Source organism: Trifolium pratense, linkage group LG7, assembly GCF_020283565.1.
Source record: "Trifolium pratense cultivar HEN17-A07 linkage group LG7, ARS_RC_1.1, whole genome shotgun sequence".
In the NCBI taxonomy this organism is placed as follows: Eukaryota; Viridiplantae; Streptophyta; class Magnoliopsida; order Fabales; family Fabaceae; genus Trifolium; species Trifolium pratense.
Window position 1 is genome coordinate 29,425,886 of NC_060065.1, and position 288,358 is coordinate 29,714,243.

The 288,358-nt window shown below is 33.6% G+C and overlaps 22 protein-coding genes, 1 non-coding gene and 1 pseudogene across 73 annotated transcripts in view; 10 read left to right on the forward strand and 14 right to left on the reverse strand.

Annotated features, from left to right (window-relative positions):
• Nucleotides 1-743: 743 nt before the first annotated feature.
• LOC123896210 lies at nucleotides 744-2,261 on the forward strand. The gene has a single exon (XM_045946627.1). The coding sequence runs from the start codon at nucleotides 744-746 to the stop codon at nucleotides 2,259-2,261; it is 1,518 nt and encodes a 505-aa protein (XP_045802583.1).
• A 10,131-nt stretch (nucleotides 2,262-12,392) lies between these two features.
• LOC123894395 (GDSL esterase/lipase 5-like) lies at nucleotides 12,393-17,490 on the reverse strand. The gene is made up of 5 exons (XM_045944391.1): nucleotides 17,192-17,490; nucleotides 15,940-16,061; nucleotides 15,211-15,423; nucleotides 14,519-14,777; nucleotides 12,393-12,774 (listed from the first exon to the last, which is right to left on the reverse strand). Exons 1-5 carry the CDS (start codon nucleotides 17,457-17,459, stop codon nucleotides 12,539-12,541), a joined length of 1,098 nt encoding a protein of 365 aa, XP_045800347.1. The 5' UTR covers nucleotides 17,460-17,490; the 3' UTR covers nucleotides 12,393-12,538.
• A 24,962-nt stretch (nucleotides 17,491-42,452) lies between these two features.
• LOC123894397 (remorin-like) lies at nucleotides 42,453-47,483 on the forward strand. The gene is made up of 5 exons (XM_045944393.1): nucleotides 42,453-42,803; nucleotides 44,757-44,807; nucleotides 45,350-45,437; nucleotides 45,974-46,055; nucleotides 47,005-47,483. The coding sequence occupies exons 1-5, from the start codon at nucleotides 42,632-42,634 to the stop codon at nucleotides 47,197-47,199; spliced, it is 588 nt and encodes a 195-aa protein (XP_045800349.1). The 5' UTR covers nucleotides 42,453-42,631; the 3' UTR covers nucleotides 47,200-47,483.
• Nucleotides 47,484-48,967: 1,484 nt separating this feature from the next.
• On the reverse strand, nucleotides 48,968-52,202 carry LOC123894396 (transcription factor MYB17-like). Its single transcript, XM_045944392.1, has 3 exons — nucleotides 51,702-52,202; nucleotides 50,496-50,625; nucleotides 48,968-49,818 (listed from the first exon to the last, which is right to left on the reverse strand). Exons 1-3 carry the CDS (start codon nucleotides 51,835-51,837, stop codon nucleotides 49,161-49,163), a joined length of 924 nt encoding a protein of 307 aa, XP_045800348.1. The 5' UTR covers nucleotides 51,838-52,202; the 3' UTR covers nucleotides 48,968-49,160.
• A 15,316-nt stretch (nucleotides 52,203-67,518) lies between these two features.
• On the reverse strand, nucleotides 67,519-78,316 carry LOC123894399 (DEAD-box ATP-dependent RNA helicase 8-like). Its single transcript, XM_045944394.1, has 10 exons — nucleotides 77,389-78,316; nucleotides 74,656-74,716; nucleotides 70,737-70,971; nucleotides 69,858-70,096; nucleotides 69,257-69,508; nucleotides 68,996-69,176; nucleotides 68,680-68,768; nucleotides 68,515-68,588; nucleotides 68,310-68,436; nucleotides 67,519-67,899 (listed from the first exon to the last, which is right to left on the reverse strand). Exons 1-9 carry the CDS (start codon nucleotides 77,754-77,756, stop codon nucleotides 68,358-68,360), a joined length of 1,578 nt encoding a protein of 525 aa, XP_045800350.1. The 5' UTR covers nucleotides 77,757-78,316; the 3' UTR covers nucleotides 67,519-67,899; nucleotides 68,310-68,357.
• A 3,434-nt stretch (nucleotides 78,317-81,750) lies between these two features.
• LOC123894401 (28S ribosomal protein S33, mitochondrial-like) lies at nucleotides 81,751-86,340 on the reverse strand. Its single transcript, XM_045944396.1, has 2 exons — nucleotides 86,123-86,340; nucleotides 81,751-82,133 (listed from the first exon to the last, which is right to left on the reverse strand). The coding sequence occupies exons 1-2, from the start codon at nucleotides 86,338-86,340 to the stop codon at nucleotides 82,043-82,045; spliced, it is 309 nt and encodes a 102-aa protein (XP_045800352.1). The 3' UTR covers nucleotides 81,751-82,042.
• A 2,046-nt stretch (nucleotides 86,341-88,386) lies between these two features.
• On the reverse strand, nucleotides 88,387-95,067 carry LOC123894400. The gene is made up of 11 exons (XM_045944395.1): nucleotides 94,587-95,067; nucleotides 94,340-94,509; nucleotides 93,698-93,879; nucleotides 92,916-93,608; nucleotides 92,738-92,815; nucleotides 92,317-92,641; nucleotides 92,032-92,231; nucleotides 91,493-91,569; nucleotides 90,881-90,982; nucleotides 88,897-89,086; nucleotides 88,387-88,804 (listed from the first exon to the last, which is right to left on the reverse strand). Exons 1-11 carry the CDS (start codon nucleotides 94,610-94,612, stop codon nucleotides 88,709-88,711), a joined length of 2,139 nt encoding a protein of 712 aa, XP_045800351.1. The 5' UTR covers nucleotides 94,613-95,067; the 3' UTR covers nucleotides 88,387-88,708.
• An 11,001-nt stretch (nucleotides 95,068-106,068) lies between these two features.
• On the forward strand, nucleotides 106,069-112,428 carry LOC123894402 (O-glucosyltransferase rumi homolog). The gene is made up of 6 exons (XM_045944398.1): nucleotides 106,069-106,390; nucleotides 108,963-109,504; nucleotides 109,906-110,098; nucleotides 110,192-110,256; nucleotides 110,402-110,612; nucleotides 111,976-112,428. Exons 1-6 carry the CDS (start codon nucleotides 106,313-106,315, stop codon nucleotides 112,318-112,320), a joined length of 1,434 nt encoding a protein of 477 aa, XP_045800354.1. The 5' UTR covers nucleotides 106,069-106,312; the 3' UTR covers nucleotides 112,321-112,428.
• Nucleotides 112,429-119,099: 6,671 nt separating this feature from the next.
• On the forward strand, nucleotides 119,100-123,949 carry LOC123894403 (protein DYAD-like). Of its 2 annotated transcripts, none has more exons than XM_045944400.1 (9): nucleotides 119,100-119,276; nucleotides 119,783-119,849; nucleotides 120,774-120,813; nucleotides 121,008-121,108; nucleotides 121,212-121,888; nucleotides 122,023-122,406; nucleotides 122,506-122,623; nucleotides 122,741-122,824; nucleotides 123,117-123,949. In XM_045944400.1, exons 2-9 carry the CDS (start codon nucleotides 119,790-119,792, stop codon nucleotides 123,666-123,668), a joined length of 2,016 nt encoding a protein of 671 aa, XP_045800356.1. In that variant the 5' UTR covers nucleotides 119,100-119,276; nucleotides 119,783-119,789; the 3' UTR covers nucleotides 123,669-123,949. The 2 variants fall into 2 exon arrangements, with proteins under 2 accessions (XP_045800356.1, XP_045800355.1); XM_045944399.1 differs by having other exon boundaries at nucleotides 119,135-119,276; nucleotides 120,771-120,813; nucleotides 123,117-123,908.
• Nucleotides 123,950-125,315: 1,366 nt separating this feature from the next.
• On the forward strand, nucleotides 125,316-130,664 carry LOC123894404 (FT-interacting protein 7-like). Its single transcript, XM_045944401.1, has 2 exons — nucleotides 125,316-125,577; nucleotides 127,029-130,664. Exon 2 carries the CDS (start codon nucleotides 127,079-127,081, stop codon nucleotides 130,094-130,096), a length of 3,018 nt encoding a protein of 1,005 aa, XP_045800357.1. The 5' UTR covers nucleotides 125,316-125,577; nucleotides 127,029-127,078; the 3' UTR covers nucleotides 130,097-130,664.
• Nucleotides 130,665-136,491: 5,827 nt separating this feature from the next.
• LOC123896212 (putative ripening-related protein 2) lies at nucleotides 136,492-137,004 on the reverse strand. The gene has a single exon (XM_045946628.1). The coding sequence runs from the start codon at nucleotides 137,002-137,004 to the stop codon at nucleotides 136,492-136,494; it is 513 nt and encodes a 170-aa protein (XP_045802584.1).
• A 5,275-nt stretch (nucleotides 137,005-142,279) lies between these two features.
• Nucleotides 142,280-147,868, reverse strand: LOC123894405 (AT-hook motif nuclear-localized protein 9-like). 4 transcript variants are annotated; one of them, XM_045944402.1, is made up of 7 exons: nucleotides 147,400-147,868; nucleotides 146,831-146,855; nucleotides 145,589-146,104; nucleotides 144,120-144,187; nucleotides 143,704-143,835; nucleotides 143,145-143,306; nucleotides 142,280-142,763 (listed from the first exon to the last, which is right to left on the reverse strand). In XM_045944402.1, the coding sequence occupies exons 3-7, from the start codon at nucleotides 146,010-146,012 to the stop codon at nucleotides 142,509-142,511; spliced, it is 1,041 nt and encodes a 346-aa protein (XP_045800358.1). In that variant the 5' UTR covers nucleotides 146,013-146,104; nucleotides 146,831-146,855; nucleotides 147,400-147,868; the 3' UTR covers nucleotides 142,280-142,508. The 4 variants fall into 4 exon arrangements, with proteins under 4 accessions (XP_045800358.1, XP_045800361.1, XP_045800359.1 ...); XM_045944405.1 differs by having other exon boundaries at nucleotides 146,831-146,901; nucleotides 147,400-147,847; XM_045944403.1 differs by having other exon boundaries at nucleotides 147,319-147,847.
• A 17,405-nt stretch (nucleotides 147,869-165,273) lies between these two features.
• Nucleotides 165,274-166,444, reverse strand: LOC123894410. The gene is made up of 3 exons (XM_045944410.1): nucleotides 166,284-166,444; nucleotides 166,131-166,192; nucleotides 165,274-165,701 (listed from the first exon to the last, which is right to left on the reverse strand). The coding sequence occupies exons 1-3, from the start codon at nucleotides 166,339-166,341 to the stop codon at nucleotides 165,576-165,578; spliced, it is 246 nt and encodes an 81-aa protein (XP_045800366.1). The 5' UTR covers nucleotides 166,342-166,444; the 3' UTR covers nucleotides 165,274-165,575.
• Nucleotides 166,445-171,752: 5,308 nt separating this feature from the next.
• Nucleotides 171,753-172,415, reverse strand: LOC123896213. Its single transcript, XM_045946629.1, has one exon. It carries the CDS (start codon nucleotides 172,413-172,415, stop codon nucleotides 171,753-171,755), a length of 663 nt encoding a protein of 220 aa, XP_045802585.1.
• Nucleotides 172,416-173,168: 753 nt separating this feature from the next.
• Nucleotides 173,169-184,070, forward strand: LOC123894407 (nucleobase-ascorbate transporter 11-like). Its single transcript, XM_045944406.1, has 10 exons — nucleotides 173,169-173,901; nucleotides 174,628-174,725; nucleotides 174,824-174,994; nucleotides 175,076-175,176; nucleotides 175,446-175,581; nucleotides 175,717-175,767; nucleotides 175,866-176,150; nucleotides 176,256-176,490; nucleotides 176,596-176,876; nucleotides 183,630-184,070. The coding sequence occupies exons 1-10, from the start codon at nucleotides 173,298-173,300 to the stop codon at nucleotides 183,849-183,851; spliced, it is 2,184 nt and encodes a 727-aa protein (XP_045800362.1). The 5' UTR covers nucleotides 173,169-173,297; the 3' UTR covers nucleotides 183,852-184,070.
• Nucleotides 184,071-186,655: 2,585 nt separating this feature from the next.
• LOC123894408 lies at nucleotides 186,656-190,004 on the reverse strand (annotated as a pseudogene).
• A 5,189-nt stretch (nucleotides 190,005-195,193) lies between these two features.
• Nucleotides 195,194-199,825, reverse strand: LOC123894409 (heat shock cognate 70 kDa protein-like). 2 transcript variants are annotated; one of them, XM_045944409.1, is made up of 4 exons: nucleotides 199,690-199,825; nucleotides 199,450-199,607; nucleotides 197,349-197,574; nucleotides 195,194-196,841 (listed from the first exon to the last, which is right to left on the reverse strand). In XM_045944409.1, exons 3-4 carry the CDS (start codon nucleotides 197,566-197,568, stop codon nucleotides 195,205-195,207), a joined length of 1,857 nt encoding a protein of 618 aa, XP_045800365.1. In that variant the 5' UTR covers nucleotides 197,569-197,574; nucleotides 199,450-199,607; nucleotides 199,690-199,825; the 3' UTR covers nucleotides 195,194-195,204. The 2 variants fall into 2 exon arrangements, with proteins under 2 accessions (XP_045800365.1, XP_045800363.1); XM_045944407.1 differs by lacking the exons at nucleotides 199,450-199,607; nucleotides 199,690-199,825 and adding an exon at nucleotides 197,650-197,801.
• A 1,179-nt stretch (nucleotides 199,826-201,004) lies between these two features.
• LOC123894411 (coatomer subunit epsilon-1-like) lies at nucleotides 201,005-204,674 on the forward strand. The gene is made up of 6 exons (XM_045944411.1): nucleotides 201,005-201,344; nucleotides 201,418-201,569; nucleotides 201,699-201,834; nucleotides 202,060-202,215; nucleotides 202,636-202,715; nucleotides 204,276-204,674. Exons 1-6 carry the CDS (start codon nucleotides 201,093-201,095, stop codon nucleotides 204,367-204,369), a joined length of 870 nt encoding a protein of 289 aa, XP_045800367.1. The 5' UTR covers nucleotides 201,005-201,092; the 3' UTR covers nucleotides 204,370-204,674.
• Nucleotides 204,675-216,874: 12,200 nt separating this feature from the next.
• LOC123894412 (probable UDP-arabinose 4-epimerase 3) lies at nucleotides 216,875-221,437 on the reverse strand. 2 transcript variants are annotated; one of them, XM_045944412.1, is made up of 10 exons: nucleotides 221,221-221,437; nucleotides 219,907-220,050; nucleotides 219,534-219,658; nucleotides 219,274-219,387; nucleotides 219,074-219,181; nucleotides 218,878-218,969; nucleotides 218,303-218,444; nucleotides 218,089-218,183; nucleotides 217,775-217,904; nucleotides 216,875-217,420 (listed from the first exon to the last, which is right to left on the reverse strand). In XM_045944412.1, the coding sequence occupies exons 2-10, from the start codon at nucleotides 219,965-219,967 to the stop codon at nucleotides 217,049-217,051; spliced, it is 1,239 nt and encodes a 412-aa protein (XP_045800368.1). In that variant the 5' UTR covers nucleotides 219,968-220,050; nucleotides 221,221-221,437; the 3' UTR covers nucleotides 216,875-217,048. The 2 variants fall into 2 exon arrangements, with proteins under 2 accessions (XP_045800368.1, XP_045800369.1); XM_045944413.1 differs by lacking the exon at nucleotides 221,221-221,437 and adding an exon at nucleotides 220,562-220,636.
• Nucleotides 221,438-221,683: 246 nt separating this feature from the next.
• LOC123896214 lies at nucleotides 221,684-222,253 on the forward strand. The gene has a single exon (XM_045946630.1). It carries the CDS (start codon nucleotides 221,684-221,686, stop codon nucleotides 222,251-222,253), a length of 570 nt encoding a protein of 189 aa, XP_045802586.1.
• Nucleotides 222,254-237,509: 15,256 nt separating this feature from the next.
• On the reverse strand, nucleotides 237,510-237,581 carry TRNAT-CGU. Its single transcript has one exon. It is a non-coding gene; the product is annotated as a tRNA-Thr (tRNA).
• Nucleotides 237,582-251,144: 13,563 nt separating this feature from the next.
• LOC123894413 (cell division control protein 2 homolog 1) lies at nucleotides 251,145-257,316 on the forward strand. The gene is made up of 8 exons (XM_045944414.1): nucleotides 251,145-251,352; nucleotides 251,458-251,642; nucleotides 252,673-252,793; nucleotides 254,224-254,397; nucleotides 255,012-255,175; nucleotides 255,848-255,935; nucleotides 256,019-256,072; nucleotides 257,046-257,316. The coding sequence occupies exons 1-8, from the start codon at nucleotides 251,344-251,346 to the stop codon at nucleotides 257,133-257,135; spliced, it is 885 nt and encodes a 294-aa protein (XP_045800370.1). The 5' UTR covers nucleotides 251,145-251,343; the 3' UTR covers nucleotides 257,136-257,316.
• A 6,170-nt stretch (nucleotides 257,317-263,486) lies between these two features.
• Nucleotides 263,487-269,284, reverse strand: LOC123894414. Of its 45 annotated transcripts, none has more exons than XR_006803792.1 (12): nucleotides 269,075-269,284; nucleotides 268,931-268,988; nucleotides 268,204-268,252; nucleotides 268,019-268,066; nucleotides 267,763-267,836; nucleotides 267,170-267,318; nucleotides 266,369-266,480; nucleotides 265,820-265,860; nucleotides 265,556-265,663; nucleotides 265,413-265,472; nucleotides 264,718-264,867; nucleotides 263,487-263,717 (listed from the first exon to the last, which is right to left on the reverse strand). XR_006803792.1 is itself a non-coding variant. In XM_045944415.1 (8 exons), the coding sequence occupies exons 2-6, from the start codon at nucleotides 268,485-268,487 to the stop codon at nucleotides 267,299-267,301; spliced, it is 345 nt and encodes a 114-aa protein (XP_045800371.1). In that variant the 5' UTR covers nucleotide 268,488; nucleotides 268,931-269,278; the 3' UTR covers nucleotides 263,487-263,717; nucleotides 264,718-264,867; nucleotides 267,170-267,298. The 45 variants fall into 45 exon arrangements, 3 of the variants coding, with proteins under 3 accessions (XP_045800371.1, XP_045800372.1, XP_045800373.1); XR_006803789.1 differs by having other exon boundaries at nucleotides 268,204-268,488; nucleotides 269,075-269,278; XR_006803793.1 differs by adding an exon at nucleotides 268,349-268,488 and having other exon boundaries at nucleotides 267,972-268,066; nucleotides 268,931-269,278.
• Nucleotides 269,285-287,730: 18,446 nt separating this feature from the next.
• Nucleotides 287,731-288,358, forward strand: part of LOC123894416 (probable WRKY transcription factor 35) — a 4,628-nt gene continuing 4,000 nt past the window's right edge. Inside the window, exon 1 of the mRNA XM_045944419.1 lies at nucleotides 287,731-288,358. This exon is cut by the window's right edge and continues 471 nt beyond it. Coding sequence (XP_045800375.1) covers nucleotides 288,021-288,358 — 338 coding nt within the window. The 5' untranslated portion in view covers nucleotides 287,731-288,020.

Consider the following 288,358-nt stretch of genomic DNA (forward strand, 5'->3'; position numbering starts at 1 on the left):
TTATGATTTGTTGTTTGAGAAAAGCTCTACACCCGAGCTTGAGAAAAAACTTAAGTTAAGTAAGGAGTAAGTAGTATGGGCCCATGGGATGTACATCCCAATCGATGATATGCGAAAACTCCGCCTAGAGTAGATTTGTTCAAAAAGTCCGTCTGGAATTGGCTAGCCCATCCTCTTGGCGGAATTTTGGACATGGTCGATGACTCTAGGGACCTTGTGTAGAACCCAATGACTCCATTTAAGGGACACCCTTCGAATTGGTTAGCCCAATCTCGTGGGGAAATCCTGAATGAGGGCCGCGACCTTGGTGTTCGCCCTTAAACAAACAAAAATCTTAGAACCTACATGTGAGGGGATCGGGTAGTGAAAATTTAGAACCAACCTATCATAGGGAGCCCCCTATTTAAGTTACGTAATCAATTTCCAATTACCCTTCCAACTTGTCGTTGGGGGCACACCCAGACCTTCTTTGGTCACATTGCATCAAGTCATTAAAATCTTTTAGCATGTTTTGAAAAAATCTTCTTGCATATTCATGCACTTTTCATCATCTGCATACATGCACCTGCATTTCCAAACCATGAAGTTCATCTATCTTACACCTTCATCCTCCTTCGATCGTAATCCCGCTAGCAGGTTTCCCGACACTCAGGAAATTCAAGATAGCCCGAAAATTTGCGAAACAACCGCCTCGCGCGCCCACTCGACACTCCCACGGGACACGTGCCAACTTGCAAAGGGTCATGGACCAACAAGAGCAGATTAATGCGACATTAAGAGAGGATGTTGACTCTGTAAAAACAACAATAGGTAAGCTCCTCGAGCTATTCCAAAATTTGGCCACCAAGGAAAGTACCGCTCAACCGCCAAGGAGTACGGATTGGCCTGAACTCGGCCTTCCTAAGGGCTATACTCCTCTAGAAGAAGGAAGCGACCCAACTCAGACTCCTGTCATAATACCAGCCACAAGTGGAGACCCTACTCCCCAAGGGGTTTTAATGGGCCAAAAAGGAAGTAGCCAACCTCGTCCTGCAACCAATGAAGTGGTAGGTTATATGCCAAAACAATCAACAACTATCAATGCTCACCTTGATATTGAACCTGCTCAAATGTACCAGGCTTTTGAAGAAAGACTAAAGGCTGTAGAAGGTTTCAGTGCTTATGGGGTCGATGCTATGGATATGTGCTTAGTTCCAGATGTGGTCATCCCTCCAAAATTCAAAGTACCCGACTTTGAGAAGTACAAGGGTGTCCAATGCCCAAGGAATCACTTGAAGATGTTCTACAGGAAGATGGCTGCGCACGCCACTGATGAGAAGCTTATGATCCATGTGTTCCAAGACAGTCTAAGTGGAGCATCATTGGATTGGTATATGCAATTGGAGAGGACCCAAATCCAGACATGGAAGGATCTTGCTGATGCTTTCCTAAAGCAATACAAGTATAACTTGGACATGGCTCCCAATCGCATGCAACTTCAAAATCTCATTCAGAAGAGCGGTGAATCTTTCAAAGAATATGCTCAAAGGTGGAGAGAATTGGCTGCTCGTGTGCAACCACCGTTGATAGAAAAAGAATTGGTTGACACTTTTATGAGTACGTTGCAGGGTCCATACTACGAGAAGATGATAGGGAGTATCTCATCTAGCTTTGCCGACATGGTTATGATTGGAGAACGAGTGGAAGAGGGGTTGAAGAGCGGTAAAATAAAAAGTGCCTCCAATGGTCAAGATGGGGCAAAGAAGTTCTCCAGCAACGACGATAAGAAGAAAGAGGGAGAAGCTAATGTTGTGGTGGTAGGATCATCACAAATGCCTTTGACTCAGATGCCATACTTCCAATACCCGTATGTGGCGGCTGTAGCCAATGGGCAGTACCCGCAACAAGCAGGCCATATACCTCTGCCTCAGCAACCATTAGTGATACCTCAGCAGAATCATCATCAGCAACAAAATGGGTACCCTCGGAAGTACCAAGATGGGCCGAAAAGTAACCATAAGAGGAGACACACACACTTTGATCATGTACCCATACCGTATGGTCAAATACTGCCGTACTTAATCCAGAAAGGGATGGTCGAACTAAAACCTCTTCCCCCCGTGACACCACCTTACCCACCCGGTTTCGATGAGAATGCTAGATGTGACTATCACGATGGGGCACCCGGACACAATATTGAGAATTGTAGGGGTTTTAAACATAAGGTTCAGGAGCTTATCGACCGCAAATTGCTTTCATTCAAAGAGGAATCTGATTCGTAAGTGATCACTCCTTACCTAGTTAAGTGCAAGAACGTCAAGGGGCATCTTCAAAGTCATTGAATCAATAAGGAGGCTCATCCCTAGAGTCATTAGGCTTTCTATTTTCAGTTGTAGTTTCTTTCTTGCTAAGAATTGTTTGTTTTTAAATTTGTACTCTTGACTAGTATTTTTAATAAAATAAGCATGCATGTTTTGGAATCCATCTTATATGATCACTCGATTTTCCATTTCACTTCTCGTATGTTAACAAACTTAGGAGGAGGATCACGAAATAAAATAACTGAATTTGCTGACATATGCTTTTATTAGTAAGACCGAACTGATGATGTAAGGCATTGTTTCACCTCCCCAAACACTGGAGATATAAGGAGATAATCCGTAGACAACCCCTTTGAGCCCGAAGTCGGTGTTCTTTTTATTTTTTTCTAAAAACCCACTAATCTAAACCAGGGGCAGGGTAGTTTTTCAATTAATTTGATGATGCACCATAATGCAAGAGACTTAGTCCATCTAATCACTCCAATAAGAGGTTTAAGCACATCAATTACCTCGTGCACATGAAGGAAACAATAAGAGGATAAACAAACAGTTGACATGGCAGTCACAACTTTCTCAAATCAAAAGTAAAATCTCTCAAGAGTTGTTCCAAAAAAAATAAAGCCCGCTAAGTAAATATGAATGAATGAAGAAAAAATTGAAAAGAGACTTAGGCAAAAGTTAGGGCATCCTGATGGACCACAGATTCAAAATAAATGGTCCATGCAAAAGTAAAGGATTAAAAGAAAAAATGGAACAAGCTTGTGAAAAAAGTGATTGTCACCTCAAAAACTTCATCCGTGCTTCGACCATTGTATCTACCTCGGTCATCATAGCTACCAAAATTCTCTTGTCAACTGAATGCATCCATTGAGTTAATTGAATTTAGGAATGGAGGACATCAAAGGAGAACGGGTGGGATAAAATAAAATTTTGAGCCTTATAATCCTTTTTTCAAAAACCGTGAACCAAGCCACGTTATAACCCTCAAAAGACCTAATTGAAGCTAGGTTAACTATGAAAGCATACTCAGCAAAATTGTTGTTAAACTGACTCCTCATGTTTGTGAATCATTGCTAATCATTTTCTTTCTATCATGTTCCTTGTAACATTATCCGATTTCAAAAAAAACTTGCATGTGAGTTGCATTAAAATTACTTCTCAAAAGAAACAATTTCACTAACAAATCAATACTTAGCATTGAGGAAATTTCAACAAGGGTCTGATTAAAAGATAAATCATTTCAAGACACTCCTAACAAGGGGAAAATCACCTAGGGGTCCTGCTAATCAAGAGTACATCCTTATAATCAAGGGGCAGATTATCTGAATATCTTGTTGATTGAGGCCAAAATGTTTCTAACGATGTATCAAACCTTCAAAGCGCCAATCAATCAAGGGCACACTTTTCAACATCAAGCATTGGGGGCATTCTGGGTCAACGATTTAATCTGGGGCATGCCTTTCAAGGATTCAAATACTGGGGCAACATGTGTTTATCACCCCAGGGATGAAGAAGAGTCTTCGCTCACAGTTTGATGCAGTCAAAATACAAGGCCCAAAGAAAAGAGATGTAAAAAAATGCTCGCTAAGTCGAAAACCCAAAAGGGCGACTTAGGCAATAGAGAGCGTCCCGGTGGATCGAAAACCTGAAAAGGCGGTCCAGGCAAAAATTAGGGGCACCTAAAAAGGAAATATTCTCCCGGTGGACTGAAAACTCGAAAGAGCGGTCCAGGCAAAAGTTAGGGATGTTTTCAAAAATATATATATAAAGAGAAAAACAAAAAGGGCAAAATAAGTTACAACAGGGGCAATTCCTCTCCATACTTTCAAGCTGCTCAAGTAAACTTGGCCATGCATCTGCAATTATTGAGTGAACACGAGTGTCAGGGAATCATGCTAGCGAAAAAACCTTCTCAACCCATTCATTCCCCACCATGGGGAAACTTTTCAAAACATTCAATTCATAACCATGCATCTTACATCATTCATACTTGATTTGCTTTAGAATCAAATTATGTATCAATTGCATCCATCATAACCTATCATTCATGCATCTTGCACCATGCCTGTATTTCGAGAACTCCTGATTCTCCGATAAAAATGAATTTGTTTTCACCTAAGCCCAATATTCATTGGCACTCTCCAGAACTCAACCGTGAAACATCCAGTACCAGCGGCACCGCAAAGCTCAATCTCTACTTTCACTTCATGCATCGACCATGCATTTCGCATAGCATACATTATCGCACCCATATGCATAATATTCATCAAAACACATAAATATATCATGCATCAGCAAATGCAACTACACGCATACATGGCATCAGAAAAGATTCTGTAGAAGTCCATATTAATCCCTATTTATTCATCTTCGAGTCTAAGCACCCCCCGAGGCGACGACTTGTCTTTGAGATCTAAGCACCTTCGAGGTGACGATCTATTTATCTTTTAGTCTAAGCACCCCCCGAGGCGACGACTTGTCTTTCGATCTAAGCACCTCCGAGGCGACGATCTGTTTATCTTTAAGTCTAAGCACCCACCGAGGCGACGACTTATCTTTCAAACTAAGCAATGACGCCCGAGTCTGCGAAGATCTGTTTACGTTTTCAATATAAGCGATGATGCTCGAATCTGCTTATTTTTCTCGATCATAGCGATGACGCCCGAGTCTGCGAAGATCTGTTTACTTTTTCAATATAAGCGATGATGCTCGAATCTGCTTATTTTTCTTGATCATAGCGATGACGCCCGAGTCTACAAAGATCTGTTTACTTTTTCAATATAAGCGATGATGCTCGAATCTGCTTATTTTCTCGATCATAGCAATGACGCCCGAGTCTGCGAAGATCTGTTTACTTTTTCAATATAAGCGATGATGCTCGAATCTGCTTATTTTCTCGATCATAGCGATGACGCCCGAGTCTGCGAAGATCTGTTTACTTTTTCAATATAAGCGATGCTGCTCAAATCTGCTTATTTTCTCGATCATAGCGATGACGGCCGAGTCTGCGAAGATCTATTTACTTTTTCAATATAAGTGATGATGCTCGAATCTGCTTATTTTCTCCATCATAGCGATGACGTCCGAGTCTGCGAAGATCTGTTTACTTTTTCAATATAAGCGATGATGCTCGAATCTGCTTATTTTCTCGATCATAGCGATGACGCCCGAGTCCGCGAAGATCTGTTTACTTTTTCAATATAAGTGATGATGCTCGAATCTGCTTATTTTCTCGATCATGGCGATGACGCTCGAGTCTGCAAAGATCTATTTTCCTATTTGGTTTTTTCGGAGTCCCATCCATATTTGAGAGGCCCACACTATTTGGTTATTTCAGAGTCCCATCCATATTTGAAATTTTCGGAGGCCCACACTATTTGGTTATTTCGGGGTCCCATCCATATTTGAAATTTTCGGAGGCCCACACTATTTGGTTATTTCGGAGTCCCATCCATATTTGAAATTTTTGGAGGCCCACACTATTTTGTTTTTCGGAGGCCCACACTATTTAGTTGTTTCGGAGGCCCACACTATTTAGTTTTTTCTCGGAGGCCCACACTATTTGGTTTGTTTCGGAGGCCCACACTATTTAGTTTTTTCGGAGGCCCACACTATTTGGTTTTTTCATCCATATTTTGTAAATTCGGGTCTCCTCCTTGTCTGGCCAGCAACTTAGAGTCTCAACCCCGCTGACAGTTTAGAGTCCTATCGCCGTTGACAGTTTTCATCCATGGACAAAATTTGGGGTCCTTTCGTATTTAATTATCTTCCCCACGAGTACATGAAGACTCTCTTCAGCCATGACCTCGAGTGAAAAATAATTAAATAGGGGCAGCTGTCGTACCCTAAATTTTGTCCACTCTTTTTGTCATATAGGGTTTTGTGTCGCGTTTATTGTTGAATATGGGTGCGTTTAATTCGTAAAACAGCAAGAACTGGACAGAACAGTACATGACAGAACAAGATAATACAGGACAGGATAAAACTGTACCGAAGAGATATAAGGCGATAATATTTTTATATTTGAAAATAAAATGGGTATTTTCGTATTTTTTATAGTTGTACTGTGGACAAAAAGTTGTCCTGTGGTTCAGTGAGGGACAAAAAATCTTGTTTTTGTCCTGTTTCTTGCTGCCTAATTTGTCCAGTTCCATAGCATGTTTCAAATCAAACAGGGTACAACAAAAGTTGTCCAGTCCAGTCCCCTATTTTTTAGCAGATCAAACGCATCCTATGTGAATTAGCCAATTTGGTAGGTAAGAAAGTGTTTGAGGAGTGATAAGCGCATGGTCGTGGGTTCTAATCTTGCTAGTGTCCTTTTTTTTTATTTTGTTATTTTTATTATTATTACTATCCTTGTTAAAAAAATAAAAAAAAGAAGATAAAGATCAAAGTTGCAGACACGCATGAATTGGCTAGGAAAGGAAAATTCAAATTTTCTCCATAAAGTGCATTGAAGCAGATCAAGCCAAAAGGGAAAATTCTCATTCACTTGCAAATTTGTTCAATCATCATTCATTTCATTCTTAATTCAAATCAATCAGGATTCAATGCTAAAAAAACTTAATCCTTTTGCTACATAAACTCAAGAATTCCACACTAAGGAAGGGGAGAGAACGCAAAAAACAGAGCAAAAATAACAGAAAAAACACAGTGCAGCAGGGCTGCTTCTTTCTCCTCTCACAAACTCCATTTTCCTTCAAACCACTACCACCATTAACAACCTTCTCATAACCACCACATTCAAACCAACTCCGCCACATAAATCATCACAACCTCCCACACCAACAACACTTCCCATCACTGTAACAACGACAACAACCGCCGCCGTTTTCCTATATCCAAACCGTTGCTTCAACCACAACCACCATCATCTCAAAAACCAAAAGAAATAGAAAATTGTTTTCCAACAAATCATCATCAAAGCACAATCACCACTATATCCAATCCACACCAATCCAACAAAACCAAAAGAATCAGATTCGAAGAAAGGGAAGGAGATCGCCGCTGCCGAACACCGCCGCTGTCACAAAACAAAGCACAACCGGAATCGCGCATCGCTGCCGCCATCGCACACACTGCTTCCGGTTCTCTTCCTCGCGCGGTTACGCTCCTTCTCTCTCGCCGGTTATTCTCTCTATCTCTCACGCGTATCTGTTTTCATTCTTTTTACTCTGTTTCTTTTATCAATTACTATTATTATTATTATTATTATTATTATTATTATTATTATTATTATTATTATTATTATTATTATTATTATTATTATTATTATTATTATTATTATTATTATTATTATTATTATTATTATTATTATTATTATTATTATTATTATTATTATTATTATTATTATTATTATTATTATTATTATTATTATTATTATTATTATTATTATTATTATTATTATTATTATTATTATTATTATTATTATTGTTGTTGTTGTTTTATGAGTTTAATTGTTGTGCACCGTCGGTGTAATTTTTTTTTACACATATATCCAATGACGCGTTGCCACATCATTTAATGAATGTGACACATCATGTGTTTTTAATTACCATATATGATGTGTCGGTATATTATTGGACGCATGTGCAAAATAACTTTACACCGACGGTGCATATAAATTAAATTCTTGTTTTATTATGTTGGATTGTTTTAGTGGCATGAGTTTCTAAACATGTGATTCACACCCTTAAATATGCTAATAACAACAAAAGACAATTAAAAAATACTATAATAATAAGTAGGTTAAATTGCACTTTTGGCCCCCTAAGTTTCAGAAACTTGCAATTTTGGCCCCTTATGTTTCAAAATAGCACTTCTAGCCCCTTAAGTTTCAGAAAGTTGTGATTTTGTCCCCCTATGTTTCAAAATAGCAATTTTTGCCCCCTAAGTTTCAGTAGTTGCGATTTTGGCCCCCTAAGTTTCAGTAGTTGCGATTTAGGCCACCTATGTTTCAAAATAGCACTTTTGACCCCTTATCTTTACCCCTTTTGCAAAAGGTCAATTTTGATCGAGTCAAAGTTGATGTGGCAAGTCACTTAAGTGACTCAGCTGCCACGTCAGCATTTTTTTGTCATCTTATAATTAAAAAAACTAAAAGAATAAAAAAATAAAAGGAAGAAGTCACGTGCTTTAAATTTATTTTTTCACTAACACACATATAATCTCAAATCCTAAAGAATTAACCTAATCCTTCGTGACGTTTATTCAAAAGGATTTCTCACTATACGTAAAAAAAGTAACCTAATCCCAAATCCAAAAATAGGAAACAATGGAAATTGGAAACCCTTCGTGCTTTTTATTATGTCATTTTGATTATGTTATTTTGATTATGTAATGACTTCTTATATGTAATGACTTGATTTGTTATGTCATTTTGATTTAGAAAAGTGTCTTGAACTTCTATTTTGAATGTAATTTCTTATATGTAATAAGTTTGACTTGTTATGTCATTTTAATTATGTTATTTTGCCTCTGCAGTTTACGCTTAACAGGTTTATATATTATTATGCCACATTAATTTTGACTTGGTCAAAATTAACTTTTTGCAAAAAGGGTAAAGATAGGGGTCAAAAGTGCTATTTTGAAACATAGGGGGTCAAAAATGCAACTTTCTGAAATTTAGGGGGCCAAAAATGTTATTTTAAAACATAAGGGGTCAAAATCGCAACTTTTTGATTTTTAGGGGGCCAAAAGTGCTATTTTGAAACATAAGGGGCCAAAATTGCAAGTTTCTGAAACTTAGGGGGTCAAAAGTGCAATTTAGCCTAATAAGTATCATTTTATGGGTGGATTCTAGGATGAGGGATCTATTAAGTCCCTCACCGGTATATCACTTATTTTAACCATTAGATTGAATAGGCTTACTTGATGTAATAATTCATTACCACACCCAATTAATTTCTCACTCTCCCTAAGATCACATTCTCTCTTCCTCTCCTGCACTTTCTTTAACCGTTCCTTTATCTCTCCAGACACCACTAAATATTAGTAATACAGTAATTACTAAAATTATCTTTTTTGGTGTGAAGCAAAAATTATATTAATGGTGTAAAGTTGGAATTTAATGTCTTTACATTGACCAAGCTGTTACAAATTAAATTGCTTTATAAAGTTTGACTCAATTGGCAGTTTAGATTTTTTGATAAAATTTTAAAAACTAACTTTAAGTGCAAAGGATAATCAGTAATGGTCTTTGAAATTTATCATTTAAACACCTTATTAACAAAATCAATAACAAGAACATGGAAACAAGAATCACTGTATTTTTCTCCTATTAATTTTTCTGAACTGTATTTGAACTTTGAATCTGGGTACTGCACCTTTGGTGCAACAATGAAAACGTTGCAAGAAGAAACATGTTTTTTGCTTCTTTTTTTAATAATTACGATTTTCTTTTAAAATAATTAAACAGGGGTTGTTGATTTCTAAGAAGTTTGCCAAACACATGGAGACAATTTTGATTGGTGGCTGTATGCTACAGAGAAAACAACTTTCTGCAAATTCTGTGAATGGAAGAGATAGAGTTAGGGTTGTGTGTGAACATGCCTATTTTAATTTCTATCAAATCTAAACCATTAATTTGATCTAATACCCATTTTATGAGATCATTTCGAAGTAAAACATTTTTTTTTAATAAAATAAAATTGGATCGAAAATGGGACCGGCGGATGTACATCCGCTCATCTCTCAAATGATCGAACGCTGGTCATGCGCCTTGCCTATCGGTTGTTTGTCTTCCACAACTTAAAATCAATCTCAACTCATCAAACTTCACTCTTTTCGCGTTCATACACGCTCAATTTTATTTATTTTTCCTCAAACGGGTACCATCTCCCAGGCACGAGTCTTTCCTTTTTTTTAGTCAAACAAAGTTTTTTGCCAAAGCGCATTAAAAAGTTTTCATAAATAAAATCAACCAACACACAAGCATATTCTACCAGAACTACGGGGCTTTGAGTTTCCCATCGTACCAGGGAATACGTAGGAGCAGGATTCAACATCTTGTCGAGCCCTCTAATAAAAAACTAACATTTTTCCCCACTTGTAAATAATTTCGATAATTAATAAAAGCAAACAAATAAATTAAAACACTCTTTTAACCCTAAAATTAACCAGAAGGTTCCCGTTGAGTACAACGGATGCGAGGGGTGCTAATACCTTCCCCTCACATAATCGACTCCCGAACTCGGAAATGGTTGCGACGACCATCTTTCTATTCTTCCAAGGTTTTATCGATATTTTCCTTTTCCTTCGGGAATAAATAAAGTTCGGTGGCGACTTTACTGTTTAAGCGAGCGCTTTACGCTCGCGCATTTTTTCCACCCGCTTCAATATCGTTTGAAAATAAGTCGAATGTAAAAGAAATGAAATTGTTACTTATTGGACTTTCAAAAATAGGGATTTCACTGATGATGGGCTTCCATCAGAGGCCAAAATTTTAGAGAGGTCAGTGGTGACTACTCTAGGTTGTTGCTAAGGCCGATAGCATTCGCCTTTCTCGGCTTTGTGTTGGCCTCACACTCCCGCTTAGCAAAGACAATGGTCGAGGGTTTGCTCCTCCTACTGCGAATTTGTGATCCAATACTTTGTTAATTAATTTTGAAACATTAATAGAATATATGTTAGAAAACAAAGGAGAAACACCAAGTTTGAATTCTAGAATTTTAAATTATGATAAATAGATTTGGAATTTTAGAATTCGAGTAGCACCGTTAGTTCAGAAGAAAAAAAATGGATTTGGATTATGTGCAGTTACTTGGATTATGTGCAGCTATTGACTTCGTGTAGTCGTGTACTCACGGCATCCTGATTGTCTGATCTCGATCGTACCGTCTAAAATTTGAAGATTGAAACTTCACATTTTATAAAATCAAAATATCCCTTTATTATGGACCGTCTGATCAAGATCAGACAGTCAAGAAGTTGTAACTGCGCGACCACACACATTCAGTGACCGCACAAAATCCAAATAAAAAAAAAATCCAAAAACCAAGATTTGAGTAAATGTGTGCTAACATCTTGTTCGCTCGCTCACTAAGATGAACCTGATCCCCGCGTGTTTGCCTCATCACATTGGCTCTAATAAAATTTCCTATCAATCGACATTTTTTTATAAAGAAAACGATTCTCACTTTGATATTTGGAAAACCCTAGAAGACTCTCTCTCTCTCTCTATCTCTCTCTCTCTCTCTCTCTCTCTCGTAAAAATCCATTTTAGTCCCTGAAAAAAAGTGTGAAGCCCGATGTTACAAAACTACTTCTGAGATGACATTAATTTCGTAGACAAATGAGTCATAGTAAATTGACATTGATGTGAGACAACGTGCAATGGGACATGTCTTGTTAACATGTCATATCATAACCTCTATCGGTAGAAGTTTGGATTAACCAAATTGAGTGAAACTTTACAATTTTGATAATGTATTTATCAATTCGTAAAAACGAAGAACTATTTTAACTTGTTATGCATATAATTTCAAGATGTATTTTCAAGTGCAAAATAAATAAATAAATAAATAAATAAATAAAACCTCTCTTTTACATAGTTTTTCTTTGAAACAAAAAGTAATCCATGGTTTGTTGAGCAACAAAAATTTGGGTTCTTGTTCTGATTTACTCTCCTTGTTATTTTTAAGGATTTTTTCTCCCTTGTTATTCTCAATAATATGATAGTTTAGAATGCTTCAAAGTCAAACATGTTGGCTGCAAGGCAACTGATGTCTCCATCAATTATTTTTTAGATGAATTGGAGGTTCACTAAAAAGCATAAAATATTTCTCGTATCATATCCTAATAAAGAAAAAAATGCAAAGGGGTTGCTTGAGAGGATAATATTAGGGTTTGGCAAATAGACAAGAAAATGACACTTTGTATAGTATTTTAGGCTTTGTCTAACATAAAAGAGTGACTCAAGTGGTACATATTACACAAGTCATGAATAACATTATAATAAATACGAATTTTAAAAAATTTACTGTTGAATTAAAAATTTATATCATATACATCATCTATAATTTTTTTAAAGAAACCGAAAATTATTTGATGTATGTTATTGCGACCATTAAAATTAACCGTTTATGAATTTTATTGAATATTGTATTCTTATTCATACATTTACACATGAAGAAAACAACAATACATTTGTTTTGTTTTCTAACTAATTATACCAACAACTTTATTCATTATTATTTTACAATGATTTTTATTTTACAATGTGAATCTATATGGTTGAACTATTCTTCAAATAGTGATTTGAGATTGTATGGGCCAGTTATACTCTGATTTCCACTCCACATAAATTGGGAAAAAATCTTACTAGCACTTTCAGTAGGATGAACAGAATCAAAGAACACATAATCAGAAGGATTCTTACATAAGTCATAATCTTTCACTTCTCTTTTACCTCCACAACTAAAATATCCTTTGTATGGGCCACTACCACAGCATGCCACTCCTCCTTCTTTCAAACCTTTTCATCATCAAAGTCACAAATATTAGAACTATATAAACAATTTAGAAGATCAAATCACACAATTAAACCTGACATTTAAAATACAAGTATACATTTTTAATGAATATATATATATATATATATATATATATATATATATATATATGGGGAGGGATCAAATTACACCGGTGTAACATTTGAGTAATGTTACACCGCTCAATAACGCTTCAACGAATACAAATTTTACAAAATCCACCGTTGGATTGAAAGTTTATATCATTTAGATCATTCATGTTCAATTTTACAAAAATTTATATGGAGAGGGATCAAATTACACCGGTGTAACATTTGAGTAATGTTACACCGCTCAATAACGCTTTAACGAATACAAATTTTACAAAATCCACCGTTGGATTGAAAGTTTATATCTTATAGATCATTCATCTTCAATTCTATAAAAATCTAAAATCATTTGATATGTTATTGAGACCGATCAAGATTAACGTTTTATGTGTTTTTATTGAATACCGTTAAGCTTGATCAATCTCAATAACATATCAAATGATTTTAGATTTTTATAGAATTGAACATGAATGATCTATAAGATATAAACTTTCAATCCAACGGTGGATTTTGTAAAATTTGTATTCGTTAAAGCGTTATTGAGCGGTGTAACATTACTCAAATGTTACATCGGTGTAATTTGATCCCTCCCCTATATATATATATATATATATTCATTAAAAATGTACACCGGTGTAACATTTGAGTAATGTTAAAATTGTTTGATATGTTATTGAGACCGATCAAGATTAACGTTTTATGTGTTTTTATTGAATACCGTTAAGCTTGATCAATCTCAATAACATATCAAATGATTTTAGATTTTTATAGAATTGAACATGAATGATCTATAAGATATAAACTTTCAATCCAACGGTGGATTTTGTAAAATTTGTATTCGTTAAAGCGTTATTGAGCGGTGTAACATTACTCAAATGTTACATCGGTGTAATTTGATCCCTCCCCTATATATATATATATATTCATTAAAAATGTACACCGGTGTAACATTTGAGTAATGTTAAAATTGTTTGATATGTTATTGAGACCGATCAAGATTAACGTTTTATGTGTTTTTATTGAATACCGTTAAGCTTGATCAATATCAATAACATATCAAATGATTTTAGATTTTTATAGAATTAAACATGAATGATCTATATGATATAAACTTTCAATCCAACGGTGGATTTTGTAAAATTTGTATTCGTTGGAGCGTTATTGAGCGGTGTAACATTACTCAAATGTTACACCGGTGTAATTTGATCCCTCCCCTATATATATATATATATATATATATATATATATATATATATATATATATATAGATGGATTCAAAACTACTTATTATCATATAAATTATATTTGAAAATTATTTAATATATTATTAAAATATGTTGAAATTAAATTTCTTTTATACCTTAGATTAATATGAAATTTTACAACGCGTTCAAAAAATGAAATTTGTACCAAAAAAATTTTATGATATTATTAAAAACTAATGAATGGTCCCTTTGAGCTTAGCTCAGTTGGTAGGGACATTGAATATACTATGTAGGAGCTAGGGTTCGAACCACAGACACTCAATTTTTCACCTTTAAGATGGAATTTTTTCTAGCCACTAAACTACTAGAAAAAAAAAGAAACTATTCAACCGATAACAATACTGAATTTTAATAATAAATATGGCATGACCTACCAAATTTGGAAGGGTTGTTTATGACTTCAAAGGAAAGATCAAACAAATTGAAATATGAATATTTAAATCCTTTGATTTGTTTCTTTAACTTCTGAAGTTCCACAGAAAGCATAGTGTTATGCACTTCGGCAATTGCTGAAAACTCTTCAAGGCAGGAACCTAATTTAGTTCCATTTACATAAGCCTTGATGGTTGGAAAACAACCCAAAGATGGTTGGTTAATAATTCCAAATTTCCTCCCTCCTAGATCATATATTCCCTGGTTAAGAAATTTAGAAGATGTTTGGATAAGCTTAATTAAGTAATAGTATAAGTGCTTAAAATATAATTTTTCATTTATATTTTTATAAATAGATAAAATAAGTTTATTTCAAAGTTTATAAATTTTATAAAAATAAGCTGAAAATAACTTATAGACATGTCGTAAGTTGTTTCATAAACTGTTTTGGTAGACTATTATTGAGAGCTTATGAAAATAAGCTAGACATGTCATAAGCTATTTTCATAATAATAATAATGAGAAATTGGAAACAACTTATAGACGTGTCATAAACTGTTTCCGTAAGAACTCTCAAAGAGTCTCACAAATACTTATGTCAATACATAAGTTCAAATAAGTCAATCCAAACGAGCCTTTAAACCAAGTGAACTTTTATATTGAAAAATGCAAAAGAAAAGTAAGATTGACATACTTTGATGACAGTTGTAAGATTACCAACAACCATGGATACATATTTTTGATGAGTGTATAAGCTGGAATTTTCTTGCAAATAATCATCGAATCCAATGTTAATCAAGTAAACAGCTTTGGATAGCAGAGTTGTGGTTTCTTTATCTCCATGTCTCTGTCTAAGTATCTTCTTCACATTCTTCAAATAAGTCAATTGAGTCTTTAGACCTATCACCTAGAAATATCAAAATCTCATCTCATCAAACTCACTTAAACACAAATGAAATACTTCATCTATTTTTTTTTTTCTTTTCAAGTAGCCTGATGGCTAGAAAATCCACCTTAAAGATGAATAAGTGGAGTGTCGCGGGTTCGAACCCGAGATCCTGCACATATAATATGATATCCCTACCAACTGAGCTAAACTCACGGGGACATACTTCATCTATCTTTAATTATAAACAAAAGTCTACTATTTAGATTCATTGAATAACCGACAAATATGGTCTATAATATAGTCCAGATTCATCGGTTATTCAATGAATCTGAAAAATAAACTTTTACTTATAATTAAAGATGGAGTGAGTATATAATAATTTTTTAAAAGCAAAAATATATCAACAAAAATTAATGTATTTGGTCTAAATAGCAGCTGCAACACCCTAAATATAAAGTTATTAGAATATAGTAGATAGTAGATAAAAGAATTGAACAATTGCAACATCAATAAAATTAGCAACATAAAACAGACCAGTCCTTGATTGGTTTCTACTAAAGCCCCAGCTCCAGCTGATGCAAAATTGATTCCATTAACATATTGTTGATTACCAGGAAATAGATAAGGTTGAAGTAATGGCAACTTAGCATACTCAGCTGCAACAAAAGTATTAAATTCATTAGATTGTTAGTTGGTACATGTAAAGTTGAAAAGCATTAAAGTAAAAAAAAATAACAACTTAGTTAAACATGCATAGTATATAAATGCTTATCGTGAGTTTAACTCATTTTATAGGTATTATATATGTAGAATTTATGATTCAAACCTCGAACATATTATTTGTCTACTTTAAGAGTGAAATTCTAGTCGGTCAGTATGTTACATAACACAAAAAAAGTAAAATGTTAAACAGTGCCCCGGACACTCCGGGGAACTGCTTAAAGATATAAATATAGAAATTTTATCTCGTAAATTGTGCATTCAAAACTTTCATAATATAAAAAGTTATTATCTCTGATCATTAACTTTATCACTTGTTTCCTTTTTTAGTATGCTTAACTAGTACTCCGGAAACACTGTTTAGCATGCGAAATATATATATATATATATATATATATATATATATATATATATATATATATATATAAATGCTTGGAGCCATGTTTGTAAAAAAAATTATATAAGGTCATCCTTGTAATATAGATATGTATTTTTTTTCACAATTATATAAAATTCATCACTATTTTGTATAGTGATTTATTTATTTTAATATTACTTGTAAAACTAAGTTTCTTTTTTTTTTTTTATTTTGTCTTTGTAAAACTAAGTTTCTAATCTCACATTTTACGATATTATTATTTTTATTTTTTTGTTAAAAGTTAACACACATCTAAAATTACTACTTAGTCAAAAAAAAATCTAAAATTACTATAGAAAAAATAATTAAAAAAAACGCGACAAGCGGATCACATCACACAATTGAATTATAAACAAAGAGTTAAATAAACTCAAAACAGTCCACAAATTCTAGCTCAATTGACAAAAATGTCAAAATTGTTAGTGTTGTCTTGTCGGATGTCATGATCGAGATTCGAACCCCGATCACTCTACTTTGTGTGTATAAATTTTCAATAACTTTAACCCTTCGTCTATAAAAAAAAAAACTCAAAACAGCTTATAAACATGTCATTAATTACTTCCATAATATCTTTGAAACAATTTCATATGTAATTATGTCAACACATACATTTAAATAAGTCAATTCAAATTGAACACGTATTCTTACCTACAAAATCTGGAATCACACGTCCATTAGAAAATCTACCAGTTGGATAATTGAAGAAGGTTTCACCATATGGTGAGTAATTTGCCTGACTACCAGTAGTATTGATGTAATTATTGTTTCCAACATCAAATAATGAATCTCCAAATACAAATAATGCAACATGTTCTTTTGGGAGACATGTATTACCAAGGCACTTTATTGGAATTAGAATACCATAACTTAGGAAGAAAAAAATTAGGAAACAAAAATGCAACATTTTGCTGGCCATCAAAGTATAATTTTTTAATCCTTAGCTTATATCTTTTAATTCTATCAGAATATATAACCATATCATATAACTATATATAACAAATGGAATTAGTATGGGTTTGAATCTTCCTAGCTCTAATTTGCATGTAAATTTCCAATGTCTTGATCACTAAGCAAATAGCCTAGGAATTGTATAAAAAGTCTAACTAAAAATAATTAAAATTTATATTAGAAATTTTGTTGTAATTGTTTTCAAACTAGAAAAAACGCCAGCAGGGTACAAATATTAGATATTATGCACTCAAAAACTAATATTAGATATTTTGCATCTTAGGATATTATTAATGAAGATTTCCGTGAAATAGACTGAAACTTTTGACTTTCTTATCTTTCAAGACAACTTAGTTTGAAGCTCTTTTTTTCGTTGATAACAAAATTGTTGACAAGTTTTTTCAAAAAAAAAAAAAGAAAATGAATTTGTTGACAAAAGCATAAGTTTCATTTTAATTAACCACTTAACGAGTACACTTATAAAATTTAAATTCTTGAACTATAGAATATTTTATAGTAGTTATGCATGGATTCAATCCTTACACTACGTTTCATTTTTATTATAAAATTAATTTCTAAGAAATTGCGCAGCATGTTTTAAGGAAAATGCCCATAACTAACACTAACAGGAAAGTCTACAATATCAACATGTTTAAGATTGACACATCCAATCCAAGTTGATTATATAAAGAAATTTGGTTGCGTATATAGTAAATATAAAGAATAAAAAAAACATAAAACAATTTAAATAGTAAATAGAACATTCAAAAAAGCAATGTAACAGTATAAGACTTTGGTTCATCATCTTTAAAAAAAAAAATTGATTAGTAAATTGTAACTCAACTGACAATATCAAAATTGTGGCAAAATCTATGGTGCACAAGTGTCTTAAGTTGTGCACCATGCACAAGTCTTGAAAATACTATAACGAATACGAATTTTATAAAATCCACCGTTAGATAGAAAGTTTATATTGTATAGATCATCCATAATTTTTTTAAAAAAAAAATTGAAAATCATTTGATATGTTATTGAGACCCGTCAAAATTAACGGTTTATGGATTTTTATTCAATACCGTTAATCTTGATGGGTCTCAATAACATATCAATTGATTTTCAAAAAAAATTAAAAAATTTATGGATGATCTAAACGATATAAATTTTCTATCCAACGGTAGATTTTATAAAATTCGTATTCGTTATAAAAATATCGAAGACTTGTGCACCATGCATCACTTAATCAAGTGGTGCATGTTAGACAAAGCCCCAAAATTGTTAGATTTGATGTATTTACCCATAATCAAACAGAGAACTCACAGTTGTATGTGAATTTTAATAATATTCATCATTTAATTTTTAGATAAGAAAAGCATATAAATATGATAAGCAAACGAGTCTCTTAACTCCCATGTTAGGGCCACATTTATAACTTGTTACTTTTTAGACTTTTAGAACCGGGCACTATAATTTTAGTGGAACTCCTAACCCCACACCAAAATTTGATATTCACGCCCCTCTCCTTTAAACATTTTATGTAGTAACACTTGGGAAGTTGTAATCAATCACGGTGTTTGTGAGAGAATAAATTGCATAATAGATTGGTTAGGTGGTTAATTCTTCTTTTATAATAAAAATTTAGGGTGAGCAAATGGTGCTCCATCGAAGGCTTATAAGATTTTAGAACATGAAGACACTTACAAAAATATTTACAAATTGCACGATAGATTGGCTAGGTGGTTAGTTTTGCCCATACCAATTACGAAAACCTTAGTCTTACATTTTAATAGAAAAATGATATTATCACATTATATGGTGCATAGCAAACATGGAGAAAAGAAAAAACATAGAGATGATAGATGTCATAGGTGATAGGTGATGTGAACGAAAATAAATGGATGAGAATCCTCTCAATTTTTCATTTTTTTTTGGAAAACAATATTGTCTAAGTTCGAAAAAGTACATCATAACAACTCGATGAGTAGAGACTCCAATAAAATCAGTTTGAAAGTAAGTTCTAATAAATTGTCATCCCTCCATCACTTTCACTCACATGCCAAATTTATCAAAGTGTTTACCACGGTGTTAGCTTCGCGATACAAATGGCTAATTATAACCTTCCAATCCGAGTCTAAAAAAATGTTCTAATAATATGCACTAGAGTACGTCCATCCGGAGAACCTTCTGAAACTTTTGCGAGTGTTGTTACTACCACTTCGGAATCAACATTTATAGAGTTTCAGTTAGTGGAAAATAGACAAAAAGAAGTTGAAAAAATAATAATAATTGTGTGACCTACTTGGGGTGAGACTCACCACCATGGGCGATTATGCCGCCGGGCAAGCCTGGGCTGCCCATCTTAATTATTTTTTTTGTAATAATAAGAAACATAAAAGAAAAACAATAAAAGAATGAAACGCATCTCGTAAAGGTAACGTAGAGATATATTTAGTCTCTTATGTTTATTTTAGGTTTTAATTTGGTCTCTTATCTTTTAAAAGTTTTAAGTTGGTCCTTATGTTATTGATCTCAACATAAGTTAGTCGTTTTCGTTAAATTTTGAGTTAATTTTTTCCAACTTTTTGTTAAATTTTGAGTTAATTTTTCTAAAACTTTCACATAATACTCTCCTAAGTGGTTTATGTACGCAAATTCATTAGAAAAGTCGACGATTTAAACTAAAATTTGAGGAAAATGACCACCTTGAAACTTTTAAAAGATAAGGGACCAAATTGAAACCTAAAATAAACATAAGAGATCAAATATGCAATTATTTCTAATTTTTAACAACCTAAAACCTTCTCAATCTAGAATGTTTGTTTGATGACTTGATGTTGTTTTGAATTTTAAAATTTGTTAAGCTGTTTTGATTGTTAAGTGATTATATAAATAAGCCATTTTAATATAATTATATACGTCGCTGTGGATTCAGTTTTGATTGTAGCCTCTTATTTAGTTGAGCCTTAATTATATTGGAAACATGGCTATACTCTTGCTTGTTGTTTCTTGTTTAAAAATTCCTTCCAAAATTAAATGTTGAAGAACAATGTTTAAATATTTCTATATTCGAAATTTGAGTTGATAAAATTTCCTCCAAAAATTTGTCCAGACTCTCTAACAATCCTTGAGTCGCCACTGCTCACCACTATTCATAAATTTCACTTGTTTCATGATAACTAGTTTTTTTGCATTTTCATTAAATTTTAAATTGAGGAAAAAAAATTAATTTTTTTTTGTTTTCACCCTGGTTCCTAGGGAAAGTGGTCCCTAGTAGTTCAGAATTCAGGACGAGTTATGACATCAAGTGGTTTCAGTCCCCTCCCAAATGCAGTTGCTGGGGATCGAACCTAATGGAGGCTATGTCATTGATTATTAATCCTAATGGAGTATTTATAAGCTCTTGTCAAAGCAAAATCGTGTATAAATGTCTTAAAGATAGTATACTAAATGGCACCTCATGTATAAAAATGGATTAACAAAGACGTGAAGTAAACATGCAACCTTGATCGTAGTTTAATTTTTCAATTAGTTGGACAGCATTTTTTATCAATAATTGGAGTACACGTTTGAATTAAGCAAGAGAACATGAAGGAAAAAAGAAAGAAAAAAAAACACACGGCGTGACGAGTGGAAAGTGCAAGAAAACACTCATACATACATAGTCATATGGCATCTTATATATAGCTCATCTCATCTCATAATCATATATTTCCAACGTATTTTTGCTGTACTCCAACCCCCGGTACTCTTTCTTTTTTGGATTAATGTCAATAAATTTCAATATTAATAATCAATCAATATTTGCATGTAACTTTAGTTATATGAGTTGTGAGAAACATGGCATCTTGCAAATAACACGAATGCCTAAAAAGAAGGAACAAATACAATATGGTTCTCTACTCTCTAGCTACAAGGAGAGATATTATGATAGTTGGCTATCTTTATAAAAATTAGTTGGCACACTTTTTAATTGTTTTTTTGCTCTAAATTAATGATTTTTGAATTTCAATAGACGTCCAATGTATTCTTACAACTTTGACTCTTTGTACTTCTTATGGGATGAATCATTGAATTAGCAGCGATTGGTTTATAATTTATTTAAATTAATGATTTTTATATATATCCCTTCAAAGGGATTGAGAATATTTTAGAAATTAGGATCTTTGAATTTCAATAGACGTCCAATGTATTTTTACAACTTAGACTCTTTTGAAATTCTGGCATACAGTAGATAGATGTTGTCCACGATGTTCAGACACCTTTCGTAACATTTGACTAACATAAAGAACAATGAAAATAGTAAACATCAACAAAGTAAATAACACAGATGAGTTGTTAATCCAGTTCGGTGCAACGTTGCCTACTCTAGGGCAGTAATGAATCAACTATAATAGTTCTGGTTCAAAGACCACAACAGACACACACTCCAAGTCTTCTCACCTAGACACTACCTGTGCTAACTCTACCTATGAACTCCTAGATATGAGACCCTGTCTCAATTCCTTCAAACAACATAGACAACGTTGTTATCAACAAACACGATTCAATGATGGAGACGCACACTCCTATAAACTAGATTATACTCTCGCTTAAAAGCTCTCGAGTAAAACACGAACTAACTCTGTACTTCATAACTTAGGAGCAGTTCACAATTACAACTCAATAAACTCAGTCCTAAGCTTGCATCAAGAAGACACAAGAAAGACTCACAAATAACAATGAACACACTAAAACCCTAAGCACACACTTTGTAAGAATCACGGCTTCGGTGAGTAAAATAGGATTTAGCAACACCGTACCCTTTATATAGCAGAACATTTGTGGGCTTTGAATCAATAAACTTATGCTCCAAGAAAACTTTCAGAGGTTATATTATAAAATTAAATCTTTTGATTCCTTAATATTTTATAACAGTCTTGACGACCAAGTAACCTAGTAAACCGCCTTCTGAAGTTTCATTAACCACCTGCCGCATTTTAAATATGTTTTATTTTCCCTCGCACACTTTTTCTTTGCTTTCATCGTCAGTTTAAATCTGGTTAAGGGTCAATTTTGGCATCAAGTGGTTTCAGTCTCCTCCCAATCGCTGTTGCGGGGATCGAACTATGGTCATCTCTGCCAAATTCAACGTCAATCACCACTAAACTAACTAATGATTCGTTGCTTGCAACATTTTATTTAGCTTCCTTGCGACATTTTAATTTAGACTAATGATATATATTAGTATTAATATTTAATGTCAATTGCAATGTGAATACATCCCCCAATACACTCACTTTTAAAAAAGAAAAATGGAGTATAGATATGCATTCGTTAGAGTCTACCTCAAATTTGGGTGTGTTTTTCTCATTTTCCAAAGATGGAAGTGGGACTAGTAATTGGGACACCGGTCTCGTTTGTATTAGAATTACATTTTTATCTTTCTTAACTGAAAAATCTGTTAACAAACTCATAAATTACATTCAACTATTTATTTTTATTTTTAGAAGGAACTTTAAATAATTTGTTTCATCTATTGTTTTTATTTAAAAAAAAGAAAAAGCAAACTGTTGAAATAACATAGTTTTGGACTTTTTTTAATAAAAGAATGTCATAATGTATGCGGTACAAGTTGAACATAAATACATGAACCCGATTAAATATGAATTTAAGGTTCTATTTTTTATCCCCATCAAAGATCAGAACAAATATAATAAGATACTCAAATCCCATTAAAATTGGGGATGGGGAAAGACAAAACATGTCTCCGCCCCATCATGCCTAATTATATGTCAGTTATTATACAGATAGAGGTGAGAATAGGTTAGGTCGAGTTAGACTTTGTTAAACCTGAGCCTGATCTGTCAAAAAATCGAAGGCTTGAATCTGACCTATCATAGGCTTATTTTTTAGGCCTGGGTTTGGTCTTTTGAAAGCCTAATGTGACATGTTAGCCTGTTTAAAAGCCTATTTCACATGAACATATATAAATAAATGATTATATTTATTTTTAAATATACTTATGAACTAATAAACCAATGTTCTTTTGATATTTAACATGATATTTTAGAGATTTTGATTATATATGTCATCATATTTCAATTCTAGTTTATGATAATACATATATATATATATGTGTGTGTGTGTGTGTGTGTGTGTGCACACATTAATAAACTTCTGAAAAGTTAATAAATTTATAATTTAATCAAAGTACAAATTTTAACATATAAATAATAATAATAGTAATAAAAATATTATTGATATTAACTAAAATAAGCCGGCCTAGTAGGCCAAAAGGCTTTTGTGATGGCCTGCAACTTGGCCTATTTAACTAAATTGACTTATAAAAAAGTCTTAACATGCTCTATTTAAAGAAAGAGGTTGGTCTGACCTGAGCCTATGTAGACTAGGCCTTAAGGCCTCGTAGACCGGTCTGGCCTATTCCCACCCATATATACACCCTTATATAGGAGTTACAACACTTTAGCTTATGGGCCAAGCAAGCCAGCTAACACATAAGCCTTAGGCCCATAGGCGCGCACGAATCCTATACACAAAACTAGGCACACTGCAGGGTAGATTACACTTAACATATCCACTCTTAATCTACACAATACAAACAAACATAGGACAAGCAAAGTAAAAGTTTTACAATCACTTAACATTGCAAACACCTAATATTTCTCTGAATTTGGTAAATGATTCCAATTTCAGGGGCTTGGTCATGACATCTGCAATTTGATCACCTGTGCTGCAATGCTTCAACTCAAGTATTCCATATTTGACAAGATCCCTCAGAAAGTAATATCTCACATCTATATGCTTCATCCTTCCATGCATTATGGGATTCTTTGACAATTTTATTGAAGAGTTGTTATCACAGAAAATAACAGTGCTCTTACTTTGAGCTTTTCCTAACTGATGCAAGATTGTCTTAAGCCAAACTGCTTGACAGGCACATGAAGCTGCTGCAACAAACTCAGCTTCTGTTGTAGAGAGTGTCACTATATATGGGTTTTTTTGGATGACATGAGATAGCACTTGAGCCAAGTTTGAATACATATCCTGAACTACTCCTTATATCATCAATGTCACCAGCATAGTCAGAGTCAGTCCACCCTTGAAGTTGCAATTCATTTTGCAGTGAGGTGCATATCTGTAGGTTTGTCCATATATCTAGCAATGAGACAAACAGAAAAAGCCAAGTCAAGCCTAGTAGCAAGTAAGTACATCAAGCATCCTACTATCTGTTTGTACTTAGTAGCATCAATCTGCTTTCCACTTTCATCTTTGCTTAACTTTCATCCTGGAACAATAGGGCTACTCACAGCATTGCACATTTCCATTCCAAATCTTGATAAGATTTCTTTAGCATATTTTTGCTGGTTTATGAAAATTTCATTCTTGCCTTGTGTTACTTCCACCCCAAGGAAGTATCTCATGTGGCATAAATCTGTCATTGCAAATCTTCTTTTCATAGAATTTTTGAAATTTTGAGAAGCTTATGTAGACGCTTCATCTTCTTAGACTTACAATAAAAATCCTGTCTTCATCTTGCTTTACAAATAAGTGTGTTCATGTGGACAATTCTCAAAATTTTCCAGTCCAAAATAAGGTAAAATAGTATCAAGAAGACAAGAACTGTTATGAACTATTTCTAAGCATGAACAATAATATGGAAGAATAGAGAAGAAGAGAAAAGAATAGACTTTGTATTATTCTATTCACAAGTGTGCATTACATTTTAACAAAGGGGTCCTATTTATAGGACACATTTAGAGAACAAAAAAACCTACACAATAATGGACATTCATTATATATTATTATTCATATCAAGAACATTAAAAAGGAGCGATTTTTCATTTTGGTGGAGCAAATTATTAACGTCTTTTTTATTCACAAATTAAAATTGTGAGTGCGTTTAAAAAGAAATAAAAGAAGCATATGTGACTCCAATCTTCTCTAATTTTTCCTTGAAAATAACCATTGGCTATAGTTAAAGAAAAAATATAGGTGGCATCGTACCTAAAACAATATTTCGTTGGCAACTCTTCTTTTTGTCTATTTGGTTTCAAGAAATTGAATGTTGTTCCCACGTTTAAAATAGTTTTTTTTTTAACCTATGCAACATTTAATAAAAGTTAACTTCATAAACATATTGGTAAGTAAAAATTAGTTTGTAGATATCGTTTGCCAATTTATTTATATGGATATATCCAACATCATTTCTTGATTATGTTATGGGGCTAGACTAGCACTGTCAGCACACTAGGACATTTGTGTCTAAAAATGTGTTCCAATAATGTTTCAACAAAAAAAATGGCCAATATACAACCTAGTTAATAATAAACATATTGGATATATCCATATAAAAGTTAACTTCATAAACATATTGCATGCTGTATATTCAATAAAATCAATAATCAAAAATAAAAGTTTTAGAATTGAGAGTTAAGTCTAACTCAATCCTACAAAACTAACTTGTAAGGTGAAGATTGAATGCAATCTCGTAATTGATGTGAAACTTCTTAACAAAAAGGATTGTGCTAATTAGTACTCTTTGCATTGATAAATGAAACAAAAATAGTCTAGTGAGCTTAGCTCAGTTAAACATTGCATTATATATGTAGTGGGTTGAAGTTCGAACCGCGATCAAAGTAAATTTTAGGTAAAAATTACTTTTTAAAATATTAAATATACCAATTTCATCTTATAAAGAAAAAAAATACTATTTTATCTTCTTTTTTTTCCTGAATTCCTTGTTAGCATTTCCATAGATAAAATAGTGTCAAAGTGGTGTAATCCCAACAAGCATAGAAGGAGTTACTTTTGCCGGCTTACGAGTTTCTCGTGCGCTTTATGTTTACTCATTCACTATATAAATAGCGATTTTTATAAAAATAAAAAAATAAAAAGGAGAAAATATCGTCTACTACATAAGTAGCGGACAATATTTTAAAAAATGGTAGGGCGACAAAAATACTCCCAACGGTGAATTAGGGATGACAATGGGTTGGGTATGGGTAGGATACTATAGTACTCATCCTCATACCTGCAGTTTGAAAAAATACACGTACACATTCTCATACTCTCGTGAGTAACAACATTAGTACCCGTCCTCATACCCTACGGGTACGTACCTAAGTACTCATACCCGTACGTACCCATTACCCGCAATTTTACTAAAAATAAATTGATCAATTATAAAATATCATATTATTTTAATATAATTAATTTTCTTTAAAGATTTTAATGTTGACTCATGAAAATTATAAACAAAAATTTTATTAACCTCATGTTAAAGTTCATTTCTTTTTTGACATATTTACATTGTATTTGTATTATATTATAAATAAATATTTTTATTAAAAATGTGTAATAGTTTAATAGTGTTGTGTTTTTTAAAATTGATATACATATGTATTTATATAATAATATATATAAAATAAATAAATATATATTATGCGGGTATGGGCGGGGTGGGTACTAAGATACCTTTACCCGCACCAATACCCGTTCACTTTTGCGAGTAATTACTCATACTCATGCATGTACCCAAAATACGGATTATTACCCTATTCATTAGGAGTATTTTTTGCGGGTGCTTAGAGTGAAATTGTCATCCTACTGTGAATGGTACCAGCACAGTATGGCTGTGTATCGCATAGATGGATAATTCATTCCCTTCATAATTTTATCCACATTATTATTATTATTGAAACATGATGGTCCCACGTTACTACAATAAATATCAAAGTGGAACCCACCAACCGAAGAAGAAAGAAGTAGTAGAAGCCGACGTTGTCTACCGAGCATCATTCACTCATTTCTATCACACGTGTCATAATCCCCTCCACTTATTACCTGTCGGCATTTCACTTCCACCACACGATCAAACCTCGCCTTAGATAAATCAAAAAGTAAAAAAGAAACACGGTGCTCACACACACACACGGTGTCACTTTTTTCTTATTTGTTATTCCAAACTATGCTTGCAATTAATTTCTATTATTATTATTAATATTGTTATAAATAAATTTAATTTTTTTATACATTAAAAAATTAATGTATTTAGCTTATATTATAAACTAAATACATCAGTATTTTAACGTACTTAAAAAAGTCAAATTTATTTATGATAATGATCGGAAACACTATCTATTTAAGGTCATCTAAAAGATTTTACATCGAGTAGTTGGAAGAAAAAAATGTATAAAGTAATTATAAATATGAAAAATTCAATTGAGTTTTATTCACCGCAAACGACTGTATTCTTTTGAGTGTATTAAGGTTTACGTAGTTGTGAGTCTTCAAAAACATTATAGGTGAAAGAGTTTGTAATTTCGTCTAGTAAAAATTGCAGATTTAATAATAAATTATTATTGTGTAGAATTTTACTTATTGTGTAGAATTTTTTTGGCTTAAATGCAGTTTTGCCCCCCTGTTTTGATTAAATCAGAATTTTACCCCATCTGTTTTAAAACGCGGACTTTTACCCCCCTATTTTATAATTTTTTGGATTTTGCCCCCCCTAAAATTCTGCTTTCGAGTCACAACTTCAAAGTTTCGCACACAACTCAATTTGGATCAATAATTCACCAAACAGATATCGAAATGACCGTAATCGAGTTATCTTTCCATAGAATCAAACCTCACTAAATTTGGAGTTACAAAAAGAGATTAATTACCGTTTTAGTGAAGGTATGTCCCCAAAATTCTGCACAAAATCTGCTTTCGAGTCACAACTTCAAAGCTGTTGAGGCAAAATGCAAAATCTCAATTTGATGTTTTAAAGATAACAAACATCTTAATTATATTTTAAATGTAATTCTGATCTCATTGTTATCTAACAAGTGCTCTTGAGTGTTTTAATTAGTCAGGAACAATTAAGCTTCTAATCTCAATGATACTCATTATGTTTTGGCAAAAAGAGAAGCTTCAGGATCAGTCTGAGAATGATCTCTGGTTTAAGTGCAACATTCTCCTCATGAACAAGAATAAATGCAAAAGCACTTATTTCATTAAGTCAACCATATACAAGACAAAGAAGCACTTTATCTTGGTTTTAACTCACAAGATCACAACAGTTCATGAACATTTAAGGCAAGGAATAAGTTGGAAAGAAAGTGACTTTCCTCTTTGGACAAAGTTAATGATCAAGCATGTGCAACATGATAATTTCTCAAGGCATCATCTAATCAGGTGTATCAAGAATATTTGGACAAGAATTACATAGACCAATAAGGATGAGACAACACACATTCAACTCATAGTTGTCATGTACCTTCAATGACAATATTTAATGAACATTCTCCAAGAAATTAATTCTTAATCAAGAAAAGGAAGTACATGGAAAGGACAAGTGAATAGTTATGCAAGGACATCACAGCTGCATTCTCTTCACACTACAGCTGGCCACAGATCTGCATCATTCTCCATTTGAAGATCAAGTGCAAAATTCGCCCAGATTGGAGAACGATCTCAGAAAGATGCTGAGAATGACTGTCCTTTGCTTTTGAAGTTGCAAGCTCATCTACAGCTGGCCAAAACGTGCCTAAATGGTCTATAACGGATATACTTGGTGAGGAAGCAATGAACAACTATCTACAGCCCATTGCAAGCTGTCATTTTGGTCCTTTTAAGTGAAAATATGAAGAACAGCAGGGAGAACGTTCTGAGAAAGATCAGTTTGAGCTTATCCACTCAACAACTCAGCATGAGCTGTCTATTTTGAATCAACTAGCCGTTGGAGAACTTCCTTTGGGACCAAGGAACTGAAGACTCAAGGTTCAACTATAAAAGGAAGGCTTTGGCAACATTGAAGAGCAAGAGTTTAAGCTACAACAATCAATCTACTTGTCTTTGTGACACAAGTTTTTAAGCTCTTCTTTAAAGATCTCTTTCACTCCATATTTTGTAATTATCATACTAGGATCAGTATCCATTTTGAGTGAACAAAGAGAGATTTTATTGTAACTAGCTTTTCAACTTAGTTTAAGTGAGAAAGCTTTAAGATCCAAACCATTATCAAATTGTAAAGATTGGCTCAAGTCAATACGTAACTATTGATTGAGTGACACCTCATAAAGTCTAGGAAAGACTTAGGTAGATCAAGCAAGTGAAGCTTGGAAGATTGTGATCTTGGATTAGATCAAAGAAGAAGTGTATCTTGAGATCGGTAGAATCTCTTAGTGGACAATCTCACAGGAGCGTGGGGACTGGAGTAGCCCATACTATTAAGGGGTGAACCAGGATAAAATTACTGTGTCTCTTCTCTCCCTTGAACTCATATTAATTTTATGCAAACACAAACACACACAAATCACTTATTGTTTTGTTTGCAGCTCAGAGATCGTTCTAAGATCATTCTCTTAACTTATACTATTTATTCTGAGATCATTCTAACATATGTTTTGATATCTAATTTTTTAAAAGGACAATTTTTAAAGGTTCACAATTCAAACCCCCCTTTCTTGTGAAAAACTTTGCTACTTCAATTGGCATCAGAGCTCTGCCTCTAAGGTTGAGCATCTAACAAGTGCTAGAGGAAAAGATTCAGGAAGGAAGTAATGAATAAAAGCGCAAAGTTTATATCAGAGGGAGGATCTTCACATAGGCCACCACTATTTGAAGGAGATGACTACTACTATTGGAAAGACAAGATGGAACTATTTCTTAGATCACAAGATACACACATGTGGACAGTGATTGAAGTTGGTGATTACACTCCATTAGTAAAAGACTCTACTACTCCAAAGACAAAAGATGAAATGACAACTCAAGAAGCAGATAGGGTACTTCTAAACACTAAAGCTCAATTATTTATTAAAAGTGCTTTGTGTAGGGAAGAATATGACAGGATCATGGAATGCAAAACGGCCAAAGAAATGTGGACAACACTCCAAACTCACCATGAAGGAACAAGTCGTGTCAAAGAAACAAGAATTGACATTGGTGTTAGAAAATTTGAGCTATTTGAAATGAAGGAAGATGAATCAATTGATCAAATGTATGGAAGATTCACAATCATCATAAATGAACTTAACTCGTTAGGGAAGAAATTCTCTATACATGAAAGAGTGAGAAAAGTGCTTAGATGTTTACCAAAGAGTTGGAGACACATAGTAACAGCAATCACAGAGTCAAAAGATCTCACTGAGGTTAAATTAGAAGATCTCATTGGATCTTTAAAAGCTCATGAGTCCATTCTTCAGGAAGACAAACCTATGAAAAACAAGATGATTGCATTAGATTCACAGACTAAAGAACGTTCTAAGAACAAAGAAGCAGTGGAGGAAGACAACAAGTTTCTTCAAGAAGATGATGAAGAAGAGTTAGCATTTTTATCTAGAAGGATACAAAAGCTAATGATGAGAAGAAATCAGATTAAGAAGAACTTTCCACCAAGAAGAAATGGACCTAAACCAGAAGTGGATATCAGCAAAATACAATGCTATGGATGCAACCAATTTGGACACTACAAGAATGAATGTCCTAAACAAAAGAACTCTCCTTACAAATCCATGATGGTAACCTGGGATGAGTTGGATGAAGTACAAGAAGCAGAAGAAGAACAAGAAGCTAATGTGTGTCTCATGACAAATGCAAACATTGAAGAGGTAACTCTAGATCCTTGCTCATCATGTCAAAAAACTGAACATCTCTTTGATAATCTTTTATATGACTCTCAAATTCTAAATTCTAAATTCTAAAAATGGTCAACTTAGAGATGAAGTCACTAAGTTAACTAAAGAAAGAGATGAATATAAATCTGATAATGATATAATGAAACAGATAATCAAAAATATGCAACTTGCACATGATGGACTTTCTAAGCAAATTAAAGAACTTAGAGACAATAATAAAATGAAAGAATGTTCTATGATTCAAAAAGAGAATATCACTTTAAAACAAAAAGTGTCTAAACTTGAAAAAGATTTAACAAAGTTTGTCAGCACCACAAAAACTTTTGAAAATATTTTAGGATCACAAGGTAATTCATATAATAGAACTGGATTGGGATACAAACCTTTTCAAAATAAGAAACTAATTGAAAATGTTTTTGTTCCTCATAAAGAAAAAAGATTTCAAAAATATAAATGCTCATTCTGTCACAAGGATGGACATCTTGAACCATTTTGTTTTAAAAAGAAATCTCTTTATAGATCAGAACATTCTCAGAACAATCTAAAAAGAAATTTTTATTCAAAACCTCCTTATAAGAGATCATCTTATCAATATAAGAAGATGCCTTATAAGAGTACTAACCTTCAAGGACCCAAAAAATTATGGGTACCTAAGAATTTATTAAATTCAAATACAGGAATGTCATCTAGCAATGAAGAAAAAGCCTTGGTACTTGGACAGTGGTTGCTCAAGACATATGACAGGAGATAGACAAAGCTTTCTTTCATTTGACAAGAAGGAAGGAGGAACAGTTACCTTTGGAAACAATGAAAAAGCAAGTATAAAAGGTAAAGGTACTATTGGTAAGAATAATTCTGCAAAAATTGAAAATGTTCACTATGTAGAAGGACTTAAACATAACTTAATTAGCATTAGTCAATTATGTGACAATGGTCTTGAAGTTATTTTTAGATCTCATACTTGTGAAATAAAACAATCTGACAAAACTCTTTTCTATGGATCAAGAATAAAGAATGTATATACTTAGATGAACTGCCTACTGAATCCTGCTTTGTTTCTCTTGAAAAAGACAAATGGATTTGGCATAAAAGGGCTGGACATATAAGTATGAAGACTATGTCAAAACTCTCTAAACTTGATCTAGTTAGAGGCTTACCTGATATTAGTTTTGACCTAGATAAAGTGTGTGAATCTTGTGCAAAGGGCAAACAAGTTAAAAGTAGTTTTAAACCAAAAGATTTTGTTTCAACAAAAAGACCTCTTGAACTACTTCACATAGATTTATTTGGACCTGTCAAAACTACTAGTCTTGGTGGCAAAAATTATGGTTTTGTCATAGTTGATGATTTTTCAAGGTTCACTTGGGTGTTATTTTTAAAACATAAAGATGAATCTTTTGAAGCTTTTAAAACATTCTGTTTACAAGTTCAAAATGAGAAAGGTACCAATATTGTCTCTATAAGAAGTGATCATGGAGGAGAATTTGAAAACTCTCACTTTGAATCATTCCTAAACAATAATGGTATATCTCATAATTTTTCTTGTCCAAGAACTCCTCAACAAAATGGAGTTGTTGAAAGGAAAAATAGAACTTTACAAGAGATGGCAAGAACTATGATAAATGAGTCAAATGTTGAAAAATATTTTTGGGCTGAAGCCATCAATACTTCTTGCTACATCTTGAACAGGGTTACCATAAGAAAAATTTTGAATAAAACACCCTATGAACTTTGGAAAGGAATTAAGCCAAATATTTCCTACTTTCATATTTTTGGATGTTATTGTTACATTTTGAATATCAGAGACAACTTAGGTAAGTTTGATTCCAAATCAGATAAGGGAATATTCTTAGGTTACTCTCTAACCTCAAAAGCTTATAGAATATACAATTTGAAAACACAAGCTCTAGAAGAAAGCATGCATGTCAAGTTTGATGAATATGAAGATATATCATATACCAACACCTTTAATGATGAAGAAGAAGTAAGGAATGAACAAAGTAATGATGAGAATCAAGAACCTACAGCTCAAGGACCTCCAAAGACTTGGAGAACTGTTGGTTATCATCCACCAGAACAAATTATAGGGAATACTGAAGATGGTGTAAGAACTAGAAGGGCTTTACTGAACAAGGAGAATAATCTGGCAATGATCTCTCAGATAGAACCAAGATCAATAAATGAAGCTATCACTGATGAATCTTGGACTGAAGCCATGAAAGAAGAACTCCTGCAATTTGAAAAGAATGAGGTTTGGAATCTAGTACCACTTCCACAAAATCACTCAATCATTGGAACAAGGTGGGTCTTCAGAAACAAACTTGATGAAAATGGTAAGGTAATAAGAAATAAAGCAAGACTTGTAGCTCAAGGATATAATCAACAAGAAGGTATTGATTATGATGAGACTTTTGCTCCAGTGGCTAGATTAGAAGCCATTAGAATTTTACTTGCATATGCTTCACACAAATGTTTTAAACTTTTTCAAATGGATGTGAAAAGTGCTTTTCTAAATGGTTTTTTAAATGAAGAAGTTTATGTACATCAACCTCCTGGGTTTATTGATCAACAAAAACCTAATCATGTTTTTAAATTAACCAAAGCTCTTTATGGACTAAAACAAGCTCCAAGAGCTTGGTATGAAAGATTAAGCTCATTTTTACTTGAAAATGGTTTTTCTAGAGGAAAAATTGACACTACACTTTTTAGAAAAATTGATAAACATGATTTACTTATTGTACAAGTATATGTTGATGATATTATATTTGGTGCTACTAATGAAAAGTTATGTGAAGAATTTTCTGAACTTATGCAAAGTGAATTTGAAATGAGCATGATGGGAGAACTTAGTTTCTTTCTTGGCTTGCAAGTCAAGCAACATGAAAATGGAATTTTCATCAGTCAAGAAAAATATATAAAGGATCTTCTCAAGAAATACAAGATGAATGAGGCCAAGATAATGTCAACACCAATGCATCCATCAACAAGCTTGGACAAAGATGAAAAGGGAAAAGATGTATCTGAAAAGGAATATAGGGGAATGATTGGATCACTCCTATATTTAACTGCAAGTAGACCAGACATTGTCTTCTCAGTAGGTCTATGTGCTAGATTTCAAACATCACCAAAGGAATCTCACCTAACTGCAGTAAAAAGAATCTTCAGATATCTAGTTGGTACACCAGATGTTGGTCTTTGGTACCAAAATAAATCACATTTTGAGTTAAAAGCATTTTGTGATGCTGATTATGCTGGTGACAAAGTTGAGAGAAAAAGCACCAGTGGAGCATGTCAATTTCTTGGAGAAGCTCTTGTAAGTTGGTGTTGCAGAAAACAAAACACCATAGCACTTTCAACAACTGAAGCAGAATATGTATCTGCAGCAACTTGTTGTTGTCAGGTAATTTGGATCAAAAATCAACTTGAAGACTTCTCATTAAGGTACACAAAAATTAAAATCTTATGTGATAACACTAGTGCTATTAATTTGTCAAAAAATCCCATTCAGCATTCTAGATCAAAACACATTGAAATTAAACATCACTTTATTCGTGATCATGTTAACAAAAATGATGTTGAATTAGTTTTTATTGATACTGAAAATCAGTTAGCTGATATTTTTACTAAGCCATTAGTTGAGGAACGATTCAATTTTATCAAGGAAAAGTTAAAAATCATCAGAAATCCAAGCCAGACTTGAAATATTAAATTACTTAGTCTTTTTGCAACCTTCTGAGAACGTTCTCAGATCTGCGTTTAAGTAAATTTTTGAATTTACTCTCAAACGGCTTTTTCCTTGGTTTTTGCTTTTTAAATTTATGATAAGCATTAAAGAAGATATGTTCTCCTTCCTCTCATTGGCTTACCACGATTGGTTTCTCTTTCTCCTCTTTTCGTTTCTAAAATCAAGTACAATAACTCACTATTCATCTCTACCATCAAGTACACCTAGCCTACTACACTCTTCCTCCTTCCCAAGCTTCCACCTCTTTTTATACTCACCTAAACTCATCATTTCATCACATCACCTTCAATCAATTATCTTTTCTTCTTTCTTCAAAAAAATGGCACGAACTAAGAATCCAGGAAGAAGAAGTACACGAGCTCCATTTCCACCTCTACCTTCATCCTCATCAAACTCTTCATCTTCATCAGAAACATCTGATTCTTCAAACCCTCAAACCTTTGATCAATCAAATTTCTATGATCCAAATGAACCCTTAGATCTGCAACCTCTTTCTCAGATTTTTCCACCCAAATTAATTGAACCTCCTTCACAATCAAATGTTAAACCTCCTGCAGAACAAGCTGATGAACCTTCTGAGAACGATCCCTCAGAAGAAGAAACCATCCAACTTACCCAGAAACCTAACCCTAAAACTGTTGGTACCACCACTCCTAAACCTACCATTGTTGTACCAAGTCAAGCTGAAACTCCACCAATCATTTTCAAATCTAAGAAAGCCAAATCTTATGATTCTTCAAAAATCAGAAGATCATCTCGTATTATGTCTGGAATTGGTACAGGAAAGAAACCTGTTGTTGACAACACTGTACACACCATTCATGATTCAGATTCTGATAAAACCATCTCAGATTCTGAACTTGAAAAAATTGTGCTTGAACCTCTCACCTCATCAAAATCTGTACCTGCAAAACATTCACCTGTTTCAATCAAAAAGGGTTCTGCTACTGCTGTCAAAGCCCCTAAGAAAAAGAGCTTACCTAAAAGGAAAAGACCTCAAGGAGAGCTGCTTGAAGTTCCACTCATTCATCAAGAAGAAGAAGCTAAGTTTGATCAATATTGGAAAACCAAACCTGTTGCTTCTGGAAGAGTTTATGATTTTGAAGAAATTGCTAAGGGAGGAGTAGACTTGCTGAAGTTTGTGGAACCACAAGGATGGACAAAATTTTTCCAGATGAAAGATACCACAATGCCTCTGTTAGTACAAGCATTCTATTTCAATGCCAAGGTACATCCTGACAAAGACTTGATCATCTCCAACATCAAAGGAGTTGAAATCCATGTTACAGCAGACTCAATTAGTAAGCTACTTGAAGTGAAGAGAAATGGAGAAACTCTGTATGGGAAAGACTGGTATGCAGCTCAAAACATAAGCAAAGATGCTTTGATCGTTGAGATGTTTACTGATGAAGGAGCTCACAGGGAACAACCACCATCATCTCTGCTTAAGAAGGAGTTTAAAATCTTCCACAACATGTGCCAACATTCTTTCTTCCCTAGGACAGGAAGCAAAGATAAGGTAACTGATAATGATCTACTTGTCATGTATCATCTATCTAAAGGTATTCCACTAGATTTACCTTATTTGATTCTTCAACACATGATTACAATTGCAAATTCTGGAATCAAAAAGATAGCTTTACCTTATGGAATGTTACTCACTAGGATTTTTAGAGATAACCATGTGGATGAGTCTAAACAACTCTTTGATAATCAATGGTTTACTTTTGGAACAAAAAATCTGAGTCACATGAAAAAGGAAATCACTCCTGGCAACACCTCTACTGATATTGGAAACAAAAGGAAGAGAATTGATCCTGATAACAATTTGGATATGCTTGCTAAAGCATCTGGAGAACAATCTGAGAATGTTCTCCCAACTAATGAAAATGTGGATATTCACACCACCATCTCTGATACACAGCCAATCAATTTGAATACATCATTGAATTTAGGACCAACTTTCTCAAATGAAGTAGAAACTTCATCTCAACAAGCTGGAAAGATTCTCCAAGGATTTCATTCTACAACTGCTCCATTCAATACCTCTGTGTTTTCACCACTTATGTCATCATCTCATGGAAGTCTGCAATCCATGTTTAGCACTGATTTTGTAAGGAATTTAATGACTTCCAACAGCCCTGATCCATCACAAATACCTGTTCCCATCTTCTCTGCTGGTACACTACCATCTTTACCAAATTCTTTTGCAACTTTGGACTCTTTTTGCTCCTCTGCAAATGCTGCTGCTGCTGCTACTTGGTCTATGCCTGCTGGTTTTGAAGGAAATTTTCAACATGAGGCTGGTACTTCCACTGATCCCAGGCCTCCCAAACGTACAAAGCTTGAAAAGAGAATGTCTCAGATGAGAAAGGATCTAACTCAGCTGATGAGAGGCATGTCAATGCAAAATGACATGTTAATGTATATTATGCTTGAGTTTCAGATCATGAGAAACTGGTTGAATGAGTGTGTTTGTACTCCTCTTCAGATTGTTCCACCACCTCCCAATCCACCACCACCTGTTGAGCCATTCCCACAACCTGAAAACTCCACATCCTCTGATGATTCCAGCCCCACCATTCCTGAATAACTTCTGCTGCAACCCTCTTTTTTCTACCCTTTTCAATGATGACAAAGGGGGAGAATGATTTGAGAAAATGAGGGGGAGATTGAACTTGTCTTTTTGAATGCTTAACCATGTTTTAATTTACCTGTTTAGAGGATTAGATATTTTGGGAAGTTCCTTTTGCTGCTATAAGAACTTCTCCTACTATGTTGTTATTTTCTAAACTAGGATTTATGTTTTAACTTTTGCTTGAATCATTATGTGTTAATCATGAACTAGAAATCATGTTGGATTCTCACTTTGTGAGCTTGATGATTAATGAAATCTATTTTGATTCATATTATGTGTTTTTGCTCAATTCTTTATGCTTAAGCAATTATGAAAATTGGATGCTTGAATTGAGGGGGAGCTTGAAAATTAAAACACTAAACAATTTATTTGTGTTTACTAAATTGATTATATCAGAATCCCATTTTTAAAACATAATTCAAGAAGTTTGTCATCATCAAAAAGGGGGAGATTGTTGAGGCAAAATGCAAAATCTCAATTTGATGTTTTAAAGATAACAAACATCTTAATTATATTTTAAATGTAATTCTGATCTCATTGTTATCTAACAAGTGCTCTTGAGTGTTTTAATTAGTCAGGAACAATTAAGCTTCTAATCTCAATGATACTCATTATGTTTTGGCAAAAAGAGAAGCTTCAGGATCAGTCTGAGAATGATCTCTGGTTTAAGTGCAACATTCTCCTCATGAACAAGAATAAATGCAAAAGCACTTATTTCATTAAGTCAACCATATACAAGACAAAGAAGCACTTTATCTTGGTTTTAACTCACAAGATCACAACAGTTCATGAACATTTAAGGCAAGGAATAAGTTGGAAAGAAAGTGACTTTCCTCTTTGGACAAAGTTAATGATCAAGCATGTGCAACATGATAATTTCTCAAGGCATCATCTAATCAGGTGTATCAAGAATATTTGGACAAGAATTACATAGACCAATAAGGATGAGACAACACACATTCAACTCATAGTTGTCATGTACCTTCAATGACAATATTTAATGAACATTCTCCAAGAAATTAATTCTTAATCAAGAAAAGGAAGTACATGGAAAGGACAAGTGAATAGTTATGCAAGGACATCACAGCTGCATTCTCTTCACACTACAGCTGGCCACAGATCTGCATCATTCTCCATTTGAAGATCAAGTGCAAAATTCGCCCAGATTGGAGAACGATCTCAGAAAGATGCTGAGAATGACTGTCCTTTGCTTTTGAAGTTGCAAGCTCATCTACAGCTGGCCAAAACGTGCCTAAATGGTCTATAACGGATATACTTGGTGAGGAAGCAATGAACAACTATCTACAGCCCATTGCAAGCTGTCATTTTGGTCCTTTTAAGTGAAAATATGAAGAACAGCAGGGAGAACGTTCTGAGAAAGATCAGTTTGAGCTTATCCACTCAACAACTCAGCATGAGCTGTCTATTTTGAATCAACTAGCCGTTGGAGAACTTCCTTTGGGACCAAGGAACTGAAGACTCAAGGTTCAACTATAAAAGGAAGGCTTTGGCAACATTGAAGAGCAAGAGTTTAAGCTACAACAATCAATCTACTTGTCTTTGTGACACAAGTTTTTAAGCTCTTCTTTAAAGATCTCTTTCACTCCATATTTTGTAATTATCATACTAGGATCAGTATCCATTTTGAGTGAACAAAGAGAGATTTTATTGTAACTAGCTTTTCAACTTAGTTTAAGTGAGAAAGCTTTAAGATCCAAACCATTATCAAATTGTAAAGATTGGCTCAAGTCAATACGTAACTATTGATTGAGTGACACCTCATAAAGTCTAGGAAAGACTTAGGTAGATCAAGCAAGTGAAGCTTGGAAGATTGTGATCTTGGATTAGATCAAAGAAGAAGTGTATCTTGAGATCGGTAGAATCTCTTAGTGGACAATCTCACAGGAGCGTGGGGACTGGAGTAGCCCATACTATTAAGGGGTGAACCAGGATAAAATTACTGTGTCTCTTCTCTCCCTTGAACTCATATTAATTTTATGCAAACACAAACACACACAAATCACTTATTGTTTTGTTTGCAGCTCAGAGATCGTTCTAAGATCATTCTCTTAACTTATACTATTTATTCTGAGATCATTCTAACATATGTTTTGATATCTAATTTTTTAAAAGGACAATTTTTAAAGGTTCACAATTCAAACCCCCCTTTCTTGTGAAAAACTTTGCTACTTCAAAAGCTTCGCACACAACTCAATTTGGATCAATAATTCACCAAACGGATACCGAAATGACCAGAATCGTGTTAGATTTCCACAGAATCAAACCCCACTAAATTTTGAGTTAAAAAGAGAGATTAATTACCGTTTTAGTGAAGGTCTATCCAATTACTAATTTTGCAGAAATCTACTTATGACCTTCAAATTCAACATCGTCTACCAAACACATCGTAACTCCAAATTTGACGAAATTTAAATTAAAACAAGGGTAATTTCGTTAGCTTTCCGGACATGTAAATACTATTGAAAAATGAGCTACAGTGTGAGAGACTTGACAAAAATACAAGTAGTAGTTCGATACAATAATTGATTTGTACAGACCTTCACTGAAATGATAATTAATCTCTCTCTGTAACTCCATATTTAGTGGAGTTTGATTCTGTGGAAAACTAACTCGATTGCGGTCATATCGGTACAAGTTTGGTGAATTATGGATCAAAATGGAATTCTGTGCGAAGTTTTGAAGTTGTGACTCGAAAACAGATTTTGTGCAGAATTTTGGGGGACATACCTTCACTAAAACGGTAATTAATCTCTCTTTGTAACTCCAAATTTAGTGAGGTTTGATTCTCTGAAAAGATAAATCGATTACAGTCATTTCGGTATACGTTTGGTGAATTATTGATCAAAATTGAGTTGTGTACGACACTTTGAAGTTGTGACTCAAAAACAGAATTTTAGGGGGGGCAAAATCCAAAAAAATATAAAAGAGTAATCAGCCACTTTAATCCTTGAAAGTGTCACTCGCTGTCAAATAAGTCCTTGAATCAATGAAAATTTAAAAAAAACTCCCTGAATGTTGATTCCGTCAGTCAATTTAGTCCAAAACATTAAACATCTGTTAAATTTTGAAAATGTGTCATAGAACATGTTGAGGTGGCATATTGACTGTCATATTTTAATAATTTCTTAAATTATTTATTTCCACTTGTCATTTATTCTAATTAACATTAATTTAACAAATAAAGAAATAAATAATAAAACAAAATTAGTTAAAATAAATTCATAGCATTCCTACATAGCAACTCATCTACATACTACCTTCAAACCTGAAAAATGAATATTCATCCTACTCTTTCACCTTCAAACCTCTTTGTAAAAGAAAAAAAACCATCAAATCTGAAAGCGAAATCATTCATCCAGATCAAAAAACCTTCAAGCCTTTAATTAAAAAACATACATCTACTAACAAAAAATCTCTAAAAAATCTTAACAACAACATGATGAAAACAGAAACCATGTTCAAAGCCAATCCACTTGACTCAGTTTGCAACATGTTCGTTTGACAAAGCACAGTCAGAATCCGTGATTTTCAAGCAAGTTGATCTCTAGATCTAGTAAGGTTTGTGCTGATTTTCGTGTGCTGATTTTGGATGCATGAGGATTGTGTTTCTCCTTTATTTTCCAAAATGTTTTTTAAGAAAATGTAAGAAGATGTGAAGATGGGTATGATGCATTGGTACTTGATAAATGGTTGAGAGGAAGAGTTGAGGAAGAAGATGAACATTTATGTTTGTTGATGGGATTTAAAAGTAAGAGATAGAGTTTGTAAAGGAAACAAAGAAAGAAGAACAATTAGAAATCTCTAATTTTTTTTCCACTTTTGTTTTGAATTCTATGTTTGGATCCTTTGGCGATGAATGTTTAATGATAAATTTTGGGTTTGATTTTGCTTTAATATATTGTGTTTTATTTAGTTATTATTTTAGAAATTTAATTAAAATAAAAGCAAAGTGGACATTAAAAAAACAACAAATTATTAAAATATCATATTCATAATGCCATGTCATCACACTTAACAGATATATAACGTTTTGGACCAAATTGACTAACAGAATTAACATTCAAGGAGGTTTTTTCAATTTTCGTTAATTCAGGGACTTGTTTGACAGCGAGTGCCACTTTCAGGGACCAAAGTGACTGTTTACTCAAATATAAAATAGGGGGGGTAAAAGTCTGCGTTTTAAAACAGATGGGGTAAAATTCCGATTTAATCAAAACAGGGGGGGTAAAACTGCATTTAAGCCAATTTTTTTTAATTATTTTCTAACACTTCCTCTATTTCAAAATAAATGTCAATTTAAAAATTAAATTTTGTTTCAAAATGTATTTCATTCTCACATTTTAATATAATACTTTCCAATTCTACCATCTAATTAATACTATATATGTATATTTCGAAATAAAGCAACTAATAACTTATATGAACAATTTAATAAAAATATTACTTCTTTTAACATCATAAATAAATTTCTTAATACGCATGAAAACCTTAAACATATTCTTTTCATTTCAGGAATATCAAATGATTAATACAAAGAACACAATCATATATACCATTTGCGTCCATTTGATTGTAAAATATAAATATTGGACAAAATAATACAAGACAGAACATCAAATGACAAAATTTAAGAGATTGAACAAATTTTGTCTTATACGATATTTGATGGATAAAATATTATTTTGGTATTTTAGACATCTTATATATAGAACAAAAAGTGTCTCGTGATTTAATGAAGGACAAGAATTTAAGATTTTATTTTGTGCAATCCCATAAACATTAAAATAAAACACAATACAATTAAAATTGTTCGGTCAAAGCAGATCAAATAGGTTAATTTTGGTCATTATCACATTTTTTATAAGTTATTTTCTTAAAAAAATTATTTACCAACAAAATAAATAATAAAATAAATTAAAAAAGCCACTCTGTATGAGCTGTAGAGCCACAACTTCTATGTTCATCTTTAACGTTACTACAAATACTTGTTTTTGTTCTTGTTCTTTTCAGATACAAACATAAACATTGTTATTATCTTCTTCTCTCTGTCTCGTTCATTACATAATAATTTTATTTTTTTATTTTTTTATTTTACCCAACCAAACTCCGAAGCTATGGCTGAACTCCAAACCAAGGAAGAAGCAGCTCCGGTTCCGACTCCAGCTCCGGCGGAACCTCCACTAGCTGAGGCACCACCGGCTAATGTTGTTGAGAAGAAAGAGGCAGCAGCTCCGGCACCACCTGCGGCGGAGGACACAAAAGCTCTTGTTGTTGTGGAAAATGAGAGTGAGTTTTTGAATTCCTATGTTTAAATTTTCAATCTTTTTGCTTTTAGAAATCATGGGTTGTCTTCAAAATTCAATTTTTATAATTGTATCAATAGTTTGATTGGGTGAGTTTGTTGGGATAGTTTGGTTGTTGAGAAAACAAATTGAAAAATTAATGAAACTATGTTTTTTTTTTTGTGTGTGTGTGTGTTTAATCATTACTAGTAATGTTTTTGTTATAGTAATTCTGTAATTGTCTTTGAGCTTGAGTTTTTGTTTAATTGAAGGTTTTGTTTTGGAGCTTTAATTTGAATTGTTGGTTGAATTTACTATTGTTCATATATAAGCTTTATTTGTTGTGATGTTTTGTGCTTAATTTGATTATTTGCTTATTGATTTCCTGGAAAATATTTTTGCGTTTTCATCAAAATCCTAACTTGATGTATTGGGTTGTCTAATTTTTGTCTATATAGTAGAGTGTGTGTCTACACTTTGAAGTGTGCCGAGTCCGAATCCCGTCAAGAATCATCGTAAAATGGTCATTAGTGTCGTTTTAATTATAAAAAGAAAAAGAAAAAAACAAATAGAGTGGGTTTGTGACTGTTTTCAATTTTTGGAAAAAATGGGAAAAGGTTTATTTTTCTTTACTTTTTCTGTTTTATAATGGAAGGGTTTTATTTAATTTTGGGATTCTTATGATTTTCATTGTTCTTTTGGGAAAGTTGTTAGTAGTTTTAGCTTCTCCTAATAGTAATTCATTTTTCCTCTTATCTGAATTTTCCAAATGCTTTTTTTTTTGTTTTCACCACCAGTTTAATCTGGTTCGGGGTCAGTTCTGGCATCAAGTGGTTCCAGCCCCCTCCCGATTGCAGTTGCGGGGGATCGAACCCTGGTCCTCCCTACCAAGTTCAGCGTCAATCACCACTGAACCAACTAACGATTGTTCATATCTTCGATAAGTGATATGTGAGGCATGCCTTTTCAATTATTATAGTTATGGCCTTGGATGCTTTCTATGATGTGACTTGTTAGTTATATATATGGGGTAGAATTGTATCATTTTTTTTACCTTACCAAAGTTGGTTTGATTCTTTTCTATGCTCATTATGGCAACATAAATGATTATCTAGCTAGCTGTAGTTTTTGGGCCTCAAACTAACTATATTAATAAAAAAAATTAAATGAGTATAAAGTACAAGTACTTACACTTAACCAAGTAGTTGAACTCAAGCGGGTAGTGAGTTTCGGTGAATGTTAAAATGATGGAATCAGATTAAGTGCAGTCGTGACCGCATGTAGTCAGCGACTGTGAACCGCAAGATCAAGATCAGACGGTTTGGATTTTAAGACAAATTTTTATTTTGGTTTAATATAAAATTTTGAGGTGTTATCTGGACCATTCGATCGTGATCATACGGCCTAAATTTTTTGACTGCATGACTAAACCTACTTTTGAATTCACTCCTAAATTGGTCGGTATACTTGAGTTTGAATCCTGAATGGAACAATTTTATGCTAGATTTTACTTACCTTTAAACCAAACTCCGAAATACTAGAGTTTTTCCTTTAAGAACCGGAGGTTAAGGCCAAAAATAATTTCACTCAACAAAGCTTGTTAAATAATTTCTTGTTCTATATGTCAAGAAATAATTTCTCATTAGCCCCTCAAACTGATTATAAAATATGTCCCCTCCACCATGTTTTAAGGAAAAGTTTTTTTTTTTTTTATTGTGTAAATGATGCTTTGATATATAGGAAAAGTTATTTAAACACTTATAATGTCTTTGTCTTACTGGCATCTTTAATTTATTGAACATAATATAAAAGTTAGCATCTTAATTAGAATCCAATAAAGGAAACATGTATTATTTATTTTTTTATCAAAAAGGAATCATGTATTCTTTTCTTTAGCATTGATGTAATTTTCCAAGATATCATTGCTTTTCTTTACCATTATTCTTTTGGTCTACAGAGACACCAGATCCTATTAAAAAGAAAGCCACAGGAGGATCCCTTGATAGAGGTTAGTCTTGTTCACTTTTCACATATTTCAAATTTCTTTATCATTACCTTATTAATATTTGATCTTATTAATCATATTCATAGCTACTTGTTTCATAATCACTTGTGAACTATATATAATTCATGTTTCTGCACCAGATCTAAGGTTTTTTTTGGATTGACTTGTATGAGTTTATCTACCGACATTAGCACTTGAGAGACTATTTAGGAAAGTTTATCAAAACCAACTTCTGACATGTCCATAAGCTCTTTAGGATAACTTGTGAAAAAAAGCCTATAACTTACATAAACACTTAAATGCAAGCGCTTATGCTATAATCATTTAATTAAGTTGTTTATCAGAACAAAGTCCTAACACACGGCGCAAATATATGCCTAGGTTTATTGCTGTCACATTTCCATATCTTTCTTAGTAAAATGAATATTTACTCTTATGAAACTTCTCTTCAAATATGCTTTCTAGAGATGATGGTTAACTAATCAATTTTTCCTGATAGCATTTTTCTTCCTAAAAAGTGACAAAGTATTTTTTGTGGTCTACAGATATTGCTCTTGCAGAAATAGACAAAGAGAAAAGGTTATCTAATGTGAAGGCATGGGAAGAAAGTGAAAAATCCAAAGCAGAAAACAAGTAAGAATTTACTCTAATCTTTGTTTTGCAGTTAGTTAAAATAGGGATGAAACTTAGTTACATTGCATAAAGAACAACCCTCGCTAAAAAATTTAGGCAAAATGCATTCAGTGATCCATTAAGTTTTGGGTTTGTAACAGATAGGTCCTTTAAGAATTTTACGTAACAAATAGGTCTTTAAGTTTTTTAGGTAACAAATTAGTCTTTAAGTTTTTAATTTATTGCACCGTTACCTTTCCAGCCTCTATTATAAAAACGCTAATATAGCCCTTAACTTAGTAAGATGACACTGAACACTGTTTCTTGTTATTTGGAAGCCAAAACGCAGTGTTCACTACCACCTCTTAGTTAATTAATATTGTTAGGTTTTACTGAGGGTAGAAATCGAACTCTTGAGTCTGACCTTCTTATCGCTCCACTTCTTATCTCATCCTCCCCTGACCTCCCTCAATGTTATCACATAGTTTCGAATCCATTCATGATATTATCAACATGTTCAGTATCCTAAAATTGTGATTATTGCTTTATTTTATCAGAGCACAAAAGCAACTCTCTACTGTTGCTGCTTGGGAAAACAGCAAGAAAGCAGCTCTTGAAGCTCAACTCAGAAAAATTGAGGTAATAATTAACATGTTTAATTATTTATTAAAGCAGTAGTTGTTATTATTGATTAAAATATGGTAGCACTATAAATTGTGAATCATGTTGGTCCACCAAACAGATAAGCACATCTTCTTTAAGGTCTAAACAAAATATAATCAAGATATGAAACTTAAAATAAAGATAATGTTTTATGTTGTGATTGTGACAGCAAAATATGTAGACTTTTGAAGAAATAAATTCTCTTTTTCTTTATCTTGTTGTATTCTTACCAGACATTTGGAACTTGTAATCCAATTATTCTTTTGCTTTTGTCGATGGTATCAAATTAAATACCTATGGAACTCACAAATCACAAAGAGAAATCCTTCTATATAAAGAATTATGCTTATATGAATTAAATAAGAAACTATAAAGTGGATCAAAAGTTAATACTTTTTCACTGACAAAAATTGTACTTATCTCAATTCTTGGTCAGACTTTACTTACCTCCCGGCCGAACTCTGGATTACCAGAGCCCCCTTCCTATGGAAACCAGAGGATTAATACCATAAATGTAAAATTTGGTAGAGCTGTCAATTTTAACCCGACTCGATAGGTTGGTCCGATGGGCCCACGCTTTGGTTGGATTGACTCTTTAATAATTACATGCCCGAAAACAACTAGGCCATTTTGGCCCGGACAGATTGGCATTCTGGGTCAGATTGAAGTCTTTTTTTATGCAATTTTTTAAAAAATTAAAATAGTTTACTTGTTAAAAATTCGAACTAGCCTAGCTCTGCCCGGTGTGTTTTAGGCTAGGCCGAACTACCAAATTTGTGGCATAATGAAACTATAGACTACCGCTCTTCTACAGTTTAATTTGTTTATATATGAGACGTAGGGAATATATTTTACAAGGTCAATATATTAATATATGGTTAGAATTTAGAATAATAATTTGTTTAAATTTTGAACACCTTTGCAGGAGCAATTGGAGAAAAAGAAAGCAGAATATGGTGAGAAGATGAAGAACAAAATTGCTATGCTTCACAAGCAAGCAGAAGAGAAGAGAGCAATAGTTGAAGCAAAGAAGGGTGAAGAAATTCTGAAGGCAGAGGAAATAGCTGCAAAACATCGTGCAACTGGAACCATTCCAAAGAAACTCTTTGGATGCTTTTAATATAATGACATTATACAAGTAATGAAATTTTGTCTATAATGTTGTTATTATTATTGTTGTTGTTTGTTTTTAATGTTGTTTGTGTGTGTAAGGAAAGTAATGGAAAGGGAAAATACAATTGAGGAACATGTTGGACAGCTCATAGGATCTTTGGTTTAGTTGAAGTGTCCAATGTCATATATTTTTTATTTATTTTTTTGTTTGTAGACGAAGTGTCAAACATTACCCGAATATGTTTTCTTTTTAATTATAAAACTCTTGGGCGAATATGATGCCTATTACTATTGCTTTATTTTATTTTAGAGACGCTCAATTTTATGCATATTCATGGTGTGTAGCGCAGGATCCAACCGAATGTTAAGACTCGTTCATGTTTACTTCATTTGACCAATAAAAGATCGAGTTTGTTCGGGTCTAAGGCAATGACTTGTTCGGGTCTAAGGCAATGACTCGGCCAAAATCTAAAGACGCGCATTAGTGTTTAGTATAACATGTCCCAACCTTATCTTATTACACTAGTAATGAGCTTAATCTACTCCTTTTATGTTAAGTACACTTTTGATAGTTGTCAAAAGTGTATTTTGACAAATTTAAGCAATATATAAATGCGGATTAAGAAATTGTTGTTTTGTCTATTTGAACTCGCAAACCATATGGCTAACAAAACAAGAAAAACGTAGCAGTTCAATACCGATGAATGTAGCATATCATGTGTTGATTCATATTGTACAACTGTAAAGAAAGAGCAAAAGAAGAGAACAAAGTTAAAACGTACTTCATACAATGAAAGTGAAGACATACACTTTGAATGACATCTTGATTTTGCCTAAATTTCTTCATACTTGACATTAACACTTGATAGAATGAATATCAAATCGAAAGTACAATTCAATCGGTACTTGCATAGACATCTGATATGATAGGGTGCATATTCGAATGTGTGATTTACATCACTAGACTACATGGCAAGGCAGACCCAAAAGCCAAATAATTCAAGTTAGCGTTTTAAACTTTGTTTTGGACTGGGCCAAAGCCCAATGCACGCAGAGCAGAGCGCTCCAGATCTAGCTCAATACCAATCATTCGCGGAAGTTTCTCCTACACGTCAATGGTAACAGACATAGTAGCTATTATACGCGCCCTGCGGAAGATACACACCCCACGCACTCCCATGACCGTTAGATCCTACACTTCGGTTATAACCGTCTCCCTCTATATAAAGGCAAATTTTGTTGCCAATGTATACAATTCAATCACTTTTCACTTCATTCTCTCTTGATCACATACTAATTTGAGTGTTGGAGTGCTAAAGTGTCTTGCTGATATTTTTTCCACTATGATTCACCGTGTCTGAGCTCTACCTCGACTGTAACCCCTCAAGTCTCGCCATTGAAATCATCTTATTTTGTCCGGAGCTGGTCAGAAAAGATATGTTGTTTAGCTCACTTTACAAAGATGAATGCCTCATCATATCTTTTCTGACCCATGTTCAAAACTTAATTTTAATTTTTAATAAGCCTTGTGTATCGAAGAATGGCTTTACAATAATCAATGACACCATATTCGAATAGACAAGACTTAGAATTATTGATTGATACTATTCACTACCAATTTGTAGTCAAATTCAAAGACCACATGACATGGTCCAATTCCAAATTCATTATTGTGGTTTATGGAGTAGCATTAAATTCATTCACATGTGAACCCAACAAATGTTTTTGTACCAAGAAATATGGAATATGGAATAGTAGATATGCTACATACATGTGAGAATGTAAAATTCACATCTAATGATGTTAATAAACCTTACAACCTAAAATACCACATTGCCATTTCATTAGTACTATATAATATAATCATCTCATACTTCTCCAATGGCTTACATAGAAAACACTGCTTAGTCTTCAAAATTAACCAAAGCATCATTCAACAAAGCACTAAAAAAAAGTGCTTAAATAAGCTTATTCTAAGAAGCTCATGTCATTGTTAGAAGGAAAATCCAACAAGAGCTGCAATGCAGTGTCAGATGAGTCTTCAAGATCATTAGAGCTTGATGAATCATCACAACCAATATCAAATGACTTGTAGTTTCTCCATTCAAAATCTTCCTTCACATTGCTTGCAAGAGTTGATGAAGCCAAATCTGTTATAGTAGTAATAGCAGAAACTGATCCACATTTTGTGTTATTACAAGATGACCCTTCTTGAGACATGGAACTTATGCACCTAGTTTTATCATCATCGTCGTCGCCATCATCTGATTTACGAACGGAGCGAAAAGATTGTCCAACTTCAGAGTTCCATATCTTAAGGAAATAGTCAGAATCAGAATCAGTTTTGTTACTTGCAAAAGAAGGAATGTTGTTATTGTTGAATAAAGATGAGTCTTTTGAGAGCCTTGCTTCTGCTTCAAGTCTTGCACTTTCCCATTGAGCCATGTGGCGCGTGGCGATAGATGAATGTGATTTGGAAAGTGGATAGTAATGTGATGAGGCTATTGGTTCATGAGTTTGTGGATCAATTCCCATACATATGAGACGTTTCTTTAAGTGTGTGTTCCATAAATTCTTGATCTCATTGTCTGTTCTTCCTGCTAGCTGAGAAGCTATTGCAGCCCATCTGTGAAAAATTGTTTCATTTGTTTGAAAATTCTTAGAATATAGCATTGGAAATCATTAACAGATATTAATGCAATGAAATTTTAAAATATTAGTTGGAGCCTATGAAGCACTGACACATATACAGACATCAAACACGATACAAATACCGACAAGTAGACATTAGTAATAATGTAAGAAAATGAAAGTCGTTGAATGTAACATGTGTCAGTATCGTGCAAGTGTCGGACACCGATAAATGTTAGACATTGAATACACTCTCGATCTGAAGTGTCAGTGCTACATAGATCAGAGAGGCCCTATACTATGGTAATAAGTACAATGATTCATGTGCTTAGAGTTGAAAAGGTATTCCATTGGTCAAGAAACAAGTGGTTCTTAAAGTATATAAAGGACAATATTAGCCCACCACATGTTACACCCCTTAAATTGGTGATTCAATATCAGTATGGTACTATAAATTTTAAGGATTAATTTAACTACTAACAAAGGACAATTTTTTCCTATCAGACACTATAGATCAAAAATTTCAATTTCCAAATACCTGCAATTGATTGAATTTTAGAATCCATTTTCACATATAACTAAGGAATAGGACCACTCTAAAGTGCAGTCTTACAAACTCAGAAGTAAAATTTCTCTGCTGAAGCAAAATCTAAAGGGAACTCACTAAATTACCTATTTCCAAGGATGGCATGTAGCTGTATGACTAGTTTTTCTTCCTGAGGTGTAAAGGGACCGCGTTTAATATCAGGTCTCAAGTAGTTCGTCCATCTTAGCCGGCAACTCTTGCCGCAACGCCGAAGGCCTGAAAGAAGAGAAAAAACATACAATCATTGAAGAAATGTTTTTAGTTTTTTGCAAAGTTTTATGTAGCCTTTGTCGTCGCAATCTTTGATATTGCAAAAAGATTGTGGTCAAATACTATTGTTGCATTTGAAGAGTAGAAATTTTTTTTTTTACGTTGCAGTCACAATCGCGGTTCAAATGCACACGCCCGGCGCTTAAGACAGATAACAGTTAGTATAATATTTTTAGGACTTTATTTTATTGAATAAAAGCAAACACAACCAAAAAGATCGGAACTTGAGGTGTTAACTTAGTGGCAAGAGTTTAGCCTCGTAATTTCAAGTTGTCGAGTTGAAATCCCATCAGGGATGGTGATAAAATGGTCATTAGTGTCACTTTGATTAATAAAAAACAACAAAAACATTGGAACTTTCTCTTGTCCTTTAACTCAATATTATCATCCTAATAATAACTTGTTAGGTAAAAAGTATAAACAAATAAAGGGTCACCAAAAATCAATCAAACACATTTGCTTAACAAGCACACAGCTTATTTCAAAGAAAAATCACTTTTAAGTAAAACATCAAATATACCAACAAATTCACAAGTAAAAAAAAATTTATATTAAAGAAACATATATTTATTCATATGTAAATGAAAAGTTAGATTCAGAACATTTATGTCTTGTTTGGATAAACAGCTTAAACACTGATATCATAAGCTCTTATCAGATAAGTACTTATTTATAAGTCATTTTGATAACAAAAAATATTAAAATAAAGTCAAACTATTTTCATGACTATCCTAACACACTATCCTAACAAACTCTTATGAAAATAGTGAAAATAAGCCATTTTCATGAACTACAATAAATTCATTTTTATATACTATAAACCGTTTTCATGAACTATCCTAACAAACTTATGAAAATAAGCTAAAAATATCATAAACTATTTTTGTCAACTCTCGAAAATAGTCTCACAAATACTTATATCAACGGATAAGTCCAAATAAATTGATCCAAACATACCCTTATTTCTTCCTAAGACATAAGGAGGGAAAAAAACTTTGATTCAAAAAAGAAAGCTACAAAACCTGCTAACTTAGGAAGAGAACGCCAACTACCATGACCACCATTTTTCTTGATAAAATTAACAAGAATTTCATCTTCTTCAGTTGTCCATGGACCTTTCTTCAACCCCATTTTGTCACAACATGGTGTCCTTCCCATTTTTTTTCCTCTCCAAAATGAACCAAAACAAAGTACTAATAAATATATATTATGAAAAAACCAAAAAAAATAGTTCTAATATTTAACACCTTTAGAATAATCACAATGATTCATTATTATTTGTAACACTTGAAAAGACTAAGGAAAACACTTTTGTAAGGTCTTAAAGTGAGAATGACATAAAAAAGGGAAAGATTTAAATGTTGAGAAATAAAGTTTGTGAGATGTTTATGTGAGTGTGAAGCTATTTGAGGAGAAGAAGCATTATTTATTGATTCATACGGCGTTGTGTAAGAAGTGAGAGAGTTGTAAGCGAGTTTTAAGCTGGTTGTGTGCATTAAATGTGTGCAGTCTAATAATATTGAGATATTGAATGTCATATATGTATCATGTTACATGACACCAACTACATTGGTACAAGTGTAACAAGATTTAGTCATGATTTTGTTTTGAAGTGACAAAAATATATTTTGAGTTAATTCATTTTCTAAATTTTGTGGAATGGATTTTGAATGAATTGATTTGCGCTCGATTGGACACGTCCTGTTTAGACGATCACCGCTCAACAGTGACACGTGGACTGTCTAGTATCGCTGTCTTGCGATCAGATAACGCCTGTCACAATCATAGGGGACAAAAGAGAGAATATATTGTAGGTCTTTTTTGAAATAATTTCTTCCTTGTATAAAGTCTACCAAAAGATTACAAGAGATATGCAATATCTAACCCTAAATATCTCTCATTTATGGCGCTTACTGACTTAATCGTCGGAGTGTGTGCAAGTACCACCCCCTCCTTCACAACAAGGTCCAACCATCAAATATTGTAGGTCTTTTCTGAAATAACTTCTTGATCTATGAAGTCCACCAAAAGACTACACGGGGTATGCAATATATCTAACCCTAAATATTTCTCACTTATCGCGCTTACTGACTTGATTGTCGGAGTGTGTGTAAGTACCACTCCTCCTTCACAACAGGGTCCAACCATCAAATACAACTAGCTAACCAGGCAAAGTTCTCACACAACACAATGAATTCCACCATCGTAACATCCAAATCTCAGATACAAAACATAACATTGACGTCTTCGCGAGAGATCGATATGCACTTACACACAATCTAGATCTTTTATAAATTTGAGCAAAAAATAACCATTTTTTAGTCAAAAATCTGGATTTGAACCAAATTATATTACAACAATAATGTGTGAAACTATTAGTTAAAAAAAAATTAAAAAAAAAATGTGTGAAATAGAGAGTAGAGACCAAAAACTAAGATAAAATAGAAGGACAAAAAACGTTTAAATTAAAATAAAAATGCGCATAAAATGTTAACACAAACTACAAATGTTTCTTCTTCGAATTGAGCAAATTGAATCGTTGTCGGAAAAATCTTGCACAAAGATAGTAAAGAGTATGCATTGAACATTTGAAGATATTGATTTGCACAGAAATAGTATAGAAATACAGATGCAATGAATATGATAGTGACTGCATTAATGAGAGACTCAAGAAAAATAGTAGAAAAATAACATAAATATATTTTATCAAATGTGTACGAATAAAATAGTATTGTATTATTCATAAATATGTTTTTCACTATTAAATTAATAGATAGATCTTACAAAAATAAAAATAAATAAAAAAATTAATAAAATCATTATAAACTCAAACAAATAGATAAGATGGAGTTCGAACTTCGATCATGATGTCTGACCTAATAATTTTGTCACTCGGTTGAAATAAGATTCGTGAACAATCTTGTTCTGGGCCGAGCATCGAGCTCGAGCATCAGAGGGTGTCGAACACATACGCCATCCGAGCACGTCCTAACGGTCAGATACCCTTGCGTATTGTAACGGCCGTAAACTGGAATGATGAGCATTTACTGCACATCAAGGCCTCCAAGCCGTTTTCCGGCAGCCACTTGATGGCCATTAATGCCATCAAGGGCCTTAGCCCAGCGCTGGGGGCTATATATATGCATCTCCACTTCATTTGCAAGGTACGCATTTTTATAGCTAAGAAAACCTTACACACATACTGACTTGAGCGTCGGAGTGCCTGCAGGTACACAACCCCCCTCCGCTCCAACAGGGGTCTCAAACGCTCTCAACCACCGCAAACGCCGGCGAAGTCGCATTATTCTGGTCGACACGATCAGTGGCGCCGACTGTGGGGAAGATAGTTTCCCTGTTTATTCAAACCAAAAACTAAAAAACTTCCTCAAAACACCCTTTCACGACCAATGGCTGGCGTTAACAACCACCAAATCCCGGAGCACGTGGCGGAGAACCATGGATCACCGATGGACTACGCGGCGTACCACCCAGGGGACGGCCAATTTGCCTCCGTAACGGAAGATGGCCAGGGAGAGCAAAACGCGCATTACGAGCCCTACAACCCAGAAGAACCGCAGATCCCTGTGGCTACCCCGCCACAGGCGACTCCGGCAGCGGCTATCCCTCCGGGCGTTCCCATGCAAGAAATGATGGCTGCGCTGGTCAATGCAATCAACCGCCAGTCGGACTTACTGCTGCAACAGAACCAGCGATTCGAGCAGCAGAATCAAAGGCTCGAGCAACAAAGCCGTCGCATCGACGCAATTGCCGAGTCGAGGATCACGGCGCAAGCTCGCCCAGCTCGCCGTTCACCCACACCAGTGAGAAGCAGAACCTACTCCAGGTCTCGCTCACCACCTCGCCACAGAAGCGAAAGGAGAAACGAGGCTATATCTCGAAACTCCACCCCGCCGAGGAGACATTCCCCTAGAAGGGACAACCCTCCTCGTCGCCAAAGGAACCGATCCCCGGAAGAGAGAGACAATCACCAAGGCCCCCTCTCCCGAAGGATCCGAGAACTCCCCCTACCGGTCGGACTCGAAAAACCACCGGCAATGGATACCTACGATGGCTCGACAGACCCGGACGAGCACATCGAAAATCTTGAAGCTCTCCTCGAGTACAGAAATGTACGAGGCTCTATCAAGTGTAAGCTCTTTCCCACAACTCTGAGGAAAGGCGCTATGGCTTGGTACAAGAGCTTGGCGCCAGGATCCATAGATTCTTGGTCGGACCTGTGCGCTCGCTTCCGGGCTCACTTCACTTCCTCGAGGCGTCACCCAAAAACTGAAGCAACCCTCGAGGCCATCATCCAAGGCGAGAACGAGCCTCTAAGGGCCTACCTCGAACGGTTCAACAAAGCAGCCGTTGAAGTGAAGGTCGATGAGAGCATGAAGCTGTACCTCCTCGACAGGGGATTACATCCAGACAGCGACTTTGCTAAAGCTGTCGGTATCGAAGAGCCGAAAACGCTGGATGCATTCTTCGAAAAAGCGAAGAAGTACATTACCTACGAGGAGAAACAAAGGGCCAAAGATATAAGAAGGCCGAAAAGTCAAGAAAAAACCAGGAACCATGAAAAGGACGAAGCTGGAACCTCGCGAAGAGGTAACGAAAAGCAAAGGGAGGAAAGGATAAAAGATTCCAAACCTCCACGGGGAAAATTCACAACGTATACTCCACTGAATGCGTCAAGAGATCGCATTTTCGCCGAAGTCTCCGCTGCGGACTTCAAAAAGGCTGGGATCCACTTCCCAAGACAGCAGCCCATGAAGGCAAATACTGATAGGACGAAATTTTGTCGCTATCATAAAAGCCATGGACACGTCACTGAGGACTGTGTCCACTTAAAAGATGCCATCGAGATTCTGATACAGAAGGGTTATGCCCGAAGGTATGTTCAGAACGACGAACAAGCACAACAACAACAACAACAACAAAGGCGGGAGCCTCAAGAGGTCGCAATGGCCATTGATGTTCCCGAGCAGGAAAACAGAGGCATCGTCCCTCAGGCGCTTGCCATCTCAGCACCTGAAATTCCACTCCCATCCCCGGGGTCAGACGAGGGAGCACTCCTAAGGCATTTCAACGCCCACCTGAATGGCTCATGGGAAAATTTCCCAAAAGCACTGGTAATAACAGGTGGAGGACTAAACAAAATCACCCTCGGATCGGTAAAAAGGAAGTTCGAGGAGCTGGAAAACGTTTGCTCGGTGACTCCCATCACCGTCACCAAACCTGAGGGAGATTCCGACCCGCTGGCCTTCTACAAGTCAGAAGTTCCTGGGGGCTCACCAAACTATCAGATACCACTGTTGGTAAGGGCTCGCATGGCAAACTTCGACGTCCACCGCATCCTCGTAGATCAGGGGAGCTCGTGCGACGTAATGTACTCGGGGCTATTCAAAACTCTACAGCTGTCGGAGAAGAACTTGGTTCCATATGTAGGACCCGACCTTCAGGGGTTCAATGGGTCGACTACCAAACCTTGGGGATACGTGGACCTCATCGTTACCTTCGGCGAGGAAAAGGCTATGAAATCCGTGAGGACGCAATTCATGGTCGTCGACTGTCCCTCGCTGTACAACTGCATCATCGGCAGAACTACTTTAGCGGAGCTGTTTGCTGTGTCGTCCACTGTTCACTTGAAGCTGAAATACTACACACTGGACGGCCAGGTCGCCACCATCAACGGCGACATAGCTGCTGCGAGGAGATGCTTCGAGGCCGCGGCAAAAAATCTGAGCACCGTGGCAACCCCCAAGAAAACTGAAAAGAAAAATCCGGGGGTAAACACTGTTGGAGGTTCCGTCGACATCGATGCTCGACTCACAAAAAAGGAGCATCAAGAAGAAAAACAAAAGGACCTCACCGATGCTGAAAAGAAAATCTACCGCCCCATCCCGGACGGAGATTTCGAACTGGTGCCCTTAGGCGAAGACCCCCTCAAAGGGATCAAGATTGGAACTGGACTCCCCGACTTGGTCAAAAAGCAGCTGATCGCCTGCCTTAAGGACAATGCTGAACTGTTCGCCTGGAGCGCTGCAGAGATGCCCGGTATCGACCCTGAGGTCGCTTGTCACCAGCTGACTTTAGATCCTAGGGCTAGTGCCGTTGTTCAGCGGCGTAGGAAGCAGTCTCCCGAAAAAGCGGAGGCTGCCGAAAAAGCTGTAAAAGACCTCCTCGAGGCAAATTTCATTTCGGAAGCTAGGTATACCACCTGGCTATCCAATGTTGTACTTGTTAAGAAATCGAATGGAAAATGGCGCATGTGTGTTGACTATACCGATCTTAATAGGGCTTGCCCTAAAGACGCTTACCCTTTACCTAACATAGACAAATTAGTAGATAATTCATCAGGATTTAAATTACTATCGTTTATGGATGCGTACTCGGGTTATAATCAAATAAAAATGGCTGAAATCGATAAAAAGAAAACAGCGTTAATGACCGAATCCGGTAATTATTATTACAACGTAATGCCTTTCGGGCTTAAAAACGCAGGCGCCACATACCAAAGGATGATGAACAAAGTTTTCAATAATGAAATCGGTGACATGCTCGAAGTCTACATGGATGATATGATCGTCAAATCCGAAGAGGAAGTCGATCATACAGCCCATCTAAAAAGAGTGTTCGACCAAGCGAGAAAGTATAACATGAGATTCAATCCTGAAAAATGCACGTTCGGCGTAAAAGCTGGGAAATTCCTCGGGTTTTACTTAACCGAAAGAGGAATCGAAGCTAACCCCGATAAATGCAGAGCATTCTTTGAATTCCCTACGCCGGACTCAAAGAAATCAATCCAATCATTAAACGGGATGCTCACAGCCTTATCTCGTTTTGTCGCAAAATCCGCTCAACACGCGCTACCTTTATTCAAATTACTTAGGAAAGAATCCGCATTCGAATGGACAAAGGAATGCGAGGATGCGCTACAACACTTAAAACGAGCATTATCCGAACCCCCAGTCCTAACGCGACCCAACGAAGGGGAAACCCTATATCTTTATCTCGCCGTAGCATCGGAGGCCATCAGCGCCGTTCTCATAAGGGAAACCGAGCAAGGGCAAAAACCTGTCTATTTCGTGAGCAAGGCTCTGCAGGGACCAGAACTCCGATACTTACAGATTGAAAAAACGGCCTTAGCAGTAGTCATGGCCGCGAGGAAGCTAAGACACTATTTTTTAGCTCACTCCATCGTGGTTCGAACTGATCAACCGATCAAGCAACTCCTTGCGAGGCCGGATATGACAGGACGAATGCTAAAATGGTCGCTCGAGTTGTCCGAATTCGAAATCTTTTTCGAAAGCAGAAAGGCTTTAAAAGCTCAAGTGCTAGCAGACTTCGTAGCCGAGATGACCACACCATCTACCCCGAACAAAAACAAATGGACCATCTTCGTAGATGGATCCTCGAATCCACAAGGGAGTGGTGCGGGTATCATACTCGAAAGCGGTGAAGGAGCGCTCATAGAAGTTTCACTCGAGCTCGCCTTTCCAACCACAAACAACCAAGCCGAATACGAAGCTTTCTTGGCAGGATTAAGGTTGGCTCAGGATATGGAAGCTGAGGAAATTAAAATATTCACGGACTCACAGCTCGTCGCATCACAAATAACCGGGGAATACCAAACAAAAGACGAGCGACTCACGGAATATTTAAACTTGATCAAAGAAAAATTAACCAAATTCAGACAAACCGAAATCAAGCACGTTCCTCGCGAACACAATGCAAGAGCAGATATTTTATCAAAGCTCGCAAGCACTAAGAAAAAGAAGGGCGGAAATCAATCACTTATTCAGGAAACGCTATCCAAACCAAGCATAGTAAAACCCACCGAGGTATTCCTGATATGCGAGATCGACACCAACAGCTGGATGACACCCGTGTTCGAATTTCTGAACACTGGAAACCTCCCACTTGATAAGAAAGAGGCGGCTAAGGTAAAAAGGAGAGCCTGCGCATATGTAATCCTAAATGGAAAAATGTACCGCCGAGGATTTTCCATCCCCCTGCTAAGGTGCGTCGAAGAAAGCGAGGTAGCCTCGATCCTCGACGAGATCCACGAAGGAATAAACGGTCAACACATCGGTGGACGCTCCTTGGCCAGAAAGGCCTTGCGAGCAGGATTCTATTGGCCTACCATGCAAGCAGACGCAAAAGAGCATGTCAAAAAATGTGACAAATGCCAACGTCACGGGGATATGCACTTGGCCCCTCCAAACGAGCTAAGAACGCTATCGTCCCCGTGGCCGTTTTCTTGGTGGGGGATGGACCTTTTAGGACCGTTTCCAACGGCAGCAGGACAAAATAAATACTTAATAGTAGCTGTCGACTACTTCACGAAATGGATCGAAGCCGAACCTCTCGCCCACATCACAACATTCAACGTGTTGCGATTCTTCAAACGCAATATACTTGCGAGGTTTGGGATCCCTCAAGTTGTCATTACAGATAACGGGACTCAATTCACGGACAAGAAAGTGCGAGAATTCATGGCAAAAATAGGTACGACCCAACATTTCACCTCGGTCGAACACCCTCAAACGAACGGCCAAGCCGAAGCTGCAAATAGGGTTATACTCCGAGGACTCAAAAGAAGATTGGATGAAGCAAAGGGAAAATGGACAGATGAACTACACAGCGTACTCTGGTCTTACCGAACCACTCCACATTCTACAACGGGAGAAACGCCCTTCCGACTGACGTACGGAACAGAGGCCGTAATTCCAGTAGAAACCGGAGCATCCTCCTTCCGAACAGAAGTACCCCTCGAAAGGGAGGACAACCACGAAATGCTCAGAGAGGAGCTCGACCTCTTGGAAGAACTCCGAGACGGCGCAGCCCTCCGAGAAGCCACTTTGAAACAAAAAATAGCAAAACGGCATGACAAAAAGGTCATCAAACGAGAATTTGACGTTGGGACACTAGTACTCCGACGCAACCAAAAAGATTCTCGTGAAGGTAAACTCGCGGCAAATTGGGAGGGACCTTATCGTGTTCGAGCCAAAACCGAAAACGGTGCCTATTATTTGGAAGATCTGTATGGAAAAGAAATTCCTCGACCTTGGAATGCCGAAAAGCTCAAACAATACTATAGTTGAGGGAATCTCGAAAGCCATCCCTCAACGAAGGCTGTGTCTTCGCCAATGAGAAGTACGCCTATACAACGGAGGAGTGCTTAGGTACGGGCATGAATCTTAAAATATAAAACAAAGTCGAGACGTTTCGAGCTCGATGATGTTGGCTAGGAAAGCTCTAGACCACGGGGCACCATCGTCATAGTACACGCCCGGTAGAACCCCAGCTCGCGATGGGATGTTCACACCCCGAGGAGGAAAGCTTAACAACAGCCCCTCTCCTCGTTGTTAGTTTGGATTAACATCTCCAAACACTTAGAATGGTTCCCCGCACCTTCTAAGCCCGGCATCTAATGGTACCAGCTACCACAACGATGACCACCATCCAAACACACACTAGCGCGAAGAAACGAATAGTTCGGCGTATAGAATGTTTGGAAAATTACCAAGTCAAAAACCTCAAATTTGGTCGAGCGCAAACAAACGAAAGCATCAAGCATACAGGTCGTCATAACGAAAACATAATCAAAGCACGAACCTAAAAGCGTTGAGCATACAAATGATCGATTCGACATTCGGAGGAAATTAAAAACATCGCCATACAAACCCTAAATCTAGACGAGATAAAGGTAAAAGAGCAGGTAGATAAATTAAAAGTACTGATAGTTAAAGACCCCGAAGGGCCATAATTGTCGATTACATCAGAAGGGCAAACGCCCGGACAAAATAAAAGAAGAAAAACAAATTTACACTTCATCATCATCAGGAGGGGTGACAATGGCTCCATCTCTCACCTCCTTCTCCTCATCTAAACCCTCCTCGTTCAAACCGGGGTTGAGAATCCTAAGCTGAGCCACTGCGTTGTTAAAGCTAAAAGCTGCAGCAGCCACCATGTTCGACTCAAGCTCCTGGATCTTGGCGAGCATATCAGCGCGAGAGGAGGAAGCATACTCCCCTTGAGGATCGAGCTCCTTCTCCCGATCTTCAACGACCCCGGTGACTTGAAGCCTCTCCAACTTCCCTGTCAACTCGCCAATCATAGCCTTCTGTTCCTCAACCTTCTGCACAGCGCTGTCCCTCTCCTCCGAAACTGTCTTGAGCCTATCCTCCGCTTCCTTAAGGTTGGCCGAGAAGGTCTTACGCTCTTCCCTGAACACCTCGCAGGAGGCCTCGGATTCTGCCAACCTCCGTTGCAGCAACGGCAACTCCTTGCGAGCTTCGTCCCTTTCCTCCAGATACTTGCATTCCCGGCCATTCAAAAAAGTCGCCACCCCGACTAATTTGAGCAGAGCCATTGATTGAGCGGCAATTTCAGTCCGGAGACCCTCAGGACCCATATCCGAGAGGATAGCCTCATCTGCCGGATCAACCTTCACTTTGGTCTCTCCGGACAGCAGTCTCTCATGAGCGTAAAGTGGAGGAAGGACGAAATTTTCAGCAGGGACACCAGCAGTCAACCTGTGAGGTCCGGGGAGAGGAGGATCATCCTGACCAGAAAGATCAACAACCACATGATCCTGACGAGAAGAGGTTTCCTCCTCCAGTCGAGTCCTCTTCGAGCGATCCACGTTGGAAGCCGTGGGAGACTGAGGGGCAGAAGAAGTTGTAGCAGCACTGCTCGCCTCCCTCTTGTTCTTGGCAGCACGAGCTTTGCGGAGAGCAGCAGATCCACTAGTCATTGTACCTACACAAATCAGAGCATCAGTCAGCAAAATAGAAGGCGAGCAAATAGAGAAAGCAATAACAGTTGGTAGAAAATAAATAAAGAAAGCTACGAGCATACTCCAAAAAACGGTCAATTCCTCCGAGGTGTCGCAAGCGAGCAGCTCTTTCGTAGCGATCACCTTCGGGCAGGTCAATCTTCGACCATCTTCCCCAAGCAAAGGCTCGCCATTCGAGTCACTCAGAAGGAACGGAGGCAAGCCCTCCACAAACTCTAATAATTTTTTATAATCAGCTCTCTCCTCAGCTGACAACGCTCCCAGCGTAAAAACAAATTCTTTGGTCGACATGGAATAATGATCCCTGCGCCAATAGAACGGAAATCTAGCAAAATCCTCCTCTATAGGGAGACCCTGCTCATCAAGAACTTCCTGCCCAAGCTCATCAATGCGATGCCCCCTACGAACGAAATTGTTCCAACCTTTCGTCGTGATTGGCCTAACTCCATAAAACACGGACTTGAACCCTCGTACCGACTCGTCGAACATATCAAAGAGGCGTTTCCGTTGCCTCAAAGAAACCCATCCATGCTTGGTGCTCGGTACTGGGGCTCCCTTCGCGAGCTTCCCTCTCGCCTGTTCCCCCCGAGGACAGCTCCGTTGAAGGCCAAAATGATAGAAAAATAAAGGCAAAGTGGGGCCCAGACCCAAATACTCTGCAGTTTTCTCGAAAGCCTTGATAAAGGCCAACGAGTTCGGATGAAGTTGAGAAGGGGCCAAGTGAAGATGGCGAAAGATGGACACCTCCAGATCTGTGAAGGGCAACCGAATTCCCAGATGCTTAAAGGCAATCTCGTACATAGGAATCGTCCCCCAAGCCCAGTTGCCGCAGATCCGGTGGCGAGCAGTGGGAATCCGCACCTCGAAATCCTCGGTGGGAGGAGTTTGTATATCCGTGCACATCGTCTCTGGGATGTCATCACTCTCGCAGTCCCGATAAACCGACGCCGTCTCTCGAGGTTCATCCGCCACCCACGAAACGTCGGCTCGGATACGAATCGACGAGGAAGGCTGTTGATCTATGAACGCGAAGTCACTTTGAGATCCCTCAGCCATCTAGAAAACCTGAAAAAGCAGAGGAAGGAAAAATGAATTCGACATTCAAATCCACCCTTCCACCGCCAAATCAAGCGAAAGGGCGAGGATCTCAAACAAAAGATTACGCGGAAATTAAAAGGGACAAATCATCTCTCCGAACGCGAAATTCATGTAAACAACCGAGCACGAAATGCATATGGTGCTCGACACTGTTCTAAGCTAAAACCCAACCGTCAGTTGATGAAAACAAGCGATTTCTCGCCGGAAAACCGCGAAAAACCCCTCTTTTGGGGGGAAAAGGGTGCTAATCACCACCTACAACCTTCAAAAAAGACTACCCAGACTACACAGGAAACATACTACAGCCCTACACCGCGTGAACTATCTACAACAATCCAAAGTAAAATCCAAACAAAATCTTCAAAGATTAAAAGGATAAAACACTTACTTGTTGATCAAATGAAGATAGGAATGAGGAGTTTGTAGTAGAAAACCACCAGTGAAAGCTTGAACCGGAAAGGCAAAACGATAGAGAAAGTAAGTGAGAAACTGTAAAGTTTCAAACGAAAAACCTCCCTCCTATATATAGGCCAACGCATCCGTACAGGAAAATTCGCGCCGCTTCCATCTGAACCACAGGATCGATCTAACGGTCCGGATCAATCACGATCAAGTGGCCCAGATGTGATCTCAGGAGAAACGAAAAGGCGCGAAAATCCAACGGTCCAAAACGACCTCGAAGTTCAAATCTCAAAGAATAGCCACTCGAGTGCTGTTTCATAGCCTTTACACGTGGCGAAAGGAAACGAAGCGACTCGTCCTTTCAAGTCACACCCGTCTGCTCGCGCAAATCTCGCGAAATCCAAGACACCACATCCCGAGAAAATCGCAACCAAATAAGGTAATGCAAGATCCTCGGATTCCATTCCCTTTACTTCTTTGCTAAAAAAAAAAAAAAACGGGGAAGGCCGCAGCAATCGAATAGGAACACCGCGCTCCTCGGCAAATTCGTAAAGTCGAAACCATGCTCGAAAAAGAAGTCCGGTTTTCGATCGAAAAGTCCGCTCGGAATCATTCGGAAAATCCGCAATATTATTAAATTAAGAGCATACATAAAGCATGAGTGCAAATAAATTATGCTCGGGGAAATCAAAAGAGAATTATTTTATTAATGATAGTCCATTACAAAGGGAAGAGGATTACAAATGGATCCGAGCACCTAATCCTCGTGCTCGGAACCTGAGCTAATCGCGGAATCCGAATCAGTCCACAGCACCTCCTCTGGCCATATCTTAGCTTCTTTCCCAACCTGGGACCCTCCTTCACCAGAGGCAGGGCCAGGAGGATAGAGGTGGGGAGATTGATGAGCCCTCAGGAACTCCTCGACTGCCCCAATGAAATCCGCCGATTCGTCGGAACTTGAGGTATCAGAAGTATCCGAGGAAGGGAACATCACCTTAGCTTCTTTCCCCTTTTGAGAACGAGCCGGTGCAGGCTTAGGGACTTCCGCTCTCTTTTTCCCTCTTCGAGACTCAGAGCCATCAGCAACAACCTTCTTGGAATCCCTATTATCCATCGCTAGCCTTCAAACTCAAGATATGGGAAGCCAAAGGATAAGCAAGTATTTATAGCAAAACTTGCCACCCAAAGGACCAGTCACCACACCTGACATCCCATAAATGCGAGAGGCGGCTGCAGAAACCTAGGATTGACCACTTGGAATAAACGATTTTCCCTTTCCAAAGCTTGACTTTGACCATAGGGACACTGCGAAAATTCAGCTGCCCAACTCGGATCTGGTACGTTCGGTAAATCGAGATGAATCGATAAAGCTTCAAGTCATTACCCTCGCCTACGAGCATAACGACTTGGGGGGCTCCTGTTCTGGGCCGAGCATCGAGCTCGAGCATCAGAGGGTGTCGAACACATACGCCATCCGAGCACGTCCTAACGGTCAGATACCCTTGCGTATTGTAACGGCCGTAAACCGGAATGATGAGCATTTACTGCACATCAAGGCCTCCAAGCCGTTTTCCGGCAGCCACTTGATGGCCATTAATGCCATCAAGGGCCTTAGCCCAGCGCTGGGGGCTATATATATGCATCTCCACTTCATTTGCAAGGTACGCATTTTTATAGCTAAGAAAACCTTACACACATACTGACTTGAGCGTCGGAGTGCCTGCAGGTACACAACCCCCCTCCGCTCCAACAGGGGTCTCAAACGCTCTCAACCACCGCAAACGCCGGCGAAGTCGCATTATTCTGGTCGACACGATCAAATCTCATCACATTTTATTTAATCTAAAAATAAGATTTATTGATTCAATAGTATAAACTAACTCATATATAATAGTATTATGCAAAATTTGTTGCAGCAAGTGTGAGTGGTTAAGTCTCACATTAGTTAGAAAAGTGGAGGTTGAATACTTTATAAGTGAGAGAACCCATAAACCTAACACCTTAAGGTTTTGGGTTAAAATGTGATGTCCAACTCACTTGTAGAGTTGTTCTTAAACCCAATATGGATGATCCCTAACGTATAAAATTGTCTCGTAAAGTATTTATGTCCTCATTTGTGTAATGAATAGAACATGGACACATACATACACATACAGTGACGTGCTGAGATATGTGAAAGACTGAGCTGAAACGAAAGCATTAAATTGGAAGGAAGATGCATTTAATTTAATCACCATGCAGTGTACGGACACGCATTGAAACGAAACGACTTCATTTTTGGCTGCAAGAAATTAATAAAGAGCAGCATCTCCATTTGGGAGGGAATACTCTTTTTCATACATTTAGTCATTTAGTATAATATAATCAATAATGGAAGAGTAACGTTATTTATATGAGGAATTCTTGTGGGGGACACAATAATTTAGTGTATTTGGACCGATCTGAAATGTATTCGATCTGGGAGATGTGACTGCACTGCACTCAATTATATATAAATTGTTTGATTATGATCAAACGATCTAGATTTTTAGCTTAAATGTTATATTTAAAAACAATCAAAATTTGATCTTAAAATTTAGGCAATTTGATAATGATCGAACAATCTAGATGTGCTGACTACATGCGGTCGCACCGTACTAAATACAATTCCCCATTCTCCATTTGGACACATACATACTTGAAAAATGTACACACAAAAAAACAAAAATCAATCGTTATTTGAAATTGTAACATTGTATTGTTGAAAAAAAAATCAATTGATATTTGAAATTGATATAAGGAGGAACATTCTCAAAGACATGAGGACTACTTCAAGAAATAGTTACGCTCACTAGAGTATGAACAATCATATTTGTTTGTCTTCTTATAGACTTCATCTCAAAGTTTACAGAGAAAACTTAAACTAAAAATAATACTAGAAATAATGGCACTAAATTCAAAAACACCTCTAGGTAGAGAATTAATCGAGTTAACTAACATGTTTGAGTCACTTTCAAAAATTACTCGACCCCATCACATATTGCCATCCGAATCGCTTCAAGCAAAGCAAATGCTTACCTTTCAATAATGCCATCTTCGTATGCTTCCAATTTGTTTGAGCCCATAAGGAACTCGTCGTTACTATCTCTACAACAACACCCGGCGGATGTAATGCCGAGATCCACATGAAAACCGGCATTCACATTGCACTTGTACCACCCAGCTCTAGGCCTCTCTCACTTTGCAACATGATGTGGCCTGTTACTTTAATTTTGGTTCTATTGCAGGCAATATACCTCAAACCATTCCTTCCACCCATTAAAAGCTTGCATTCCACTAACTTGGAGATCAAAACTCTTCTTCAAACCACTCGTGATCCAACAAGATTTGGCCATGGCGTAATCGGAAAAAAACACTATACATATTGAGATAGCAGCCTTTGTCAATTTGGAAGGAAGTCTCTACACACACTCCAAAGCATTGTCACGCTTGGGGGGTGGGGGGGAGGGGGCACCTTTGCAAGGACTCTCCAAATATTGTTCCACTCCCCTCCAACATGAAAATGCTCATCATTCATAATCTTGCTTAAAATTAGATTGTCTCCCAACTTTACCAAATAGCACCCAATATGATCCTATCTCATATGATGATATACTGATTCGATCAATGGCACTTCTAAAATTGCATCCACAATCGCTGCAGAGAATAATTCATGAATTTTATCCACATTCCATTTATTCTCAACCTCACACCTTAGTTTTGATACAATATATGTTGATTAATATGACCTGGTGTGATGTTCGACCACATGTTTATTCATACTCCCGCCATCTCAAAATATAAACATAAATGAGTCAAAGAAATTCGATATATTTGGTTCAAAATTTAAACTAAATACATTCAATTTTATTAACAAACTTTTACTTATATTTTGAAATCCATAGTCTTCCTTATTCCCCAAGTCTAATTAGACAAAGGTCCAATGTTAGGGATGTTCTTTCTTTTGGCGTTTCTTTCTTGAAAGTGTTCTTAAATGTTTTAGGAAAATATATTTATGGAAAAAATTATTAAATTTCACATTAAAAATAAATGAATAAATAAATAAATAAAAGCAAATGTGACCTCTTAACTTTAGGAGATTAAAATTTGAGTTGGATAGAAAAAATTACAATTCTTTTGCTCTGTACTAGTTAAAATAAAAGTTTATGAAAATTAAATTTGTAGATTTCTTTTAAGATAAAAGTGAAAATAATTGATCAAAATAAAATTGGTTATTTTGGGATATAAGTGCAACTGAAAATGAATCATGCACACGAAGAAAAAAAAAATCATGACAGGAAAATGAATCTACTTTGAAACAAAGCTACTTTGAAAATTAACAAAATACATGAACATCAGATGCTACTGATCATATCGATTTTGGTGACAAGTCCCAGCATTCCTCGAGTAATTAGTGATTGGTGGTGGGTTCAACCAGTAAATGCCTTGACCAACAACACCAGAACACACAAACTAAGCATGAATTTCAACGGCAACAGCATGGGAAGGGACATTCATAACAAGGTAAATTATCCCTAAACCATTTATTTAATTAAAAACTACAGTACCAGTAACATCTGCAAAGGTAATCCAACGGAAACAACAACTGGACCCGCCATGGCAGTAAAAAGCCAGTATTGAACTCTGGAGGTTCTAATGTCTTCAGGTTCAAGGCTCTCATCCAGAAAAATTTTCAAAAGAACAAAAAAAATACTAAACAAAGGTTCCAAGAATACCCCAATTTCCAAAGTGCATCCTCTCATGTTTCAGGGGCTCTTAAACCAGAAAATCAAAGGAAAGAAAAATACACTTAAAAAGGGTCCAACAACACTCCAAATTCCATAATTCTCTTCTTATGTCAGGGCATATGCACCTGCTTGAGTGACGATCACATTAACCTGTAGAAAATGCACACATGTTAGCAACAGCAATGGCAAGCAAATACACAACAATTGACAGATCATGAAACAAAATAATTGAGCATTAACGACTGCACTACTATATGGCAAAAATAATAAACATCCAGCCATCCAGGTATCTTCGTTAGATAACGTTTTGAAGAACAATAAAAATAATATTAAAATTGAAGTCCCAGTAAAATACAACCAATAAAATACATGTTTTTGGTTCGTCACTGCACTTCCATTACAACATCAATGTCTTGGATGAGAGAGATAAATTTGTTACCAAGTAAATATGAAGAATCTACACTTAAACATGCAAATTTATACTTCTAGAGATTAAAACTCTTATCAGGAAGCAGGATCCAAATTGTCAACTGTAAATAGGAAAAAGTCCAGTAACTCACCTTAGCTATTCCTCAAATCTGTAAAAACAACCCTTGTAACTACCACTGTCACCGACAATAAAATGCTTGATCAATGTGTGGCGGAATTTGCTTTATTTCAGTGCCAAGTTCTTGTTCAATCCTATATCTGAACAAAAAATGGAATACATCAGCAACCTACAGCAAGGATCTCTAAAACTCATTCAACATCAACTACATTACATACAAATTAAAGCGGTCCTCATAAGTGATCAAGTTCACTGCTAAACCAAGGTGGCCAAACCTCCCTGAACGACCAACCTACCAAAAGCAGAACATCCATCAGAACATGTACACATAATTGGTAGAAAGTAAACTAATTCAGTTGAAAGTGAGCAGAAATCACTCATACCCTGTGCAAATAAGTTTCTGAGTTCTTGGGAAAATCGAAGTTAATAACAACATTAACTGCTTGGATGTCTATTCCCCTAGTAAAAAGATCTGCAAATGTTTCACACAAAGGAAGAAAAATGAAAATTTTAATTTATTAGGACAATGTATCTAAATATAAAATCTCATAATCAGTTTATTAACATACACACTGTTACTTGACGTGGACAGTAAGCCACAATAAACATGTATTAATACTATTACAAAACAAAAGGAATGAAGATAATGTCAAAATAAAGGAAATGGGGACCCCAAATAATTAAGTGTCAGCAACATACCAGTACAGACAAGATTTCGGCATGCACCATTGCGGAAATCATGAAATACTCTATTACGGTGGTCTTGCAACATCTTTGCGTGAATATAGAAGCATGAATACCCAAGTTCAGTGATTTTCTTGGCAAGAAGTTCAACCCGATTCACTGAATTGCAAAAGATAATTGACTGGTTTATTTGCAGCTGCAATAGAAACTATTATAAGCATCATAATATTCACAGATGGCATATAAGAAAATCAAGAGGACAAAGAAAAATCAAACCTTCGAAAATAGAGTATTTAAGCAGTGGACTTTCTGTCTCTCTTCCACAAATGCATAAAATTGTGTAATACCCTTCAGAGTGAGCTCATCCATAAGGTTAATGACATATGGTTTATGAAGAAACCTATCTTTGAAGTCCTTCACAGTAACAGGAAATGTTGCTGAAAACATCAGGATTTGACGGTTTGTAGGGAGAAAATTAATCAGCTGTTGAATTGAGGGCTGGAACTCTGGAGAGAGCAGCTTATCAGCCTGAGAAACACAGTAAACTAAGTAAAACTGCAGAACGGTTAAGTGTAACTACTTGCTACTGAAGGCATTAATCTTAAAAATGCCATAATGAACAAGCATATTACTAAACAGAAGCATTTGCTTCAATCATCAGCAGAAAACATTTAGGATACAGATTCCTAATCCAACTAAATCAAACATAAATGCAAAGAAACATAGTTATACACCAAATCACACTTGGCTAATTAAATCCAATTGTGTTTCTGGCTCCCATTTTCCTAACATGTTTAAATATGTGAATATTTTCCACACTGTTCATGATCTCAACAGAATTCTATAAATGAACAAATTCCATGTGTAACATATTTACCTCATCCATGACAAGCATGGAGCAATCCTTAAGAACGCAAACACCCTTCTTCGCAAGATCTAATATCCTTCCTGGGGTTCCAACCAGTAGATGAACCGGTTGATATAAACGCATTATGTCATCTTTTAGACTGGTACCGCCTGTTGTAACCATAACTTGGATTTTCAGATGTTTTCCAAGCTCTTTACACACTTGAGATGTTTGCAAAGCCAATTCTCGTGTTGGGACCAAGATAACAACTGTATGATAATCCAAACAGTATAGTTAAAACATGGGCAGAGCATACCAATATGTTTATTTAAAAACACAAACCCTAAAGATATAAAGATAATAAAGAATAACCATCTGCAAAATATTATTACTTTCAACAATATTTGACAGAATCTATCTGGCATCACCTTTAATTTCCAAAATAACTTCTCAATAGAAGCAACAACTCGTCAACAGGATATCAGTTTGTTTGAAGAAATTTCAAACTTTAGTTATTAAAACATACTTAGCACCTAAATCTGAATCCCGATATACCTAACATTAAATGTGAAAGATATTATGAAATGACCATACTACTGTTGGTTTTTGGTCAGAAGAATGTCAAAGACAACTAACAAATATGCACTTTAAGCCTTTTCAGCAGAAAGTCAAAAGCCAAAGACATATTGTAATCAAATTGATGCTCTTTGAAGTCCATACAAAATCCAATCCTTACCTGTCACAAGTTTCATTTTCTTTTCATTTTAAAATAGCAGGATACTGCTCAGAATCAGTATCAGGCTACCAGAATGCTTTTATAAAACTAACATCATTATATATTTATATACAGTCCTATCAACAAGATTTCTTACAATCATGTAAAGCACTGAAGGCAAGAGAATATCAAACCTTGAATAACATTATTATCCTGATCAATTTTTTCCAATGCAGGAATGCAAAATGCAGCTGTTTTGCCAGTTCCATTTTTTGCCCTGGCAAGAATGTCACTGCCGGTGAGAGCAATTGGAATGCTTTCTTCTTGGATAGGGGAAGGTCTTTCAAAACCCTTCTCATATATTCCCATGAGCAGCTCACGTTTCAAAAAGTAATCTTCAAATTCATTTCCTTTAGTTGCTGTCACATCCTGGGAACAAAGAACACAAAGCAACAAGAAAACTGTTACAGACTAGAATTAAAAGTTAATAATGACACCCAATAATCAAAGCAACTTTAATTACTAAACCATGAATGATATCATTTATTAGGTCTTTTAAGTAGACAAAAAATACGGCAGCTCGCTTTTCACACCTTCACTTAAAATAATCCATGAAAGATAACATGATGTAACAAATGCTGATCACAACAGGGAGTTAGGAAAATCAAGCTTGGTTTATGGGCCAAGAAAAAAAAAACGAAAAACTAATCACAACAGCAAGAAAAATCAAGATTGGTTGATACTGATAGGCTACAAAAAGAATCAACTACAGCCAAAGAAGAAACCAGTAATGCGGAGGAAAGGCCTGGAAGCAATCAGGAAAACAAATTAAAGATGTATCAAGATGAGTTGAATAAACCCATTTCTTGGGTAGACACAGATTGGTGACTAGATGAGTTGGAGGACCCAGAAATCGTTCCATATCTAGGACTGTTTTGGGAGAATTTTCACCCGAGATAGGTTATTCAATATCATTTTCAGATGTCTCAAATGGCTTAGATGTATTGAACAGAATTAAGCCACAACCCCAAAAAATGAGGGAAAACAAAATATCCGTTAGTTTGTACCCATTAGAACAAAACAGAGTGGGGTACTTGACAGCCGTGGAGCTTGAAACATCGGTGAGTATGGTCACCCCGCTGCCACCACTAGACACGAAGATCTCCAGGGAGGAAGATGGGTCATCAGGTGGCAGAGTAAGATGGACTGTTGGCATACTTGTTGAGCTTCCACTGCTGGAGCCACAAGTGTCAAGCCAGACCTTTGTATCGAGGGTAAATTGGAGTTTTGGCATATTGGCTGAGCTTCCGGCTAGTAGAACCACAAGAGCCAAGCCAGTCTTTTGTATCAAGGGCAAAGAATGGCTCTAGCAGATGAGGTGAGGCAGCTGGAACCAGAGGCAGTGTGTAGGAGGAGGAGAGTTATGTTTGGATCAAATGCTTAATTGACCCGATGGGCCAAGCCCACTAGTGGCCCAAGACAATATCTGTGTAGATGATTGGAATACTGTACAGGAAAATGATTTACTGGCTTTAGTGAACCAAAGCCAATAAGCTGAGAAGGTGGAGTACTCAAGGAATGAACAATTTCACAAAATTCAGAACATTGCTGGTAACGAAGGTAACTAAACTAGCAATTTCTCCATAGATCTGTGAGTCTCTATTCAGAGTTGGGTCCCACATGGAATCTATTTATGAGAATCAGGTGCAGAATCGTATTTCTGGAATCGGATGGAATCAGAAGTTTTTTATGAGGTGAAATAGACTGCAAAAATTACAAATCGGGTGGAATCAGAAGTTTTTTATGATTATGATTTTGACCCCACTCGTGTTTTACAAATCGGCCAGGACTCAATGCCCAGACACTTTCAATTTTCAACCAACGCAACCCAGCCCTATTACAACCCCCTTTCTGCTGAGTAACCCAATCTTCCTCTCTCATGGCCACGCAGAAACCACAAGTGCAACCTCGCATCCTCTCTCATGATCAGTTCTGCAACCTAACCTGTGTTCTGCGAACAGAAGAACTTCGACCATTTACACAAAACTGGGATAGTGTATATATAATATATAATAAATACTACAGATGTATTAAGCATCTCCACAGATATGGTCTTGGGCCGATATTGGGCTTGGCCGGTCGGGTCAATTAAGCATTTGATCCAAACATAACCCCTCCTCCTACACATTGCCTCTGGTTGAAGCTGCCTCACCTCATCTGCTAGACACATTCTTTGCCCTTGATACAAAAGACTGGCTTGGCTCTTGTGGTTCTACTATAGCCGGAAGCTCAGCAAATTTGCCAAAACTCCAATTTACCCTCGATACAAAGGTCTGGCTTGACACTTGTGGCTCCAGCAGTGGAAGCTCAGCAAGTATGCCAACAGTCCATCTTACTCTGCCAGCTTATGACCCATCTTCCTCCCTGGAGATCTTTGTGTCTGGTGGTGGCAGCAGGGTCACCATACTCACCGAAGTTTCAAGCTCCACGGCTGTCAAGTACCCCACTCTGTTTTGTTCTAATGAGGTACAATCTAACTGATATTGGTTTTCCCTCACTTTTTGGGGTTGTGGCTTACTTCTGTTCAATACATCTAAGCCATTTGAGACATCTGAAATGATATTGAATAACCTATCTCGGGTGAAAATTCTCCCAAAACAGTCCTAGATATGGAACGATTTCTAGGTCCTCCAACTCATCTAGTCACCAATCTGTGTATACCCAACAAATGGGTTTATTCAACTCATCTTGATACTCACCGAAGTACCCCACTCTGTTTTGTTTTAATGTGGTATAGCAGAAAGCCGCTATTCTTAAAATATTTATTGCAAGTAATTTATACCAGGGTAGTCAATCCCACGGGATCCCAGTGGAGCTGACCGGTTGCTCGCCACTATGGGATGGCTGAGAGCGGCACAGATAGCCTTAGCGGCCGCTATAGCCGGGTTAGCGGCTATCACGCTATCCGCTATCCCAGTAAAATAACATACCTTTTGTCAAAAAATAATAGAAAAACATTAATAATAAAAATACTAATAGTTCAAATAAAAATGTTCAAGTAATTATTTTACTATTAGTATTATTATTATTAATATTTTTCTATTATTTTTTGACAAAAGGTATGTTATTTTACTGGGATAGCGGGGTATCCGCTATCCCGGCTATAGCGGCCGCTAAGGCTAACTGTGCCTGTGCAGCTCTCAGCCATCCCATAGCGGCGAACAACCGCTCCGCTCCACCGGGATCCCGCAGGATTGACTACCCATGGACTAGCGCCGAAATTGGCACCAAATGAAATCGAACCTGAGACCTTGAGAGGAGCACACTCCAAGGTCCCAAGCCAACACCACTAGGCCAACCCAAGTGGGTTGTAAATCCAATTCTCTTATTAAAAATAAACAATACTATCTTAAGAAATGGAAGCTATTTATCAATTAAAAAAACAACCGTGCAAGAAAATGTAATTGAGGAAATCTCATCATATGAATTAATGGATAGTCTGAAAAATGTATCGATTAGCTAGTATGAAAGAGACGAAAGGAATGAAGACTGTAAATCCACAAATTTTCTTATAAAAAAATCCACAAATTTTTCATATAAAAACAAACCACAAATGTAATTGTGCATAAAAAAGGAAAAATACATAACTACCAAACATTTTTAAATTATTTTAAAGACGAAAGGTTGTTGTAAAAAGAGATGGTGTAGGTTGCTAACCTAAACCTTCATGGTTTTAGGTGGCCGTAAATTAGCAGCCTCCATGTATATAATTAATACTATAACCGTGATTGACTCTAAATAACTGCTACAAAAGATTTTAAATGCCTAATTGAGTACAGGGCACTCAAGAGGCATGAATCAATCAACAAATTGTCGGTTAAACTTCAAGACAAGAATGATTTAGACCAAATAGTTACAACATATTAGTGTATGAAATGACAACATGATACACACACACACACACACACAAATAAAATAATATACAATCAGAAATATTACAGTCAAGGTATAGTTCTCCAAGGATCTAAATCAAAATATATGATTAAAATAAATGCACATAACCAGTCACGCGAAGTATTAGATAACAGAACAGTATTCATAAACACAGCATACCTCTGTCCTATAACGTGTATCAGCTGGCGGAATCTTTAGTCTTGCCTTCCAGTCTTGAGAACTAATATAGTAAAACCAAAAAACATTAAGGATAATGAGCGAAAGATTTCTTTCCTTTTGAATGAAGTAAATAAACTAAATTTTACATTGAGCCAATTTCCAAAGGCAAAGGCAAGATTGTACATGATATCAACTCAGATTTGAGCATAAGCATACAAAAGATTGCAAGGGTACACCAGGGAGAAAAAGTAATTCATATATCAAAGCACCAAAACCATGGTCTTCCACAAAGAAGTAACCAAAGCATGCTGATATACTACTAGGCATTTCTATGATCATTTGAGAACCTGAATACAAGAAATGTGTTTGATCACTTAATTAAAATAGCAAAAAGTCTAGAGTTCAAAAAACATAGGAGGACAGAAAAACCCTAAAGTCGCTATCAGTGATAGATAGACTGCAGCACATTTTGGTAAGTAATGCAGCAGGAACTGGTTTGTGGTATGGAACTGGTTTTGGGTCACAAACCTAGACTTAGTTTGAAAGAACTAGCACATGGGAGACTGAGGTGATCCATGTAAACCCCAACCACTACAGTTCAGTAGTTCACTACAAAGTACATAATGGAAGAATACAACACAGAAAAGCCAAACCCAAAAAATGTCATTTTAATAGCAGATCACCGGGGGCGTTATTGCTATAAACATATACACAATAATACAAAACAAATAATCAAAAGTTATGATGCAACTCTCGTCTTAGTGATGTGCTTGTTGATCCAAATTATAATTGTGTGGAGTTCGTTAAGTGGGCTTGCCTTTTCTTTGGTACCCTTGAAAGTTGTAACCTATGGAGAATATTTGCTTTTGTGAGCTGGTCATATTGGGTGCACATGACAGTGTAAAAGTGGTGACATTGGCATGTCTTGTGACTATTGTTATTGTTATATTTTGATAAAATATTTCTATATAAAAAAAAAGAAGGTAATAATCGTCTCAAAGAAAGTGTTATGAAAGCCCTAAATACAAATAACAAAAATCTAACAAAGATAACTAAATGAAAAAGGAAATTTATTGCCTCTAAAAAAAGGAAAGTGGCATCGAACTTTGCTGACTCTTTCCATCACTAGGGCTCATTATTTGTTACACGAGATTACGGTGAACAATGTAAGCCAGAACTCAATTTAAGATGCATTTATCAATTGCATTAGTTAAAGTGTTAACAAACATAAATGAACCAAAACTCATAAAGTAAACTCATGAATTATTGCAAAAAAAAGGGACAACATTTATTAGCAAAACCAGGAAGATTGATGTAAGAAAAACATAAAAATTCAAATATTAAGATGCATTTATAAATTGCACTAGTTAAAGTGTTAACAAGCATAAATTAGCCAAAAGTACACTCATGAATTTTCGCAAACAAAAAAATGGCAACTCATTGATTTACCAAAACCATGATGATTGCTGACAATTACCCCCAAAAAATAGAAATAACTCAAAACTTAAGATGCATTTATCAATTGCATTAGTAGAAGTGTTACAAGCATAAATAAGTCAAAATTAAAATCTTACAGTCAAGAATTAATGCAAACAAAAAAGGACATCATTGGTTGCCTAAACAAAGATTGGTGTAAGCTACTACAACAAGAATCAACATTAATAGGTCATAATTTAAAATGCATTATTCAATTGCATTAGTTTAAGTGTTAACAAGCATAAATAAGTTAAATCTCTAAAATTACACTCATGATTTATTACCAAAAAATTAACTACAGCATTCATTGCCAAAACCAAGACAATTGATGTAAATTACCCTAAAAAACAACGATGTGTTTTCTTTTGTGATGAATTATCTATTGTCTATTTATACTATAGTATAGCCTGGTAGAAAAATTCCAAAACACTGTCCAACCAGACAACAAGTCACACAAAAAGCAGAAAATGTTCCATGCAATTTTATTCAGAAAAGGGCACAGGCAGAAGCAAGTGTAGATTGTAGAGTGAAGACCGGTACTAAAACTAGGTGACCACACTAGATGAACAATGAGCTACCTCCAGTACCCAATCAAGAGACAAAAAAGTGACCCAAAGAAGATCAATTATACCTAGATGCATCAACTGTAACATCTGAGACTATTCAAGCCATAAAGGTTGTACTATTGTGGAATTAGAGTTGGAATTGCCATGGCAAAAAGGCACAAGGCTCCACTTCAACACTGAGACAGCACGTATGTGACCGATACCAATACCATTAAAAGTTTCTCTTAACAAATTACGATTTCTTTTGCCTTTTTTCAATTACCTACTGCACTAAACTTCAACAATAATAATCATTGAGGCAAGTAAACAAAAGAGACACGACACATCAAAGCATAACATGTTGAATGCACTTAACAACAAATTCATAACCAAACACATTGATAATATGTAATCCCATCACAATCCATTAACCAAAACACTAATCCTAACCATAACATGTTGAATGCACTTAACAACAAACTCATTCATATAACCAAACACATTGACATCACAATCAATTAACCAAAACCCTAATCCTAACCATAACATGTTGAATGCACTTAACAAACTCACTCATATAACAAAACACATTGACAACATATCATCTCATCAGAATCAATTAACCAAAACCCTAATCCTAACAATAAAACACATGCCAAACAGAAGTAATTATAATTAAAGCTAACAAAAACAAACCAATAAACATACAAACCTCGAGTCAATGGCTTCCGATTGCACGGTCTTCTCGACTTCATCGGCAACAGCATTCGATTCTGAACCACCCAACTGCGCCCTTCTCAGCCACTGTTGTTGTTGTTGTTGTTGTTGCTGCTGCTGCTGTTGCTGCTGCCTTTGTCTCTGCGCATAGAATTGTTGCTGCTGCTGCTGGAACTGATTCTGTTGTTGTTGGTTCTGTTGTTGCTGGTTATGGTGATTATAAGGTGCTCTTTGCTGAAACTGATGGTTCAAATTAGGGCTCTGGTTTGGGTTTTGGTTCAGATTCACGTTGGGATTCGAACCACCACGTCCAGGACCAATCCCAGGTGGTGGATATCTCGCTCTATTGTTATTGTTCATCATCACACCGATTCAAAAACCCTAAATCTAAAACCTAGAAAATCAACAACAACGAAAAAAAAATCGAAAAAATTCCAATATACAAAAATGCGGCGGAACTAAATAACCTGTGAGAAGAAAATCTGAATTAGGGTTCGGTGTATTTATATCGTACAGAAAGAAATACGAAAGGTAGGTTTTAATTTTCTTTCCTTGTGAGAAAAAAGGAAAAAAATTAGAGGTAAAATGTGTGAATTTTTGTACAGATCTAGAGAAAGATATAATTTTGAGAGGAAAAATTGATGGAAAGTGGGAAAGAAAATGAGAGGGAAAAGAAAGAATGAAATTAGGGTTTGATTTTGATTTGGGGATTTTTGTGATTGAATGAATGGTTTGGAGGAAGAAGAAACTGAAAGAATGAACGTGTGAAGCTTTTGTTATTGTTGTTTGTTCAAAGCTTCTAGGGCGTAGAAACTGTTTTCTTCGTTATTGCTTTATGACCCCACTTTTTCTTTTAATTCTTGAAAGTTCCCAAATTTTGTTCTCTTTCTTGTGTCATCTAATGATCTCATCCAATATTTCATGTTTTATAGCCACATCATGTACTTATATGTAGATATGTCAAAATGTGCCACGAATGGGCCGGCCCACAAAATTAGGATTAAATATATTTTTAAACTTTTAAATTATGAATGTAATTTATATGCACCGTGTAAAGTTATTTTATACATGCATTTAATAATATACTGACACATAATGTATGGTATTAAAAATATGTGATGTGTCGCATTCATAAAATGATATGGCAACACATCATTGAATATATGTGTAAAGAATTTTTACACTGACGGTGCACAACAATTAAACTCTTTAATTATATCAATTTTTACTTTTAGTGTTCCAGTGGCGAATCCAAGACATGGCTAAAAGTGTACAAAAAATATTGTCGTACAAAATTTGAACTTTTTCCTTAAAAAATTGTACATTTTAGTCCTCGAAAATATCTCTTCATGCACAAATGGTCATTGTTGATCAAAATTTTAAATTTTTAATGTTTTTCATAATTATGTATATAACATTATCAAAAAAATAATATCAATGTTATAGTTTAGTAGTTTAAGAACTAAAAAAGTTATTAACTTATTCTAATATTTACTACTTAGAATTTAGAAGATATTATAAGAGTCATAGTTTCTAGATAGAAAATGAAAGAAGAAAATATAATAGAAGGGAGGAGGAGAAATAAAGAGTGACAAAAGCAATTCGTCAAAAAAAAATAGAAAACATTTACAAAACCAATCTAACAAAGGCCGAGATCTAATTCTTTCCTTCATCTCTCAGCCGTCACCCCACTTTCATATTTCTTCTTCTTCTTTTGGTTTTGATCAATTATAGGGGGTCATTTAGGAACAATTTTGATCCAAAATCATTCATCTTAATCGTTTTTTTATTTCTTGACATCCGTCCCTGAGTGATCAAAAAGTTTTCTTTGAATTTTGGTCAAGATCAAATTTCAATTTTAGTCTTTGATTTTTTAAAAGTTCACTTTCATTGCTTCTTAAGTTGAAAAATAAAGGAATAAAATGCCAAATATTCTTTTAAAATTTCAAAATTCGTCAAAATTTGTTGTTATCACGTTGGACAATTATGTCCACATGCATAATATTAATGGCCTCATTATTTGCTTTTACACCTTCCAATATCGTCTCTTCCTCATCCGTTTCTTTTCAGAGACAATAATATCTTCATCCATATTAATGTTGTCATGATTTGTTGTGTCTGTTGTAATTTGATTTTTGTCTGTTGACGGTTGTTTCACACGAGTCTTGATTGGAGGCTCAATTAGAGCTGGATTCTTAATGAGAGCAGCAATTAAATCATGTCTCTCTGATGACTCAATAATATCAGCGCTGTCTGCCTTCAATTGTGGACCGTTTTGTTTTTTTCTCAATATTTGCTTCATTAATGTCCGTGTCTCTCTCCTGATCGGGTGTCTGCCACATCACTTGTTCATCGTCTCTCAGCCATCTACTCCTAGTTTCTTGGCCGCGCCGACGTACCTCCGACCTCAGTTTTGGTCCCCACTCTCTAATGTCGTCGTCAACTTCAACCGAATACAGGTTGTCACACAAGTACTCAGTGTGGCCTAGTAGTCCACAATAGTAGCAAAAAATTCCGAGTCTTTCATACTTGAGATTCACACCCCCCCCCCCCCCCCCTCCCTCATTGCCTTTCTTTTTTACTTTTTTTGTTTTCACCAGTAGTCTCCTGACATCCACCATAACTCGAATACGCATAAACCTCCTCCAAAAGTCTGAACTATTCTTCCCATCATATTCAAGAAACTGGCATATGTAGTTTTCGACATTCTGTCCCACCGTCTTCGACATATATCCTGTCGGTAAGTTGTGGACTTATACCCAGAAAGGTACCCTGTAGAGCGGTACATGTGTACAGCGGTATATGCTCTGACTCCTCTCCTCCTCCCATGGGACCTAGGATAAGCATATCTTTGTTGTAGAACCATGGTCCTCCCTTCAAAACTTTTTGAACGATGGAAAAATCGAAAGATAAAAATTTCAATTATATTCGACAACACTCTAATATTTCACAATATCAGTTCTACACTTCTCAAAATATTTTCATCTCTTCTAAAATTAAATTTGTAACACCCTAAATAATATATTTCGAATAACATTTATAACAAATAGGTGCATTTGTTGTTATTTGGTGTGGTTATCATGCACATACTTTGTTTTCTAGGTTTATGAAGTTACGAAACATTAAGTTTTTCAAATATTAATATTTTTAAAGGATTGTCATATTTAAATGTTGTTTATGAGTATCGTTTAACAACTGTTTTTACATTTAATTTTGTTTTAAATATTAAATATGTGTTAGTACGAATATTATTTAGTTTTTATATTAAAGATATTATTATTGACATATGGGAAGACCAATAAGCTATCTTATAGCTTTTAGCTTAAAAGCTCTGTTTGATAATTGTTTTTAAACAAAAGCATATAGCTTATTTTTCAAACACTATTTCAAGTAGTTTACAAGCTTATAACTTATCATTTTTTTCTTCTAATTTTACCCCTATCAACTTACTTGAAAAAATTAAATATTAATATTTTTTACTATAAAATTAAATATTAATTAAACATATATTTTTTGTCATTTCATACTTATAAGCTAGTTCAACCGTTAATTTTATCAAACACTATAAATTCAATTAGCTAACTTATTTGTTATAAGCTAAAAGGTAGCTTATAAGTTAACCGCTATAAGCTAGCTTATTAGCTACCCGCTATTTTTTACCAAACATAGTCATAGTCTTGTCGATAGAGAAATTCTTTTTTAAGGTCGTAGTTTTTTATTATAAACTATTATTTTAATTTTAATTTTAATGTATAACATTTTATTCTGGACTTCGTAAGTCTAAAGATATTTTATTATAGCTTATGATTTTGCTCCCTACAAATATGTCTCGTTTTAATTTTGATTCTTGTGGAAAAAAAATTAATCCCCGCAAAATCTCAAAACTTTTAAAATGGTCATTGAACTAAAAATTTTGCTGACATGTCAAATTATTAATGATTTGACAAATGCTGAGTTGGATTTTTTGCTGACGTGAATATTTCAATAACATTTTCATCTAACTTTTTAATTGAAAATGAAAAAGATGAAGAACTCGGGAACAAGATGAAGATGAACTCATCTATCTCTTTTTTTTCTTTCTTTTCATAATGCTAAAAATATTCCTCGATGAAATTAAAGCATATCCATGATGTAAGAATCACAAACAAAGGCTCATATGATAATTGTGAAGATCATTGTCACAGAAATACAGATAATCAGCAGATTGCTTTGTAACCTTGATCACACAAAGGTCTCCTAAAATAGCCTAGAAAAGTGGTTGTTGGTAAATCTTGCAGAAAAGACGGTATACACCATTAATCCACGTTTGGAGTTTCTAAACAGTAAACAATTCATACATTAAGATTTTAACAACAAATTCAATATGAAAAAGGCTAGTTATGACCTTGTGATAGCATTCCAACTTTCAAGATAGACAAACCAATTTATGAAAATATATTGGCACAAAAAAAAGACAATGATCTCCAACCAAATTAGTCTAATGGTTTCAACTCTCAAACGCATTAAGTTTTCTCCCAGAAAAAAGGCAAGAAGAAATCTGTCATTTTGATAAAATAAATCAAATTCAAGTTGTTTGCAGAAACGACTACTAGTCTTTGATTTAAAACAACATACCCACAATATGAATTCCAAACAAACAAGCGTATACTTTATTTGTTGCGCTTTGCAGCACGCCTTCCCTGTCCCTTCTTTGGTGGCCCTTTTCCCCGACGCTTCAACATTTCAAGCTTCGATAAGCGTCTACATAGAACAAATAACAAATGCATCAAAATTCTTGAATAAGTGGAAATAACTGTAAGCTAACCAGTAAAAAATATGAATATTTTGATTGAAACCCAAAAACCAAAATACATCCTTCACAAAATTTGGCAGCAAATTTCTTCACTGACATAAGTTACCGTTAATAGAATGCACTTGCTGCAAGATAGCACAGCCAAATTTGTAGGTGAAACCATACCAATACTTCGCCTAATTCGAATATCAAAGAAGTTTTCACATTGACAAAAAAAGTAGTCTAACAAACAGTGGACATGGTCACATGGATAATATCAAAGAATACATCTATAAAATGGAACCAAAATTCATGGACAAAACTTTACCCTGTCCCACCAAGACAATAAACTAAGAATTTCCATGTATGAGGTAGTTTCAGTTCATTAGATATATACTAAGAATTTCCATGTATGAGGTAGTTTCAGTTCATACACATCTTCACTAGCACTGCACATTTTTGCTGACCCATTTGGTTCTCAGCAGCTCATATAGCTTAAGCTGCAGCTGGATTCAAGGCCCTTAGACGCAGTAAAAAAAAAGTGGAAGATCGCTAATTTCAATATTGCTGAGATCAGTTCATCTTCACAAAATGGAAAAGACCACTAAAAGGATACGTGTTGATCTGATAAATGAACTGAATCAAGGACAGGATCTAGCAAAACACATCAGTGACCATCTTGTTTCATCTTCTCCATCATCCCATGAAACCAATGAATTCTTGAGAAAATAATTTCGGCCTACGGGAAAGCTGAACTCTCGTCCTCATGTGGGAGAGATTACAATTTACAACCATCAATGGCAACATGACGAATTAATTTCCCATTGTTCTTTTACAAACAAGAGCCCCATAAAAGATGTCACATACACTGAGTTTAAGCACAAAACTCTTTTCAAGAAAAGGTAATGTCAACAAGAGTAACCGAGTTCTTGCTTCTTTTGTGAAAGTGTGTGAATTGTCAATGCTTGTGGACTTATTTGAATTTGTGGTTGTGGGGGTGCAGAAACACCATGTCCAGATGGAAAGAGCAAGTGATGATCTGCTCAAGAACAGGATATAAGGGGTCTTTCAATGATGGATATAGTACGTGGTAGTTTTAGTTCATTAGATATCATATATAGTTACCCTTTAAATGCACTCAACCCCTTTACCATTACATGGTGTTTCAATTTGTTCCATTACGACAGATTTTTCCTATTAATTGCATAACTCAATCTAAATTATCAAACCCCATCATAGACCCAATAAAAAAAAAGTCAACTGCATGACACTATTCAATCCATTGGTCAAAAATAAAACAACCCCGCGTCAGAAACTACACCAGAAAGACATAAACACAAGTGAGCCATCTCATTTTTGTAATTACCTCATCCAAACACACTCTAAAAAATGTTGGCCATTAGCAATGGCAAGTCCTTTTCCTATTAACCACTAATGGAAACAACTCAAAATGCTTGGACACATAGTTATGGCACAAGTATGTTGTGTGGACCTTAAGCTATGGAACAGGATCATGTTGAAGAAATGGCTACAAGATGCAGCATTCAAAATTGTCTGATATAGATTTCAATATTCTGTTGTCATAAAAAACAAAAACAATTCTACATGCCTACTTCTATAATGGATGCAACGACAAAAAGTTTCATTCTTTCTTGTGTCCATATATAAAGGTAACTTTCCTCTATTTCTCCGAAAAGCCTAGAACAAATATAATGAGACGTTGGAATAAGTATTGCATATCGAAATAATGCCGTGCCAATTCCCTGATTATCTTTTAAAAATGTTTTGGACAAGCTCATACCATTCAGTGAAACACTTAAACTTGAGTAGGATTACTGGCAAAACACTCCTTATCAGTTTTAACATTTTGTTGCAATTTTAAGACCGGATTCGAACAGAGGACCACTAAAGCTGAAAGAGATGTGTATTCCCTAATCCAAGAAACTCACACATCTTGTGTATATGATTAAAACATGGTTATTTTTCTAATAATTGTGGATACTTTATCCAACAACCAATGAAAATTAGCCAAATAAGCAAATGAAGTAAAGATTAGTTTGTGGGTACCACTCGAAAATTTACTCATTGGCTAATTCTCATTAGTAGTTTAGTAAATTGCCCACAATATTTCAGGGCTAGCCTATACCTCAGATTAAAACATTTGAAATTTTGAAGAACATGCCAGATACTCGGATATAATTTTTGTCTAATTAAATGTATTTAATAAGAATCAATAGGTTAAATAAATATAATAACAATTTGCAGAAAACTAAAAAATAAAAACTAGAATGTATCCCAAAAAATTCGTAATGAACTTATAACGTGAGAAGTCTAATCGAACAAAAAAGGAGCACATATTTTACAAACAAATCCTCACATTGAGTGTACATAGTTTACTACAACTAAACAAGTCCCTTTGCTAACAAACAAATTCAAAGTAGCAAAGAATCTCACAATATCAACACAAGATCATGATCGACTTTGGAACTAATTGACAATATGGCTTTATGAAAGACTAAAAACAAATCAGGTATAAACCAAGAGATGCTCAAAGGTAAAGAAGAAAGAAGACAAAGTGAAACCTAAGATGATTACGCGTGTAATCAATGGTTATGGACAAGACTTATATGAATTTGACGATCACTCTATTAATTTGTGGTTGTGGGGGTGCAGAAAGACTATATCCAGATGGAAAGATCAAGTGATGATTTCCTCAAGAACAGGATATAAGGGGTCTTTCAATGAGGGATATAATCCGAGGTAGTTTTAGTTCATTAGGTATCATATATAGTTTTAGTTCACTCAATCCCTACCATTACACAAGGTTTCAATTTGTTTCATTACAACAAATTTTTCCTATTAAGTGCATAACTCAATCTAAATTTTCAAACCCTATCGTAGACCCAATAAAAAAAAGTGAATTGTATGACACTATTCAATTCATTAGTCAAAAGTAAAACAAACAACCCTACATAAGAAACTCCGAAACAAAAGAAACTACATTAAAAAGACATAAAACACAAGTGAGCAATATATTTTTCATTACAACAGATTTTTCTATTAACTTCATAACTCAAATTGAATTATCAAACCCCATCTTAGACCCAATTATACATATCAAACTGAACTTTATGAGACTACTCCATCCATTAATCAAAATAAAAACCCTACATAAGAAATTTCATAGAAAGAAACTATGTCATAGTCTCATAGAGACATAAACAAAGACATTAATCAAATTGAACTTTATGAGACTATTCCATCCATTAATCCAAAATAAAAACCCTACATAAGAAACTTCATAGAAACTATGTCATAGTCTCAGAGACATAAGCACAAAGACACTGTGAGCAATCCCTAAAAGTTTTTTCATCACAACATTGACTTATCAGACCCCATGATAAACCCAAATAAGGCTCTGTTTGGCAATGCCAAATTTTGAGCTTATAACTTATAAGCTCATATTGAAAACGGAGACATGTTTGGTAACATTTTTTCCTCACGAGCTTATATCTTATTTTTACTAGCTTATAGTTTATTTTGATAAGCTAGTTCAATTGGCTTATAGCTTATCATTTTTTCTTCTGATTTTACCTATGTCATATTACTTTAAAAAAGTTACTATTAATCAAACATATTTTTTTTTTATCTCATTTCATATTTATAAGGCAGTTCAATCGCTAATTTTATCAAACACTACAAATTCAATCAGCTAAGTTATCTGCTATAAACTATAAACTAGCTTATAAACTATTCGCTATAAGCTCATCTCCTATTAACTAGCTTATCTATTTTTTGCCAAACAAATCCTAAAAAAACTGATCTTCATGACACTATTCAATCCATTAACTAAAAACAACACAACCCCAAATAACAAACCAAATTCACATAGACATAAACACAAACACATAGAGAGCAATCCCAAATAGAAAGAAATAGATAGTTAGAGAGCAATTACTCTTGTTGTTGACGAGCCATAACAAGAGGGTCATCTTTGTTGATATCATGAGGGTACCATTGAGCAACTTTTTCACCAAACAATTTCATGCGGTAAATTTTGTGCCCAGATTTCTTCCCCGTTGGGTTCAATAGATGACCAAATATGTTGGCTCGTGCTGAAGATAATCCGTCGCCGATTGCCAAGGTTAAAATCTTCTTCAAACCAACGCTAGCCATTGCCGCGCGTGTGACTCACGTGATCGTGTTCACTGTGAAAATGGAGAATTGAATAAGGTGCTGCAACTTCGAATGCTTGAAGAATACATCTTTGTGTAATTATACTTTAACCCCTTTTTTATTTCATATTTACAATTATAATTTACTGAATTTTTTAAGAAACTTTTTGGCCCGTTTTTGTAATATATTTTTTATTTAAAGAATTACTTTATTTTTTAGTAGTTTTTCATCTATTGATATGTTTTTTTTTTGGTATGATGCTAATAAAAAAAAAGAAACAAAATGAAAAAATAACGAAGATAAAAAAAAAAATGGGACTGTTAAGATAGTTCAAACTGTGTCACTGATAAAATGGTCAAACGTGTTTGTAGGAGGAGAATTGTGAATTACTAAATCAGTATCTAAAGAAGTTCCTAGCTTAACTAATAAGTTAGCTCGTCGATTTCTCTCTCTTAGAGTGTGGCAAAGACAGAGGGATGCGTGTACAAATTTTGAAACTTAAGGCGAAAATTTTATAGAAATTTGATATTATATAAATAAATAATTTTTTATATTAGTCTTTTAGTATTTTCACGAAATTTTGGCAAATGAAAGTATTCTAGACAAGCTCAAATGCAGTCTTGATATGATGAATCAGGCTGTTGAAGGTATGGAGGTGGTGCAACCTGTTCTGAAGGAGAAGATAGCAGCAGCCTCTTCTCAACAACAGGCTGCTGCAAGCTTGGCCGATGCTGTCAAAGCCGATGATGGTGCGAATGAAATGAGCATGAAAGAACTCATTGAGGCCTATGCTCAAGATAATGGTTTACTTTTCAAACTTAAACCTGGTAGAATGCACAATGGTCATCAAATATATGGCTTTGGCAATGTCAGCATCGTAATGACTCTCGGAATCAAAAGGTCTATGCCCAAAATGACGAAACATGGTCTTTAGAAACTCTCGAACGATTGCTTGAGTTACGTAAAAGACGCTGAATTCTGTTTCCGGTATGTAAAGTAACAACTCAGTTCTCAGGTACTCTATTTCTTTAGGGGTTTTGTATATGTTATTTTCAATATCCAAAATTGCGCAATTATGATGTAATGTTACCTGCTGTTGCAGTTATAATCTTTGTATTCTAAAGATGAATGAAATGTCATTGAATTGCTATATGATCATATATCATAGTATGCTTTCAATTCTTTTAAAAAGAGTCATTAACTAAATGCAACCAACCACTTTGTAGCAATTCTTATCTGTTAATTCTCACATGTGTTTAACTACTATATGCTTCCAGGATGAAGCTGATGTATTTTATGCTTTCTGTTGTCTTGGTCGAAAATTCGTAGGCTTGATTGTCAAATAATCTTTTGAAGAGGTGCGTTTGTTCAGAGTATAATATGATCCAACCAAATGAAATCTTGAATATTTTGTATGCTAAGGAAACATATATAGCTAGAGTCTTTAGAAAGAGCGGCACATATTAATTTTTTTATGTTGCTAGAGCAGAATAGACCGGAAGTTGATCGAATTGAATTGAAACAGATAGGATCTGAGGATTTGTTGTGGCAAGTGTGAGGTGAATTAAGTCTCACATTGCTTGGAAAAGTGGGGGTTGAGTATTTTATAAGTTAGAGGACTCATAAACCTAATGTCTTAAGATTATATGGTGTCCAACTCACTTGTATGATTGCTCTCAACCTAACATGAATAATCCCCCGGCTGCCCTTTCGTGACCCAACTGGTTTGTTCAAGGTCCAAAAGATGTCGTGAATTGCTCTTTTTCCCGTATTGCTTAGTCATACAAAATACACTAGTAAAGGATATTTTCCGGTAGAAAATATATTACTGAAAAATATCTTACGGTAGAATATATACCACTGGAAAATTAGTTCACACTTGTGTTTATTTCTTTACCAACTTCCCTCACATTTGAAACTTGTCCCAACATGTTGCATATAAGTTATACCAGAAGTCATGAATTTGTGTGCTGAGCTTACATTGCATATATGTTACAGGGATTCAGGTTATTTGGTGCCTAAATTTGGTTTGAGGGCTTCAAATTAAAGATGTCCTGCAAGCTTATAAACTGGTTATTTGGTCATCTAATATTGTCTGTTGCTTTTGTTCTAATACTTTTTCCTCTTGTGGTGATGATCTTAATGATGCAGGTTAGGTCCATAATCATTTTAATTTTGGCTCAAGTTTTATATGACTAACCCTGTTAATTATACATGGCGCTATCAGACACAAAACCTTAACAAAAAAGTAGCAGTTGGTCTATCAAAAGCGCATTCAGATTCATGCAAAAGTATTTCGATCCTACACTTTACAAAAACAATAGCACGGTGAAGAGCATCTCTGCGATCATGGAACAACATTCTGTCATTAATGACTGCAGGCAATAGCTGACATGAAAGACCTCTTCATATTTGGCGATGTATAAACTTCCTTCCATCCTTTACCTTCCTCATAATTCTCAACCTGTGTGTGTATGTAATATATGAATGTGAGAGTGAGACTAATACTAAGTGTATCATCAAAGGTAAAAGACTAATGTTAATAGATTTACTTACAGTATCTACCATAGTCTGACAACCATTAACACCTCCAATCACAAAGATGGAATCTTTGACCGTTGCAGCAGCAAAATACCCCCTAGCATGATTCATTATTGCTTCCTCCACCATCCATTTCTCGAGACGAGGATCAAAGACCTCAACACTTGAAACCATTGTTTCTCCATCAAATCCTCCTAATGTGTACCTATGTGCGGGGAATGAAGTAGTTTAAGTAAAACATGTTTCAACCAAGAACAGAACATTGCATGATAAGAAAGGTAAGTCTCTAACTAGAAATAACAATAGTTTTATCTATATGCAAGTTTACCATGTTAATACCTATTGTTGAGAGTCTTACATTGGATATGACCCGAAATTTGTTTATAAGTGGGAGGCACCTCTCACCTTACAAGCTGATTTCATAGCGTATCCAAGATCAGATAGGAGACCCTCAGACCACTCAAGTAATAATGCACAAGATATCGAGTCTTGCGCATGATGGAGTGTGTTGAGAGTCTCATATTGTATAAGATATGATTTGCAAATGTGTTTATAAGTGAGAGACATATGTCACCTTACAAGCCGATTCTAACTCAACTCAAATTCAAAGATTTACCAAATGAACCTTACTGCATATATAGATTTTCAGACAAATAATACAAAGATATAGGTAGAGTTAAGTGTTACACACAGGGGCGGTCCGGAAGGTGTTCAGGAGGAGACCGCAAAGGGCTCCAAATTTTTATGGACACCAATTTATTTATTTTCTTAGTAAGTGTGTGTATTAAAAAATATAATAATATAACAAAAACAAAACCCTATCAAATTTGATAAATTGTACCAGCTATGCATATATCTAATAAAAAGTCATAACCTAAATTTGATTCACTATAAATTGTCCCAACCTAAATTTGATTCATTATAAAATAGAAACCCTTGAACAGATAAATTTAAGTCACCATCATTTCAATAGGTTATAAAAAAAGGGTCATGCCAACTAGTGCCCGGGCAGGGGCGGACCCAGACATAAATTACTAGTGGGGCTAAAAAGCTTAGGCACTAATGGAATTTTTTTTTTATTTTGATAGCTTAGTTAAACAACAAACAATATATGAGATTACTACTAATAGAACATCTATATCCAAAAAAAGAGCAACAACAAATAAACAAACCAGAGAATTTCTATTAAAAAAACGAAACCAACAAACTATATCCAAAAAATCACAAAATTTATATTCAAAAAATTCATGCATATCATTATTGTTTGATGCTTCGCAAAATACTACTTTGAACCAAAATATATAGAACCCAAAATTATACTAGCTTATCAATTAGCTTAAAACTTATTAATTTTTATTCCAATTTTACCTATATTATCTTACTTGAAAAAATTAAATATTAATTAAACATATATTTTTTATGTCATTATATGATAGTTCAATTGCTAATTTTACCCAATATACTACAGATATTTTCACTAATACTTAAACTAATATGTGTACGAGAGACTTTCAATCATCAATAATAAACTCTAAACTGATATTTACATTAATATTTGTATGAATATGTATAAAGAATAATTTAAAATAATTTATAAAATAATTTATTTATTTTTTTAAAAAAATATGGGCTTGGGCTGGTGTGGCTATAGCCACACCATGCCTTGAACAGGTCCGCCCCTGTGCCCGGGGCACTAGTTAAGGAACTCAAAAGTAGTAAATTTTACATTAAAAAAGTATATTTTACATTTTAAAAACGTTTACTACACAAATTCCAAGACAACTTTACTACTTTTGGTTTCTTAACTAGTGACTCAGGGACCTGTTAGTATTTTCCATTAAAAAAATAGCCAAATTCTTAATTTGCATAGGGCACCAAAAATGTTAGGGACGACTCTGACAACATATTGCAAAACATTCCAAGGACACTTGTGCAATTCCTCATTGCTACTATGTCAATATTAAAGGCAATCAAGAAGAAGAAACAATGTTTAACTCACAATTTTTCATTTAGAACAACCATTGCATGACAGCCCCGGTTTGTATTCATGTTTGCTATTTTGGACCAAGCATGTTCCCTAGGATCAAATCTTTCCGCAGAACTGCAATTATGTAGAAGAGTCACTGATATTAGTACAAATGTACAAATATAAATAAATAAAAAATACGGCTTTGTCTATTAAGCACAACTTAAATAAGTCTTGTACCATACACAAATTTGTTTTCCACCATTGGATCAATGTATCACTACACCTCATTTGATCCAACGGTGAGATTTATTGATCCAATGGTGAAAACAAATTTGTGCATGGTGCAAGACGTGTCTCACTTGTGTACCATAGACTTGACCATTAATACCTATGAAGCACGAATACAGACACCGGACACAGATAATTCAATGTAATCATATCTGTCAGTGTCGGTGTCGACACCAACGTGTGTCTGACATTGGGACACGCCTAATATGAAGAGTGTTTGTGCTTCATAGTAAAATACATCTAATTATATATAAGTAAAAAATAAAATCATATTTAGATCAACCATGTTTACATGACAAATTTTTTAACAACATATACAAATCAATTAAACGGAAATCAAATTATAAAAATTACTTTAAATAGTAATTTCCATCATATCCACCAGTAGCGTAAATTGCACCATTGAGTTCCACTGCCGCAAGAGTAAATCTCTGGAAATACGAAGAGCATTCAAGCATTAACTTCAACAATTTTGTATGCTTTTCAAAGAAATTATCCAAATGATTATTTTATTTATTCTATAATGTGACTGAGAAGAACAGACATCTTTTAGGCCGAGCTGTTAGTTCACATCCTAGAGGTGACTCACTCACACCGAAGTACTAAAGGCAATAAGCTTGATTGTGTTACTTGATGCAAGCATATATAAAATTTCCTATAACATCCTAGACCTTAGCTACATGTCATGTCTTGTGAAAAATATAAAAATAAAAACATATGAAGTAAAATGTAAATGAAAAGCAGCATGTAATACAGTTAATCCAGTTGTCATGGTAAGAAGATTACACCTAAAAAATCACATAAACTCTCCCTTTGTTTTTGGTTATCCGTAATTATACTGCTTGGATCTCAATCAAGCAATGAATATTTAACATTTGAAAGACTCAATTTACCTTGTCTAGCATTGAACGTGTGGGGATCCACCGCCCAATGTCAAAATCAAGCATCTCGACGTCTGAGAAGGACTCAAGACCATTGCCACCTCCAACAGCAAATATTTTATCGTTCAAAGCAGCACCAGACAAGCTCCCTTTCTTTCGGTTCATAGAGGGACACAAGGTCCAGTTATCAGAAATTGGGTTGTATGATTCGACTACAGACATAAGCCAAAAATGGTTAACAGAAACTTCATCTCATTGTAAAAATAACAAATTCAAAACCATAGTAAGATCTCATACCTGAGTCAAACCAAACACGGTCATCTCCACCACCGAAAACATAAATCTGACCATTGAACTCTACAACTGAAGCATATGATCGGAGACAGTTCATAGGCTTGAGAGATTTGATCACATTCTGAGAAGTACAAAACATATCCATGTGTGCTATAGACGATTCTCCATATGAGCCGCCTATTAAATAAAATGAATCTTTGGCATCTAAATGCAGCTCAGCAGTTGGACTGATTACTTTCTCCTCAACATTTGTCGGAGGAATATCATGTGTAGATTCCAACAGTGCACAACGGTCTTTCAGAAGCTGAATTTGCAATTCTGCCTCTATCTGAATGGAAAAAAAAACAAGCCAATAGTGATATGAGAAAAGGCATATTCACAAAGTGCACTTCAATAACCAGACAATTCTGCCTCTTGATATTACCAGCTTTTGCTCCAGGTAATTATTTTTTTCAGCTTGCGTTGTTTTGAAATCCGCCAGTGCTTTTATCTCTTGCACCAACTGTAGAATATAGATACATCACCAGTTAGTTGTTTGTAAAAAAAAAAAAATTAATATATTAGTTTACATATAATGACAGTTAACGAACATTCTCAACTACCTGAGCTATGTCGAATTGATGCTCAAATGGAGAGCTAGAATTCTCCTCCTTCTCAGATGGATAACTGGAACTCTCCTCCTTCTGTAATGGAGAACTAGGATTCTCTTCCTTGTCCTCTGAATGCTTTTCTTCAGACCAATTCTCACCCGCATAAGGAGTATCAGTTACATTGTTATCCCAACTTAGATTCTGATTTTCACGAGCAACAGCAAATTCCTTTAGTTTCATCCATGCGAGGTCCTTCTCATTTGGTGCTGCTTCCTCCTTATCAGTTGAACGGGTATCCAAGGTATCCAATGGCTTAAAGCATTCATCTAATAAATCACTGTCATTGGAACCTGATATCATACTTGAGCGGGTAGAATGATGCTCCTCTAACTCTGATTCAAGCATTTTAAAGGTTTTAGATTTCCAAGAAGGATCATGCGATGGAAGAGGTCGGGATACAGTTGCTCGATTTGTATTCTGCGGAACATAATTAGCAGGCCCAGATTTAGCAGGGGCAAATGGCGAGGGTTTGGCAGACTTAGCAGGGGTGATTGCCAAGGGTCTCAATAAGGCAATCAGCCGGCTTGTTTGTCCATGGTCGAGTTCAAACCAGAAATGGTTATGCATGTAGTAGTTCTCGGCAATTATATGTTTAAACTTTTCTTCAGTTAGTGGCCGGCAGTGTAATTGCAGTCGAATCCGCACCTTGAAAATTAAAAACAGAAGCATATACACATTAGTTACTTTTCATGAGTAATGAATAATAATCCATAGTTCCAACAAGAAAGTTTTACCTGAGCCGGAAACTGTGTTACATCTGAACCGTCATTGGTCCATGCATAGCGGTCGATATACATTCTTCCATCACCCGCCGCCTCAAAAATTCCATGAAGCGTCCTGTCACTATAGTTAAACAGGAAGAGAGGCAGCCCAGGATGAATATTCTTCACATAGGAGTAGTGTGCAGCAGGTAAGCCTGTTGAAACAAATAAAAGTTCCATGAGTTAGAGTTCACAATCCTATCCAAAATGCCTAAAAAGTGAAAACTCAGTAACCAATACCAATAATCTTGTAGCATAAAAAACAAAATGCAAGCATCATGTAATCATGTTCAAGTAAACATCTAACTTTATAAGTGGTTCCATGTTATTTATAGTGAATAACACAATCAACTTCAAAATGCTTTGTAATGTAAGTGATCTTTTTATTTTCTTGAAATGGCCAACGTTAGTAATTCGTTGTTAATCTTAATATTTTTCACCTTTACCGGGACTTAAACCCGAGAGAGACCTTTAACTCCTTAACTCCTTTAACCCTTAACTCAAACCAGTTGAGCTACACAACCCCCTTAGTGTTCTAAGATTCATACTCATGAGTCATGAAAACCACACATGGTATTAATCACAAGAAAAACAATCACATGAAAAATGACTTACCAAATAGTTGTTTGTTTAAACATTCGTTAATCGTCATATTCTTGCAACCAAATACGACACCACCAAGCTCATTTTTTGTCAAATTCCTTCCAAAGGATAGATTTGGACTAGGAGAATAAAGCTGATTCCTAGTCAAAGAAGAAATTGGTGTTTTCTTCCTATTCATGATCCTGTCATAAGAACAACAAAAATGTCAGTACTTCATTGACAACCTATGGCAAAAACTGAAATCACAAATAAACCTAACTTGTTAATATTCCGATTAGGCTTCATCGAAATCAAAAAGTAAAAATCTGGGTTTGGTTTGGCTAACAAAACAGAAATTTTCTTCCTCTTTACTTCTTTTCAAATGAAAAGAATAAATGCGTACAAAAATTTCTTCACATAAATGTTTCTGTGAAAAAGATGAACAGAAAAAATACTACTCTACTTAAGCACTTATATCTATGAAATGATGATAAGTTCATCCAACGAAACAAGTAACATGATGATAAAAGAAGTAATAAACAGAAAAGTTTTAAACTTTATTCAAAAGGGTTTAGATTAAAAGCCTAAAATCTATGAAATGACATGAAAATTTCAAAACTTGACTGAAAAAGTTCATTTTTTGCTTATGATCATGAACAGTGTTTTGGTGAAAACAGAAGAAAATGAGAGAGAGAGAGAGAGAGAGAGAGAGAGAGAGAGAGGGAGGGAGTTTGAACGGAGAATGAAAGGGTGACCAACACACACTGAAGACGAAGCAACAGAGAGTAGTACAGAGAAAAGGAGGGAGCGGTTTTTTTTTTATATTTTTTTTTTTTTGCACAATATTTTTTTTATCGTGTCCGACGTTCGAACTCTGGCTCTACATATAAAATGCTGATGTCCCTACCAACTTAGTTAAGCGGAGACTTTTTATTTTTTTATTACTCATACAAAATGACTATCATTGAAAAAAGAAAATTTGTTTGGTTATTACGATTGAAAAAAAAAATGTTAAACCGTGCTTGTAGGGGTGTTTATGGTTCATGAACTCTACTGGACCATATAAATGGTTCAGTTCAGTAATTGAAACCATTTTTTTTTTATAAAAATCGGTTTATTTCTAAAATCAGTTACAGTTCGATTCAAAATCGGTTTAGAACCAGTTTACATCTTTAAACCGATTTAGTTTCAGATAACTGTTTTAAAACTGATTTTTTTTAATAAAAACCAGTTTATTTTTGAAAACTTGGTTTTAAACCATATTTTTTAAAAATGTTTTTCCCGAAAAAATAGGAAACTTTTTTCCTGAAAAAAAAATCGAAAATTTTTTCACGAAAAAATATCGGAAACTTTTTTTCCGAAAAATATCAAAATTGTTTTCCCGAAAAAAATCGGAAACTTTTTTCCCGAAAAATGATCGGAATTTTTTTTCTATAAAAAACTCCAGAATTGTTTTTATCTAAAATCAAAACTTTTTTCCCCGAAAAAAGATCGGAAACATCGGGAACTTTTTTTCCAAAAAAAATATCATAAACTTTTATTCAGAAAAAATATCGAAAACTTTTTTCCAGAAAAATCGAAAACTTTTTTCAGAACAAAATCGATATTTTTCCCGAAAAAATATCTGAAACTTTTTTCCAAAAAAATATTTATCGGCATATACACACGACTATTTAAAGGTTAATAATCTCAATTGAAAAAAATTTGGAGTCTCAAAGAAGAATTCTTTCTTTTCAACTAAAATTTTTTCTAAATTTTTTTCATATGTAAATGTGAATGATCCACCTTCTTTGATCACATAAATTTACCTTTTTTTCTATTTGGTAGGAATTTGTACGACTAATAATAGCATAATATATATAATTAAATATTAAATTTACCTTCTTTATGAGCTAAATAGGAAAAACAATTGTTGACTTAAAGTTGATGAGATGCAAGAGGAGTTATCGAGATAGAATTGATGACAAGTAAAATGATTCGGCGAAGAGAATTATACTATTTTTTTTGTCAGGTAATCTAGAGGTGAGAAATTTCACTCTTAAAGGTAGATAAGTGGAGTGTTTGGGGTTCGAACTCCGACCTCGGCATATAAAATATAATAGTATTCAGACCTGTGCCAAGCACGGGTAAAAATGTGTTTGTAGATTTATTGACTTATAAATAATATATTTTATTTTAAAGTGAAAAATTAAAATTTTAATTGCTAATAGAAGATAATTATCGACAACTACATAAATATTTATATTCGTATAAAATTTAATAATTAAAATAACACTTTGTGATAAAAACTAACTGTAAAATTTAAGTATAGTGTCATAGATCTTCTTAAGGAAAATTTTCAAAACCAACTTTGTGATAAAAAATTTAAAATGTATCGTAGTTTTTTTTTTTAGGTAAAAATGTATCATAATTGTTGTTCATATTATTCCTCACTAAACAAATTTTTTTTTTGAAAAAGCCTCACTAAACAAATTATAAAGTTGATTGAAAATAACTTCTCTATGGAATATATGGAAGAGACTTTGAAAAAACTTGTGTATCAATATATGAGTAAAAATATATACTACAATATAAATAACAAAAATAAAAATTGATTCCCGTATTAATATTTAAGTAGAAATATATAGGTTCCTGTTGAAATTAAAAAAAAAAAAAAAGAAGTAGTCTCCCTATTAATATATGCCTAAAAAATATAGATTCTATAAAAATTATAAAATAAATAGGTTTTCGTATTAATATATGAGTAAAAATATAGATCTAAGTAGAAATTATAATGCGTAAAAAAAGTAGAAATTATAAATAAATAAAAAAGTCATATGTATTAATGCATACGAAGAAATATACCTTCCCGTAGAAATTACAATAAAAAATATGCTTCCGTATTGATGTATGAGTTGAAAATATGAAATATATGTTCTTGTAGAATATTATATAGTTTATATTAAACATTCACCCATTTAAATGTAAAATTTACATGTAAAATGTTCATCCTCGTGTATTCAGAGACCAAATTATCATAATATTTGTGAAGTTTCAAAACTCAAAATAAACCTCAAAATGAAGGTTTTTATATTGATATATGAGTAGAAATATAGGCTATAGTAGAAATTACATAAAAACAGTAATATATATTCTCATAGAATTATTAAATTTTGTTTTTGATCTCTATAAAATTATGAAATTTTGTTTTTGGCACCTATAAAAAAAATGTTTCGGTCCATATAAAATTATACGGAACATAACTGCATTAAAGAATTATAGTATTCTAAACATGATTGAAAAAAATTATTCAAAAATTAAAATATTTAATGATAATTAAATATTAAATAATTTAAAAAAATAGTAGAGACTAAAATTGCATGCATAAAATTTTTGTATGAACTCAAACATGTAGTAACTTTTTTATAGGGAACAAAAACAATATTTGGTAATTTAATTTAAGGGTAAATGCCTATTTACCCCCCTACAAAATCAGAGATTTTTCGTTTATCTCCCTGCAATGTCAAGATTTTTTCATTTTGCCCCTAGATGAAAAAAATTTGACGTGGCATGCACACGTGGAAATACATTAAATTTATATTTATTTTTAAAAATCCACGTCAGTTAATATTTTTTTTAAAAAAAAAATTGAAAAAATTATTATTATTTTTTAAAAAAATTCTTAAAAATTTATTATTATTATTTTTTACTGTAAAAAAAATTAATACTTAAATTTTATAAATTTGTAAAAATAATAGAAAATAATTTTTTAAAAATAAGTTTATTATTTTTAAAATTTATTTGTTAAATTTATTTTTTAAAATTATTAAAAAAAGAATAATAAAGTTTTAAGAATTATGTTTTTTTTTTTAAAAAAAATTTAATGCATTTCCACGTGTGCATGCCACGTCAGCAAAGATGCACAGTCAGATACCCACTTGTCTATCTAGGGAGCAAAATGAAAAAATCTTGACATTGGAGGGGGTAAACGGAAAAAATATTTGCGCAGAGTGATAAACGAAAAATCCTTAATTTTGCAGGGGGTAAAAAGACATTTAAAAAAATCAATGTAATAATAAATGTACCTGCTAATATAAATAAAATATTAATTGTAATTGTAATATTCAAATCATTCTACACATAGCTGCATTAAATATATGATATAGCAACATCTTTTATTACCAAAAAAGTTCAACATCCCTTTTAATATGTGTATCGTCGTACTGTCATTACCACATCTTCATGTGCTGTTATGACAGCACAGGAAGCAGAAGCGTGGAGCTTATATCAAGGTATACAATGGGTTGCTAGCTTGGGTTATAATAAAGTTGTCTTTGAACTAGATTGTAAGATTGTTGTGGATGATGTGAACAAGATGAGTATCAACCAATCGGAGTATGGTTCAATCATTCAAAATTGTCGAACCTTACTTCATCACTATAATGACTTCATAGTCGTTTTTACTAGGCGTCAAGCAAACGGTAGCGCTCATGCACTCGAACGAGCAGCTTTATCCCATGCTTATCGCAATACTTTTAATGTAATCCCTCATTGTATTGCTACTATTATTATGAATGAAATGACATAAGTTTTCTTTGCGTCAAAAAAAAAAAATGTGTATCGTCGTACTATTCATATTTTAGATACAATAATTTTTTTTCTAAATTCATACAATATAATTATGGCATATATTTGCTCAAAAAAAAATTATGGCATACATATATATATATATATATATATATATATATATATATATATATATATATATATATACACACACGATTTTGAATAAATTTTGGATTTACTATTAACTTGCCATATACGAATAGGGTTGGGAATAGGCCAGACGGCCTACAGGCGCCTTCGGCCTAGCTTGTTTAAGCCTGGTCTGACCTGTTTATTAAAAATGCTAGGCTCAGGCTTTGAAAAAAACCTATTTACATAAATAGGTCAGGCTCAAACTTTTAAAAAAGCCTACAAAGTCTGATAGGCCGACCTGTTTATATTTAATAATTATTATTTATATAATAATTTTATTATGGCATACTTAACTTTGTCGTAATCGTATTTGTTATTTTATTAGCTTTTAATTCTTGTGCTAATCATTTTATTAGTTTTTTCTTAATGTTGTAGAAATTATAACAATTAAATGTGAAATAGGCTTTAAGGCCTGTTTAACCTATTTAAAAACACTATATAGAGTGATTCAAAAAAAAAAAAAAAATATAGAGAGACATTTATGTAAGACAAACTTTTAAACATGCTATAAGGCCAGGCCAAGCTTTAAAAAGGCTCGAGCCAGGAAAAAAAAATTGCATTTGATAGACCGTAGGCCATGCTTAGGCCTGAAGAAAAATCGTAGGCCAGACTCAGACCTGTCAAAGCCTGGCCTGGCCTATTCCCAACTCTATAGATGAATTAAATATAATATGTCATGATAATTACAACCCTTTTAATCACAAAACTCTGCAAAAAGTTAATAAAAGAAAAGAAAGTGCGAGTGTGGTAATAATAATTGGTGTACATATTAAGCAATAATATAAATTTAGTTAAAGATCAATTTGACATTCTAGTGGCCACTACAAGGAAAAAAAAATTCGGCGGCGACAAATGTTGTTGAGAAAAATACAAAATTGCTGCAAAATGTATTTTTTGCAGCAACAAAATTATCGCTGCATGTCGTTGGCATAAATGCCGTTACGAAAAGTTTTACAAGGATAATCAATGTTGCTGCCATAATTAGTGTTTTCGCAACAACAAAGATCGATGCTGTATAATGACTATTGTCGCTGCAAAATGTATTTTTGTCAACAAATAAAGTCGCTGAAAAAATATATGTATTTTTGTCAACAACTAAAGTCGCTGCAATAAGTTATTGTTTTCAACAATATTTTTTTGGCTTAAATGCAGTTTTACCGTCCCTGTTTTGAAAAATACGGAATTTTACCCCCTATTTTAAAATGCGGAATTTTACCCCCTATTTTATAATTTGTTGGATTTTGCCCCCCACCAAAATTCTACACAAAATCTGCTTATGAGCGACAAATGCAAAGCTTCGCACAGAACTCAATTTGGATCAATAATTCATAAAACTGATACCTAAACGACCGTAATCGAGTTAGCTTTCCACATAATCAAACCCTACTAAATTTGGAGTTATAGAGAGAGATTAATTACCGTTTTAGTGAAGATCTGTCCAATTACTAATTCTGCAGAAATCTACTTGTGACCTTCAAATTCAACATCGTCTACCGAACGTATCGTAACTCCAAATTCGACGAAATTGAAATTCCAACAAGATTAATTTCGTTAGCTTTCCATACATGTAAATAGTATTCAAAAATGAGCTATAGGGTGAGAGGCATGACGAAAATACCAGTAGTAATTTCATACGATAATTAATTTGAACATACCTTCACTAAAACGGTAATTAATCTCTCTCTGTAACACCAAATTTAGTGGAGTTTGATTCTGTGGAAAACTAACTCGATTGCGGTCGTTTCGGTACCAGTTTGGTGAATTATTGATCCAAATTGAGTTCTGTGCGAAGCTTTTAACTTGAGGCTCAGAAGTAGATTTTGTGCAGAATTTTGGCGGGGGGCAAAATCCAACAAATTATAAATTAGGGGGGGGGGGTAAAATTCCGCATTTTTCAAAACAGGAGGGATAAAACTGCATTTAAGCCTATTTTTTTTAGGCTTAAATATCACATTGGTCATTGTATGTTCCCATTTTTTTGGTTTTAGTCCCTGTATGTTTTTTTTTTAAAAAAAACAGTTCCTACATGTCCAATTCCTTTTGGTTTTCGTCCCTCCCCTCTCAAAAATGCTGATGTGGCTAACGGCATGACATGTGACATGCTGACGTGGCAAATGAAGGACCAAAACAAATCAACAAATTCAATGAAGGACCAAAACCAAAAAAAAAAAATCCCTAAAAAAAAAATTTTTTGTTAAAAAAACAATTTTGTAACATGTTTTACTTTTAAACATACCAATTTTTTTTCAAATAGAAAACAAAATTTAAAATATATACTCCATAAACATATAAGAGTAAAAAAGTTTAAAATCCATAAACATATAGTGTAAAAACTTGTTCACAGTGTGCTAAAATTGGTTTAGGACATGTTAAAAAATCTGGTTATAATGATAGTGTGCTTAAAATTGCACATCAACTTAAACACAGTTTGAATTAACTTATTTTTGAGTTTATGCAAATAATTTATGTAGTTTTTATGTATTACTCCATCCGTTTCAAATTACTTGACATTTTAGATAAAATAGCTTATAAAATACAATTTTCATTAGTGTGAACTTATAAAATAGCTTAAAACCTAATTTATATTGTATAAGCTGTTTGAATAAGCTTAAAGGGGCACGTCAGCATGCCAAATGTCATGTCGTTAGCCACATCAGCATTTTTGAGATGGGAGAGACGAAAACCAAAAGGAATTGGACATGCAGAGACTGTTTAAAAAAAAAAACATACAGGGACTAAAACAAAAAAACCAGGAACATCCAGGGACTAATGTGATATTTAAACCTTGTAATTTTGATTTTGGTCTTAAAAGGCTCATCATGTTTTTAATTTTTTTAATTTTTAAGTGAGAGTCTTGATTTATATGGAGAAATATTTCATAGGAGATAATTTACTTTTGTTGGACCAAAACTGCAACAAATATTTAAGTAGAGGATAGAAAAAATTGATTTTAAAAGGTTTTTTTTTTTTGCGAGCAGGCTAGCTGCCCTGCGAATTGTGGAGGAGGTTCTGAAATTATAAGTTGAACTTAAATCAATCCTATAAAACCGGTTTCTAAAGTGATGGTTGCCTCTACTTTATATTTCATGTATTTAGATTTTTATATTTCGTGTTTCTTAAAATCCCTAAAAATATCGTTTGATGTGTATGTTGCAAATTGAATCGTCTGCTTAAAACGACAATGGATGAAATGAACCACTCACTAAATTAAGGGGATGTATTGGATTGATATTTCAATGGATTTTAAAATACTTTTTTATAATAAAAATGTCTTGTGGTATTCAATCAAGAATTTTACAAAAGTTAAATAACTCTTGTGGTATTCAATTAAGACAATCACGGTTTTTTTTTCGGGGCAATAAAATCTGTTGGTATTCAATTGAGATTTCTTATCACTTTTAAAATGTTTATCGGTATTCAAAAGTCTATAGATTTTGATGTACTTTTTTTGAGATGGATTTCAATGGACGTTTTAGTTGAAAATAAAAATACTTTTGTCATCTAACAATCTCACTCAAACCCTCAAGACTTTCCTTTTCTTCCAAAGACTTTTTTCTTCTTGCAAAACTGGAGTTCACGTTCTTTCTTTTACTACATCCTATACTTTTCAATCATCTTCTTGAATGACTATCATATACAATTCCAATTTGCAATTGTTCATCGTATACATTCATCCGCCAAAATAAACAAGCAAACCATATATATTTCATCATTTCAATCATTATATATGCCACTTTGAAAAATTCTATAATTTTGCAACAAAAAAATATTCTGCAGCCAAGCCGCTTTCTTTTATGATTCATAGTTGTTTTTATAGACTTTTTTATGATTTTGCAACGTTATAAAAAAGTGGTAAGAATCATAAAAAGACCACTGTATTCTTTACAACGTTTATTTGTCTTTTTTTTTATATATATATATTTTTAAAAAATATTCATTTATTTGATATTGATGATTGTTGATTTTTTAAGGAATGATTCATTTTCATTGATTCATTCATTATTATTTTAGAAGATATTTGTATCGAATTTATTGAGTCATTATATTTTAAAAGTCTATAAAGTATTTTGAAATATAAAAAATTTGTGTTATAAAGTCTTACAAATTCTTGTGTTAAGAATCTTGATTGTAAAAAGTCTTTCAAAAAAGTCTTCTAAAATCTCATAAAATCAATATAATCTCACAAAGTCTTTTAAAATCTTCAAGATTTTTTTTTGCTAAAATTGTCTTATGAAATCCAAATCCAATACACCCCCCTAAGACATTGAGATCAAGTGATTAATGAACCATTTATAACAAATCATTTGAGAGAATTCGAGTTCGATTTATGGTGGGAATAATTTTATTAGTTAGACTATATTTACCTCATAGTCGAACGGTGGATTATTAGACTCCTTCCCACGAGATCTAGAGGGTTAATAAAAAAAGAAGAAATAAACACTCACTAATTAATTTATGATGATTGAGAGCAATAATGGACAATACTCACCTACAAGCTCATTAATATCTTATATTCTAAGCTTATTCTGATACGCTAACCTTAAACTTAATCATTTTCCTGCTCATTTTCACTCTCATTTGAACCCTAATTTAATTCAAATAAAATGTTAAAAAATATCTCAACAAGAATCGAACCCACAACCTTTAAGATTTACTTGGTGAATTTGTCACTAGGCTACATGAATCAGTCTTATATAATTTGGTAATCCACATGTAATAAATATGAAATTAATGCTTAATTTTGTTTAAATAGAGATCAACCCCGTTTTTTTTATACAACTCCAATTTTTTTTTTTATGAAATACACATTCAATTTCTTTTTATACAAATCTTCTTTTTTTTGTTTAAATAGAATTCAATTAATTTCATTCCTCTCATTTTTTTCTCCCGGTTTTTGACATTAATTAATTTTCCATCGGATTTTTGCAATATTCAGTTCCAAATTAATTTAAATAAGATGCGTTATAGATTTGCATTTAAGTTATATCTCTTATATATTATAAGCTTGCTAACATAAGCTAACCCTAAACCTATTTTTTTTCCTCTCATTTTCCGTATCTTTTTATTGTGGCTTTATATTTAAAAAAAGTACAAATTTGTCTACAATAAAAATTGAATCTGCATTTGCTTACAATAATACAATAAAGTCTTTCAACCACTAGAGTATGTGCTTCAATCGTGATAAAAGTTAGGAATTCTAATATGCTAACCATGTTTTTCAATAAATTTGAACGACAACATTTCTTATCTCTTATATTATAAGCTTGCTAACATAAGCTAACCGTAAACCAATTATAAAAAAACCAATTATAAAAAAATTGGGATATGACGAAATGTGTATATAAATTTTACACGTCCGATTACAAAAAAATATTTACTCAATTTTTTTAATTTTATTTTACAAAACATGTTAAATTTATTTTCTTCGTTGCCACTATTCTTTTATGCCAAAAAAAAATCATAATTCAATTTAAGATCACAATGTGAACGTTTAATATTTAATCAAAATTTAAAATAAAGAGTAATGACAATATGTTAAACATGTTAAGATATATCTTTCGTCGCCTGTGTTTTCACATGGTCAGTTGTATGTTGCAACTTCAAGAGTTACTTCTAGAGAATGATTAAAGATTCAGATTATCGACAAATACGGTGAAGATGCAAATAAAATTTCGATTATAGTTTATAAGTAAGTATTTCGTAATATATCATAATTTCCGTTATATGAAAATTTATCCAAATTTATAGTTAATATTACTCTAATTTTTCAAATACGTTTTAATCAGACCCGTGCGTGCACGGGTCGGAAGTTCTAGTTAATTTATGAAAAACTATATAATTCATTATACATGCTTAAACTATATGCATTTGAAATTAACAACCATTTCACGTTCTAACAAATCGTTCGTAAGCAAGCTTTGAATGAACCTTGATAAAATAAAAATATGATTAAGATCTATTATTTGAGGTAGTTGATGCATATATTTAGTTAAACAATAATCATCAATCAACATATAAAGTTAGGTCGAAGTGGAATTCTCTATCCTATGGCTAATAGTCAAAGCTTTCATACATCATTCATACAACAAAACAAAAAGATGGGTTTCAACCTCAGCTTTATTTTCCTTCATTCTCCTGATTTTATTTGGTACAAGCACTTTTATCGTCCAATGGATTGACCTTGTAAGTCATATTCTTACTCTCTTGATCATCTTCTTAATCATGCTATTTCTTTCATTAAGTTAATTTTAATAGCTTTTGATGCATGTATATATATATATGCTTTGTGGTTTTCTTGGACGTACTAGTCCAAATTTTGTTTATCACTCTCTCACACACAATTGTTAGTTTGAATGAGTTATTAATTGATTAATTTCTCATCCTAAAGGTATAATATCATCATTTTATTTTATAGTTTAAAAGAAATTACCACATAAAATCCTTTTATTCTTAAAAGAAATTACCCCTAAAGTTCTCTTATCAAACATACTCATAGTTTTATGCTCAACCTATCCTCCTCTTATTCAACACATGCCAAAATTTATATTGCCTAGAGGAACCACGGACTCGGATTGCATCAAAAAGAAGTGTCTGCATTACAATTGATCATATCTAAATTGTCTGATCTTAATTGGACGATCCAGGTGTCCAGAATACATGTAGTCAAATTGCACAGAATCTAAATTGAAGAACCACAACCATGAGTTACTAGCCTACTCACATACATGGAAAAAGGGTATAGTGTTAAGTTGTCCTAAAAGCATGAAAGGAGAATAGGAGGACAAAATATGTTAAGTTACACATCCCTCCCAAAAACACTAACATTCTACTATGGTACATGTACTAAAAGTTTATAGAATATTTGACTCATTTAATTAAAATAATTCAATTTAAAGTTTATATAATATTTAACAAGTCAAACTTATTAAATCACGAATTATTAATCATATACATAATTACATATCTAGTTGAATGTTGAAACATTCAAAGGTATATAACATGTAAGAGACTAAGGTTTGATGAATAAACAGCCGGGCCATTTGTATTATAATGTTTTATTAGTTAAGATAATATAATGCAAAGAAGAAAAAAAAGTGTCTATATTTAGATTCCTATAAAATTAGTTTTTAATTAGGTGCATCATGCAATTGGTACACCATTTGAAGAATTCTTTTATTTTTTGTTGGTCAAATTAGCTTATAGAATTATAAGGCTAACCTTTCGCATATTCAATTTTCATTGAGTGAATTATGAGTTGTGTTTAGCATAATGACGAGATGGCTTTCCTTCTCCATCATCATCCTCATTGTATTTGTTGCAACTTCTTTCATCTTGGAAATTGACCTTGTAAGTCTCTTATATTTTCAATATTTGTGTTTTTCTTTTTGTTATAGATATTGCATTCTTTAATCATGGTTGTTTTTGTTTCTATAAACTTTATCCCTTCATTCATATCTTTCTCTCAACGTCGACGAAGACGTGTAGGTGCACTATTATGCGGTAGTGCCTCTAACTTTGCCTGAATTTTCCATTTCGCACTTAATGACCGAGCTTTCCTTCTTTCTTTTTGGGGGGATCATCGTTAAGTCAACGTAATGATATTCTAATATTCAATACTCCCCTATAATTGTAACGGAAATCGGTAACCATATTAACTTGCTCTCTAATAAACTTAACTTTGCAGTGAGATTGAAAGTTTAAAATGGCCCCAACAACACCGAAGAATATTACCTACATTTTTTTTTGGTAAAAAAAGGGATCAAATGCCCGAGAAATTAAACTATTCTAAACATATAAAACTTTCCTAAAATCATAGGTAAGAACTTGTAACACAAGGGATACATCATTTAAGCACCTATCCACATGGTTCATATCCATGTTTTGGGCCAGAAGCTAAAATAATCCCCATAGCATCACTTTCTTCTTTGATGCAATCTTACGATTTAGAGACACTGATCAAAATTGACCGGTAAACAAAGCCACAACAAAACACATGTTTTGTTGACATTTTTGTACGAATCCCACTTCTGTGACCCTGACATACTTGCGCGCCCCCTGATATTCTCAATTTACCCACTGGCTACTTAGAAAGCGAGTGTAGAAAAGAACAAAACTAAAATACCATTGTTCGCTTGCTACGTCGTAAGTATGGAAAATTGCAAAAATTGAAAAACCACAGTTCACATTCTTGCGAACTATAGTTCACAAAAAAAAAAAATCAATTTTTTTGTCCTCTTCATCTTATAAGGCATGAATACTATGAATTAAATTGTATTAATATTGAAAGATTATTATATATATATATATATATATATATATATATAGAGTAAAACTAATGCACCAAATAAAGAAATAAATTATACAAAGACAAATAGTAAAATTGATCTTAATTGTAAGGATTATCATTCTGCATAGTTGTCACCGTTGAATTGCAATTAGTGCACATATTATTCATATTTGATTTTGTATAAGGGTCTTGCTAAACAGTGCCCCGGGGCACTCTTTAAGCATTCTATTTAAAGAAATAATTTACTCAAAAAGTGGAACATTTCAATTTTCGAGGCGTTGACTTCACACATTTCCATAAAATTTTAACAAAAACTTACTATTTAAGATGCTTAAAGAGTGCCCTGGGGGCACCGTTTAGCATTTTCCACGATGTCACAATTGATTAGCAATTAGTGTATATATAACTGTCACAATAAATTAGCATATTATGCTCCCTGTTTGTATCAGTCTCGCGTGCAGGGACGGAGCCACATACAAGGATGTGGGGGCTCATGCCTGCACTAACTTTTGAGGAAGTATTTTTCTATATATAACAATATATGTAAATATTTGGCTTGGCAGATCAATATATCACCGAATACAAAGTTTCATTCATTTTGACTCAACACACAAACCACACCCCTCACTCATTCTTTCTCACTACAACAGAAATCAAACACGCTCCACTGTCTCTTTCACTCATGGTTTAAGGTCAAGTATATATTTCAATGTAGGCTTAATTGCATATTTGGTATCTTATATCTTTATTTTAGATTTTAAATTGGTCCTTTATGTTTTAAAAGTTTCAATTTAATCCCATGCATTACTTATTTCAACTTAAGTTGGTTCTTTTTATTAAATTTTGAGTTAATTTCGTCTAAAACTTCCACGTGACACCCTCCTAAGTTGTCCACGTATACAAATTTGTTAGCTAAATGGACGATTTAAACCAAAATTTGACTAAAATGACTAACTTGAAACTTTTTAAACTTAAGGGACCAAATTGAAACCTAAAACAAACCTAAATGATCAAATATATATGTAATTAAGCCTTTCATATATATTCTCTCAAAAATGAAATAATTTATACATTTAGTGCTATAAATTTGTATCTATGGTGCCCCCACTTTGCAAAATTTCTGGCTCCGTCACTGCTCGCGTGTATATAATTAATAGTCTAGTATCTATGAAAATCACTACAATCAAATATTAATTTCTATCCTTTTATAGAGTCACCGTGTTTAATACTATGAGTTCGCAGTCTACTACGTAGCGAACTGAGTTTTAGTTCGCATTCTACGTAGCGAGTGACTATATTTTTTACTCAAATACAAGATGTTCGCCCTCCTAAATGAAAAATATCATGAAAAAATAGTTCACATTCTAGGATGCGAATACATTTTTTCATGATTTTTTCCATAAAGGGGGCGCAGACGCTGAGTTTGAGTTAAAAATATTGTCACTTGCCACTTAAAGTGCGAAAAGCACTCGCATCCTAAAAAGCGAAAGGATTAATTTGGTCATTTCAAGAGGTGACTAAGACATTCTGGGGTACGAAAAGTTGGATTCTTTTTGTACTAGTATTAATCTAAGTATGCTTTGAGAGTGGTTAATCTAATCAATGTTCTTTTTTTTTTCTTTTTCTTTTCAGTCCATACTAACAAGAAATACTATATTCAAGACAATTGAAGTCTCAAACAACAAACAAGAACAATCTAAATTCCCACTAAGTTGCAACACAAACTCAACATCAACATGTCCATCTTCCTATCCAACAACATTTCATCTCAATGATGATTCATCATCTCAATCATGTCCACATTACTTCAAATGGATCCATGAAGATCTTAAACCATGGGAGAAAACAGGAATCACAAGAGAAATGGTTGAAAGAGGACAAAACATGTCACATTTTAGGCTTGTGATTGTGAATGGAAAAGCATATATAGAAAAATATGCAAAATCTTTTCAAACAAGAGATGTTTTTACAATATGGGGAATTCTACAACTTTTAAGGTTATATCCTGGAAAAATACCTGATTTGGAGTTAGTGTTTCAATGTGGTGATAAGACTTTGGTGAACAAAAACCTTTTTCAAGGACCACAAGATGTGTCACCTCCACCTCTTTTTCATTATTGTGGAGATGAAAATTCATTTGACATTGTTTTTCCTGATTGGACCTTCTGGGGTTGGTAAAACTTCTATTCCCTTTAATTAGAATTTAAATGCATCATTAACAAGTCATTAGTTACAATAAAAACTATAAATAAACTCAGAGTGAATATACTATCTCAGATCTTTTTATAAAAGACAATTGAGTTAACAAAAGTTGACGTATCTAGTTTATATTATAAATCAGATACATTAACTTTTATTGACTCAATTATCTCTTATGAAAAAGACTAGAGAGAGTACACTATTTTTCATACTTTTTTTTTTGTCAGGTAGCCTAATAACTAGAAAAAACGTTGTTATTTTTATTAAATATATTTTAGATTTTTATAATTAGTTGTGAATGTAAACATAATGATCATGCAAGGAAAAAGGAAAACAAAACTTATATAAGTTTACATTTTTTTTTCCTTCTTGGTAGGTCTGAGCTCAACATAAAACCATGGGAAACAACATTAAACAACATACAAGAAGGCAACAAGAATATCAAATGGAAGGAGAGAATACCTCATGCATTTTGGAAGGGCAATCCAGAAGTATCTTATATTAGAAAAGAACTTTTGAAGTGTAATGCCTCGGAAGAACATGATTGGAATGCTCGAATATATGATATCGTAAGTTCGTAATCTTATGCCTCTCGATTTCTTTTAGAGTAATTGCATCAATTTTTCGAAGACGAAAGTAATATATTTTTTTTTTCTTTTCAGAAATGGGTAGAGGAAAAATCGAAAAAATTTCAGGACACAAAATTGGAAAACCAATGTACCTATAGGTATGCCAATTTTATTTTTAATTTTTTTTTAAGTATTATGTGTGATTTTGAATTTTTTTTAATTCATTTTTTGAATTTGTTACATAGGATATTTTAGAACTTATTTGCTAAAGTATGAAATTTGTGTGACATGTTTTATGTTAAGGTACAAAATTTATGCAGAAGGGGCAACATGGTCTGTGAGTGAAAAATACATAATAGCATGTGACTCCATGACTATGTTCATAGAACCTAGGTACTATGACTTCTTTACAAGAAGCATGCTACCTTTGAAGCACTATTGGCCTATAAGTTTCAAAAACATGTGTGAAGAGATTAAGTATGCAGTGGATTGGGGAAATGCTCACCTTGATAGAGTAATAATCTTCTTCCTCAATTTTCCTCTAAATATTTTCTATATTAAAAAAAAAAACAAATTTGTGTTAAGTTTTTTTTTGGTTAACCTGATTTTTAAGGGAATGAAACTTTTGTAATTCAGAGTTCGGCCGCGAGGTAAATAAAATATGGCCAAAAATTATTTTCATCAAGAATCGAACTCGGGTTATTCCGAATGATTCATCTTAAGAGAAACTCATTAACCACATGAGCTCAATATCTTAGTTCAAACTTGTGTTATGTTAAAAATATGCTAGTTTTATTGCACTTCTTTTTATAATATACTCCCTCCGTCCCTTAATATAAGCTCACATTAGGGTTTTTCACGCATATTAAGAAAAGTTGGTAGTGTAATAAATGTGTACTTTTTGAGTATTACAATTACTAAATTATTCTTGGTAAAAAGATTATTTGTAGTTGACTTTTCGAATTTCAATGTAAAGTAGGGTTATGTTTGGAAAAATAATAATAAATGTGTCTAGGGAATTGAAAAATACTTATACATTTAGGGACAAATTTTATCTTTAAAAGTGTGCTTATAATTAGGGACGGATGGAGTATACTATAGTTTCTTTTGGCAGAAATATATACTATAGTTTAGTTGCTCGAAAATTGAAGCATGCATTTTGTTCCTACAAACAAAAAGAACTTAAGTTAATTGGACTTGACTACATTGTACCCCAAATATTGACATAATTGAACTTTTTTTTATGGCATATACATTGATTCACATAATTTAAGAAAATATCCCCATTTGAGTCTTTAATTAGCATAAAACACTTCTTACATCAATCCCATATGACCCTACAAAATATTGAAATCTGGATTGCTAAAACTACATGCAGTCAGATCAGATTTAATCGTTTGATTAATATCAGACGGTCAAATTTAATCTGACGGCATGACAACTGCATGTAATCTAGATCCAAAATATTGTGATATGAAATTAGTATTTTTTTTTTAAAAAAAAAGTTTAATGATTATGTACTGACGATGCTAAATGTCACAAAAATATCTTTAGAATATTATTTTCTAAATTTTTTGAACAAATATCTAAATAGGAACATATAGTTGAATGAATGTGTCAAACTTTTTTACAATCAGTACTAGGAACATATAGTAATTACTAGGAATGTTTCTAGTTGAAGGAATGTGTCATTAAACTCTTTTTTTAAAGTTGAAGTCAACATATATATCCTTGAAAAATGAATTTTTCTTCATATGATTAAAAGAGGGGAAAAAAAAAGAAAGAATTAACTCAATTACTAGTAATTACATTAGCTATTTTTCTCCCTAATATATATTTAAACTTACTAAGGAAAACAACATTTTGATTAATTGCAGGCACAAGCAATTGGAGAAGGAGGAACCAACTACATAATAGATAATTTAAAGATGAAATTTGTTTATGATTACATGTTTCATCTATTAAATAGTTATGCAAAGCTTTTGAGATTCAAACCAGAAATACCAAAAGGAGCAGTTGAGATTTGTGCTGAAAGTATGGCATGTTCATTGCGTGGAGCAAGGAAGAATTTCATGGTTGAATCCATGGTTTTGTCACCAAGTGATACACCTCCATGCACAATGCCACCTCCTTATACAATTGAATCTCTTCAACAATTTCTACAAGAAAAAGAGAATCTAATAGGGCAAGTGAAGACAAGGGCAATGAATAAAGAGCTATAGTGACATTTGTTTTGTAGATGTAGATATAGTTCAATGTCATTCTAATAATTAGTCTTAGTGTAATTGAAAAATTCTTAATTGGAAGAGTATTTTTTGTCAAGTAATGAATCTTTAGCTACATTTTATAAATTTAGATTGTTACATGAATAAAGAACAAATTAAAATTGTCAATTTCTTAGAAACATGATAGCAAACTATGTGATTTCGCCAAATTTCTCTATGTTGGTTGTTCAAACTTTCTCCTTTTCAATTTACCATGAAGATGCACTTTTGTGTCTTACACATGTAGATACATTAGTATTTTAGGGTAAATAAGTTTTTACTCCCCGCAAAATAGGCGAGTTTTGGTTTACCCCTTGCAAAAACAAAAATTTGGATTACCCTGTAATGTGAAGATTCTCTAGTTTACACCCCCCCCCCCCCCCCCCCCCCCCCCCCCCCCCCCCTCATGGAAAATGTTGACTTAAGATTTCATTCTTTTGCCCCCATAATGTTAGCGAGTTTTAGTTTACTCCCTGACTGACCATGTCACGTCATCATTTTTGAGGAATCTTAGGCAAACCATTGTCAAAGTAATCTAGCAAACTTGCAATCAATAAAAAGGTGTTGAATAATATGTGTTCGAACCATAGTCATGAAAAATGTTATCGGTAGGGGGAACATTCCAAAAAATCTTCAAAAGAATAAGAGATTTGGAAGGAGGAATACTGCAATCTCTAGTCATCTTGAAGCAATACTGCAACCTTGTAAATTTGGTTCTGTTCTATTGTTTTTCACATTCATTTGATTACACATACTTTACTTGTTTTGAATTATTGGATGGTACCAGTTCTTGTTTAGGTTTATTTCAGGAGGATTAATTAATAAATCTATGTTTTTTTTATTTTTTTATTTTTTTATAAGCAATTAATAAATCCATAGAACAATTCAGGGTTCAAGTCCTGGCAAATGAGAATGTTTCTACTATTCGCGATGATAGAAAAGTCTGATTTAGAATTATTCCTATTAGAAATCGAATCAAATTCTATCGAATCGAGATCTCATTAACTACTTGAATTCAATGTTTTGGTTTGATGTTTTTTATTTTGGGTCTTGCTAACGAGTGCCCCCGAGGCACTCTTTAAGCATTCCATTTAAAGAAACTTTTTATTCAAAAAGTTAAATACTACAATTTCCAATGCATTGACTTTACACATTCCGATAAAAATTCTATAAAAAAACTTACTATTTAAGGGCTTAAAGAGTGCCCGGGAGCACTATTTAGCATTTGCCTTTTATTTTTTATGTGATGCAATTAGTTACCATCATTTTTTTTGTCGCGCAGATTATGGAGGAGAGTCCTTGTGATTGTTTGTTTTGATAAGCAGAGTGGCTCTCTCTTAGGGATGGCAGAAAAATCCAAACCCGTGAGACCCACCCGAACCCAAACCCAAGTCAACGGGCGAAACCCGAATTGACTGGGTTTGGGTTTGGGTTTGGGTTTGGGTGACACCCGAAAATATGGGTGTGGGTTTGGTATCACTCAAACCCACACCCGAAACCCATACACCCACCCGAAACATGTTAAAATTACCTAAATACCCCCACATATATATAAGTGTAAAAGTAAAATTAGGTTTTTCACAAACCACAAACCAAAATTGTGTTTGAATTTTGCTTGAAAGTTGGAAGAACTTAATTTTGGTTTAGTTGTAATTTAATTTCTTGAAAGACTATTTTGTAATTTTAAATTCCCTTGTAATTTTAAACCTATGTTTTTGCTAAGTGATTGACAATATGTTTAAATTCCATTGTTTTTGCTTAAATTTGCAAAGTAGTACAAAATGTGTTGTGGGTTTGGGTTTGGGTGTAAAAAACCCGAACCCAATGGGTGTGGGCGTGGGTGTGGTTTTGCCACCCGAACAGATTTGGGTTTGGGTTTGGGTTTGTGTGTTGATTTCGGGTGTGGGTTTGGTATCACTCAAACCCGCACCCGTGGGCGCCCATTGCCATCCCTACTCTCTCTCTTAGACCATGTGCAATGGAAAGAAAAAAGGGTGTTGAAGGAGTGTTTCAACTGTTGAAACCATTGGAGGGAGTGTTGAAAAAATGATGTGGAGGAGTTGGGTGATGAAATGTTTCAACTGTATTGAATCTGACGCAGGGGCCACACGGCGGGTTTTGTTTGGTTGCAGCAGGGCGCGTGTGATACACGCGCGGGTGAGGAGAGTGGGCGAGAGTGGGCGAGAGTGAAACGCGGAGAGAGAAAGAAATAAGGACACGTGTCTTCGTCTGATTGGCTCTCCGGATTCTTATCACATTAATACTTTGAACTCAATTATCTCATTGCAAATTATTTTTTTACCAAAATTCGTGATTTTTTTTTTCTACAAATAGAGACTTGGTTCATTTAATTTGGACACAGAAAAAAAAAACCAAATTTTTCACTATCTTAATCTATTATTATCTTTCTAATTAGTCTTTCTTTTGAAGTTTTAATCTTTTTTTAGTGAAATGGATCCCAACAATTCTTCTATACGTTATTTGTGTGTTGTTTCGTATTTTAAGTTAATTTGCATTGTATTAATTACGTAACTTGTGTATTGTATTGCATTTTAAGTTAATTTGTATCGTACTAATTACGTTATTTGTGTGATGTATTGCATTTTAAATTAAGAAAATAAAAAAAAATATTTAAATAAATTTTGTTAAGTGTATTATTTTAATTTAATTTTAATCGATAATTATAATTTTATTTAATCATAAAAACAAAAATTAAAATTTAAATAAGAATATGAAATAGAAAGTGGTGGGGTAGAGAAAGTGGTGGGGTAAGGTGTTGAATAGAAAAACCATTGAAGAGGGTAAAAGTTGAATGTGTGTTGAATGATTAGGTGGAAGAAAGAGAAAATGATGTGGAGTGAAAAAGTGGGTGTTGAAGATGTTTTGGTGTTGAAACCATTGTATATAGGAATATTTTTTTTCCTACCCCTACATTTATCACTTTACCCCAACATATTTTAAAATATTCCTATTCTACCCTTATATTAATATAATATATTTTAGGGTCTTGTTAACATGTGCCCTTAGGGCACATGTTAAGATATACCAAAATAGAAATTTAACATTTAATGATGCAAGAAATTTAATGCTCAAAAAGTCAAAATGCACAAGTTAGTATTTAATAATTTCTATTTTTGCTTCCTTAACATGTGCCTTAAGGGCACAAGTTAACATTCTCCTATATTTTATTATTTTTTTAGTTTATTGTTTCTGAAAATGTGTTCCGGTATAAGAAAAATCTTAGAAATTTTGTTGTTACCGAAACACTTTAAAGTGTTTTCCGGTATGGATCCCTTTACCCCAACAATATTAACAGCTGCTTCTTTCTTTTCTCTTCATTGACGATCTCCACAAAGCTACAGTACCCTTATAATTATTTCAACATCTCTTTCTCGTTCTTTCATTCATACTTTACTTTCTCTTTCTCCTTTTTTGGATCTTCATTTTCGAATTTACTGGTAATTTTCTTATACCCTTTTGCTTCAATTACATTATTCACTTCATTTTCATCAATTTTATCAACTTTTTTCATGAATGCCCCTTTTTGCATTATAGGATTTTGTTAATTTTTAATCATTGTCACTATGATTTTATTGAAATTAAACTTAATTGAGTTAATGGGGTTGTTTAAAGTTTCATTTTTTGATGTTTGGATAGATGTAAAGTCTTGATTTTTACACTCCTTGTTATATAATTAGACAATAGTAGTGATATTTTTCTGTGATTTTAGATTTTAGTGATTTGTGGGATTGAGTTTGAAGGACTATGGTGAGGAAATATGGCTTCCTCTTCTGCAACTCTTGCTGGTTCAGTCGTTGCTTCTAATCTTCTCAGGAGTTCGACCGGCGGTTTCATTGGTCTTTCTTTGAGAAGTTTGGGAAGTGCAGGGTAACAACAAAAAAAAAAAAAAAGATCCATACCGGAACACACTTAAAAAAAAACAATTTACATACCTGAACACTTTTTTACATAGTGTTCCGGTAACCAAAAAAAATTACATACCTGAACACTTTTTTCAAAGTGTTCCGGTAATCAAAATTTTTTTTTACATTTCTGAACACTTTTTTTCAAAGTGTTCCGGTAACAAAAAAAAATTTAGAAAAATTTTATATACCTGAACACTTTTCAAAGTGTTCCGGTAACCAAAAAAAATTTGACATACCAGAACACTTTTTCCAAAGTGTTCCGGTAACCAATTTTTTTTTGCACCATATATGAGGGCAAATTCGTCCATTCAAAATTAATGTTGGGGTGGATGGATGATTGTTGGGGTAGGAAAAAAAAATTTCTGTATATTGTCATTGTACAAGAAATCACACACACACACATAGGGGTGTACATGGGTCGGGCAAATCCGGTTGACCCGGTCAAACCCACCCAATCCAACCCAAAAAAGTGGGTTGGGTCGGGCAAGTGGGTGGGTATGGATTTCAAAAATGAAAAACCCATAAAAAAAGTTGGGTTACGGGTAAAATCGGACCCAACCCAAAAAACCCACTTACCCACTAGTGCTATGTTTTTTGAAATATTTTTTATGAAAATACTAAAGATTTTTCCATTTGATCATTAAATATTTTTTATATTGAAAATAAGTTATACTATTTTTTAAGAAAATAGAAAGATTGAATAATTTTTATAAACAAATATGATAATTTATCGCACTATTTAAAAAATAAAAAGAAAAACTTGAATAATTTTCATGAATATATATTATAATTCATCATTTAGTCATTTGATATTAAAAAAAGCAAAAAAAATTATTTGGGTAGCAAACTATCTAACCCGTAAATTAGTGGGTTTACACGAAAAATATGTGATTGTTTTTTATAGTGAAAAAAGTTACACTATTTTTCAAGAAAATAATATGGTTCAGTTATTTTTATGAAAAAATAGGATGATTCGACATTTAAATATTTAATATAAAAAAATAGAAAAATAATTTGGGTAACCCACTACCCAACCCAATCCAACCCGGAAATTAGTGGATTTACCCAACCCGGCCCAATGTTATAACGGGTGGTTATTTTCCTCGACCCAATCCGGAGTATCCTATGTGGTTCGGGTTTTGGTTTTGGTCAAACCCAACTCAATCCGGCCCACGTACACCCCTACACACACAAACTCATAGTACACCTGATTCTGTTGATTTGTCGTTGAAAAGAGTGAATAACTTTTCAACGCGGTGGGACCCTTTTCCTTTGGGATAATCCTGCATATACGCATTGCTTAATTACTGACAATATCAAATAGTATAAAAAAACACAAACCCGAGAGACCCACCCGAACCCAAACTCAAGTCAACGGGCGAAACCCGATTTGACTGAGTTTGAGTTTGGGTTCGGGTGACACCCGATAATATGGGTGTGGGTTTGGTATCAGTCAAACCCACACCCGAAACTCATACACCCACCCGAAATATTTTATAATTACCTAATTATCCTCATAGTCTCCCTCAATTTCCTTGGAAGACCTTAAATTTTAGTTGTAATTTAATTTCTTGAAAGTATATATTGTAATTTCTTGAAAGTCTATGTTTGAATTTCTTTGGAAGACCTTAATTTTAATTGTAATTTAATTCAGAGTCTATGTTGGAATTTAATTTCTTAAATTTGCAAATTCTTTTTAAATGTGTTGTGGGTTTGGGTTTGTGTGGAAAAACCCCGAACCCAATGGGTGTGGGCGTGAGTGTTGTTTTGCCACCCGAACAGTCATTGGGTTTGAGTTTGGGTTTGAGTGATAATTTCGGATGTGAGTTTGGTAAGTGTCAAACCCGCACCCATGGACGCCCGTTGTCATCCCTATCAACAATGTTGATATCAACAATGTTGATGATTCCTTCAAGCACAACATCTATATATTGTTTAGATCAATCTCGATAACATAAATTAACTAATGTATCAATAGAATTAGGTGCATGCATTTGTAAAATAGAGGCGAATCATTGCCAAAGTAATCTAACAAACCTGCAATCAATAAAAAGGTCTTGAATCGTATGTCTACGTATATGTGCTCCAACCACATAAAACACACCTTGAAGTAATACCGCAACCTCTAGTCATGAAAACATTATCCGTGGGTAGAACAATCCAAAAAATCTTCCAAAGAATAAGAGATTTGGAAATAGGAATGTGTTCATCCCAAATTTTTTTAGCCCAAAGAAACTGAAGGCTAGGAGGGGCAAAATATAAATAATTTAATTTAGGATCACACTGTCCCAAACATTTATTAAATATACTAAGAAAAATAAAATGTAAAATTAATATTAGTAAAATAATTATTTATACTATTAAAATATTGAATGCACAAGTTCAAAAACAAAACTTCTTTATTAATGTGTTAAACTAGTAGCTCCATCCCCGAAACACTATTTAATATTTTTCATTTAATTTAAGTCTCAAGTTAAATGGGGCACATGAATCCTCGTTAAACATATTAAAAAAGAAAATTAAAGACCAAATTAATATTAAAAATATAAGTTTTTATAATTTTAAGAAGATGAATAAAAAATTTAAAGATAAAATTTTGTTATTAATAAGGTTAAGGGTCATGCTAACATGTATCCTTAGGGCAATGTTACTTAAAATAGTAATTAAGTTTTGAATAAAATAATCTTTGATTTCTAAAGTGATAAAATGACCAATTTTTGATACATATCTTTGAACACTAACAAGTGCATTAAGAGCACATGTTAGCTTTTCCCTTAGGGTAATTAGTACTTGGAGAACACGGTTTGGTTTAGCATTTTGCTTAATTTCACAGCACTAAACACGATCGCGCGCGAACGAGAGAGAGAGAGAGAGAGGAAAATCGCTTATATCATCATTCATCACTCTTTGCAATGCAATGCATTCCTCGCTCGCTCGCACCACAACACAACCAATTCCACCTTTCTACTTTTCCGAAAACATCGTTTGGTACTTCTTTACCGTTTCTTTCTCTCATTTTTCTATCTTCATTGCTGCTGCTTTTTCAACCAACATTGTTGCATCATACTGTTGATTACTTGTTCAATCGATCCTCATATTGTTGCATACATACTATTTCACTGTTTATTACTTTCTGCTTTTTGTTCAATCTCACTTCATTTCATTCAACTAATAGATCTGGTTTTTGCTTTAATATTTTAAATATTCGATTCATAATTGATTTTTCGGATACATTTAAACCTTATTTGTTCTGTACAGTGTTATTTTTTTCCTCTTTCAGTCATGCACAAATTTGGCTTTGTTTCTTTCCTTCACTATCACTGATTCAGTTCAGTACAAGTTTTCTTTTCATTTTTTGTTTAGATTCATTTAATGTTTAGGTTATTTGTCCTACTGTACTGTGTGAAAGTAATTTTCAGTTTTGCATATATAGTATGTGCTAATTTAATTGTTGCTGTTTTTTTTTTATTATTTTTGTTTATTTTGTTGTGCAGGTAGGTTATGGAGGAGAGTCCTTGTGATTCTGATTGTGATTTCGTTGCTGCTGCTGCTCAAGATTTGGTGCGTTTCTCTCTCATTGATTTTTTAGTCATACTCTCATTGTACAAGAAATCACACACATACATACATATTCATGCACCTGATTCTGTTGATTTGTTGTTGAAAAAATTGAATAACTTTTCAATGCGGTGGGAGGGACCCATTTCCTTTGGGATCTTAATGAATGCTGCATATACTCATTGTAGCTTCACTAAATTGGTCATTGATAAATAAAAGAGAAACAAATAAAGCATATAATAATAGTAACTAGTGTTTGATTTTGTATGTGAAAAAATTTATATTGATAGTATAGTAGTATGTTGTTTATATTTATAAATGAGGAAGGATTGTTTGACATTCTTTCGAATGTTGTAAATTCAATATGTAAGGAGAGGAGACGTACATAGGTAGGTGACCAGACATGTAGTGATACGATACGATGATACTTTTTCATTTTTGGTTGAATCTCATAAGGTCACTGCTCGGCTGTCTTGGGACGGAAGCGATTCCGCTTCTGAAGCCCGAGAGTTTATTTAATGGTGTGCGTCATGCGAGATCCCTAAGCGTAATATTTTCCAAATGCCTGCTGCTAGTATAGCTTTTTGCTGTGCTGAGTCAATGGGTGGTCCTTCAGCAGACTCATGCTATAATCTATGCTGACTGTGTTGATCCTTATGTATGGTTCTCTGGTACTGGTCTGCAATAGCATCTGTTTATAATACCTGTCACCTATGTAGTGTTACTTATCTTCCATAGCCTTGGTGCTTATCCCTGATAGTTTAGTATAGGTTCTTTAGTAGTGTTGTATTTGCTCACTGCTAAAAGGGAGGCTTTAGCTTGTTATTGAATTGAATGATCTCTTTGTATCAGACTTGCTCTTGAGTACTGAATTTTGCACACTTTGTGCCCAATTAACTAATTTGTGTTCCTTTTACTCTGAAGCAGGAAGAGGATGACGCCCATGTCGACGAGGGCAAAAGCTTAGGTAATATCCCTTTAAATGACATATGTAACATTTGATAAATTTATATTGATAGTAGTATGCTTACATTGTCTAATTTGCTAACTTCATTAATGCTAATAATTGTATTAACATACAGCACATGTTAGTTTTTTGTGAATTTTGTTATAGTACCACTGTTTCCACATTTTGCAATAAACTGTCAACAAATATTGCAGGGGCTCCTGAGGAGTTTAATGTAGGTCGATTTTATGAAATTGACCATTCCAACCTTCCACCTGATTGTCCTGTTCAAGTAAAATGTGTGAACATTGTAATGGTAATATGAAAACCTCTCTGTCTTTTGCAAAGCTCCTTTTCAACCATTTCACATAGCTCTCATCTTTGTTGGGTTTCATATACTGGATGTTGAATTCTTTTAGGTCAGTGGCACTGGGGAGGGACAAGTATATCTGAGGTATCCAAGCTGCGGCTCTCTTTGCACGCACTTCAACGACCAAAGCTTTTGGGAGAAAATCCCTGAACTTGATGAGAAGTATGTGATCGGAGTCGAATTCGCCATCAAAACACTTTGCAGGAGCATCACATACGAGGAATTTTCTCAAAGAAGAAACTCATGGAGCTTCTGGGCCTCTCCGACAAAAGAAAACTTTCAAAACCATGACAGTCCAGTTCCAGTTATCAATGATGCTTTTACTAGTTTGGTTTCCAAGCAGGGTTCGTGTTGGTCTGAACTCAAGTTCACGGCGGGTATGATGCAGTGGGGCCAACGCCGGCAAGTTCGGTTCTTGGGCCGTTGTGAGGAGCAAAAGGTTGAATCTTTAAGTAAACTTAATAAGGAAAAAGGAGTCATTTTTCAACCCAGGGAAGGGACTAATAAGAAGAAAAGAAAGAATGTTGAAGAAGAAATGGATGCCGTAAAGGTGGCTCCTTTTGGGGTACCGAGGATGACTCGTGAATGCAAGAAAAACCAAGGTGCGAGTAGTAGCAGTGGGGCTAAAAAGTCTATGAAAGCAGTAAACGACACCAAGGAGCAGCAACTCGTTGTTTATGGCAAAAAGAAGCGAAAAATATCTATTGACAGATGGTCTGCTGAGAGGTAAATGGTTATTAGTATTCAGATATATAACATTTTTCAGTATACAGTTCAGTTTTTTACTTGGTTTAATAGACGTTTGTTACTAATTTGCTGTTATATATGTTATATGTTAATGTTACCTTGTACATTTGAAGGTATAAGCTGGCCGAGGAAAGCATATTGATTATTATAAAGGAAAAAGAAGCTGTGTATGGAAATCCAATAATGAGGCCAGACTTGAGATTAGAAGCACGAAAGTATATTGGTGACACAGGTTTACTTGATCATTTGCTGAAGCACATGGCTGGAAAAGTGGCACCTGGAGGAGTTGAAAGATTTAGAAGGCGACACAATGCGGAAGGCTTAATGGAGTACTGGTTAGAGAGTGCTGATCTTGTTGATATCAGAAAGGAAATAGGTGTCCAAGACCCTTACTGGACTCCTCCCCCTGGATGGAAGCCTGGCGACAGCATTTCACCAGATCATGTTACTAGTAATGAAATCAGAAAGATAAAGGAGGAAATAAATAAGCTGAAACGGTATTGCCAATTTATCCAATTTTTGTTATTGAATGACTAATATTATTAGCTATTCTATTGATTTTGAGTTATTGGTTACTTTTCTTGATCTACAAACAGAGATATGCAGGAGCTTGCATCAAAGAAAGAAAAGGAAGCATTGGTCACTGTGGCTACTCCTAGTTCTTGTTTGTCAAGTTTGAATTGTAAGGACTATGGTTCTCAGGTTTCTAATCAGGTGAGGGGAAGCATAGTAGCTCCAGCTTATTGCTAACATGAATAGTAAAGTTGGGATTGGGAGGTCACATGACATATAGAAACCACCCTTTTAATACTTGTATCTTTTTTATTGTAGGAGATTTATGTGGAGCTGGTTCATAAAAAGGCTAAAATTGAAGAACAACTAAGAGAAATTTCTCTGGCTTTGAATGGCATGGAGGTAACATAAACTCTGTATTTTATTGAGTGCTAGCTGATTGAATGTTTTCATTGCAAAATAATGATGCTATTGTGACCAAATAAAATAATATTGATGCTAATGATTGCTTTGTATTTTCCCCTAGAAAATTTATGTATGAGTCTAAAGTGTTCTATAGAGTATTAACAGAAGTGTAAAAAACATAAAGTCTGGACATACATCAGTATGAAATTCAGTAATATTTTATAATATTTCTCTTTCAACCTTTATGGAATGGAATTTGATTGCCACTGATGAAAGACACTTAATGCAGGATCAACTGGGAAGGCTGAAAGAACCAATAATGTCAGAATCATTAACACCACAAACGTTAACATCAATGACGGAAAACATTGTGGAGAAGACAAGGGAGAAGAAAAATTGGAATAATAACAAAGAAACAAAATCAGCAGACACACAAATGCTAGGAAGCACAGCAGTAGAGGACAGGGCAGCAAAGATAGAAAGACTGAAAAGTAGTTTCCGAATTTGCAAACCAAGAGGGACCTTTATGTGGCCAAATATGAGTATGTCTCCACAAGTTGTGGCCAACCTTGATGAACACACTATGGTCCTAACCCCAGGCTCAGCTTCCTCTTCTACCACCGCACCTCCGAAGCTTATATCCAAATCTCAGACTCCTAACTTGCTATTGTCCCTACCTTGCCCTTCTTCTCCTGTTAAGCCACTGGCAGAGAGGCGCGCTGTGAGCATAACTACTTTGGCACATGTCACTGGACCATTTTCCCCTCCATTAGAGACTACTACCATCACCAAAAGCAGTTCTTCTATTAACCTTAATGAGACTCCTCTGGATCAGGAGTAATTATGGCAAAGTCCTGCAAGTGCTACATGCATATATAGTTATATAGTATATTTGAAAGAAACCATACAATTTTGAGACTCTTGGTAATAGTAGATTAAGCCAATTCAGTATAGGCAGTAATATAGTGTGGTATATTTTGTTTGCTTGTTTTTCATTTGATAGTTATAGTTAGATATTACAATTATGTGCAATTGAAATTGCAACTGAAAATTATAAATGAAACCAGTATTACTAGTTGAATATCTGCATATGAACTTTAAGCAACATAATTTGTATACTTATTCTACCCTTGTTGATTATTTTTATAGAAACAATTTTTTATTAAATCATGGTGATAGACTCCACTTAGCCCACTAATCCATGATTCAGTTAAAGCCAATCATTAATTTCCACAATAATTCATTTCATAACCTATTGACTCTAAGCAAAAGCACCTAACACAAGTTAGTTTTGTTTTAGCTTTATTATGCTACATATCTTTGTGGGCACTTCTTAACTGTTTCATATTATATTTTTCATTCTTCAACTCCAAATTTCTTACCAAACTTTTATACATTAAATAGCACAAAACTTTGGTAACAATATACCATTATCTCTTTTTTCATATCCTTATGTTGATCTTCCTATTATAGACATTTCTGAACCATTACAATCATCTTCTTTAACAACTCTCTCTAAAGCTTGCAAAGATTGGGATTTTTTCACATAATTAATCATGAGATATCAAAAGATCTTTGTAGCCAACTTCATTCATTATCTAACTTAATCTCTAATCTTCCTTCTGATTTTTTGTATTCAACGGGGCCTAGGGCCAATTAAAAATTTAACTTTTTTAAGTATTAATTTTGTCTTTAATTTTTTTTATGTTTAACAAATATCTCAAAAGCTTCGGAAAGTGTTCGTAATCTTCTAAAGAACAACGTAATGAGAATATTTTTTCTTAGCATATGAATATCCATTTTAGTTATGAATATGTAAGGACTAATCTGACAAACAGAAATAAAATTCAATGAATAAATTAATTATCTAATAACAAATTGCACAACTAAAATAATTATTATAAAATATAGTTTTTTTTTTTGGAAAAAGATATAATTTTTTTAAGTATATTTATAACTTCAATATATTAAAAGCGGTTAATGCATTTTTCTTAAAATAAATTATTCTAGAGAATTTGAGTTTAATTTTTTTTATTTACAATGAACTGATAATCGAACCCAAAACTTATGGCGTACTACCCAAATCCCTCACCACTAGACCAAAACCTAGTGGCTTAATTTGAGTTTAATTGTTTATATAAACAAACTCACTTGGGTTGATGCATTGATATTGGCTTGGGACATGAGAGTGTGCTCCTCTTGAGGTCTGATGTTCGATTCTATCTAGTGCCAATTTGAGTAGGCTAATTTAGATTTCGATAATTTTACGGGTTGAGCTAAAATTTATAGGATAACCAAATTTTACTTACTTCACCTTGAAAATTAAAGAAGTGGTAACCCACTTGAGTTGGTGCATTGATATTGGCTTTGGACCTGGGAGTGTGCTCCTCTTAAGATCTGAGATTCGATTCTCTCTGGCGCCAATTTGAGTAGGCTAATTTAACTTCTTAAAAAAAATATTAAAGAAGTGGTACCGGCATACCAAACCAAACCTACCTATTGTGGTATGGTAGTACAAAACACTACAGTACAATACAAGACATGGTTTGTATTGAACAATCAGAAACCACATTTTTCACACTCTCTTTTCTTTCAATTTTCAACGTCAATCTAAGCATGCCACTATATTCCATTTAACTTTCTCACTTCTCAGAAACTCACTCCATTTCCTCTCTCTTTTTATTCCAAACATAACATAACCGATCTCTCTCTCTCTCTCTCTTCCAAACTCTCAATCCTCAATATCTCAGGTTCGCTCATTTTTCCCCCTTTTCTGTGAATATGTTTTTTGTTGTTGGATTTTATGGGTTTTGATTTTTATGTTTTTTTTTTTTTTTTTAATTTGGGTGTTTTGAGAACTAATTTTTATCCTTAAAAAAACAATTTTTTTTGTGTCTAAATCTGCTTTTGGAATTGGATTTTATATGTATGTGTGTTTTCCCCCTTTTTCCGGAAACATTTAATAGAAATAGAAAATTTGGGTGAAAGTTTCTTCATAAAAGTTGCTTCTCTTCTCTGGGTCAAAACAAAGTTTTTATTTTTATTTATTTATTTTATTTTTATTTCCAGTCAATTTTGAATAATATTGGGTAATTAATTATCATTTTTTTTAAAAAAAAATATTAGAGAGGAATATGAATATGAATAAAGAATCTTTTGTGTGTGTGTGTGTGTGGGAGATTTTTCTTTTTAGTGTCTGAAGATTCTTATCACATGACCTTATGTACTTTATAACAAGGTTGAAACTTTTTGAACCTTGTTCTTTGTTACTTGATCTTTAAGAATTACTTCCTTTCTATTGATAAAATGTCTTTATTTTTACTGTAGATGCATGAATTATGGTTATGGTAGTATAGCTTATGAGTTATGACAAAAACCAACTCAACAGTAATTTAGGTGTCTTATTGCTTTCCTTCAAATATGCACATAGGAACACATGAATTTTATTATTTTGTGCATTTAGCTAACTTTTGTTTTGTATTTACCTTCATGATCCATTTTCACCTTTGTAGCACAACACCTACACTTGTAATGGAAGACATCTTCGGTTTCTGACATGTGTCGGTGTCTGATATGAATTGGTGTTCGACACTGACACGACACTAATACATGTGATTACATTCAATTAGTTTATTTTCTTAAATTGTTACCAGTATCGATGTGTTAGTGACGTGTCGGTGTCTGTGCTTCATAGATTTTGACTATTGGAAAAAAATGATACTTAGAACATTACCTAAGTAATGTTTATTTGCCGGAGAACTTACAAGAATTTTAACTTGATATTTGTGTGTGGTAATGTTATAGTTAATACTTAATATGCCTCCATATGATGTGTTTGTCGCCTTTTCTATGTTAAAGGGGATTTGTCTGCCAACAAGATTTTGAAGTTTAGATATGTCACAGAATGATTATATTATACTATTTCTTAATGTTTTTCTGAATATTATTTAAAAACGTAACAAATTGCTGATTAAGAGATATGCTTTTTTTGTCAAAAAAAAAAGAGATATGCTTTTTATCTACAAATTATTTAAGCATTTCGTGCGACCGAAAATATTTACTTGCTACAATAATGTTGCTCTATTTTCAGTTTTTGGTATTTATATTATATTATGCTTCCAGTTGTTTTAACTTAAATACATCTTGGAAATTTGTATCTGAGACTAGCGTTCACGAATCCTATGTATTTCTTTCTTTTCAGGTATAATAACGTATCTCTATCTAAGTTTTCGTGGAAGCTGATTATTGACAATGAGCAATCTTAAACTAGGCGTGGAAGTTGTGGGTGCTCATGACCTTATGCCCAAAGATGGCGAGGGCTCGTCTAGTGTTTTTGTCGAACTTCAATTTGATAATCAGAAGTTTCGGACAACTACTAAAGAAAAAGATCTAAATCCCGTATGGAATGAGAAATTTTATTTCATCATTGCTGATCAAAGCAAATTACCAAACCTCACACTTGATGCCTGCGTCTACCACTACAATGGCAAAAACAATAGTTCCAAAGTCTTTCTTGGTAAGGTCCGTCTCACGGAAACCTCATTTGTCCCGGATTCTGATGCTGTTATATTGCACTACCCTCTGGAAAAGAAACTCACATTTTCTCGCGTAAAAGGAGAGCTTGGTTTGAAGGTATTTGTTACGGATGACCCTTCTGTAAGATCCCCCAAACTTCTTTCTGATGAGGAACCCTCTTTGAATTCAGAACAGCACTCGAACAAAGATCAACCACCGGGATCATTGACAGATTCGATCCTGAACATGTTTTCTCGTAAGAAAAATGTGTCGAAGCACACATTTCATACCATTCCTGGTTCTAATAAAGAAGAACATCGATCTTCTCCACCAGGAGCTGCAAAGTTGAATGTGGACCATGGGAAGCATGAAATGAAATCTGGACTTCCTCCGAAACTCATGCATGCATATGCAGATTCGTTGCATCCAATTGATTATGCACTCAAAGAGACAAGCCCTTCTCTTGGAGGGGGACAGGTAATTGGCGGGCGAGTTATTCGTGGGAACAGGCCATCCAGCACCTATGACCTTGTTGAACCAATGCGTTACCTTTTTGTACGAGTTTCAAAAGCTCGCGACCTTCCATCAAAGGGTGTGACCGGGAGCCTTAATCCATATGTGGAGGTAAAAGCTGGAAATTTCAAAGGAACTACAAAGCATTTAGAGAAAAATCAGGAACCTGAATGGAATGAAGTGTTTGCCTTTGCAAGGGACAATCTACAGTCAACAACAGTTGAAGTTGAGGTGAAAGACAAAGGTACGATACTAGATGAAACTGTTGGCACTGTGAGGTTTGTTCTTCATGATGTTCCTACACGGGTTCCACCAGATAGTCCATTGGCTCCAGAATGGTATCAGATTGACAAGAACGGGAAAAAGAAAAAAGGGGAGGTGATGCTTGCTGTATGGTTTGGCACACAAGCTGATGAAGCTTTTCCTGATGCTTGGCATTCTGATACACTCTTCCCTGGAGAAAACTCTTCAGTTTCCCATCATCAGATGCGATCAAAAGTTTACCATTCACCAAGATTATGGTATGTACGGGTTAGAGTGATTGAGGCACAAGACTTGATTCTGTCAGAGAAATCACAAATCTCAGATGCCTATGTTAAGGTGCAGACTGGTAACCAGATCTTGAAGACAAAAGCGGTTCAATCGAGGACGAAAAACATGCGTTGGGATCAGGAGCTGATGTTTGTTGCTGCTGAACCGTTTGATGAACCATTGATCCTTTCTGTTGAAAACCGCATTGGTCCAAACAAGGATGAGACACTTGGGGTGGCTGTTGTTCCTTTGACCAAGGTTGATAAGCGTGCCGATGATAGAATTATCCGTACTAGGTGGTATAACCTTGAACAGTCCATGTCATCTGCGACGGATGAGGAACATGAGAAGAAAAATGATGTGTTTTCTAGTAGAATTCACCTCAGTGTCTGTCTTGACGGCGGGTACCATGTTTTTGATGAGTCAACTTATCATAGTAGTGATCTTAGACCCACATCAAGGCAGCTCTGGAAGAAGCCAATTGGCATCTTAGAACTCGGTATTCTAAATGTTGATGGTCTTCATCCGATGAAAGCCAGGAATGGAAGAGGGACATCTGATGCATACTGTGTGGCAAAATATGGGCGAAAGTGGGTTCGTACTCGAACTCTTAGTGATACTCTTGACCCAAAATACAATGAGCAATACTCATGGGAAGTTTTTGATCCAGCAACAGTTCTCACAGTAGGAGTGTTTGATAATTCTCAGGTTAATGGTCCTGATAACAAAGATTTGCTAATTGGTAAAGTTCGGGTCCGAATCTCAACCCTTGAAACTGGCCGTGTTTACACAAATGCTTACCCTTTACTGATGCTTCATCCTTCGGGTGTTAAAAAGATGGGTGAACTTCACTTGGTCATTAGATTTTCTTGTTACTCAATGGTTGATTTGATGCACTTATATTTTAAGCCTCACTTGCCAAAAATGCACTACAAAAGGCCCCTTAACGTTATGGAACAGGAAATGCTGCGACAACAAGCTGTCAATGTTGTTGCTGCCCGCCTTAGTAGGGCTGAGCCTCCACTTAGGAAGGAGGTAGTTGAGTACATGTCTGACACAAATTCTCATCTTTGGAGTATGAGGCGCAGCAAGGCAAACTTCTACCGTTTGATGACGGTTTTTTCAGGGTTTCTTGCAGTAGGGCGATGGCTTGGGGGAGTTTCCACCTGGAATCATCCTATGACAACAGTATTGGTGCACATTCTTTTTGTAATGCTTGTGTGTTTCCCTGAACTTATTCTACCAACCATGTTTCTATATGTGTTTGTTATTGGGATGTGGAATTGGAGATTCCGCCCGAGATGCCCACCTCACATGAACACCAGACTCTCTTACACAGACAGAGTAACTCCCGATGAGCTTGATGAGGAATTTGACACATTTCCTTCCACAAAGAGCCCTGATGTAGTGCGATGGAGGTATGACCGGCTAAGAAGTGTGGCTGGAAGAGTTCAGAGTGTTGTTGGAGATTTAGCTACTCAAGGAGAGAGGGTTCAAGCACTTGTGAGCTGGCGTGATCCTCGCGCTAGTACCATGTTCATGGCATTTTGCTTTGTGTCTGCTCTTGTGTTGTATATGATCCCCTTCCAGGTACCTATTCTTATATGTGGATTTTACTTTATGAGACACCCAATGTTCCGAAGTAAGGTACCATCGGCACCAGTTAACTTCTACCGCAGGCTACCTGCCCTCACAGATGGCATGCTTTAAATGGACTGCATGGTGTGTGGTTATTGTATTTTTACCTACCGACAGCAACACTGTCATCGAGTCTTTTTGCAGTGATTGTAAAATAGCTATCTTGTCAAGTCTTGTTTTATTTTAGTGTTGAGTATAATTGGTGGAGATGTATCTATACATGCTGTGGAAAACTATTATGCAGTTTTATGCTTTCAAGCATTTCCTGCAGTAGCATTTAATTTTATGCCATTAGGAACCATGAACCATGAAACTAGTTTGATGATGACTTGAGGTCAAAAAACTCTGATGAACTTTTAATGCAAAACTTGTAGAGGTTTTTTTTTGCCGCCCTACCTACTTCTCGTGCGCCCTACGCGTTTCTATTTTAACCTTCTGCTGTTTAAGTAGCGGACGTTATGAAAATGAGAAATTTTTGACAAATTTTGAATATGCCGTCCACTACCTAAGTAACGAACAGAGGTATTTTAGTAAATTCGTAGGGCGCTCGAGAAAATGGGTAGCATGACAAAGAAATTCTCAAACTTGTAAGTTTTTGAGAAGGAAAAGACAAAGGATAATGTAAGAATCCTTTCAAATATTGTCACTGTTTTTTCACAGTACAAACAACTTTAGAGGTGTCAACAGCTTTGTTCAATTTTCAAGCAATCTGGTAAAGCATTTTCAACCACTCATTTTATTTATGTTTTTTATTTATTTGATGAGTATTAAATTTGGACCATTAGATGGTGTGAATGCACCAAATTCATATCCGTCAAAGTCATCAACAACCTATGGAACACACAATAAAATTGATTATAACATGATTATAATATGTACGGAGTATTCCTTATAGTTACGGATCCGGATTCCATGCAGTCGTTTTTTGGTACAGTTGTGCAATCACGCTATTTATAGTCGTCCAATCAAGATCAGACGGTCATGATTTAAAGATTGTATTTAATGATTGCATTTGTTTAAACCGTCCGATTGTGATCGGACAGCTATAGAATGACTGCATCGAAAATTCAAATGCACATAATCCATTTCCTAATGTTACAGAGTATTTAATTATAACTTTTCTAAAAATATGTAATATCAATCGTTAGTTGGTCCAATGATGATTGGTGCTAGACTTTAGTAGGGAAGATCACGATTCAATTCTTCGTAACTACTTAATGTCAGAACTGACTCCGAATTAGATTAGACAGTCCAATGAGCCGGATACTCATTATATAAACTTTCAATCCAACGGTGGATTTTATAAAATTTGTATTCGTTAAAGCGTTATTGAGCGGTGTAACATTAGTCAAATGTTACACCGGTGTAAAATTGATCTCTCCCCATATAGTGGATTTTATAAAATTTGTATTCGTTAAAGCGTTATTGAGCTGTGTAACATTAGTCAAATGTTACACCGGTGTAATTTGATCTCTCCCTATATATATATATATATATATATATATATATATATATATATATAAGACTTGTACATCATAATTTTGAGAGGGGGTAAAGAGCTATTAACCCCTTTTTTTATAGAGTAATGTTACACTGTTCAATAGCGCTTCAACGAATACAAATTTTACAAAATTCACCGTTAGATTGAAAGTTTATATCATATAGATCATTCATGTTCAATTCTATAAAAATCTAAAATCATTTGATATGTTATTGAGATTATCAAGCTTAACGGTATTCAATAAAAACACATAAAGCGTTAATCTAAAATAAGTTATTTTAAATATTATCGTTGACTATTTTTATACATTTAATTTGTAATAAATTAAAAATAGATTATTTAATATATTATCTTTGACTAGTTTAATACATTTAATTTGTAATAACTTAATTAGAAATATAATATAGCTAAACTCATACAAGTTTGAAATATATTAGAATTTTCCTTCCAATCCCTTTTCCAAGTCTATATATAATATATGCTTACTCAGAATCATAGATTACAACAGCCAATTTCAAGTTAAGAAAATGAGAAACAAAATTATCTCTTCACTAGCTATTCATTTAATTTTCAGGACAAGCACATGTCATCATATAATATATTTTTTTTACTAATTGATCTGAAACAAAATAAAAACTAAGATCTGAAACAACTAACAAAAATATGAAAGGTTTATTTGTTTGATTTCTGCAAATAATACTTGCATTCTGGATGTTTCAAAACAAACAAATTCATTAAAATATGTCTCAATTTGATAATGATTATAATTCAGGTATATATCATTTTCAAAAGAAATAATCATAATATTATCAAACAAACACAAAAATAGAGAAATTCTTATGATTAATACAAGCTTAATTTGCGAATCACCAAACCCCTTACCTTAGTGTGCAGAAATTGGCTTTTTTACTACAGTAACACCCTTTCAAAAATTATGTTCCAAATTACCACTTTTTTTTTTCTATAATATGTACAATAATAGATCAAGTAGACGAGAAGTATAAATTAAAAATAGATCTAGAATATATATTAAAATATATTTCACACGTCCTTCATGAACACATTATAAGTTTGTAAAATATAACATTTCTCTCCTCTATCAAACATGGATATAAAAACAACAAAGCATGTACCAAAAAAAAAAACAAAGCAAAAGAGTATACAAAATTAAGAGAGAAGAAAAAAAAAATTGCGTCATAATTGTTGTTCGGTCGGTTTCGATTACCAAGAGATAGAATTTTAGAGACTCGCATCCGTCCGTATGCAACCAGTCATGCTCGATCTTTTTCGCATTACATGAGTAAAAAATATAAATCAATTATTTATATTAAAAAATTACAGTTTTAATAATATAACAAAACAAAAAAAAGAAGCAAAGGTGCTGAGAAATCGTGTCTCCACACACCGATTTCTCTTAGGCTTTTAAAATGGAAATGAAAATTTGGTAGTAAGGTAATCGTTTTTCTAGGTAGCGACTTTTAAGGGTGAAAATTAAATCACTGCAAAACCATGGTATTTTGGTACATAGTAGAAAAAGGATGGTAGTTTAGTATTTAATTTTTAAAAGTGTGTTACTGTAGTAAAAAAGCCGCAGAAATTCTCTCCTTCTCTTCTGCTCTCTTTTCTTTTCTCGTTAAAGTTTGGACAATCCTATTTTTGTTCTCATGTCATTCTATTTATAGGGAAAAGTTAGGTTTTCTTTCTCCTAAAGAAAAGTTTGATACAAAGAGGCATGTGTGTATTTATACTGAATTTATATTTGGGGATGTTATGTGCTATTTAGGACGTGTCTATCCTTGTGTTGGAGAAGTTAATACATACTTGGTAATATGTATCAGAGCTTTACGCTTCATTACTTTATTGAATATTTAGTATGTCGGATTCAATCTGAAACACAGATTATTTTTTCACTAAAAAATATAAATAAAACTAATAAATTCTTCATCGATTTTATTTACTTCAGAGTTTATGAGAAAATATTTCAAAAACCAAACTAAAGATACTTGATTGACTATTTCAATTGATTCGACTATTTTTCTCAAAAAAATCAAACTAACTCATTACACCCTAATAATTAGAATACTTAATTCTTGATTCTTGGTGATAAAAAAAATATTAGAATACTTAATTGGGTGAGTTCATATTATATATAGGCTTGGTTATATGATTCCCTTGGTTCGCTCTATTTGTGTGACCCAACTTTGAATAAAAAATATTACATTAGTTTAATAGATATATTCTTTCGATGTAAATTAATTTTACATTAATATTTAATAATTTTTTTTTATATATCATACAATTAAAGTCGGATATAGTATGATAATTTGATAGAAATATACAATTATTATTATTATTAATGATTAATGATAACTGTGCATATAATATTTTCTCATATATTAGGTTATCCTTGAAAGCAAAAAACTTTCATATTTGACCATAAAAAAAAAAAAAAAAAAGAAACTTATGAATTAACCATTTTTCATGCAACATCCACCAAAACTATCTTAGTAAAAAAAAAAAAAAAACACCAAAACTATCAGAACATGGCCCCCATATGTTATAAAAAAAAAAACAAAAAACCACCAAAACTATCCTATTGTGTTGTCTTATGCTCATTTTATCGCTTCAAAGGTGAATCATGTTAAGCAATAAAGACTATGTAAAATTTCTAAATATATTTTTAAATTAGAATTTAGAATTAGTTGATTTTGAACTTTAAATATAATAATAATTTTGCTTAGCTATGACTGTACTAACTTAAGAAATTATTCTTTGTATATACTTTTATTTACTATAAATGATTATTTCCAAAAAAAAAAATATTATCAAATGATAAGTTATTGGAGGAAAGCACAATGAATTATTTTTTTTACTCGATAGTCATACATTTTATGTAGTTCATACTGACCATGTGAATACCAAAACAGTCATAACAACATTATGATTCATGTATATAAACAACGATAATATTATTGATGCTTGTAAATAATTTTTATTTTATTTTTTACTCTAACAATTACTTTTCTTTGTTATATTTGGAATATTAAAAAAATTGGTAAATTGGCAAATATTTGTTTCTTTTATCTCTAAATGATGATTTAATTTGATATAAATATCTCAACAAATATTTGTTTCTTTTTATAATTATCTTCTTCTTTCTATTTATGATAAATCTCTCTCGACACACTATATCTAATATTTGACACTTTTCACTAAATATTTTACTTCATTTTTTGATTAATTAATAATTTTTTTGGTATACTTAATTAAAGTATAGTTTATTTTATCATAGTTTATTTTAATAATTACTTTTTTTTTATATTTTTGTGTTTTTTCAAATTCAATATTTTTGTTGCTTTCGGATGTGTCTGAATACTATTATTTTCTATTTTGCAATAATATTTATTTTAATTTGGTATGAATATATCAACATAAATTTTGTTTCTAATTTTTTTTTTTGACAAATTTTTATTTAAATTTTATCACAATTTATTTTCATAAATTTATTATTTTTTAATTTTTAATATATTTTATTCATTACTTTTTATGTTGTATAAGTTTCTCAACAAACGAAGTATAATAAATACTTTTATTTTTGTTATATCTTTTATTCTATTTTTTTATAAAACAAATATAAGGTGAGGGGATATGCTCGGTCCAAGACACAGAAGACCTTAGAGCTTTTATAGTCCTCATAAAGGTAGCGGGTCTCGAACCTAAGACCTCCTAGATCTAAGATCTATAACCACTATATCTCTAATCGGTGTGTTGTCCATATGGTGTATTTTTTATGAGATTCTTGGTAGGAAACCAATTTTCCTATGCACTAAACGGAACTAATTTTAAGTGTTCTTGGAAGCCAACATGAGTCTGATTTTGAGTTTATTGATAATCCAAAAGCCAATGGGTTTATCAAATCACTTCCCTATACACATGGGACACACTTCTATCGTTTATACCCACAAGCAGATCATTAGCCTTAGATTTGTTACAAAATTTGATTGTGTTTGATCTAACTAGAATAATTACTTTATTAGAAGCACTTCAACATCTGTATATGACTGATCTATGTGATCCATATGATGTAACCCTTATGCTCAAGTTCAAGTCAATCTTGACATAGATGAAAATTGAGCGAAGAAATCAAAATTAGGTTCTACTTGTTCTTTTGTTATTAAAGAAATGCAATTTGAATAAACTTTTCCAATAGCTACCATTTATTTATTATTTTTTTGGTTACAAATAGCTACCATTTAATAAAGAAATGCAATTTGAAAAAACTTTTCTGATGGCTACCATTTTATTCACTCACGAAATTGGTCCCTCTATTCTAAAATCGTTCAGTTTTGGTCTCTCCATCTCAAATTTTTATACTTAAAAATGATGACTTGGTATATTTTAAATTATATGGCATACAATCCAAATATGTAGATTCATCAAAATGGATTAATTATTTATATTTTATTAATTAAATTATAAAAATGAATAATTTCTGAAATTGAAACTAAAGTTTAATGAGTATGTTTTCTTGTAATTTCATGAAGTTTTATCACTCAATATCATTAGGTTGTATGTTTCACAATTTAAAATATATTAAATCACTATTTTTATGATCGAGAGATCAAAACCGAATAATTTTAAAATAAGGGGACAAATTTCATGAATGAGTGAAAAAATATAAGACAAAACTATATATATATATTTGTGTCTTTCTTAACCAAGAAATTTGTGTCTATTATTCTTTATATATATATATTATGTAATGTATTATGATAAATACACACCAAAACACACAAACATACATATACACATACTCGCAGAATCACTTGTCAGATTCATTGAATAATTAATATATTTGATTTATATTATATAGTAGATACATCAATTATTATTCAATAAATTTAAGAAGTGAAATTTTGTTTATAATAATACGGAAGGGAGTATTTATATATGTCTAGCCAAATATTTATGCATCTGACCAGAAAATTTCCATCTCACCCCTATCTTTCTGAGGCACACCTAAAGCCTTCCAAACAGCAGAAGAAGCATCAACAATATTATTCAAACACCCTCGAGTAGAATCACATTCATCAACAACCAAAGCTTTAACCCTTTTACCATTTCCAAATATATTAATCTTTTTCAAACACCTCTTCTTATCACTCTTTAACCAACCAGTTGATAGTGCTACAACAAGTGTATTATCAGAATGAAATTTTCCATCACATTCTGATGCTGATCCTCCATCTCCACCTTTCTCAAAATTATTCAATGTTAGTGTTGCTTTTGTGTGCTTAGTTACTTTAGGTGAACATGTTGTGTGGGTTTTTCCTGGTTTACAACTGTTTGATTTCAAGTTTTTTCCTCTTACTCTTCCTTTGTGTGTGGAAGCTTCAATGCTTATGCAAAAAGTTGATACAATGATTAGAAGAAAGATTATGGTTTTAATGGTATTTGATGAAATTTTGACACCCTTCATTTTATTTTTATTTTCTCTATGTTTTTTCCCTAATGATGGTGTGTGAAGTAGAGTTCAGCATGTAGGATATTTATAGAGATAACAATCCCAAAAAGACAAAATTATTTTGTTAAATAAGATTAGGGTCGACGCTTACTATTTGGAGGTTCTGCTCGAATATTAAAAATAGGTTTATAATAAAAACAATGCAAATTTTATAAAAGTAATCATCATAGTCAATCGTTTTTATTTTAAAAACTCGGTATCTGATTCAAGGACCGACTAATATGAAGGAACCAATTTCACCGTCTTGAAACCTTAAGAAGAGTACACTCCAAGATCCCAAGCCAACCCAACTGGGTTATAATGGTCTATAGTTAATTTATGCACATCAAATATTCAAAAAAAATTAACAATATATAACAATTATCGTAAGATCTCAAAATTTTAAAGTATCTTCTAAAAATTTAGAGAGCCACCTAGCAAGAGCACATAGTATTGGGTCGTGCCGCAATAAGACATTTAAGTTGTAACGAGATTATTTTTCATCAAGTCCAATGGTTAGTTTGATGGAACATATGAGTTTGTCATCTATCAATATAAAACATGATATGAGTTAAAAGTTAAAACCTTAAGTTGCCGATTAAATAAAATTAATTTAATAGTAACAAAGCATGCATATGTTAAAATCTTGATATTACCTCCGGAGTTAAAACAAGCCGTTTGTGGACAATAAAAATGAAAACGTTTCTGACTTTCTTCCAAAATTGAACATAAGTTGATCACGTAACGATCACGGGTCTCTTTTAACTTAACTAATTATTTTGGGTTGATCATTGGTTTGAATATGCAGTGTTAAAATTTTTAGAGAGAATTTGTCACGTATTTGAGTCCAATAAAATTCTAATAATTAGTCTATCTTGTATTTGATAACAGAGCGAAGACATGTGAGACTTTGGATGGATGGAGGATATGTTGTGTCAAAGTTGGTATTCATCCAAGAAGTCCCACATAGACCGGTTGGAAGAAAAAAAAGGTAGAATGTTATTATAAACAGGGAGAGTTATATTGAGTTTTATTCACGACAACAACTCTATTTTTATAAGGTTAGGGTAGTTGTGAGTCACGAGAGGAGAGTTTGCAATTTTTTCGTGCAAAAATTGGAGTTGAGGACGGTTTGCAATTTTTCTGTGCAAAAATTGTAATTGAGAGTGTTTGCAATTTTAGTCATCGTAAAAAATTGCAGATTTAGTATTATATTATTGCAGATTTAATAGTAAAATATTATCGTGAGTTTGTTTAGTTTAGTTTTTATTTGTTGAAGATTCTATTTAGTTTTATTTATTGTGTGGAGATTTTTTTCGATTATTTCTCCAACAAAACCTACTTTATGTGTCTCATAGGTTCTTCGACGGAGATTAGTTATTGTTAATGGTAGTGAAAACTAAAAACTTTAAAAAAGAAAAACTTGAGTCAAAAAAACTTTGAAAAAGAAAACGGAAATTTTAATATTTTTTTTCTTGAATCATACTTTAATAAAGAATAAAAAATGACTACATCAAAACTTTGGAAAAGATGACTACATCAAAATTTAGTATCTTTATATGTAGTGTAAATTTAAATTAACCAAAGTTGAAGGTAGAAATGGCCGATTCAAGATGGTACAGCAAATGATTCCAAACTTTTAGATTCTGAAAAGAGGAGAATCCAATATTATATTATGATTTTAATAACTATATATACACAATCATCTAAACAATGATGTCATGCTGTAATATGATTTAGTAAAATATCATTATAAGTATTTACATTGTAGGATATAATTTTTTAAGTAAGATAGCATTCTCTATTTTCTTTTTCGTAAGATGATAGCATTCTATTACTCTTTTATACTTACATGGGACCAATGTTTTTTCTAGAGAACAAACATATAGAATAATAAATATCGAATGAGATATTCCCTAGACTAAAAAAGTACATCCAAATACGGCAAGTCACCAAGATTAATTTATTTAGTTTTAGTTATATGAAGACAATTTTCTGTCAAAAAAATCATATGAAGACAATTACAATCTTTTCATGAATATTTCTTGTTGTTTTTAACTGTAGCTCAATTAGGGACATTAAAAATATTGTCATAGATCTTAGATCCCATGACACTATTTCTCTCATTATATTCTAGTAGATTAACTAAACATGACTAACTAAAGAAACTGGAGTTCGAGCATTGTTACAACCATTTACTATTTATGTAAATTTTTAGCCACTAAAGTATATGACCAACAAAACAAAAACTAAACATGATTAAGGCTCCGTTTGTATTAGCTTATTTTTTAGTTTATGTAAATAACTTATGCAATATTATTATAAATTTGTTAAAAGGTAGTTTATGATAAAATAACTTATAAAAATACAATTTTCACTACCGTGAACTTATAAAATAGCTTAAAACCTATAAGGTTTGGAATGGGGCGGAAATATCCGAACCCCATCAAATATAGGATTGAGTTCTACTTTTTATCCTTATTGGAGATCAGACCTGGTAGAATGATATTCAAATTCAAAATTAGATTTCCCAAAGTTATAGCAGGGTGTTGTAATTGATCTGGGCCATTCGATCTCTGATTGGCGGCTGAAATCATATTATTTTATAAAATTGTATTTAAATTTGAACTGTCTGATCTCAAATCAACGGTCATGATTGATTACAGCGTAAAACTGCGTCATTATTTGACAATAGTGAATCCATATCCCTCAAATTCTTTTTTTTTTTTTTTACAAGATAATAACACTATCCTCAAATTCTTTCGTATTGGTAAAAGACAAAAATCATTCCCGCTCCATTTTCATGTCTAAACATATCAAATTTTAAGTCAAGTCTACAGTTATGAGTTGATATAACCAATATTTGTATTGTTGTGTTACTAGTAAACATCGATAGTATATGTGATAATAGACAATGAACCTTAATTTTGTTATTTTTCACAGTAGATGGATCATTGTGTCATCATATATAAACCAAAAATATAAATATGGTATATAGCATCAGCATGTTACTATTCATGAATATTACAAAATCAAATGTCAAGATCAGGCTGAACAACACACATAACCAACTATATTTATTTAAGACTATAATTAGTGGCTTGTATTGTAGTAGAAATTTTGTTATTGTCGAAGTTTTGTAACACAACAAACAATTGATGTTGATACTATAATTATTTGCTTGTATTCGAGTATGAATTATGATTTTTAGTTGTTTCCTCATTCTCAACAATGTCGAATACAAAATTGATTTATTTGGAATATGGTGTTAGAATTGTGTGAAAAGAATATGTTAATTCATAGAATATATATCTCTGCAGTGAAAATATATATTTAGTGTAATTAAATTAGATTAGATGTATGGTTAAAGAAGTTTTACCGACGGCTATGAAGCACGGACTCCGACACGGACACCGCCACACGGACACGGACACCACGACATCGCTAATGTGAAAAATATAGGACACCGACACCGCTACATATTTATAAAACATATAAATCGAGAATCAAAATATATACATGTAAATCTAATTTGAGCAAATTATTTTTTAAACAAAGTTTTAAAACAAGATATGATAGTATTTTACCTTTATTTATCCATCTACGATCGAAAAAACTAAAACTATCGTAATCAAAATGTAATGTCTCCAATCCCTCATTGATTAATATTGTTGTTTCTACACATCTTTAACTCTTGTAAATATGTCTGATATGTGTCTAAGGAGAGTATAAGCAAAGAAAAAATAATTATTTTTGGGACACTTGTCCGACACGTGTCATACAAGTGTCTTACAGGTGTCGGACACCGATTAAAGGAGTGTCAAACTAAAGGAAAAATTGAATTTTTTTCGACATCGATATGAGCTATCTGACACGTGTCGGACGAGTGTCATACGAGTGTCGGACACTGACACGTGTCAGATACCGCGACACGCCTAATCATAGAGGTGTCGGTGCTTCCTAGACAGACGGTGTATACAACTTAGTTGAAAGTTCGGCTGCGAGTAAAATCTGGCCAAAAAATTATTCCATCCAGAAATCGAACCCGGTTTCTCCCGAAATCCATCATTTTTGGTGAAGCTCTTTAACCTGATTTGGTTAGACTCTACTATGCTTCTAAACATATGGTACAAATATAATTTTTACAAGTATAGAAATAAAAGACAGTCGCATAAAATTCAATAATTTTTAATTCTAAAAATGAATCCTCTACTTTTAGGAAGAAAAAGTCATTGTAACTTTAATGTATTTGAGGAAAAAAAACAAGTTGAGAGAAAGAAAAAAAAAAGTGATAATAAGATGAAAGTGAGAGAAATATTGATGAGAAACAGAAAAAATTGAAGTGATTTTTCTACAAGGTCTATTTGGTGGCCAAGATTAGAGAAATAAAATATTGTAACATAAAAATGGACAAGAGCAATGCTATTGTCACACTTCACAGAAAAAATGTGTTTAGAAAACATCAAAATTATAGCAGAAAATCATAACACATGAGGTTGTAAGAATTATGTTTGGAGAGTTTTCTATACTCACGCTGACAGTTGCATACCGCTCAACCAAACACATACTCACATGAGTATATTTAAGTTCCAAAATGTCAATTTTATGCAAAGTTTGACGACTGATGATTTGGCCGAGCTAACGATTCATGACAAGACTAATACAAAATATATTCTAGAAAGCGTTATGAGAAAGAACCTGATACTATTATATACTGTATAATGATTGCTCTTCTCCACATTACATCCCCCGTGTTGCTCACACAAACAAAATACACCACTGAAAGATATCTTTAAATTAGAATTTTACACCACCGGAAGATATCTTTCGATGAAATGGGGGGAATTCTGAGCAATATCACGGGCGAGAATAGGAATTACCGTTATATATAGTATGGAATGCAATAGAGAATGGCATGAAGCCCTAATTCATGGCAAGTGTTGAGGACTTGAGGTTGAGGGAACCTTTCATTCATACTTTGAAAGAGTACTTGCATTTCTTGACACAATTCAATGACAAAAATCGCAAGATTTGCAACTCGCAAGACTCCTATCGAAAATAATATTTTGTTTTAGAAGGGCATATATACCAACCAACAACCCTCAAACCATGTTGTGGGAGATTAGTCCCTTCTGCTATAATCACTTTGATTAGAACCACGCCATCATATCACATAAGTCGTGATATATTCACTTAAACCACAATAAATCTAACCAACTATCAATTTCCATCAAAGAAAAAATAACCAAGATAGAGCAAAATCTTCAAATTTAAATACCTCACAACTACAAAGATATGAGTAGAACCCCTAAAGTCAATCAATCACAAGGTAACATAAATGAAATTCCACAAGTCAATAAGGCTTTCTCTACTCTATAGTTGATAATGCCAATTATGTCATAACTATGCGAAAATTAGATGAGTAACCATCAATCTTAAATATTTACCAAGTACTGGTGTATGCTAATAAAATAAAATTATCACCCGCGCATTAAATCAATGTCAATATGCGAATTACGCATATCCAAGGAACGCGATGCAGGCCAAGAATTGAGAGATGATGGAGTAAGATTTTGATTTGGTGAAGAAATGTTGTTCATTGCAACTGGATTATGACCTCCATGCTGATGATGCTGATGATGATCTGCCTCTATACCAACTTCTTGACCTTCCGAATCTTCAATCTTCTGTTTCTTTGTCTTTTGTCCGCCCCACATAAAGCTCCCAAGTATCACCTGATAGTCATGACCAATCAAATGTAACAATCCAAATAAAACTCGGGTTTGGGATTAATTTCACTTTAAGTGATATTGTTCGAACATGAAAAAGCCAACACCGTATAAAAATGCGGATGTGGATTTGTTGCAATTACAAATCTCATGCAGTTAGCACATCGGTGGTTGTTGAACCAACATTGGAGTCTAGATTTCAAGCTCAATATTTTAGTTTGAAAGAAAGAATCAAAATATGTTTGTTTTCTGCACTGTTTGATCTCGATCAAATGACCATCAATGTGCTAAATGTGTGAATTTGTGACTGAAGTAAATCTAAATCCATAAAAATACAACATTGCTGATATGCAGAGTGACCGATGTGCTAAACATGCGTGCAATTACCTGAACAGAACTTGCAGCAATGAGTAGTCCGCCGACGCCTCCACCAATGACACGGCCATCAGGACTTGCAAGACAAACACTTAATGAACCAGTTCGATTTCGGGAGCTACCATTATCAGCAACCAAGTAAGAGCCTGACAAGCTAAGTATCTCGAAACGCCCCTATTGAAGCCAAAGTCCGCCAATTATTAAACATAACCATGCATTAAAAAAGAAACAAGACTTTAACATGCTAAAGAGAATTATTGAAGGGATAAGAAAAAGAAACGAAACACAGCAAAACAGACAGATTCTGAATTACATAGCCTGAAGATCGTATAAGAAACAACAACAAATATACATATATAAGAAAATGCAACCACTAACATTATTTGCATATAAAAAAAATGCATTCTTAATCCGAGCCATTCTTCCAAAATAACAAAAGATTGATATGTGATTATATCATTTATATAAGTTTGAAACCTATCTAATATATGCATTTAAACGATCATAAATATTTATGAACCTATAAACACATTGAAACATAGATGCACGTAAAAATGAGAAAGTTTCAAACCTCATATGTGACAGATCCCCCAGATGTCGAAGCTTGACAAAGCGTCACAGTAGAGACAGCACCAGTGGCTGACATAACAAATATAGCTCTAGGTCCCTCCTGAGAAAATGCCAGAATTTTTGTCGCAATGTCCTACACAGAAGAAAATTGTCAATTTTCAAATGAATATTTCCTATATACTTACACAAAAGGCAGAACATGTTGCACAAATTCATTAGGATCGTCATACAGAAAATTGATGATTTTCTAGAGAACAATTGTCTCAAATGAATTCGCTTTCTAGAAAAGTACCATGCCATATTCTTCGATAGATTCATTAAAAATAAAGCAGCACTTCAACGATAAATAAATAAAAGTAAATATATAATAACAAAACAAGAAGATTGATACCGATTGCTATAAAAAATGTGGCATACCTCTCCAATTGCGACATTGATCACATGTGGGGTGAAACCATTCCCAGCTGAACTTGAGATCAAACCAGCTGGCAATAAACACTCAAATCATCAAACACAGAAAATATATAAAAATAATAAAACAAGAGTAACATAAAATCTATCCCCTTAGGTTGAATCAACATTGAGACAGAACCAAACCGGTCCTTACTACAGACATTTCACTAAATTAGCAAATAGGGAGTGCAACTGTTAGGTTATGCTCAATTGGCAATGCCAAAATGCCTTTTGGTTTTATAAAGCGACAAAATTTGAGACAAACAGTTCGTAAGGTCTAGCTCAATTGGCAATGCCGATATTGCTATGTTGAACACCTTCACCCAGGTTCGAACCCAGAACCTTGCAATGTGAGTTTCAGTGGTGTTTACCACTTCATCTATAGACCCAAAAAAAATTGTGACAAACAAAACTTTCAAGAGTTTAATAACTATACAATGAGTAAATAAAACATGTTTTGCATACGTATCCAATCATACTTCACCATCTTATCATAATAAACATGCTTGCATATGTATCCAAATTTGGATTTTCCGCATTCTACAATCCCCACATTCACACAATCGGCACATTGGTGACCGCTGGATCAAAATCGGACCCTCCACATTTCAATGCAGATTTTGATGTTTTTTTAAAAAACTAAAATACCAAGCTCGAAATGAAGACCATCGGATCTCGATCTACCGATCATGTGCTGACAGCTTGAATGTCCCTACATTCACGCAGTCGGCACATCGGTAACCATTGGATCATAATTGGACGATACACATTTCCATGCTGATTTTGATATTTTTTTAAAACTAAAATACCATGCTCGAAATGAAGACCATCGGATCTCGATCTACCGATCATGTGCCGACTGCTTGAATGCCCCCCACATTCACGCAGTCGGCACATCGGTGACCGTTGGATCAAAATCAGACGATCCACATTTCAATGAAGATTTTGATTTCTTAAAAAAACTAAAATACCATGCTCAAAATGAAGACCATCGGATCTCGATCTACCGATCATGTGCCAACTTCTTGACTGCCCCCACATTCATGTAGTCGGCACATCGGTGACCGCTGGATCAAAATCGGACGATCCACATTTCAATGCAGATTTTGATTATTTTTTAAAACTAAAATACCATGCTCGAAATGAAGACCATCAGATCTCGATCTACCGATCACCAATGAGTAAAGTTTTGAATAGACAGTGTGGGTTATGTGTGTGGCAATTGAAAATTTTTTGTTAACTCAATTTCTTTCGGTATTAGAGTGCAACATGAAAAAGTAAACAAATCCTAACTCAAATATATGCATGTAATATATTTATGATCAAACAACACATGGATATGAATTTATGAAACCAGAAACATACCAAGTTAAAATTAAAATCAATTTATTTCTACTAAACGCGACAAATTAAAAAGTAGAATAGAAATTTACCAACAGAAGCCAACTGCTGTTTCTTCCCTGAACCTGGAGGGCGACCGCGACCGCGTTTCTGTACTTGCGGTACAGATCCAGGTTGACTTGCTGGTGTTGTTGGAGTCAACGCCAACGAAACATTTCCGTCAGCCCCATACTTTCTAGGCCTTCCTCGCTTCCTTTTGACAGGTTCACCAGTTGAAGCAGCCGCAGAAGGAGCACCGACATTGATACATTGGGATGAAATTCCGGAAGAATCCATCGGCAATGTGGATCCAATAGTACCACCAATACTTGATTGAAATGGTGAATTGGTATTCGGTAGTTGACGAATACCGGGCGGACTATGCAATTCATGTTGGTTTCCAGAACCAGGTAATCCTCTCTGCATAAAGTACGATGCAGAACCCGATAATGCAGCCATTTGGTCGCCTCGATCCATGCATTTAAGTTCAAGTCCCTTCAAAATCTTTGACGACAATAAAACTCGAATCCCCTCTAAATACTCAACAATCTAAAATTTACCACCTATCTCTGTTCACATATAAAATCAATGTCAAATAAAAAAAAGTTAGAAAAATCATAAAATTCAATGCGCGGTCAACAACAATTGACTAAGAATTCCGAATAAATAAATAAATTATTAATTGAAAATGTCGTTTATTGAAAAAGTCAAGTATTTGAATTTTCAACGCAATGAATGCACAATTTTCAATAAAAATTGACACTTTTAAGTAATCCCTCCCGTCTTCTTTTTGTTTGGTCAAGTAGCCTAGTTGCCAAAATTTCACCCCTTAAGATGAATAAGTGGAGAGTTTGAGGTTCAAACTCCGACCTTGCATATTTCAATATCCCTACCAACTGCGCTATGCTCACGGGGACAAATAGTAAATTTGGTCGAAGAGGATATGAGACCGTCATCCTGACCAGAAATTTGATAAAACTAACCACAAATCATAAATGAAATATTTCAACATTGCGAAATGTACTCAGACTAATATTTTTTGTTTTAACCATCCAATTCTCAGGGAAAATGGACCGAGTAATCTGGAATTTGGCCAGAAGATAATTAAAGTCTGATCGATAATTGTTTCAGCCAAAAATCAAACTTGGTACTCCGACTAATTCAATGTTAACTAAAACTCATTAACCATTTAAGTTCAACCACTTTCATATACATACTCTACTCAATTATACATATGAATGCTTGACATCTATATCTAAATGTGAAGAGCAAGCAAAAAAGGATAAGAAAATTACCTTAAGACTCAAAAGCAAACCAAACCTGCAGAAAACAACCAAAAAGTATAATCTAGATCAATGGAAATAATCTACAAAATCAATTATTATAGTAAGGACAAAAATAGAAACTAGATTACATCTTAAACTATACACAAAAACATGAAAAAATAAGAGAAGGCTTGACATTGAAGATAAAGACCAGCTTAACTGTAACAGGTCCACTCTCACAGTCACACCAACCAACCCATAACAAAAACTTCAACACTAAGCAATTTCTAAAGTAACCCCATTTTAGCTTACCCTTTGATGCAGACACCAAGAAAATCAAAAATCCCAAAACAAAACAAAAAAAGTTCCTTTTTTTACTCTCAATGTTATAAACCCAGTTTCAAACTCAAGTAAAATGAACAAAATGCTACACTAAAAAAAGCAACTTTTATATAAAACTACACAAAAAAGCTGCAACTTTGGTGAATTAAGTGAAAAGTAAAAGAGATTTTTCACACCTATAAAGCATATTTAAGCATAAGGAAGAGATAGTGCTATGCTATGAAATATGAATGCATAATTCAAAAGAGAGTACTAACATATGAAGAGAGGGAGAGAGAGAGAGAGAGAATCAAAACTCAAAAGGGTATTGTGAATTGTGATTGTGATCATGTGGTTCACAATTCACGTACTCCATGATGAAGATGTGGTGGAAGCTAGTGTGAAAGTTGAAAAACGTTCAACGGTTTCATAGGGAATTAAAGAGAGGTGGTGGTGGGTGACAGAGCAGCACAGAGAGAGAGAGAGAGAGAGAGAGAGAGAGAGAGATGAGAACAAAACAACATTAACTACAGAATGTGAAAAAAGTAAAAATGAAAAAACATTAGTGTATGAATAGTGTTTGAAATATGCTATGTTTGTGTCTGATTTTTTCTCTTTCTTAGTGTGTGTGTCAGTTGCATAAGTCATTATCAGATTGCATAAGTCATTTTATTTTTCTAGGGGGTGAGGATGATATGGAGGTCTTTATTCAGATTTTCTCTCTCCTAGTTTGATTAATAATCATGAATGATGATAGTGATCATGAAAATATGGTCTATATAGAGTTTAGCTATGTGCTTTACTAACTGGCATTTCACAAACAAACAAAACTTTTCAACACAAAAGCACTTCTTCTTTTTTGGATTTTTGGAACTTTGAACTAGGATTTTGGATAACATGTTAACACACTCTCAACAGTGAGATTTTTTGTTTTAATTTGTAAAATTAATTCATTTATAAATTAGTGGTTTGAAAAAAAATTATTAATATTTTATATGTGAATTATACGGCAGACTATTTTCATAAGTGGTTTAGGGTTAAGGGCGGTAAAAAACTTATCAGAAAATTTAATAATGGTAGACCATACTTTTCAAAATTAATACTTCATGACCCTCCTTATTTTTAGAGATAAAGTGGTAATTTGAGTAGTGTCAATTTAATATAATAACTAAAGATTTCAACAACAGAAAACAAAAGTTAATTGTGGTCTAGGATCCCCATCAATTATAGAATTCCGACTAATTAATGATAAATTTGTGCATGAAAACCAAAAACTACTAAGGTATCGTTTGGCTTGACTTTTTTTTATGTCTTAGAAGCTATCTAAAAACTAAAAGTGAAAATAAGAGCTTGAAAAAAAAAAAAAACTAAAAATATTTGGTAATTGTTGTTTTTTTAGCTTCAAAAGTCTTTTATCTATGTATTTTACTCATAAAAATTAAGCAATTTTTTTCTAACAAGAACTTCTTAAAGATCTGTTTGTCCTAACTTCTCCTTTTATTGAATAAAAAAATTTGAAATAAGTTAGGTCAAACGGTACCTAAGTATTACCCTGAATCTGTGTTCCATTATATCATAATTTGAGCTAATAATTTATACTTTACAATAAGCTCCCATGACAAAAAAATAGGCTTAATTGCATATTTGGTCTCTTAAGTTTATTTTATGGTTCAATTTAGTCCCTTACGTTTAAAAAATTTCAAATTAGTCATTTCAAATTTTTATTTAAATCATCCACGTGGCTAAATGATTTGCATATGTCGAACAACTTAGGAATGTGCCACGTGAAAATTTTACATGAAATTAACTCAAAATATATAACTGAAAATTAGTCAAAAGTTAACGAAAATGACGAATTTATGTTGATATTAATAACTTGAAACTTTTTAAACGTAAGAAACCAAATTAAAACCTAAAATAAACGCAAGAGACTAAAAATGCAATTAAGAAAAAAATAATATTTGGTATAACATATTTTCCTTTCAAACTTATTACATATTATTTTTATTATTTTACTTAATGAGTTTAAATTTTTTCTTGTACTTTTATCTCTTCCATCTTTCTCAAAGAAAATATATACACACACAATAATTCAACCACTAATTTTATTGTAATATTTTTTCTACAAAACACTCCAAAATTGACTCTAATTTATAAATTAATTTATCAATTACCTTTGGTACAAATTTATCAATCATCTACTCTTATATTTTTAGTCATGAGAGTTTAATTTTGTAAGGGAAAATTAAATAAAGTTAAGTATTACACTGATTAAATTTGACTCATCCAATATCCCTATCGCTCTCTCAGCATAAAGGTTAGGAGATCTTGACAAATAAAAAAAGTGACAGAGCTGACTGAAAACATAGCACTCCTTCACTGACTCACTTTCAGTCTTATTTCATCACATATAAAAAATGAATTCAAAATTGATGTAAAGCATGCACGCAACATTTTAATGGGATGATTCAAATTTAAACTGTTTTTTATATATATTTAATATGAAATTTGAGACTAAAATTTAGACCGTCACAATTTAGTAACTGGTTAACTGTATACTCAGTAGACTGCACATAAACCATATTATATATTCTCTCTGATTTTATATATAAAAAAGTGTTTACTTTTTAGATTTGTTGTAAAATTAATATATTTACACTACAATATTGATTAGATGCATCAACTTTATAATATATTAAAAAATAAATATTTTCTTATATATAGATCGTGGAGTATATAAAATATAGATATGGCTCACTTTATTTGTTTGCATGTGACTTACCTCTGCCCTCTCCATATAAATGGTCCATGGCCATTCTACACCACACAATAAATATCTATCAAAGGTTGGGAGGGATATGCTATTTTCTTGACAACCTTTCAACCAAAGAAGAATATCTTCCCTATTGGTAGTACACCTATGACAAAACAACAACATATATGTTCATCATCTATTGTCTCATAAATCATTATCAAAGTTTATGCAATTTGCTTGATTTAAGTACAATTTATTTAAGATAAGAATGCAATCTTAGGAGAATCCACAATGGTAAGTTATTGCTTATAAGAATAGGTGTCATATTTAATCAAAAAAAAAAAAGAAAAAAAGAATAGGTGTCATCATATATAACTAGTTTTGTTGGGAGGAAAAAAATATAGTGATTATTGAGTTGAAGTGTCTTAATTAGTGTCTGGTCTCTTGAGACACTAGTTAGCATGACTCATAAATATATTCTCTTTTCGTAGAATTCATACTTTTTAAATATTAAAATAAATGTTTGGAAAAAAAAAATAATGTTTGTTGAAATATAATGATATAAAGTTATCTGTGAAAATTATTTAATAATTTTGTAGAGGTGTTCAACATTTGATTCATCTTCTTCACTAATTCATAACAAAATATATATAAATAGAACTCAAAATTGTATAAGTTTTAAGTTTTTTTTTTTTGCTTTTGTTTGCTTCAATCTTCTCCTAAATTCTAAAATCAAAATTCTTGATTCTTAGTAAACTCTAAATATACCAAACTAAAAAAAGAATTGAGGTTTAATGAAATATTTCAAACCCTTCTCATGTGTCTTTGTTTCAAATCCTTCATTGTGTTATAAAGGAATAAAATAAAAGATTGACACATACACATTTATATAGAGAATTATTCTTATATGGTCACGTGACCAAATATAATTTTTTTTGTCACACCCACAAAATTTGAATTTTTATTTTATTATTTTAATTATTTTATAAATAATCAAAAATTATGTGAGTGTGACTATATGGTCACGTTTATAAAAATAAAGAACTTGTGTGAGAGAAAATAGATAAATGACGAATCTGTTACAAATAAATAAAATGATAAAATCCATACACATTTATAAAGAGAATTATTCTTATATGGTCACGTGACCAAATATAAATTTTTTTATCACACCCACAAAATTTGAACTTTTTATTTTATTCTTTTAATTATTTCATAAATAATCAAAAATTATGTGGGTGTGACTATATGGTCACGTTTATAAAAATAAAGGACTTGTGTGAGAGAAAACGATCAATCAAGAGTGATGCATACTTTTGGGTCACTACTTGCATTTGGTTTGGTTTGTGGTTGACTCTCCTTGATCTTTGTGTCTCTGGTATTTTCAGATTTGTTGAGATGTTCAGGTCTCAAGATTTAAGGTTTGTTTCCATTGCCATATTCCCTGTCACTCACTAGATTTGACGCAAGACTGTTTGGCTCAAAAGAGACTTGAATGCTTGTTGTGATTTATCACAAGGGGTCGTGGGTATGTGATTTGGTTCGTGTTGACATCAATTCACTCACCAGTTTTCAAACCTAAGTTGGTGCTTCCAGACATTCGCTAAATCATGATTGGTGATAGTTTGTTATGATTGATTAGGTTGATTTAATTTTGAGTTGATTTTCCTATAGATATCACCCGTTTGGGTTGACCTACACTTTTGTGAGGTTTTATTGGGTCAGGTTCTATGTCCCCCAATTTTTATCTCTCTTGTAATTTCTTCTTTTTTTTATATATATTATTATATGAATGTGGTAGACGATGGGGGTGTTTAGGTGTGCCTACGGTGATACTTCCAAAGATCCTTTGATACTCGCTATTCTTTTAACTTCTAAAAAAAACAAAAAAAAAAAACAAATATATTACAAATAAATAAGATAAATAACTCTTGACTTAGAACGTGCTCTAACTTTTTTTTTTTTAAACAAAAAGGGTGGTAGCAAACAACTAACCAACCCCAAATATATTAAAAAGAGAAAACGACATACAATATGGAGGGGACATAAAACCGAAACTCCATCAAGTACAATATCTAAAGCTTGAGAAACCTAGTTTGTTTTTAGCTAAATTATCAGAAATAAACACAGGAGCTTGATGCCAAAAAGTGAAAGAAGATAAAGCACAACCATGATTTGCAAGGGAGTCTGCAATTTGATTTCCTTCTCTGTAAATATGAGTCACTATGCCATTCAATTGACCAAAGAGAAACATGCTATTGTTCCATCGGTTTCTTAAATTCCAAGAAATCACAGAGTTAGAGTTTTGGAAAGCTAGGACCACAAGAGCTGAATCAGTTTCAATCCAGATGTTATGCCATTTCATTCTGTGAGCAACTTCTATAGCTGACATTGCTGCACACAGTTCAGTTTCTCTAACATCTAAGCCAAAAGGTTGAAAATATAATAGACACTCAAAATTAGAAAGAAGGACTCTGAGCTTCGAATCCAATCCCGTTTGGATTTGACTTATTAATGAGCTTATGAAAATAGCTTATAAAAATTATTTGTGTTAATTTATAAGTTTTTACTAATAAAAATTATATTTTTATAAGTTATTGTTTCATAAACTATATCGAAAAGCTTATAATAATACATAAAACTTGTTTATTTGTATAAGTTGTTTTGCATAAATTAAAATTAAGTCAATTCAAATGTGCACTAAGTCGGACTTCAATACCCAAGGCCATTTTAGACATTGACAAAAAGAAACGGCATTTCTTCGAGTTGGGATCTTCTCCATTTTGTATTTTTTTTCCATTTCCTTCATTACTAGTATATAGTTTTAAAAATATAAATAAAAAATGGGACATTAAATAAGTCAATTTTTTTTTGTCAAGTAGCCTAGTGGCTAGAAAACCAACCTTAAAGGTGAATAAGTGGAGTGTCTCAAGTTCGAATCCGGACTCCTGCACATATAGTGCGATATTCCTACCAACTGAGTTAAGTTCGCGGGAATAGTCAAAATCTATTTTATACCCCTCAAAATATTAAAAGACTTTGTTAAAAAAAAACTAAAAATCATAGAAAATTGAGAAATCCTTACTCCATTTCTTCATATGATAATTGTTGAGTTTTCTACACTTCCAACTTCCAATTTGAGACCAAACACTTTAAAACACATTAAATTGGTAGGATCCTAACACACACACACACAAATATGCATATATCCCTATCTCAAGAAAATTAACAAATGTCATTATTATTTTTTGTTGAAATTTTTAGAAGAAAATCATGTTATATGACTCGATGAATTAACTTGAACCAATCCGTTCATAACTAGGTTGAGTTTTTTTTTTATCCAAATTCAAATCAATGAAATTTTATTCTAAACTGGAGAATAAATTTGGTCAAAATGAATCCAACCCAGCTTTTGTTTCTTTTTACAAGACTAATAAAAAAAAATTCTTTAAAGAAGAAAGTTCCAGCTGCGTCGCTTTGAAGAATATTCAAAAAATCTTTTAGAGAAGATGCGTGAATCATGAGATCGAAATCTGAAAAGGCTTCAAGTTTGACTAAAAAATCCGCACAATTGTTTCCTTCTCGATAAGAGAGTGTGGTAAAGAGTAATGTTACTTTGAGAAATCAACTCTTTGATGTCTTTTATCAACACAACATAGAAAAGATATTATATATTGAAACCTTTTATGAGGTTTTTTTTATAATAAAAAAATTGTATTAATAAGGAGTACAAGGAGTACTCAATCCTTACAATACAAGAAGGAAATTAAATAGTTTCAAATGCTTTTTAAGCATAGTGGATTAATACACCAATTGAAAACCTTTTATGAGGTTGATGTAGTGGAAAGAATCAAAGTAACATACCAACTTATCAATAACCATATATTTTTTGCCAAAATAAGACATGAGTAAATGACAAATAACTCTGCAAATAATATGTCTGGGTACCTTTGAATGAAACCCAAGAAACCTAACAAACACTAATATTTTTGGACAAAGAGATGAAGTGAAACAACAAAAATAGATTAATCTAAAATTTAAACAAAAAGTATAAAAGTGAAATGACTGAAATCAAATTTCACTCATATTAAAAGGACACAAATGCTAATTATTCTTTAATAAACTACAATATATTCGTTGACATTGTATTTTCAACATTCTTTGCTATTTGTTGAATTGCAAAGACATGTTGAATATCAATTTCTTATGAGAATAAATTTTAGTTAAATTTTATTCACTTCACCATAAACTCTAAATTATCTATTTCACTTTTTCTTCGTATAGAGAATTAATATTAAAAAAAAATACTGTTACAAAATTGTCAAATAATTTGTCAAATAATAATGGTTTCTCATCTTTTTCTAAAGACCAAATTCTCATATCCTGAGAATATTTGTCAAATATTTTTATGGTGTCTAGTGTTCTCCTTTTATAAAAAAAATACTTCAGCACGCTATCTAAATAAAGAAATAATTAAAATCAAAATCCTTATTTGGCCCACATTGGATCATGAACTAGATTCTTCTTTTCCAAATATAGAAACACTTGAATTAATTATGATTTATTTTGGAGACATCTTTGATGTTTTTATATTGTATTTGATTTGAGGCGGATTCTAGTGTGGGAGACCATGATAGGTCTCTCACCGATGAGTCATGTAATCTGTGGACTGGATTGAATGTGTACATGATATTATGATGTACTGTCAGTATTAAATTTTTTTTTTTGAGAAAAAAAGTTTTTGATATTTTTTCGGGAAAAAATTAGCGATTTTTTTTCCGGAAAAAAGTTCCCGATTTTTTAGGGAAAAAGTTTCGATTTCAGATAAAAACAATTTCGGAGTTTTTCTGAAAAAAAAAGTTTCCGTTCTTTTTTCGGGAAAAAAGTTTCGGATTTTTTCCGAAAAAAAGATTTCGATTTTTCTGGAAAAAGTTCCGATGTTTTCCGGAAAAAAGTTCCCGATTTTTTGGGGAAAATAGTTTCGAAATGTTCATCTGAAAAAATTTTGCTGATACAAAAAAGAGTGAAAAAACAAAAAATATTTAAAACTTTTTAGACACCACAAACTAAATCTCATTCATAAAAGTGACAAGACGATTCTCTCTTTTTAGACAACCAACTTCAAAACACGCTCTCTTGATGGATTCTACCACTTCATTGATCGAGAGAAATTCATCATAAAAATAAATGCATTCTGCTCTCTCCCAATCTCCCATACGAGGTGGGAATATGTCAGGTCGGCCCACAGGAGCCTATTACATAGACTTAGGTTAGACCAACATATTTTTTTAAATAGAGCTAGCCAAAACTTTTTTATAAGCCATTAAAAAAGCTTTTTAGACCTATTAGGCCGACCTATTTAAATTAATATAAATAATATTTTTACTACTATTATTATATATTAAAATTTATACTTTTTTAGTAGTTTAAGTTTATTAATCTACATTAGTTTTTCATAGATATAAATATATTATTATAACAAACATTAGTTTATTAATTCATATATAAGTATAATTAAAAATAAATATAATTATTTATTTAAATATGTTAATATGAAATAGGCTTTTAAATAGGCTACCATGTCATATTAGGCTTTCAAAATGCCAAACTCGGGTCTAAAAAATAAGCCTATGATAGACCAACAGACCAAACTCAGACCTTCGATTTATTGACATGCTAGGTTAAGGCTCGGCAAAACTTAGTTCGGCCTAGCCTATTCCCACTTATATGACTGAGTTTAAAAAAAATCATTAATAACATGCTCCAATAGCTTTCCTTTTTCCTATCACAAACACAACTATTAGTCGTTTCTTTTTAATAGATAGTTGAACAAATGACCTCTTTACAGAGGCGTCTCGCACACATGTGCGATGTGCGAGGTGTGCGATGGCATTGGGCCTCAAAATTTTGAGGGCCTCAACTCAAAATTTTGAGGTCCTATAATATTACTTATATATTATTTTTACCTATAAAATATCAAATGTATATTAATAGTGTTGTTTTTAGGGGTAATCAGCTCATCTTATTCATTGATCATAAAGCCTTTTATAGGCAAAGTACAAATAGCTTGCAGTCCAAGCCAACCAGTTGGCTGTGCAAGCCTGCAGGCAAGGCAAGGCAGGCCAGGCTTAGGCGCGCGCGCACATCTGCAGGCCAGCAGGCATGGCTTGGCTTAGGCTGCAGCCAATTTCTTATCATACAAGCTAACCAATATCCTAACATACCCTCCCTTAATTGAACACATACAAACACAAAACACAAAAACAAATGTTCAATGTATCAAGCTATTAACATCACACATGCCTAAGCCCTCCCTTAACTTGCAAAAAGACTCCAGCTTCAAAGGCTTAGTGAGCAGGTCTGCTAACTGTTCTTCACTTCTGCAGTGAACCAACTCTATAGTTCTATCCTTAGTGAGATCTCTAAGGAAATGAAACCTAACATCAATGTGCTTTGATCTTCCATGCATAATTGGATTCTTTGAAAGCTTAATTGAGGAGCTGTTGTCACAATAGATCAAAATACACTCTGATTGCTTCATCTTCAAGTAATTCAGCACATTCTTCAACCAAATTCCTTGACAGGCACAGGCTGCAGCTGAGACATACTCTGCTTCAGTGGTTGACAAAGTCACAATTGGTTGTTTTTTAGAGGACCAAGAAATAGCACTACCTACCAACATGAACACAAAACCTGTAGTGCTCTTCCTATCATCTAAATCACTAGCATAATCTGAGTCACACCACCCTTTCAAACACAAATCAGACTTGGAATTAGACCTGTACAGAATTCCAAACCCTAAAGTACCTTTCAGATATCTCATAATTCTCTTCACAGCAGTAACATGCATCTCAGTTGGCCTTTCCATGAACCTTGCCACCAAACATACTGAATAAGCCAAGTCAGGCCTTGTGGCTAGTAGATACATTAGACACCCTATCATTTGCTTATAGACAGTTGCATCTGTCCCTTGCTCAGTTTCATCTTTAACTAGTTTGCAACCAGGAACTATAGGGCTATTCACTTGATTACAATGTTCCATACCAAACCTAGACAAGATTTCTGCTGCATATTTCTGCTGAGTAATGAAAATTCCATGGCTATCTTGATTAACTTCTACACCAAGGAAGAATCTCATCTTTCCCAAATCTGTCATAGCAAACTTCTTCTTCATAGATGACTTAAATTCATCCATTAATCTTTGATTGTTTCCAGTGTAGATCAAATCATCTACATACAGACTTACCAACAAAATCTCATTCTTCATACCATACTTGACAAATAAGGTATGCTCATATGGACATTTCTCAAACTTCTCTGCATTGAAGTAAGACTCAATTTTGCTGTACCAAGCCCTTGGAGCTTGCTTCAATCCATACAAGACCTTCTTCAATCTATACACCATGGACTTATCCTTGCTGACATACCCTAATGGCTGACTTACATAGATGTTCTCAGTCAATTCACCATGTAAGAAAGCAGATTTAACATCTAATTGATAAATCTTCCATCCATTATTAGCTGCAAATGCTAGAATGGATCTGATAGTGTCCCATCTTGCAACTGGTGCAAAGACTTCATGATAGTCTATGCCATGCTTCTGTGTGCATCCCTTAGCCACCAATCTTGCTTTGTACTTATCAATTTCTCCCTTCTCATTATACTTTGTCTTATATATCCACTTCACACCAATGGAGTTACAGCCAGCTGGTAGAGTAGTGAGCTCCCAGGTATCATTATTCTTGATTGACTCCATTTCAACATCCATTGCCTGTCTCCAAACTTCATGTTTCACTGCTTCATTGTAAGTAATTGGATCATTGTTAGTGTTAATCACTGCAAGATTATGCAGTTCCAACTCATCTTCATCAATTTCTGCAGCTTGACCAGTTACATAGTCATTCAGTCTTACAGATGGTTTTCTTATTCCTGGACCAAGAGGTGAACTTCTCTCAGCTTCACTATCACTAGATGTTTCATTTACCACATTTTCATTGTTGATAGCTGTAGCTTGTTCATCAGTACCAACTGGATCCTCATCAATACTTCCATCTGCTGATTCAATCTCTTCCCAGTCATTATCATTTCTAGCTGGTTTCTTTGGTTTGTTCCAATTCCAGCTCTTTGATTCTTCAAAGATCACATCTCTACTGATTATGATTTTATTTTCAACAGGGTCAAAAAGCTTGTATGCTTTAGACTCTTCACTAACACCAAGCAAAACACACTTTTTGCTCTTGTCATCTAACTTCTTTCTTTGACTGTCATGAATGTGTACATGAGCCACACATCCAAAAACTTTAAAATGATGCACAGATGGCTTCCTCCCACTCCATGCTTCCTCTGGTGTCATATCTTTCACACTGAGTGTAGGACTTCTATTCATCACATAGGTTGCCCATTTAACTGCTTCAGGCCAAAATCTCTTTGGAACATTTCTTGCATGAATCATACTTCTAACAATGTTCAGCAATGTTCTATTTTTCCTCTCAGATACTCCATTCTGCTGTGGAGTATAAGCTGCAGTCAGCTGTCTTTTAATCCCTTCCTTACTGCAGAAGTCACTAAAGGCATTAGAGGTATATTCACCACCTCTATCTGTCCTAAGACATTGTATAGCACATTTAGCTTCTTTCTCAACAAGGGCCTTAAAAGATTGAAAACATTCAAGAGCAAGAGACTTTTCTTTTAACACATATATCCAGGTTTTTCTGCTGAAATCATCTGTGAATGTTATGAAGTACCTGCTTCCTCCATTTGATTGAGGAGTAATAGGGCCACAAATGTCTGAATGAACCAGTTCTAGTTTTGCAGATGCTCTCCAATTTGCTTGTTTTGGAATAGAGTCTCTGGATTGCTTACCAGCTAAGCAATCAACACAATTATCTTCTATTTCTTCAAGGTCTGGTAGTCCCTTCACCATTTGCTTCTTGGATAGGGTATTCAATCCCTTGAAATGCAAGTGACCATACCTTCCATGCCACAGCACAGTTGATTCTTGCTTTGCAGACATCAAACATCTAGGGTTGATAACAGTTGCAGAAATCATATACATTCTATTGCTAGACATAGCAGTAGTGAACAGCAAACCCTTTTCTTCATGATAGATCTTGCAAACATCATCTTTAAAGATAACTGTGACTCTCTTTTGCTACAATTGTCCTATGCTAATGAGATTGGTTTTCAAACCAGGAACAAAGTACACATTGGTAATCACATGAACTAGATCATTAATCTTTAACCTCACACTACCTTTTCCCATCACAGCCATTCTTGAATCATCTCCAAGTTTGACTGAATCTCTATAACTATCATCAAAATCAATGAACCAATCTTGATGACCTATCATGTGATTACTACACCCAGAATCAAGATACCATGGTTCAATTGCATTAACTTTTGATTCTTGATTGATTCTAGACATAAGCAGCATTTCTTCTACACTATTGTATTCAGCATAGTGAACATTACCTTCATACTCAGGGCATTCACTCTGATAGTGTCCAAGCTTGTGGCATTTGAAGCATTCAACAAACTCTTTGTTTTGCCTTCCTCTGCCACGACCTCTACCACCATTGTTTCTTCCTCTCCCTCTACCAGCACCTTTCTCAGGATTGGAGATTTTCAAAGCTTGCTCATCTGTAACTTCAATCTGTCTCTTCATCCTTTGTTCTTGCACAATCAAACTACTCTGCAAGCTATCAATGGACATAGCTGTAACATCATTTGATTCCTCTATGGAGCAAACCACATAATTGAATTTTGAAGACATAGATCGCAAGATCTTTTCAACAACTTCAACTTCTTGCAGAGTTTGACCCTGTGCACTCATGCGATTGCAATAGCAAGAGTTCTTGAAAAATACTGCTCCACTGATTCATTTTCTTTCATTTCAAGAACTTCAAACTCACGTTTCAATGCTTGCAGGTGAGCACGTTTCACCTTCGTGGATCCTTGGTACTTGCGTTTCATAGCATCCCAAATGTCTTTGGATGTGTTGCGAACAAGAATCGTTTCCATAATGGAACGATCAATAGATTGAAAGAGGTAGTTCTTTACCTTCAAGTCTTTCAATTTGAGCGCTTCAATTGCTTGCAATTGCTCAGCTGTAGCATCAGGTGGCGCCACCGTGATGCCTGGTTCAATTAAGCTCCAAAGTTCCTTTGATCGCATGAGATTTTCCATTAGCATTGCCTAGTGTTCGTAATAACCATCAAATTTAGGAACTTTTTGTGATTATACTTCGTTTCTTCCGCCATTGATGAAAAGAAGAAGCTTCAGATGAGGAAGAAAGAAGAAGAATCGTAACAGAAAACGGTTGCAAAAGTGGTTGTAACTGATTTTGGTTAGGAAATTGCAATTTCTCTCTCTTCAGGTCCCTAGAGGAGAGAACCTGATACCAATTGTTGTTTTTAGGGGTAATCAGCTCATCTTATTCATTGATCATAAAGCCTTTTATAGGCAAAGTACAAATAGCTTGCAGTCCAAGCCAACCAGTTGGCTGTGCAAGCCTGCAGGCAAGGTAAGGCAGGCCAGGCTTAGGCGCGCGCGCACATCTGCAGGCCAGCAGGCATGGCTTGGCTTAGGCTGCAGCCAATTTCTTATCATACAAGCTAACCAATATCCTAACAAATAGATTAATTTTTAGGCCCTAAAATAATAGTTATATATTGTTAATGTTCATAAAATATCATATGTATCAATAGATTAGTTATCTATAATCGTAAATATAGTTCTAGTCCATTTTAATCTTTGCATACAATTTGATCTTAGATTAGGATGTTTCTTTTTGACGTTATATACAAAGATAATTATTTTGTATTTCTTGTTCCATTTAATTTAATGCAATTGATTTAATATTGATGATTTATATGTTTATAAGAATGATTTTTTTTATATTATATGCAATTTAAATCAACAATTTTTTTTAAATTAATTTTTTTTATTAAGGTGCCATTTTTATATTTTGCACAGCGGAGCCCGCCTCTTTATCACCTAAGTCCATCAATTCCTTCTCCCCAAAACTACCAAGTCATATTATCACTCTTTATTCATCATATTAGTTAATTAGATACTAAATACACTTCAATTAATGCAAATAACAGGCTAAAAGCACAATATGAAATCAAATACAAACAAAAACATTGGAATAGTGAGAAAGCAATCCATGGCCTCTATCTCTATCATGCATGTGAGGAATAAGTGGTGCCTTTTGGTACATAAAAAGTTGTCTCTAGGAATGAGTATTTTTTTGACTAGGAAATCCTACTTGTTATTTGTTAGAACTCCAACCACATTTTTGGAGTTGAGAACCTCTCCGTTCTCTATTCTTTCCATTTTTTTCATTATCAATTTTTTTTTAAAATGTTTTGAGGTGTATAAAAGAGATTTGGACCCGTCCCATAAGTGTAGCTCAAATGATAGCTATCAGGGATATTACTTCCTCCGGTCCTATATATAAGAAACACTTTGGAAAAAAAATTTGGTCCTTTTTACAAGAAACACTCTTTAAATTTATTCTTTATTAAATTGATAATCCCTTATATACCCTTATTAAATTGTATAAAATGCAACTTATTCCAATGTTATGCATTAATTACACAGACACATTCCCAAGGTTAATTTTGGAATAACACATGATATTTTAGAATTTTTAATTAAAAAAATAAGCCTCCTTGGTATGTGTGTTTTTCTCAATGTGTTCCTTATATATAGAACCGGAGGGAGTATTTGAGTGATCGGGATTCGAACCTTGGATTTCACATTTTTCCACATTTAAATGTGTGAGAGTCTAGCCACTTGGCTACTTGATAAAAAAAGAAGAAGAGATTTTGACCTACTTAATATCACACTTTTGCATTTATATTTTCAAAACTATATAATAATAAAAGAAATGAAAAGAATAGAAAATTGAGAGAATCCTAGCTCGCATATTTGCTATTGAATGTGCAAATATCATTCCAATCTCAATAAATAAACAATCACCCCCAATCTAAAAAGACGAGCTACCATTCCATTTATTCTAACTTTAAATAAACTCAATTCCATTTATTCTAACTTTAAATAAACAAGACGCTGTCATAAAAAAAAAAACTTTAAATAAACAAGATACTCCTATGACACATTAACAATTAGAATAAAAAGTTATGTCGCAACTAAATGAAGAAACTTAACGTTCCATTAAAATGAAAAACATATATGCTGTACTGTACTGCTGTAGTATGTTGATATGATGATATAATTGCAACTGTACTTTACATAATAAATAGATAAATAAAACTTCAAAAGAGTATACTAAGCTAAAAAAAACATTTCCTAATATATAAGAAAAAAAATTATTATCCACATCCCCACACCTATTACCATATCTCCCACATTTTGTTATATCATCATTATGTATTTTCTTTCCCACACCCCCACTTTTTCATTTTTTTTATACAGTAGATTAAACAGAAAAATATGGGGTGTGAAAACAGTTGTGCTGGTGTGAATTTAATTTAAATCAATGTGTGTTTTTTGGTGAAATGCTTAGTAATAAAAATAGAGTTTTACATTTCGCACCCGCTAATATTCCTCAGTCACCCCCTGAAATGACCATATTACCCCTCTCACATTCTAGACAGCGATATGTGTTTGCATTCTAAAAAGCGAGTGTAAAAAAAAAAAGACCATTCAACAACAGCCACCCCCAAGGGAAGAATTTGAAAAATACATGTTCGTCTTCTAGAAAGCGAACACCATCCTAACCATTCGCCTTCTAGAAAACGAACACGCCTTATATATAAGGCGTGTTCATCTTCTTCCCTCCATTTCTGCAGTTACAAAAAACGAAAAAAAAAAGCTCCAAAAAAACTCACTCCTAATTAAGACATAAAAAGTCCGTTGTGGATTACCAACCACTCTCAACCATGGTTACAAAACAACACCGTTAAAAGTGATATGGGTAACCCACAACGGACTATGCGGCTATTTACACGAAACTTACTACAGTTAAATTAAGTAAAAATAAAAGTAAAAATGGAAGAATTAAGAAACAAAATGACGGATGGAGAGAAAGAAGAGTGGTGTGAAAAAAAAATTCACACATATGCTCCCAATTTATAGAATTCACCATGAATTCCGATTGGCTGATGCATTTTCACCGCCTCCCACATGGCCAATCACATTTGGCCACGTGACAATCAGTTTTGACTGTATGAGAGCTGTTTTTTTACTGCCGATAAGTTCGCTATTTAGATAGCAAACACTACGTTCACAATGTTCGCCATGTACAATGTTAACTGCGGTGTTCCAATTTTGCAAATTTACACTTTCGCATTCTAAATAGCGAGAGGGGTAATCTGAGAATATCATGAGACGCGCATGTCACATAGGGGTGCGAGGGGTATTTTGGGTGTTTGAAATTAATGGACTTTCGGCACAAAGCTGGCCTACAAAATGTCACTTGTCAGGTGAATAAACCATGCTTGTGGAATAAAATATTTTTCTTTTTTTGAAAAAACAAAAGTCAAAATTAAAACAAAAAAAGTGCAAATATATTAAAAACACATTATTATGTTTTTGGTGTGCATAAATTAAAAAACAAGTCATCGCTGTTTCAAGCATTTTCAAGCTCTATCTTAATTTTATATTTTTATCAAATAGTTGGTGGACCGAATTTTACACCTTAAAGGTAAATAAATCTACAATCTCAATTTTGAATTTCAACTTATGTATATTTCAATATCCCAATTAATTGAGCTATGTTATGTCCATGGGGATGACTCTTTTAATTTTAATAGTTTACAATATGATGCGTTAAAATAGAATTTAAAATTCTATCTCGTTATTTGAATATTGAATATTCTTTCTTTTGATAAGTTTGTTATTTAAATATTCAATTCGGTAACGAAGTAGAAGAATTTTTTTTTTTTTTTTGTGAAAAACATGTAAACATGTGAATTATAAGTATATCATTTTCCTTGTCATATAACTTTAAGGCTTTATTGCGAGTTTAAAGGGGATGAGAAGACTTTGAGTGGAGGTTAGTAGAGAACAAATAGAGAAATTTTGTACATATTTTTAGAGTGTATTTTTGGAAAGAATAATAACAACATATATTGAATTTAAATAAATTATCTAAAATCACCCTTCAATACATAGAAACTTTGTACAGAAATAAATCCCCAAAGTCTTCCCCTCCCAGGTCATCTAAAGTTTCCAAAGTTTTCCCCTTCCTCACCTCCCATACTTAAAAATAGATTTTCTATTATGCAGCACTTGGTATAGCCCAATATTTCATCTATCAATGATTTTATTTCTGTTTATGTTAAAAGAAACCTAAATGTAGAGGCACATAGTTTGGTTGACCTAAGCCAATTTACGAGGTTCTAGGAAATGCATGGATGGGATTCTCCCAAACATGTCAAACTTACCTTTGTATGACTCTTCCTGTTTTCTAATCTATGAACAAAAGAGATAATATAATAATCGAAAAAATAAAAAATGAATGTTGAACTATGTCAATTGGAAAATCAAGAAAAATCATGGGGAAAAGCTTCAACAAGCAACAATCAAAAGCCAATAACAGTCACATATGGTGCATTTGAGAACATTTATGCTTTCCACTTTATATTTATTGTGCAGTTTAAGCTTTCAATAAGCAATTCTTACAGCCAAGATTATGCAGTTTGCAGTTCATTAACCTAAAAAAAAAAACCTAGCAGATACATTGTTTTCTTTGTTGTGATTAAGGAGGACCAACCATGGATACTGATGGACAGTATAGCAGTTGTTTCAACCCTACCTCACACTATCACAAGAAAACGGAACACTTTATTTATAACTCTTAATTACTCATTCAACCACCACCTAAAATAAATAAATTTAGTGTCTACAAAAAATAGCACAAGGGGCAAAATACTTCAGGTTGTAGCCAGATTGTCATAAAAGAAAATCGAAGACCTGCATCATATAAGTTTTGTTTTCTATATGAAATCTATTTTTACTGGTATCTGTTACCAGCAAAAACTAACAACCAGTTTCTGAGCTCTAGGAAAATTTACACACTAGTTGTTCCATGTCATAACATAATAATCAGTTTACCTACCCTCACCTGTTTACCTGTGTGTGATAAGTTAAACTAAAAACCCCTTTAAGTTCAGATTCATAGATATGACTATCATTTTTTTGTAAAAGCAAAAATCAAAATAATTGCCCTGACTAAGAAGGCCCGCATATATGAATTCAATCTAATGAAATCAACATCCATGATACATGTAGTCTACCAAACACTAATGTCTAAACAGATTTCGGTTGCATGTGTTTGGTTGGGTGTCCACATGTTTAGACAGTGTTAGACACCAATCGCACGTCATGTTAGCATGTATGTAATACATTGTCAAATAAGACACACCAATAAAGAACTCATTATCTTTCTGGTGGGTGAATTTCATCCCATGATGGATGATTCTGTCTCCCAGTCATCATAAGTGAAAATTTCATTAATCAATTACAATATATAAAGATAAAAGTATATAGCTGATTAGAGACAAAATTGCAAGAGAGAAACAGCAACTACAATGAGCTTAGTTACCTAATATACATCTCATCACACTCTCATAGTCAAATAGTGTAACACAAAAAAGAATACAGAAACAGAACCTTAAAACAACTCTGTCATCTATCGGTTTTTCAACGCATCAGCCTAAACAAAAAGACTTATTTGTCAAGCTCCATTGCTTGGGCAGCTTTAGCTTTAGACAGAGCAGTCAACTTGGTCTTCACTTTTTTCTTTCCCACCTGAAATCCACTTCCACTCTTCTTTTTCCTGTCACTACCATCAACCTACAAATTTTTCCAACAAAAGCATACAATCATTAGTCCTCAAAATACACACAAAACAACAATTCAACCTCTCTAATCTTTACATTATATGTAGGCACCTATAAAGCACCAATAGTTAAGATTGAAAGTGTATCCCACACCCGACAAATTTATATTTATCAACTAATTTCATCGTAATTTTATCAAACACTTGATATTCAACAATAAACATTTCACCTACAAGTTATCAGCTATAAAATCATACACATGTTATGAAATAGCAATAAGGAGATTATGGTTGACCCACTATCTAATTAAACAGCAAGTTCAGAACTTTTGGCGTAAAAAATCAAATTAAATATAAAAAACCCAAAATCATATATTAATTTTTGAAAAAATAAAAATCTCAGCAGAAAAAGGGAATTTGAGAAATCAAAGAAAAACTCTCACTTTCATCTTGTTTTTCTTCGCCTGTAGCTTCTTATCTTTCTTTTCCTTCTCTAGTTTCTCTCCTGAAAGAAATCATCACGAGTATGAAATCAGAACATGAAAAAATTGAAGAGTAGGTTTGAATTGGGGGCAACATTGAAGGTGAGAACGTACTTCGGAGTTCGAATTCGTGCTGCCTCTTTCTCTTTGCGAGATTGTTCTTCTTCGACATATTTCTTCGCGTATTGGAAAATCTGAAAGACGCAGTGATTTTTCACAAAACCCTAATTTTTATGAATTTGGGAAAACCCTTAAGTCTTATACGAATGAATTAGTTATTTTGTATTTGGTCCTTCAGTTTTACTGGTTTTCTATGTTTTCCTCAAGGATTTTCTTTATTACATATAGGGGCAAAATAGATATTCACGCACATAATTATAATATTTTATAATAATTTTTAAAAATGCATTTTTTAAAAAGTTGGATTTATTTATTTTTATGGAAAAATTTGAATTTATTATACTCGAATATTTGGAGGTCTCATAATTATAATATTAAAGTTGTATTTTAAAAATGCATTTTTTAAAAAGTTGCTTATAAAGTGTTACCGATGCAGTATATGCATTCTTAATAAAAATAAAACAAAATTATATGCATCCAATTTTTTTTTTCCGTTTGTTAACAATTAGGCCTTTTGTGCATCCAAATTAATCATTTAAGTGTTATGTTGTAATGGTAATGGTTGTTAGTGTTATTTTGGGTTTTGAATTATTAATATGTTTTGGAATTTTACAATACTAGAACATCGACCCGTGCGGTGCACGGGTCTGATTAACGGTAAGATATATAATAATTAAATAAGATATGATAATTCCAATAATGTAAGGTATACGAAAAAAGTTGAGTAACATTAAACGATAGTTCAACAATAATTTTGGATAAATATTCATACAAAGAAAATTATGTTATATTACGGAAGACTTCTTTATTGACCACATTCGAAGTCTTAGTCGTATCTTCACCATCGTCATCGATGATCAATATTTTTAATCCTTTTCTAGAAGTAACTCTTGAAATTGCAACAAACAACTGACCATGTGAAAACACTGGCGACGGAAGATATATCCCAACATGCTTTAAAGATTGTCCCTGACTCTTATTAATAGTCATCGCAAAGAAATCATTATAGGAAATTGTCTTCGTTGAAATTTAAAAGGAATTTTCACGTCAGATGGTGTCAGAGAAAATCTAGGTATGAAAACCTGATCACCAATATTACTTTCTGAAATAAATTTTCCTTCAAAAGCACTTTTTCTCAATCTCGTAATAATAAGTCTTGTTCCATTGCATAATTCTAATTTTTTATTCAAATTCCTTAATAGCATAACTGGAACTCCAACTTTAAGTCTCAACTTGTGATTTGGAAGTCCCGACGTATAAATCGTGTTCAAAAATTCGGGAGTATGAACATCATCCACTGTTTAACCGTCTACATTTTGTGTGAGTGGAGTATTATAACTCAAATATGTTTTTTCTTCATCAGGAATTAAATCCAACATATAATCATTTATTGTGTCGACTATTGAATTTTTAAGAGCTAGTATAGCTCTATTTTGGAAATACGTTATATCGTTCATGCTTTATAAAAGTTGGGGATAAGTGTTTTCAACGATAGAAGCAAGAGGATTACCTGAATTTGGAATCAATAAATCTGATGGAATGTCAAGTTCTAAATCATCGTCGTTGTCATCTCCAATTTCTCCATCGCCAACACCCAAAACTCATTCTGAAAACAATCTTCTTTGTTCAACGTCTGCACTTGAAGCACCACCGAGAAGCCTCATGTTTTTACTCAATGTTAAAACTTCAAAAAAATTCCAAAGAACCGAAGAATTAATAGTAGCATGAACAACTTCTGGCCTTGTACCTTTGGGTATTACTCGTAGAATTTGTATAAAATCTCTGCCAAAAAAACCAACTTTTCCACCGAAGGGAATATGTTTATTTTTTTCATCAACAGACTTGAGAATATCTTTTAAAGTTCTATCAACAACTTTGAAACAGTGTTTATGCATCAGTGGTGCTTCATCCCATATAATGAGCTCTGCTTTTTGTATTAATAGCGCCAAAGGGCTTTTAGGAACTATAGTACATGTTGAAAACTCATCAACATTTAGAGGAATACAAAACCTTGAATGTGCTGTTCTACCGCCATGTATAAGCAATGCAGCGATCCCACTTGAGACAACTGTTAGAACTATCTCACCTTTTGAGCGTAATGCGGCTGACATGGCCCTCTAGATAAATGTCTTCCCCGTACCGCCATAACCATAAAGAAAAAACACACCAGGTTTGTTTTCGTTAACTCTTGTCATGATTGTGTCATATAGTTTACGTTGCTATGAAATCATAGTTGACATCAATTTAACATGTTCCTCAGCTAATGATTGTTTGTTATAATTCAATTCGTCGTGTATTAAACTATTTTGTATATCAGGAACTAATGATGTGTCTGCTCTATGCATTGGAGGATAATCTTTTAAACTCTTCCACAACTACGTAACATCATCTCAATATCTGCTAGTGCATATTGTATCAATTGATCATCGGTTAATATTAAATCTGCAATGTTAAAATCAAAATAATGAATGTGATTAGTGACATGACTATGGTTGTGTTCGGTTGTATTGCAAAAAAAATTGATTTAGCAGAATTGAGTTTGATGGATTTGATTTTGGGTAAAAGTGAGTTAAACAGAATTGATTTATGTTTGGATACATTAACGTAAAAATAAAGGGTATTTATAAAAAATATCAATTCTTTTTCCATTATTTTTTTTGACAAAATTCTTTTTCTAATTTTAAAAAACTACAATTTAATAAACTGCATAATAAATAATTTAAAAAGTTATATAAGCAAGGTTACATGAGATATTGAAATGTGAAAGATGTTTTTTTTAATAGATTTCAATATTGTTGAAGATGTTATAGTATATATATATATATATATATATATATATATATATATATATATATATATGGGGAGGGATCAAATTACACCGGTGTAACATTTGAGTAATGTTACACCGCTCAATAACACTTCAACGAATACAAATTTTACAAAATACACCGTTGGATTGAAAGTTTATATCATATAGATCATTCATGTTCAATTCTATAAAAATCTAAAATCATTTGATATGTTATTGAGATTGATCAAGCTTAAGGGTATTCAATAAAAACACATAAAGCGTTAATCTTGTTCGGTCTCAATAACATATCAAATGATTTTGATTTTTGTAAAATTGAACATGAATGATCTAAATGATATAAACTTTCAATCCAACGGTGGATTTTGTAAAATTTGTATTCGTTGAAGCGTTATTGAGCGGTGTAACATTACTCAAATATTACACCGGTGTAATTTGATCCCTATATATATATATACTTTCCAAATCACACGTGATAATAACTTTCTAAATTTCAAATGATAATTATTCTCTAAATTTATGATCCGGTAGAAAAAAATCATTGATCAGGAAAGAAATAAAAATATTTCGTGATGAATAATATAGTCAACAATAATTTTGATATGATATACTTTTAAAATTGATGGTGCTTATCAATTATTGCACATAATTTTAATCACAATTCGTATACTTGCCATAGTGGTTGGAAATATTGCCTTGCATTGAAGGGTTATGGGTTCGAATCATAGCTAAGACAAAATTGTATTATTTTTTAATAAAAATTGCAAGATAAAATGGAGGGAAAACATGGAAAACAAATTAGGGTTTAGGGTTTGCTTGTGTATACAAGCCTATAATATAAAAGATTTATAATTTAATTTTTTTTTTGGCTTAAAAAAAACCTTTGACAGAAAAAAAAGGAAGCTTTGTACCAAAAAAAAATTGACCAACGCGTGTATCATTGTGATTTTTTTTTTAATAATAAGCTGGGGATCGAACCCATGACCTATAACATATATACTACCCAAATCTCTCACCATTATACCAAACCTAGTGACTTTATGATGTCTTTGGCAAGAGTATCATAATTGACTTTCAAATTCATTTAAATAAGTAATAAATATAGTGGACCATATATTAATTAATAAAGTTGATTATTACTATTTTTGAAATACATTAAGTGGAATATTAGTTAATTAAATTTACCATAACATTTTCTCTTAGGACACATGTTAGCGGAACCCTTTCTTTTATCTTCATTTCCACTAGTTTAGATCTATGTTTGCACGACATAGACATTAAATAAGTTTGTGTGCCTTTAAGTCCCATATTCGATTCTTTTTAGTGCCAATTTGAGATAGCTAATTTACCTTCTTAATAAAAAAACAGTTTTTGTGGACATGTAAGTATATTAGATTGAAATTTATAAATTTGCAATTACAATGACATCTTAATCTTAATAATATAATATCTACACATAATAACATCATAACTGCCCGCATATATTTACTAATAAGAGACCTAGCAATAGTATGCATACAATCCTTAAAAAAAAAACAGTATGCATACAATACAAGTATGAAAGCTAAATGCCAAACCATATGTCTTTGAGCAATAGAAAAATGCAAACCTTGCATTCAGCAATATCAATAATAAAATGCAAACAAAACCGCAAACCAGTATGTAGTTATAACAAAACCACTTTGTTTAAAGAGTTGCAACCAAATTCACAATATTATTATTGAATAAAAGGAGTAAGAGTAACTAAAAATTAATGTAAACAAAACTTGAAGTGATCCTAATATGATCTCTTTTTACAAAGAAGAATTGATTCAATATTGGAATAAAAGAACCAATTAATTTCAATTTTGGGCGTCTCATGTTCAAATTCACGATAAAAATATTATCAGCCTTGAAAATTCATTGCCTATTATTTGGTTCTTTGGTACATTAAGTGGAGAGTTAATTATCATAAGCTGCCGATGAGAAGCCACTCATATCAATTATTTCTACATTTGCCAATAGTAATTGGTTCATCACATTTACTTGGATCAGCTCACAAATTCACAGCATGGCATTCAATTTGAGAGGCTCAAAGGATCTCACGTTTTGGACAACTTTTCTTTTAGAAAAACAATTGCAAGGCTATTTGCCATTTATTTTGAATTAGGTGCTATTTTAATTTATTATTATTATTAGGTCCATTGAGCTACTTTTAAAAACTCTATAAATCCTAAGTTCTTCTATGAAATAAAGGAAGTTTTTGATTGAGTAAAAATATGAGAGTTATTCTCTTTGGTTCTCTCAACCTCATTTTTAGCTTATCGGCTTGCCGTTACGCTAACCTTTGACATATCAACCGGAGCCTCCATAGCCGGTTGTGGCATCTTTACGACTTATCAATCGGTTTTTCCACCCTGATCGTGGCGTCTTTCCACCACCTCCGCCATCTCAACTCTTATTATTTTTCAGACCGCTCCGCGATTATCATCACCACTTCACAAATGTGTATTTACAATTGTGGTGATACAAGACTCTCATAGTAAATATATGATTGCTCATTCAGAATATCGGAATCTGAAATATAATTCAAGCTACCATTATTTAAGTTATAGAGCAAAAATTTGGCATATGTTCTCAGCAGAACAATACTATTTTCAAAAAAGAACAAGAGTTCAGCAAAAGATGGAATACACTCCAAACACCAAGTTTAGCATTGTGAATTTCGTCACCATCATGTTCAGGCAGCAACACAATTCCTTATAAGTCTCCTTCACGAGATCAAAAGAAAGAAATAGAATCACATCTTGGTTAGAACTAACACCACGTTTAACAATTAGCCAATTTAGAGTGCCACTCACAAATTTTCTAGCGAAACTAGTAACGAAACCAGGGGAAGAAGGAAAATTCTCAATAGTTGTCCAAGAAGTTCCACCAAAAGTATAAATCTGTGTCACTTTTTCAGAATCATAAGAAGCTATATCAAGATAAACAACTACAAGCAGTTTGTACTTGTCATTAATATGATCATAGCCAAAGCCATGATATTTGACCCACATACGTTTATCATAAGAATGAAAGGGTTTGGGATTTTTTGGATTTAAATCTGATAGTAGGGTTCCATAATTGAACATAACCTTGATCAACATAAAACATAGCAACCACCCATTGCATGATCCAAAAATATGGAACCTATTTTCCATGCAGAACTCATGAGGTTTAGTAGGTTTTGATGGATTTTCAAGCAATGGCTTCAAAGGGAAAGATACTATTTTGCACTGCTGATCGATACAGCCATAAGAGAATATATGTTGGTGGGTTATGCTTGGTTTCACCATTAAGATCTGAAGGTGACTCTTTGCGAATTTGGGATGGGAGATTAGGGTTTTCCATGATTTGCAAACGCATTTGAACTCAAGAAGCGATCTCACCAGAAGCCTCAAGAGTATCTGAATGATGAGTTCCTCAGGCAAATGGTTACAAAATGCTTATGTGAATGTTGTTCTTTGCCAAATAGATACTACAACATAAAATGTGGTTTTGGCTAAATTGAAAATCATTTGATATGTTATTGAGAACAATCAAGATTAACGGTATTAAATAAAAATCCATAAACTGTTAATTTTGATGGGTCTTAATAACATATTAAATGATTTTTAATTTATTTTATAAACTTTTAATCCAACGGTCGATTTTATAAAATTCGTATTCGCTACAATAATATTGGTAACTTATGCACCATGAAAGAGTTAAATAACTTGTGCATAATAGCACTAGCCGATAAAATGTTTTTCAGCCGGTTAAAAAAATGGAGCGGGAGACAAAAAAAAATCAAAATAATAGGATAAAAATGTTTAATTTTAAAATGGGGTCAAAATCGTGGATGATGTAAAATAGAAAGATGAAAATTGCAATTAATGTGAAAAACAAAGAGAAAGTAGAAAATGACGATGAGAGGCAACAAGAGAGAAGCTTAACTTTACATATGATTGCAACCAACGGCCATACTACAAGGTCATTTTAGTAAATCAACTCCCACCTCCTTCACCGATCACTATCAGTCACTTGCTAAAAAAAGCTCTCTTAACATGTATTTGTATGTATTCACACACTCTAGAGCTTCTACTCTTTTTTCCATACAAGTAATAAAAATCCAATCTTTACTCTTTCCAAAATACTGGGTCAATTTCATCACTACCGTTTTCTTCAGAAAAGTGTAAATGGCAACTGGGTCGAACTTAGAATCAGTGAACAACAAAAGGGGTGGTGGCACTATTGAACCTAAAGTTCCACCTTTTGTTCCAAAAACTGGTTACAATCCAAGAGATTTACGTTCATGGGCCAAGAGAACTGGTTTTGTTTCTGATTATTCAGGTGAAGCAGGGACAAGTGGAAGTGAAAAGTTTGAACCTTTTCAACAGAGGGGAAGAAAAGAGAATGAGCCTAAGATAGAGATAGATCCAGTTGTTGGGAGGATGAGAGACAATAGAGGTATTGAGATCCAACCAGCTTCACATGGAGGGGTTGGATTGGAGGAGAATGTGAGAAAAGAGAATGAGCCTGTTTTGGCTTTGAATCCTGATGGTGAGAGGAAAGTTGGTATGAGAGGGAATGGTAATGGTAATGGAAGTAATGGTAATGGTAGTAATGGTCATGGAGTATCTGCAGTTGCTCCTATGCAAGATGAAAAGTATGATGAGGAGAATGTGGTACAAGATGAAGTTAAGGTTGATTTGTTTCCAGAAGGAGTGGAACCTGTTGTTGATGGTGGATGGAAGGGACCGTCAGAATTGAAGTGTGGTCTTAAAGAAAATCCGGGTTTTGGTTAGTTTATGTTTCATTCTTTTTCTGTTGGTTATTCTTAGAATTTGGGTTGGGCCTAACTCAACCCTGCAAAATCGTCTTGTAAGATGATGGCCGCCGTTGCTTATAACTCAGTTCATGCCATCCCGCATCCAATGTGCGACAACACCCCTCACGCCCAACGGGTTTGGTGCGTGGATATAAATGATCGGTGGCCCGATAGCTGAAACCTAATAGTAGGTGGCCCAATAGATCTCGGAGAGGCTCTGATACCATGTTAGATTCTGGGTTGGACCTAACTCAACCCTACAAATCCGGATTGTTAGATGAGGATTGCCTCTACTTATAAACCCATGTTTAGGTTATCTTGCATCCAATGTGCGACTCTCTCTTAACAGTTATGATTGTTAATTATCTCATCATATGGTTTATTTGATTCATTAGTTATAGTAGTTTATGTTTTAGAAAATGCTGATTTTGGATTGTTTGAAAGTAGTTTTGCTTAACTTGAGTACATGTGGAACAAAATTAATGTCTTATGATGAACATTTGAACTGTGTAATACTGTGTAACTGTGTTTTAAGCAATGTGAATTGAATGTAGCTAAATCCATGTGTTTTAATGATGTGTATTATCTTAAGAATAGATTAGGAAGCAAGATAAATTAGCATAATCATGTTCCTTTCTTTAACTTGCCCAAAAATCAATAACTCGGTTTTACTTACACTTTTATATCTTCAACTGCAGTATCTCTTATCTATTATGGCTTACAGCACTATCTATCATTGGCCGGTTCACTTGTATTGATCCCATTAGTCATGGTGCCAGTTATGGGTGGAACCGATGTAAGCGTATGCTGTTATTTACCATTTATTACTCTCTACGACAATCAATAGTTCTTCGGATTTTACTTTTTTATGTTAACATTAATCACTGATGACAGAAGGATACCGCTACCGTAATTTCTACAATGTTGTTTATTTCTGGCATCACAACTATACTGCACTCCTACTTTGGTACTAGACTGCCTTTAGTTCAAGGGAGTTCTTTTGTGTATTTAGCACCGGCGTTAGTCATTATAAATGCTCAAGATTATCGCAATCTTACAGAACATGTAAGTTCCTAGTTCATTAACAAACACAATCTTAATTCGTCAATTACTCAAGGTTCTTAATCCTGGTTATTTCAATTGCAGAAATTTAGGCACATAATGAGGGAACTTCAAGGTGCTATAATTGTTGGTTCAATCTTCCAATGTATCTTGGGATTTAGTGGCTTGATGTCTATCCTACTCAGGTAACAAGAATTTTTACGTCATATCTTTGTTCTATTCACCATAAATATCTTTCTTCATTTGTTCAATTTAGTAAATTTGTATATTTTATTAGTATGATGTTCTGCTACCTCATTGAAAATATACGATGTGTGTGCATTAACGTGCGAGATAAAGAGGTGCATGATATTGGTCAATGAAGGGATAAGTAATACTGAACTTTTATCAAATGAGAGTTGTCACGATTTCGGTCTCGCATGTCAATTCTTTACAATATTACAATTTGTTGTAGGTTAATCAACCCAGTTGTGGTTGCGCCAACTGTTGCTGCCGTAGGTTTAGCATTCTTTAGTTACGGTTTTTCACAAGCTGGCATTTGCTTGGAAATTACTGTTCCACAAATTGCACTGGTTCTATTATTTACTCTGGTGAGTCATGCAGCACCAATCACTGGTTCCAAAGTAATTGCTTGATTTATAAACAGGTCACGGGATTTGGAATTTTGTTAAATTAGATTTTTATGTTCAGATATTCATTATTTCTTTATTTTGTCTTGTTTGAAGCATCTCCGAGGAGTATCTATCTTTGGACGCCACTTATTTCGAATTTATGCCGTAAGTATCTAAAATTAAGACATTCTTTCTTCATTTTATATTGAGAATATGTGGCTATAATAACAGACTCTTACAAATTACTTTTTTCATATATGTAGGTTCCGTTGAGTGTATCATTAGTTTGGATATTTGCATCCTTTTTAACAGCAGGGGGTGTGTATAATTACAAAGGATGCAATCCCGATATACCGAGTTCAAACATTCTTACAGACGCATGTAGACAGCATGCATATACCATGAAGCATTGCAGGGCTGATTCCGATGCATTATCTACTGCTGCATGGGTCAGAATCCCTTACCCTTTACAGTGGGGCATCCCTATTTTCCACTTCAGGACTTCCATAGTCATGGTCATAGTGTCACTCGTTGCCTCTGTCGATTCAGTAAGTATCACATTTAAAAGTTTAGATGGATTTTTGTTTTTAAAGTAAGGATTACATATAGCGGCGTATCCAGGACTCCGAGTCACTAGTTTATCCTTTTTCCAGGTTGGAACTTATCGTACTACTTCTCTTCAAGTTAATTCGAGGCCTCCAACTCGAGGAGTTGTTAGCCGAGGTATTGCACTAGAGGGTTTGTGTAGTATATTGGCTGGTCTTTGGGGCTCAGGTACTGGTTCAACGACTTTGACAGAAAACGTGCACACAATTAACAGCACAAAGGTGGCAAGTAGGATAGTAGTGGAACTTGGAGCAGTTTTCTTGATCATATTCTCATTTATAGGTAAAGCAACAACCCTTCGTGTCAAAATCCATAATTGTAGATTAAAGTTTAGATGTTTCTCTATACAGGCTGAACATACACTTAAATTGTATTTTCTTTTTGTAGGGAAAGTGGGTGCCCTTCTTGCTTCCATTCCACAGGCTTTGGCTGCTGCCGTACTGTGTTTCATGTGGGCTCTTACCGTGACATTGGGCCTATCGACTTTACAGTATGCTCAATCAGCCAGCTTCAGGAATATGACAATCGTTGGTGTTGCCTTGTTCCTTGGTATGTCCATTCCATCTTATTTTCAACAATACCAACCTGAGTCGAGTCTTATACTTCCCAGTTATCTGCTTCCTTATGCGGCGGCATCAAGTGGGCCATTTCATTCAGGCCTTAAACAAGTAAGTCACTTCTGTATGCAGAAACATATTAATGATCTTATTTTACATATTTCTCTATCTGCGATAAATATTTATGATCTTAGTTTACATATTTCTCTCTGCAATAAATAGTTAAGGGTATTATTGACAAGGGAAATGCTACTTATCGCGGGAACCCGAATCACGAATTTGTCCTGAATGATGTGGCACCGATTTGCATCATCTAACTGTTAATTTAATAAACCCTGTTTCTCTCTTCTCTCTCATCTCATCCCCAACTACAACAGCCCCCTTGTTTTTTTTAATGCAATTCTCCTTTGCTCCTCTTCTGAATTTCTCTCTCAAATTCTTGGCTGGTTGTTTTCCCCTCTCTTTCATAATATTTCTCTCAAACTCTTGTAACCAAGATCTTTCTATTACCTCTCAAGGCCAGCTTGTTGCTCAATTGGGTTTTGTTTTTTCCTTGTGTTAAGTGATAATTATGATCAGCACATTGTAAATAGCAAGCTAACTCAAGATGATCATGACTAACTTGTGGAACAAGTTATTGTATATAGCTAGTGTAGCTTAGCTTAGCATAGATCTTATGTAATTGTATATATAGATCATTAGCTGCAGTTTGTAATTCAATTCATTCAATTCATAATGAAAGCATTCTTTCCTTTAATTCTCTCTTTTCATTAGATTCTAACATGGTATCAACCGCCTTAAAGATCCACCGTAACCGTTTTCTCTCTCCACCGTAACCGTTTTTGCTTCCGCCGTAACTAACTCTTCTCCTTCGTTTCCAATGGTTCGTCCTCCACCGGATCCGGTTCTTGATAACTCTTCTCCTTACTATGTTCATCCCGGCGATGGACCTTCCTCCGTGGTTGTTACTCCTCTTCTCACCGGTTCAAACTACCACTCTTGGTCACGTTCTATGAAGCGTGCTCTCGGTGCGAAGATGAAGCTCGATTTCATCACCGGAGCTCTTCCAATGCCGGACGATGACTTTGATCCTGCGTATCGTGCTTGGCACCGTTGTAATCAGTTGATTTCTTCTTGGATTTTGAACTCAATTTCTCCTTCAATTGCTCAATCCGTGGTGTTCATGGAGAACGCGATTGATATATGGAACGATCTTCGTGAACGCTTCTCACAAGGTGATTTGATTCGTATCTCTGAACTTCAACAAGAAATCTATGCTTTGAAACAAGATAACCGTTCCGTAACTGAATTTTTCTCCGATCTCAAGACTCTTTGGGAAGAATTGGAGTTGTATCTTCCAATTCCTTCTTGCACATGTCGCCAGCGCTGTGCTTGCGAAGCTATGCGTTCTGCGCGCCGCAACCATCTCTTGCTTCATACCGTTCGTTTTTTGACTGGATTGAATGAGAATTTTTCCACTGTTAGATCACAGATCTTGATCATGGAGCCTCTCCCTCCAATTAACAAAGTTTTCTCTCTGGTAATCCAGCACGAACGTCAAGGTAATTTTGCTGAGGTTGATGATTCTAAGATCTTGGTTAATGCTGCAAAATCTGCGAAATCTTCTTCTAGTTCCAAGCCTTCTACACGTAATTGCTCTTATTGTGGCAAGGACAATCATGTGGTTGAAAATTGTTTCAAGAAGAATGGTGTACCACCACATATGAAGAAGTTTTCATCTGCTCATAATGTTGCAGCTGAGGGAGGTAGTGTTGATTCTAATGTTGCTCCTACTCCTCCATCACTCTCTCAAGATCAGTATGATAAGCTAATGACTCTCCTTCAGAATTCCACTCTTGCATCCAATGCTGCTAATGCAAGCTCCAATCAGGTTGGTTCTTCCAATATCACTGATCATTCATCAGTGATTCACAAAGGTATTCACATTTCTTCTCATAATGCATGTGTTCTTAGCACTTGGATCATTGATTCAGGTGCTAGTCACCACATATGCAACTCATTATCTTGGTTTCAATCATATATTGAGATCAATCCTATACATATTAAATTGCCTAATGGAAACTTTGCTATTGCAAAGTACTCTGGTGTTGTTAATTTTTCTTCAAATTTAGTCATTCTTGATGTTTTGTATGTGCCTGATTTTTCAATCAATTTACTTGCTGTGTCAAAACTATGTAGTTCATCTAATTACATTGTTAATTTTACTGGTTCACAATGTGTCATTCAGGACAAGAAGTGCTTGAAGATGATTGGTTCTGGTGATGAGCATGAAGGCCTGTATCACCTTAAGCTCACAGATAGATTGGCTCATGTGGCTTCCATTGATGGTTCTAACCATACCACCATTCCCAAAACTGCCTTATGGCACTTTAGATTAGGGCACCCCTCCCATCATAGACTTGTTAGTTTGAAAAATAAGTTCCCTTATGTAATTGCAGATCATAAAGGAATATGTGACATATGTCACCTTGCTAGGTTTAAGAAATTGCCTTATGGTAATAGTTTTAATAAAGCAGTTACTGCTTATGATGTAATCCATTTTGACATTTGGGGCCCTATATCAATAAAATCTATTCATGGTCATTCATATTTCTTAACTGCTGTTGATGATTATAGCAGATTTACATGGATTATCTTAATGAAATCTAAAGCTGAAACTAGAAATCATGTAGTCAATTTGCTGAAAATGATACAAACTCAGTATAATCATCAAGTTAAAATTGTTAGGTCTGATAATGGACCTGAGTTTTTAATGCATGATTTCTACTCTTCCAATGGCATTTTACATCAAACAAGTTGTGTAGAATCTCCACAACAAAATGGTAGAGTGGAGAGGAAACACCAACATCTTTTAAACATTGGTCGAGCACTTTTATACCAGTCAAATTTGCCTAAAACCTTTTGGTCTTATGCTGTTTTACATGCCACATACATTATCAATAGAATTCCTACACCTGTACTTGAAAATAAATCACCATTTGAAATGATATATCAGTCTCTACCTGACTTAAATGATTTGAAAGTTTTTGGTTCTCTTGTATATGCATCAACTTTATCTGTTAATAGAACAAAACTATCACCAAGAGGTAGAAAATGTGTTTTCTTAGGCTACAAGCAAGGTGTCAAAGGCACTATTCTTTTTGATCTTGAATCTAAAGACATTTTCATCTCAAGAAATGTTAAACATTTTGACCATATTTTGCCTTACACCACTAATACCTCAAAACCTCATTGGCATTATCATTCAACCCTTGACTGTGACTCACTCACTCCATCACCAGATAACACAGCCCAATACTTTGACACTTCTACCATTACACCACCAGAAAACTCCCCTTCCCCTTCTAACACTCCTAACCAACAACATAATTTACCTCACAATTCACCAATTACTACACCATTGGTTAGGCCTGACAGGATAAAGCATAAACCTTCCTATCTGTCTGATTATGTGTGCAGCTCTTCTGACTCATCCACACAACCATCATCTCCAGGTATTCTCTATCCCATCTCCTCATTTCATTCTTTAGATCATTTATCTTCTTCACATAGTGTCTACACAATGTCTCTCACACAACACACAGAACCTAAGACCTATCATGAGGCTTGCAAATCAGATCATTGGATACAGGCCATGAACTCTGAACTTGAGGCATTGGCTCGTACTGGTACTTGGAAGATTGTGGATTTACCACCTAATGTTAAGCCAATTGGTAACAAGTGGGTTTACAAAATTAAGCATAAGTCTGATGGTACAATAGAGAGATACAAAGCCAGACTTGTGGCTAAAGGCTACAATCAGATTGAAGGCCTTGATTTCTTTGACACTTTTTCACCTGTTGCCAAACTCACTACAGTTAGAATGCTTCTTGCCATTGCATCTATTAAAGGGTGGTTTTTACATCAGCTGGATGTTAATAATGCCTTCTCACATGGAGACTTACAAGAGAATGTCTACATGAAAATACCTGATGGTGTTCAGTGCACTAAGCCCAACCAAGTCTGTAAGCTGCTCAAGAGTTTATATGGTTTGAAACAAGCCAGCAGAAAGTGGTATGAGAAGCTTACATCTTTGTTAGTCAGGGAGGGATATAAACAGTCCACTTCTGATTACTCATTATTCACACTCAATCAACAAAACAATTTCACTGCATTACTTATATATGTTGATGATGTGATATTGGCTGGTACTGATATGCAAGAAATAAATAGAATTAAAACTATCTTAGATCATAACTTCAAAATCAAGGATTTGGGAGTTGTGAAGTATTTTCTTGGGTTAGAAGTTGCCCATTCTAAAGAAGGCATTAGCATTTCTCAGAGGAAATATTGTCTTGACTTGCTCAATGACTCAGGTTTACTTGGCTCAAAACCTGCATCTACACCTCTTGATCCCTCTATCAAGTTACATCAAGACAATGGGAAACCATTTGAAGACATAAGTTTGTACAGGAGACTTATAGGGAAACTGCTATATCTCACCAACACTAGGCCTGATATAACACATGCAACACAACAACTGAGTCAATTTCTGCATAATCCAACTGTGACACATTATAAGGCAGCTTGCAGAGTGATTAGATACCTCAAGCACAACCCTGGCAGAGGTCTTTTATTTCCCAGAAATGCTGATCTACAGCTGCTTGGATATTCAGATGCAGACTGGGCAGGATGCATAGATACAAGAAGGTCCACTACTGGATATTGTTTCTTTTTGGGTACATCACTGATATCGTGGAAGGCAAAGAAACAAACTACCATATCCAAATCATCATCTGAGGCAGAATATAGAGCCTTATCTTCAGCAACATGTGAGTTAACTTGGCTTTTGTACTTGCTGAAGGATCTACATGTTGAAAGTTCTAAGCAGCCAGTAATATTTTGTGATAATCAAAGTGCCTTGCATATAGCTTCCAATCCAGTCTTTCATGAAAGGACTAAACATATAGAAATAGATTGTCACCTTGTGAGGGAAAAGGTTCAAGAAGGGTTAATGCGCCTATTGCCAATTTCAACACAGGATCAGCTTGCAGATTTCCTAACAAAGGCACTACCTACTCCAAAGTTCAACAATTTTATATCCAAGCTTGGATTGCTTGATATATACCAAGCATCAGCTTGTGGGAGGCTGTTAAGTGATAATTATGATCAGCACATTGTAAATAGCAAGCTAACTCAAGATGATCATGACTAACTTGTGGAACAAGTTATTGTATATAGCTAGTGTAGCTTAGCTTAGCATAGATCTTATGTAATTGTATATATAGATCATTAGCTGCAGTTTGTAATTCAATTCATTCAATTCATAATGAAAGCATTCTTTCCTTTAATTCTCTCTTTTCATTAGATTCTAACACCTTGTTTGGAAGTACTGTTAAGATGGGGTTTTTAAAAGTAAAGATTTTGATAAGAATTTGGGTTTAGAAAGTCTTTATTTTGAGGGTGTATCCATGGAGATCATTGGGGAATTGGTTGGCTATAGAAGAGATTAATAAATTGAAGCTTCTGAACTGTAAAACAATGGATGGTTCTTACTTTGTTCTTTGTTTGCTGGGTAACAAATTAAGCTCAAAATGAGTGTGGTTTGATAGTGTTTGTTGTAACTTTTGAAGTTTGATTTGTTGGCCTCATTTCTATTTGTAGACATGTGAACAAAAAAATTAGTGGCGGGTTCATTAAAAATGGATAAATAAAAAGCAGAGAAAGGTTTTTTCAGACAAAGCGGTGACGGGAAGCGGTTACAATAATTTTTGAAGCAATATCGTTATTTGTTTTGGTAGAAGTTAAAATAAATACGTATATAATAAATGCTCAAACGGATTTCATGATACATTCGTGAGGATTTTCCTCGCGAGATATAGCAGCACTGTATTGACAAAACCAAAACTAATGTTGCAGTGAATTTTAAAAACGACAAATAAACAATTTTTTTCTACAAAAGCGACAATTAAAAAGGTACGGTGAGAGTAGTTTACAGATTGTTCCTGCTTGGAACTGAGATATCGATACTTAGCTAGATGATGCTCTAGGTCTAAGTCTGAGTGTATGTGTGTATGTAGAATGTGATGATCTTTCTTAGGTCACAGGGGACCTATATATAGGCTAGGCCATAACGGCCTTGGGCGAGATTCCCTCGCCCTAGTAGTGGAGTTACTGACGCCGCCATTCCAGGGGTCGTTCCCCCATGTGGTCTGTTATTTCGGCCTTATCCCCTCACGACTAGGGGAGGACATTGGCGTTACGGGAAGGTATTCGGGCTTGGTCCTTTTGGGCTCCTGTAGTCCTAGGCGAATGAAAATTTCTCATCTCACCTACCCACTTTCTCACCACACCCCTGGAAATTCCATTTTTGCCCTTGGCCAAAAAATTCGGAACGCGTTTTCCGAATTTTTTTTTCCTTCAAAAACAACTTCGGAATGTGTTTTCCGAATTTTTTCCAAATTTGAACTAAAAAAATTCGGAAAACGCGTTCCGAATTTTTTGACCAAGGGCAAAAATGAAATTTCCAGGGGTGTGGTGAGAAAGTGGGTAGTGGGATGAGAAATTTTCTAGGCGAATGGCCCAATAGGCGAGGTTGGGCTTGGGCGAATAGCCCCCCGGTTTTTTATCCGGTCCACAGCTGAATATGCCTATCACTAAGTATAGATTATTTCACAAGACCCTATCATTCTCATTGACACGTCACAGTATAAACTTGTTTGAACTATGGTTAGATAGTGAAATATAATCAGACGGCTGTGTAAAACTTATTGTCTTATTGTTCATGTATAGTTATCAAACTCCTGTATTTTTTTTTAATATTGATGAGCTGAGTGGTCATTTTCTTTGTCCAAAACTTACCAGCTTGATTTTGCTATCAATGCTCTTATGTCCATGAACATGGTGGTTACACTGTTGGTGGCATTTCTACTGGACAACACTGTCCCAGGAAGTAAAGAAGAACGAGGCGTGTATATATGGTCAAGAGCTGAAGACGTTGCCGCAGATGCTTCACTGCAATCTGAATACTCCCTACCAAAGAAAGTTGCATGGTGTTGCTGTTGGTTGAAGTGTTTAGGGGTCTAACTTCGGACATTAAGAAAAAGGTATTGAAGATCATGAAGTAAAAGGTAAATGTACATTGTAATATAGTTATTTATAGCAACATTAAATTGGAGAAAGGTTTGAAATATTCATTATGCTAGGAAAATTGTTTAGTTACTTTAACATGTCAGTCAAAATTGTCTAGTGAAAGAAAACAATGTATTTAAGAGTTAAGAGTTACTAAATATTTTTTTTTTATCATTAAGTGTTTATTATTTTAAAGTTCACATCCAGTATTTAAGAGTTGTCGCAAGTCACTAACAAAGGGGAAAAAATGCGGACATTGATTATCTACACTGTTTAGTAACTATAGTATATTTAGGAGAGAAAGTTTACTAAGAAAGAGTTGGTAGATTCCTCGAGCCTACCCGCTATTTTAGCTGCGGTACTTTCCGCCTCCATATTACTAAAAAAAAACTTTACATATTTCTGAAAGTGTAGTTTTGAACAGCATAAATTATAATTTGTTCTTTTTTTAGAGGTGTACTTTCATTATTGAACTCGTGTTGAGGGGCATGGAAATTTTTTCTGCTATTTTTTCAGGCTAACAATCGTTCAAAAATGTTAATGAGAAGGAAAAATGTGACGGTCATAATTTATGAATTTAATTGTACAATGTACAAAATCCAATGAACGGAATGTGTAATTTGGTGGTAATGTGTGTTTCAGCCTTAAATTCGTCTAGTTATATTCTATCATGTTATCACAATGCAAGTATTTTTTTTAAAAAATATCATTATAATGTAATAAGATAGTAAAATATGATTACATATAAAATTTGGATGAGATTTTCGAGTATTTTTCAGTTTAACCATAACTTGAGTTTGAATGTAGTCCTTGAAATGCAAACGTTAAAACTCTTGAGTTCACTATACTATTGTAAATTTGTAATCCTACTAAAGATTAATTATTGCAAGTGCACGCTGAGTATATATATAGTTTATATGCCAAAAATACACGGACATTTTGGCCTAACGACCTCCCATTTAATAAAAAAATAAAATAATATCAATTGTTAGTTGGTTTGGTGGTGATTGGCGTTGAACTTGGTAGGGAGGACCGCAGTTCGATCCCCTTGACTCAGCTTTTTTTTAGGTATAGAAGTTATTTTAACCATAATGGAAGTAATAGTTTTTTTTTCTTTTTTTTTTGTTGGTAAAATTAATTTTTTTTGGTAAATCTTACTTTTTTTTTAAAATAACAAGGTTAAAAGTTTTTTTTTAATTCATAATCTATATCTATATCTATTCTATACTATATATAAAGAGAATGCATGAGTTATGGTGTGGACTTTTCATAATACCAACAATACCCTTGATTTTTTAGTAGCAACAACAATATTTTATGAACAAACTCACCATAAAATAAGTCACATATTGTTTTTTTAACAGCAAAAATCTTTTATTGACAAACTGACATAACATGGACTTTTTTTTTTTTTTTTTGACATAAGTTGGACATAGACACCTGCCTGCTTAGCCCGCTAGTTATTATAAATAGGGTTAAAAGATAGGATTGATAATAGTATAATTTTTTTAAGATATAGAAACTGCTTTTTTTCTTACTAGAGCTTTTAAAAATTGTTGATTAATTTCTTAATTATAAGGAAAAAAAGCTAGGTAAAAACGGTACCATAGTCTACAACAGGATGATAAGAGAGATCAAATGGATAATAGTGTAATGTCGATGCTCGCTCGAGGTCTAGATGAGACAGTTGTTTCGCATTGGGATGATATGGAATTACCTTCATCTCAGTCCTTGGAGTCAAAGAATGAACAGAACATGATCGCCATCATTGGATATGTTGGGGATGAATGGGATGAGGAATATGATATGGAGAAGAGGAAGAGGAAGAAGTTAAGGAGATTGAAGCAGAGTTTTGGCAGGCCAAATATTTTCCAACTGAATTTTGTATTTGGCTTATATATGGTTTAGTTTAATTAGGTATGAAATAAAAACTTTAAAAGTTGTAATTTATGGTTTCTCCCGTACACAATTTACAAATTATATACATTGTGTTAAGCAATCTCATGTTCCTTTTTTATTTTTGCTTTTCCATAGTTTCCTTCTACTAGAAGTAATTTTAGTTTCGACGTGCCAGACCACTAAATGTAGATATGAGAATTTAGCTTCTTCTGTTAGACTCAACCCTCGGTTGTCACAATCTCGCTTTGTAACAATATTCAGAACAGACGAATGCACATTAAAAAATTGGCAGTGTTCGACAAAACCCTCGTTAACTAAGGCAGTGTTCGACAAAATTGGCAGACGAATGCAAAATGTTTTCATGTCCTTCACTAACATGACAACAAAATATTGTAGGCAGCATTTGCATGATTAGAAACTGCCTTAGTTCTCAACTCCTCATTCTTATATAATTTACAGAATCAATGAGGCCATGATGAAAAACATGTAAATTCTGCACAATTTTACCTCCTGATGATGCTAGGAGATATCCATTCATCACAGCTTTACAATACAAAAGATCTTTGAGCATGGTGTGGGTAGAAACAGAGAGGTTGAATGGAAAAGTTCAGGTGATACAAGTGACATATAGGCATAGCATAACATAAATGCAAGAGGGGAAAAAATCAGAATAAGAATATTTCAAACTAGCTAGTATTTTGGAAATATCGAGCACCAACTTAATGCAAAAGACGATTCACTCAAAGTGAGCGTTAAAAAGGTTAAAACTACAGCACAAGAGTATAAGAATATGATGCCAGTATGTGTAGCATAGAACACATTCTTGCAAAGTGCAAACAGACTCTTAAACAGCCAATTTGTTTATCTAGAATGCTCGGAAGATATATAGATAATAGAGTGACTTGTGAAACCATTATGGTTTATAGGTCAATGACAGTAACAATTTAAACATTCATGCCCACTACAGACCAAAAAGATAAAATCATGTCCACATGTACAACAAACTTTATAAAACCTTACTTAAGATAATACTTAAAATCTTCATAGGAAAGAGTAAAAATAAAAGCTAACCAGTCTTAGCTATGATGTGTCCGAACATATTTTTGAGCTCCTTCAAATGATTCTCGAGAACATCTATGTCATTGTAATGGTGATTCTCATTCTCATCAACCAAACCTGTGGCCACCTTAATTGCATCTTCGATCTTCTTGATTTCTTCTGAGGAGAGCCTTAAATTAATATTCTTCTTTAAAGCACTTCTCATTTTGTAGATGTAGTCATCCAATGCATTTACTGCTTCAGCCTTCCTTAGGAATTTCTTGTCCTCAACATGGTAATTCTTAGCATCTTGAATTAATTTGTTAATTTCTTCAGCTGACAACCGTTCTTTGTAATTGGTTATAGTAATTTCATTCGAATTGCCAGAAGAGTTATTCTTAGCAGAAACTGTCAAAATACCATTTTCATCAATAGCAAAACATACATTTGAAGAATGGGATCCGCGGGGAGCTGGGGGAATGCCAGTCAGCATAAAAGAACCAAGCAAATTGTTATCACTGGCTCTTGTTCTTTCACCCTCATAAATCTCAATCAAGGTACTGAATTGATTATCTACAGTTGTAACATATCCTCTGACCATCTTGACAGGAATGCAAGTGTTCCTAGGAATCACCACACTCATGATATCTCCTTGCATTGATGTACCAAGAGAGAAAGGTGTAACATCCTGCAGCACCAACTTAGGAACATTCTTAACGTCTTCACACAACAAAGCAGCCTGAACAGCTGCCCCATAAGCTACAGCTTCATCAGGGTTAATGCTCTTGCACAACTCCTTCCCCTTGAAAAACTCCTGCAACAACTGCTGCACTTTGGGAATCCTAGAAGACCCACCAACAAGAACAACATCATCTACCTTACTCTTGTCCATCTTAGCATCAATAAGACAACTTTCAACAATCTTCGTACATTCATTGAAAAGGTCCATATTCATTTCCTCAAACTTGGCCCTATTAATTGATGAAGAAAAGTCAATGCCTTGAAATAAAGAATCCACCTCAATAATGGCAACAACAAGAAAAGAAAGTGTTCTTTTTGCCCTCTCGCAAGCAGTTCTCAACCTCCTCAAGGCTCTTGGATTCCCACTAATGTCCAATTTCTTCTTTCTCTTAAACTCTTGTACAAAGTAGTCCACCATTCTATTATCAAAGTCCTCTCCACCAAGGTGAGTGTTTCCAGCTGTGGCCTTAACTTGGAATACATTATCCTTAATTGTTAGGAGTGACACATCAAAAGTTCCACCACCAAGATCAAAGACAAAAATATTACGTTCTCCAACACAATTAGTTATCTTGTCAAGGCCATATGCAACAGCTGCAGCGGTGGGTTCATTCATTATCCTCATGACATTGAGGCCAGCAATAGCACCAGCATCTATGGTGGCCTTTCGTTGAGAATCACTGAAATAAGCAGGCACAGTAACAACTGCATTTTTAACCGGTGATTCTAAGTATGTCTCAGCAATTTCTCGCATCTTTGTGAGTATCATAGATGATACTTCTTCGGCACAAAGCTGCTTCTCCTGATTCTTGTAATTAACAGTAATCATGGGTTTGTCATTGATACCAGCAGCAACCTTGAATGGCCACAATAGAATATCATCTTGAACAACTTGATCACAAACTTCCTACCGATTAACCTCTTAGCATCTGAAAAATAAAATTAGTATTTCTCATGATTCAATTGTTCAGCATTAATAATAACAAAACAATAAAAATAAATGGTTGTGTGGCACAAAGTTCCCCATCGTACAAGTTACAAACTGTTTCGGGTATTTCCTAAAAAATGTTCTTATTTGAAATTAACATCGGTTGAGTTACAGGATGGCCGCAAGTGTTTAAAGATTAAGCAAAGCTAACGTTTTTCTATATTACCTATGTTATTGAGCATCTGGGCTGGTGAGAACATACTTATTATATTAGTGTGCGGATACATATCTGTTATGTTGTTAAGGATTTTCAAATAAAAACATATGTTTTCTATATTATAGCAAAAACAAATGAATCTTTTGAGAAAATTTAACCAACTTCAAACTGTGTTTGGTTTAACTTTAGAGGTAATACTAAATCATTGTCTTTTGCACATTCAAGTTGGATGGAGTTTTTTCTAAGAGAATATACTTATTATAAAGGGGCCTTAAGGTTGAAGAAAAGGTTTGATGGTTTGTAGTAGCTCTATTGTGATGGTTGGATAAATAAAAGGTGTGTTTTTTTTGTCACGTAGTCTAGTGGTTAAAAATTTCACTCTTAAGGTGGATAAGTGGGGTGTCTGGGATTCGAACTCCGACCCCCCGCATATAAAATGTGATTATCCCTTACCAAGTGAGTTAAACTCATGGGGATACCGATGCATTGTTTAACCTTTTAAAAAAATGAATTTATTTTTAGAAAATTTAGAAATTATTTTTTAAGGATTTTAAAAAAATTAAAACTAATTTCTGTTTGTTTACTATTATAAAAATCAGTTTTTGAAAATGTGAAGCTCCTAGAAAAGCTATTAGGAGATTAACTTTTCATTTTGGAACTAAAAATTATTTTCTTCAAAATATACTATAACAAAGAGTTTAATATTTTACACGATCGTCTAATAAATAACCATCATTTTGTCATGTCATGTCAAGAAAGTAGGATGAAGTGGGGTGATGTGGTGGAAAACATGGTTGGTGTGCATATCAATTAAATCCTATAACAATCAAAATGATAAAGATAAATTTTTTAGGAAAAAAATTGATTTTTTCATAAAAAGATCTTGTAACTAGGTTTTATACTTTTAAAGGAAGTAGTAAGAAATAGAAAATACCAAAAACAGTGTTTTGAGGGTTAGCAGCAGCTTGATTCTTAGCAGCATCACCAACCAACCTTTGTTCTTCGGTAAAAGCAACAAAAGAAGGAGTTGTTCTGTTTCCTTGATCGTTGTGAATGATCTCAACTCGAGAATGTTGTTCCTGCCACACTGCAACACACGAGTATGTGGTGCCAAGGTCTATTCCAACACCAAGTCCTTCGTATTTCCTCGCCATGAATCTGTTAAAAAGTACATAAACAAGTTCAGAAAAAACACACAAGTCAATATTTTGAGAAGAAAATGAGAAGCTTAACCTTAACTTGTAGTTGATTGTTGAAGTGATGGTGTGAATGAAAATGCTCCTTGTTGAGGTTTATCTCTTCTGAAACCCTTAAAAAGCAAAATCAAGTATTTGAAAAAGGATCTCGTTAACATGTGCCCTTAGGGCACATTAGGCATATGTTAAGATATACCAAAATAGAAATTTAACATTTAATGATACAAGAAATTTAATGCTTCAAAAGTCAAAATGCACAAATTAGCATTTAATAATTTCTATTTTTGCTTCCTTATATGTTAACATTCTCCTTTGAAAATTTTTGCTGAACCTTTCAAACGTCTCTTCAATCTTACAGTCACAGTTCACTTTTACAGTGAACCGTCAAAAATAACACGCAACCGTCACTTTTCGTGGTTTCAACTACTCCTATAAAAATAAAATAATACCAAATTACCCTACTTTTTTGAAAAAATACCAAACTACCATACTTTTTGGTGTGAGGAGAATGTTCCATCCAGAGGATAGCGTTCATAGGAAGGACGCGCCATTTCCAAGGTAGCGTTCAGACGCACCATTTGTTGGAACAAAATTGGTTTAAAAATGTTTGCCCCTAAATCTATTAAGGTTTTGATGATAACAAAAGTATTAATATACAATTGGAAGGACTAAAAATTTAATTTAAGTGTGCAGAACTTAGTTTCAGACAAACTCTGAAGAAAGTTCAGAAGACAAGTCCTCAGAAGTTCGCAAGAACTCAGAAGATAAGAATCTTCAGAAGTTACTTACATCAGAGGATGAAGACATCAGAACTTGCTAAAGTCTGAAGTGAATCAAACTCTGAGGTATATCTTGGTTTGTGTGAAGATTCGAATTTGAAGGTCAACTCTCTTACCAATGAAGAAAAGGACCTCACAACCTTGATCAGAACAGCTACTTACATTTTGTCTGTCCACAATGGAGAACGTGGGTTATCAGACTTCTTAGCTGAATAAGGAAAGTCTTCTCTGCACATGGTCAAAGTTACGGAAACTCTTACTCTGTTTTGGAAACGACCAAACTGCATCAAGACAAGCTGCTTGAAGACAAAAGGTTATCTTCATCAACGGTCATCTTTGCAACGACTCTTTCTTAGTCCTATATATACTGGAAGAATCAACTTGCAAAGAGATCTATCAATCTAACATCAATTATTACAACGTGCGCTCAACATTTTCACATTTGCGAATACAAGCTCTGAATCTCTGAATTAGTGTTTTTAACTCTTAGTTCAAATACTTTGTACTTACTGTATTTGATTCTTAAGGTTCTCTTAAGAGCAGTTATATTCAATCATCAAACTTTATTTACTTTGTTAGTTTGAGTAATCTTAAGCTTGTGTGCTTAAGTGAGAAGTCTTAAGCTTGTGTGCTTAAGTGAGAAGTCTTAAGCTTGTGTACTTAAGCATAGTGGTGAAGTCTCTTGTTTGTGTGCTTGAGCATTTGTAATCTTGTGTGATTATAGTGAAATCCCTTGGAAGTGCAAGGGGACTGGACTACTCTCGTTTTTTGAGAGGAACCAGTATAAATTGCTTGTGTGCTTTCTCTCTCTCTGATCTTGTTACTTTTTGTGTTATTTATCCGCTGCTAACGTAGCTGAGTTAAGAACTTTGAAAAAAATTTAACTTGGCTAAAACACAATTCAACCTCCCCTTCTTGTGTTTTCACACCTTCACCATTGAGAAGCTAGCGTCCAATTCTGGCATTTTTTTTTATCTGTTTTTTAGATTCGGCAACGGGTTTTAACTATTTTCGCAGAACTCGAAAAAATGGTTCAATAAATAATTTATTCATTTTGTTAGTTTTTTACAATTATCGTGTGTTATAGACTACAAATTTTGGAATTTTTCCAAACTTAGTGAATAAATAAAATTTATTTGATTTCTCACCTAAATGGTTCCACAGACACACTATACTTGTTGTGATGGAAGATTCTTCAAAAACAATGGTTCGATAAACAATTTATTCATTTTGTTAGTTTTTTTACGATTTATGTGGGTTATAGACTACAAATTATGAGATTTTTCCAGTCTCGCTGAATAAATTGTTAAACTACGAATTTCCGTGTGTTATATGACTACGAATTTCGGAATATTTTCAGACTTAGTGAATAAATAACATTTATTTGATTCCTCACCTAAATGGATCCACTGACACACTATACGTGTTAGGATGGAAGATTCTTAAAAAAAAATGGTTTGATAAACAATTTATTCATTTCGGTAGTTTTTTTTACAATTTTCGCCGGTTATAAACTATGAATTATGAGATTTTTCCAGTCTCGGTGAATAAATGGTTCGATAAACAATTTATTCATTTCGATAGTCTATAACCCACAGAAAATGTAAAAAAACTATCGAAATAAATAAATTATTTATGGAACAATTTTTTTAAGTCCTACGGTAATAGTTAAAACCCGTTGCCGATTCTAAAAAACGAAGAAAAAAGCCAGAACTGGACGCTAGCTTCCCAATGGTGTGTCCTTCCTATGGACGCTATCTACTGGGTAGAGCGTTCCCCTCACACTAAAAAGTAGGGTAGTTTGGTATTTTTTTCAAAAAAGTAGGGTAGTTTGATATTATTTTGTTTTTCGAGGAGTAGTTTGATAAAAAAAATCTTTCAACTTTATTGACCGTTACTTGATTAATAGTACTGATCCATTAGACACATATGAAAGACTTATTTTTAATTTTTTATCAATACAACTATACACTCACAAAATCATAAAAATAATTAACATAAAAGAATTAAAATAATATTAATTGATGTTACTATTTTTTTTTTTTTTTAACTTTTTGATTTGTGTGTATGTGCCCAAATATATTTTATTTGGGTTTGTGCCTAAGCAAGAATTGTTCTGTATAGAAAAAAAATTTTAATAGGCACAAACACAAATGACATGTGTTAGACACACTCACAAAATCATAAAAATAATTAAAAGAAAAGAATTAAAATAATGTTAATTGATGTGACTTTTATTTTCTTTTAAACTTTTTGATTTGTGTGTATGTGCCCAAACATATTTTATTTGGATTTGTGTCTAAGCAAGAATCGCTTTGTATATGAAAAATTCTTTAATAGGCACAAATACAAATGACATGTGTTAGACACTCATAAAATCATAAAAATAATTAAAAGAAAAGAATTAAAATAATGTTAATTGTGTATAACTTTTTGAAAACACAAGAAGAGGAGGTTGAATTGTGTTTTGGTAAGTTAAAACTTTTTCAACTTAGATTTCAAGTACTTAGCAGCGGATAAATAAATCAATCACACGAAGCAGATAAAAGAGATAGAAACACACAGAGAATTTATACTGGTTCCTCTCACAAAACGAGAGTAGTCCGGTCCCCTTGTACTTCAAAGGGATTTCACTATAATCACACAAGATTACAAATGATCAAGCACTCAGTAAGAGACTTCTACACAATGCTCAAGCACACAACAAGAGACTTCTCAAACTTAAGAATGTAAATAAAGTTTGTTGAGAGTGTAATACAATACTCTTAAAGAACCTTAACAATTAAATACAAAGTATTTGAGTAAGAATGGAATTCTCGGTTTAGAGGATGAGAGTTTGTATTCTTAGATTGTAAGATGATAGCTTGTTCGTGCGTGTGTTGTATGTATGCAATCCACTTCTTCTAGTATTTATAGTACTGAGAAAAGTAGTCGTTGCATATGACCGTTGATGAAGATAAGCTTGTCTTCTTGCATATGTCTTGATGCAGTTTGGATGTTTTCCAAAATAGAGTAAGAGTTTCAGTAACTTTGACCTAGTGCAGAGAAGACTTTCCTTATTAAGCTAAGAGACCAGATCAGTCACATTCTGTCCTAGAGACTAGGAAAAAATGTAAGATGTTGTTCTGATCTTCTTGAGAGGTCGTTTTCTTCATTGGTAAAAGAGTTAACCTTCAATGACGAATCTTCACAGAAACCAAGATCACATAAGAGTTTGACTAGCTTCTGAGATATCAAGTCCTGAGGTTTTCAACCTCTGATGGACATAACCTCTGATGTTTATAACTTCTGAGTCATTATGAACCTCTGAGAGTTCATCTTCTGGCCTTGCTTCAGAACTTGACTTTACGTTAGTTCTGCACACTTAAAATAAATTTTTAATATCTCAAATTGTACATTTAATACTTTGTTATCATCAAAACTTTAATAATCTCAGGGGGGAACAATTTTTAAATCTATTTTGTTCCAACATCTTGTTTTATAGTTTCTTTCCACTAAAAGTAATCATATTTGAGACGTGTCAGGTCACTAAATGTGGATATCTCTCGTAATTCGAACATTGATACATAACATTGTAGGAATCTAATCCCTTCCGCTATGCCCAATCCCCACCTGTCGAAATCTTTCTTTCTTACATTATTCGGAACGTAGGAATGGACGTTAAAAAGTCTGGAGTGTTATTATCAAAAAAAAAAAAAAAAGTCTGGAGTGTTTGACAAAATACTAACTTCACTAGTACACCTTTTTATGTGCAAAAGTGCTTGGTTGCATGTCCTTCAGGAATATGATAAATAGTGTAGGCAGCATATGCATGATTAGTAACTACCTTTGTTCTAAACTCATTATTCTAAGCTTATTCTTATATAATTTCTGTTTATACAATTTATAGAAACAAGACTAGCTTCTACAACTTGCACATTGAAGTTAAAACAGAACAAACAATTGCTTTTCAGATGCATCTTTTTTTTTTCTCCTGTTCTGTTCTTCTTTTCATGTTGATCTTTCTGTTCATCTTAATGTTTTCCTCTACCACAGAAAGTGTCTCTCAAAAGAAAAAAAAAATCAATGTAATTTGTGGACAAAATCAAAATCGAGACTTTTGTATCACCTCTCTAGACGGTTACTTGGAAGATAAAAAAGCCGATTTGAATCGACTTGCCATTGTTTAATTTCAATACTTTTTGTATGGATTGGGACACCAAAAGAGTTCTATGTAGGAGGTTCAGAGTTCGATCTTTGCTACTAACATTTTCCCATCCCTGAACAAATTAACCACCGACACATAAAATAAAATATTTGTGTTCAAAGGTGCAATTTGGTTCTAGATCCTTTCTAATAATGGTTTCACACTATTGTATACCAATTCATTCCTATGTATAACAGTTGCTGACCTCAGTAATTTAAAAAGTTAAATTTTAACATAGGATTGATCCAGTTCATTTAAATGCAAGTTCACACTACAAAATTCGTCAAACCTTACTTAATAAAATCTTCTAGAGGATAAAGCAATCTAAATAGTCTTAGCAATGATGTAATCAAACTCAATCTTGAGCTCCTTCAAATGATTCTCGAGAACATGTGAATCATTGTGATGGTGATCCTCATCAAGCATATTTGTGGCCACTGTAATTGCAGATTCAATCTTCCTGATCTTTTGTGAGGAAAGCTTCAAATTAATATCTTTTTTCTTTAAAGCATTTCTCATTTTGTAAATGTAGTGATCCAATGCATTCACTGCTTCAGCCTTCCTTAGGAATTTCATGTCCTCAACACGGTAACTCTCAGCTTCTTTAATCAATTTTTTAATTTCTTCAGCTGACATCCTTTCTTTGTGATTGGATATTGTAATTTCATTCATTTTGCCACTGCACTTTTCCTTAGCAGAAACTGTCAAAATACCATTTTCATCTATAGCAAAACAGACATCCAAAGGAAGGCCACGAGGAGCCAGGGTATGACCAGAAAGAATAAAGGAACCCAGAAAATTGTTGTCACTAGCTCTTGTTCTCTCACCCTCATAAACCGCAATTGTGGAACTGGATTGGTTATCTTCGATTGTAACATATGGTCTTGTCTTCTTGACAGGAATGCAAGTGTTTCGAGGAATCACCACACTCATGATATCTCCGACTATGGACCTACCAAGAGACAAAGGTGTAACATCCTGCAGCACCAACTTAGGAACATTCTTAACGTCTTCACACAACAAAGCAGCCTGAACAGCTGCCCCATAAGCTACAGCCTCATCAGGGTTAATGCTCTTGCACAACTCCTTCCCCTTGAAAAACTCCTGCAACAGCTGCTGCACTTTGGGAATCCTAGAAGACCCACCAACAAGAACAACATCATCTACCTTACTCTTGTCCATCTTAGCATCAATAAGACAACTTTCAACAATCTTCGTACATTCATCGAAAAGGTCCATATTCATTTCCTCAAACTTGGCCCTATTAATCGATGAAGAAAAGTCAATGCCTTGAAATAAAGAATCAACCTCAACAGTGGCGACAACAAGAAAAGAAAGTGTTCTTTTTGCCCTCTCGCAAGCAGTTCTCAACCTTCTCAAGGCTCTTGGATTCCCACTAATGTCCAATTTCTTCTTTCTCTTAAACTCTTGTACAAAGTAGTCCACCATTCTATTATCAAAGTCCTCTCCACCAAGGTGAGTGTTTCCAGCAGTGGCCTTAACTTGGAATACATTATCCTTAATTGTTAGGAGTGACACATCAAAAGTTCCACCACCAAGATCAAAGACAAAAATATTACGTTCTCCAACACAGTTAGTTATCTTGTCAAGACCATATGCAACAGCTGCAGCGGTGGGTTCATTCATTATCCTCATGACATTGAGACCAGCAATAGCACTAGCATCTATAGTGGCCTTTCGTTGAGAATCACTGAAATAAGCAGGCACAGTAACAACTGCATTTTTAACCGGTGATCCCAAGTACGTCTCAGAAATTTCTCGCATCTTTGTGAGTATCATAGATGATACTTCTTCGGCACAGAGCTGCTTCTCCTGATTCTTGTAATTAACAGTAATCATGGGTTTGTCATTGATACCAGCAACAACCTTGAATGGCCACAATAGAATATCATCTCTAACAACTTGATCACTAAACTTCCTACCAATTAACCTCTTAGCATCTGAAAAAATAAAATTAGTATTTCTCATGATTCAATTGTGATCAGCATTATAATAATATCAAAACAATAAAAACAATACAAATAAATAGTTTGTAGTAGCTCTGTTGTGACGGTTGGATAAATCAAATGGATAGTTATGAATGAAGTTTAATTACTCTGTTGGTCCTTAAACTATTAGGAAATTTCTAAATAGATTCGCCAACAATAAATATTAGTCATTGTGTCCATGAATTTGTCAATAATTTGAAATTACACCCTTCAAACCAAGATATTGGGCTGAAACGGTTAATGGGCTGCCCTAAGACGGATCGTTCGGGAGAACCCGAGTTCGGTTCCTGATGAGAACAATTCTTGGCAAGACTTTATTTGCCTCGCCGAACTCTAGATTACCAGGGCCCTTTCCCCCCAGAGGGTTAATACCAAAAACAAAATTACACCATTCAACTATTAAATAATTTGTAACTAGGTTTTATACTTTTAAAGGAAGTAGTAAGAAACAGAAAATACCAAAGACAGTGTTTTGAGGGTTAGCAGCAGCTTGATTCTTAGCAGCATCACCAACCAACCTTTGTTCTTCGGTAAAAGCAACAAAAGAAGGAGTTGTTCTGTTTCCTTGATCGTTGTGGATGATCTCAACTCGAGAATTTTGCTCCTGCCATACTGCAACACACGAGTAGGTGGTGCCAAGGTCTATTCCAACAGCTTTTCCTTCGTATTTTCTAGCCATATGAATCTGTTAAAAAGTACATAAGCAAGTTCAGAAAAAACACACACAAGTCAAGATTGAGAAGAGAATGAGAAGTTTAACCTTAACTTGAAGTTGATTGTTGAAGTAAAGGTGTGAATGAAAATCTTCCTTGTTGAGGTTTTTCTCTTGTGAAACCCTTAACTTGAAAACTCAAACTCTCTTCGCGGTTTTCACTCTTGCTGAACCTATCAAACCCATTACTATTTATTTATTTTTTTTGCTTTTCTTTTATAATATAAAAAAATTGTGATTTAAATTATTAATAGTTTAATTTTTATATTTAAAAATTTGGTATTCAGCTCAAAGACCAACAATTTTTTTTGTTTGAACCATCAAATTTTATTAAGAGGAGTGAGTGCTAGGGACACACTCTAACACACTCTTTTTGATAAGGGGTTGTCGAGATAAAAAAAACAAAGAAAGGTAAGGCGATATAAACACTTTAATCGTACTACGATGCACAACCACACCAACTCACCCTTTAGAATAGCTTGAAAATATATCTTCAAAAAACAACCAAACAATACCAACAAAAACTAGTTTGTGTACATAGTCTACACGCTAACCACTTTGTTAAACCGCCACACAAATGATCAACTAAAACCACCCCTTTTAAAATCCACCAGATACAAAGACAAAAACCACGTAGAAATGAAAATGATAGAAAATGGAGAGGATCTCAACTCCACCAAGACCTCTTCCACAATCCCTTCGACAACCACAACCAAAGCCAAACAAAAACCTCCAAGGCCATCCAAAAACAAAACAAAAAACTCAACTACCTAAGCTATCTGCACCCTTTGACAAACATCAACACCACACGAATTGGCAAAAACGTTTCATCACCAAGCTTAAGCAAAGATAAAACATCTCCCGTCGATACACATCCTTGCCAAACCAGACCCTTCCAGAATAAAGAGAAAACACGGTCAACCAAAAGCACTCACACGTTGCAACCCACCAACGCAACTAGCCCGGTGGAGAACGTCAGGAGACTCTGGTGCAAAGCAAAAAGTCTACATTTGCCATATGATTAAATGACGACAGACGAAGACTCCTAAAAAGAAGGCAGCGATAGAGAAACTCATAACACAATGCCATTTTTACTGATTTTGCAAACTGGATCTGCAGCCAAACGAGAAGATTAAGACGCAAAGCTCAAAACAACACCGAACCATCACCACAAAGGCATAAATCCGGTTACAAACCACTGCCACAACGACGACAGATCACGGGGCCAAATCTGGTGACCCACAATTTCTATTTCTCTTAATTTATTTTCTGCAGAACTCCAACAATCCAATAAAATCTTTCATACAATGTCTCTCTATTAATTTTACTCTGCTAAACAGTAGTGAAAATTTCGTATCGATGACATGGTAATATAAAAAAAAATCTAATTTCATCTAAAAAAATATTTTCATTAGTTGTACAATAACATTTTCTAGTCCACACCAAAGAAAATGTCTGAATCCGCCGCTGCACTCTAGCCATGAATGTTTTGTTTGTCTTTTGGGTTGGTGCTTTGATTCAAAAGAAAGCAGATAATGAATGATCTCTTGCTTCCTGATATGAAAATATGGGATAGGGAGAAAATTGAGTCTATTTTTCCTATGTATGTTGCCAAACGCATTTTTGAGGTTCCATTATTTAACATGATTGGCGAAGACAAGTTAATATGGACTGATAGCATAGCACTAATGGTAATTATAGTGTCAAGAGTGGATATAAACTGATAATGAATATTACAGGGAAGGTGGATGTTGTGTCCTCAAAGAAAAATTGGAATAGCCTTTGGACAATTCTTGCTCCGCCAAAGGCCAAGCATTTTGTTATGGAGGATAAGTATAGGTTGCCTACCTACTTGATTACGGCTTCAGGAAAGGCGGGTTCCATGTCCGTTGTTGTGTCCAATTTGTGAGCAGCATGATGAAGATGATTGGCATGTAATGTTTGGATGTGCTGCAAGTACACAGGCTATGCAGGCAACAGATTTCGGTTTTAATTTAGAAGCTTACCTGCAGCAAACTAACAGTGTTAGTGATATTATTTTCATGGAAGACGACCACAACAACAAAGTTTGGAACGATTCATGCGAACCGGGATGAAGCTTAGGCCTAAAAGCAAGACACTTGTGGGAGGACTGGTTTTCGGTGCAGCAGGTTCAATATGGTGGCTCCCAATACAATCAGCAGCAGCCCCTTATGTGGCAGAAACCAAATTATGGATGGTACAAATGTAACGTCGATGCGGGCTTCCACAAAGAGATAAATAAAACTAGTACCGGTTGGTGGTTGGTGTATGCGTGATCACATGGGACGTTTTGTCATGGCAGAGACTACTTGGGTGGAAGGAAATTGCTCTATTTTGGAAGGTGAATCTATAGCTATACTTAATGCATTGGAAACATTGGGTCAAAGAGGTTTATCTAATGTTATCTTTGAGACGGATTCTAAAAGCGTGGTGGATGCAATTCATCATTTACGCGTCAGTAGTTCTGAATTTAGTTTTCTCATTAGTCACATTAATAATATCTTGCTTTGTAATCCAAACTTCATGGTGAACTTTATTAAGCGGCAAGCGAACATGGCTGCCCATACTTTTGCTAGGGCCTCGCCGCTGTCATTTTGAGACATTACCTTTTTATATTACTCGTTTATTGAATAATGAAATGATATAAGCTATTATTTATAAAAAAGTATAAAAATCTGATTGAGGGACAAAACTATAATTAAATTACCATTCTATTTCTCATTTTAAAATATACTAAATAACTTTTTGACTGAATAATATTTTAAAATCACATTATTAAATCACTTGCTTAGTATTAATTTCTTTTTCTTTTATATAAGACCACAGGAAATAAAACTCAAACTCGAGAATTAAATATATTTTAATTTTTTAAAAAAAATGTTTCACTTTTGGCAAAACTCGGGAATAAAATTTAAAAATACATATAAAAATTATGGATGCTCTTTGCCTCCGTATTATTCATATATTAAAAATCACACTTGAAAAATATGTCTCAATAAAGCAGAGAATATTGAGTAGATTTTAATCAATTTACGAGTCGAATAGCAACCACTATAAAATTGAAGAATAAATATTTGCCTTTGGATAAATATTTCGAAGAATAAATCACCCCGTGTTTCTTTTTTACTTTCGAGTTTTCATTTTTGCCCTTGGATAAATATTTCGAACGTGTTTTCTGAATTATTTTTTTGCCTTGAAAAAAATTTGAAATGTGTTTTACGAATTTGAACTCGGAAAACGCATTCCGAAAATTTTAAACAAGGGCAAAAAATAGAAAAACGGGGGTTAGGAAAGAAACCCGATGTGTTGGAAGAGAAAAATGCTTGATTAAAAAAGAAAGGCCCAAATCCAATTTACAATAAAAGCTCACAAAAAAACTCACTTCAATTTTCCTTTTCGTTTTCTCCTTCACATTTTGTAATCTCCTTCTTCTTCCTCTGCAACAAGATCTAGATCCAAATCAATCATCAATGGCTACACCAGATCACTTATTCAACCTCCGTAACAACTTCTACCTCGGCGCATATCAAGCCGCCATCAACAGCAGCGAAGTTAACGGCCTCTCCCCCGACGACGTTATCGAACGCGACACTCTCGTTCACCGTTGCTACATCGCACTTGGTCAGTTACAGTTCGTCATCTCTGAAATCAACGATTCCGCTCCTACACCTCTTCAAGCTGTTAAATTACTCGCTCTCTATTTCTCTTCTCCTGATTCAAAGGTCTCAATTTCTCGCTTTTCTCAATTTCGATTTCGCTAGTATCAATTTATCGTAACCGTTTTTGTTGTTGTAGGAATCTGCCATCGCGAGTATCAAAGAATGGCTTGCTGATCCTGCTATTGGAAACAATGCGACTTTGAGACTTGTTGCTGGAATTATCTTTTTGCATGAAAATGATTTCAATGAGGCGCTTAAGTATACTAATGCTGGTGGAACTATGGAACTGTAAAATTGTTTTCATTCTCGTTTGATTTTATTTATTCTGTCATTGTTGATTCGATTTCGATAATTATAATGATGAGAAGATATGGATATAGTAGTTTGTTAAGTGATTGGATCTTGGTTTGTATTCAGGACTGCTTTGAATGTGCAAATCTTTATTAAGATGCATAGGTCTGATTATGCTGAGAGACAGCTTAGGATTATGCAGCAGATTGATGAGGATCATACACTTACTCAACTTGCCAATGCTTGGCTTGATTTGGCTGTGGTAATTTTCATATATAAATAAATTATTATTGTTGCTGTTATTGCTATCCACACGAAAAAGGGTTTTTTTTGTAAACAAAATGAGTAAATTAATTGATGATGTTTTCTTTGGTGATTTTGGAATGTGATGTATTATTGCGATGAAAAGTGTATTTTTGAAAAATAAGAAATTTATGTTTTTGTGGGTGAATTTGGAATGTGATGTTTGTTAGTATTGGTGGATTAGGGAGGGGCGAAGATCCAGGAGGCGAATTTGATCTTCCAAGATTTGTCTGAGAGATATCAGTCTACTAGTTTGCTCTTGAATGGGAAGGCTGTTTGTTGCATGCAAATGGGTAACTTTGATGAAGCTGAGACTCTTTTGGTTGAAGCACTTAACAAGGCATGTTTATTTCATTTCAATTTCATTTGATTATACTTTTGATATTGCATTTGTTTTCTCATATAGAAGACTGTTTGTGGTTTGATATTATTCTTTTTGATAAAGCTTGAAATTTGGTTGGCTCTTTATTTTAAGAGAAATGCTAATATGTACGATGTATGCTTAGGGCACTTGTTAGTGTACTAAAGATAGAAATCTTTTATTGGAAATTGTGCATTCCATTTCTCAAAAAGTTAAAATTGTTTTTTTCAAGACATAATTAGTATTTGTGGACTCCTTAAGATGTCCCTTAGGACACAAGTTAGTACGGTATGACCCTTAATTTTAATCTTTAGGCTATGCTGAAGTAGGGTTTTATATGGTAATTATTGGTTTTAGAAATGGTGTTTGTGGTGAAGATACTCTTTTGTGATTTTACAGGATGCTAGGGATCCAGAAACACTGGCCAATCTTGTTGTATGTTGTCTTCACCTTGGCAAACCATCTTCTAAATCATTCAGGTTAGCTCTTTGGACATCTTTATTGATTGTCATTGACCCCCTATTTCGCTGTTTTTCATTGACCCCCTATTTCGCTGTTTTTCATTGATCCTACCATGGATGTACATGCATGTGTAGGCGGGTTGAATATTTTTTTTCCTTGAAAAGATTGCTGCTAAAATATGAATCAACTCTTAAAATTTTAATGAATTAAGGCCTGTAGGGGATATTTCTATATGGAATTTGTTTCCCCAACTAGTGGCTTTAGGCCAAATGTTTGTAGCTCTCAAGTGCTAAAAGATAGCAATTGGTAATGAAATTAATTAAATGGAGTTCCGAGATTTAAAATTCACCAGAGAAAGCTTGTCGACGCTTTCAATAAGAAGCTGTGCTATATATTGCTAAAAAAATTTATGTAAATTCAGATCATTATAACCTGTTGGGTTTAAAATGGTATAATCTGGTTTTAAACCTTGTCCTGGAGTTGGCTCCTTGAAGTAGGAAGTCATAAGTAGGTGGGGCATCATGATCCAAGTGGGTTCAGCTTTAGGGGCTTCGTATTAAACCTATTTCACGGATCACATATATTAGAAACTAAACTGCATCACAGTTCTGAATTTGGCTTGTTTCCTAAACCTGATTCATCCGTGTGTCAAATCTCACTCAAACTGTTTCTTGACTGAACTATTTATGTTCTAAACATATCATTCAATAGTAAATAGTTATTTGTAGCATAACATCAGTTGTATGAATAATGGTACATAACTTGGTCCCAATTTCTAATATTTCCTAGTAGTATTTATTATTTAATTTGAAGTATCAACAGAATCTAATACCATAGTATAACTCCAATAGTGAAATTGTATAATGACAAGTCCAAAACTCTGATATCGTATACATATGTAAAAAAAAGTTATATATTTTGTTAAAATACTTGTTTATACGCGTAGGTTCTGTTTATTGATTTGATTATTCTTCAAATTTGAACGGGACCATGCTGGGATAAAACCATTTTGAACAGCCCTAGTAATCTAAAGGCTTTGATCCTTAGAGAAACTGGCATACTTATAGTTTTGTTTTCCTCTTGAATTTCCATTGTAAATAGCTTGCATCAGTAATATCTATGAAATGTATGTATCCTTTTAAGTTTGATAACCAATCACCTATCTAACTTTCCTGTGTGGAACTGTGTCTTATTGGTTGAACTTGAATGTACCAATATACTTCTAGACATTGTGTTTTCCCTTTCTAAAATGTTCTGGAGGTCTGATTATGTATTTCTTGTGTCAATATAATGCAATGTTACGCTGTTTGTCCCCGTGAGCTTATTTATTGTCCCCTGCCCCCCTTGTTACTTAGAAAGTTATTTGTATGCTAATGTTTTGTAGTGTACTGGTATTGTCAGTGTCAAACACAATAAGGTAGTTATGACATACTGAATTTAGTTTCTACCAAGAATCTTTTTCTAATATCATTGGCAATTCTACTAGCATTATAAACAAACCAGTACTGTGCTTAGTTTATGCAATTGATAAAGAAGTTTCACTAGTTAGTGACTTGTAAATGTGTACTGTTTTGCAGCCAGCTGAAACTTTCACACCCAGACCATGTCCTGGTCAAGAGGGTATCAGCAGCTGAAGAAAGCTTTGATAGAGCACTACAATCTGTTTCATGAGCTCATGATTCAATGTCTTTCATGATTTGAATGGTGTGTGGTTTTCCTGAGGAATTTTTACACCTTATCGTGGCTATTGTATTGGTTGCGTATAATCAGTTGGGTAAATGTGTTATAGGATTCAAATTTTATGACGATATTTGTTTGACCTAATTCTCAATGTTGCAAAAATTACTGCTGATCATTTTATTGCAAGTTCATATACATCATATTTGTACTACCTTTTAAAGGTATTATTATTTCAAGCAAAATTATGACCGTGTAGAGTTCCTGCCAAAGTTAATGAGCATGTGATTTTTAGCTAAGACCATGTATTTATAACAAAAAATTTGTAGCAGTAATAAATCCATGTAAAAACGTGAATACTGAATACCAACAATCGTTTTGGGTGGGAAATAAAATTATAGCGATGATAGTTGAGGGACAGTAACAGTAACAATTTAGAACTATTGATATTGAAATCTAATGCATAAAATAAGTCATTTTCTCAACAAAAAAAAAAAAAATTAATTTTGCAATTTTCAGTCCAAGAGCCACAATTCGACTGCATGGTCATGTCAAGGTTGAGAATCGACTCTTGTGCAGATGTAAGAGCAGGTTGGAATTTCTTGAAGGTCGTTTTATTTCTCCCTCTACCCTTTGATATTTTTTGGTGTATGTTTAAATAAAGTTTGGAACTCAAATTTACTTCATTCAAAAAACTCTGAAGTGAAATTGTATTGGATTATTACGTCTAGACACTTTATATAAATTGAGTATTCTCTACGTATAATTATGGAGATTAATCATTTAAATTGGATAGGTCTACTATGAACATCAACATTCTTCCATGAAAGATTTAAAAATGTTGCATTCTTGTGGTTAGATTTGATCAAAAAATGTTAAGTTGGAAGTTATTCTTTGGGAGCATTGCTCCCTCCCTTTCACACTAAAAAAAGTCAGAAGGTATTCAAATCAATGAAATCATCTCATACAAGTGCTTTTGAACAGTGACTTAATTTTGAAAATGTATTGAAAACTTTTTTGGCTTAAATGCAGTTTTGCCCCCTGTTTTGATTAAATCGGAATTTTACCCTCCCTGTTTTAAAACGCGGACTTTTACCCCCTGTTTTATAATTTTTTGGATTTTGCCCCCCCTAAAATTCTGCTTTCGAGTCACAACTTCAAAGCTTTGCACACAACTCAATTTGGATCAATAATTCACCAAAAGGATATCGAAATGACCGTAATCGAGTTATCTTTCCACAGAATCAAACCCCACTAAATTTAGAGTTACAAAGAGAGATTAATTACCGTTTTAGTGAAGGTATGTCCCCCAAAAATTCTGCACAAAATCTGCTTTCGAGTCACAACTTAAAAACTTCGCACAAAATTCCATTTGGATCCATAATTCATCAAACGGATATCAAAATGACCGTAATCGAGTTATCTTTCCACAGAATCAAACTCCACTAAATTTGGAGTTACAGAGAGAGATTAATTATCATTTTAGTGAAGGTCTGTCCAAATCAATTATTGTATGGAACTACTACTGATATTTTTGTCATGTCTCTCACCCTGTAGCTCATTTTTCAATAGTATTTACATGTCCGGAAAGCTAATGAAATTACCCTTGTTTTCATTTAAATTTCATCAAATTTGGAGTTACGATGTGTTTGGTAGACGATGTTGAATTTGAAGGTCATAAGTAGATTTCTGCAAAATTAGTAATTGGACAGACCTTCACTAAAACTATAATAAATCTCTCTTTGTAACTCTAAATTTAGTGGGGTTTGATTCTGTGGAAATCTAACTCGATTATGGTCATTTCGGTATCTGTTTGGTGAATTATTGATCCAAATTGAGTTGTGTGCGAAGCTTTGAATTTGTAACTCGAAAGCAGATTTTTGCAGAATTTTGGGGGACATACCTTCACTAAAACGGTAATTAATCTCTCTTTGTAACTCCAAATTTAGTGGGGTTTGATTCTGTAGAACGCTAACTCGATTATGGTCATTTCGTTATCCGTTTGGTGAATTATTGATCCAAATTGAGTTGTGTGCGAAGCTTTGAAGTTGTAACTCGAAAGCAGATTTTTGCAGAATTTTGGGGGACATACCTTCACTAAAACGGTAATTAATCTCTCTTTGTAACTCCAAATTTAGTGGGGTTTGATTCGTGGAAAGATAACTCGATTACGGTCATTTCGATGTCCGTTTGGTGAATTATTGATCCAAATTGAGTTGTGTGCGAAACTTTGAAGTTGTGACTCGAAAGCAGAATTTTAGGGGGGGGGGGGGGGCAAAATCCAAAAAATTATAAAACAGGGGGGTAAAAGTCCGCGTTTTAAAACAGGGGGGTAAAATTCCGATTTAATCAAAACAGGGGGGCAAAACTACATTTAAGCCAACTTTTTTTTTATGTCGGACTCCCGCTAATAAGAATTAATGTGAAGCAGTAGTAACACATTCCATCATCCAAACAAATTGAAAGTTCATTTTACACGTAACCTCTTCTAAATACCTCCAATCGACCGAGTCGTATGTTTTTCAAATTCTACCTTAAACATTAGTAATTCTTTCTTTAACCTGTAGGCATCATCCACCAATTCATTTACAATAAGAATACTATCAAGGATTTATCTGTTTTGAACAAAAGCTGAGAATCTGACACCACCTTGCCAACCACTCTCCGAATCCTGTTAGCAAGAATCTTAGATAGAATTTTATACAAAACAAACTACTCACCAAAGATATAGGTTGAAAATCTGCCAATCTATGTGAGTTCTCAACTTTAACTTTATAAATTTGATTAGCAATATTTAGAGTAATTTAGTAAATTTAATAGTAATTAACTTTATTTATTTTTTTTATAATAACTTTATTTTCTTTTATAATAACTTTATTTTTATATTTTTTTATACTAACTTTATTATATTATTTTTAATAGTTTTTTTACAGTAATTATTTTTAATAGTTTTTTTTAATAGTTAGTTACTTTCTATATTTATTTATTTTAGTGATAAATCAAACGGACGAAAGCTAAAAGGTAAATCACCTAATCCCGATCCCAAAACCCTACTTCATATATTCTCCTACTTCATTTCATTCTTCATCAACAACAAGCAGATAATCTCTCGCTTTTTCTTTTTTCACCTCTTTCCCTTCAATCTCTCGCTCTCTATTTTGAATAACACGTTTGTCTACCATGGCCGATTATAATTATATATAGTCGACGGATCTTATCTCCTACAGCTCCCACTTGAATTTTTGGATGTGGCGAGGTCGAGTCGGCCAGTCACTTATTCATCTCCTGCGGTATTGTTGGTTCTCTTTTGGATTTAGGCATTCCTTTGGCAGATTTCAGTACCTTGCGTAATCACTTTGTTCAGTTTACATCTTCAGCAGGTGGTTTCCGAGCACGCCAATCATTTTTACGGCTCATTTGGCTTGCATGCGTCCGGGTTGTAACTGTTCTCATTTAAGTGGTTGAAGTCGACGAGTATTACGTTAGCTTCAAACTGTCATAGTTGGTGGTCTAGTCTTGTTAAAAAAAAAAATTATATATATGGGGAAATAATATATTCGGATCCGCATCCCATAACACCCAGAACAATCAATAGTCAATACAATAACCATGGTTGCGCTCCGTCTTCGTCGAATTAAAGGTATGCTAATTTTCACATGATGTACATTCATATATAGGCCGGTTGAATATTATGTTCCTTGAAAAAATTGCTACTAAATTATGTTACTACTCTGAAAATTTTAATCAATTAAGGCGTGCGGGGATATTTCTTTATGGAGTGTCCGAGTGTCTCCCCAACTAGTGGCTTTAAGGTCAACGTGGCTCTCAAGTGCTAAAAGATAGAAATTGGTAATGAAGTTGTTAATTAAATGGGAGGAGTTCTGAGATTTAAAATTCTTCAAAGAAAGGTTTTGGACTCTTTCAATAAAATGTTGTGGAATATAATCTAAAATTTATGTAAATTCAGATCATTATAATCTGTTGAGTTTAGAATGGTAGGGTCTAGCTTTACACACCCTGTCCTGGACTTGGCTCCTTGATGTAGGAAGTCATAAGTAAGGTGGAGTGTCGTTATCCGACATGATCCTGAAGGCGCAACAAAAGACACTTACACACACACTTGAGCTGCAAGATCACACACACACACACACTCTTGCTATGGCCCAAGGCACGTCAATGAGCACAGTCACAGTGAATCAAGTTTTGCAGTTTCTTGGAATGGAATTGAAGAATAAATTGAAAGGGTTTTGAATGGGAGAAGAGAGTGATTGAGGAAGAAGAAAAGAGTCAATTTTATTCATCCACTTTGGGCCACTAAATTAATTACACAAGGAGGGTACATTTATACTCCTTTACTTATGACACAAGTAACTAACTCTAATCTTAACAAACTCTTAACTTCTAACTAACTATCTAACAAACTATAGTTAGTTATCACTAACTAACTAACAAACTAAATGAGACTAAACAATTTGAATTACACTTTGCTTAACACTCCTCCTTAATTCATATTGTCCACTGTCTCAATTCCCATTTCACTTCTCAGTTTTTCAAACACTTGGACTGTCACTGCCTTTGTCAACAAGTCTGCAACTTGTTCTTCACTTCTGCAATGTATCAGAGCTAGGTTACCATTATTTACTTGCTCTCTTAAGTAATGGAACCTTAACTCTATATGCTTGCTCCTGCCATGAGCAATAGGGTTCTTTGCAAGGTTGATAGTAGACACATTATCAATCTTCAAAGTAATTGTTTCACACTTGTCCTGGCTTATCTCTTCAATCAAATTTTTCAGCCAAATAGCCTGACAAGTACTGAGTGATGCTGCAATATACTCTGCTTCACAGGGGGATAGGGCTACCACAGGTTCCTTCTTTGAACACCATGAGATTGGTGCTCCACCATAGAAAAACATATAACCAGCACTTGATTTTCTATCTTCATGATCACCACACTAATTTGAATCTGTATAGCCAATTAGTTTGCACTCTTTCTTTCTATCACTTGCAGCGAACATAATACCATAGTTTATGGTACCTTTCACATACCTAAGTATTCTCTTTACTGCTATAAGTGTATAAGTAGCAGTAGATACTGCTTCACCCCATAGCTCCTTAGGTAGATGCTTCCCTTTCAACATACATCTTACCATATCCATTATAGTCCTATTTTTCCTTTCAGCAGTCCCATTTTGCTGAGGAGTGTATGGTGGGACTATGTCATGCACAATACCTTCACTATCACAGAATTTTGCAAATTCATGTGACATATACTCTCCACCCCCATCTGTCCTTAGGGTTTTGAGTCTCTGACCACTTTGTCTTTCAACTGTAGCTTTAAATTTCTTAAAGATTTCAAACACATCACTTTTCTTACTTATCAAGTAAGTCCATAATTTTCTGCTAAAATCATCTATGAAACTTACAAAGTACCTGTTACCTCCATTTGAGTCAACCTGCATTGGTCCACATACATCTGAATATACTACTTCAAGCACACAAGTAGTTTTACTTATTGCATTTTTACTGAAGCTCCCTCTGTGCTGTTTTGACTGCACACACTCTTCACAAATTTCTTCAGGGACTTGCAGCTTTGGTAAACCAGTCACCATGTTTTGATTTTGCAATAAGTTGAGGTCCTTGAAATTCAAGTGCCCCATTCTATAGTGTCATCTCCACTCTTCTCTACTTGATGCAGTCATCAAGCACTTGTGACTCAAAATGTCAAGCCCAATTTTGAATGTCTTATTCTTAGACATTGCAGTTTTCAGCATCAAGCTACCTGTAGTGTTGTACACTTTTAGTAACTTATTCTCCATCACAATCCTATAATCTTTCTCTAGTAATTGCCCTATACTGAGTAGATTACACTTCATACCTGGTATGTACAGTACACCAGAAATCACAGAGCACTTACCATCCTTTCTTTTAATGGATACATCACCAATACCTTGCACTGCAAGACTGCTATTGTCTGCACATTTTACATTGTGATTCTGTGTAGCTTTAAGGCTTGTGAACCAATCTTTTCTCCCTGTCATATGTGTTGTACACCCATTATCAAAATACCATTTCTCTTGGTAATCACTATCATCTTTTGTAGTTACAAGAAGCACCACTGAACCTTCATCATCATCATTTCTGGCCATTTTTGCCTCAGCATCACTTGATTCCTCTTTGAACCTACATTCATCTGCAAAATGTCCATAGTTTTGACAATTATAGCATTGAATGTTTTTCTTGTCAAATTTCTTTGTACCACCTCTGCCACCTCTTCCACCTCTTTGATTACCATTGTAATTGCCTTGTCCTCCGTAGGTCTGTTTCTTTTGATTTCCACTATTGTTAGTATCTTGATTTTCTTTACCATTTGTATTCTGGTAGCCACCTCTTCCCTTGTTACCTTGCCACTTACCCTTTCCTTTCTTATCTTTATTACCCTGTTGTACTTGTAATGCAATTTCACCCTTGGATTTGTCAGAGTTTCTCTGATTCATCCTTTGTTCATGTGCTTCTAAAGATCCTTGTAGCTCTTCAACTTTCATGCTATCAAGAACTTTAGATTCCTCTATAGCTGCTACTACATAGTCAAACTTTGGAGATAATGATCTTAAGATCTTTTCTACTTTCATTGAACAAGATACAGTTTCACCACATGCTTTCATCTCATTAACTAACTTTGCAACTCTAGTAAAGAAATCACTTACAGTTTCTTTATCCTCCATTTATAGCTGTGCAAATTGTCTTCTTAGGGTTTGTAATTTCACTTTCTTTACCTTCTGATCACCAGCATAAGCAGCAGCCAAAATATCCCAAGCCTGTTTTGCAGATTCACAGTCACCAACCTTTTCAAAGATATCAGGGCTTACACTTTGATGAATAGTGAACAAGGCTTTGTAGTCTTTCTTCTTCAACTCTTTGTGTTGAGTTCGTTGATTCTCTGTTGCACCTTCTGTGAGTGGATCTACATCATTAGTCACTTGATCCATCACATCTTAATAATTGAACAAGACCTTCATTTGCTTGCTCCAATTATCATAATTCTTTCCATCCAAGATTGGTAAGTTTGCAGGGAATTGGCCATTGTTGTATGTTGCCATGGTTATAGCACGAACCAGGCTCTTGATGCCAGATGAAGGCGCAGCAAAAGACACTTACACACACACTTGAACTGCAAGATCACACACACACACACTCTTGCTATGGCTCAAGGCATGCCAATGAGCACAGTCACAGTGAATCAAGTTTTGCAGTTTCTTGGAATGGAATTGAAGAATGAATTGAAAGGGTTTTGAATGGGAGAAGAGAGTGATTGAGGAAGAAGAAAAGAGTCAATTTTATTCATCCACTTTGGGTCACTAAATCAATTACACAAGGAGGGTACATTTATACTCCTTTACTTATGACATAGGTAACTAACTCTAATCTTAACAAACTCTTAACTTATAACAAACTATAGTTAGTTATCACTAACTAACTAACAAACTAAATGAGACTAAACAATTTGAATTACACTTTGCTTAACAGATCCAAGTTGGTTCAGTTGTAGCCTTAGTATTAAACCTAACATATTTCACAGATCACATACAATCTATGAAGTGAAATGAGCATGAATTGAAAAGACCACGAAGTGGCACCAAATGAGACATGTAAATATAGCATTTTGCTCACAATTGTACGAGGAGTCCAACCATGTCATTTAATTTAATTAATTCAAAACGTGTAACACAAAATAAAAATTCTAACTTTTCATGTTTCTTCCTTTTGAGTGATCAATTGTTGTACTATTTCTCATGCATGAATTATTTGTTCTTACACGCGCGCACGCATGCTCGCACACAAAGATATAGAAGAACAACTTTATAATTAAGAACAACTTAAGTATGAGGAGTCCAACCGTGTCACAAAATCACATTAGAACATGTGGGTCCAAATAGATTAATATTTGCATGACATTCAAAGTTGTGAGACAGACACCCCTCTTAAGAAAAACGTTTAATATTAATGTTGTAAATTTTATTTTATAAAAAGAAATATGGGTTACCTTAAGTTTTGGATATTCGTTTACCACTAATCTAACTTTCTCCGCCAATGGAGCCAAACTCTAAAAAACAACATATTCAGGTGAAAAAAATGGTTAACATAAATTATTATTTTTTTATCATAAAAAAAAGTATACTAATTCATCAATTTTTGTTGTACCTTTTCATCAACACAATGGTAGTGAACGGACAAACAAAATTTGTTGTTCTCTACCTTTGCTCCTGGGACAGATTTTGTTATTTCGAACAATATGTTGTACACCAAAAATTAATTATATAATTTTTTACTAATCATAAAGTACAACATGTGTTGAGAAATACCAATTTTATGTAGGATGAATAGAGATTTTAAGTAAGAAAAAAAAAAATCAAATCTAGAACAACAAATTAAGATAAATTATTTAACAAAATTTTAGTTTGTGTAAGAATTTCTCTCACTTTCTCAGCAGCAGTTTGGTTCTTAGTTGGTCCCATTATGTCCATGCCATGGTTTGCTATATAGTACAGTTCTTCCAATTTTACAAAGTCAATCACCTAAAAAAAATAATTAAACAACTCAGAAATTAAGAACCATAATTAATAATTATATATCATGACAATTTTTCATTATCATATTTAATAACCATTTCAAAATTATTTTTGCTTTTAATAAAACGTACCTTGTCTCTGGACCTTCCTGTCACTATGGCTGTTGAAAAATTTCTTGCAATGCCCTTGAGCGTTCCTGTCATCTAGTTTCACAAAACAAAATAATAGCATAGTATATATGAATATATCAACGAAATCACATGAGGGAACAAAACTTAGAAAGAAAAGAAAGAAAAAAAAACCTCTGTAGTCATAAAAGCTTTATGACTCTGTTTCAATGAGTAACCCTTTTCAATGAAATGTTTTGGATATGTTGATATTACTCTGTTTCTGTTTTTTGTATTATTTTTTGTATAGTCAAATCAAAATGACTATACTTTCAAATTTTGCCTCCAGCAAAGCGAGTTTTAACATCCAATGAGACATTGCAAGACAATGTTCAAAAGTCATCCATGAACCATAAAAAAAATAACTCTTCTTGTCACGTGTTTGACCAAATTTACCCTTTGTAAAATTTATTATCATTATTCATGACATCGAATGCATTTTTGAATGACTTGAGGAAGTGTGCGCGTGCATACACTCGTGCGTGCGTGCGTGCGTGGAGGGGAAGAAGCTCTCATGGAATGAGTCCATGAGTTCACTTCCAAAGGTTTGTTTTTGGGCTTGGCCAAAAGCCCATTAAACCAAAGTAAAAGAGTAGACATTGTTGTTGAAAGATAGAGAAGAAGAACATAGAACAGATAAGAAGAGAATAGCAATGTCTTGAATAGAGAACAGAGAGGAAGAGTGGAGCAATGTCTTGACCAGAGAATTTATTATGGTTTTTTCCACCATGATCTTATAAACTTCATCTATCATGGGCAAGAACTCCTGAGCAGGCTGGAAAGTACCCCCTAAAGTAATACATGCAAAAAGTTAATTAGTAAAAAAAACAAAAAAAAAATACTAATAATTTTTTTTATTTGGTACAGAAACATTTCTCACTTTCTTTTTCGGTCCCTTGATATCCATCCCATGGCTTCCAGCATAGTATAATTATGGAAGCCTTACAAAGCTAAATAACTACAAAACAAATATTACAAACAAAATCCAGTTCCAAATTAGTCATATATATATATATATATATATCGGGAAATGCCTAGCTATGTCCTTTAATGTTGCTCTCATCTAAGTTAATTATTAAAAAACATTAAAAAAATAGTTATATTATATTTTATGAAAGGAAATTATAATCAAATGTGAGAGAGAGAAAAAAAGGGTAAAATGGTATACATTTGTACTCATGAAAGCTCTATCTGGATTTTTAACAATCGGAGATAGAGTTCCGCCATAATCAAGGAAAATTACGATTTTCTTCCCATACACATCTAACAACATTCGATAGAACATGTTAAATGCTGAAGGCTTTTGAGATTCAAAAGGAGTTTGCGAAAACCATGTTTGGTTCGAACAGGGGAAAATGCTCTCATGGATGAGGTCACTTCCAAATGTTTGGTTTTGGGCTTGGCCAAAAGCCCATTAAACCAAAGTAAAAGACTAGACATGGAGCTGTTGAATGGAGAAGAACAGAGAAGAATGGAGAAGAAGCACAGAGAAGACTGGACATATGACTCATTTATAGTACTATGTTCTAACCTATTATTGTACTGATAAGTGATAAGGGACTAGTTAGAATATGTACTGATAAGGGACTAGTTAGAATATGTACTGATAAGGGCTAGTTAAAATGTTCTTGTGTCTTACTCTGTCTGGCATGCATCCTGGCTCCCGAGACTCTTTCATAAAATTTCAACAATTTCTCCCGCTCCTCAAAAGCCCACAGGGACGGAATTGATTTTCATGAAATGAATGGTTATTCGGGAAACTTCTGTTGATGAGGAGGTGTTACATAGTATCAAAAAGGAAACCAGGGCTCCGTTCGAAGAGACGAAGTTTGGTCCTTCTCCCTCACATGCTCCTTACCATGAGCAACTCAGTTGGCTTCATGAATGAGAACGCTGATCACCCTCACGCTGGAAGATGAACATTTAAAGGGCTGAAAGGGTAGCGACGGGATGTAGATCTTGATTTTGGAGGTAGCGTACTGTAGTTATAATGCCTTCGCTCTCACATCCATAGCATGAGTAGTATAGGTGGTCAATATGAAATGGATGGAAGAACCTTACTACTCCAAGTCATTGGAAGAAGCATTGTTTGACTTTTTTTGGTGTGAAAGGGAGGGAGCAATGCTCCCAAAGAATACCTTCCAACTTAACCAATGAATTTTGGATCAAATCTAACCTTAAGAATGCAATATTGTTAAAACTCTTAAAGAATTAATCTGCACAATTATACATAGCGAATGTCCAATTTACATGAAGTATGTAGATGTAATAATCCGATACCATTTCACTTCAGAGTTTTTTGAGTAAAGTTAATTTGAGTTCAAAAACTTAATTTAAACAGACACCACCAAGAAATATCAAAAGAGGGACATATAATACGACCTTCAAGAAATTCCAACTTGCCCTTACATTACCACTTATGCAGTTATGCTAGCTCAAAATACAAAGCATTATCAAAAGAAAGGAAAAATTACACTCACTTCAAAAATCAAAATGCAAAAAACCAAATAGTTCAGCATTTAACAAATTGCTTATATGTAAAAACCAAATAATACTAATATTTTTGAATAAGTATCAAACGGTGGAAGGAAGATACAAAAATTAAAAAGAACACAATCAATTTGTCGGTAAATCAAACATTCAAATATTGTCGGTAAATCAATTTGTGGGCTCGAGATGTTCCAACAGAACGACACATTCAGTAGGTGATTGAGTTTGAAAATAAAATAAAAAAGTAGGTGATGTGATAAAAAATATTGGTGAATGAGTGAAACATCAATGTCATTTTTTTTTAACCATTAGATCTTTAATAAAGGAACATAAAAATCTTGTTTCTATCTATTACGGATTATGATCTTTATGATCTGCAGTGACATATTTTCTTCAGTGAAATCTCAACCATTCATTATGTCTACTGCCTAAAGTCAAATTTAATTGTAAGAAATTTATATGGTTTAGATTGACAATGAACAATCTCCGATGGATTTTCACGAAAGACAATCTTTGTACGTGTCACTACTATCCTGTAATGTGGATTATTATTGGTGCACATATCTCATTGTTTGTGTATTTGTTGTTTCACGAAACTTTGTTTGCGAGTTGGATTTTAGAAAGTATGTGAAGAGAGGGCTTATTTTTCTTTTTTAAAATAATTGAAAGAACATGATAAATGATCAGAGAATACGTTAATCGTATTTAAAAATTATTTTTATAGTATTCTTAATTTAAAAAAGAAAAATAAGTTCTCTCTCACATCACTTCTGCAGAGAAACTAAAGTTGTGTTTGCAAGTTTGAAGGAGAGGGCTTTGGAGGGAGGGGAAAATAGCGAAATATTTCACATTTTTTGAAAGATTATTTTTAGAGAATAACTCCTCTATTCCACTTGTTTCTTCCTTTTTTTTCAAAACTACTCGTGTCCAAACTCGCAAAAGAAGCCTAAAAATCTAGGAAAATATGAAAAGGAAAATGCTAAACAGTATCCCGGGAGCACTGTTTAAGGAATCAAATATAGTAATATGGCATTGATACTTGTGCAGTCAACTTTTCAAAAGTTTAAAAAGTGATATTTTCAATTTGAAACCTTTTTTTTTTTGTTTCCTTAACCATTGTCCCGGGGGCACAGGTTAGCATTACACATAAGAAAATTATGATTGACTTGAACATGCTAGAGTTCCACCAAACAAAATGCAACCAAATACAAGGGAGGGAAATGCTTCATAATTAAGTTTTTATTTAGAATGGAAAAATCAATAAAACAGAAAATAAAGCTATATAAGAGCCTGCACATTATATTATTGAACCATTATTATTATATATGTTGAATACAAATAAGTATAATGAATGAACTACCAACTCCCTAAGAACAAAAATTCATCATCCCATGTATGAGAGAGCAATATAATGGCAGCTGCTATGTATGTTTCCCTCACTATAGCTCTAAGAACTTCCGTAACCGTTAGGGCGAGATTTCTGCCATTTCCATGCAACTTGTATGCTCCTTTCAAGGTCAGTGTATTGTGCAGTCCAGTTCAGTTCCTGCCTGATCTTAGTTGGGTCGCTGTAAACCTCGGCGTAGTCGCCGGGCCGGCGCGGAAGGAAGTCTACTTTGATGTCAACCCCTGTAGCCTTTTTACAAGCACTCACAAACTCCTTAACTGACCTACCTTTTCCTGTACCAACGTTGTAGATCCCAACTTTACCAGGTCTTGCCTTTTCGAGAGCTTTGACATGAGCATCAACAAGGTCGGTTACATCGATATAATCTCGAATGCATGTTCCGTCGGGTGTGTTGTAATCTGTTCCTGTAACCTGTAAGGTCGCAACAGATGCAGTGAGAACAGGTTCATTTTACATCATGATATACTATTAGCTTAGAGCATTGTTTAGAAACAGGTTCAAACGGTTGAATCGGTCAGTTCGCTGCTAGGTTTGATCATGGTTTTATGTAGTCTTGTTGAACACAATACAAAAATCAAAGTAACTTATATATGGCAAAATCGTTTGATATTTTCTACAAGAACTAGTAAAAAATATATTCATCTACTAAGATTTTAGCAATGTATCAAATACTATTCCCACAATTAGTCTCATAACAGGTTGAATTTTCTGACTTATTACTTATGTAAACATTAGCAAAAATTAAGAATGGCAATATTAATATACCTTTAAGCCTTGTGTAATACCGCGAGCTGCATCGAAGCAGGCACCTGAAATTCGACCATGTTCCCGAAGTTCAGGTCTTGGCGCCTCGCCTAATCTCCCTTCAGGGTCTGATCCAATCACATTGAAATATCTAGATATTTCCAACAAAAAAAAAAGATCAATAATTACAACAGTAATGATTCTAAATTCTAATGTTCAAATTAACAGTTTCGGTATGTCAAATAATCCAAAATTACCGATATCACTTTTCCTTTTAGTATATATAATGCCAATGAAGACATGAAAAATAAGAAGTGCTGATGTAAAATACAAACCTTAGAATCATTACAGCCATCTTGGAATTTTTAGAAAAATCAAGGATGATATCTTCTGCCATCTTCTTAGCTTTTCCATATGGATTGATTGGTTTCTGAAATTAAGTATATATCGATTTAATACTACACTCCGATGTAAGCCATTGCAAGATGCAACGAAAAATAAAAAGTTTTAAACTAAACTCAATAACTCAACCACACTTGGATTTCGCACCTGTTCAGTTACTTCTGTAATTGGCATCTTTTCAGGTTCCCCGTATGTTGCGCATGTACTTGAATATATAAATGTCTTCACATTATATTTAGCCATAGACTCCAATACCACCAAGGTATTTGATGTAATATTATGATAATACCTGAAAAACAAGTTATAGAACATAAATAAAGTAGAACTCAAATGGATTCATTACAATTGTGTTTAGTACACAAATACAACTTTATCAGTTTGGAAGAACCCGAGTTCAAATCCTGATGGAACAATCTTTGGCCAGACTTTACTTACCTCCTAGCCTGACTCCAAATTACCGAGGTCCCTTTTTCCTTCGGAACTAAAGGGTTAAGACCCCAAAAAAAGTACAACATTTTTTGTGTTAACCCTCTGGTTCCTAGGGGAAGGGGGCCCCTGTAATCCAAAGTTTGGCCACGAGGTAAGTAAAGTCTAGCCAATAATTGCTCCCACCGGGAATCGAACTCGGGTTCTCCTTGGGAACCAAAGGGTTAAGATCCAAAAAAAAGTACAACTTTATCAAATGGAACTAATGTTCCCAAATGTAATCTACAAGTACTTACTTAAGAGGGTAAAGTGTACTTTCTCCGACATATGCAACAGCTGCAAAGTGCATCACAGCATCAAACTTATTCTCTGAAAATATTTTATCAACCTAATAACCAGTCAAGTAAACAATTTTTCCGGGAGATTCATTAACAAATATGCATCGATCGAAGTAAAAATTCAACAGCAAATTATTTTCTGTAACAAGGATACGGATTTTGCATCTCCCAAATCAGCATATATAAATTGAAGCCTTCCAGGTTCTGGAAATAAGCTTTGAAGAACCCTAACGGCACCCAAATTTCCACGCGACAGATTATCCTGAAAGAGACAAAGTTTGTTTAGCACAGACTGGTCATTGTATTTGCATTCAACTTTATCACAGAGAAGTTTTCAGTATTATTGAGACATACCACTATGGTAACTCTATAAGATTCCTTCAGAAGACGTAAGGTAGCATGTGAACCGATATAGCCAGCACCTCCCGTCACTAAAACATGAGTGACACCAGGCTCATGGACAGAAAACTGGACCAAAAAGAGAAGCAGAATCCCGATCAATAAATCAAAACATCACGATGAACGCATAGGCGCATACATTAGTTAATATAATTTATAGATATAGAGACATTCATATAGAAACACGACATTCACGTATCTATTAGATGGATTACCGGACTAGGAGTAGTGAAAGACGGAGATCTCTTGATCACCAAAATACATAATGCCGTTAATGCTACAAGAAGAAAAACCTTCCCGATAAAATTTCCCTTCCTTTTTGGATCCACATAGTCCATACCTGAAAGGCAGAAACATAAATGAGAACAAATATATCTTAAAGCTTCAATATAACTATAACTCCGAATAATTATTTATAATACTTGAACAACCAACCAACATGAAATAAATCACAGAACTTCCGACAACTAATTCATATATAAACACCTTATGCAATCGATAAATGTTAAGCAACCGGAGACTAATTCAATATAAACAGAAAATTAGTCAAACCACCATTTGTGCTCAAATTTGGCAGAATAACCTTACCGCCTAATGACATAGATCTGGCTGCCCTTGGCTGATTTCTCGGCCTAGAAAAGTTTAGCATTTGCAAAACCAACAAGAACTTACTCCGCAATATCAACTATCACATCAAGGGCCGCCGCACTCAGGAGGATCTTGAGTGATATGCTGTAGCAAAAAACAAACCATATAAGTTTTCTTTCTTTCTTCTGGAATGAAAACAAAACTTCTAAAGAAGTTTAAAATGGAAAAGAAAAAAAACCAGTAGAACAAAAAAACAAACAAATTGATGAGTCAATCAAGGGTAAAAGGTAACACTTTTTCTCCAAAAGTTATATTGGTGAAGAGTGAGAGAAAAAAGAATGAAATAAACAATGAAAAGTGAAAAACAAATTCAAAAAGTTAAGATACTAATGACCATAAAACCTCTACAAAACAAAACAGAACCTTGCAAATTCACCACTCACAAAAAAAGACTCAAAATCACATAGCATGTGATGCTGTGAAAGAGAACGTGACATACATGAAAGATCCAAACAACTTAAGCTAAAGAAAATCATGAAAAAACATGGACATAACTTGTTTGTCAGAAAAGCACAAGGAAAAAAACAAAGCATAGTGGACCAACTTTACAATCTTTTTTCAAATTTTCAAAAACAAATATCAATGAATCCATTACCTATGTATGAAACAACAACTTGAAAATTTCAAATCATACCAAACAGTTGAAACACACAAACAACCAAGTTCATCAGAACCAATTTCAGGATCCAATCAACACATCAAAATTTAAATTATTGACAAATTCAAATTCATCAAAAACAGACAAAAAACCTTGTATTTTTTATCCTCATTTTATATTTAGCAGCATTATTAGACCAATTCAAATTCATCAAAACAAAACAAAACAAAACAAAAAAATACCCTTTTATTTTTATCACCATTTTTCATTTTGCAGCATCATTAACTAACAATCAACCTAAAAATCAACTAAAAAACCAAACCTAAAAAGAAAACCTCAAAGAATCAACTAAAAACAATATCATAATACAAAACCCAGAAATGCAAAAACACCAACAAAAAAAAAAAAAAAAAAAACTGAATTAAACAACACGTTTTAACAGTCCAAAACATATAACAGTAAATAATTAACAAAACAAGACCATCAGTGAAATGATTTTTTACAGAAACAAAAAAGAATCTTTTTTTACAAAACAGAATCATTTTATAGAGTAGCCCAGAAGATTATATGATCTTTGTAAGAAGAAAAAGAGTAGAACTTTAAGCGTTTCAAAATAAAAAGATAGTTTTTTTGAAAAGAAAAGAAAGTAGTAGTACCTAACAGATTGTGGAAAAGAGAATGAAAGTGGGAGCAGGTGAAGGAGTAGAATTGTGGGGTGAAGAAGTTGAAATTGAAATTGAGAGAGAGAGAGAGAGAGAGAGAGAGAGAGAGAGGGAGGGAGAAGAAATGGGTTGGGGTTGGATTGTTCTAATAGGTGGAGAGTTTCTCTGTGTATTCATGTTGTCAAAGCGTTACAGGCTGCAAAAGGAAACAACACCGTAGACTAGACTTTTTCCTTTTTTAATTAATTCTTTTATTTTTGTGAAATTTATTTATTTTTATTTTACCGTCTTAATTAATACAAAAGTCAAAATATATTTTGTTTGTATTTTAAGTTCCACTGGTTCTCAAGCTTTCGTTTTCTCTGCTGGCGTTTGGTGGGCCTGGAGACATCGAAATTTGATGTGTTTACAAAACGAGACATGGTCTATCAATCGTCTCTCTTTTAATATTCATAGTATGATTGCCACCCTCACCTCTTGTTTTTCATCCCGCTCAACAACCACTTCGGAAGAGATCCATGTTAAATGGAACAACAGTAACTACTCCGGTGTTATCCTCAATGTTGACGGAAGTTGCCTCGGATCACCTGTTAGAGCCGGCTATGGAGGAGTTATCAGAAATGACTCAGGCTACTATTTGTCAGGCTTCTCGGGTTTCATTCAGGGATCCTCAGACATTCTACTCGCAGAGTTATTTGCCATCTATCAGGGCCTCACTTTGGCGAAAAATATGGCTATTGATGAGTTAGTTTGCTACTCCGATTCTCTCCACTGCATCAACCTCCTTAAAGGTCCCAATATCAAATATCATGTTTATGCTGTGTTGATTCAAGACATCAAAGAGTTGATATCTCAAAGGAACATTACCCTTTGCCACACACTCAGAGAGGGAAACAATTGTGCGGATTTCTTAGCCAAGCTTGGAGCCTCTTCAGATTCTGATCTCACGATTCATGCGTCCCCCCCAGAAGGTTTCTTTGACATTCTTCGAAGCGACGCGACTGGAACTTTCTACCTTAGAGAATAGTTCCCTTTTCTTTTTTCTGTTTTGTTTTTTGTTTTGTTTTGATTAGCCTTGTAACCAAAAAAAAAATCAAATATTCTTTGTAATATGAAATGTCAAAATATAATTTGACCGAGGATCAAATCTCGGTTTCTCCATTTTATGTGAATGAGTTTTTAATGATTTGTTATTGGTTGTATAAAAAGAAAGGAAAATACATTTTTAATAAGTCAAAATGAGATATATATTAACTTAAAAACAGTTTTCTCAGTACAAGGTGTGTCGAGATAGACTACCAAAGTTTACAAAGAGACAGAGAAAAAAAAATACATACCCCCTCTGGTTTTATATATAAGAAAACTTTTATTTTTTAGATTCATTAAAGGAAATTAGTTACAGTTGCTTGAAAGAAGTTATGTAGACATTTTGCTCAAGGGGGTTTAAATCTCAGATCTCTGGCTAATTTAAACACTGCTTCCAACCTTAAACTGTGTTGGTCTTTGTTTAATTCTAAAGTCTCTTGGTCAAAGCTTCTTTAAGCAAGAGTTTTAAGAGGTAGAAAGGTAACTCAACATCACATTTATTCCTCCATTTGGAGCAGCATCAAGGAGGAAGCATATGTTATCTTGGATAATTCTATCTGGCTTCTGGGTAATGGAGATTCTATTAGCTTTTGGAATGATATTTGGTGTGGGTCTGTCCTATCAGAAGTTTTTAGCATTCCTTCCCACATCGGTCGATCCCTCACTTCCACGGTTAGTGATTACATAGTCAATGGCCAATGGAATATACCTACTCAATTATCTCAGCATTACAATGCTATCAGTTGCCTTGTTCAACAAGCTACTATCCCCTTAGAGCCTTCTTAGGATAAATTGTTATGGAAGCACAGAGATACAGGAGACTTGCAGCTTTCAGAGGCTTATCTTTTCAAGGTTCAGCATTTCCAAGATTTAAATTGGGCCAAACTGATTTGGAGTCCAGATATTCCACCCTTTAAATCCCTTTTGGCTTGGAGACTCATGCATAACAAAGTCTCTACTTACGACAATCTCATGATTAGAGGATGTTCGTTACCTTCAATGTGCAGCCTTTGTTGTAAAATTTGGAATCCTCTTTTCATATTTTCTTTGAATGTGATTTTGCAATCAAAATTTGGTCTTGGTTTGCAGATTGCTTGGGTATGGTTTTACCGTTCACAACTATGGAGGACACATGTGGAGAATTTGTGATTTAAATTAGTCTCCTCAATGTAAGTCAGTTCTTACCTCTGCTATAGTCAATTTGTTAAACACAATTTGGTATGCCAGAAATCAAGCTCGTTTTTGCAACAAAATCATTAACTAGAAATCCCATATCTCTACAATAATTGCTAACGTTTCTCTATCGGGTAACAACTCTAAAAAGATTTCTTCCAACTCAATCAGAGACTTCATGATTTTGAAGCATTTTAATGTTAATATTCGTCATCCAAAGATCCCTATTATTAAAGAAATAATTTGACAACCCCCTTTGATTAATTGGACAAAGTGCAATATTGATGGTGTAGCAAAAGGTAATCCTGGAATTGCTGGTTGTGGTGGGGTTTTTAGAAACCATGCTGCTGATTTTGTGTACTATTTTGCATAACCTTTGGGCATCACATCTTCCTACCAAGCTGAATTATGTGCAGCTATGTCAGCCATAGAAATTTCTTACAAATATCGCTGGAATAACCTCTGGATTGAATATGATTCAGCCCTTGTGATTCTAGCTTTTAACAACACTAAAACTACAGTTACTTGGAACTTAAGAAACAAGTGGAACAATGCAATGTTTCTCTTCAAACAAGTGAATGGTCTTGTCTCTCATATTTTTAGAGAAGGGAATCAAGTTGCTGACACCCTTGCTTCTCTTAGTTGTAGTTTATCTTCCTACACCTTTTGGCTTGAACCTCTTGATTTTCTTGCAGCTAGCTTACATAGGAACAAGTAAGGTTTTACAACCTTTAGATATTGTGTTTGATGGAGTTTTGGTTTTTGTCCCCTCCATCTTGTTTTGTTGTTCACTTTTTCTTATTATCTATATATTTTGGGTTGGTTAGCTTGCTGCTACCAACTTCTTTTGCTTTAAATATATATATATAGACTATAATATAGTTTAAATACATCCATTCTACAATAAATCTAAAAAGTAAAAGTTTTTTTATACATATGATTGAAGGGAGTATACACAAATGATACATATTAGTAAGGTCTGGATCAAATGACATCAACTAGTAATAATCACACATTTTTAAGATAAATTTATTATTCTTGATAATTTTTTTAAAATTCGATGTTTTCTATCAAAAGTTTCTATAATAAGAAATGCAAATTATATTTTAACTTTTGCTTATATTTAAGATCGAAGGAAACAAGTTTGGATATAGGTATATATAGTCGCAAAGTAAAATTGGACAATCTTTATTAATTTTTAGTTGGTTCAGTGATAATTGACACTAAAATTGGTAGAGAAGATCACTATTCAATCCCTTGTAACTGTGATCGAGAGGGGGCTGGAACCACTATATGTAAGAACTGACCTCCAAATCAGATTATACGGTATAATGGATCAGATACCGGTAGTGAAAACCAAAAAAAAGTAAAAATGGAGAATCTTTACTGCCAAATATATTTGTTGAGAATAATATAAATAAATATATTTAAAATAACATAAATTTATATTAAAAACAAAAACATCTTTACAAGTCATAATTTAATTTGAATTTCTTGATTTAGAATATTTTTAAAATTTGTCTCTTTTTTTAATAAGATAAATTTTTGTCTATTATTTAAGAATATAGTTTGAAAATGTATTTTTTTCTTCTTATAATTTAGTATCTGACATGTCTTGAATAAAATTACGGCCAACGGAAATACTTCTAAAAATCAAAAGAACAAAAGTAAATAGTGAATTTAGTTTGTTATTTTGTTTATAAATGGTTTCAAAATACTCTTTTTGTATATTGAATATAGATGTGTCTTACTTTGACTTCTCATTTTCAAAAATAAACTTACTAGTATTAATAAAAAATATATTAAAGAAATAACAAATACATCTAGTCATTTAAACTATAATTTATATTTTTTTTTTACTTACAGTTAGTTGAGTCAACGAATGTGGATCCAGTTGATAAGGGCATCAATTCAATTTCATGTTCAATGGAAAAATATCATCGGTAAATATCTTCTATTAATGTTTTTCGAGTTTTGAAATTTACTCGGAAACAACTCACCTAAATTTTTTATCATCAAAAGTAAAGAGAAAAAAAAAATGAAAGAGTGTATATTTTTATTTATTTATAGTTTTCACCATCGATATCCGTCTCATTAAATCGTCTAATTTAGTTCGAGGTGATTTATAAAATCAAGTGGTTTTTGTTTTTGTTTTTGTTTTTGTTGAGAGGGTGTCTCTCTCTTTATACATTTTTCTTTCATTATAGGCATCACTTTCTTTCATTAGGTACCATTGCCGATTTGCCGTAAACCCTCTGTTGGGGGGTATCCGGCTAGGTATCATTTTCTTTCATTAGGTACCATTGCCATTAACCCTCTTTTGGGGGTATGGGGCTAGTGTGACTAGAATCGTGCAAAATTTTCTTACGCAATATTTAAATTGGTGAAAGTAGATACAATTCTACCACATTTTCTATGATTTTTATTATAAGAAAAAATATTAAATAATTGATGTATTTGATCTTATATAAAATAGAGTAGTAGTTTACTTTAGATGTATAGAGTTCTAACCACTACTGGTATATTGCCCCTAATAAATAGTTTAATAGCTAAAATTTTACATTTTCAGGTGAATAAATGAATTTATCATAGTTTGAACATCAGTCTATATAAAATGTTCCAACCAACTTAGATATGATCACGTGATAGGGTGAATAACTCAACTGGTTTGAGCTTGAGGTTTACTAATGTACTTTTTTTTTTGGACTACCATGAAATCTTTGTCAGAGATCATGTAGAGCGAGTTGAGATCCTCTCCATTTCTTATGTTTTCCATTTCTTCCATTACCAAAGTTTTTAAATATTTTGGGGTGTATAAATGACATTTGGACCCACTTGATGTCACATTTTTGCATTTATATTCCCAAAACTATATAATAATGGAGGAAATAGAAAGAATTGGAAATGGAGAGGATCCTAACTCATGTAGAGCATACAAGCTGAATTTTCATCTTTCAATCGGATTTTTTTTATACATAGGATAGGAGTGAAGATCAAACCTTTGGCCTTCTATTTAAGAGGATCAAAAATAAAAAATATTACTACTTAAACCAATTCATATGAGTCTAAATAAAACCTCTAACCATCTGCTTAGGAGTCTAGAAATCCTTCCTACTTAGACCAAATTTTTGGTCAAGGTATTAAGCTTTTTTTTGTTACAATTAAATACTATTTTTACTCTTCCTTTATGTGATCATTATTTTTGGATTTGAATTCTCTACATTCAAATATTCTACCTTCACCTATATTTAGTTTATTTTTAAGGACAATAATACTACTAAGTATCTATGGTAACACTTTTGACAAAGGGAGAAAATATCTTAGTTTAGGGTGATGAAAAAGAACATGAAAAGGGTCCCAATGACCGACATGGGTGTCAGGGAGGGACATGGAAATTCCGTTCGTCGACCAAAGAACAACAAATGGTAACATATTATTGGATGTTCAGAAACGTTGTTGTCGAGATGATCTCTCCTCTCTTTAATCACGGGAATTCAATTCTTCAATGCAGACACAAACACACACAATTTCTTTCCAATAATGCTAGTTAATAATGTTCAACAATCTTTTGATTTTTTTAATGATAAATTACTTCAAACTTAACCAATGTTTTGAATTTCATCTATGATTTAAGTATCTAATAGCTATGAAACACAGACATCTCTATCATTAGGTGTGTCGCGATGTCTGATACTCGTATGACACTTCTGCGACACGTGTTGGATAGTTTAGATCGGTGTCCAAAAAACTCTCAAATTCGACACTCATTTGATCGGTGTCCGACATTTGTAAAACACTCGTACGAGGTACGACACGTGTCGGACAAGTGTTCCAAAAAAATATTTGTTCTTTGCTTATAACTCTCTTTAAGCACATATCACACATATCTACAAGAGTTAAAGATGTGTCGAAACAACAATATTGATCAACGATGGATTGAAGAGATTACATTTTGATTACAATATTTTTAAGTTTTTCAATAGTAGATGGATAAAAAAAGGTAAAATACTATTGTATCTTGTTTTAAAACTTCTTTTAAGAAATAATTTGCTCAACTTAGATTAACATATATATATTTTGATTCTCAATTTATATCTTTTTTAAATATGTAGTAGTGTCGGTATCCTATATTTTTTGCATTAGCGGTGTCACCGTGCTCGTGTCGTGTCGCGGTGTCCGTGTCGGAGTCTGTGTTTCATAGTGTAATAGTATTAAAAATTTTAGGAAGAATTTGTCAACCATTTGATTCTCATAAAGCTCGAGTGATTAGTCTTTCCAGTTATACGCGGAGGAATTATGGTTTATGCCCATTTTTTTTACATAATACTACTCTTGTCCCTAAATATAGGACCTCATTGACTAATTAATAAGGGAAATTAACAAAGTTAATAGTATTGATAACTTCATTGATATTTAATGTTATTTTTCCAAGTTTATCCTTTAAGAATGCGAATTTATTTACTCTATGTTTTATGATAAGAATCAGCAAAGCCACTAGGTTTGGTCTAGTGGTGAGAGATTTGAGTAGTATGCATGAAGTCCTAGGTTTGATCCTCATTGCCAATATTGTAAACCAAAAAATGATAGGAATCAGCATAAATAATCAATTTGTCCCCGTAAGTTCGTGAGTTTTTTTTTTTTCGTCTCTGTATCTTTTTTGTTTTAAAATAATATCTGAATGTGCGAATCATTTTTGGTTTTCGTCTCTAACGTTAAGTGTCATTTCAAAAATGATGATGTAACAAACGGAGACTGACGTGATAGTGTGTGACATGACAAATGAGGATGATGTGTCAAAAATATATTGCAGGTGCAACATAGTTCCATTTTCTCTTAAATTTTCGACCAAATTAGGCACGAGTTTCGCACAATCTAGTTCATTTCAACATATTTCCATCTATATTCACAAAACTTCATAAACTAGTAATAAATTGAGTTGAGCAAGACTAAATCTTTAACTATGATTGGTGGTCGTGGTGGACGTAATTCTGTTTTATCATTTTCTGATTGGTATACTAATCCTATTGTATGTTTAAAAGAATCTCCTTTATAATTTTAAGCGATTGAATATCCATTATATTACTTTATAATTCAATTTTGATGTTAAAAAAATCTCTAATTGTGACAAATTAACGTTCATATTCTTCTTTGTTTTTGTTAAATAACTTAGTGGCTAGAAATTTCACCATTAAATTAGATAAGTGAGATGACCGGAGTTCAAACTTCAACTCCCTACATGTATAATATAATGTTTCTGCCAACTGAGTTAAACTCTGAAACACATTCGGATTCTTATTAGGAGAGAAAAGTGACAAATTAAAGTGCACTAATAATTGTGAATCAAAGATTTCATTTTTGGCTCGTTCAAAAAAAAAAAAAATCATTTTTGGAAACATTGAGGTTAGTGTTCATAAGTTATTCAATATCAAAATTGTTAAACTCAACGGGACTACCAATTCAAACTCAATGTGTGACTTTCAATTGTGTTTGTCAATTTATCTACGGAAAGAAAAAATTATTGATTTGAGAAAAACTACTTATATATTTTTTTTAAATCGGGTATCCTCTGCGCTCAAATGCAGAGATTAATCCCTCGAGCTTTGCGAAAAAAATTACTTTTAATTGTCCATTATATTATATATGTAGGAGGTTGGAGTTTGAACTTCGATAATCTCACTTATCCAACTTATAAGTGAAGTTTCTAACCACTAAATTACGACAAAAAATAAATTGTTTTAATTAAAGTGCACCAATAGTCATTTTATAATTGTCGAACTCAAACTCTTATCACAAACTAACACCTCATTATTTATCTATATAAATTAAAAAAAGTCAAAATACAAACATTTGGTCACTAATTCTCAATAATCATTGAGAAGCACGTGAATTTTTCTTTTTTCTCTTTCCCTCAAATTATTTTTAATTCTTTCTAATGTATGTACTGATTACTCATGCATAACAACAATTATTTTCATATAAAAATGTCGTATGTCATTATCGCACACAATCAATAGACCTACGAAATAAAATAATCTTAATATATAACTAATATTTCAAACACTTATGCCAACTATATACTACTCTCCTTTATCCACCTTAGAAGGAATCAATAATCTATACACGATCAAAATCGATTTTGGAAAAATGGAAAGAAGTTATGCACATGAGCCATTTGATGCAATTATAATTTGTTTTCTATCAAGTTTGTGTTAACTAAGGAAGGTGGCAATGCTATTAGCCTAGAGATAAAGCAAAGTCAAGCAGCTTTCCATTTTATACGTCATGAAAGGGTCTACTAGTAATTAAGATAATAATGTACAATTATAATGAGTTTGTATGTATAGCCTAACTTAACCACATACAGATCTCATCCATCCATTCATTTTTTATTTTTATTTTTTTTGTGATAAATTTGATAAATTTCTATTAGTACATGAAATTTCAATTATTAAAAAAATAATTAAAGGCAGAGATTGCCCTTAGTTTTGTCCGGTATGGGTGACAGTCCGTTTACGTAACATTTTTTATTTTTAGGAAAATGTTAACATGTGCATCAAGGAAACATGTTAAAAATATAAATGTAGAAATATTTTCTTATAACTTGTGCATTATATTTTTTAAACATTAAATTCTTTACCAACAATGAATTAGTCCAAGTGGTAAGGGTCTTGGTCCCCTTAAGCATGTGGTCAGGGGTTCGATTTCTGGCTCATGTGTATGGAGAAAATTCGGTTGGGAGGGGAGAACCCACCTTGTGTGCCCCACAGGTTCCCCGACGGAGATTAGTCATCGCTACGGCGGTGGAAACTTCGTACCAATATCATGGTAACAAAAAAAAAAAAACATTAAATTCTTTTATGTTATTAAATGCAAATTTCTATTTTTAGATACTTTAACATGTGCCCTTGATGCACATGTTAACATGACCCTTATTTTTAAGCAAATAACAATACATTAGATAGAAAGAAGGGATAAATAAGTTGGGGGGATAAATAAGTTGGGGGTAAGAACATAACTCAGCAACCACACAAAAGTGTAAAGATAATCTTGAATGGGTAATACAACCTTAAGCAATTTACACAAAACACAACTGGACCAAAATCTAGTGAAAGAGTCAAATGTGAAGCAGCCGAAGACACATCAAACACAATCCAGCATGCCCAATGCGGGATCCAAAACCAAATTGAAAAAATAAAATAAAAACGAACCAATCTATCTCTTAATGCACGACGACTGAATCTGATCGTCAAAACAGAAACAAAGATACCAACCGACAATTTGCTACAGCAGCAACGAGTACAAGGCCAATTTCTAGCCTTATATGTAACGGAAAAGGAGAAGAGCAAATGACGACAACAAAGAACGATTCAAGCCACCGTCATAAAGCACTCAAAAACTCCAATCAGCAGATATGAAGATCCAAACCTAGACCTGTCACCTTTGCATCGCGGATGCAGAATTGAAAGCTTTGATCCTTGACAGGAAGGAAGAGGGTGAAAACAAATTCAGAATCACAACCACCCAGCCGCACAAGAGACAGATGAGGAGGAGCAAATCGAAATGGGTTGAATTGAAACCAACCAAACAAAAATAGTATATGTTTGCCTAACTCAACCCTGGGTCCCTACATATAAATGTGATGTCTCTATCAATTAAGCTAAATTCTTCAGGACAAATATTTAGATTATCTTATCTAAATAATTTTGAATATCATATAGGTGTTTAACTATTATTTTTTGGCAAAAATATAGGTGTTTAATTTGATTAAGAAATTAGGTAGTATTTGAATTTTCAATGCCTAACTTAGTGTTCACTTCTTATAGATAGCCGGCCACTAACGGGTAGGAGGGAACCAATTAATCAATTATATGGGTTGTTGGACTTTTTCTATCTTGTTCTTTCATCGTTTTCTATTTGGAAAGAGACATAATACCCAAATAAAAATTATTAAAAAAAAATTAAAATCAAAAGAGACAACCCATCTTTCCAATTCACATGATATAATAAATATATTCAGTCTAAAGGCAACTTCAAAATTAATTTTAGCAAAGTCTTTGTCAAAATTGATTCTTTTTTTATTTAATTAAGTGAAAGTGAAGGAAAGGGATGTCAAGTTGAAATTATGGTATTAGGAACTGTTATTTTCTCCTTACTTCATCATGTTGGATTGTTTGAAAGAATTTAATTATGCTATTTGCGTAGGAATAAGATTACGGTTGAGGTTAGTTATGAGTTCAATTTCTTTTTAAAGCTTTTATTTTTTTTTTGAAACATTCTTTTTAAAGCTAGCTTGTAATCTTATTCAACATGTCACTTTTTATAGAGTTGAGAAAGTTGGTACAAATTCTTCGTCCTTAGCTATCAAATACCAAACTTCCTAAACACCAAATTTTTCAAAAATATCTTAATTGGATCTCTTCAAATATTCATTATGATTTGAAATTAGTGGCATATTTAGGTATAAAAGTTTTTGACTTAAATACTACTACCATCCCCTAATTTTGTCTGCTTCTTCAAATCAACCCCTATTTGATACAAAAAGTTAGAGCTGTCAAAACGGGCGGCCCCACACATTTTGGGCCGGCCCGATCGGGCTTCGGGCTGCATCGGGCCGGGCTAAAAAGCCCGGATAAAATATGGGCGGCAAATAATAGTGTCCGAGCCCGGCCCGGTACGGGTTGTCGGGCTTTCGGGCAGCCCGTGTTTTTTTTTTTTTTTTAGTGCTTGAATTCTGAATACAGCAAGCAACATGTATTTAAACGCTGCAAAAAAAAAAACCCTTACTATAACTAAATGAAAATTATAATTTGGTAATAACAAGTATTCTGAATTCTGCATACCTCCCTATCCCTTACTAATACTATAACAAGTATTGAGTTATGCAACAAGTATTTATAAAATTATAGCAACTAATTTATAACCTGCATTAGAAACTGAACTCCAAACAACATGGGATCTCCATGACAACATTCTGCTATTATACTACTACAATATGCTTTCTTTGTTTCAATATTTCTTAGCCATATGATCATACACTGATACACCAACAAAAAAACAAGCCTCTTGGCTAATAATACAAATAAGAAATTATAAAGTAAGTTCACAAATTCCACGGTGACTCAATTAACTAAATTTAAATTCTTCAAAACAAAGTTCAAATTCCCCAAAACAGGTCATCTATTCTCAATGACTCAATCAATGTTCACATATTCCACACTGTTTGACGCTTGTACACTTTCATGGGATTCATCATCTTTATCATTATTATTGACATCACCTAGTTCTACAAAATAAAATAAAAAAGTTGATTGTTAAAAATAAAGATATAAACTTTTTGGTCAATTAAACATTTGAAAAATAATAGAACTTCAATAAGCTTACCTTCAAACCCATGTAACCAACTACGTGCACACATGAGAGCTTGAACCGATTCATCTTTTATTGAACTTCTATACTTGGTTAGAACTCGAGCACCAATACTAAATGCAGATTCTGATGCCACCGTGGTTATAGGAATACTCAAGATATCACAAGCTATCCTTGCAAGAGTGGGACTCTTACGACTTCTTTCCTTCCAATAAGTCAAAATATCAAAACAAGTCGATGAAGGCATCCTCAACTCATCTAAATAAGTATCAAGTTCTGTTTTTCCAATGACGGTGGTTTCTTGGTTTTCAAATTCTTCAAATTCCTACAATATAAAGTGAGTTAAGAACACAAACATTGGACTGTCATTTGCGACCTCGACATTTTTGAATGGTGCACCATGTGTAATCACCATTTTAGCTAAAAGTTCACGGTTAGCCTTAGGGTCAAACTTTTTCTTTCTTAATTTTCCTTCAGCACCAATCATCATATCACCCACATCATGATATTTAATGGACTTCATACAACTATCTTTATGACGATTCAAATGAGTAGTTCCACCTGTTGATGCCGCACTAAGTAATTTTCCACATCCCTTACATTTAACACTTTCTACTCCATCTACAAAACCAACTTTATCAAAATATGTCCAACAATCAGATGATAGGGCCTTAGGCTTACGCTCATCCTGATTAGACTTCTTAGCCTTACACTTCTTGGCCTTTTTTGGTTTAGAAGCCACTTCTTGTTCTTCTGCATTTTGAGGTGGAACTTCTCTAGCTTGACTAACATTATCCTCTTCCTCATTATCAGATATTTCAGGACTGTTGTTAATAATTTCCATATTGCAAGAAGCACACAAATAGTAATTCCTACACAATTATATAAAATCAATTATACAAATAGTAATTTCCTTTCTCTTTGTTACTAAGTTACTACTTTAATAGAAACTCTGAAGAATAGCTCTTATATCATACTCATGAATCAAACACAACTAATTTTAAATACAAATAACTATAGACAGATCAAAATATATAGGACTCTATGAATGAATATCAAAGAAAAGTTTCAAATTTTGAATACTCATGAATCAAACACAACAAGATTAGTTTTAACAGACAAATAAATAAGAGAATTGCTATATGGTGCTTTCAAGAACACGTGAATAGATTCAAAACTATGATTAACTTTGGGGTGGCCATGTTAAAACGATGGGATTGACTTGGTGTAGTCTGTTAACAATTCATGTTATTTTGGGTCAGATTAAGTAGTGAGAAGTGGATTGCTGTTTTGGGTGATCAAATGGAAACTACCAAAGTCTAATAGCTTATTCGTGTGATTCCGACGAATTTACTGTCGTACCAAGTATCATTTTCCAATAAATAACTATATAGAAATCAAAATAGGACTCTATGAATGAATATCAAAGAGAAGCTGCAGATTTAGTTTGATTTATCATACTCACGAATCAACCACAACAACAAGATTAATTTTAACAAACAAATAACTTACGACAATGTTTATAAGAAAAACAACTTACTAGAACGAGGCGTACGGAGGCAAACGGAGACGAACAGAGACGAACTGAGACGACCGGAGGCGAACGGAGGCGAAAGGACGCGAACGGAGGCGGACGGAAGACCCGTTTGAGCTTAGGGTTCCATATTTGAGTTCTGTCTTTGAACGGATGCGGACGAATTTACTGGCGTACTTATGTTGTTGACTTAATTGCTTGTGTTTTGTTTGGGCTAGGCTTGATATGTTTTGACCCAATTGAAAATGTATCATTAATTACTCATATTTTTTTTTATAATAAATTATTCAGGCTCCGGGCTGCCCACGGGCTTTTCGGGCTAGCCCATATTTTTTCGGGTTTGTCGGGCCGGGCTAAAAAAGCCCGGATAGAATTCGGGCTCAAAATTTAAGGCCCAAGCCCAGAAATAATTCGGGCAATTCGGGCCGGCCCATTCTTCGTCCTTAGCTATCAAATACCAAACTTCCTAAACACCAAATTTTTCAAAAATATCTTAATTGGATCTCTTCAAATATTCATTATGATTTGAAATTAGTGGCATATTTAGGTATAAAAGTTTTTGACTTAAATACTACTACCATCCCCTAATTTTATTTATTGCATGAAGATGGTTCTCATTTTTTCAACGGATAATTTAGTGGCTTTCACCGCTTAAAATGAATAAGTGAAAATTTTCAAAATCGAGCTTTAGTCTCTGCATATTTAAATATACGAATTTGAGTCATTAAGTGTTAAGTGATGATGTATAATTGGTTTTATGTGGCAATGTGTGTCTTCCATCGCCGTTTTAATTGATTTTTCTCTGTTTTTTGTTTTGAGGATTTGGTAGAATTGGTGTTTAGAGTTTTGAAGTGGAGATTATTTTTCATTTGAGAAGCGGGAGAGAGATCGCATATAGAAATTTTGAGAGAATTTAAATTTTGAAAAACTGTTGTTGCATTGAGAAGATTGAGAGGATGAAAAAAGTCATGAAAGATGTTGTTTGCAGTTCACTCTGCAGGTTTGAGACATGTTTCATTAAAACAAATATGTTAGTGTTGTGCTAGGGACATGCTTGTTATTGAGCCAAAATTCTCTCTACTTTTTTTGTCTGCTTCTTCAAATCAACCCCTATTTGATACAAAAAGGGAGTGAAAATTCAAATTTTCAAAATTGTCGCGTGTTATCATATTTTCTATTCAAAATCGTACCAACAAATATTTTCTATTCCAAACAAATATAATTAATTTTCTTTATTAGTGATAAAAGCTTAAATCGGCGAAAGAATACTATTTTTTTAGGGTCTTGTTAACATGTGCCCTTAGGGCACATGTTAAGATATACCAAAATAGAAATTCAACATTTAATGATATAAGAAATTTAATGCTTCAAAAGTCAAAATGCACAAATTAGCATTTAATAATTTCTATTTTTGTTTCCTTAACATGTGCCTTAAGGGCACAAGTTAACATTCTCCATTTTTTTATGATGACTTGGCAATGCATTGATGCAGTCAGGGTGAGACACGTAAGTCATATATTATTAAGATAAGATTAAAATATCATACTAATACAAAATAAATAGGTATTAAAATTTTTTTGTAGTTTGGTCTATTTTTTTAAAATTATTCCAAAATGTAATTCAATCTGAGAAGTTTTTAGAAAACCTAATTAATAATATTTAATTTTGAAAGTTTTTTTTATTTTGATCGAATTGAATTTGAACATCTTTACACATGTAATAAAATTATTGGACTGAAAATATGGTCCACGTGTCTCTTTTGATTTTTATACCAATTTTTTTTCTAGTTTTTTTTTATCTACAGAGAAAGTGACATGCACCACTAAAGCTCACTACGAGGTCCCAACTTGAACCCGGATAAAAGTGTTTTGGATCCTTTCAGATCTTATTTTTTTGTCAATCTCTCTCGTTCAACAAATTCTAACCTTCAGATTAATCTAAGGGTTAAAAGATATTAAAATCCATATTAACACAACCAAAATAATAAATTCCCTTCAACCAAATTCTCTTCAACCAAAACGTGAACTCAGACCCACATTGCCACATATGTGCCAACTTGTCATTTCTTCATCCTCTTCAATCAATTTTTCCATCATCGATCAATTTTCCCATTCATTTTCTCATCCTCTTCAACCAATTTCTCCATGGAGGGGCTCTGCAACTTCCATCAATTTTTTCACCTTTTTACTCATTTTAATTTTTGATTTCAGAATCTCATACCATGACTCTTCTTATACCTTCTTTTTAGGATGAATGAGTGTTACAAATATAGCGAGCTAAAGAAACTAAGATAGTTAGCCGCTGCCAAAGAGGAAGTAGAATAGGAAAAGAGAAGAAACAAAAACAGCTAACTTTTTACGTATAATGCTCAATTTTTTTTTTTATAATTATTCTTCTATTCATTTTTGATTGAATTATATTGTTTGTAATACAAGTTTATTATCTGTTTAGGACATTGTGTACTACAAACTCATAACTGTTAGGCCATATGGTGAGTACGATGTCCGGGACATTGTGTGTACACGAACTTATGGTAGTCATGATCATGATTAGGAATTTGTTTTTTCTATTATTACAGTTGTAGGTAGTTAGGTAGTTAAACATGCAGTTTGCTAGTTGCTTAGAGAATAAGTAACACATTATGGTGTATGAATACTTAGGTACGTGAATCGGTCAGTGTTGACGATCGAATCATTAGCCGGTTTGAGAGGGAGTTGTTGGTTCTTGGATCGATTCCATATTGATGGTTGGTTCATTCACCAAAATGTAGACTTTTAATTAGTCTTGTTAGGATCATTTAAAAGTTGGTTATCAATTGTTGAAGTAATTGTCCTACGCTTTTGCTATAATAAAAAAAGTTTAATACGTGGCTTAAGCTATCCACAACCATATACCGCATACAACTGTTGACGACGCTTTGTTCAAGCGTCAGTGGACTATTTTGTCCGCATATTTGTTCAAGTTTATTTTTGGATGTTTTTATTTTGTACATTAGGTTTTATTTTGAGAGATATTGATAAAAAAAAAAATAAGATTGACAGGATCTAACTTAACAATATCGATATTATTAGAGTCAATATATTCCGCTTTATTACATTACATTACATCAACAAAAAAAAAACATAGCTCCCAGCGAGGATTGAACTCGCGACCTTTCCCTTACGAAGGGAACGCACTACCACTATGCTATGGAAGCTAATCAATAATATTGATTACCTCAACTTTTTTAAGGATAATTTAGTAAAAGACTAAAAGTGTTATTCTCCTCCATTCATTTATTATACATTTTGTTTTTAATCTTTGTAACATTCTGAAATGAATTACTCACTGTCATTGTTGAATAGATGGAATAATAATTAAGGTTAAATAAGTTTTTGTCCGTATAAATATCTTAGCGTAGTTTGTTTTTCGATTACCTTCCATTTAAGTGTAATTATATATATATATATATATATATATATATATATATATATATATATATATATATTGATCAAAATCTCTCTAAACAAATTTCTACAAGTTATAATCCCTAAAATATTTTCACTCACGACTTTTGGTTTCTATTTTAAAGTCACTGATGACAGTCAATTATATGATGTTTTTAGTAGTAATTTAGGGTAGTTTTAATAGTAACTGAAGCCCAAAAGCAAGTAAATACCTGAAAAAGTGAAGTTACTTGGTTCAGAAGCAAGAAAAGTGGAAAAAACATAAAAAAAGAGCAAAAACGTAATAAACAGCGCGCACCATCGTACCTATGATGAGATCCAGCGTGGTGCGATGAGAAGGCAGTTTAAATTTAAGAAAATCTGCAACAAATCTTTCTCATCGTACCACGATGAAAGACGGTTGAAGAAAACAGAAAATCCTGATCAAATCTTCCATCGTACCACGATATGATCCATCATGGCCACGATGAGGCAAAATTATACGCCATCATGGCCACGATGGGTGCGATGGACGCGTAGAAAAAGCTCAAACCTAGCTGAAAAACTATAAATAGAGTCTTCCTCCTTCATTATTATTCATTCCAAAATATTGAGAGCTATTCAATATTCACTCTAGAGTTAGGAGAACTCTAAGGAGGAGGCAAGGAGGGCTAAGGAACTCCAAGGCCAATAAGTTTATTTTCTTTCTGTCTTTGTAATTTATTTTTCCTAAGTTAGGTGGAGTCGAGGAACTCCGTTACGAATGCTTGGTTTTGTATAATTTGGGTATAAATTCAATTGTTTTTACTTTCAAACTCTTTTATTGTTTGGTTTTATATTTATTTTAATACTGATCACATTAGAATAAAATCTAAGGAGCTAGTGGATATCTTTTTTTTTTAAGAAGCTAAATTAGCCCACCCAAATTGGCGCCAGAGAGAATCGAACCTCAGACCTCAAGAGGAGCACACTCCCAGGTCCCAAGCCAATACCAATGCACCAACCCAAGTGGGTTAGGAGCTAGTGGATATCAGATAGGAAACGAAGCTAGTTATCCCGAACGAAGGACAATGTGCTAAGGTCCAACATGAGACCATTAAATTCAGTATCTGAGGTCTTAATATAGGATTAGAATGAACGATAATTTCTACCTGAGGCAGAGATAGGACTAGTTTGAGGCACATGTGACAACTTGCGACACATTGAGCCTTAAGGCCTGAGCGGTTTGGACACCTGTTTGAGTTGGCGGAGACTAAATCGGGTACGGTGGCTGAGATGTTTGCTTTAGGGTGGGGTGTAGATGGAGAGGCATTGGAGTGGCAGAGACGGTTGAGGGCGTGGGATGAGGAGATGTTGGGGAAGTGTCAGTCTTTACTTCTTAACATTTATTTGCAGGCTCAGTCTTCTGACACGTGGTAGTGGAGCCCAGACCTTGATGCAGGCTACACTGTCCGAGGAGCATATCAGCTTCTGACTCCTCAAGCTTCAGTTACTTTGGATGCTGCGGAAAACCTCATATGGCACTCTCAGGTTCCTTTGAAGGTTTCCATCTTTGCGTGGCGTTTATTGCGTGACAGGTTGCCCACGAGAGTAAACCTAGTCATTCGAGGTGTTTTGTCTCCTACAGCTCACACTTATGTCTTTGGATGTGGAGCGGCCGAGTCGGCCCATCATTTATTCATCTCATGTGGTATTATTGGATCTCTTTGGGATTTAGTTCGTCTGTGGATTGACATTCCTTTGGCGGATTTCACTACTCTACGTGATCATTTTGTCCAGTTTACAGTCTCAATGGGTGGATCTCGAGCTTGGCGATCCTTCTTGCAGCTCATTTGGCTTTCTTGTGTATGGGTGATATGGACGGAGAGAAATCATCGTTTGTTCAAAGGCTCAACTGAAGGAAAATCGCATTTAAAACAGAGTGAAAAACGCAGCGGAAATTAAAATTTTCCTTCTATGGATCCTTGCGAATGGACATGATCAGGGTTTCGGTTATTACCTTTGAAGAACAATTCCTCGATTCTGAATCGATCACAAGCACCGCACGATCGCAGCACCTCTAGTCAGTCCACACGAACAGTTTCCGTTCACCTCTTAGTGCTAGCTGCAAGACGACGGTAGAGGGAGATTTAGTGCGGTTAGGGTTTCAGAGAATTTTAGGATTTCTCTAAAATTCGGATTATGTGTGTAACACAAGACTGAATTGCATAAGGCTCTATTTATAGAGCTTCTTATGTTGTCTTCAGGCCAAAGTGGTTATTGGACTTCGCAAGCCCAATAACCTACTGTTACTAATCGCACCCCACTAATAAGTCATACTTATTTCTCCCGTCATTAACTGTCCTTATGTGTGTGACCCTATAGGTTCCTATGACGTTGGCAATAATATTAATCTCAATATTATAAACAGTGAGCGGTATCTAGCAACACATCACTGCTACCCAAGTCACAAGAATGTCACGTGATCTGACAAACCTTTCCGTGATAAATATCTTGTGTATAATTACCCTTTTACCCTTATGTCTATATTGAACACAAGGCATAGTACGTCACCCTTGTTAAATTCAATATTGGGCCCATAAACATATCTCCTGTTATGTAGGAGGGGTAAATTCCATCTAGGTCACTCATGTCCCTTCAGCATGATTCGTGGAATACCCATCAACCAACTTTATAGTCATCCTGTTACGGATAACTTTGAATGGCGACAAAGTACTACACTCCTACATCTAGGGAACATAGTGGTTTCAGGTCGAAGGGTGGAATACACCACTTATCACTATGAGAATATCTTATGACATTTCATAACATACTATGTAGTATTCTCATGGTGGGTCAATCCGATATAAATATTACTCTTAATATTTATATCTATGTGAAGACTTGATAACTCTTTATCTATGATCCGTGAGATGTGATCATCAGTCTACCAACATAATAGTCTCTATGTTTTGATGTTATCCCAATTCACAGCAAATTATCCAATACAAGTATCATGCAATTATAAATAATTGGCCTCTAGGGCTTACACCAACATCAACAAGCACAACTCATCTTTTGTTGGACAAGATCAAACTTTTCTCTTTTAGGTGGTTGAAGACGACGAGTATTACGTTAGCCTCAAACTACTATAGCTGGTGGTCTAGTCCATTACTTTGTTTGAGCCTTGTATGATTTATTTATGATTTTTATCTTTCTGACTCTTTGTAAACTTTGATAGTCTACCTCGGCACGTCTTGTGCTGAAGGGCTAATTGTGTTAATATATTCCATTTTGGCTTCTTCAAAAAATATTCTTAATGAAACAATTTCAACTTGGACATATATAATATTAAAAAGTTATATATAATATTACGAGAGTAATCAAATAAGTACAAGAGAAATGCCGAGTATAACCTTAAGAGTGTGTTTGGATGAGGGATTCTAGAAATTCAAGGGATTTTAAATACTAGGCAATTCAATTGATTCAATTGAATTCCCTTGATTTTCAAATTCCAGTGTTTGGATAAAGTGTTGAAATTCCATCAATTGTAAAATTCTTTGTTTGGATAATGTAATTGAATTTCCTTCATTTAATTTTATTTATTTTAATAAAATCGACCCTAAACCCAAAAATTGGCCGAAAAACCGAAAAAATCGGCGGAAAAACCTAAAATCGGTCAAAAACCATAAATCGGCTGAAAAACCTAAAATCGACCAAAAGCCCTAAAATCGACTATAAACTCTAAAATCGGCAGAAAACCCAAAAAATTAATCGAAAACCCAAAAATTGACCATAAACCCAAAAAATCGGCCGAAAAACCTAAAATCGGTAAAAAAAACCAAAAGTCAACTATAAACCCTAAAATCGACAGAAAAACGAAAAATCGACCGAAAAACCGAAAAATCGACTATAAATCCTAATATCGCCCAAAAAATGGGTTTATAGTCGATTTTAGGTTTTTCGGCCGATTTTGGGGTGTATAGCCGATTTTAGGATTTTGGGTCGATTTTAGGTTTTCGGCCGAGTTTTTTGGGTTTAAGGACGATTTTAGATTCTTCGGCCGATTTTTTGGATGTTGGCCGATTTTGGGTTTTCGGTCGATTTTTGGTTTTTCGGCCGATTTTTTGGGTTTTCGGCCGATTTTAGGGTTTATAGTCGATTTTTGGAATTTTGGCCGATTTTAGGTTTTTCTGCCGATTTTTCGGGTTGCCGGTCGATTTTAGGTTTTATAGTCGATTTTTTGGATTTTGGCCGATTTTAGGTTTTCGGCCGATTTTTTGGATTTTCAGCCGATTTTAGGGTTTATAGTCGATTTTTGGAATTTCGGCCGATTTTAGTTTTTTCTGCCGATTTTTTTTTATTTTCGGCCGATTTAGCGTTTATCGTCGATTTTAGGTTTTTCGGCTAATTTTAGGTTTTACGATCAATTAGTAATTTTTAAAAGTTTATAGAGAAGAAGGAATTTCAAATTCTTTGGTTTTAGGTGTCATTTTGAAAGAGGAGTGCTATATCCAGCGAATGAGTGTTTCACGAAATTTCACGACCCCTATATACAACACAATTGCAAAACAGTTTGGGAAACACATAAATTCCGGATTTGACGGAATACAGGTAGGTGTGGTGTTATGTGGCTAAATTGCACTATCGCGATGGATTCGTGAAAAAATCCTTCGCTGTATATATCATTTTCCATTTTGAAATTCTCTAAATTTAACTTTAACAAAATACTTCATAAATTTCCATCATTTTGAAAATTCTTCAAATTTTCATCCAAACAATAGAATTCACCTCAAATCATTTGAATTCCCTCAAAAAATTACTTTACCTCAAAAAAATCCCCCATCCAAACACACTCTAAGTTCTTTTTTTTGTCAATAACCTTAATAAGGGTAAACTTTAGTTTTTTTTCGTAAATATAAGTATATTTCCATGTGAGGGTGTGTCGTCAAAATAAGGGACGCAAATAGCAACTCCCGTATATTTATGAATCTAAGAAATAGAGGCCCCAGAAAAATTATTGTACTAGCACCGCAATATTTTTGGGCCAAAAATAAAAAACTCGAACAACCCAAATTTTCCTGAAGATGTTTTCTCTTCCCCCCTCCCATGAATCTTTTTTTTTTTGACAATCCCATGAATCTTTTATATCCCCCAATATTCTAATTTTGACCTTGCAGAAAAATTCGGTTCGCAGAAACCGAATTTTTTCTAGTGCAAATTCAGAGTAAATTTCGGTTTTTAGAAACCAAAATTTGTTTTCAAGGCAAAAAAAAAATTCGGTTTCTACGAACCGAAGTTTTTTCAAGGGTAAAATTGGAAATTCAGGGGATAAAAGATTCACGCGGGGTGGGAAGAGAAAATATCTTTACTGAAACTGGAGGACTTTCATTTCACTGTGTTTGGGTTGACACATGCCCCAAATATTTTTAGCTTTTTATTGTTGAGAATAATTCAAAGTTAGTTAAAATTGAGTTAGTTTGGTTGTTGCAAAAGCTGTTACTTGCTTTACAAGTAAAACAGAATTAGTTAGTGTGTAGGTTAGTTAGTTGAGTTAACTACTATGTTAATAAGTAACCATAGTTGGTTAATGCTAACTCATTGGTTTTGTGTATAAAAACCATACTACACCATTGTAAAGATATATCAATTGATCATTAATGAATTTACCCCTTTTCTCTCATTCTTTCTCACAATTTGTTCATTCACATTCATCCATTCATTGTTCATAAGTTCTAACAAACTGGTATCTAGAGCCTCAAGGTTCGTGGCATTAAAGAATTGATCAAGATTCACTGCAATTTGATCAATTAACTCAGGAAGAAGATGACAAGTCAACTAGAAACACTCAGCAACAGTTTTGGTGGGAAATTGCCAATTCTTGATGCAAGCAATTGGGATCGATGGAATAAGCAGATGAAAGTGATATTTGGGTTTCAAGAAGTACAAGATGTGATTGAAACTGCTATCACTGAATTAGCAGCAGATGCAACAGACAATCAGAGGAATGCACATCGTGCATTGAAGAAGAAAGATTTCAAAGCAATGTTCTTCATTCATCAATGTGTTGATTTGGTGAATTTCCAGAAGATTTAGAATGCAACATCAGCTAAGGAATGTTGGGACATTCTTGAGAAAGCACACTCAGGGAATGAGAAGCTGAAGCAGGTTAGATTACAAACTTGGAAAAGGAAATTTGAACTGCTACAGATGGAAAACAATGAAAGCATTGCAGATTACTTTAACAAGATCACAAACATCACAAATCAGATGAAGAGTTGTGGTGATACTTGTGACAATCAAACCATTGTTGGTAAGGTTATGAGAACTTTATCTCCTAAGTTTGATTATATCACTGTTGCAATAATGGAAACCAAAGATTTGTCAACATTGACATTGGATGAATTACAATGTACACTGGAGTCTCATGAACAAAGAATCATGGAAAGAACAAAAGATAGGGCCACTGATCAAGCATTGCAAGCTCATGCAGAGAAGAAAGGCAATGGCAAATGGAAGGGGAAAGATAAGTCCAAGAAGAATAATAATTCACAAGATAACTCAAAGAAAAACAATGATCAAGCTGAATCTTCATCTCAAGGCACTGCATCAAATCAAGATAAGAAAGGGAAGTTCAATTTGAAGAACATACAGTGCTATAATTGCCAGAAGTTTGGTCACTTTGCAAAAGATTGCAGAGGCAAGAAGGTTCCAAGGTATGGAGGAAAGAATAAGGCTGAAGCACATATTGCTCAGGAAGATAGTGACTCAGAGGTTGATCCAACACTGTACATGGCTACCATTACAGATATTGAAGATGATCAAGAACATTGGTATCTTGACACAGGTTGCAGCAATCACATGACAAGCCATAGAGATTGGCTAATCAACTTCAACAGTTCATCAAAAACTAAAATAAGGTTTGCAGACAATAGAACAATTCCAGCTGAAGGAGTAGGTGATGTATTGATCAAAGGCAAGAAAGGAAATCAAGCCATCATCACTGGTGTTCTATATGTACCAGACATGAAAACAAATTTACTAAGTTTGGGACAGTTACTAGAGAAGGGATTCATTATGCATATGGAGAATAACATCATGGAAGTGTATGATTCTCAGAACAACACTATTCTGAGAGCCCCTCTATCTCAGAATAGAACATTCCAAGTCACCTTGACTGCAAATCAATCCCAATGTCTGGCTACAATAAAGATCAATGACCAAGCTTGGTTATGGCATCTGAGGTATGGTCATCTGAACTTTAAAAGCTTGAGTTATCTGCAAAACAATGAACTGGTCAATGGATTACCTGCAATTAAGATCCCTAGAGATATATGTCAACATTGCTTGATAGGCAAGCAAGCAAGAAAGTCTTTTGTCAAGAATACTGCAATGAGAGCTAAGCAGGTACTTAATGAAGTATATACAGATGTATGTGGTCCATTCGACACACTATCTTTAGGAGGAAACAAGTACTTTGTATCATTCATTGATGAATTCAGCAGAATGATGTGGATTCACTTAATGAAGAGCAAAGATGAAGTGCTTCAGAATTTTAAATCATTCAAACTGTTAGTTGAAAAGCAATCAGAAAAGAAGATTAAAATTCTAAGAAGTGATGGTGGTGGTGAATACACCTCAAATGAATTCAAGACATTTTGTTCAGAAAATGGAATTCAGCATGAAATAATAGCTCCATACACTCCTCAACACAATGGAATGGCTGAAAGGAGGAATCGAACTATCATGAATATGACCAGATGCATGCTAAGAGAAAAGAATCTACCTCACAGCTTTTGGGGTGAAGCTGTAGTTACAGCCTGCTATGTTCTGAACAGATGTCGTACAAAGCAAATAGATAAGGTACCAGAAGCAATTTGGTCAGGTCACACACCATCAGTGAAGCATCTTAGGGTATTTGGATGTCTTTGTCACAGACACATACCAGATCAAAAGAGGAAGAAACTTGATGATAAAAGTGAAATGATGATCATGATAGGATATCACACTGCAGGTGCCTATAAACTCTACAATCCAATCACAAAAAAGGTAACCAGCAGTAGAGATGTCACTTTTGAAGAAGATAAGAGCTGGGATTGGAATGGAAATACAGCACAAGATAAAAAGTATGTTCCATTTCAGTTACTTGATGAAGAAGCAACTGAAGAAAACACTATGCTAACACCTCCAACAACTGCAAATGAGCCAGTTGTACTAAGAAGATCAGAAAGAGGAGGTATTCCAAACAGAAATCTGCAAGGGTATGAAACAATCCCAGATGACATGATCACACCAGATGGTGATATAGTGCATTTTGCATTATATGTAGACACTGAACCCTTGACATATCAACAAGCAGCAAAGTATGAAGAATGGAGGGGAGCAATGGAGGAAGAAATAGCCTCAATTGAAAAGAACAACACATGGAACTTGGTCCATCTGCCTGCAAACAAGAGGCCTATAGCAGTCAAATGGATATACAAATTGAAATACCTACCTGATGGCACTATAGCAAAGTACAAAGCACGATTGGTTGCCAAAGGATTCCTACAGAAACAAGGTATTGACTTTACTGAAATCTTTGCACCTGTGGCAAGGATTGAAACTGTGAGACTAGTAGTTGCTATTGCAAATCACTTTGACTGGGAATTTGTTCAATTGGATGTCAAGTCTGCATTTCTCAATGGCAAACTTGAGGAGGAAGTATATATTGAACAACCTCAGGGTTTCATAGTTAAAGGAAAGGAAGATCATGTGTTGAAGCTGAACAAAGCATTGTATGGCCTAAAACAAGCACCAAGAGCTTGGAACATGAGAATAGATGAGTTTCTCAGCAAAAATGGATACTCAAAATGCACTGTTGAACATGGAATCTATGTCAAAGGTACATCACAGAATAGACTTTGCATAGTGTGCCTATATGTTGATGACTTACTAATAACTGGCAGCAGTAAAGATGAAGTTAAGAAGCTAACAAGTCTGCTAAGCTCAGAATTTGACATGACCAATTTAGGAGGTTTGAAATATTTTCTTGGGCTGGAATTGACTAAGACAAGTAGTGGTATGCTGATACATCAGAGGAAGTATGCTTCAGATATACTAAAGAGATTCAACATGATGGATTGTAATCCAGCTAACACTCCAATGGAAACTGCATCAAATTTGAATGCTGATGATGAAGGCAAATCTGTGAATAGCACTCACTATAAACAGATGGTAGGAAGCCTTAGATATGCTTGCAACTCAAGGCCAGATATATGTCATAGTGTAGGGATTGTTAGCAGATTTATGCAATCACCTAAACTGTCACATATGCAAGCAGTGAAGAGAATCCTAAGATACCTACAGGGCACAATTGACTATGGTGTTTTGTACACCAAAACAGATGAGAACCAAAAGAAGCTTGTTGGTTATTGTGACTCTGACTGGTCAGGTGATAAAGTTGAAAGAAGAAGCACAATGGGATACATCTTCACATTGTTCAATTGTCCAATCTCATGGAGTTCAAAAAAGCAAAGTGTAGTTGCCTTATCCACATGTGAAGCAGAATACATTTCTGCCTGCAATGCTGCTTGCCAAGGAATCTGGTTGCTAGCATTACTGCAGGAAATGAAGATTGATATTGAACAGGAAGTAGAGCTAATGGTTGACAACAAATCAGCCATTAATCTGGCCAAAAACCCTATAGCTCATGGAAGAAGCAAACATATAGAAACAAAGTTTCATTTTTTGAGAGATCAAGTTACAAAGGGGAAGATCAAAATGACTTACTGCAACACAGAGAAGCAAATGGCAGATGTGCTCACTAAGCCATTGAAGATTGATAGATTCAAGGATTTAAGAAGAATGATGAATGTTCAAAGCCTTGAGACTTTGAATTAAAGGGGTGTGTTGAGAATAATTCAAAGTTAGTTAAAATTGAGTTAGTTTGGTTGTTGCAAAAGCTGTTACTTGCTTTACAAGTAAAACAGAATTAGTTAGTGTGTAGGTTAGTTAGTTGAGTTAACTACTATGTTAATAAGTAACCATAGTTGGTTAATGCTAACTCATTGGTTTTGTGTATAAAAACCATACTACACCATTGTAAAGATATATCAATTGATCATTAATGAATTTACCCCTTTTCTCTCATTCTTTCTCACAATTTGTTCATTCACATTCATCCATTCATTGTTCATAAGTTCTAACATTTATAGGTATACCCCCACAAATATCAGTCATACTCATACTCCATATTTTCAAGTTTTTCCTTTAATAAATTTTGATTTCCAATTCTACCATTTTCCTGGAGATGTCAATGGGTTGGAGCAGAAGACCAGAAGTGGGGATTGGGGAGTACTTCTCCGCTCCCTTCTAGATCTAAAATGCTTCACATCCTCACCCTCATTCTCTATTTTGGACAGTATTCTTTTTCCATTTCCGTTTTCGCTCATCCTCATAGTTCTCATAGGGACTCCATCAACATTAAAGAAGATATCAATTTTTAATTAAACTAGTTGTAAAAAAATATAATCATAAAAGAAATAAAAATCAAGATATTATTGTGAATCTCGTGATAGTAAAAAATATCATATATAAACGGGGGGACTTTCACGCCATTCCCACGGAGAGTCCCACTTACAGATACAAATTAACATTGCTACATTCTCCCCTTCATCTATCTCATTCTCTTAAATCGCTCATTATCACTCTCACCCCGTCTCCCATTTACCGCAAATCCTCACCGTTCCTTCCAAATCATATTTTGACCGGTTCAAATTCCATGTGTTAGTTTTTTAAATGAAATTTAATTCTTTTCAACATGACATTTGTAACTCAAAATATATCCTAATATTTACATAATGTTTAACATGATCTTCAAGTATCTTTATTGCCTTAAGCTTCGCAATTGTGTTGTTTGATCTCCAAGGCGCTTTGTCATTTGTGTGGCTGTTGGAGGTAGGGCGCTGGTGCATTATATTTGTTGGCCTTTGGGACTGGTTTTGTTTGGTCTGAGCCACTTTTAGCCTGGGTGGTTAGCTCTCCATGCTGGTGGTGATGTACTCTTCTAATATAGTCTTAGATCCCTGGCACCTCTGTTTTTGTTTTTGCATGTTCCTCATGTTTTGGTTTTGGGAAATAGCATTGGCAATGACGTTGGGTTCATTGCTTATTGTAACACTAACACTTGCAATTTTTGGTGGTCTAAGTGCGAATTTACAATTTGGGCCCTAATTAATAATTGTAGTATAAAAAATTTGAATTCTCATAAAACATTAAACTTTTTATTTAATTTCAAAATACTCTTACAAAACAATTCCTACTACCATTTCTAAATGCAATCATACAAAGTCACTTAATAATTGTGTTTACATATGCAAAGTCACTAATAATTGTGTTTACATCAATATGTTATATAAGAGAAAACTATAGATGACTGATGAGTTGCAGACTTGTAGAGAGAAAAATAGAGGAAGAAGATGAGTGTGTGTTGATATGAAGCGACATTGCAAGAAGAAAAGAATTTGCATACGTGTAGTGATGAAAAAGTAGTACGAAAGCGGTTTGACATGAAATTTGATACTTGATATGAGTAAGAGATACATACGCATAGAGAATTTGATTATTGATACTTACGTATCATTGTATCAATTCATCAATTATCAACCATATCAAATATCATTGTACCAAAATTCATAATTGAAACAATTATATGTTCACCGATAGAGAATAAGAAGCGACAAACAAAACTATGAATTTCATATAGTATATTTTTTGTTGGGCCTATTAGTCCCCTAAAAAAATTATTTTGGGGCACAAATCTTAGTCTTATTTTTATGGACCTAGGGCGGTCGCCCTCTTCGTCCTCCCTCAGATACGGCCCTGCCAGTGCACGATGCTCCTGCAACGTTTTCACTTGCGTAGGGATATCAATTGTATTTGTAAATAGGGAACCCTGCGAGAATTGCTCCATTTGAGGTTTGAAGGCGGATAATTTTTTCCAGAGAGAGAAATTTCCCCTGAGGGAGGTTTGAGGATGAAGATGATGTTTTATTCTCCGCTCCGCAAAGTCTCTATTCCCAATATTTTATTAAAATAACATTTATATGTGTACGTTCACGCAATATAAAAAATAATATAAATTTGATAATATCTTATAATGTTGATGGATTCGCATCCGAACCTTGAAGATCAGTAAAGATGTTAATGAAAAAAAAGACTCATGAATAAGGACGAAGATGAAGAATATTTTAAATAATTTGTAAAAAAAAAATAGATAAATACTTGCGTTCATTCTCCACGAATTTTTTTCTTCTAAGCTACCAATTAATGATTTATAGGTATTTACCGATTAACCAATGAGAACAAACCATATACATGTTTAGTAAAAGTTGGGTACAATATGTTTTCATTGATTGATGAAAAATATCTAAAATTATATAAGAGTAGAGTAGACCTCGACTTCTCCGCGAGTCCACTTCATTGACACCTCCATATCCACGCACCATGCACGCCATGTCACACTTGCGCACTTAGAGCATCCACAATGGAGAAATCCAATTTTTGGTACCTAAGTGGGTCCCGCGTGTACACATCACTCATTTATAATTTTTTAATAATAGTATCTAATAAGCACTCAATTTCTCCAACCCAACACCTCTTAAAAAATTTTAAACCGGTCCACAAATAACTACACATTTCATCAATAACTCTACATCTTTATAAAATGGGTCCCACAAATTTTATTAAGTACTATGAGAGAGAGAATGCTTATTTGAGAAGTGGTACCTATTTGGTACTAAAATGTGTTGTGTTCCAATGATAGTATCTACTCCCTCCGGTCCTTATTATAAGAAACACTTTGACAAAATCACACAAACCAAGGAAGGTAAATTTTCTCATTAATGATTCTAACATTTTATATTTTATTCCAAAGCTAACCTTTGACTAGCATGGGAAATAGGCCTCTCTAATTAATGCACTAGCATTATAATGAATTATTTGATTGTATTTAATATGGGTACAAATGGAATTGTGTCAAAGTGTTTCTTATAAAAAGAACCAAATAAAAATTCCAAAGTGTTTCTTATAAAAAGGACCGGAGAGAGTAATAAGTACCATAAGTACCTAATATGATTTTGCAGAACTTTCATGTGAACCTTACCCTAGTCTTTGATTAGTCATAAAAGTCTCATCACGAGTTTCTCCCCCTAAAATCTCAAACATTAATGGCGGTAATAACTGACTTTATTCAGTGGCAAAAAAAACTTGTCATTGTTAAAGATTTGACATAGACATCACTTTCACTAAAATAATTTTTTTAAAAAAAAATTAAAACATTAAAAACAGAATTTTATTTTTAACAAAAATAGAGGGAAAATGAAATGAAAAAGAAACAAATAAGAGAGCGTGAAGAAAAGTGAAAGAGACTCGTCTCGTGTGTGAGACTGAAACTGAAACTGAGTCTCACTCCACACACCGCGCTTAACCTTTTTCAACCTTTCTTCTCAGATCTTCAATTTCTTCACTCAATTTTCTTCTTCTTCAATCGATTCTCTTTCTTCTTCGTTTCCAATGGACCAGGTAAGTTCAATTCAATGCATCGGTTAACGATTTTCGATTTCGATTTTTAGTTCGTTTTGATTCATCACGCGCTGATTTTGATTTGTGAATTTCGATTTTGTTTAGTATGAGAAGGTTGAGAAGATTGGTGAAGGTACATACGGTGTCGTTTACAAGGCTCGTGACCGTGTTACCAATGAAACTATCGCGCTTAAGAAGATTCGTCTTGAACAGGAAGATGAAGGTGTTCCTAGCACCGCTATTCGTGAGATTTCTCTTCTTAAAGAAATGCAGCATAGGAATATCGTTAGGTATTGGATTTCTCTCATTTTTTATTATTTTTTTTGTTTATTAATTTAATGATTTTGTTCATTTTTTTATGCGAAGTTAATTTTTTTGGTGTAGATGATTGAATTCATGTGTTGAAGTAGTGAATCGGAAGATTTTACTGTGTTTTTCTGTTGAATTGGTGTTTTTACTTTTTGGAATTTTGTTTGACTTTGATGTGTAGTGTAATGTTGGATGGTTTGGATCTGCAAGTGTAATGATGCTAATCATTTTAATCATAATGAATGATAGGTGGTTGCTTCCTATTGTTCTTCATAAGGTCTTGATGATTGTTTTTCATAGTTTTATGCGGCTTTGGTTCAAGTTTTGATAACTCTATGTTTGTTTAGGTCTTGATAATGCTATTGCTATTGTGTTACATTTTCATTTTATTTTTCTGACAGAAATGTTTTTATTTTATTACTGCTGGTCTTAATGTTTGATATGTCAACCTATCCTTATCCTTATTCTGTATGGTTGGTTTAGATGTCGAGGTTGGTTGTGTGGTGCAATTGACAACCTGTATTTGATAGTTTGGTTCCATTCAGTTAATGTTCATGTTTGGTAAACTGGTGGTGCTACTGGCAAAGATGCCTAAAGTACTCATTTGATGCCTTACACTTAAATGCCCTGTATTGTTCATGTAGGTGAGGTGATTGTTCGATGCATCCACAATCATGTCAACAATTTCATTCTCAAGTCTTGCTTTTGGCCTTACTAAATTCATATATTTAATGTGCTATGGTTTTATATGATCTTCAGTAACACCCATTATCAATGCAAATTCTATTTTAGCTGTTATGATATCTCTCCGGAAGGCATACTTTTAGGTCTTGGGGTGTTATGTAATTTATGCCATAAAAAAAATAGGAGTGAATGACACGAAAAAAATATTGTCTGTAAAGTTTTTCCCGCATATCACTTTCTTTTATGTTGTTATGTTAAATCTTCTCTGCATCTGTAACTGTAACCATTTCCTTACCAAGATATGCTTGTTTGTTGTGCGGATGACAGGTTGCAGGATGTGGTGCACAGTGACAAGCGATTGTATCTGGTTTTTGAATATCTAGACTTGGATCTGAAGAAGCATATGGATTCGTCTCCTGAGTTTGTAAAAGATCCGCGACAAGTAAAAGTGAGTGACTTCTGAGATTTTCTTATCTCCTGAGTTAGGCAATGATAGTGATTGATGAATGATGATAGCCTTATGGTTGGCACTTGGCAACAAATAGTTTAGCTCGTCAAATTGCAGGTATATGTGGTGCATGACTCATGACGCGAGTTTTGTGCGGTGTTTTAAAACCCGGACCGGTGATCGATCCGGTTAAGTTAAGGCACTGTGTCACTGGTTGGACCTCAAGACTGTTAAACTGGTCTATATAAAAAAATTTAAAAATATTCATGACTTAAATTTTGTGACAGTAACTATGAAATTTAATAGAAGTTCTTTTATAAAAAAAATTAATAAAAATTAATACTACCTCCGCTCCACAATATAAGGGAAAGTTTACTTTTTAGATACATTGAGTAACTAATGTATCTAGCCTATATTATAGGTCAGATAAATTAGTTACCCAATGTATCTAAAAGGTAAGTTTTCTCTTATATTAAGGACCAGATGGAGTACATTTTAAAAGTAAGAAAAATAACATTAACTATCTATTTTATTAATACATGATAGATATAGGTGATGTTTAGGAAGCCAAATAAAAAGATCTAGGTGTGTGAGCTTATTAATTTGGTATTATAGCTCGTTTTTTAATGAAGTATTAATTTATTAAATATATATCATTTTTAAACAAGCTTACTTGGCCGAGCGGTAAGGTTAAGAAATGTGATTCCTTTGTCCCAAGTTTGATTCCCAATAGGCATAGGTTGGTATTTTTTATAAAATTTTCATTCAAGCATCAAACCAGTCCGGTTCAGTGCAGGCTACACCGGTTTGACCGTAAACCCGGCTGGGTCACTTTGGGTTTCACCAGTTTGCTTACGTATCTGGTCCTATGCGCTGACTGACCCGCCACAGCTCCGGTTCCCGGCCGGACCGGTCCGCTCCGGGTTTTAAAACATTGGTTTCGTGATGAATTATACAGTGTTTAGTCACTTTAGTGGATTGCAGTTACTTGGTTATTGTGTTGTTGTCTGATAAAGTTTCCCATTTCTGGAAATAAATGATTTCATTAAGTTTGACCTATAGCATTTTGGTTGGAACTGTCCCGTGTTTATATAGCAAGTTGTTCAAATATTATTTCACCTACTTGATAAAAAAAAACTCCATTGTGTTCGTTCAAGTGAATGTAGCATGGCTATAGACTGTCTGTACTCAGATTCAGCCATTGCTTTTTTCACTGGTTATAGTTTCCCTTCCTAATGCCCTATACATGCGTATTTAGTTTTGTATACTGCTTTTACCCATCACTCCTTTCCTTCACTTCGCATTGTTTGTATATTTCCTCGTAAGATTCATAATTGATATATAATATAATTCAAATATAGAGCTCTACTAATTTTGGCGAACATGGCTAGTTAATTTGGAATTTGAGTTCTTCAATGATCCTTTTGCAGATGTTCCTTTATCAAATGCTCTGTGGAATTGCTTACTGTCATTCACATAGAGTTCTTCATCGAGACTTGAAACCACAGAATTTGTTGATAGATCGCCGTACTAATTCACTAAAGCTTGCAGATTTTGGATTGGCTAGGGCATTTGGCATTCCTGTCAGGACATTCACACACGAGGTTTGTGTGCTGCCTTATATTTGCTTCTAGTCATTCATTCAAGTAACAACAAACTAAACAGACGAGTATAAACATAAATTAAAAATGTAATCCTCCTCTTGCTATTATTAGAGGAGGAGTTAGAGGACTAAAGGAGTGCCATTGCTTGAATTGAGAAGAGAGGACAAGACAGTGTATAAGAGAATAAAATGGCAGAAGTAAAAGATGAGCACATGAAAGCAAGAGGGCAGAATAATAGAAGAAAAGGAAAAATAAAATAAAATAAAAAAGGAAGAGATAATTAGGGTAGAGGAAGGGATGGAGTCAGAAACAGGAAAAATAAGAGAAAATGGATGGACTCAGAACGAGAAAAAATAGAGAACAACTAGAGGTAGAATAGAAAGAATGGGTTAAAATCATCAATTGGATCCATCTCTCTTTCTCCCTGTGGTAATGGGAGTTACCAAATGAGTTACGGAGGTTGAGTCTTTTGTGTTTTAGAGTTTCAAATTTTCTTGTGTTATGGGTTAGTATCATCAATTGGATTCATCTATCTTTCTCTCGTGTGTCCCCCACTAAGTCCTATATTTAATAAATTTTAATACCATTTCACTGTCATTGTTGATTGTTTGTAGGTAGTTACACTGTGGTACCGAGCTCCCGAAATATTGCTGGGATCTCGTCATTATTCTACCCCAGTTGATGTTTGGTCAGTGGGATGTATATTTGCAGAGATGGCAAACCGACGACCTCTGTTCCCTGGGGACTCTGAGATTGATGAATTATTTAAAATATTCAGGTGAATATCTTTATTTCCCTAGGTTTTATGCTGCATGATAAATTGTTTGATTATCAATCAGACTATGAAGCGTCTTTTGACTTTAAAAATGGCACTAGAAGGGATTCAACTGTATAATCTGAATTCTATCAGACTATGATTATTATTATTAATTTTTTTTTGGTACAATATTATTATTATTATTTTTATACACACATTCATGTTTTCCCATGTTGATTGTTGATATCATTTGATGGCCAAGAATGCTAGTTTGTTGAGTAATTGAAAAATTGGCTGGTTGGTCTCATTCTTGCTTCTCTGTCTGTTTAATTTCCCTTCAGGATGTTATGGCTGTGAGGAAAGTGTTTTTTCAGTCAGAGTTGAATTTTGAGATAGCATTTCCGTCTTTTTGCCATTTTCCCTGCTCTTTAGTTTAATATCTCATATTTACTGACTGAAATGGATGGCAATAAGCAAAGGAGTTCTTAATGGTGATTTTTTAATTTAAGAATTTCTGTAGCGTTGCATGCCATGAATTTAGAAATTCTAGTTGACATATAAAAATCTGTTAAATAGATTAGCAAAATGGGACCGTAGGAAAATATTATTTGCTTTCTAATAGGGATGTATCAAGTAAATAATCAAATCTTCATATAGCTGTTATATATTTACATATTGTTCTTTATATTGAAGAATTTTGGGTACACCAACCGAAGATACATGGCCAGGAGTAACTTCATTGCCTGATTTTAAATCATCATTTCCCAGGTGGCCATCTAAGGTAAGTAAATGGCTGTTTTTCCTTAATCTGAATTCATGTGATCTTATTACTATCATAATTTAACCTTATCTTGTACTTTGTAGGACCTAGCAAGCGTGGTTCCAAATCTTGATCCAGCTGGTCTTGATCTTCTTTCTGTAAGTGCAACACGTGATACAATATTCTTTTTGCCATTATAAAAAATTAGTGTATTAAGTTTATACCTCAATTGCCGCAGGCTTTTTAGTCTCTTAGGCCGGGGTCTCAGTCTGAATCTGCATTATTGGGATAAAACAGTTAGTTTATTTTGTTCTTAATTATAGGATACAGTACTTCCTGTTCTGTTGACAAATTAACAAAACCAGAGAAATATATTTAGAAGCAAAAAAGATAAATATAGATGGTAGTCATGCTGACTGATCATAGATTAGAAAATATGGTACTACATTAACTTAAAAATATCATTTATGGGGGAACTTCGTTTAGAAAGCATTTTAACTAATTGGTGGAATCATAATTAATGACATGCCCTCTCTTTTTTTGAAGAAAATGACATGCCTTCTTAATATCATTTCTTTCTTTTTTTATGGTGATCAACATTTTTATTTATATTTTCGCACAAAACACTTGAGTGTTGAAACGTTGCAATGCAAATGTTTTCCATATCATTCTTTTAGATGTTCAACCCGTTGAAAGCAGATGGAGGAGAGGGATTATCCTTTGATTTTCTTATTAGTCTTGAATGGAGATTCTAGTATGATCTTTAATGCCTTCTGATGATCGATTCAATCTCATAAAAAGATATATCTTGGTTCTATTTTATCTCTTCAACAAGTTTAGTAATGAGCATAATGGCGCTGTTGAATATTTGTTTGTTCCCTCTTCTGCGTCTCAAGCTGGTTATGCATCCTCTGTATGGTGGGATAATTATATATCAAAGTCATTCCACTATTCCATTTATCAAATGATGAAATATAGCCCATGTGTTAATTTTTAATAGTCTATCAGCTTTTTTCTCCTTAATTTGCACGAGTTATCTGCATTTTAGATACTAAAGTATTTTTTAGCTTGTCAGACATTTCTATTAATTTTCTTAGGTGCTGACTGTATTGTACATGTGTATCTTTCCAGAGCATGCTTTGCTTGGACCCCAGCAAAAGAATTACAGCCAGGAGCGCTGTGGAGCATGAGTACTTCAAAGACATTAAGTTTGTACCCTAATTCCATATCTTAATGGTAAAGGTGTTTATAGCAATATGTGCAGAATTTAAGGATTTTGTTTGTGCCAGAACTGTGTGCTATTTTTGCTATTTTATTCAATGAATTGGGATCGTGTCATATTTTAACTTTTTATCCTTAAAAATATTTCAGATTAAATTAAGTGTGATAATATTGCATATTACTTTCTTTTTTGTCCACATCTGAATACCAATATAGGTATTTGTTCAGTTTGCTTGATTTATGGTTGTGCTTCATGCAGAACCCATACATATATTATTGCAAGATGTAAAAACATTTCTCCAATGCAGAACTATTATATTCCCATGTGAAATAAATTTCAAAATCATATTTGCAAGCATTCCATACAGAGCAAATTCCCCTGAAAGACCAGAAGCAGATTTATAGGTCCTCCTTCAGTCATCACTCATTCATAAACGCTTACCAGTTTTTTTACTAACTGAACTCATTTCAATCTCTTGCGACATAAAAAACCAACCATGCCTCCCTCAATAATGAACTCCCTTTTGTTTCTTTATTATGGTGAACTTTGTCCCCTGATTTGGGCTCTTCTGATGCTCTCTCTGACTGTCTTGCGGCGCAACTAAGAAAAACATACCAATCACACCTGTACTACTCACCATTCTTTCCTCCTCTTTGTTTTTTACTTCCTGCTTGCTGAACACCCACTTCTGCCAATGCATTCTCATGTGCACATCATGTGATCTGTTTTACTCCAATTCCTAGAAGTCAACAATCTGAATTTGATGAGGTTTACCCACTTCATCCTTGTGGTTGCCCTGTCTCATGCAAAGAATCCATGTATGTGTTCTGTGTGGCTGTTAGTTACATTCTCCCTTGATTGCATGATGTTCATTTTCCCTTGATATCATTTTGGGTGTTATTCTCTTCTATTTCACTCACTCATCAGTTTATATTACAATTAGGGATCCAGATCCTCTGCACACAACTGTTTACATCAGTCTCTCAACACTAAACATACAAGCAATATGAAATTGTCTACATCAGTTTATATCCAACGGATGAGAGAGAAAATGAAATTAATCAAAGTAATGACACTCAATCCAAAATTAATGATAAAACATCAATCAACCTCAGCTACGTATTCACTTAAAAAATACCGATTTTTGTTCTCTGCTGCAATGTCTGCTGCAAATATGACAACCCTTAAACAAGGCTGTTGAGCATCCAAATTGGAAAAAATACAGTAGTTAGTTTCATTTTTGTAAAAAAATGAAGTTAATGAAACAATAGATAACGACAACAGAATTGTTTTGGCCATATGTAATGCATGAATAATCCATATCTATAACAGCCATCCATTGGATACACTCTAATCTAATTGTTTATGTATAGTGTTGAGAGTGCCGTAGGCAAATCTGAGGAGAGGATTGAAACGCTACAATTAGTTTGTTAGAGTTTAATAACAATTTCTTTCACAAAGATACATATTAACGACAACAAAAGACATACAATGAGCTAAAACACCCGTAAATATTACTGATATGGGTGCATGCTAGCACACCCATAAACGGGCATATAGAAATAGAAGGAAACACTGACTTCTCATACCCTACGTTTTTTTAAGGAATAATAACTAACAAGTCATATATCCTCTGAAGTACATGTATCAAAATTACAGGAACTTGTAGTTCATTATAATAAATTTTTCTTGAAAATGGAGTAGATCGTTGATCAAGTTACTCAATATTAGTGCATATTTTTTAAAGTTAAAGTTTACAAACCTTATTTAAAATTAAAATGTGAGAGTAAATAGACTTAATAAAAGCATTCAATCGATTGCATCCATTTTTCATTAGTAATGATTGAAGGTGTTTTAGTCTGTTAAAAAAAATGTAATTATATTCGTATATACACTTCGTTGCATTTTTTTGAATATAAATTTATTAGTGTTATTTTCATTTTATTTTCAATTGTTTTTTTGTATACAACAAGGACAAAATGATAAAAGGAAAAATATAATCTGCATATCTATGTTTTCATAAAACTCCAACCGTTTCCACTCCGAACTTTCTCTCGGTAATTACTATTAGCAACCATAGAGAAATTCACGTGAATGTAAATCTACGTGAATGTCCAGCTGCTATACTGCCCAAAATGCAGCCATATACGCGGTGGAGATACTACATAGCCATATTTGCGGTGGAGGTATTACATAGCTAAATATTTAGCAAAACCAATTATGAATTGCAATGACGTATGGCTGTGTTGTTTTCCAGGGAAATAGTTGTTAAAAGTGTGGGCCAAATATTAGGTCGGGATGAAGTTGCTCTGCTAGGTTTCCACCTTTTTTTACTACTACGTGTAAAGTTTCAACGAGAAATATTTTTCTAGATGTAGTGACACATGTGCAAAATATTACATTCCTAGAAATGGAATTAGATTCCGTAAAAAAAATAAAAATAGATATGATCTAAGTAATAGCAAAAACATGTCTCAATATAAGTGCCTCGTAGTGTTGTTTCTATTATATTTATCTTTGTGTATTCCCATACTATAGAACTCGTTGTAATCTTATGATCTTAGTGTATGTTTGGTTTCAATTCTGGAGCATCCAGAATTGATTCTGAACGTGTAGAATTGATTCTGACTTGTTTGGTTTCTCAAAAGTAGAATTGATTCTGCCTCCAGAATTGATTCTACTTGAAGCTAGAAATCGTAGCTTCTGATTCTAGAATTGATTTTTACACTCAATTTTTTTGTTCAACTCACTTTTTCATGAATATATCCAAACATAAACCACTTCAGCTTAAAATCAATTTTGGCCAGAATCAATTTTACAGAATCAATTCTGCCAAAATCAATTCTCTCCGCCGCAGAACCAAACACACGCTTAGTCTACTTTCTCATACTTTAAATGAGTTTTTTTCTACTCAGAAAAAGAAATAATGAGTTAAGTTAATTTTTTTTTATAAGCAAATTTGAATTATAAAAGAGTACAAGGGGTACTCAAACCCTTATAATTCATAACAATACATTATAAGTTTTGTAAACATTATTGAGTTAAGTTATTGAGATGTGCATCAAAGTCTAACTACTGTAACTTGCAAAAATCACATATCGAAATTCACAAATGTGTTATTAATTGCAAAAATTCATTAGATCGAAATTCATACTCACATTCGAAGATCTAGGAAGAAGAGGACCAGCACAAAACTCATTTTGATTGAAATAGTAATTGAATGGTTCAAATATCACTAGGTAACTACTAAAATCAAAGATTATAACTTGTAACAGAGTATAACTTGCGAAAATCACAAATCACAAATTCATGTGTTAACCTAACTACTAAAATCACAAATTGAAAATCGCAAAAATACTCACATCATGAGGAGCACTCGAAGACCTAGGAAGCAATGTGAATACAAATTCTTTGAAAGATTCACATATATTAGTTTCCAAATTTAGATAGCTACATGGATATTGTTAATTTCTAAAAAAAAAATCGGGTTGTTTTGATTTTCTAAGAAATGGTTTATGAATAAAAATATAAGGTTATCTACAGTTGTGGTACTGAGTACGGTTTAGATGAGTGATTTCTTAGTAATACATATAATGTATAATCTATATAAATAATTAGAAGGACACATAGTTAAAGGGATATGAACATTATAGTCTATGTTTATAGGGAAATTAATAGATGTGTGATAGTCTTTCAAGTATAGGTATCTTCATAATGTTACAATTTAATTTGGTTTGACATTTCTTTGGCAATAAAGGATAGTTATTATAACATGTTTGGTCTTTCTAGTTAGGTTTGTTAACTTTTAACAAGGTTTTGGTCTTTATTCCCTCCCCGTGCTTGTAAAAAATATATTGAGATTTTTGATTTTTGCTAGCAACATATAACCGTGAGTTTTCACAAATGACTTTTATTTACACGTGTTCAAAAAGATGAAAGAAAAACAAACAAACACAAAAGAAAATATGAAGATAAATAAAAAATCAACGAAGTAATTAATGTTTATCATTTAAGTTCAAAGTGACGACTGTTGAAATTTATAATTTCTACAAAAATAAATAATGAAATGTTAAAAAAAATTACTCGATTATTTAAACAAATAAGTTATTTGATAGATAGTAGATACATAATACATAAATGTACTAAGAGTTAGTTCTATTTCTAACATATATAATATATTATGATATAAAATGGATTACTAGAGTCATTTAACACATGAAGAACTAAGGAGAATGATTTGTTTAAAATATCGGTGGTTCTATGCACTTAGTTGATTAGTAGTGTTCTTGGTGATTAATATGTATAATTTCAAGAGTCATATAATACATGAAAATGAGGGAAACCAGTTGTGTATGATTCATTAAAAATTTAGTTGGTGGTGGTATTTTTAGTTATTGATATGCAATACATGATTACAACAATCATATCTTAATACATGAGAATACTGAGTGTGTTGTTTATCTAATACTCCATCTGGTCCTTTTTATAAGGAACACTTAGGGCAAAAAATTTGGTCCTTTTTATAAGAAACTTTGACCAATTTACAAATGTTTTAAACTAGTTAGCAACCCGTGCAACGCACGGGCGAGGACGATTGTATTATCTGATTAAATACATCACTTAGACAATTGGTTGTTAACATGACACAACCATATAATAAAGACATGTAATAATATAATTGTTGTTATACTTAGAACATAAACCAACAAACAAACAACTTTCACTTTTAAAACCTACAATTTCTTCTATACAAAGTTGTTTCCATAGATTGAGATAACTTGAAATTCCTTCCCTTCAGCGTCCATATGGGACACTCCCTGTATTTTGTGTCAATAAACTTTCACTTTTAAAACCTACAATTTATTCTATACAAAATTGTTTCCATAGATTGAGATAACTTGAAATTCATTTCTTCAGCATCCATATGGGACACTCCACGTGTTTTGTGTCAATAAACTTTTACTTTTAAAACCTACAATTTCTTCTATACAAAATTGTTTCCATAGATTGGGATAACTTGAAATTTATTCCCTTCAGCATCCATATGGGATACTCCTCGTGTTTCGTGTCAATAAATTTTCATTTTTAAAACCTACAATTTCTTCTATACAAAGTTGTTTCCATAGATTGAGATAACTTGAAATTCCTTCCCTTCAGCGTCCATATGGGACACTCCCCGTGTTTTGTGTCAATAAATTTTCACTTTTAAAACCTACAATTTTTTCTATACAAAATTGTTTCCATAGATTGAAATAACTTGAAATTCATTCCCTTCAGCATCTATATGGGACACTCCCCATGTTTTGTGTCAATAAACTTTCACTTTTAAAACCTACAATTTATTCTATACAAAATCGTTTTCATAGATTGAGATAACTTGAAATTCATTCCCTTCAGCATCCATATGGGACACTCCCCGTGTTTTGTCTCAATAAACTTTCACTTTTAAAACCTAAAATTTCTTATATACAAAATTGTTTCCATAGATTGAGATAACTTGAAATTCCTTTAATTCAGCATTCATACGGGACACTCCCCGTGTTTTGTGTCAACAAATTTTCACTTTTAAAACCTACAATTTATTCTATATAAAATTGTTTTCATAGAATGGGATAACTTAAAATTCAATCCTTCTATAATATTGACATTTCACGAGGAGTGCCAAAAGGTAGCGTGTTGTAAGAATTGAACAATAAAGAGTGACAAAATTTTTAACTATCAATGATCTTTCGTTTTGTTTTCTTCATTTCAAATCAAGGATACTGCCTATTGCCTACTACTCTTTGTTCTTTTTCAAAGTGAATGTTTACACTATACCAAAGAAATTTTTCCAAAATAGAAATATGCTAACTTTTACATATAACTGGATATATAACTAATCCATTAATTTCATAAAGAAAAAAAACAATTAAAAATTAAGACAAAACTATGCTTCACTTACCTCATTTTCTTGGTATTTTTATGTTTATAGGCTTATAAGTTATATATGTATCCATTAAAAGATAATATACTTGTAATCCTACACTACACTACAAAAAAGAAAAGAAAAACGGCAGTACTTCTATGTTTTTCTCACATATTATCCTGTTCTTTTGGTGAGAATGTGGTATGAGAGGTAGTAATTCTCTAATATTTTGTGCAGAAATTAAGCATTACTTCTTAGATAATAGAAATGGAAATGTACTTCTTCGTATATTCTTCAATGTACTTGTTAAGAAATAGAATGAAGTCATTACTACAACTAAGGTTACATAATTCACTTGCCCAAGGATAGAAAACATAATAAGAAAAAAATTTAAATCATAATTTTCGTAAAGCCCTAAAATACATAACTTTTGTCTAACTCCAAATTCAAAATTTAAGCCATTGCATAATAATCTCTTCAAATATAGAGTCAACAAATTGAATGTGTGGTTTTAAATGTATGATAGCATATATGTACATTACACGATCCTCCCTATACTTTGCATCAGTTTTACCATTCTATTCCTTTTTCTTCTCCTTATCCCTCAACGTTCTTATCATGTGCATCAGTGTCTTATTCTATCTTCTCAAAAAGCATACCTACTATATAGGTGCACCTGCAATAAAAGAAGTGTGTCAAATATATGGTATGAAAGTTGAGAAAGTAAAGTAACAAAATGCAACATGTTTCATCCAATAGTAGGTCAAATATATGGTATGAGAGTTAAGTAACAAAAGGAGCATGTTCCGTCCAAAATACATGCACCAGTTTTTGTGTAAAAGCTCCCAAACTTGAAACAAAATTTTCTTAACTAATTCAAAGTCTTATATAATGACAATAGAAACGATAGTTCATGTGCAGAAAATGTAACATAATCAAAGCAAATATAGTGAAAATAAGCTTAATCCATTATTGCAAGCCTTGAACTCATTGGGTCATGTTGAAGGGCATATGCATGATGCATGGTTTTTAATGTAACAATCCTAGATTCAGCAAGAGTTTATCTATCAAATATTTCTTAGCAAACGATATGTGTTGTTAGATGCAGGATAGTGAAGATATATGGATGCTAAGCTAGCTGCTAGCATGCATGCACTGATAATTGACATCACAAAAAGTCATATGATTAGAAGCACCATGGAGCTATAAGCCCCTTGGTATTTCTAAGTAAAATAATTACAAAAATCTAAACCTTAGATGGACTACCAAGTATGATTGAACACACATCACATATAAATTATTCCAACACTAACCCAAATCTGATCTGAACACTGCCAAGTCTGATTGACAAATTGAAAGTAGCTATGATTTTCATATGAGATTGACAAACAAAAAATGTGCAGAAAGTAGCTATAAGAAACAGATAGAATCATTTCAAGTCTCATTGATTCACTAATTAGCTTTAAGAAACAAATAGATTGAGCCAAGACTTAAACCATTAGCTTTAAGAGGCTTGCATATGTTCTATACTTAGAAAACCTTTTTTTAATATACTTAAATTAAAAGACCTTAGAAGTAATAAATAGAAATTAAAGAGGATAAAGTATGACCTAACCAAATCAATTATCGATATTGAAAAGCAAAGGGGGTAAAATTTGAATTTCAAATATTCTTACCAATAAAGCATGGAAAAGTGTTGATGGGGGAAGAGATTTGATTTTGAGAGTCTTGACGAAGAAAAAGCCTTGTAAACCAGCTGAACATTGCCAAAAGATGTGGAATTTTTTTGTCTGACAGTATTTCATAGTTAACTTGTGTCAGGTTATCTGCCATGAATCAGAGTCAAAATCTCACAAAATAGAATAAATTAGAGCAATCTAATGACTTGTGTCATTCTAAGCCAATGCAGGTTATAATTTAAAAGTATGGAATAAATACACCTGATTCTTATAACAAAGGACACATTAAAGAAGAGAGCACACTTATGTCGAGTAGCCACAACACCAAATCAAGTATGAAGTATCATGTATATGCCTAAACTTAATGGATCATAAACAGATTTTATTAAATGTGCAAGTTTAATTTATGATATAGTGAATTCCTCTAGTTTCAAAATTGGAAGCGACTTAGCTACATCCAAAGAAAACTAATCCTTTCAATTACTTTGTTCTCATCCTCACTTCCACTTACTTTTTCATTTGTTTATTTCCTCATCCTTGCACTAACTTTCCAATATATATTCTTCCTCGCTAACATCAGACTGAATACACAAAAGCTACACTTAAAACTAAAGATAATTTCATCTGATAATTTTCTATATTAAAATTAGAACCACAAAAAAAAAAACTTGCATTTGTAGAACGAAACTCACAAATTTGATGGATTCTCAGCTAATAGAAAGAAGCGAAGTCTGCCCTACTGAAATAGGGGCCTATAAATCAAAATAATATAAATTAGCTGTACTCCAGTAAATAAAAAAAACCACGGTCAAAACTACAAACACGGGAAACGTACATAGGCCAGTCATCATGCTTCTTCTCCAGGCCATGCATTCCTATGCTACTAATATCAATGATCAAACTACCCACTACTGATGCTGCTAGGTTTCTTATTGATTTTTGGCTACACATTAAAATATTTCCGTAAATTAAGGTTTTACCTCCTTATTATTTCATTATGAGTAATACTTACAATCATGAACTTTGAAATCAATAAGTTATAGTAATGGACACTAACACTTATATTTATTTATTGAAATCAACCTTCAAATAAACTTACCCAAAACTATTGTAATTATTTGATTTGGAGATAGGAAAAGCCTGCAAACCAAGAAAACAAAGGGGGCGTTTGTTTCAAGGTTGTTAATTTTACTCCCAGGAATCATATTCCCAGGAAATAATAATGGGAACTTTATTCCCAAGTATTTTAGAAAAAACATGTTTGGTTCATATTAACTACATTCCTAGGAATTATTGATAAAAGTGGGTAAAAGAGAAGTTATTGGAAGTTATTTAAAATGTATTACCATTTTCATGGGAACTTTTCTTTCCCACCCATTTCCTTGGGAATAAAATCATGGGAATAAGAGAAGTTATTGGAAGTTATTTTATTCCAAGGAAACTTCATATCCAGGAATAATTTCATGTCAACCTTGTAACAAACATGGGTATATTTATTCCAACCCATATATTCCCAGGAATATTATTTCTAACCTTGAAACAAACACCCCCAAAAGACATAAAGTTAAATAAACTATAATAGAACTAAAAATTGAGAAAACTTAACTGCAAGCTGAACTTGAAAGTACAATAGAAAACCATGACATACCATGACACTATTTTGTTCTCATGATACTTATTACAGTGCTTGTAAAAATTGTGTGACTAAAATTCCATGATACTTCATTCTTTAGGGCTTGAATATAAACTCAACAGGAATACTTCAAGAGATAAATGAATTTGTAAGTTATAAGATTGAATTGATTAATGCCTCAAAAAAAGATTAAAGGGGTCAATAAACCTTTATAATGAGTTACCAAACATGTCATGCTGATAATGATATACAAATCAATTCAATCAATAAACCATCAAACACTTCATACTACTACTATTTAAGAGAAAATTGAAAACAAAAAAGACAAATCAAATGAAACCATTGTTTCAATCGGCTGCTGCAATAGAAGATCAACTGAAAGTTTTGAACCTCACACATCAGAGATGAAATTAAAAAAAACATTAGCCATGATAAAATGAGAAATCAAAAACTCTGAAAAAACAAAGGCACGGAAGGAAGGAAGTGCAAATGTTGTAGAGAAGGGTTTTTGGTTAACCTTTATGTTAGCCTTCATAAAATAAATCAAAACAGGGGGGAACTTAGAAATTACTAAAACCTTAAGAAAATCAGTCTCATTCATAAGTTAAGACATTTTTTCAAGTGAAAGGAGCATAACAGAACAAATATATTATAAAAAGCAAGAAAACCAGATTATAAAAATTCTAATTCAACATATCAAAAACAATATAGCATTTCAATCAATGAGTTTTCTTGAACCATGTGAATTCAAATGTTCATCTTTGTGACTGTTTGAGGTTAACATAAACTGACAAAGCCAAAAAAAGTTCAACTTACCTAAATGTGACCATTCAAACTCCATCATCTCTCACTTCTGCAGTTGTAGCTAATATTTGTAGCAGTGGTGTAGCAAGGCCTTTTTCCACAACCAAAAGTCTCTTCTCAAGTAAAATGAAAAACCTTGAATTAAGTTCGGTTAGTAGAACCTGAAAAAGCAATCGTAATCAAGTTTATGTAAGACATGGTTCAAATCTTATTATAAGATACACTGGTGCAAATCATACCATATATACAAATCATTTTAATGGACAAAGTACTCTCAATAATAAATCATGCTATGATCACTCAAGGCATGAAATTAAACCACAACCTCCAAAATAGAGCTGATGCATATTAGTTCCTTTTCAATAAGGTGCTATATATCAACAAAGGCTAATTTTGAAATTATCAACTTATGTGTTTATGGTTAAAAAATAATGTCATGTAATTATAGGTATAAGAAAGAAAATGAAGGTTGATATATAATCATCTTAATTATAGGTATAAGATGATAAGACAAAATGGAAATCAAAATGAAGCTACTAATAAGAAAGAAAACCTACATAAATGAAAAACAAAATGAAATAGGAAACAAATTAACCATCCCTCACCATTTCTTTCTCTATTGTTCATAAAGCCACTGTGAAACTCCCCCAATACATTCTTGTTGCCTTTTAGTTCAAACCTGCAAGCCAAGTTTGTGGAATCGAAAATTAGAATACAAACTGAAATAGAAAAACAAATAAGTAAAAAATAAAATACTGAAATCAAATTAAGTAAAAAATTAAAAATTAGGTATTTTGAAAAAGAAAGAATATACCCAAAATCAAGCATTACAAAGGTTAAGTGGTGGATGTGAATGCTTACAAAGTCCAGTTCAATTGTACTGATATAGATGTCAACATATGAATCATCCTGTTTGAATAAAATAGAGAACAATCAATTGAAACAAATTTCAATAGCAGCGAACAATCAATCATTAAGCAGAGGAGTGAAACAAACAAAAAATGAAAAACATAAATAAATAAAGCTGCAGGAAGTTTAAAACTTACTTGAGAACAACTTCATGGCCACTCATAGGTTCTTTTTTTCGAAAAACACCTAAAAACATACACAGAAGATCTATTTATGTCAATCTAAATGAACAAACAAAAACCAAAATATTTTATATCACAATGTTACTTTTATGAGAATAACCAAAATCTTCTTCAGTTCTTCCATAAGTAGCTTTATTTCCTCCAAATCCTTGAATCTCGGTCATCTTCTTCCTCCTACCATAGGTTTTGGTGTTTTTACAAATGGAATTGGAAGGAAATTTCGAGCTTGTTATTATCATACTGGTGTTTTTGCAAATAAGATTATTATCATAAAAAAAATTGATACAAATCTAAAAAAACAAAATCTAAAATTTAACAAAAACAAATCAATCATACTGTGGTGGAGAAAACCATCTAAATCCCACTAACAACTCCTAAAAGGTAGGGATTATTAACTAAAACATAGAAACAAATCCTAATAAATATGTAATTAAATAAAAGCCATTTTCAACTAAAAACAATTTTTTTTTTAATTTCAAAAATTAAATAGTGATTGAAAAAAGTAATTAAAACAACAGACGAGGAAAGAAGGTTTTGAATTTGTTTGGTGTGGCTGAGACTCTAAACTCAATAACTGCTTAAATAGACTCACCATCTAACCCTATTTCAATAATAAAATGAATAAATCGATTGAAAATCAAGGCGGGAGAATCTGAAAGTGAATTTCGAAATTACTTTTTACCTCTTGATACAATCTTATCCCTTTGGAGGGAAATCCAATCTGAATGTATTGACCAAACCTGCAAAATCAACAGATAATGAATGATTAAAATGGGTATTCTTTAAAATTGGGTTTTTCTTTATCTAAAGGCATGTGAAAATTTACTCAAATTAGAGAGGATTTGAAGAGAGTGAAGGGATAAAAATGGTATTTCTCTCGCGATGACAGAGGGAGAAGCAGATGTTGCATCGATAAGATGCTGAAACTTTTTGGATTTGAAAATGGTTTCAAAATCCCTATCCAAAAGAAGAAGATGAGTTCTGCGGAATGGCTTTGCGAAAACGACTTCTCACTGATGTACATGATATGTCTTCCAACGCATGCGTTTTTTTAATTATTTTGTTCAATCCGGACCGGGCTTATATGGGCTTGTTGGACTGGACTGTTGCTGATGGCCCAATAAGCGAAGTGATGAATTGGAGGGAAAGCAAATTCGAATTCATGGCCAAAAGAAGCAAATTAATTCAAAAAATTCCACCTAGGATTTGTGCAGATTGTATGTGTGATTGACATGTGTCAAAAATTTCCATTTAGCTGTGGTCTTTTTGTGTAGTTAAAATGATGTTCAATTTCACTTATGTCCTTATTTATTATGAGAGAGAATTTAAAAATAAATAAGTTAGTTAAATAAAGAGTAATTAAATAAGGGTATACATGGAATAAATTTAAATTTATAAGAGTATTAAATGAAAATAACTATGTTAAATGTGTTTTATTGGTCTGTGTTATTTTTTCAAAGTGTTCCTTATAAAAAGGACCAGAGGGAGTATTCATTTCTTTCCATTGTTCAAAAAAAAAAAAATTCATTTCTTTCCATAAAAAAATCTAATATTTATTTTTTAATTAATTTAAACTTCATGATAAACTATTTGTAATACTTTAATTTTTAAATTAAAATTTTCAAGTTTAGATTATAAATTAAAATTAAATTCTCAATTAGAAGTATCAAAAATATGATTTATAACTTGAAAAAAAATATACTTTAATGCCAAAGGATAGTTACAAAGACACAGTAGCTCGATGTTTACCCTAGCCAATTAATCACATTCAATGCTAAATTTTACAGGTCACAAGGTTTGACTGATTATATGATAATTATCATTGAGAAATTAATTGATATATATAACCGTACCTAAATGTGTTTTCTCTTTGCTACCCTAGAACTGTTTTGCCATGGCAAAATAATTAAGCTAGAGAATTGCGTAGATAGTGGTGAACTCTTCTTCTCGCGACCCTTTTTCCTCTATACCAAATTTAGATCACCCTCAAAATTAACATGGTAAATTTTTTAGCCACGGTTGTAAATTTTTTAGCCACTGTCAAACCGTGGCTAAAAAGTGTATTTTTTGTAGTGTATAAACATTATCCATTTCATTAGTAAAAAAAACATTATCCATTTCATTTTACTAAGACTTAAATATGAAAATGGTCCCTATAATTATGCCTTGTTTTAATTTTAGCTCCTGCAAAATAAAAAGTTTGTTTTTAGTCTCTGCAAAATACAAAAACTTTTAAAAAGGTCCTTGAGGTGGATTTGCTTGCTGACATGTCAAGTAGTTGATGATTTGGCAGATGCTGACTAGATTTTTTGATGACGTGGAATTAACATGTCATTTTCATTAAAAAATAAATAAAAACGGAAAATAACATGTTAGATTTTAAAAAAAAATTGAAAAATAGAAATATAAAGTTAATATATTAGATTTTTTTTAAAAATTAATATATTAGATTTTAAAAAAAATATCAAATAAAAAAGAAAAAACGCAAAGTTCTTCTTCTTGAGTTATTCTAAAGTTTTTTTATTTAATTGAAATTGAAAGTTAGGGTTAGAAAGAATTTTTGTTCACCTTCTTCAAATCGCGAGTTCTTCTTCATGAGTTCTTCTATTGTTTGTTTTTGTCCATCTTCCTCAATATCGTTTTCGTAATTTTGTGTATTGTTTCATGTAGGAATCAACGACTGCGATTAAATCTGCTTTTCGCGTACGGTTTCGTGTAGGAATCGACGGCTGAGATGGCTTCTTGAGTTCGTACGATTTACGGTGAAAAATGTAGGAATCTGCAGCTTTCATTCAAGAACCCTAATTTTTGCCTCTTTCTTCTTTGTGTTTTTCTTCTTTGCTTGTTTTCTTTCTTCTATTTGATAATTTTTTTTTTTAAATCTAACATATTAACTTTTTATTTCTATTTTTCAATATGTTTTTTTTAAAAATCTGACATGTTATTTTTCGTTTTTGTATTTTATAATGAAAATGACATGTTAATTCCACGTCATCAAAAATTCTAGTCAGTATCCGCCAAATCATCAACTACTTGACATGTCAGTAAGCAAATCCACCTTAAGGACCTTTTTAAAAGTTTTTGTATTTTGCCGGAACTAAAATCAAACTTTTTATTTTGCAGAGGCTAAAATCAAAACAATGCATAATTGCAAGGACCGTTTTCATATTTAAGCCTTTTACTAAATAATAAAAAACTGAAATCACGTCCGTAAATTTCAACTCAACTGGTAAATATTAAACTTATTTTGTTGAATTATCTGTGATATCTCGGATTTAAACCCAAAATCTCTATTTTTACTTCGAGATCGAGAGTTAGAGTCTTAGGGCATCTTTTTGGGTTGGGTATGATGGTTCTCTGGTGTCTGTGGAGTGTGTATTAGGTGGTGTGTCTTTAGCTTTTTCATTGGTGTTCCGCTTATATACGGCATCTTTATTTTATAGTTCTGTTTCTCTTGGTCCCTGTTCATCTTGTACAAAGACCGGTTATTATTAATAATATTTTCCCGTTAAAAAAAACTATTATGTATATAGACCAGTGTATTTTTGAGGTATCATTTTATTAGATCGTCAGCTTTCTAATTCACAAGTTGTTATTATATTTTCATCACAAGATGCATCATGTCATTGGAAGCACATGTACAATTAAATGCAAATATACACTTGATCAAAAACAAAATTAAATGCAACACACAAGTTACGCATATTATTTGAAATTTGTTATTAAAAGAATTAATAAAAGAGATTAAAAAATATGTAAGTTGTCGATATATTCATTATTTATTCATTTTGTTACGAAAAAAGACTTTAATACTAGGTGTAGATCAAATGAAGTATACTACACAGTATAAACAAAATGACTCAAGTACAGTTCACTGTCTCAAACCAGTGGCTGTTTTAGATACTGTTATATTGCATTATGTTATAAATGATATTTTTTTCTTAATTATTATGTTTCTGGTAGTACTAGGACAACTATACTAACATGTTAGACAGAAAGGGCATTAATTAGAATGGTGTCATTAATTCTAGTAGACATGTTTAAAAACTTAACAAATTCTGATATACAGGGAGTTATAAAGATAATTTGGTGGCTGAAATGGATGAGATAATAAATAAAATGATAAGAAGGTTAGATGTTCGGTTAGTTGAAGTCCAATCCTCTTGATACAACTTTTTCGGGCTTTTCTCTCTCTTTTTTTTTTGAGAAAGCTTTCGGGTTTTTCTCTTGTTAGAGTTAGACGGAACTAAGAATTTTGACTTGCACGACTATATCGTATATTTTAAATATATCTTGCAAACTAAAATCCAACTTAGCAGTACATCATTTTAGAGGATCCAAATTTGATTGAAATATTTGCCGGCTAATCAACAATATTTATATAGTAATGTTCATTACTATATTTTTTGTTTATCAACCAAGTACAATAACTTACTAAAATTAGCATCTATCTTATAGTACCATATTTCTCAAAGAAGTGGCAGTGTACCTAGCTAGTTGCTAACGTGCTTCTACCGTATAATAGTACTTGTATGTAATGGGGGAACACTACATCTGTTAATTAAACCATTCTTCCATGTCGAACTTGTCAAAACACAATTGAGCTGTTTGGTCAGACAATAACACATAGATAATCAATTAACAATATTATTTTCTTGAAAAGAATTTAATCAACAATATAATTTTTTTTAAGATTCAGTATCCGACTTAAAGACTGACTAATCTGAAAGATACTAATCGCACCATCCACTTATAGGGGTGCCAATTTAAAACTAGATATTCGCTGTGTATAGACACCGACCCAACACAAAAAATGACACCGAAAGAATTTAAACCTGAAAAAGAGCAAACTTCAAAGCCTCAAGTATTCGCGGGTCACCGAGGCAACAATATTATTATAGGTCTACATACTTTTACTTGTGTGTGACAATATGAAAGACAAGAGGCAATAAAGAGATATGAACAAAAGACTATATGTGGCTTTTCTTGAACTTGAAATGTACCTAAAGGCAATAACATAGGATCTCTAAATTGATTCCCTAAATGAAGGCCAATGGATTGAACAAATTGCACTACCCTTAGAAGTAAAGTCATTTATCGCACATGGAAAAGAGCCACATGGCCCAAGACCCAAGGTTTAATCCTGTTTTTCAGTTAATATTGTGTTTAAAGTTTATAGCAAAAGGTGGTAAAAAAATTGAAGGATTGATCACATGGAAGGGATCTCAATTTTTGCAACCCCCAATGTGCATTTTGTATATGAATTATGATTCTAATAAGCTTCATAAAACTCAACATGCCCGGTAGAAACGGGTCTATTGTCAATTGTTTGCTTTAACTTTTCCTTGAGGTTGTGTTCTTGATGTTAAATTAGGGAGGAAGTAAAGTCTAAAGATAATAACTTCATTATTTAGAATTACATAAATTATGATATCCAATTATTTTCACATGTGTTATAAAAGAAATAGAATAAATTATACTTTCATATCTTAAGATACATGCTTGAATTATACTAATTATTATAAAACCTATACTATATTGAGAAGTAAATTATACCGGCGTAGTAAAGTGCATTAAAGGTGAAATTTTGAACAACTCACTTATTTACTTCTAGCAATTAAGTTACTTAAAAAAAAAACGCCATAAACACTATTTTTTTTAAAGCAAAATCAAGTGATTAAGGTGAAATATTAATGAATATCATTTAAAAAACCGAATTATTAAAAAAAGGATGAGGGGCCTGACACAAACTCCTGATTCGTACCAGTTGAATTTTTTGAATGGACCTGCTAGTACAATTCATGGAAATTTTGACACGATTCATATGATATGACAAATAATGAAACCATTTGGACCGAACCAAAATATTACTTTTTTCGCCCTACCGTAACCAAACTATATTATAGACCCTTTTTAATTTTTTTAAAAAAAAACATTCATTTTTGAATTCCTTATAGACCAAAAAAATGAAAACTGAATAACCAAAGACAAATAATATGGGGTGTAATTCTTTCAAAATATAGTATATATATATGATGTCAATGCGGAAAATGTGTTATGAAAATCTACGTGATATATTAAGTGTGAGTTAAAGTCTTACATTAATTGAAAGAGTTGAAATTAAATAACATATAAGTAAAAAATCTTAAATTTGTTGCTTTAAAATTTTGAGTGAAAATATAATGTCTACGAGTAGTTTTACTCTTAATCCAATATTGAAGCAAAATAAGCTCTCCGTTAAGTCACGTTAAAATACTTTTATAGATAAGTTTTTAAAATATATCGACAAATTTCTATATTGCATAATTTTTTTATATAATTGAAGAAAGTTTAACATAGTTGGTTTATATAAGTTAAATCCTATTACATAGTTTTACATAGGTGGGTTGGTCCAAGATTCATTGGTGGTGTAGTTTGACAGCGGTATTTTCGGATTCAATTGACACTTTATTTTGGAGTTTTCTTGTGTCTACTCGCCTTAGGAAGAATATGCTTCAAAGGGGGTGTTAATGGTTTGACATGCAGTTAGTTGGGTGCTCTGGAAGGCGCAAAACGAAAGGATTTTTAGGGGTTTAGTCATTGGACCAGAGGAGATTTTTGATCGAATACAAATTGTCTCTTGGATCAAAATGATAATAATGGCTAAAAAAGTTTCCTCGTCATGTTTATTTTATGAATGGTGTATCAAATCTTTTGATTGTATAATTCACTAGCTTACGATCGGGGAAAAGAACATTAGAGTGAAAATTGGAAATATCTTTGTTCCGATAGATTTTGGTTTGGTTGGATGTTGGAGTACTACATGTATGTACTTCTACTAGTATGGGTAGAGTACCTCTTGTACATTTTTTCTCTTATATTAATATTAATACATATATTTTTGCTGTTAAAAAAAACAACTATAATTGTGACCGTAAATACTAATGTAGATATATACAGTTAAGTTAAGGGGTGTATAGTATATTATGCACTAAATAATTTAGGGTGGAATTAATGTACTAAATATACTAAATATTTTTTTGTACCAAAAATATGTACTAAATTTTTTATTTTACTCATGTACTAAATATTTTAGGTTTGCAATTTGGTGGAATTAATGTAACTACTACTACTACGTGTGAGTGATGATGGTCCATAGCCTGCATAAAATTCTACAGCTAAGCCTATTAAGTAGGCACTGTGGTTGGTGGTCGGGTGCAAGAACCCCACACTACCCGATTTAATGTTACTTTGTCCTTTTCCTATTGGTCTGTTTCTTATAAAAAAATGTACTCACTAATTCTAAAGTGCTAAATATAGGATGAATCAAACAGCTCCTACATTATCTTGATCTAGCTAGCAAATTGCACAAATCCAGCCAATAGAAAATGGAAAAATAGATTCATAATTTGGAAGTGGACCCCTACTTTGACCTTGTTTAAACGGTTCATCACTTAGATTAGAATGTGTTCATCACTTCTTCAAAACTTGTATAATTAATATGGTGGCATGCATGATCAAAGCCGTCCATAAGTGAGAACCATTTTAAGGGCTATATATATAGAGAGAGTCTTCTTATTTATTTTATTAAACATTATACATTTAGGTCTCATTTGATCCTATTTATTTTCTACTTTTCTACTTCTCCTTAAAAGAAATAGAGAAGTAGAAAATTGTATTTACCATATTTCTCCTTAAATAAAGTAAAGAAGTAGAAAATAAGAATAACTTGAGTCGTCAAACACAATTTTTTATCTCTACTATTTTTAATGAGAAGAAAAAAAGTCGAAAAATAATATGGCCAAATGGACTACTAACTTATTCACTTACGACTTATTATTTATCAACTAAAAAGTTGTTTTCTTACATTTATTCATTCGATGAATGTAAAAAAGTGATTTTTTGCATTCAAAATTGAAGTAATAAATAGGCTTTATTCTAGTCATTTGTACTCAATTTTTTTATCGATACAAAGAGTTTGAAGACTTTATCTTATTTCTCCTATGTTTAGGTTACATCACATTCAAAGACAGACTCTAAACACACCCCGTCACGTCATATATACTATTCAACTTGGGGCGTGAATATAAATGATGGATGGCCTAATAGCGAAAAATTGATAGTAGATGGCCTGACAGAGCTTTAACTAGAATTTCATACCATCTTATAGAATGTTAAGTTAAACCTAAACCAACCTTACAAAACTGGCTTGTAAGTTAATGATTGTCTCTAGTATCTACTTGTAAATACATATTCAGACCATTTCTAATCCAATGTTCATCACGCCTAGCACTATTGAACTTGATACATATATATAAGAATGAGTGAACCGATAGCGAAAACCTAATAGTAGGTGGTCCAAAATGAATCTTAGAAATATCATGTTATGAAACGATGACATGCATGAAAGAAATAAGATAAAAACTTCAAACTCTTTGTATCGATCAAAATAGAATATTATAAATGAGAAAGATTGAATAGAATAAAGTCTATTTATACACTAACTAAAGAGTAACTAAAAGACTAAATTGTATCTTTGGCACCTAATTTTTACAAACTTGCAATTTTAACCCCTAACTTTTATATAATAGCATTTTCGGACTTCTAACTTTAGCCTTTTATGAAAGTTAGAGGGTCAAAAATACAATTTATCCTTAGTAAAAATTACTTATTATACTCTCTGATCATTTTTATAAGAAACTGTCAATTTTTTAGGTTGATTGAATAACTAATGTATTTAATCTAATAATATAATTAACTTGTCAGCTATCAGCTAACTTATAAGTTATTTTTACCAAACAAAACCTTACGTCACTGACTTTGCCAAGTGTCCCGCGTGCCCATAAACACCAATGTCACAGGCAGTACCAAAAACAATATTTTAATCAATGCATTTGGGGATTAAACATATGATTAGTTTAATATGGAAAATACAGTGATAAGCGAGTGTGAAGGGTTGTCATTTTAAGACCCCTATGAGGTGGTATGTATTATAATTTATACATGAACATATGGTACATTAAATTTGATCATCATGTAATAATGTAATAATTATAATTTAGAGGCCTGCTTCACATGGTAGGGTGATAATTAAAGACAAAAACCTTGTTAGAGTAATGTTGAAAGAATCCCAGTTTAATTTTGTTCGTTTGTGGGAAGTGTGATTGGTTTGTCATGCTTGGAACGTGAGGCAAGTGTTTGTCTGAACTCAATCCTTAATTTTGATTTTACAAGATACCACTTGTATGTGTTGTGTACTTATTATGCTTAGCTAGCTCGGGTTTTGTGGGATTTGTATAATATACTATATACTATATACTATATTGATCCCTATAGTTTTAAGAATCTTATATTAAATTGGTTGTTTAATTTGCAAGAGTTGGCGAGGAATTCAACAAATATTTTGAATTGGTTCAAAATGAATGCTTATTATCCAAGTGAATGAGTGGGATATGTATAGGTTAATATTATATTTATATGCAGGAATCGAAGTTCGAACTTGGAATCTTCTACTTATTCACTTTAAGAGATGAATTTCAAGTCATTAAACTTGGAAATTTATGAATGAACTTATACTAAAGTTTACTCCAAATTCGTTCGTCGATTTCCGTGTTTTCCTTAATTCCCCTTTCCATCCATCCAACAAAACACACCCTTAGGCTATGTTTGGATTGATGGAATAGAATGGAACGGAGCGGAGTGGAACGTAATGGAATGGAGCGGAGTGGAATGAATATTTTATCCCATTGTTTGGATATTTTTATTCCATTGTTTCGAAATTGGACGGAACGGAACAAGATAAGAAATATTTTATTACATTTATACCCTTACTTAAAAAATACAATTACATTGAAATAAAATACACGATCTTATTTATTGTGACGAACACACGGCGGAAAATAATGGAAAAAAGAATAACTAGCTGAAAACAATGGAAAAAATAATTTTATTGTTATATGACAATTTCGGAGAATAAAATTGAAATTACATTTTATTTAGGAGACTGGTTGCAGAAGAAGAATAAGAATAAGAGTCAATAGAAGAAGAGGAGAGGGAAGAAATAAAGTTTAACAAAAGAGAAGAAAATAAAAAGGGACAAAATTGTATTTTTGTTATTAGTTTATTCTATTCCATTGCATACACCTCAAATTGGGAGGAATGAAAAATTGGATGAATGGGTGGTATTGGATGGGATGGGTTCCATCATACTCCATTCCATATTTCCACTACAAGAATAATTGCATATACCCACGGTAGTTTTACCCATGGCCACATACCGTGAGTAATACCAAGGGAAAAGCCGTGGGTACCGTGAAAGTAAGAAAAAATCTTCGCTACACACAATAGATCTAGCTTACCCATATCTGAGCCGTGGGTAGAGAGAAAACAAAAATTTATCTTATTTTTTCCTTTTAGTAAACCATTCACTCACTCACTCACCAAAACACACTCAAGGCATTATTTACAAAACCAAATAATGGAATAAGATTATATCTCACTCCATTCCATTCCACAACTTTCCATCAATCCAAACATAGCCTTAAAGACTTGACATAAATGGGATAATCATTCGGAGGTTTATAACTTATGATGAACTATAAGAGGACAATGCTTGATCTTACTTAGAGGTTAAAAATATTGACTTTTGATGTTGTGTTGACCAAAGGATCTTGAAGACGTAGTGCTTAAATAATAACTCGTAAGATGATGATTCTCTAACTTTTGATGCAACATTGAGGATGTTGTTCAACTTTTCTCGAAGACAGAATACTCAGGGGATAATTAATTAATATAGAGGATAATTCGTTGATTTTGACTTAGCTTTGACAAAAGGATCTTCTTATTTTTTTACGCAAACTCAGATGATCACTTGGATAGAGATTCACTCTTTCTCACGAGTGTATAACTTCATGTTTTATTTCGAAGGATAAACTATCTTATCTTAGAGTAAAAAGAATATTTAATGCACATGAAATGAACGTTAGAAATTAAATTAATAGCGATAAAAAAAAGATAATTTGTAAAAGTGAAAATATTCGCCTATAACCATTAACCTTTTTATAAAATGACTATCTTAATATGTCATGAGACAATGCGAAATTCCAACCTTGGCCATCGAAATTAGTAAAATTTTCCATTTTCAAGGGGGTTGATTGCCGATATATGTAAGCATTTTTTTGGCTATGACTATTGGAGCAAGAACAAAAGTGAACTTTCAATCTTTGGCACATATTTTTTGCCGATCAAAATCGTCAATAAGATAATGTCGTTATAAGCAGCCAAGGTCACACCATAACCTAAGATAATTGGCACTTGTTAGTGGCGAGGATCATATCACCAAAAACTTCCCTTAATGTTATTGGAAGTCAAGCCATTGGATAACTCTATTATAAATAGGTTTTGATGATTTTCGGTTGTTATGATTCTTATTAAGAGTTTATTCCTCGTTGTATTGAGTACTATTTGATTAATGAAATGAATTAAATTATTTTTTTTTGTAAAAAAATATTAAGTTTATAAATAGTATATATCTTCTAAATAAAACACAGTGGTGGAGCCACCGGGGGACTGGGAGTGGCTACGAGCCCTCCGACCTTCTTGATTTTTTATTTATTCATAGTATTGACATTATAATATCTTTGATTTTTTGATAAGTGACAATTGAGTCAATAAAATTTGATGTATTATAATACCTCTAAAGATAAATCATTTTTTTGTTGACTCAATTGTCTTTATAAAAAGGATCAGATGATGTACTATATATCTATTGACTATTGGATCTTTGTCTTTTATGGTAAAAAAAAGTGTGCAAGCATGGAGTATGTTTGAAGTGAAATTTGTTATAGGCACTTTTTGGGCTTGTGGCTCTTGAATTAATGTGTTTATGTTTGTAATTATGGTCGTTTGTCTTTGTTGGCTGTTTTGGTGTGTGAAGCCTGCATTGTTTTGTTCGTAGTGCTAGAACTAGTTCATAGTGGTAAAATGAGTTTTGTATTGGTTTTTTTTTTTTTTGGTAGAATTGTATTGGTTTTTATTATGGAGCATAAAACAGGTTGTGCATTTTGACTACACATATATATTGACTCTGAATATTACTTACATGTTCTTAAATTTCTTATATTATATATATGTAGTAGTTTTTATATAAAAAAATTACATTTTATATATACTAAATTTTACTTTTTAAACTTAGCCCCACTATGCTTGATTCTTGGTTCCGCCCGGACTATACAACACATTATGTATTTTTTATTTATTTTATAAAATATGTACTCCCTCCGTCCCATATTATAAGAAAAAAATCACTTTTTCATGTAACAAATTATAAGGAAAAAAACCACTTTTATCATTTTTAAGATAGACTTTTACTTAATTTATTTTCTCTTTTCTTTTTCCCATAATCAATAACCAATAAAAAACTCTTTTTACATCTTTCCATAAAACTTATTTAAACAAAAACACAAAAAGTTATCCTTGAAATTATCATATTTTACTTTTCTTAATAAGTGTGAATTTTTTTTTTGTTTATATTATGAGACGGAGGGAGTATTTAGTTTTATCTTTTTACGGAGTATCTACACACTTGCATTTTTTTTTGTTCGGTAATCTAGTGGGTATAAATTTCACCCTTAAAGTTTATAAGTAGAGTGTCCGAAGTTCGAATTTCGTCCCCTAATGCGAAGTCCCTACCAACTGAGCTAAACTCACAGAACAACTTTCATATATATTAAATGCTTGCATAAATAAAAAAGATACTGCATTTGGGCTTCGGCCCTCTTTTGTACCAAAAAAATATATACCATATTTAACATGAAAAATTGATGATATGCACAATAAAAAACCAAATGTCTATGAATATGATTTATTTATTGATGATTATAGAACTTTACTCGCAAATTATGATTCTTTCACTAAACTTCAAGCAAACTGTAATCGGTAGCATTTATGCTCTTACATGGACAGCTTTAACTACTCATATTTCTCGTATTACTTTTAAAATTATTCAAAATTGTATTACAACTATTATTACGAAAAAATGCCTTAAATTTACTTGCTTAGAAAAAAAGCATGAAAATTGATATAATTAGAATAATTTCTTTCCATATTCTCATAATTCTATGACAACGATAATATCACAAATGTCGTCTCCTCATGATTGTTGCGAGGACTCAAATCTTAATTACACGATTTGATTTGAAGCCAAAATCGACTAGTTTAAGAGGTTGGGGGATGATGAATAGTTGTAGATGTAATTGGCAATAGTGTCTCTTTTGGAGCATATATTTTACGATATGAAAATGAAATTCATAGTGACCAAAAATATAGTGACGAGACGGTAATAGTTGTCTTACATAGTTGATGATAGATTCTCAAAATGTCTCATCAAACACAAGGGACGGTGATTATCTCCATCATCATTGGCGCATTAAAAACATGAACCATTCAAACCTTTCTTATTATAAATATTTTAACATATGCATTTAAGACATTTTTTTTAATAAGCAAATGATATTATATTATAAAATAAGGGGGTACTCAAACCCTTAACAAATAACTCAATAGTTATAGATACACGATAACGGATCTAAATAAGTGCTGATATCTAACAAAACTATAATATACCAAATAATTATTCTAAAATAATAAACAAAGTTAAGGTCCTTCTTTGTCCCCACATCATGCTTGATTATACACACAAGGAAAAATAATACTATAGTAGTGGGAAAGGAGAAGAAAACGTTTCCAAATTTCTTTGTCAAAAAAGTAATAAAAATCAGAGCCTTCAAAAGTGTCTTATCATGCTTGTATCATTTCATTTATAAGATATGATTCTTTTAGCATCATCTTTGAACGTGTCACAAGACTAAACTTAACCAAGAATTAACTTTTGGAACTAAACAAACGGTAAAGACGTTAATCTAATGTAATCTCTTTATAAGAATAAACTTTTGGAACTAAACCCTAATTAATATTTATATAACTTAGGTTAAGTTTTTATTAATTTTATAATCACTGTCCATATCATTCCGACATACTTTATAATTAGTTCCTAGTTAGTAGTTAATTGCATCTCACAATCTCATCATAATTACTTTTGGAAATTTGATTATTAATTAACTAAGTATCCGCTAAAAGCCGTCCTTAAGCAGCTAAGTGTTAAATTTGGCTTTTAATTCTATTTCTAATTAATTACCTATTTAGATATTTTCTTGCTTTCAAGTGTGACCTCAAAAGATGATGAATAATAAGGTCAATTTCCATTAGCTTAAATAGTTTATTTGAAAAGAAAGAATAATGCAAAACCAAGAGAAAATTGAAAATCAAAATGCCACGTGTTATGTAAAGTCAGCTCATTTTGACTTTGAATGGAGTAAATGGACCTGGATGTTCTCAAGCACACATGACACACACATAAGATCTATTTCTATTTAAGATCAAAATAAAATTTTCTCATTCTATTGTCTTTTGCTACAAGCTTAGATAACATTAATTCAATATTAACTAATCAAATTTATTTTTGACGTGTAAAATGATTCAAACCTGGATCAGCATGACTAGGTATCTACATGGCAAAATATATAAATTTACATTTGTTAGCTTGAAATTAATTAATTAGATAATATTGTTGTCGTGCAAAATTTGGTGTTCAAGTGACTATTATGCTTAGTTAATTAGTGGTGGTGGGTTACATATGTTTACTGTTTAGTTTTTAGTTTGCCTTCTTAGTTTTTAGTTTACTCTTCAATCTACGGATGTGCCTTTTATAATAGAAAAAATTGTTAGGGTTGATTGTAAAGAAAGTTCCACTAATGAAGCAAAAAATGTCAAGGAAATTATAGAGAAGTCTCACATTGCTTAGAAAAGTGAAAGAGTGGAGGAGCTCAAGGCTATATATAGAGACCTCAAGTTCCTTATTTCAACACACCAAGTTTATATTTGTGTCTTTTTTCTTTTTTCTCTTATGCTCTTGTTTAAGAGTATTCGAGATGTAGTTCAAATATTTACTTTGTAGAGTGTGGATGTACTTGGGCCATGGGGTAGTTGAGAGTGAAGTCTATATGTTGTAACAATTTTCATATAGTGTTTATTCTCTGGTTGTCGGTTTAGACAACGGCCGTGGTTTTTTCTCTGGTTTTAGAGTTTTCACGTTATATTCTTGTGTTGTTGATTGCGTTTTTTTTATTTTCTCTATGCCTGGTTTTCCCAACAACTGGTATCAGAGCACTTGATTTGATTCAGGAGGAGGGAGTCCGCTGTGAAGTTTAGGCTAGAGAAAATTGATGGAAGAATCATGTTTGGCTTGTGGAAAATTAAGTCAAGGATGTGCTGATGCAATTTGGGTTACCCAAGGTCAGTTTGAAGAGGCGGTGGTAATAATACTCGACATCAGTCTGGAGAGGCAGTGCTAAGAATACTCGGGTTACGTCTGAAACAACTTATTATGAGGATGCGGAGGTGCTAGTGGAAGTTGAGAATCAGTGGAGTGTTGAGTCATGGACTTTGGAAGCTCCTATCACATGTGTTTGAAGAAGAAATACTTTTGAATCCCTAGAGCTAGTTGAAGATGGAGTTGTTCATCTTGGAGACAGGAAAGCTTGTAAGGTTCAAGGTATGGGTGAATTTCTTTTAACACGATGGGATGTATTTTCTTAAACTTTGATGCATAGATAATATGTAGATACTTGTTAGATAGTTCTACTATTATTGGTTATGCATCAGTTACTAGTGGTAATTCTCATTGTTTGGTTAAGTTGTGGATCTTCGGGTGGGTACTTGTTAGTGACATGAGTTTAGTTGGACTAGTGAAACAGTGTTTACTAGGTGATGTAACTAAATTGGAATTGTTGGAGCCTAACAATGGCGTGAAGGTGGTTTCAGAGCAGTTTGAAGTTGTTCAAGTGACACATGGGCATCGGTTGAAGTCGTCCAAGTGACACATGGATGCAAAGTGTGTGATGATAGCGTGCGGGCTTTGGTTGACATTGATGCAAGGTACGCGGTTATCTCGATGGATGATGAACTTCCGGAGAAAGCCAATATGGAAGTTGCACCATAAATTTTCTGCAAAGTTTCGAGATGAAATTATTGGGATGATTTGGTTCCAAGTGAAGCAAATTCTTGGAATGGTTTAGTTCCAAGTGAAGAAAATTCTTAGGATGGTTTAGTTCCAAGCGGAGTGTACTCTTTATGGTGGAGTATGATAATTTAATTTGTCGGTATAGACAATGAGAATTATGATTGTCGGTATAGACAATGGAAGCAGAAGATAATGATTGTCGGTGTAGACAATGAAGATTGAAGACCATTACAATCAAGGTGGAGATTGTTGGGGTTGATTGCAATGAAAGTCCCACATTGCTAATGAAGGAAAAAAGGTCAAGGAAATTATATTTGAGAAGTCCCACATTGCTTAGAAAAGTGAAGAGTGGATGAGCTCAAGGCTATATATAGAGACCTCAAGTTCCTTGTGTCAACACACCAAGCAGTAGCACTTGTAAACACTTTAAGTTTATATTTTAGTTTTTTTTTATTTTTTCTCTTATGCTCTTGTTTAAGAGTATTCGAGATGTAGTTCAAATATTTACTTTGTAGAGTGTGGGTCTACTTGGGTCATGGGGTAGTTGAGAGTGAAGTCTATATGTTGTAACAATTTTCATATAGTGTTTATTCTCTAGTTGTCGGTTTAGATAACAGTCGTGGTTTTTTCTCCGGTTTTGAAGTTTCCACGTTATATTCTTGTATTGTTGATTGCATTATTTTATTTTCTCTATGCTTGTTTTTCCCAACAAAAATAACGAGGGAGTGCCAAAAATAGACATCTCAAAATGCAGGGTCTGTCCTAACTATTTAAAGGTTCGACCCCAAAAGTTAAAAGTGAACTACTTAAGCTCTGTTTGGTAACAGTTTTTTTTAAGATTATAGTAGTTTTTGAAGCAAATTTGTCCATCAAGTCTTTTTATTATATATTTTTCAAGTGATCATTCTCAATTGCTATTAATACTAAGTCTTTAACTCTTTTTTATAACATACATAGACCACAAGTAAAACTTAAAATCGAAGTTGTCTACTATTTTGATTTTTTTAAAATCAACCTCATCATTTTTTAGAGGCCTGCTAATAACTATCCATTTTGTCTGAGACCCCAGAAAAAGGAGGCTCAGCTTCTTAGCACACCCATCATTTGTACATCCGACCTTGTCAAAATATAGTGTAACCGAACATAAAATATCCTCCGCACATTTAAAAACTAATTTCTCCCAATAACCGATTTCGAAATAACTGAGATACATTTATGCTGTTGATTATTTTTTAAGGGAAATTTGTTGAGCGGCATATATAGTGGTACATGATTGTTGTGAAGGAACAGCAGACATATATAGATAGATGGCATGCCACGTTAAAACATTCTTTGCTTTGCTTTGCTTTGCTAATTGAAAAAATATATATAATTAGGAGAGTGAGATTGAGATTAATTATTGAATGGTTCGAAACGTTTCTCCGCAAAATGCGGCTACTTGCCGCCTCTTTTGTTTCTTGTCACTTATTTTGTAGAAATGACCTTTCTTCATTCCTTTCCCTCTCTTAGATAGAAAAAAATGTTACTACTACTTACACATCTTTATCTTTCTACATAGACTCATATTGTTTTATTTGTAATTTTAATGTATTATCATATCATAACAGTTGATTTGATTTCGTTAATCACTTCATTCATACACATGCAAGATGAATAGTTTCTAACATTATTTACTTTTACCTTGAAAATGACTTGGCAACATTTTGACCCTTAAAGATAATATATAGTGGTCCACAATATAAAAATGGTTGTATCATCAAATGATAAAACTCTATTTTTAGTTTTACATTGATTGATAGATCATCCAACAATATGTATCTAAGTGCACTGAAAGTAATATTTAATTTATAAATTAGTTTTATAGGCTTGAATTAATTAATTTAATCAAAATTGGTTTTGACATGATTTTAGTTTAAGTACATCTAATATGAAATCATTCCACAACAAAAATGGTTTTGACATTTTAGTTTAAAACTAACTACGAAGCAATTTGATGACGTTCAGGAGTTGCTGTTGTTGATTTGGGGTAAGAAGTGATGCGTTTAGAGATTTATTAGATTCAATTTGATGGTGGAGATTTGTTTATGCACCATGCATAAGTTTATTTCTTATGCATAATAACATGTCATCGGTTACCCATCAATTATATGTACAGGTACCAAGCTCAATAATATTAGGCGTGAGTGGATGTGTTAAAAGTGTCACATTAGTTGAAACAAGAACTGAAATTAAATTAAATTAAATTCAACCCAAATTTAAAGAGTGAATTTGAATACTAACCCTAAAAATGCATCACCTTTAAATTTTTTGAAATAAAATCTAAATTTTGTTTTGGTTTATTGAATGAGGAATCACGCTACTCCCAATGGAGAGCACCCCATCGGCAGCACTAAATAGTGCGAGCACCAAAGCGCACTTACAAGGCAGGGAAAATCTTAAAGTTCAAAGAACGCTTACAAAAATAATTATATTTACCTCCCTCCAAAGATACTAGAGGGACTCGAATTCGAGACCTTTCAGATTCAACACTTGTTTTGGTTTTTTATCACTAGACCAAATCTTTAGAGTTAAATATAGATCATTATTGTTTTTAGTGAGAAATAAGTTTTTTATAACAATAAAATTGAGAAAATATGCATAATATTTTATTAAAATGCACTAAAAATAATAAGTTTCAACTTTGCACCTAATCCATATTAGACGCCGACTTAATTTATCGTCTATAATTTTTTTATACAAAGGGTTTTAGAGATTGGACTCTAGATCTTCTTAAAACTACTCATGTATCCTTTAACTCATCAACTAAGATAAATGTGTAGGACAATTTGCCGTTTATGTAATTATACTTGATTACTCTTGAGACAGAGTATCAAGATGCAATCAGACTCCAACAATTAGTCTTCACAATTGCACAATAAATTTTTGATAACCATATTATAAATATGAGGTATTTTTCACAATGTAACGGAAAATTATAACAAAAATGGCTAACTCAATAGCTGAGTCCGCCATTGTCATCTCTATCTGCTTCTCCACTCAAACCATAACCTGAACCAGAAATGGAACTGGAACTTCACCAAAAGAATGAAATTAGTCTCTGTCAAAAATCTATTACACAATATGTTTTCATTTCAGTCAAATTTTCTCCATATACAAATGCTCACTACTAATTTTTTTTTGACATAAATAAGATATCTTTTATTCGCAGCTGTATAGATTAACTTAAAATGCTTAACTCTTTTACCATTCAAAAACAAACAAAATGTTGGTAGTTGCACAATACGTATGATATATTTTATTTATAAAATTGATAATAATATATACTATAGACAAATTTCCCAACTCTGCAGTTGTGTTTATATAATTAGTCCTACTAATTTATCTTAATTAAAAAAAACAACTCTCTCTCTCTCTCTCTGTATCTCTGATGTTGCGTATGGAAAAGAGCTGTAAAAAGTCAGCGTCTCTCTTTCTCTTTCTATAAACTCATCTTTCTTTCCTTCTTTTGTTTGTTTGTTATTAACAACACAAAGAGAAAAAGAGAACAATCAGTTTCAGTTTCCAACCTCCCATAAACCTGTTCCCTCAATTATTTCCATTTACTTCCTTCTTAATCCCCAAAAAATCTCACACACATCATATATATTAATACCACTCTTTTTGTTCTTTCTTCTCTTCTCAATTCAACCATGCATGTCTTGTTTTTTCACTAAGCATGTGTAGTAGCATCTTTGTCTCATCAACATCATCAACAATATCATCATCAAAAACTATGGACAATTATCAAGGTGATTTAACTGACATAATCAGAGCTCCCGGTACTACTACTGCTACTGCCACTACTACTGCCGGAGCATATAGTACAACAGGAACTTCTTCATCATCATCTGAATATGTTTTACAACATCTTCATGATAATCAATGGCATCATCATAATCATAATCATCAATTATTCTCTTCTTCTGATCATCTTCATCGTCAGCATCATCACCAGCACCAGCACCAGCACCAGCAGCAACAACAAAATATGAGTTTTATTAATTCGGTTCTGGA

Bases quoted from the DNA above. Each gene is read 5' to 3' on its own strand.
- LOC123896213 (XM_045946629.1), bottom strand. From the start codon at position 172,415: ATGGTGAAACCAAGCATAACCCACCAACATATATTCTCTTATGGCTGT.
- LOC123894395 (XM_045944391.1), bottom strand. From the start codon at position 17,459: ATGGCCAGCAAAATGTTGCATTTTTGTTTCCTAATTTTTTTCTTCCTA. The intron at 16,062-17,191 runs GTAAGAATACGT...CTTTTGTTGCAG, and splicing joins TGTGATTCCAGATTTTGTAG to CTGAGTATGCTAAGTTGCCA. The intron at 15,424-15,939 runs GTCTGTTTTATG...TGATATTTCTAG, and splicing joins TAGAAACCAATCAAGGACTG to GTGATAGGTCTAAAGACTCA.
- LOC123894405 (XM_045944402.1), bottom strand. From the start codon at position 146,012: ATGGATCGAGGCGACCAAATGGCTGCATTATCGGGTTCTGCATCGTAC. The intron at 143,836-144,119 runs GTATGCCACATT...TCTTCTGTGTAG, and splicing joins TCAATGTCGCAATTGGAGAG to GACATTGCGACAAAAATTCT. The intron at 142,764-143,144 runs GTAATTGCACGC...CATGACTATCAG, and splicing joins TTGCTGCAAGTTCTGTTCAG to GTGATACTTGGGAGCTTTAT.
- LOC123894412 (XM_045944412.1), bottom strand. From the start codon at position 219,967: ATGCTAAACTTTTCTAGGCCGAGAAATCAGCCAAGGGCAGCCAGATCT. The intron at 218,184-218,302 runs GTGCGAAATCCA...ACTTAATTTCAG, and splicing joins TTACAGAAGTAACTGAACAG to AAACCAATCAATCCATATGG. The intron at 217,421-217,774 runs GTATATTAATAT...GCGACCTTACAG, and splicing joins GTATTACACAAGGCTTAAAG to GTTACAGGAACAGATTACAA.
- LOC123894401 (XM_045944396.1), bottom strand. From the start codon at position 86,340: ATGGCTAGCGTTGGTTTGAAGAAGATTTTAACCTTGGCAATCGGCGAC. The intron at 82,134-86,122 runs GTAATTGCTCTC...TGTTCTATGTAG, and splicing joins ATGGCTCGTCAACAACAAGA to ACGCTTATCGAAGCTTGAAA.
- LOC123896210 (XM_045946627.1), top strand. From the start codon at position 744: ATGGACCAACAAGAGCAGATTAATGCGACATTAAGAGAGGATGTTGAC.
- LOC123896212 (XM_045946628.1), bottom strand. From the start codon at position 137,004: ATGAAGGGTGTCAAAATTTCATCAAATACCATTAAAACCATAATCTTT.
- LOC123894409 (XM_045944409.1), bottom strand. From the start codon at position 197,568: ATGGCTAGAAAATACGAAGGAAAAGCTGTTGGAATAGACCTTGGCACC. The intron at 196,842-197,348 runs GTATTTTCTGTT...TTATTTTTTCAG, and splicing joins CCCTCAAAACACTGTCTTTG to ATGCTAAGAGGTTAATTGGT.
- LOC123894399 (XM_045944394.1), bottom strand. From the start codon at position 77,756: ATGATGAACAATAACAATAGAGCGAGATATCCACCACCTGGGATTGGT. The intron at 69,509-69,857 runs GTAAATATGTTA...TGTGTTTCTCAG, and splicing joins CCATGCTTGTCATGGATGAG to GCTGATAAGCTGCTCTCTCC. The intron at 68,769-68,995 runs GTATGTTGCTGA...AAACATTTGCAG, and splicing joins CCGAAATCTTGTCTGTACTG to ATCTTTTTACTAGGGGAATA.
- LOC123894413 (XM_045944414.1), top strand. The intron at 251,643-252,672 runs GTATTGGATTTC...TGCGGATGACAG, and splicing joins CAGCATAGGAATATCGTTAG to GTTGCAGGATGTGGTGCACA. The intron at 252,794-254,223 runs GTGAGTGACTTC...ATCCTTTTGCAG, and splicing joins AAGATCCGCGACAAGTAAAA to ATGTTCCTTTATCAAATGCT.
- LOC123894411 (XM_045944411.1), top strand. From the start codon at position 201,093: ATGGCTACACCAGATCACTTATTCAACCTCCGTAACAACTTCTACCTC. The intron at 201,570-201,698 runs GTAAAATTGTTT...GTTTGTATTCAG, and splicing joins GCTGGTGGAACTATGGAACT to GACTGCTTTGAATGTGCAAA. The intron at 201,835-202,059 runs GTAATTTTCATA...TTGGTGGATTAG, and splicing joins CTTGGCTTGATTTGGCTGTG to GGAGGGGCGAAGATCCAGGA.
- LOC123894403 (XM_045944399.1), top strand. From the start codon at position 119,790: ATGGAGGAGAGTCCTTGTGATTCTGATTGTGATTTCGTTGCTGCTGCT. The intron at 120,814-121,007 runs GTAATATCCCTT...CAAATATTGCAG, and splicing joins CGACGAGGGCAAAAGCTTAG to GGGCTCCTGAGGAGTTTAAT. The intron at 121,109-121,211 runs GTAATATGAAAA...GAATTCTTTTAG, and splicing joins AATGTGTGAACATTGTAATG to GTCAGTGGCACTGGGGAGGG.
- LOC123894397 (XM_045944393.1), top strand. From the start codon at position 42,632: ATGGCTGAACTCCAAACCAAGGAAGAAGCAGCTCCGGTTCCGACTCCA. The intron at 42,804-44,756 runs GTGAGTTTTTGA...TTTGGTCTACAG, and splicing joins TGTTGTTGTGGAAAATGAGA to AGACACCAGATCCTATTAAA. The intron at 46,056-47,004 runs GTAATAATTAAC...ACACCTTTGCAG, and splicing joins CTCAACTCAGAAAAATTGAG to GAGCAATTGGAGAAAAAGAA.
- LOC123894407 (XM_045944406.1), top strand. From the start codon at position 173,298: ATGGCAACTGGGTCGAACTTAGAATCAGTGAACAACAAAAGGGGTGGT. The intron at 175,177-175,445 runs GTAACAAGAATT...AATTTGTTGTAG, and splicing joins TTGATGTCTATCCTACTCAG to GTTAATCAACCCAGTTGTGG. The intron at 176,151-176,255 runs GTAAGTATCACA...TCCTTTTTCCAG, and splicing joins TCGTTGCCTCTGTCGATTCA to GTTGGAACTTATCGTACTAC.
- LOC123894404 (XM_045944401.1), top strand. From the start codon at position 127,079: ATGAGCAATCTTAAACTAGGCGTGGAAGTTGTGGGTGCTCATGACCTT.
- LOC123894400 (XM_045944395.1), bottom strand. From the start codon at position 94,612: ATGAAGCCTAATCGGAATATTAACAA. The intron at 92,816-92,915 runs GTAGTTGAGAAT...TATATTCTACAG, and splicing joins ATCAATTCGACATAGCTCAG to TTGGTGCAAGAGATAAAAGC. The intron at 88,805-88,896 runs GTAAGTAAATCT...ATACACACACAG, and splicing joins GTCAGACTATGGTAGATACT to GTTGAGAATTATGAGGAAGG.
- LOC123894396 (XM_045944392.1), bottom strand. From the start codon at position 51,837: ATGGGAAGGACACCATGTTGTGACAAAATGGGGTTGAAGAAAGGTCCA. The intron at 50,626-51,701 runs GTTTTGTAGCTT...CTCTTCTTTCAG, and splicing joins TTCTCTTCCTAAGTTAGCAG to GCCTTCGGCGTTGCGGCAAG. The intron at 49,819-50,495 runs GTAATTTAGTGA...AATTTTTCACAG, and splicing joins CATGCCATCCTTGGAAATAG to ATGGGCTGCAATAGCTTCTC.
- LOC123896214 (XM_045946630.1), top strand. From the start codon at position 221,684: ATGATTGCCACCCTCACCTCTTGTTTTTCATCCCGCTCAACAACCACT.
- LOC123894414 (XM_045944415.1), bottom strand. From the start codon at position 268,487: ATGATAATAACAAGCTCGAAATTTCCTTCCAATTCCATTTGTAAAAAC. The intron at 268,067-268,203 runs GTAAGTTTTAAA...TTATTCAAACAG, and splicing joins GGCCATGAAGTTGTTCTCAA to GATGATTCATATGTTGACAT. The intron at 267,319-267,762 runs GTGAGGGATGGT...TTGCTTTTTCAG, and splicing joins GAACAATAGAGAAAGAAATG to GTTCTACTAACCGAACTTAA.
- LOC123894410 (XM_045944410.1), bottom strand. From the start codon at position 166,341: ATGTCGAAGAAGAACAATCTCGCAAAGAGAAAGAGGCAGCACGAATTC. The intron at 166,193-166,283 runs GTACGTTCTCAC...GATTTCTTTCAG, and splicing joins GCACGAATTCGAACTCCGAA to GAGAGAAACTAGAGAAGGAA. The intron at 165,702-166,130 runs GTGAGAGTTTTT...AAAAATTTGTAG, and splicing joins CGAAGAAAAACAAGATGAAA to GTTGATGGTAGTGACAGGAA.
- LOC123894402 (XM_045944398.1), top strand. From the start codon at position 106,313: ATGACGAGATGGCTTTCCTTCTCCATCATCATCCTCATTGTATTTGTT. The intron at 106,391-108,962 runs GTAAGTCTCTTA...TTTTCTTTTCAG, and splicing joins TCATCTTGGAAATTGACCTT to TCCATACTAACAAGAAATAC. The intron at 110,099-110,191 runs GTAAGTTCGTAA...TTTTCTTTTCAG, and splicing joins ATGCTCGAATATATGATATC to AAATGGGTAGAGGAAAAATC.